At 37.9% G+C, this 288,358-nt stretch overlaps 1 pseudogene; it reads left to right on the forward strand.

Moving 5' to 3' along the window:
• Positions 1-35,847: 35,847 nt before the first annotated feature.
• On the forward strand, positions 35,848-174,967 carry LOC124075845 (ankyrin repeat domain-containing protein 49-like; annotated as a pseudogene).
• Positions 174,968-288,358: the final 113,391 nt, after the last annotated feature.

Consider the following 288,358-nt stretch of genomic DNA (forward strand, 5'->3'; position numbering starts at 1 on the left):
CACCTGTCAGAATGGCTAAACTAGCCACTGTACCCCAATTGTTAAATAATCATAGCAGAAAGTTGCTCTTAATGATGAATAACCCTCTTTAAAATTCTTGTCTCTTGAAAATTTAGCCCAGTAATTTCCCCAGCATGCTGTTAGGTTTTTTCTAATTTCATATTTCTCTTGTTTTTTTTTAAGTGTCAAAATTATTTATTTGTATAAGTTTATCCACTTCCAGAAGCAGAAATCCTGGAACCACTTTTAAACCAGAAGCTAGTTGCTTTTTATAAAAGCAGTGTTTTAATAAAACACTCTGCCCCAGTGAAATTAAATGTCTAAATCAAAAAATATTCCTATCTATACATTTGATGTAATCCAATTGATACTTACATCAGATTCATGATTTTAAATTTGGTGTCTCGCTTTCTCCTTATTTCTACTAAATTTGACATATGGCTACCTGTTTCATAATGATTTAATGGCACTAAGGAGATAATTAGGTAGAAGAACAGGAAAGCACAAAGCCATATATTCAATTTTTTTTATTATGTTATTATAGTATGTTATTAATTTTTTAAATTTTCTTTGTTCTTTTTATTTATACATGACAGAAGAATGTATTTTGGTAGACTATACATACATAGAATATAACTTATTCTATTTAGGATCCCATTCTTGTGCTTGTACATGATGAGTAGTGACAGTGGTTGTGTATTCAAATACAAGGCTAGGAAAGTTACGCCCAATGAATTCTACTATTTTTCCTATTTCTTTGCCCCCTCCCCTCCCTTAATTTCACTCTGTCTAATCCAATGGATATCTATTATTCCCCTCTCCAACCTCCTTTTTTTTAGGTTAGCATCCACAAATCAGAGAGATTATTCAGCCTTTGGGTTTGGGGAATTAGCTTATTTCACTTAACATGTTATTCTCCAGTTCCATCCACTTACAGGAAAATGCAATTATTTCATTCTTCTTTATGGCTGAGTAATATTCCATTGTGTATATGTACCATATGTTCTTTATCCATTCATCTGTTGAAGAATACCTAGTTTGTTTCCATATCTTGGCTATTGTGAGTTGAGCTGCTATAAACATTGATATGGCTACATTACTATAATATGCCGATTTTAAGTCTTTTGGGTATAGACCAAGGAGTGGGATAGCTGGGTCAAATGGTGGTTCCATTCTAAGTTTTCTAAGGAATCTCCATACTGCTTTCCTTAGTGGTTTCACCAATTTGCAGTCCCACCAACAACATATGAAAGTGCCTTTCTCCCCACATCCTTGCCAACATTTATAGTTATTTGTATTCTTTATAATTGCCATTCTGACTGAAGGGAGAAGAAATCTCAGTGTAGTTTTAATTTGCATTTCTCTAATTGTTAGAGATGTTGAACATTTTTCATATATATTCTGACCATTCATAGTTTTTCTTCTGTGAAGTGTTTGTTCAGTTCCTTTGCCTATTTATTGAGTGGGTTATTTACTTTTCTGGTGTTAAATTTTTTGAGTTTTTGTACATCCTGGAAATTAATGCCTTATCTGAAGTACTGGTGGCAAAATTTTTCTCCTGTTCTGTAGGCTCTCTGTTCATGTTCTTGACTTTTTTCTTTGCTGTGAAGAAGCTTTTCAGTTTGATACTAACCCATTTATTGATTCTGGATTTTTACTTCTTGAGCTTTAGGAGTCTTATTAAGGAAATCAGCTCTTAGGCCAACATGTTGAAGAGTTGAGCCTTTCTCTTCTAGTAAGTGCAAGGTCTCTGATCTAATGCCTAGGTCCTTGATCCACTTTAGGTTGACTTTTGTGCAGGACAAGCAATAAGGGTTGAATTTCATTCTATTACATATGTATTTTCAGTTTTCCCAGCACCATTTGTTGAAGAGGCTATCTTTTCTCCAGAGTATGTTTTGGCACCTTTGTCTAGTATGAGACAACTCTATTTATGTGGTATGTCTGTGTCTTCTATTATGTTCCATTGGTCTTCATGTCGATTTTTGTGCCAGTACCTTGATGATTTTGTTGTTGTGGTTCTGTACTATAATTTAAGGTCTGGTATTGTGATGTCTCCTGCATCACTTTTCGCACTAAGGATCAAAGCCATGTACTTATTCTGATAATACATACCTAACAAGCTGGCCACTCAGGAAAGCTATGAATGTTACTCTGGTCTAAGTCTAAAGACGTGAGAAACAGGGGAGCCAATGATGTAAGTCCCTGACCAAACCTGAAGCCTCAGAACCAGGAGTCTGATATCCAGAGACAGGGGAAGACAGATGTCCCAGCTCAAATAGACTAAATTCACCCTTCCCCCATCTTTTTTTTCCTATTTAGACCCTCAACAGATTGAAGAGTTCCCACCTGCTTTATTGAGGGCAATCTCTTCTCTGTTGTCAATGCAAATACTGATGTCTTCCAGAAATGCCCTCATATACCCATTCAGAAAAGAAAATTTAAAAACACATGCTTTGCCAGCTATCTGGGCATCATTTAGCCTAGTCAAGTTGACATTTAAAATTAACATCCAAAACCAGTCTAATGATGATTAAGAGGTAGAAGACTCTCTATGGGATGACTACAAAATTTCATCGTAAAAGGTGTGAATAAAGAAAGAAATAACAAACTTGGGATGTTTTTATATTTTGTATACTCCATACTCAAATCCTATGAGATTTGCTAGATAACAGATGTGAAATGGGTCAAATTACTTCCTCAGCCATCTTGCATGGTGCTTTCCCTTTTCTTCTTAATTATGTAATGACATAATTGTCTCAATTATCCCTGCAATTAAGTAAAATATAAATGGGCAATGTATAGGGAAAAATACTAGGCAAAGGCACATAGAGGGGTAAAAGATCTTAAGCCTACCTTTTGTTCAAATGAACTGTAAGAATGATTTTTTTCCTTCCTTATGTATTAATATTTAATTTACAAATCTTTAGTTAGGAAGATATCATCTAGTGCTACTTTAGGTTTAGCATAGGCTAGCTGCTATACTTCCTGGGTATCATGGCTAAAACTCAATTACATAAAATACTCCAGCATATGAAGATTCTTAGAACTTCTGTTTGCAGTAAGAATAAAGAGATTTTCACTTATTAAAACAAAAGGAGGGAATTGGAAAGGGGTATATATCCCCCAAAGATAAACTTAAAATAACCCTTTTTTACTCTAAACTTTTTAAATTTGGATTCATCAGGGCTTAGTGCTGCGGAAAGACATTTGTATCCAAAAAATGTACATAAGCCTAAGGTACTTTGGAAGGATATTCTAACAGGAAAATGGAAAGATCCTGACCCAGTGATTGTCTGGAGTCGGGGTTCTGTTTGTGTTTTTCCACAGGGAGAACAGCAGCCGATTTGGATTCCAGAGAGACTAACCAAAGCAATTTCTAGAGACCAAAAAGAAGATGATTTGACTCAAATCCATAACAGCTGATATCCAGAGCTCCAGCTTGGCTATTCTTACATCTGCGACAGTGATTAACCAGGATGCTTTTATCAATGTCTATTTTATTATTGCATTTTCCCACATCATAAAGTTCTATTTTATTTTCTGAGCTCATACAGACCTAGATTAATGTTTTTCTGATCAGTTTTATTTTTTGACTGTGGAGTTTTTAAACATTGCAATGGAGATTTCACCTGTGTAAAGCTATAAGGCCTTTACTATTGTCTTATGTGTTGTATGTTTCTGTGCACTCTTGTGTTTTGTGTTGTATATCTGTGTGTGCGTATGTCCATATTTCATATATGAGGAGCGCTCATGAAAAAATGGATCCGAATTTTTTTTATTCATGTGATTTAAATTGTTTAATTTAAATTAGGTAAACAGCTGCTAAGGATTGTTTTTAAAGGAGGTTAACAGATCTGTTTGTTTACTTTCACCTTTCCTTTTCATTATATTTAATAATTCTGTTCAGGATAATGTAAATTGTTTAGAAAATTGTTTTCTTAGTACCTGTTGAAATGTTACATAATTTTTTTTAGCATCATTGTCAGAATTCCTATTTTCATCCCAGTGCCGGTGAAGACAAAGATGAAACCAAACTACAACTTCTTCGATAGTTATCACAACAAACTGTATAAACTGATGCATCAATGAAGAATAACTCAACAAGCAATGCTCAATCAATGAGTCGATTTATTTTGGGAGGAAATGGACATATTGATAGATTCCTCCGCTTTGAACTGCTTGCAGAACTTGCCTGGACTATATATCACTTGTATGCATTGTGAAATATCTGTTAATGCAGCGAATTATGGTAGTGCTGGCGTATCTTTGCTGATGTGTCACCAGTGATGCAATTTTTCCTAAGGAGCCATCAATTGGCTTGGTGTCATGGCATTTCTGTATCCTCCTCCCTTCTACTAGTGATGGTCTAAATTTGGGGGCCAACAGAGGTGAGGCAAAGAACCTCACCCCCCACTGGCACCAAGGGCAAATTTGGGGGCCAACAGAGGTGAGGCTAAGAACCTCACCCCCCCACACTGGTGCATAGGCCTATCCACAAGTATGGCTATATGCTGGACCGGTAGTCAGTGACGGGTATGATCCAATTGCTGTGGTACCAACCTAAGACAGGAGGCTGACGCCTAGAGGTCAGTTCATCCCATGACGGGTAAGAACCATATGTTGAATTGGACAAACCTAACAGGCACGGTCCCTAGCCACATTGCTTGTTGCTTAATTAAACAGAAGGGGGGAGATGCTAAGAGCCATAACCAAGCAGTATGATGCATGGCATTTTTGGTTGAAAGGTGAAGCCAGCAAGCCATTGAGATGATATGATTATGTTAAGATCTGCATTCATATAGATATTAGATTCCTGCTGTCCACCTCAGCCTGCTAAGGGACTCCTGGAGAGTTCCCATTGGTTGGGGAAGTGCGGTAGGAGGGAATTCCGGAGGAGGGACTTCCTGTTGGCATCGGGGAGAACGCCGCGTGGGTCAGTCAGCAATCTTCCCGGAAGCGTACAGAGCATTGGCAGCAGTTTCAAAAATAAAGTTTGTTCCTGCTTGAGTGGCTCGTGATTTTGTGCCCAGCCAGACTGCGGCAGAGATTGGACAGAATCACAGCTCTGCAAGTATCCTAAAAGGACACTGGCCTTTGGTGTCACATATAATCCTCCAAGAACACCCCAAAATCTCTAATTGCTTATATAAAAACTGATTGGGGCTCAATCACTTAGAGGTTTATCTAAACTTTTCTTTAACCCATTTAAACTTTCAGCCAATACAACATTTTGGGAGTATCAAATTTCATATGTTTGGAGAGCTTCCAAACCTGCAGATTAAACCTTATTTATTGTGTACAATACAAAAGTATTTGGTAGTTGTGGTTTTCAAATCTAGCTACACAAAAAAGCTGCAAGACCATATCTCCTGTTATGCAAGACTATGTGTGTGTTTCTACTGACTTTGGTATTTTTGCAAGATGAATTAAGATTAAGATAATTTCCTCCTGAAAATTCTTTATTAACTTTAATCATTTACCCATCCTCTAATAAAGTTAATAAAACTTTCTTTTGCTAGGCTATAAAAAAGTGAAATTGCTCATCATTTGGGTTTTCTCCATGTTCCCTCAGCTCGGGTACATGAAAATAATGCAGCAAGTTACCATTGTATAATTGTACTTTTATTCTTCCTTTAGAGACATTTTTCCATTTTCCTCCTATTGGAAATATGCAAAGAAAAAAACTCATAACTTCTTCACTTCCTGTGGGACTTAATAGCTGCTAAGCATAATAACCAAGCAGAATATTGTAAGGTATAACAATGTTTCCACAGCTTCCAGGAAGAAAATTTAATTTGATAGTCATGAATTTAAACTGTAGATCTGCAATGGTAAAAAGTAAGTGAAAATAAAAGCTTCAACAAGTGACTAAGATTGTTACGGAATATTTCATGAGTGGTCACTAGAGAAATGAATATTAATCAAGAAGTTATGTGTGGATATGCAAAATTTGTATTTTGGAAATTTGTCAATATTTATCTTTAGGGATTAGCTCATCTGGGGGATTTGTCTTTATATTAGTGTTTTGTTTTTGATATTCGGTCTACTTCAAAATGCCAGGGGGTTGGTGGTGTAGCTCGGGGCTAGAATGCTTGCTTAGCATGCACAAGGACCTGAGTTTGATCCCAGCACTTCAACAAGAGCAACAACAAAAAATCAAGCACTGTAGGACTACAGGTCATAGCTGCAGACACACTGGCATAATCTACTCATGACTCTAAGCTTTTGGAGAAAAGAGCAATGATTCACTCTATCTTCTTACTCTTCTCTGCCATCAATTATGCTGGGATAAGTAGAAAAAGGAGAGTTGTTACGTAGATGAGCTGGAATATCTAAGAGGGAAGAACTGTTCCACATTGTTTGATCAGAGTCTGTTAGAAGATGCCTATCCTGGAATGAAATCTGCAAGTGGTAAACCCAGAAGGAATTAAGGGTCCAAGTGTTGGTCAGAACAGAGGTTTCATACCCTCACTCCACATTAGGATGTTCCAGACACAGAAAACATCTGCAAAACTACTCTAAATTTTGCACAAGTTTTATGACAATCCTCATTCATTAGGAGAGGTAAATATGTTTGAAATGTCTTAGTTTATCAGGGAAAAAACTGCAATCAAGAGAAGAGGGTAATCGTAGACTCATATATTGTATTGCTTTTTCACATCACTCAAACTAACCTAATCAACTGCCAGCTGTAGGAATTCTTCTAAAAATCTAGGTATTAAGGTAGAGGGAACTGTGACCACGCACAGAGCAGGCCCAGCGGCCTGCTGAGGGGCAGAGCCGCCCCCCACCCCCGGCGCCTGCCAGGTGACCACCGACAGAAAAGGCCCAGTGGCCCGCGGCGGGACAGAGCTTCCAATCACTCCTGCAAGGTAGGCGGGCCTGCGACCCACCGGCAGAAGAGGAGCAGCGGCCTGCTGAGAGGCGGAGCCGCCCCCTCCCCCTGCGCCGGCAAAGTAGAGGGAACTGTGACCATGCACAGAGCAGGCCCGGCGGCCTGCTGAGGGGCAGAGCCGCCCCCCCCCACCCCCCGCACCTGCCAGGTAGGTGGAATGGTGACCACCGACAGAAAAGGCCCAGTGGCCCGCGGCAGGACAGAGCTTCCAATCACTCCTGCAAGGTAGGCGGGCCTGCGACCCACCGGCAGAAGAGGAGCAGCGGCCTGCTGAGAGGCTGAGCCGCCCTCTCCCCCTGCACCGGCAAAGTAGAGGGAACTGTGACCATGCACAGAGCAGGACCAGCGGCATGCTGAGGGGCAGAGCCGCCCCCCACCCCCCGCGCCTGCCAGGTAGGAGGAACTGTGACCACGGACAGAAAAGGCCCAGTGGCCCGCGGCGGGACAGAGCTTCCACTCACTCCTGCAAGGTAGGCGGGCCTGCGACCCACCAGCAGAAGAGGAGCAGCGGCCTGCTAAGAGGCTGAGCCGCCCCCTCCCCCTGTGCCGGCAAAGTATAGGGAACTGTGACCATGCACAGAGCAGGCCAAGCGGCCTGCTGAGGGGCAGAGCCGCCCCCTCCCCCCCGCGCCTGCAAGGTAGACGGAACTGTGACCACCATCAGAACAGGCCAGACCCGCAACCGAGAGACAGAACAGGCCCAGTGGCCTGAGGAAGGGTAGAGCCGCCCCCCCCCACGCCTGCAAGGTAGGTGGACCTGCGACCCACTGGCAGTACAGCCCCAGAGGCCTGCAGAGGGGCAGTGCCGCTGCCTGCGCCTGCAAAGTAGACAGAACTGTGACCACCGACAGAACAAGCCTAGCGGCCCGCAGAGGGACAGAGCCGCCGCCTGCGCCTGCGAGGGAGACTTTGCAACTATACAAGACCAATATAAATATATAGGGGGAAAATTCAATAGCACAACAGTTTCACCAAGTAGAAAGGAACGCGAACAGTATGAAGAGACAAGGAAAGAAAGGACCACAAGCATTGCAGGTCAACTCAACGTTAGAAGAGGTAATAGCTGCAGCAGATGGAATGTCAGATAAAGAATTCAGGATATACATGCTTCAGATGATCTGGAGTCTCAAGGAAGACATCAGACAGCAAAATCAGACAATGAAAGATCACTTCAACAATGAATTACATAAACAAATCCAAGAAGCAAAAGATCAACTATACAGGGAAATAGAGGTTATAAAAACAAACAAACAGAAATCCTAGAAATGCAGGAAGCAATAAGCCAACTTAAAAACTCAATTGAGAATACTACCAGCAGAGTAGAACACTTAGAAGACAGAACATCAGACAATGAAGATAAAGTATTTCAACTTGAAAAGAACATAGACAGCTCAGCAAGACCGTTAAGAAACCATGAGCAGAACATCCAAGAAATATGGGATAACATCAAGAGACCAAATTTAAGAGTCATTGGGATACAGGAAGGGACAGAGTTTCAAACCAAAGGAATGAGCAATCTATTCAATTAAATAATACGAGAAAACTTCCCAGACTTGAAGAATGAGACAGAACCCCAAATCCTAGAAGCCTACAGGACGCCAAATGTGCAAAATCATAAGAGACCCACACCTATACACATTATAATGAAGATGCCCAACATACAGAATAAGGAGAGAATTTTAAAAGCTACAAGAGAAAGGAAGCAGATCACATTTAGGGGTAAGCCAATCAGGATAACAGCTGATCTTTCAACACAGACTCTGAAAGCTAGAAGATCCTGGAATAACATATTTCAAACACTGAAAGAAAATGGGTTCCAACCAAGAATTGTGTTTCCAGCGAAATTAAGCTTCAGGATGGAAGATGAAATTAAAACCTTCCACGATAAACAAAAGTTAAAAGAATTTGCAGCTAGAAAACCATCTCTTCAAAACATCCTTGGCAAAACATTACAGGAAGAGGAAATGGAAAATAACAATGAAAACCAACAGTGGGAGGTAGGACACTAAAGGGGGGAAAATAATCAAAGAGGAAAACAAACCATGTTTAGTAACATAAATAAACAAATATGGCTGGAAGAACAACCCGTATCTCAATAATAACCCTAAATGTTAATGGCTTAAACTCACCAATCAAGAGACACAGGCTAGTAGAATGGATCACAAAGCAAGACCCAACAATATGCTGCCTACAGGAGACGCATTTGATAGGAAAAGACATACATAGGCTGAAGGTGAAAGGTTGGGAAAAATCATATCACTCATATGGACTTCGGAAACAAGCAGGAGTATCCATACTCATATCAAATAAAATAGATTTCAAACCAAAGTTAATCAAAAGGGATAAAGAGGGACACTACATACTGCTCAAGGGAACCATACACCAACAAGACATAACAATCATAAATATATATGCCCCAAACAATGGTGCAGCTATGTTCATCAAACAAACTCTTCTCAAGTTCAAGAGTCTAATAGACCACCATACAATAATCATGGGAGACTTCAACACACCTCTATCACCACTGGACAGATCTTCCAAACAAAAGTTGAATAAGGAAACTATAGAACTCAATAACACAATTAATAACCTAGACTTAACTGACATATATAGAATATACCACCCAACATCAAGCAGTTACACTTTTTTCTCAGCAGCACATGGATCCTTCTCAAAAATAGATCATATATTATGTCACAGGGAAACTCTTAGACAATATAAAGGAGTAGAGATAATACCATGCATCCTATCTGATCATAATGGAATGGAACTGAAAATCAACGATAAAAGAAGGAAGGGAAAAGAATACATCACTTGGAGAATGAACAATAGGTTACTGAATGATCAATGGGTTATAGAAGACATCAAGGAAGAAATTAAAAAATTCTTAGAGATAAATGAAAACACAGACACAACATATCGGAATCTATGGGACACGTTGAAAGCAGTTGTAAGAGGAAAATTCATTGCTTGGAGTTCATTCCTTAAAAAAAGAAAAAACCAACAAATAAATGATCTCATACTTCATCTCAAAATCCTAGAAAAAGAAGAGCAAAACAACAGCAAAAGAAGTAGAAGGCAAGAAATAATTAAATTCAGAGCTGAAATTAATGAAATCGAAACAAAAGAAACAATTGAAAAAATTGACAAAACTAAAAGTTGGTTCTTTGAAAAAATAAACAAAATCGACAGACCCTTAGCCATGCTAGTGAAGAGAAGAAGAGAGAGAACTCAAATTACTAACATACGGGATGAAAGAGGCAATATCACAACAGACACTTCAGAAATACAGAAGATAATCAAACATTATTTTGAATCCTTATACTCCAATAAATTAGAAGATAGTGAAGGCATAGATAAATTTCTTAAGTCATATGATCTGCCCAGATTGAGTCAGGAGGATATAGACAACCTAAACAGACCAATATCAATTGAGGAAATAGAAGAAACCATCAAAAGACTACCAACTAAGAAAAGCCCAGGACCGGATGGGTATACAGCAGAGTTTTACAAAACCTTTAAAGAGGAACTAATACCAATACTTTTCAAGCTACTTCGGGAAATAGAAAAAGAGGGAGAACTTCCAAATTCATTCTACGAGGCCAACATCACCCTGATACCTAAACCAGACAAAGACACTTCAAAGAAAGAAAACTACAGACCAATATCTCTAATGAACCTAGATGCAAAAATCCTCAATAAAATTCTGGCCACTCGGATACAAAAACTTATCAAAAAAATTGTGCACCATGATCAAGTAGGATTCATCCCTGGGATGCAAGGCTGGTTCAATATATGGAAATCAATAAATGTTATTCACCACATCAATAGACTTAAAAATAAGAACCATATGATCATCTCGATAGATGCGGAAAAAGCATTCGACAAAGTACAGCATCCCTTTATGTTCAAAACTCTAGAAAAACTAGGGATAACAGGAACATAACTCAATATTGTAAAAGCAATCTATGCTAAGCCTCAGGCTAGCATCATTCTGAATGGAGAAAAATTGAAGGCATTCCCTCTAAAATCTGGAACAAGACAGGGATGCCCTCTCTCTCCACTTCTCTTCAACATAGTTCTCAAAACACTGGCCAGAGCAATTAGACAGACGAAAGAAATTAAAGGCATCAAAATAGGAAAAGAAGAACTTAAATTATCACTATTTGCAGATGACATGATTCTATACCTAGCAGACCCAAAAGGCTCTACAAAGAAACTATTAGAGCTAATAAATGAATTCAGCAAAGTGGCAGGATATAAAATCAACACGCATAAATCAAAGGCATTCCTGTATATCAGCGACAAATCCTCTGAAATGGAAATGAGGACAACCACTCCATTCAAAATATCTTCCAAAAAAATAAAATACTTGGGAATCAACCTAACAAAAGAGGTGAAAGACTTATACAATGAAAACTACAGAACCCTAAAGAGAGAAATAGAAGAAGATCTTAGAAGATGGAAAAATATACCCTGTTCATGGATAGGCAGAACTAACATCATCAAAATGGTGATATTACCAAAAGTTCTCTATAGGTTTAATGCAATGCCAATCAAAATCCCAACGGCATTTCTTGTAGAAATAGAGAAAGCAATCATGAAATTCATATGGAAAAACAAAATGTGAATCAGGCGGTATAGCGATACCAGACTTCAAACTATACTACAGAGCAATAGTAACAAAAACAGCATGGTACTGGTACCAAAACAGGCAGGTGGACCAATGGTACAGAATAGAGGACACAGAAACCAATCCACAAAACTACAACTACCTTATATTTGATAAAGGGGCTAAAAGCATGCAATGGAGGAAGGATAGCATCTTCAACAAATGGTGCTGGGAAAACTGGAAATCCATATGCAACAAAATGAAACTGAATCCCTTTCTCTCGCCATGCACAAAAGTGAATTCAAAATGGATCAAGGAGCTTGATATCAAATCAGAGACACGCCGTCTGATAGAAGAAAAAGTTGGCTACGATCTACAGTCGGTGGGGTCGGGCTCCAAATTCCTCAATAGGACACCCATAGCACAAAAGTTAATAACTAGAATCAACAAATGGGACTTACTCAAACTAAAAAGTTTTTTCTCAGCAAAAGATACAATAAGAGAGGTAAATAGGGAGCCTACATCCTGGGAACAAATCTTTACTCCTCACACTTCAGATAGAGCCCTAATATCCAGAGTATACAAAGAACTCCAAAAATTAGACAATAAGAGAACAAACAACCCAATCAACAAATGGGCCAAGGACCTGAACAGACAGTTCTCAGAGGAGGACATACAATCAATCAACAAGTACATGAAAAAATGCTCACCATCTCTAGCTGTCAGAGAAATGCAAATCAAAACCACCCTAAGATACCATCTCACTCCAGTTAGATTGGCAGCCATTAGGAAGTCAAACAACAACAAGTGCTGGCGAGGATGTGGGAAAAAGGGTACACTTGTACATTGCTGGTGGGACTGCAGATTGGTGCAGCCAATTTGGAAAGCAGTATGGAGATTTCTTGGAAAGCTGGGAATGGAGCCACCATTTGACCCAGCTATTCCCCTTCTCGGTCTATTCCCTAAAGACCTAAAAAGAGCATGCTACAGGGACACTACTACATCGATGTTCATAGCAGCACAATTCACAATAGCTAGACTGTGGAACCAACCTAGATGCCCTTCAATGGATGAATGGATAAAACAAATGTGGCATTTATACACAATGGAGTATTACTCTGCATTAAAAAATGACAAAATCATAGAATTTACAGGGAAATGGATGGCATTAGAGCAGATTATGCTAAGTGAAGCTAGCCAATCCCTAAAAAACAAATGCCAAATGTCTTCTTTGATATAAGGAGAGTAACTAAGAACAGAGTAGGGTCGAAGAGCATGAGAAGAAGATTAACATTAAACAGGGATGAGAGGTGGGAGGGAAAGGGAGAGAGAAGGGAAAATGCATGGAAATGGAAGGAGACCCTCAGAGTTATACAAAAGTACATACAAGAGGAAGTGAGGGGAAGGGGAAAAATAATATAAGGGGGACAAACGAATGTCAGTAGAGGGAGCAGAGAGAGAAGAGGGGATGGGAGGGGAGGGGAGGGGGATAGTAGAGGATAGGAAAGGCAGCAGAATACAACAGACACTAGTATGGCAATATGTAAATCAATGGATGTGTAACTGATGTGATTCTGCAATCTGTATATGGGGTAAAAATGGGAGCTCATAACCCACTTGAATCAAATTGTGAAATATGATATATCAAGAACTATGTAATGTTTTGAACAGCCAACAATAAAAAATTAAAAAAAAAAAAGAAAAAAAATAAAAATCTAGGTATTGTCTCTATACAAGGAAGATTTGTTGTTAAAAGTCCAAATGTTCTTACTTATCAGCTTGATGGAGTTCTGCCTAGCGTTCTGTGAAGATTAAAGCTGAGCTGTATACATTTCAAAATGGAAATATGGAAAATACTTTGAGTAGGAAAAAATGAAGAAAATCTAATTAATAAAATGATGAGCCCTTTGTTGATTCCTAATTCCAAATCGAAGGTATAATAATTAGTACATATTCACACCATACATCAGAGAAAAGGTGCATTTAAAGAAAAGAGAAAGGTCTAGTTATTTCAGACTTTTTGCTGCTATTGTTAAGTTCTGAGGATACTAAGATTTCACTTTCATTTTTTTGTGTAGTCGCACCTACAAGATTAACCTTAGTTAAGATTGCAAAGTTATTCTTAAATCATTTGCAATCCTAGGTCAAAATGAGTGATGCTTATTATAGAGACTTCCTAATATAGGTCTATGTGTAGAACTCAGAGCTTGTAACTGTCAACACTGTCAAATAAAAGAGCTCACCCTTTACTACACATGCAAAATTTGAATCCATGACAACTCTAACATTTCTTCTTCACTACAATACATAAGGATATGGAGATATAGCCAACTATGGCTAAATTTATCATTGTCTTTAATATAAATATGAAATATAGCCTGGTGATAGGGAAAAAAGTGCTAAGATAAAACTATTTGAAAGTCTCTACTTATCTGGACTGTGGATCAGGAAAAGATATTTTCTTACCTGGACATGAAATGATTCGAACAACCAAACAAGCAAAACAAGCATTCATCAGAAGCAATTATATAGCTAAACACATTCTATTTACAAACAAAATTTAATAAGAGCATTTATACTTAGAAACACATGGATTATACATATAAAAGGTATAGATATATGTTACACATGCATGTGTTTGTACATGTGTATGCATGTATATGCAGAGAGGAAAAACTACAAAAAGAAAAAAATGCAAACTAGCAATGAGAATATTAACTCAAGCCCATCTTTAGCCACATGAAATGATGCATCCACTTAGATTTTCCAAAGGTGTTCCTTTTTATTCAGTTATATGCCATCTATTTTTTGCATGATATGTGCCAACTCCTGATCCCTTACTGTTCTGCATCTAAACATTTACTTTCATGCATTAGAGAATGTGGTCAGATTGTGAAGCTATCATTTTTGTTTATAACTCTCCAAATTTTACATTTTATTTACAAAGTTCTCCAAGTATTTATCATTTTTTTCCATGAAATGAGACATTCCTGTGTTGAAGAAATATAAATATACCCACTTTCCTCCAAAATGGACTTCAATTCTAAAAGTTTCATATTTTATGTGCATGACTGAGACATGCATTACCCAATCACAACCTGCAGTCACCCAGCTGCATAGCACACCAGAACTTTTCCATGCCACTTGGTGCCCATTGGTAAACCTTTTCTCATCCTTTCCCTGGCCCTAATTTTAAAGTTAGGTTGTCCACTTCTGTGTCCAGATTTGCAGACAGTAAACCATATTAGAGAAGATTGGTGTGATTATGGGAAGACTCATTTGCTCTTTCCCTCATTAAAGGTGTGTAGGTACACATTGCTCCAGAAAAATATGTGACAGCATCTTTTACTGATTTGACAAAGGTTGTTTCCTTTATTACTCCTTGATGCACAGAAGTGACCATGGGTAAGAAGTAAATATATATCTGTGCGCTCACACGTGTGAGCAGGCGCGCGCACACACACAAACACACGCACACAACATATTGTCAGACCTAATGTCCTTCACCACCTTTTAGCCAAAGCTGCTTCTAACATTTTAATTCATTGCCCCAACCCCATATCTATTTAATTAGAGTCATGTTATAACAATCCCGGCCCCACCCCATCTCTTTCTCTGAACCAAAGGAACTTAGAGTATCACTGTGACCAAATTCAAGAAAACACAAGTGCAAAATCTGATCCATCAACATTGGGCACCATTTTAAGTTGGAACTGTTGCCTTTGAAGAGGTATCTTATAAAGCTTTGAAGATATTCTGTCTGAACCGGTGGGATTTGTTTTATTTTTGTTTTTCATGAAAAATATTCACATTGCTTGTGATTATTCATTACATTCAACTGAGGACGTTTTTCACTCGGGCTACCAAGAATACAGCTCCCAAGTAAGAATTCACAATTTACTGCTGAGAGCCACGGCGGAGTCTGTACAGCCCCTGGCATTTTGCCAACAGTATTGGTTGACAGGTGAGGCATTATTATACGCCTCGGCCGCTGCTTTTGAGTTCTTGTGCTACTTTGGAGTTCTTGTGGGGATTCCCCGAGAGTTCCCATTGGTTGGGGAAGTGGAGGAGTAGGGATTTCTGGAGAAGATTTTCCCGGTGGCTGGTTCCTGGACGAGCTGCGTGGCGTTCGGGAGGAGTTGCTGGTGGAGTTCAAAAATAAAGTTTGTTCCTGCTTCAGTGGCTCATGATTTGTGCCCAGCCAGACTGAGGCATTTGGCGGCCCGTGCGGGGAACGCCTGAAGCTTGGGAGTAAGTTAAATTGCTCGCCCCTAAGGAAAGGCGAGAGAATGGGTGACCATTTTAAAAAACAATGTGTTCTTGTTTTGAATTGTTTTGTTTTTGTTTCAAGCTGCCTATCCCTAGGACTTTCTCAGGCAAACTGGGAAAAATGGTTGGCTCAAGGTTTGAAGTTGTTCGCCCCTGAGGAAGAGATAGAAATAGACCACAAATGCACATGTCAAGAAAAAAGGAAAATTGATACAATGATTTTTTGTTCCGTTTTTGTTTCATTCTGTTTCGGTTTTGTTTTGTGTTATCTTATTGGGTTGCGTTATCTTTACAATAGATTAGAAATTAATAAAAAACAAACTGAAAGAGTGTTAAGTAAATTTTTAGAGGTTCAGACCATGGAGAAAGACATTTTAGATCAAGCAAAAGAGAAGGTCTCTCGAGCTAGTCAGACAGAGAAAGAAAATTTAAAGGAAGAAAGCTTAGAGGAGAAACAGCTATTAGGGAAAAAGCTACAACAGGAGGCTGCTACTAACACCGTTCTATCACCAGAGGGCTTAATTCAACCAACAGCTCCACCTATGGAGACAGCTGAGTGGCCCTCAACCCCTGTAGTTGATAGATGGGATCCTGAGACAGGACCTCAAAGATTAGCATGCCCTGTACTTGAGCAGGCAGGAGGGAAGTGAATTCACCGTGCTTTAGATTTCAAAATAGTGAAGCAGTTAAAGGAGGCTGTAACAACCTATGATCCTCAAGCACCCTTCACTGTAAGCATGGTCGAATCCATTACCAACTTGGACATGACGCCAGCAGATTGGGCTAGTATGTGTAAATCTGTGCTAAATAGAGGACAATATTTGTTATGGAAGGTTGCCAATGAGGAATTTTGCATGGAGACAGCTAGGCGAAATGCAGCAGCCGGTTACCCTCAAAGAAATCTAGATATGTTGTTAGGAAAAGGACCTTATGAGGGTCAATGGCAACAAATTGAATACGATCCTGCTATATATGCACAAATTGCTGCAGATGCAGTTAGGGAATGGAAGACTTTACAAGGACATGGAGATTTACAAGGTCGATTATCTAAGGTAATACAGGGAGCTAATGAACCTTATGCTGAATTTGTAGATAGGCTTATTCAAACACCTACCAGAGATTTTGGGGATACAGAACAAGCAATGCCATTAATTAAAAAACTGTCTTATGAGCAAGCAAAACGTTGGTGCAGAGAGGTCATTAGACCATGGAAACATGGAGATTTAAACACATATATTAAATTATATAGAGACATTAATGAACAAGGGCAAGTCTTGACAGCTGCAGTACAACAGGCTTTAGATGCCAGGCCAAAAACATGCTACAATTGTGAACAAACAGGACATTTTAAAAGGAATTGCCCCATAGGAGGAGGGTTTAACAAAGCTAGGTATCAAAGGAGTAGAATACCGGGTATTTGCCCACGATGCCATAGAGGGAGACATTGGGCTAATGAATGCCATTCTCAAACCACCATAGAGGGTACTCCCTTATCAAAAAACGGACAAGGACCAGGTGTTTACCCATGATATTGTGGAGAAAGGCATTGGGCTCCATTGCCAAAAAATGGACAGGGGGGCCCAATGCTCCAGGGCCCACGACCAGAAATATACGGGGCACTGGAGGAACCCAGAAACACCATTGAGGAACCCAGCAACACCATCAGGGTAGTGCCCAGGACACATTATCCATCAGATCTCTCATCAGACGAACCAGAGGGAGTGCAGGGTTGGACATCTGCGCCTCCGCCAGAGCAGTACTAACTCCAGAGATGGGAGTTCAAATCATTCCCACAGGAGTAAAAGGACCTCTTCCCCAAGGAACAGTAGGCTTATTGTTAGGACGCAGTTCTTCTACTCTAAAAGGACTTATGATAAGTCCCAGGGTAATTGATCTTGATTATGAAGGTGAAATAAAAATTATAGCTAGTTCTCCAAAGGGTATATCAGTAATTTCACCAGGAGATAGAATAGCACAGTTATTAATAATACCCAGCGAACATGATAAATTTTCCAGTAGTAGTATAGAAAGAGGTTCCAGGGGATTAGGCTCCACAGGTGTAGATTGGGCTATGCTGTCTTTAAATTTAGATTCTCGCCCAATGCTAAAACTAAATATTCAAGGACATGAATTGAATGGGCTACTGGATACAGGTGCAGACCTTAGCATCATATCTCATCAAGAATGGCCAAAACATTGGCCATTACAACAAGCCACTCAAAAGCTTCGAGGCCTAGGAGTGGCAACTAATCCCCATAGAAGTGCAATGGTATTAGATTGGAAGGATCCTGAAGGATGTGAAGGAACTATACAGCCATATGTATTGGATCATCTTCCTATAAATTTATGGGGACGAGATGTCCTAGATCAATTAGGTTTGACATTAACAAATAACATCAATCCAAATGTGCCCACTATTAGGGCTAGACAAGGTTTCAAGAAAGAAAAAAGATTAGAAGAACAAGGTATAGCAGCACCAATTCAAATAGATCAAGGAATAAATAGACATGGACTGGGTTTTCAGAAGGGGTCACTGAGGCAATAAAAATCACTTGGAAATCAGATAGACCAGTATGGGTTCCTCAGTGGCCCCTGACTAAAGAAAAGATACAAGTAACCCATGACCTGGTCAAACAACAATTAGCGGAGGGACATATACAACCTTCCGTATCTCCCTATAATACTCCCATTTTTGTCATTAAAAAGAAATCTGGTAAATGGAGATTATTGCAAGATTTAAGAGCCATTAATAATGAGATGGTTATTATGGGACCTGCTCAATCGGGGATTCCTCAATTGTCTGCTTTGCCTAAAACCTGGTATGTTTTAGTTATAGATATTAAAGATTGTTTTTTTTTCAATTCCAATTCATCCTGAGGATAGTCCACGTTTTGCATTTACTATCCCTGCACTGAATCATGAAGGTCCTGATCAGAGATATGAATGGAAAGTACTTCCTCAATGGATGGCTAACCACCCAACTATGTGTCAAATTTATGTTAACAAAGCAATCCAGCCACTTAGAAATCAAAATCCTGAAGTACAAATATTTCACTATATGGATGATGTAGTGTTAGTACACAAAGATAAAAACACATTGCTAGAATGTTATGCCACACTTACAAATTTATTAAAAAATTATAATCTAGAGATAGCAATAGATAAAGTACAATTAAATTTTCCAATTAATTATTTAGGAGTTCTATTATCCTCAACCATGGTCCGTCCACCAAAAATTCAAATACGAGTAGATCAACTCAAATCACTTAACGACTTTCAAAAGTTATTAGGAGACATAAATTGGATAAGGCCTTATCTAGGCATACCAACAGGAGAGTTGGGACCTTTATTTGATATCCTAAAAGGTCCATCAGATCCAAATTCACCCCGAATGTTAACGCCTGAAGCAAGAAAGGCATTAAAAACAATTGAAACATATATGGAAAATATGCATTTGGATAGAATTGATATAAGTTTGCCTTTATTATTTATTGTACTACCAACAAAAAATATTCCTACAGGAGTATTTTGGCAAGAAGGTCCATTATTGTGGATACATTTATCTTATTCTCCTAACACTATTCTTACTAGGTATCCTGAGGCTGTAGGACAATTAATACTCAAAGGAATAAAAGCAGCGAAGGGAGTGTTTGGAATTTCTCCCAATAAAATTATTGCTCCATATACTATGGATCAAATTGATGAGTTAGCTAATGAGTTAAATACTTGGGCAATAATCATGTGTAAATCTAATGTTTCATTTGATAATCACTTACCATCTAATCCTTTGTTGTCTTTTTGGTCTTCGCATCCTGTAGTTTTTCCAAAAATGACAAGAAAAACCCCTATCATGAATGTTCCAAATGTATTCACTGATGGGTCAAATAATGGTACAGCAGCAGTAGTTACCCCTGATCAAACTTTTACATTTTTAGTACCCAAACAGCTCAAAAGGTAGAGCTTAATGCAGTTTTACAAGCTTTTGTGATGTTTAAAGATTCTGTATTTAATTTACTTTCTGATAGTCAGTATATAGTTAATGCTATAGTATCCCTTGAAGATGCTGGTAGGATTTCCCTTTCCTCTACTGTTTTCTCTTTGCTTTCCACTATACAAAGTCTAAACTGGGACAGAAAAGATCCATTCTTTATAGGACATATCAGGGCACATACAGGATTGCCTGGAGCCCTTAGTTTGGGCAATGATTTAGCAGATAAAAGTACACATGACATACATATTTTCTCTACACTAGAAGAAGCTACAAATTTTCATAAAAGGTTCCATGTCAATGCTAATACTTTACAAAAGTGTTTTAAAATAACTAAGGAACAAACTAGACAAATAATAAAACAATGTCAAAATTGTGTGACCTTTTTACCACAAGTTAATCTTGGAGTCAATCCTAGAGGATTGATACCTAACCATATTTGGCAGATGGACGTCACACACTTGCCAGAATTTGGAAAATTAAAATATTTGTATGTTACAGTTGATACTTCTTCCAGATTTTTGATGGGCTCCCTTCATGCCGGAGAAAAAACTAAAGATGTTATAGCTCATTGCTTACAAAATTTTGCCACTGTGGGCGTTCCAAAACAGTTAAAAACAGATAATGGTCCTGGTTATACTTCTACCTCTTTTAAACAATTTTGCTCATCATTTGGCATTACTCATATAACAGGAATCCCATACAATCCTCAGGGACAAGGCATAGTTGAAAGAGCTCATCAAACTATTAAAATGTACTTATTAAAGCAAAAAGAGGGAATTGGAAAGGGGTATATATCCCCCAAAGATAAACTTAAAATAACCCTTTTTACTCTAAACTTTTTAAATTTGGATTCATCAGGGCTTAGTGCTGCGGAAAGGCATATGTGTCCAAAAAATGTACATAAGCCTAAGGTACTTTGGAAGGATATTCTAACAGGACAATGGAAAGGTCCTGACCCAGTGATTGTCTGGAGTTGGAGTTCTGTTTGTGTGTTTCCACAGGGAGAACAACAGCCGATTTGGATTCCAGAGAGACTAACCAAAGTGATTTCTACAGACCAAAAAGAAGATGATTTGACTCAAATCCATAACAGCTGATATCCAGAGCTCCAGCTTGGCTATTCTTACATCTGTGACAGTGATTAACCAGGATGTTTTTTTCAATATCTATTTTATTTTTGCCTTTTCCCACATCATAAAGTTCTATTTTTTGAGCTCATACAGACCTAGGTTAATGTTTTTATGATCAGTTTTATTTTTTGACTGTGGAGTTTTAAACATTGCAATGGAGATTTCACCTGTGTAAAGCTATAAGGCCTTTACTATTGTCTTATGTGTTGTACGTTTGTGTGCACACTTGTGTTTGGTGCTGTATGTCTGTGTGTGCGTATGTCCATATATCATATATGAGGAGTGCTCATGAAAAAATGGATCCGAATTTTTTTTATTCATGTGATTTTAATGGTTTAATTTAAATTGGGTAAACAGCTGTTGAGGATTGTTTTAATATGTGTACAAATAAGGAGGTTAACAGATCTGTTTGTTTACTTTCACCTTTCCTTTTCATTATATTTAATAATTCTGTTCAGGATAATGTAAATTGTTCAGAAAATTGTTTTCTTAGTACCTGTTGAAATGTTACATAATTTTTTTTTTTTAGCATCATTGCCAGAATTCCTATCTTAATCCCAGTGCCGATGAAGACAAAGATAAAACCAAACTACAGCTTCTTCGATAGTTATCACAACAAACTGTATAAACTGATGCATCAATGAATAATAACTCAACAAGTGATGCTCAATCAAGAAGTTGATTTACTTTGGGAGGAAATGGACATATTGATGGATTCCTCTGCTTTGAACTGCTTGCAGAACTTACCTGGACTATGCATCATTTGTATGCCTTGTGAACTATCTGTTGGTGCAGCAAATTATGGTAGTGCTGAAGTTCTTTGCTGATGGTGTCAGCGGTGGTACAATTTTTCAAAGGAGCCCTCAATTGGCTTAGTGTCGTGCCATTTTGCATCCTCCTCCCTTCTACTAGTGATGGTTTAAAATTTGGGGGCCAACAGAGGTGAGGCAAAGAACCTCACCCCACCACTGGCATCAAGGCCAAATTTGAGGGCCAACAGAGGTGAGGCAAAGAACCTCACCCCCCACTGGTGCAAAGGCCTATCCACAAATATGGCTGTATGCTGGACCGGTAGTCAGTGACGGGTATGATCCAATTGCAGTGGTACCAACCTAAGACAGGAGACTGACGCCTAGATGTCAGCTCATCCGATGACAGGTAAGGACCATATGTTGTATTGGACCACCTAACAGGCACGGTCCCTAAGCCACATTGCTTGTTGCTTAATTAAACAGAAGGGGGGAGATGCTGAGAGCCACGGCGGAGTCTGTACGGCCCCTGGCATTTTGCCAACAGTATTGGTTGACAGGCGAGGCATTACTATCCGTCTCAGCCGCTACTTTCGAGTTCTCGCGCTACTTTGGATTTCTCATGGGGATTCCCTGAGAGCTCCCATTGGTTGGGGAAGTGCAGGAGGAGGGATTTCCGGAGGAGATTTTCCAGTGGCTGGTTCCTGGACGAGCCACGTGGCGTTCGGGAGGAGTTGCTGGTGGAGTTCAAAAATAAAGTTTGTTCCTGCTTCAGTGGCTCGTGATTTGTGCCCAGCCAGACTGCGCAATTTACATGCACACACGCACATATATAATATACTTACTTATACCATATACATATATGTGTATATATGTATATATATTTATTATTCTCAAATATTGGCCTTCAACTCAAAGCATGTGGATCTGAAAATATATTATGCCTTTGAAAATTACTGAGCATAACTCATTGTTCACTTCATAACATAGTTAGTCATGAATCCATGTAACCAATCAGGATTTCCACTTCTTACAAGATGAACTCCACTTCAGGTCAATTAAGGCCTCAGTTGGAGGTATCTTAACCTATCACCAAAGTTCATTATAATAAAAATGAACCTCAAAAGAAAACTAATTGGGGTGTCAATCACTTTCTTCCAAGGTTGATCCTTTTATTTTATGCAGATTTATTCTTGAGCTGGGGATATAGGTCAGTAAGTAGAGTGCCTGCCTTGCATGCACAAAGCCTTGGGTCCACTCCCCAGTACAACAAAAAAATAAAAACAGATTTATTCTCTTCTTCCCCGTGTTCACTTCTGTATACCAAGAAATAATGAAGGAAACAATCTTTGACAAACCACAGAAAGATGACATTACCTATTTCTCTGGCACCATACCTTCGTACTTTAATGAGGGAAAGATATTGATTCTTCCCATAATAAAACAAATATTCTCTAAGGTGGTTTATTGTCTGCAGATCTGGACATAGAAGTAGATAGCACAACTTTAAAACTAGGGGCGAGGAAGGGATACGGAAAGCTTATCAGTCAGTACCAAGTTGCATCTAGAGAGGACTGAGAAGTTCTGGTGTGCTATTACACAGTTGGGTGACTATAGATAGCGACTGGGTAATGCCTATCTCAAAAAAGCTAGAAGAAAGGATTTTGAACATTTTTACTATAGGAAGTGATAAATGTTTGAAGAAATAATTATTTTTAACCTTTTGCAAAAATTTTAATGGTGTCAGAATATCACATGGTACCTACTACTAGGCACGATTTTATGTTTTTATGTATCAGTTTAAAGCATTTTTAATTTTTAAAAATAAAATGAAAATCGGCTTCAGTAATCAACATTTGATGGAAACCAGTGCCTTCCAACTATTTCCAAGTTTAAAACAATGATTATCCCAGTATAACTCACTGGGATAACTGAAGTAGATTTGGGAGTATCTATGTAAGCCTTGGTGAACGAGTTTTATTTTTTATGTAATATAGCAATGTTAGAAAAATAGAGTAAAAATGATAGAAAGGGTATTAAGTATTACATTTATATAAAAACTCCAAATAGTATTTTCAATTTTTTTCTTTAATGAGAAATTTGAGTTTGCTTTTGTGAAAAATAGACTTTTATATTTGATTTTATGATTAAGCTGGCTCCAGGCAATTCCTAATCATGATTTTTAATGATGATCTTTCTTCAAATCCTTGAGAGTCACATAAAAAAATAGTTCATTCACATATAGATAATAAAAATTTTTAAAACCATTTTCTACTTTTATAGCTGCTTAAAAACTAGCAAATTGAAATTATATTTAAAAAATCTAAAAGCACTTCCTTTTCTATTTTTTCTACTAAGGTAATTTGAAATTTCTTATAGTGATACAGAGGGACTTCAAACCCAAAAATTGTATGTGGGATATTGCAAAATAACAGACAAGACCTAATTTTTGCTGAATTTGCTTCCATTTTGGGAGTGGTCAAAAGGCAGCTATTTGGATACACTAATAGAACATACCTATTACAAAAAGACACACTCAGGAGCCCACTCCTAAAGTCACATCCTCCAGGTATTCGCACATGGCAAATCTCAAATTCACCTAGTCCACTTGGAACCTTCTTTGTTCTAAACATAAACTGCTTCAGCAGCAACCTGGGTTGCTTTTTCTGGATGTTAAAGGAGATCTCCATAAGGTAGAGCATCTCCTTAGTACTCAAAAGGGCATGATAGATCAGAGGCTGTCAGATATGGTTCCTTTAACTCCTGCTTGATGACCCACTGGTTCTCAAGGTATGATCCCAAGCCAACAGCAGCAGCTGCAGCACCTGAAAAGTTATTGGAAATGAAAATTCTCAAACTCCATTTGACTCCCCCACAGAACCAGAAACTCTGGGGGTGTAACCTAGCAGTTTATGCATTCAATAAGTTTTCCAGGTTTTGTGATCCACACTCAAGTTTGAGAACTATAGGACTCAAAGAAACAATATTTCAAAGGGCATTCCCAATCCATACATAGTAAAAATGTTGGAAAGCTCTATGTATGTTTTGTTGATGTGGTAGCTACTGAAATTATTTAGATTTCTCCATACTTGTGTAAGAAAGATCTTCAGAGTCAAGGATCATAAAAAGAAGTCTATTCATTATATAAAAGCCATTGTATTCTTTATTGCAGCTACATGTTCAAAGTTGGCTCAGGGGCCCAGAGTTGTATAGTGACACATTCCATTTAGGTATGGGCCACATAATCTGAGTAAGTCACTGCAAGGTAATATCATCTAAGAAGGACCATGCAAACATTTTCCTAACCAGCCTCCAAAAAAAAAATCTTGCTAATTACCTTTCATGATGTCTAATATTTTAGAATTCTGAGGTCAGATATTCCACCTCCAGGAATACTCCTTTAAGATCCAAATTCTTCTTCAATGGAGAAAACAGAATCATCCATCAACAACTTTGTTTATAAAATTAATTTTAGATACAAAATGACACTCTGAGGAAATGGGATATAGGACAAGAATGGATGAAGTAGGAAAGAAAAGAATGGTCACAGCAAAAGACAGTATCTGAACGTTCGTGAGACTGCTCAGCATAGCACCCAAATGAGCCACGCATTAGCACCCTAATGAGCCATGCAGAGCATGGTCGTTCAACTTAAGCCAAAATAAGGAGTTGAAGGAAGTGGAAGAGGAGAGGAGGATCATGATGAGTTGCTTGGTGTCCTTTCCATCTGCCAGTCTCTGAGAGCTTACTTCATTCCAAGTGTACTCACATTCAGCTCTCCCTCAGTACCACATCCCAAATTGAATCAGGGTCTTGATCATTTTCTTCATAAGAGGCTTCTTGTCTCCTTCCAAAAACTTACCTCTCCACTTTGCTAGCAGACTGAGCTCTGCACAAGGCATAAGTTAATATAACCCTTTGGCATGAGGGGAACATATCCTCTTTTATTTTGCCACCAAATTGTACCTCTTCGCCCTCCACCAAACTTCTGTGATTTACTTGAGATTTTTTTTCCAGTGAAAAGAGTAATGGAGAATTTACTCCAAAATATTGATATCACCAACATAGAAAGATGGTCCAGCAATTTCTCAAAGGAAAATATAGATAAATACTAGTTAATAGGGACAATGTACTAAGCACTTAATAGTTAGATCTCTAATATATACACATATAAACACATGTACACAAACACAATAAAATATAAAATAGGAAACAACTGATTGGGGAAAGATAGATATTTTTGAAGACTGGTTAAGTTAGAATCCTGGCTGGTTAAGTTAGAATCCTCAAGTCTAGATTTAATTTTCAATTGTTAGTTATTTTAAGAGACCAAAGGCATATACATCAGGATACCTATTTTGCTACCCTTATTTTTCCTTGCACAACACATTTTACAATATTCTGGTTGGCAAGCCACTTCTGTGTCAGCAATTTGTCTTCTGTGGTTTCAGCTGTCTGTTTGTGATATGAATATTTTTTCACATGTTTGGATAGGACTTTCCACCACCAATTTGTAAGGCAGATATTGGGGAGATCTTGCCTCCCATCAAACACTCTGTTTCCAAAAGGTGGAGTTTCCAAATTCCACTTTTGATCCGGCTTGAGGCAGCCATGATTGTGACAATGGCTTCTGATCCTCATTCCAGTATCTCATTTGAGGAGGGTTTATGAATACAAACTGGCACAAATTTTGCATGTAGATTTCTCTTTGGAACTTGGCAGTCATTGTATAACTCTATTTGTTTAATACTGTAAAGTTTACCTTTTGCAGAACTTATGTGAACCCTGTCACATTTGAGGATAAGAGTTTATCATCATTATTTTTTATTGCTGTCTTCCCATGAGAGAAAAAACAAGATTACTAAACATGTTAGGAGTATTAGGGAGTTTGAGGCTGAAAAGGACAATTGAAGCGATATCTAAGGAAACATTCCAAGTTGATATTTTTCCTGCTGATTGGAAATAATCAAGAAATATTCATAGAGATTATATTTTCCCCCATTCTGTGTTTTATAACTGGGACATTTGTCTGCTCAGAGTGCTTCTGTCAAGTTTGCCCAGTTCTCTACCCAAATGTCACCTTTGCACCTGTCCCCCACTATTTCCAATGTCTTATCTTGCTATCATTTTTTATAGAATGAATAATAAAAATATTCAACATATTTGCTGTTTATCATGTCTCTCCTTTGTACAATGACTCTTCTATGAGGGCAGAGATCTTTTCACTGCTTTGTTTCTGTGTTTGGCACGTGAGGACGCCTTGATAAGAATCTGTGGCACTAGTGCACGTATGGGTCAGTGAATAAATAAAAACAAAAAGAATGGTGACAAGTGATGATTTATCTGAAACAGTTTAGTTTGATAAGTGATTTGCTAAAACAATAATTTGTGATTTGACAAGGAAAAGAAGTTAGAGTTTTCAAATCAAGCTATCCTTTCTTTTTGTAGCTTATAGATCATCTCTTGAAAGTAAAATGATTATTCAATATGTAGTTGCTTTATTCATGGTGTTGTTGAATTTATAACTACCTTTTAATTTTAACATTTTAATATAAAGTCAAAATTTTTAAACTTTTAAATTAAAACAGACAAGTTATATAAACTATTAATCTGTTAGGTCCCAGAATATGATTCCTTGTCCTCATGACTCTTAACTCGCAAAAATGAATAAATGATTTATTTTTTTAGGTAGTAATTATCACTACTGACTAATATGTTAACATTATATATACTGAGACTTTCAAAGTTCTAACACTGACAAGTTTCAATTAATTTAATTCATATATACGTTTTTTAACCAGATGTTGTAATTTTTGTTTGTTTAGACTTGATAGAGGAATTCCTAATTATTTTGTTGACTATTGTATCTACTTGATTACTTTAAGTATTGAGTACAGGTAATGTATTAGTCAAGATTCTCCAGAAAAAAAAAGAAGCAATAAGATTCCTATTATCTTATAGATATTGATGGAGGAAGCTGATTGATTATGAGGAATTGACTTGTTTGGTTGTAGAGACTGAGAAGTCCCAATATCCATAATTACCAAGCTGAGGACAAGGTCCAGCCAATGGTATACACTTCAGCTTTAATCCAAAAGCAGAAGGTCAATGTCCAACTGCGAGACAGGTGGAGAGAAAATAAATTCTCCCTCTGTCAGCCTTGATAGGGCCTGCTCCCACTGAAAAGACAATCTGCTTTCCTAACTGTACTTATTCAAACATTAATCTCATCAAAAACACTCTCATATACAGACCTACAATAACTTTTAGCCAGCTCAGGGCATCCCCATGACCCAGTAAAGTTCACACATAAAATTAACCATCACAGTCATCAGTATGTTAGCACAGCCTGGCCACTGAATGACCAGGTTCTCCTAGTTTGAAACCTGCATAAACCCAACCCACAGTTCATCATGTGGTCCCACAGCCATTTCATCTCTACTAAGAAAGAGCTGTTTTACCTCAAATAGTTATTTTAATCACCTATATTTTAATAGGTGGAGCGCAATTTGGATACTCAAATATTCAATTTTTATATATGGAGAATACCATTTGTAGTCATTCAAGTTAAAATAATGTTGATATTGTATCTCTTACCAGTTTTACAAATCTAATGATTTTGTCTTCATTTTACACGGTTAAATTCTGGATAGCCATCATAGTTTAAATACATTATCTTATAAAACTAATGTAATACTTTTAATGTAAATTAACAACCAATATTTATTTAAGAGGATCCCGTGTACAGTTGAGATTTTTATATATATCACTGAGTATTAGTCTAGGGATTATATATACTTTAGTGTATGAATTGTGGAACAATATTTAGCACTTTTAGTGAACACTATTAGAAGTTCCTATATGTCTTTTTAAGAACTCTTTATAATATTTTCCCCTTTAGAGTATCACAGGGGACAAATGCTCTACCAAGAGTTTTAACTTTTCTGTCTCTGAAGCCTATTTTTTCTAGTCAGTCAGTGAAGTCTTCTCCAGTCCCATTCCTTTGGCCTTATTGTATTACTTTGAGATATTTTCAAAAGCATTTGAATAGGAAAAATAATTCTTTTGGGACTGAACTATAAAAAGCTATGGTTTTAGGTATTGTAAAATAATATTAGAAATCAAATATGGATGTTACCTGGAGATTAAATGACATACTTTTGACTGACAAATGGATAGCACAAAAAATAAAAAAAAATCTTAGATGTAAATGAGAATAGTGATACCACATATTAAAATCACTGGGTATGAAGGCAGTTTGAAGAGCAAAGTTCACAGCATTAAGTTCATACATGAATAGAATAGAAAGATACCAAATAAATAACCTATCATTACATGTCAAGGCCCTAGAAAAAGAACTAACAACCACATTCAGTAGAAGACAGGAAATAATTAAAATTAGAGCTAATATCAATAAAATTGAAATTTAAAAAACACTTCCAAAGATCAATGAAACAAAAAGTTGATTTTTTTTGAAAGGACAAACAAGATCAAAATTAAACCTGTATTTAAACGAACCAAAGGAAAGAGGGGAAAAATGACCAGTGAACAAAATTCAAGATGAAGAAAGAAATATCATCACAGACACTACTGAAATCCAGAGGATCATCAGAAACTATTTTGAAAATTTATTATTCCAATAAGCTAGAACATCTTGAAGATATTGACAAATTCCTAGAGACATATGACTTATCCAAACTAAACCATGAGGATATACAAAACTTCAAGATATCAACATCAAAGTAATAAAATTAATATAGTCATCAAAGCCTTTCAACAAAGAAAAATCTAGGACTGGGTGAATTCTCAGCCGAGTTCTACCAAAAATTTAAAGAACCAACACCAATCCTCTTCAAGTTGTTCCATGGATATAAAAGGGAAGAACACTCTGAAACTCATTCTATGATGTATCATCCAGATTTAAAAAAAAAAAAAAAAAAAAAACGGGCAAAGATACATCAAGGAAAGAAAATTTCAGACCAATATCCCTGATGAACATAGATGTGAAAATTCTTAATAACATATTGGAAAACTGAATTTAAAAACACATTAAAAAGATAGTGTACCATGATCAAGTGGGCTTCATCCCAGGGATGCAAGATTGGTTCAACATATGGAAATCAGTAAGTGTAACTCACCACATAAACAGACTTAAGTACAAGAATCAAGTAATTATCTCAATAAATGCAAAAAAAGCATTTGACCAAGTACAGCATCCATTCATGTTAAAAACACTAGAAAAACTAAGGAAAACAATTATCTCAAACTTGTAAAGGCTATATATGACAAACCCAAGGCCAACATTATTCTGAATGAAAGAAAAATCGAAAGCATTTCCTCTACAAACAGGAACAAGACAAGAATGCCCACTTTCCCCATCCTTATTCATCATATCCTTGAAACTCTAACCAGAGCAATTAGGCAAGAAAACAAGATTAAAGGGATACAAATAGGGGGGAAAAAAGAGCCCAAATAATCTCTGCCGATGATGTGATTCTATATTTAGAAGACCCAAAAAACTTCACCAGAAGACTGTTAGAGCTAATAAATTAATTCAACAAAGTCAAAGGATACAAGATCAACACTCATAACAATCATGTTTCCACTTTAATGAAGATCTGCTGAAAAAGAAATTAGGAAAACTATCCCATTTATGATAGCTTCAAAAAAAATACTTGGGAATCACACTAACAAAAAAGGTGAAGGACCTATATAGTAAAAACCATAGAACACTAAAGAAAATAATGAATGTAGATGTTAGTAAATGGAAAGACCTTCCATATTCTTGGATAGGCAGAATTAATATCATCAAAATGGCCTTACTACCAAAAGCACTATACAGATTCAATGCAATTTCCATCAAAATTCCAATGACATACTTCATAAAATGAGAAAAAGCAGTTCATGTGGAAAAATAAGAGACCCAGAATAGCCACAAAAACCCTTAGTGAGAAAAGTGAAGCAGGAGGCATCATAATACCAAACTTCAAACTATATTACAGAGCTATAGTAACAAAAACAGCATGATAGTGACACTACAACAGGCATGAATACCAATGGAGTAGAAACACAGAGACAAACCCACATAAAATACAGTTTTCTGATACTAGAGAAATGTGTCAAAACATACCTTAGAGAAAAGTTAGCCTTTTTAACAATTAGTGCTGGGAAAACTAGAAATACATATGTGTAGAATGAAACTTAACCTCCATTTCTCACCCTGCACAAAATTCAATTCAAAGTGGATCAAAGACCTAAGCATTAGAGTGACCCTGCACCTTCTAGAAGAAAATGTTGGCCTAACACTTTGAACATGTCCACACAGGAAACAACTTCCTTAAAATATACTCTTAAAGTGCAAGAAAGATAATTAAAAAAATCAATAAGTGGAATGGCATCATATTAAAAAGCTTCTTCACAGTTATTCCACTCCTCGATATATACCCAAAAGATGTAAAATCAATGTACTAAGTGATGCAGCCACATCTATGTTTATAGCTGCACAATTCACAATAGCTAAGCTATGCAGCCAACCTAGGTGCCCTTCAGCAGATGAATGGATAAAGAAATGGTTGGAACTGGAGATTAACATGCTAAGTGAAATAAGCCAGTTCCCAAAAGTCAAATGTTTTCTCCAATATGTGGAAGCTAATCCAAAATTGGGGAGAGGGGGTGATAAAAAAATAGGAAACAAAAAGAAAAAATAAAAAGAAGAGGGGGGAGGGAATTTCACCAAAATAGAGTAGATGAAGGGGATTGAGGAGGAAGAAGAGGAGATGGCGAAAGGGAAGAAGAATGAAATGAATCTAACCAAACTTTGGTTGGTATGTGCATGCATGCTTCTGTCATGGTGGGTCCCAGCATCAGGTGTATCCACAGGACACTAATTTTTTTAAAAAAAAAGTAAACTATAAATGGATTGAAGAGGAATTGGTGGAAGAGAGGGAAGGGAGCAGGCTGGGGGATTGTTGGGGAACTGAACTAGAGCTGGTTGGGTTCCATGCTTTTGTTATTATGTCAAGGTGTATCCTGGTGTTGTATTATAAAGAATAAAATGTAATTTTTAAGAAAGTAAAGTTAAAAAAATACGGGTGTTAGGGGTTCACTTTTTATTATTTCACAGAATACTGGTAGTAAATCAATTGCTGATAATATTCAATTATCACCTGAATATTGTGCCCTTTGCTAAGAAAAAGAAATCCTCTCTCCCAAGAATATATATATATATATATATATATATATATATATATATATATATATATATATATATATAAAAATACAGACATAGGACATATAGAATTTTAGACAGCATCTCCATACTATTAAGAGAGAATAGAAGTAAAAGGGAAAATAGCTATGTTTGATTATTTGAAATGTCACTCCACTGAATTTTAACTTTGCAAAAAACATAAAACAGGACATAGTTAGTGCGTGTATATTTGATTTAGAATATATATCTGTTGTCCAACCAATTTCTCTCTCTCTCTCTCTCTCTCTCTCTCTCACACACACACACACACACACACACACACACACTCCTACAACCAACTCAGGAAATTTAGAATATAGAAAAAAAAATTAGAGAAGGTTCTACGTTTTTCTGGAAGAAGTTTTGTGTTTAACTGCATTTAAAAATTCCTTATATACAGAATTACCTTTATGAACCTACATGATCTTTTTTTTAGCTAAAAGCAAAATAAGAGGGAAAAAAAAGAAGAGAAAAAAACTACCAAGGGCTTTTCCTGCCTGTAGTTACCAGCATCAGCTCATAGAGCTCTATGACCCCCAGGAGCAGGCGGGAAGTTGTACAGGGTAGAGTTAATATCTGTCAGGTTCCCTGCGTCTCCACTGAGCTCCTGGACTACGCGCTGCCCTGCTCAAAGCCACAAAATCTGCTGGCCTGGTTGCTCCTGCTGTGTTACTACATTTTGGACAGCCGTCTTCTCTTCATTCCCTAGACCAGACCTAATTTTAGAATATATAATATCAGAAATATGGCAAAATTTCCAAGATGCCAAGAAACCTGGAGACCAGTTCAATTGCTTTTCTGCTGGCCGTACAGTTCTGCAAAAACAACATCACATTGTGATAGTCTAATAACACCCCTCCACATATCCACAGAATTTCACAAAATTGTTTTCTCTTTCTTGAACCACTTTTGTGGTTTTTATGATAGCCACTCTCTCTTGGTTCTTATGCAAGCTGTGCTGGTTTTCCTCATTATTATCTCAAACTATCAAGTTTTAAGAGCCTCAGGCTCAGACCTCAGATCTTCCCTCTATAGAGTCTTTCCCTAGGTGATATAAAGTGTCCTGACTGCAAAGTTCTTCTACATATGTCTGATGAAGATTTGGTCTTGCAGCACAAATACATCCCTCAACTTTAGGAATCATTTTATTAAATAATATCAACATTTCCCTGGGAATTTTCAATAGGTCCCTGGGCCTCCATATGCTCGAATCTAAGTCATGATTTCCATCACTACCATACCTTCCCCATAACCTTCTGTGACACTTTCCCAAGGGTTCCTTCTACTCAGAAACGGAACTCCTTCCTTCTAGATACTCTAGCCAAAAGAAATTTCCTTCATCATCCAACTCCCCATAACCCAATCCATCAACAAAACCTGTCAGCCCTTCCTTCAAAGCACAGATTCTACTGGGCTTATGATGAGGTCACTTCCTGGAAAACCCTCTGCAAGTTATAAGTATGCTAAGTCCAAAGTGCACTGAATCCACTAACCCACCCAGCAGGATGGCCGAGCAACACAGCACACTGTCGAGTGTTTCACACTGCAGGGTTGCTCACCTCCGTGCTTATCTACTGAACTGTGTTGCATTAGCACCATTAGAAAGATGAACACTTGTTACATCCATCTATGGGAAGTAGGATATCATTTGTGCCCTGAAGCAGCCATCACTCTTCACCACCTTTGCCATTACAAAGGTCAAAGCCTCCCAGAAAGCTCCCTTAATTCATTCTTGCTCTCCACCCGTCCATTTTCATTCACCTTTCAAAATGCAAGTCAGATCACAATATTGCTCTGGTCAGAAACCTTGGGCGAGCCTTCATTTCACTCAGTATCAGAGTCAAAGTCTCTACAGGATCCTGTGTAATTTTTCAACTCTTCCTCCCTAATTTCATCTTCAACTACTTCTCTGTTCATTCTACTCCAATCTCACTGATAGGGCAAGCACCACCCAAGACCAGACCCATACTTTTCTATAATACATTTTTCTCATATTACTTTTAATTCTAGATATATAAATGCATTGCTTAATTAAAAAAAATTTTTTTAAGTGAAAGAAAATTGCTAAATATCCACTAAGCTCCACCCCTGGACCTTTTGAAAGTTTCCTTGGTATAATTTTAGAAAGTCAACATAAAATATTACTAATTATATTTTCCCTATTGAAGAAAATCAATTCCAAATTACTTTTGATTATTTCTATACATTGAATCTATTCTTGAAGGCTGAAATTTTGGGATTTCTCTTTTTGTTTACTTATTTTTCTGTTACTATTATTCACATCAATTTGGATGCCTTGGCTAGGTCAGGAATTTGCAGAACATATGTCTTCATCCATATATATAGGCATAGTCATCTCCACAAATATTATATTACACACAGAGAAGATTATGCATTCATGCCCCCTTCTCTCTCAGAAAATACTGGGTAATGTGAGAAGAGGTAAAGACAAGGGGTTGCTCAAGAGGGCATTCAGAGGAGTTGGCAGACACCAGCTCTCACAAGACCCCGGGTCATGGTACAGAGATACCTGACAGCTATGACTGAAGGCCAGGGTCCAACTCAATGAGGGTCTGGATGAATAAGTTTCAGCCTTGGATGTTAGAGGGCCCTATAAAAATCTGAAGAGATATTTTTACATTACACACTAGTCGATTAGACAAAGGTTGCAAATCAAGATGAAAGAGCAGGATGACATTTTTTTAAAAAAGGAAAATCTTAAAGGATAATTTAAAAAGCATTTTTGCAGTGAAAAATGTCATTAACACATTTTATGAGTGAGTTACACAGTAAAATAGATTCAGTTTTGTGGGGTCAGTGAACTCTGCTGGGGATTTTCAATCTTTACCATATATACAGATGAACTACGGATCTTATTAAAACGTGGACTGTGATTACTAGGTCTGAGATTAGGACTGAAATTATGCATTTTTAATAAGAACTTAGGAGTGACCAATACTACAAGTGTGTAAATGTAACTTCAGGCAACAACAGTCTGGAAGGTCAATGTCAAGGCATCACCCAAGAAAAGGAGAAAATAAAAATGTACAAGAAAAGTTAAGGAGTGAATAAAAGTATAAAAATTTCTACATAAACAAAAGAAAGTAGGAAAAAAATGGAGAATAGCCAAGAGAGAATGGCTAAGTATTCTTCAACAGTGAGGGAAGAAATCTGGAACTGATGGTGATGACAAGGTTCTGGTCTTTGAGATAGTGCTTTGATGTTTGAAAGGAAAAGGGCATGTATATTGTCAGAGGGAAGGATGTGAACTATTGGGCGGAGGACAGATGGAGGTGAGTGGTGTCCAGTCATAGACACCCTCAGCTCCTTCCCTTCCTGCACACACAGGCATATTTGTCCATCAAGACATGGGACATTTTCCCTCCTCCTTGACTTTCCAAGTGCTTCAACTAATAAAATGTGAATTTGGGTCTCCTCATCTCAAGCCATTAGAAGACGGGCAACTTCTGCTTCTTTCTCTGAGAAACCAGTATCATGAAAGTAAGAAACAAGACTCCTTTGCTGGACAGAGTCACCTGGATGGAGACCTGCAGCCCTCTTATGCCCCAGCGCCTGCTGAGCTTCCTGCTGACCGCAGGTTCACGGTCTGTCCCCGTTCTGATAAGCAAAGGTGTCACCCACCTGAGAGCCCTGGCCAACCTTCAGAATCATGAGAAATTACCAAGATTTTTGGAAGTCATGGGCGATTATATCACAGTAGATAACTAAAACGCTATTGAACAAGACATGATTGTCTTTTTAATTCGTGTAAAATTGCCGTGTTGGCAAAAAAGCAGATAAATCAATGGCACTATCCAAACCAGCATAAACGCTCATCAAACTTTTGAAAACTACTGACAGTTAATTCCAAAGAATGCTAAGGTAGTCACAAACTGGTTGCTGTGTTGCGGAAAATCAGCTAAAATCAGTGCTGCCATCTCTTGCCAGCATGAATCCCCACATGTGTACTCATGGCAGGTTCATGGAGAGAAGTCACAAACTGGCTGCCAAGCAGCAGCAATCTGCTCTCAGGTATTTTCCAAAACAATCTAATTAATTAAGTTGAATTTGATTCCAACAATAAAATACTGGGAAGCTTCATATAAATATCAAATTCCCATTTTTAAAAAAAAAACTTGGCCAAATATGTTTGCTTTCCCATCCATAAGTGGCTGGAGCTGAGAGAAGCTCTGTCCTTGTGGCTAAACAGCCATCTTGTTCTTTGCCACCCTCCCCAGTCCTTATCTCTCCTCTGAACTGCCTGCCTCACCCCAGAGTTAGTTGAATTAGTGACCTTAACATGCACTCTGAATGAGAAGCACAAGGTTACCAGGGGAGCAGTCACTGAGAAACAAAGCTAACAGAGTACCCTACTCACTGCTCTGCCAAAATCTTCTTCACCCAGAGGCGGGTCAGCCTCCTGAGGCAGTGGTTCCCTTTACTTAGGACTGCATTTCAAGCATTTGCCAGGAGTAAACATGCCAGGTGGCTTCTAGGCGTGCAGAAGCAGGGAAGATTGATGATCCTCTCCTGGCTTTCAATTAATTGCTAATTATATGTAGTTCTACGAGGTCAGGCATTTTGTCTTGGTTAGCTGCTGTACCCGGGAAGTTCAATCTATGTTGGCTGAGGTTGTGGGTGATCCCCCAGCACAGGTCCCTTTCCCCGCAGGCTCAGCTTCCAATTCCAAATTCACTCTCAGGTTCTGGCGGAGAGGTTTGTGGATCCTCTCACCTTCTAAAGCTGCAGGTTTTCTAAAGTTGCAGATTTTCCAAATCTGTTGTGTGTACTGTTGGTTAAACTCCTTCATCTACACATCTTCCAGACATTTCTTAATGTTCTGGCTCCAAATTACACACTTTCTAACTTTTCAGTACAGCTATGGGTTTTATCTTATTTTTTTATTTCTTTTCTCATCCCAATGGTATTCAGTTAGTTGTACTAAAACACAAATCCAGCTATGGCAATTTGTCTGTAAGTTTCATACCTAGAAGAAGAGTTCTGATGTTTGAAGGCTAATAGAGTTATTGTGAGATGTACAAGATTTCAAAGAATGCTCGGTCCAGACACTTGAAATTTTAATGAAACTAAGAGATAAATTTCAAATTCTAGAATGGAAAAGACAAGGGTATTAGAGTTGATAAAAATTAAATTGGAAATACTTATATTATCATTGTAAATATGACCACAAAACAGAATGCTTGTTTCTTGTTTATACACATATAGGTGACAATATTTATTCTTAGTTTTGAACTTTGGGGATAGAATGTGGTTGTTAAAAGTATTTAGTGAAAATTAAAAATGGAATTGTGTACCTTCTAAGCCAGTGGAGAAGGAAAACCAAAACAACTGTCAAAGTAAAAAAAAAAAAAGGATAAAGATATTGTTACAGATATATTAAAAGAAAGCATAATTTATAAAAGTATGAAAACTGTATGCTCTTAAAATAATGCTAAATGAAAGTAAGCAGAATACACAACTAATATATCTACAAATATAGAACATATATTTCAAGCATGCTTACACATGCGATATATACATTTATATATGTATGTAGATATACATAGAAGTCCTATTTTAAATTTCCAAAACATGAAAATAACTGGAAGCAAAACACTACCAACAGAGTATTATGTGATTTTACTTTTATTTTGCTTTCACTATATTGTTACATTATATGTAATCAACTTGAATTGCTTTCATAATTTAAAAAAAAAAACTTTTCTTAGAGCTTGTAGGAGGAGACAATTTGCTGAAGAGAAGTAAGTTTCAAAACCAAAAACTGACAAGTTATAGAAAAACTATGATAAAGAAAGTGACTGAGTAATGTCAAGACCAAGATCATAAAGATTGTGGGGTCGTAAACAAACTGTGATGGACTAGATATCTGTGTCCCTTCCAGAAGACTCATGTTGCAATTCTGGCCCCAAAGTGATGGCATTAGGAAGTAGGGCCTTTGAGAGGACATGAGGTCTTTATGGTGCAGCCCCTCTGAATGGAATTAGCATCCTCTTTCTGCCACATGAGAATACACAGAAATTGACGGTGGCCCCATGACCTCAGACTTCCAACCTCCAGAACTGTGAGAAATAAATGTTTGTTGTTTAAACCACCCAGTCTATGGCAATTTGTTATAGCAGCCTGAACTAAGAACAAACAAAAATATTAAAGAGGAGGTACATAAAATTATATCTGACCAAGGTTTTCAAAATCTTGCCTAGAGAAATCTAAACTCATAAAGAAAATGTATCATTCTATATACAGTGACTCATAGCAGTGGATGGGCAGTTGGGTGGTTGCAAACATTATTTTACAACTTACTGATTAAGGACAGATAGAGGTTGCCATCTTGAACTTCGGCAATGGGTAGATTTTGTAGATTCCAGAGTAATTCTAAGTAATAGTCACTTGAAATGATCTAGAATTGGAACAGAAGTCTTTCTTTACATTCAGTCCTGTTATTGATGTGAGGGACATGAGCAATGGATGCAATTTTTCCAGTAAAGCAATACCTCACTATTAATCCAGGCCTTGGTGTCTTTTCTACTGGCCCACACCTGCTAAGCTTCTACCTGTGCTGACACTTTCTGTGACCTCAGTTCAACTGGTGGTCAGTGGTCCTATATTTTAACTACCAAAATCTGCCCTAATCAAAAAGTAAAACAGTTTATAGACTGAAGTTGAAAGAAAAGAATACCATCTGTTCTTAAGAATGCTTAAGAATCTAACTTTTGGTACAGGGTGTTTGTGTTGAGGTTTGTTGCTAGTAGAACTGTCAATATGTTCCAGTTCTTTAATAATTTCAAATAATTATCTGCCAAGATTTTCATGAACCATCAAATTTGTGAATAAATCTATAGCATAGGATAAGCAAAACAATCTGGTAAATTGTAACACACGATTTTTTGGGGCACTATTAGAGCCTTAAAATTCTATCAATAGTTTGCTAAAATAATTAGTTAATTGATCAACTCCTTTCCACACATCACTCTTCGATTTAAAACACTCCTCAGTGGGCCACACTAAAATTATAGGTGACTAGATGTCGTAAAACATTAGGATCACCTGGCATAGCAAAAGTTCAATATAAAAATCTCTAAAGTTTTGCATTGTATAACACTTTTGATAAAAAAGCAAGGATTTACCAATATTATTAATAATAACAGCAAGGAATGTGTATTATTATTTTGTACAATGTACTAATGTAATCATTTAACTAAATAATTTCTGTAAAGACCCTATTTAAAAAAAAAATAGGTGGGTGGGTGCTGGGGACTGAACCCAGAATATCACATATGCTAAGCTCAAACTCTACCACTGAGCTGTGCCCCAGCCCTTAATGAACCTGTTTCTAAATAAGGTTACATTTTAAGTTACTAGGGATTTGAGTTTCAACATTTGGGGTGGGGGCTGGGGTGGTGGGAGATAGATTTCAGCCCATATCAGTTGCTTTCTAATAAGTATTCTTCTTCTTTAAAATATTCAAGACTGTATTTAAATATGAAACATTGTCAGATAATATCCCCAAATACTTTTTTAAGAGTAGTTAAAGCATATATATACATCTCCCTAAGAATAAGAACCCATTAGCTATTAAGAAGGGAGAAGGGAAAGAGTGTGATCATGACATCTGAATTCCTGATTACTAGCTGGTTCTTTACCTTTTAAGATTCTACGAGCTGAGGTCTGCAAAATTATGTCTAGACCTTCAGAATATTCCCTTCTCCTAAACTAAGTCTTCAGCTAGGAAAGTTTCTCATTAACAACCTCACAAACATAATTATCTCAGCGCCTGAAATAGTTTGTACTGAAATTGAAGAAGATTAGGAGGAGGAGGAGACCATTAATGCCTTCCTCATTAAACTGATACAGCACAATTAACTATAAGCTTGCTTAATATTTTCTACTAAAGAGTAGATTGGGAATTATGATACATTCCTTACTACCTGGTGGGCTTTATTTACACCAAATAGAATGCCACTGTAATGTCTTAGCACTGAAAAAACAAAATCATGTCTTTGTAAAACTGTTCATTATATAACTCCTTTGCTGAAAAATTTGAGTACAAATTTAGAATTTACTATTCTAAAGGTGCTTAAATTATACTTAGCATGCTGAAGGGAAATCAAACCAATAAAGAATTATAACTAATTTACAAGAGAAAGAATTGCTGCATTCGGAATCTTCTCCTGTTTATATTACTCAAACTACATCAGTACTTCAGAACATTGTTTCATCTTGATTTTTCTTAAACAACAAGAAGCTACCCACAACTTAAGAAGACCAAATAGACTCTAGAAGTAGTTCACTCTATTTCTAGAATTGTTGTACAATGAAAGGATTTGCATTTCAAAGAGGAACTGCGGAATTTTACACATATCCACACATCAACCAAATGTTAAAATGATTCCCAATACAGTACAGAATTGAAGGGAACCAACAAAACACAGTGTTTTTATAGAGTGTTGAAAATAAGTTTGTGAGAAGTTGATAACTCTATGTAAAGGGTTGCACAGTCAATAAAATTGAAAGAGAGTCCAGTCATCCCCACTGAGAGATTCACACCACTTTGGGAACAAGGAGGCTTTGGAAAACTCTACAGCGAAGAAATCACTTATGTCTTCACCCCTGCCCATCCCCCCCCTTTCTCTCTCCCTGCTCCACTTAATCCTAGTGTTTTTGAAAATCATTTTTTTACAGAACCAATGTGCTTTTAAGACTTACTGAAGTCTCATATTGTAGAAAAAGAACAAGCCAGATGATTTTCATTTTTAAGCATCTTCTACGACTCATTTCAATCCAAATGTAAGCTGAATGTGGTCCCACTCCTGTTTTTTTCTGTCTGTGCATCAGTGGCTTTCTGATGGTTATGTACATTCTGCATTAAGATGGGAATCCTACCTTGACTAAAATTCAGTAGAGCTGGCACAAACTCTCCTAGAGATCTGCACTTTGAAGTCTTGGATCTCTCAATAACTTATCTGCTGTTCTAACAACTTCAGGCAAGGTCAACAGGAATATGTGACTTGATGTGTTTTCAGATCAGGGAGAAGAGCAGAGAGAGCCCAACCTAGCCTTCTCCTCTCCCTCTGTCCACGTCCTGCCTTGAACACTCAGGTCTGGACATGCACTTCCAACCGTAGCAACCACACTTCTCTCCACACCCTCATAAAAGACCTTCACCATCTCACCAAATTGTGACTTGAACTTCAGATTGCAGCAGAATTATCATTTCATCTAGGATGTGTCCTTATATCCCCCATTCTGAGTTAGAGCCCACCCTCACACCTCGTCTTATTCATTTACAAAGCACAAAGTTACTTCCCATTTTGACACTTGTCACATTTAATTATCGTGTATGCATGCTTCTCCCAAACCTATGACTTGATTTGGGTCACTGCTCACCACAGTGCTTGGCAAACAATATGTGCTCATAAAATGCCAATTGGATATAATTTTCTGTGAAATTCTGCCATAACTATAAACCGGCTCTAGAATTAAATTTGAGATACAGATCAGAATTGTCAGTGGGCTGCCTCAGGCTGGCCCTTTTCTCTACCTTCATACTCATTTTTCTCATTGTCTCCCTATGTAATAATATATGGTATAAATGTACTATTTCACAAACCTTTGTTGGGCGAGTCCATGTACAAATGGTGAATAAAGTATCTGAATTAGGAAGGAAGAGGCTTAGCAGGCATAAGAAGTAAGTTTCAGATGCTTTAGAAAAGAAATCTCAAAACTTGTATCAGTATCAGAGTTAGAGTGAAGGGAAGGCCAAATGGTAGATGCTTCCGGAACTGTCCTGCAAGGCCAGGTGTGTCTTCAACTCTCCACATGGAGATGGAGTGATTGTAGTAGCAATGTCAGGCACAGATGTGAGCAGAGCAGCTTATATCTTAATGGAAAAGTTCATGTCACCTTCAAAGCTTAGCCTTTTCTGGCTGTCCCCTAGGCATGTGAGAAATAGAGAATGAGCAAATTAAGCATCAAATAAAGGTCCACCCTAGGTACTTAGGTCAATGGTAACTCCTTTGATAGTCTGGTGGGAAAGTAGAATTGTTAAGAGATAAGTAGGCACCTGTGAGATTTTGAGGACTACTAATTTTGAGATAGAAAGATATAAACCATGTTGAAATAAATAACACTGTTTTGCCCACACAGCATCGCTCGTTATTTTTTAACCCAAACACAGTATTAGCAAGAGGGAAGGAAAGGAAAGAATATGATGTCTGAGATGGTTTACATGAATGAAGAGGTCAGTATGTGGAAAGTATAAATATTGAGAACCATGAATAAAATCAGTGTTTGTGTGAAGGGTGAAAAGTATACACATTATCAGATCGAGAGTTTAGAGGGAAGGGGGCATGTTGATAGATTGTGAAGATATTTAAAAATATGGAGAGGTATATAAATAGATAAAAAGATGTATAAGGGGCTGAGGCTGGGGCTCAGTGGTAGAACGCTTGCCTAGCATGTGTGAGGCACAGGGTTTGATTCTCAGCACCACATATAAATAAGTGAATAAAATAAAGGTCCATACATCTAAAAAATGCTTAAAAAACAATATAGGAAACTCTTTTTTTAAAAAAGATGTATAATGTCAAGCCAGGGTCACAGCAAGCCATTTCCCATTTAACAGACAAAAAAGAAAATTACATTGGGGGAGGGGAGTTAAATTGCTAAGTAGCACAGATTATAGCTTTCCCAGGATGCCTAAAGATATTATGACAAAACAGGGTGTCCTGACTTTCCTACTTGCATATTCAGAGTGAGTGATGATGAGTTCTTTCCCAGTCCAACATCCAACATGTGCTCTGCTGGAGCCTGCTCCACATCATGGCACCAAATCCATCTCTTCAGAGAAATCCAGCTCAATGTTACAGAAGCCTTTCCCTCTGTAAGTTCTAAGGGTCTTGAAATTAGAATATGCTACCAACTATGACTACAGTTACACACAACACCTAGGAAAGGCCCCAGTGAAGGATATGATAATGATGAAGTCATCATCTATTAATACCAATAAGTTTAAATTCTGGGATAGACCATGGTGGCAAATTTTTTGTAAGCAGAAAATTTTGTTAATTTCTAGTAAGAGCTCTTTAGAGTAGGCTACATTTTATTTTTTCTTCAACAAACTGGAACAGGAGACATAACAGTAAATCAGGAAAAAGCAGTTTATTTAGAAATGTATTCTGTATCTTAGCAAGAAATTCATCAGTAAGGGGATACGTTGATTAAAAGTCTGCATTACCTTTCTTGATCTTCAACTAAGCAGGAGTAGATTTGTTTCCTAATCTTCCAATTCCCAGAAATGGGGAAAGCAAAATATTTTAAAAAGAAGATTCTAATTATATTTTTTTTTATTATAGCTAAGTATTTAAGTCATAGAAATAGCCGAGGCAATAGCCTTTTTTTTTTTCCCTGTGGGTTTTTTTACCTTTTTCTTCTCTACAAAACCCAGAAAGATGAAACTAATTCTAGCCCGTTGCCCTCCAAAATAAAAACCAGGTGCTACTCTGGGCACCTTTGGTTGTGACTGATGCCATTAGAATCACCTACGGAGTTTTGAACAAACTACAGGTGCCATGGGCCCTTCCTCAAAGATTCTAATCTGATCCGTCTGGTAGGCGGGAGGGAGTAGTGGCATAGTTTTACAGTAGGTGGATTAATAATCATCCTAAACAAGTGGAGTGTTTTCACTTTCAGATAAGAAGAAGGTGAAGAGCTGTGCAGGGTGGCGCATACCTAGAATCCCAGTGGCTCAGGAGGCTGAGTCAGGAGGATCTCAAATTCAAAGCCCATTTCAGCAATTTAGTGAGTCCCTAAGCAATTTAGCAAGACCCTGTCTCAAAAGTTTCAAAATAAAAAATAAAAATGGCTGTGAATGTGGCTCAGAAGTTAAGCACCCCTGGTATATTAAGAGAGAGAGAGAGAGAGAGAGAGAGAGAGAGAGAGGTGGGAGTGGGGGGACAGACACTGAGAGTTCAAAAGACCTATCTTCAGAAGCCCACTGCCTAGCAGCACTCTTGCCTAATACCAATGTGCCCAGGGAGGCAGCATGGCGGGTTCTCTCTCCTCCTCCTTCTTTCATCCTTCAAGGCCCCTTCACACTCCTGGAGAAATTCTAGCTGGGATGCATTGTCCTGAGGAGCAAAACCTTGGGAACAGCAAACAACCAGAGCATAGAAATACTGGAAAGAGAGAAGCCTCCTAATTCAGCAGCGATTAACCATCCCATGCAGCTCATTAAGAGATGTGTTTACCTATTAAGTTTAGATAATTATTATCAAAACTTGAGATGTATTTATGTATATCAGTGTGACCAATTGTGCTCCAACATAATTAGAGATAACTCAATCAAGAAAAAAAATACACTTAGAGATTTATGTATCAGTAGTATTCATATATTAACATCTACATTTCTAAATATATTCACTTTTGAACTCAGTCTGGCAGAGAGCCTGATTAGTAAAAGACCTCTAAGTATGAATGAACTTTATAAAAGGGTTCTTTGGGGATAGTAAAGATACAATTTCAAGAGAAATGGAGCAGTGGATATATTGTAATGTTAAAGCCTTTTTTGAACATTTTTCCCCACTAAATGTTGATACCCACCCCTAGAGTTCCATTCTCATAGACAGTATTTTGCTGTTCACATATGGTACAATTTCTTTTTCTAGTCAGCATAATGGACATTCGGATTACTTCCTGTTTTTGGTTATTGAAAAAGTGGCTATAAATATTTTTTCATATATCTGCTTGTGCTCCTGTTGAGAACTTCTTTAAAGAATACACCTGAGGGTGGAATGCCTGCATCTGGGGCTGTACACAGATTCAATTTCATCAGATAATCGCGAACTCCTGGGTACTTGATACCATCTGAGTGTGAGCATCTCGCCTACTGGCCAACACTTGATATTGATGCTCTACTTTTTAAAATTTACAAATTCAGTTGAGTTACATGTGCTTCCTTTGTTACTAAAGAAGTTGAGCACCCTTTCATATATTTCATTTGGATTTCTTCTTATGTTAAGTACTTATTTCAATCTTCTATCCATTGTTCTGTTGGGTAGTTTCTCATTTTCCTATTGGAGTTCCTTATATATTCTAAATATTCATTCTCCTCAGTTATATATTTTCTAGAATGTATCCACCCCACTTTAGGTCCTTGTGTGGTTTCATTGCTACAAGTACCTTTAGATAAAACAGAAGCTTTGAAACTTTTAATCTATTTTAATTTAGTAATCCTTTCTCTATGGTTAGTAGTTTGAGTCTGTTAAAAATAAAAATACTTCCACAATCATGAAGATATCTTTGGATATTAACTATGAAAGCTTTGTAACTTTGGCTTTCACATTCAGGTCTTTCACTCACTTGGAATTGACATTCTTATTTATGTTTTATACAGCACATGTTCATACATAGTTGCACCCATATTTGCGACTCTCTCTTCTGTTCCTTCTTGAATCTCCAACTTTCTCTCTTGCAACACTTTCCTTTTACTTAAAGCACATTATTTGGGGTTTCCTTTAGAGAAGTCTAGTGGTTAAAAATTTTCTTCATTTCCTCTTTATTGGTAAATTTCTTTATTATCCTATCATTCTGGAAAGACATTTTTAGCCAGTTTCCACAATTTTAGAGTGATGGTTACTCTCTAGGAACAACACTCCATTGTCTTTCAACTTAACTTTATTAGTGATGAGAAGTTAGTATCTTTCAGTCTCTGTCTTGTTTGAGGGCAACCACTCTTTGCTCAATGCCTGCTTTTTAAAATCACTCCTTTATGTTTGGTGCTTTGTCTAAGTACTGATTTTATTTAATCTACTTTGGATTTTTTTTGGGGGGGAGGTTCTTGATGTTAGGAGTTTTACCAGTTCTTAAAAAGTTTTCTGCTCTTGTCTTTCCCTATGCTGCCTCTGCTGTCCTGTTTTTCCTCCTGCTGATGCTCCATTAAAACACTGAAGACCTTTGAGTTCTGTGTTTCCTCTCTTGACCTCTCTCTGCTAAATCATGTATGCTTTTTTTTAAGTTTTCAATTACTTTTCAGTTTACTATTTTTTGCTTCAGTTGTATTACAATGTTTACCTCTTTCACTGAACTTCAATTTTAAGAAAAACTTTTTTAATTTTATTGCTTTTATTTCTAGAAGTCCTATTTGCTTTTTAAATCAAGCAGATTGGATCATTTCAATAGAATTTCCACTTAGTTTGTTATCAAATAGATTTGACTACTCATATTATCTGAAATTTATCTTGTTTTTCTTTAAACATATTAAACATAGATATTTTATATTAAGCTCCTGAAAAGTCTTCAAGGGTCCTTTTCTGCTGTTTTTTGCTTCCTTATGTACTTGGTTATTATTGTGGGACACATTTGAAACTTGTGAAACAAACATTTGAAACTTAAAGTGGGTTCCTTTAAGATCTACATTTGTTCTGTCAGAAGCCTGGGAAAACTTTGTTAGCAATCATTTTAACTGAAATTTTGGATCTTAAAGGCAACATAAATTTAGGCTGAAAAGTATAGATTCAAGTTGATGTTTCCAAATGCTCATTAATGATATTTCCCAGTCCTCTCAGTCCCATAATCTGAGATAGCCGATTTATCTTGAAGTCACACTTGAGAGTGGCAGAAGTGATTTCTGGGTCACTTCAGCTTTATGAAGAAGGATTTTAAATTAGACCCCCTATCTACACAGGACTCGAATTTTGCCTTTTTTTTTCCCCCAGACCTTTAAAAGGACTTCAAAATACAGCAGATTAAGTTCATAGGCCCAGCAAAAGCCCTCATGTGAAAGCCAATCTCACTGTTCTTTTTATTTCTTTGGTTTCCTTCCTTGATGAATTTTCTAACCTGAGAAGCCCTTGTTCTGTAACTCATAGTTTATTAAGAATCTTGAATATTTAAAAATTTTGAATCTTTATCCAGCATTGCCCTGTCTCAAACAGGGTCTTATCCAGGTACCTACTCCATAATATTACTGGAAAAGATGTCTTAAATGAATTTCTAATATTTTTAAGCTATTATTCTGCCATTCTCTATTTTCATTTGAATTATTCTGTTCTATCATACTTACCCAAGTTAAGCAAGTGAAAATTTGAACTAGTTTCATAGACAAAAGTATTTTGGGGGGCTAAGTATTCAGTAGACATTATGTATCTCAACATTCCCTTATTCCCAGTGAAATTTGGTTTGCCACTTTCTGAATTTGTATCACTCTTCTTGAACATTTTTCTCAATATGCATTTTATAAATGACTTGAAACATCTCCTTTTTCAGACTCCTTTACCAATTAATTAGACTAAATCTCTTGAGACTACACTTGTATTCCTCTTAATGATTAAATGTGGTGAATACTCATGCAATATTCTGACCTGATCTCATTTTTAAGGGCATAAGACTTCCAGAGATCTATTTTTATGTCTTTTACAATCTTGCTTCTAATATGTTCCAAAATCCATTTGGAATAAGCACGTCCTTAAAGTCCTCCTAACATCTTAAACCATAGATGTTGCGGGCCAACCATGGGCTATGTGTGTGAACTATGAGCATTTGAGCATATGGGAGGACTGGCCTGATGTTGCGTGCTCTTTGGGGTGTGCAACACACGTGGGCACTTTCCTCTCACTCTGCCTTTGATCCCACTCAGCACCTGAGATGGGAATGACCTTCCAAGATATCAATCTGCTGACCACAAGACATCAATCCCCTGAAACCTGACCCTTTGCCTTATTTGGAAAGAACATTCCATTGAATGTTCTTCCTCTGTGTCCTCCTCTATAAAAATAAAGAATCCAGGTGCAAACTCTGTCTTTCCAAGGGACTCCTAAGGTCAAAAGCCATCACTGGACCCCCAGAAAAAGGTACTTTCTGTGTCTGTGCAATTATTTCGTGCCAACCAAATCCACCTGGAGTGACCCTGACTGATTTAGTCACCATGTCGCGGCACATAGATTTATAGGAAGATTGATTCACTCAATTAAAAACCCAAGTCTATGTTTGTGGAAATGCTAAATCAGATGAGGCAAGTATTCTTTTAGTCATTAAAATTGATTGATTCTGCTAAGTTCTAGTTGATATTGTATTTAAAAAAAATACAAATTTGAAGTTTGCTGAACACTCCATTTAAATCCTGTAATTACATTCAGTGTCACCAATAGCAGTAGTAGTCAAGTGTTTGATTATGGGAACTTGGACTGAGGAAAACACTCAGATGCCCTCAAATTATAATAATATGAAAACAAGACCTAACTCAGAGTCAAACTAGAAACAAAAGTAGTTTGGATGTAGAACGTTTTGTAAACACTCATTTCATGCCATCCTTGATTTAAAAGCAACAATTACTAATTGAAAAAGAAGGTCGATTTGGGTAGCCCTTTTGTGCTATACTTTCAGGCATCAGGAATAAAATATCTACTCTATCCAGAGGCATAACCTTTCTATGTCCAAATCAGTCGTCTCTGTTCCTCAGAACTCGGTATACTTTCCTGTCTTCCTGAAAGGGTGGATGTTCTAAAGGTTCAGGGTCCCTAATCTTTGTAGGCCCTTGCAGGCCCCTTGTACACATACGCCCCCTGTACACACAAGACAGAAAGAATGTGGCAGCCAGACACTTAGATATAAGTGTTAAAACTTTTGGTGTTTTTTTCATTTTATCCCTTTTCTCGGCTGCACCTTTCTTATTTTGAAACCTAGTAACACAGCAACATAATAGGAGGAAAAGAGAATAGCCTGGCCTTTGGATTCCTTCTGAAGGTAAACAAATCCATCCTGAAGGTAAACACAAATAGTAGTTAGGGTGAAGGGCTGCACCCTTCTGAATTGGTCTGTTGATACCAAATGCATTCCTCCTGAAGGACGAGGTCACATGTCCTACATAAAGCAATGGCATTTAGAGAACATATTTAATTGTTGGGATTAGAGGCTGGACCTGGAGACCTGTTAGTTTTGTTAGATCAAACAAACTGAGCACTCAGAGGCTCCATGAATGGGCCTGAGTGAATCTCTTTGATTTGGCTCATCAGGAGACATGGCAGGATTCTGGTGCATCTTTATCATGCCTGTGAAGTTGATGCCAAGCAAAAAGCCTCATTACTTTATTTCTATTCCCAAAATCAATGTGGATATATATATATATATATATATATATATATATATATATGTGTGTGTGTGTATATGTGTGTGTGTGTATATGTGTGTGTGTGTATGTGTGTGTGTGTGTATATGTGTGTGTGTGTATGTGTGTGTGTGTATATTAGTTTTTGCCTGAAAACCATCTATTTTCTTCTATTTGCTTTTCCCTACTAGTGCCCTGAAACTAAATTCTGCCCTCACAGATTGAACTGCCTTTTGCAGTTGTCCACTGTTTTTTGCTAGCATTTCTGACACAGGGTCTTTAAATGTAGTTGTCAAGACCGACTCCAGCTTCTTCCTAATGAAGCAGAACACCCACACAAAAATAAAATGCTCATGTTTCCCACACCTCCCAAGTTCAACAAAAGTATGCGCAAAAAGTGTCAGAACATTAATTTGATTAATCAGATCATTTTATTTTGTGTCACTTGTATTAAAATGCAATGTGTTGCTAGTTATTTTCTCCTCTGAATGGCAGTCGAGGTAAAAATGCTTCCTAGGATGAATAGGAATTATTTGGCAAGAGTTTCAGTGTTACCATCCCAACACTTAAGAATGGAAAGTCAATTTTTCAGGACATTTTTCCAATACTCTTTTAATCTAAGAAATATTTATGAAAATTATAAATAGCTCTTTTTTGACATTCTTATTGACATTAAACTTGGAGAAGTAAAATATTCTGAGAATAAGGTGTTAATCCTCATATAAAATAGATTTCTGAGAATCGGATTTATGGATCAATTTCATAGCCTCATTTACCAGGTCTTCAAGCTGGTTCCTACAAACACATGCATCTCTCTGGTTATTTAGGAATTACACAAAGGCTTTTGATGAGTGGAAGTTGAATAAGCCACAATTATTTTTACAAATGTTTTGGGAATCTTAATCACTAAGGAGTTATTATAGACATTAAAAACGTAGTCTTTCCTGGGCCCATTTCTTCTTGTTTCTCATTCTATAAGACTCTTTAGACAGGTTTATTAGTTCCCCAAGACTGCAGGGACAAAGTACCACAAAACTGCAGTGATAAAGTAGCATAAATCTAAAGGTTTAAAACAACAGAAATCATCTCAGTTTTAAAGGTTAAAATTCCAGAATCACAACATCCACAGTTTTGTGCATCGTGGGAGCTTCAAGGGAGAATATTCTGTTCCATGCCTCTCTCCACTTGTGGTGGTTGCTGGCAATACCCGATGTTCCCTGGCTTGTAGATGCAGTTCTCATGTCTCTGCCTCTGTCTTTACATGGTATTCTCTCCAGTGTCTGTGTCCAAATTTCCTATTCTTAAAGGGAGACCATCCATTGGAAAACCCACTATGATCTATCAAATCATCATCTTATCTTAGTTTGACAACATCCACAAAGACTCTGTTTCCAAAAAGATTTGCATTCTGAAATTCCTAGTGAATATGAATTTTGTGAAAACTATTCAATTCAGTAAGTGCAATTTCACTTTCAGAAGCAAAGAGAAGAATACAGAGAGCACTGAGCTGGAGGACCCACAACTAAGCACCAATCTCTCTCCACGTGCTCAGAAGCTGCCTTATCCTGATGGACTTGGGCAGCTCCTTTTTTGTTCTGTTTTCAAACTCAAGTATCCTTCTACAAACACTCTCTTCATATCATTTCGGCTCTGTATTCTTTCCTCATTTTTGAACATATCCCTGCTTCATGGATTTCTAAATCCATAGTTCTCATTCACCAAATCTCCCAAAATGACGGCAAAGAAAACCACTGCATAGCTTGCCACTATAGCATGTGATAAAATCTAAGGGAACTTCAAAGCAATGGGGGTGCTTGTTATCTTACTGTATTATTTTTATTTACATTCATTCATCAGAATCCATGCGGGATTGTTTCCAGGACCTCTCACAGATACCCAAATTTTCTGATGCTCATATTCATTAAATAGAATGGCATAATATTTGCATATAATTTATATATATCCTTTCATTCACTTTTTTAGATTTTGCTTAATCTTTTAATTTTGTTATATATGACAATAGAATGCATTACAGTTCATATTACATATACAGAGCACAATTTTCATCTCTCTAGTTGTACAAAAAGTAGAGACACATACTTTGTGTCTTCATATAAGTACTTAGAGTAATGATGTCCACCTCATTCCACTGTCTTTCCTACCCCTATGCCTCCTCCCTTCCCCCCCCCACCCCCTTTCCCCTTTGCCCTATCTAGAGTTCATTTAATCCTCCCACTGACCTCCTCACCATATTATGGATCAGGATTCTTAAATTAGAGAAATCATTCGGCAATTGTTTTTGGGGGATTGGCTAATTTCACTTAGCAAGATATTCTCCAACTCCATCCATTTACCTGCAAATGCCATGAATTTATTCTCTTTTAATGCTGAGTAATATTCCATAGTGTGTATGTATGTGTGTATATATTACATTATCTTCATTCTTTCATCTACTGAAGGGAATCTAGTTTGGCTCTACAGTTTAGCTTTTGTGAATTGTGCTGCTATAAACATTGATGTGGCTGTGTCCTTGTAGTATGCCGTTTTTAAGTCCTTTGGGTATAAACCGAGGAGTGGGATAGCTGGGTCAAATGGTGGTTCCATTTCAAATTTTCCAAGGTTTCTCCATACTGCCTTCCAGATTGGCTGCACCAATTTGTAGTCCCATCAGCAGTGTATGAGTGTGCCTTTTCCCCACATCCTCATCAACAATAATTCTTGTTTGTATTTGTAATAGCTGCCATTCTGACTGGAGTGAGATGAAATCTTAAGTGTAGTTTTGATTTGCATTTCTCTAATTGCTAGAGCTATTGAACATTGTTTTTTCATATATTTGTTGATTGAGAAGTGTCTGAGAAGTGTCTGTTCAGTTCCTTCGCCCATTTATTGATTGGGCTATTTGTTTTTTTGGTGTTAAGATTTTTGAGTTCTTTATATATTCTAGAGATTATTGCTCTATAAGAATTTGTTTCCAAATAGTAGGCTCTCTATTCACCTATTTCTTTTGCTAAGAGAAGCTTTTCAGTTTGAATCCATCCCATTTATTGATTCTTGATATTAATTCTTGTGCTATAGGAGTCTTATTAAGGAAGTTGGGGCCTAATCCCACATGATGGAAATTTAGGCTACTTTTTCTTCTCATAGACACAAGGTCTCTGGTTTAATTCCTAGGTCCTTGATCCACTTTGAGTTTTGTGCATGGTGAGAGATAGGTGTTTAATTTCATTTTGTTGCATATGGATTTCCAGTTTTCCCAGAACCATTTGTTGAAGAGGCTCTTTTTTCTCCAATGCATGCTTTTGGCTCCTCTGTCTAATATAAGATAATTGTAATTTTGTGGGTTATTCTCTGCATCCTCTATTCTGCACCATTGGTCTACCAGTCTGTTTTGGTGCCAATACCATGCTGTTTTTGTTACTATTTTTCTGTAGTATAGTTTAAGGTCTGGTATAGTGATGCCTCCTGCTTCACTCTTCCTGCTAAGGATTGCTTTAGCTATTCTGGGTCTCTTATTTTTCCAGATGAATTTAATGATTGCTTTTTCTATTTCTATGAGGAATGCTATTGGGCTTTTGATGAGAATTGCATTAAATCTGTATAGTGCTTTTGGTAGAAGGGTCATTCTGACAATATTAATTCTGCCTATCCAAGAACAAGGTAGATCTTTTCATCTTCTAAGGTCTTCTTTAATTTATTTCTTTAGTGTTCTGTAGTTTTCATTGTAGAGGTCTTTTACCTCTTTTATTCAGTTGATTCCCAAGTATTTTTTTATGCTATTGTAAATGGGGTAGTTTTTCTCATTTACCTTTCAGAGAATTTGTTTCTGATATATAGAAATACCTTTGATTTATGGGTGTTGATTTTATATCCTGCTACTTTGCTGAATTCATTCACTAGTTCTAGAAGTTTTCTGGTGGAATTTTTCGGCTCTTCTAGGTATAGAATCATGTCATCACCAAATAGTGCTAATTTGAGTTCTTCTTTGCCTATCCACATCCCTTTAATTTCTTTCATCTGTCTAGTTGCTCTGGCCAGTGTTTCAAGAACAGTGTTAAATAGAAGTGGTAAAAAAAAAAAAAAAAAGGGCATCCCTATCTTGTTCCGGTTTTTAGAGGGAATGCTGTCAATTTTTCTCCATTTAGAATGATGTTGCCCTGGGGCTTAGCATAGATAGCTTTTAGGATGTTGAGATATGTTCCTGCTAACCCTAATTTTTCTAGTGCTTTTAACATGAAGGGGTGCTGTATTGTGTCGAATACCTTTTCTGCATCTATTGAGAAGATCATATAGTTCTTATCTTTAAGCCTATTGATGTGATGAATTACATTTATTGATTTCCATATGTTGAACCAAACTTGCATCCCTGGAATGAACCCCACTTGATTGTGGTGTACTATCTTTTTGATATGTTTTTGTATTTTATTTGTGAGAATTGTATTGAGAATTTTTGCATCTGTGTTCATCAGAGATATTGGTCTGAAGCTTTCTTTTTTTGATGTGTCTTTGCCTGGTTTTGGAATCAGGGTGATGTTGGCCTCATAGAATGAGTTTGGAAGTGCTCCCTCTTTTTCTATTCCTGAAATAAATTGAAAAGTATTGGCATTACTACTTCATTAAAGGTCTTGTAGAACTCAACTGTGTATCCATCCAGTCGTGGTCTTTTCTTGGTTGGTAGGCTTCTGATAACATCTTCTATTTCATTGCTTGAAACTGATCTGTTTAAATTGTGTATATCATCCTGATTCAATTTAAGCAAATCATATGACTCTAGAAATTTGTCGATGCCTTCAATATTTTTTATTCTATTGGAATACAAGTTTTCAAAATAATTTCTAATTATCTTATGCATTTCTGTAGTGTCTTCTGTGATATTTCCTCTTTCGTACATATATTAGTGATTTGAGTTTTCTTTTTCTTCATTAGCGTGACTAAGGGGCTGTCAATTTTATTTTTTCAAGGAACCAACTTTTTGTTTTATCAATTTTTTCATTGTTTCTTTTGTTTCAATTTCATTGATTTCAGCTCTGATTTTAATTATTTCCTGTCTTCTGCTTTTGGTATAGATTTGTTCTTTTTCTAGGGCTTTGAGATGTAATGTTAAGTCATTTACTTGTTGACTTTTTCTTCTTTTAAGGAAAGAACTCCATGCAATGAACTTTCCTCTTAGAACTGTCTTCATAGGGTCCCAGAGATTTCAATATGTTGTATCTGTGTTCTCATTTACCTCTAAATTTTTTTTAATCTCCTCTTTGGTGTCTTCTGTAACACATTGTTCATTCAGTAGCATATTATTTAGCCTCCAGGTGTTGGAGTTGCTTTTATTTCTCATTCCATCATTGATTTCTACTTTCATTTCATTATGTGATAGGAAGCAAATATAAAAAAAAAGTACAGATACTACCCTGCAAAGAGTTGCTTTGTGGCATAATATATGGTCTGTTTTAGAGAAGGATCCATGTGTTTCTGAGAAGAAAGTGTATCCGCTCATTGAAGGGTGAACTATTCTATATATGTCAGTTAAGTCTAAGTTATTGAATGTATTATTGAGTTCTATAGTTTCTTTGTTCAGCTTTTGTTTGGAAGACCTATCCAGTGGTGAAATAGATATGCTGAAGTAACCCAGAATTATTGTGTTGTGGTCTATTTGACTCTTGAACTTGAGAAAAGTTTGTTTGATGAATGTAGATGCTCCATTGTTTGGGGCATATATATTTATAATTGTGAAGTCTTGTTGGTGTACGTTACCTTGAGTAGTATGTAGTGCCCTTCTTTATCCCTTTTGATTAACTTTAGCTTGAAGTCTACTTTATTTGATATGAGGATGAAAACCCCTGCTTTCTTCCACAGTCCATGTGAGTGGTATGACTTTTCCCAACTCTTCACATTCAGTCTGTGGATGTCTTTTCCTATGAGATGAGTCTCTTTAAGGCAGCATATTGTTTGGCCTTTTTTTAAAATCTAATCTTCTAGTCTATGTATTTTGGTTGGTGAGTTTAAGTCATTCAGAATTATTATTGAGACATGATTTGTATTCCCAGCCATTTTTTGTTTATTTTTGGTATTTAACTTGACTTGGTTCTCTTCTGATAAGTTTTTCCTTTAGTATAATACCTCCCTCTGCTGATTTTCATTGTACCCAAATTTTCTGATGCTCATATCCCTTAAATAGAATGGCATAATATTTGCATATAACTTATATACATCTTTTCATATACTTTTTAAATATATTATTTAGTTGTTGATGGACCTCTATTATTTAATTCATTTATTTATATGTGGTGCCGAGAATCAAACCCAGTGCCTCACATATGCTAGGCAAGTGCTCTACCACTGAGCCATAGCCATATATATTACTTACAATACTTAATACAACATAAACGCTATGTACATCATTGTTACACTGTATGGTTTAAGGAATAATAACAAGAAGAAAACACTCATTTAGTACAGATGTGATTCTTTTTCATGAATATTTTCTACCTGTGGAAACTGCACATATCGAGGGCTGACTGTATATGTATGTTGTTTTTCTTCTTCAGCAAATATTTAATTCATTTCATTCTCCTAATAGGTTTTGACAATAAAAACATTCCAGGACCATGTCAGCAAAGTCTGACCAAATTTAAAATTGAGGTTGCATCAAGTTATATTTTAGCATTCCTGCTAATTGTCCAATGCAGCTTCCAGAAGCATAAAATACTCTTTGTCAAAAAAACCCAAGATGTTTTCTCATACATTTGGTGCAACTTGCCATAGCCAAAGATTCCTTTAACAGGAACTGAAATCAGTAAGCAATTTTATTTCAGTGTTCTGTTGTTCCCCTGTTCCAAGTCAGTCCTGTTCTTATCTGTGTGCCTGTTCTGCCAAGGACGTACTTTAACCCTGTAACTCATATTCACAGATGTTCTGCAGCATTTCATTCAGATATTAGCAATGTACCACGGTAGTCTCTTCCCTGTAGCAATTATTTTATAAATCATTTATTTAAAGGAGTTTGGGTTAGAGAAACCAGCTCTCCCTGTGGCTATTGTACTGCTCACGTTTTAGAAATTTCTTTTTTTTTTTTTTTTTTTTTTGGCTAAGCTAACAATACGGTTTTAAAGAATTAAAAATTTAAAGTTTTAAATGGATTCATTTTAAACAATTGGTAATGATTTTGCCTTTTATGTTTCATCTCTAGAGTATCCAATTTCTTTCTTTTCTCCTAGCATTGAAAACAACAAGTAGCACTCACATTTATATATTTTTATATACAACATCATTTGGTAATCAAGCATTATGAGAAGCTAGTTTTTTGAAGCATGAAATGGATATATAAATGCAGATCTGTGACCTGTAACATCCAATTTCAAATCTTTTATCCAGAAATAATTTCCTAACAGGTAACCCAAGGTTAAATTTTATGTATTCAAAAACATTAGACATGTAAAGTGAATTTGGAAAGATTCAATCACCTTGCACAATAAGGGAAAACAATAGCTTAAAAGCTTTTAGAAACATTTTATTCCTAAATTTAAATTTTTCTTTTTAATACTGGGGATTGAACCCAGCACTTAACCAGTGAGCCACATCCCCAGCGATTTTTTTGTATTTTATTTTGAGACAGGGTTTCACTGAGTTTCTTCGGGCTTCTCTAAGTTGCTGAGGCTGGCTGTGAACTCTTGATCCTCCTGCCTCTGCCTCCAGAGCTGATTACAAGGCATGTGCCACATGCCCATTGAATCTTTAGGATTTTGAAAAATAATTTCTTACATAAGAAACTAGACAATATTAAAGATGGAATAAGTAGGTATACATTTTGAAATTATTATTATCATTATTATTATTATTATTATTATTATTATTTGTGTGTGTGTGTGTGTGTGTGTATAGCTGGAGATTGAACCCAGGGCCTTGTGAATGCAAGGCAAGCATTTTACCAACTGAGCTATATCCTCAGCCTTGATATTCATAAAATATTTCCTGTGTCAATTTACTTAAACTTGCTTAGGAGGGTCTAAAGAAAGAGGGTTCAAATCAACTGAACATGCAGTGCATCCAAGCATGTGTGGGGTCAGCCTTCAGGGAACTCAGGTTTGTAGTCTGCTGTCCTTTAGCCCCACTGAGAGTACTGCCACTCTCTACCTTCTTCTGCCCTCGAGGCTGAGAACACTAGGCTTGAGCACATTTCCTAAACCAAAACAAAGTTTGCCTGCCCAACTCCCATGAATACCTGCTTACTTTAAAGAAATTGATAGCTCATTTCTCATAATTAAAAAAATAAAATCAAAATGAACATCTTTCATACAACATAGATATTAACGTGTCCCTGAAAGCCACAATGACGCAAAATTAATTTGAAAAATCTCAAGCAACAGGGTATGGCTAACAGAGAGATGCTCAGAGAGAGAGAGAACCCAGGGACCTGCCTCTTCATCAGATGTGCAAAGAGGGTATTGCACACTTATCACAAATATTTATATCTGTATGTGCTTAGAAAGCCCAAAGTTAAATGATTTACCCATTCTTGGAATATTCTTTCCTATATCTGTAACTAGAAGTGTTCAACCACCCACTCTCCCTACTCCCCACATTCCAGAGATTATGGGTGAGAACAGACCTTGCCCAAGAATTGAAGTTAACTTTTTTAAAGGTACATTTTCCCCCATCTTAAGGAGAGCTCATTATATGGTCTGTGGCTCAGGATTTGCATTTTTTTTAAAAAAAAAATAGCCATAGATGGACAAAATACCTTTATTTTGTTTATGTAGTTTTTTTGTTTGTTTTTTATGTGGTGCTGGGAACCCAGGGCCTCACACATGCTAGGCAAGCACTCTACCACTGAGCCATGACCCCAGCCCTAGGCATATTTTTAAATGTCCATAATTTATGAATTGTACAATTTATAAGGTAGAAGGGAAGAACTTCAAATGAAAGCGACCAGTACTGTCCAGCTGGTTGACTCCTCCAACTCTGTGCCCAGACATCAGTATTTTACATATTTTTATGTGTGTAGACCTGGGAAGTTGCATGTGTATTTCTACGCAGCTGTGAATAATGTCCTAATGAACACACTAGTTGTTCCAGGCAACCCAGTTCCATGTACCATTGGAATACTGCCTTTCTTATCTGTGCAGATCTGTGTTATCTCATCTAGACAGCATCTGTGCCCCTTTCCTAGCAACATTTAATTGCTGCCTTACCAACACAAGCTTCCACTTGGAACCAAAGTTCAAAAAAGTTCCTTTGATGCAGCACTCAAATTCAGATAGCATGCACTGGGTGTGTGTGTTTAAATATCAAAACAATTTTATACCATTTCCAAAATATCTGCTGTTTGAATTTTTTTGTCTCCTTTGTTTCTCCCACTCATCCCAACCCTCCTATTATCCCCAGAATTTTCCCATAATCCACCAAAAACAGATTAATATCTAGTCTCAGCTGCAAACCTATGGCCAGTGCTCCCTGCAGTTAATCATATTGTTAATTATTTCAAGTATCACCTCTCTTTGAAAGAAGATATCAGAATCTAGATTAATAGAGAAACACACTCAAATGAACAATGATCATTTCAAAACTAAAAGTTATTTGCAAGGTTTTTTTTTTTTTTTTTTCAAAATTTTACCTTTAAACAAGCATCTAAGATTATATGATTTTTTTTTTTTTTTTGGTTTTCTAAAGAGTACTATTGTGAAAGTAGCATGAACTGAACTGATCTTCAGCAACTTTTAATTTTCATTAAAAATTTGACAGAATTATGCATTGACATACGGTAAATGAGTCTTTAGGTTTCCATAGCAACTTGATCACATCAGTAGGAAAATAATATTTTAAAAATTTAGGAGAATTTATCTTCTGTTCCAGTTCCACTGAGTTTATCATTTGAGATATTACCAACCTAGATGTCCACCTTTGGGAATTCACATATTCTAGCTTACTATTCACATATTCCTAGCTTACTATGTTTGCATAAGAGAAACAACATAATGCTAACTTTGTTGAGTCCTGAGAAAATCAGCCTCCTAGTATGTTCTCCTTGGAGGAACATGTGTAATGTCTCCATAGTGTAATGTTGTGTGTCTCTTGAGGGATTTCGTATACTCTTCCAGCACCTTCCACTGGTTTTATTGGTATAGCTAAAGCACCTGAATATAGATGGAACAAATGTCCAAGTGCTTCATGTGAGCAGCAGACTGACTTCCTTCTTATGGTGAGTTTTTCAATCAATCTCAGTTTGCAAACTCAAGACCAATCTGATTGGTGACATTAAAGTCACCTGGGGCCCTTGTTAAAAATAAATGGTGTCCCCTCTCAAATGACTGAAATAAAACATCCAAGAGAAGATGCAACAATATTTAAGAAGTATTCTTACTGATTCACAGGCAGAGCCTGTTTGGAAAATTAATGACCTCTTAATTACTAAATCAGTCACAAAAGAGGCTTGAGGGCTTTTAATTAACTAGTTGGTTGACTAAATTGACAAATGTTTTAAAATGGAATTTAAAAAAAAAAAGAAAAAAGGTTGGGGTGGAAGGCTAGCACACGACTTACTATATGCCTAACTGCCAGTGTGCAAGATACTGATATTTTCTATTTTTTAAAAGTGTTAGTCATAAGCTACCTAATTGTGTTCTATGCCTTTTAAATAGATCTGACCCACAGATTTAAAAAAAATGATATAAGGAAGTTTTTCAAACTTACATGGCTGATCCAGCCCACTTAAAATTTTCTGCTATAGCAGTATCCAGGTGATGCTCAAGCAGTGTATATTGTTAAGTCTCCTCAGGTGGGTCTGGTGTACCTGAAAGATATACCCAAAGCCAGGGTGTGGTCAGACCACAGAAAGTCAAACTTCTGTTGAAATATCAGTTTTGTGAAATCAGAACAGATGGAAGGATTCCATCATCCAAACTGAAGGTTCTCTTTTATAAGGACCAGATTATATAAATCCATGGGGCAGCAAAGTCTCCTTGCTACACAACTTGGGAATGGACACTGACTGCTTATGTTCTTTTGGGCATCTCAATACTATGCGTTACATAGTTCATCTTCAAACTGGACACAATGTAATCAGTCTGGTTCCTAACTTCTGACTACCTTGTTCATTCATATCCCTACTTCCTAACATTATAATCAGCCCATCTTGGTAAGTACTTGGGGTTCTCTCAAAGTGCTACACTCAATCATCAGTAAATAATCTCTTTAATTACTTGCACAGATGATTAGTCATATTCATCCATGAAAACAAGGACAATGTCTGTTTTGCTTTCATTGACCTGACCAAAATTATGTTGGGCAAATACTGGGTGTCAGTAAATATCTAAGGGGATCATGCCTATAAATTTCATTAAAGTATAAGAAATTCATCTAACATCCCTTATTGGTAAGTTTGGGGGGGGGGGGGGAGCCATAGCATTTTCTCATATATGCACAACATTAAGCATTGAATTGGATTGAGTCTAAATAAATCACAGATAGAAAAAGATACTGAAGCCGATAAGACAGGTATATTACATATGCAAATTCTCTCTCTTAATTTGTTTCTATATTGAGATAAATAAGACATAAGTATATTTAAATGAAAGCTCCCAATAACATGTAGGTACATTTTCTTTGGAGCATATATAATAGCAAATAAACTAAAACAAGCAAACATTGATGGGGAAGGAGAATCAAAATGTTCACAAATAGAGTTCTGGTTTAATGAATTATGGGATGTTCTGCTCAATGCAACATTATGTAGTTATTAAAATTTATCAAGGATATAATACAAACTGAAAACATAAAATGTAAAATTATTTTTTACAACTATGTTAAATCAAGCACTTGCCTAAAGGGAGAAGACATAATACAAAAAATGAGAAAAGAGTATATTTTTCTGAAATTATTTGCAAATTGTTAGGAGATACTTATAAATCACCATGACAGTCTCCAGTGCCCATAGCCTGGATGTCTCTCCTGGTGAGTTTGGTTGAATAGACCTCCTAGCTTCAGGAAGAGGTCTTGCTTAACCTCCCTCTAGGGCATGTTCCACTCCCTTAACCCACGATTTTGGTCGGGAATAAATATATTCACTCTATATTCCAGGGATTGGTTTTTAACCTCAGGCTTGGTACCAGTTGTTTTAGCCTAGTTTTTCTAGAAACCATGAGCTCAAGCAAGAATTATAGTGTTAACATTTTATTTGTAAAGTGGAAGCCCTTGGTAGGGGGTAGGAAAAACTGGAAAGTAAACACAAGTACAAACAAACCACAGTGATGTGACACATTTCCACCCTGGCCAGCACTTCACAATAGCTCAGATACACAGCAGGTCACCCAGCAGGTCTCAGGACTCTGCCAAGAAGGCTGTCTCAGTAATTCCTCAGGAGATGTGTCATGTTGAATGCCTGGTCTCTGCGGCAACCCTCAAAGCAGCAGCCAGCACCTTGGTGCCCCTATCATGTTGCTTTGTATCTCATCTTGTATCTATCTTCCCCCTCCCACCTGCTGCACCCCACTGCCCTGCACCCCCAATTAACAAAACATGGATCCACATGAAACTGGCTGCCTCAGGCTCTCCTCTCAAGAGGATCAGGACTGAGAAAGACAATTTGTAAGTCGTTTTCCCATTTACCTTCCTCCCTCATGACCCCGAGGTGCAGTTGGGGGTGGGAGCTGAGACTCAATCAGTATCAAGTTTCCTGTATTTTTCTTTCTTTCCTTGACTGAAACCTTTTGAAGTGTATCACATGGAGACTAGACCTTGTGAGCCCTTGTTTGCTGATGGTGTTCTGTTTTCTCTTTTCTGTGGTTATTGGGTTTTGTGCACCTTTGGGGTAAAGCAAGCTTGTCATCTGGGTTTACTCAGAAAGTTTACCCACCATGCCACCTTGTAAGTTTTTAAGCAGGGGTTAAAATAACTAGTTTAGCCTTTTTCATCCTAAACATATTCACACAAAACTATATTTTTAGGGATTTTTCTCTGGTCAACATACAGGCGAAGGGACACCAGGCATGGGCAATCAGAGAGCCCACTCTTCTATCAGATTCCTCTTGTCTATTGTACATGCTCTTGATGTGCTCAGGATATCAACTTTTTGTGTTATGCTAAATATGCACCATTTTATTCATTAAACTTGATTTTGTGACACTCGAAAATTTTCCAATCTCTTGTAGTTGGAACTAGTAATTTTTTTGTGGGAATTCTTTTATTGCTTTTGACTTTTTCCTTATCTTGAGGTAAATACACTAGGCAGCACTTGAGTCTCCAAGACCTTTATCTTCTGTTGCTACACCTGTCCTTATGTAATGAATGGAATTTTACAGATGCAATTAAGGTTGCCAGTCAGTTGACCTGAACACAGGAGATTATCCTGGATTCTCCAGTTGGGTCCAATATTGTTACATAAACCCTTAAGAGCAGACATGTCTGGCAGAAGAGGGAGAGAGAGAATTGAGGAGCAAAGAGGTCTCGATTTACTGCGGCTGGCTTGCAGATGTGTAAAGCCGTGTGGAAAGCATAAGAAGGAACCGAACTCTGACAACTTCATGAATGAACTCTGACATCCCTAAGATCCCCCCCCCTCCATTCCTCTGGCTGTGAGCACCCTCTGCCTACACTGTGATTTGGGACTCAACATCCCATAAGCAGAAAACCCAGTCAAGGCATGCTGGGTGATAATGAGTGGGGTTGTTTGGAGCCACTACATTGGTGGTAAACTTGTTATGACAACAACAAGAATTTGTACAATGAATCAAGATTGTATAAGCCCAAGAAAAACGGTGGGGTTTAGAATCAAAATGCGACAGACAGAAAAGAGGCCAATAGCCTTAGTCTTCTTTGTGAAATAAAAACCCTCCTTTTGTTAGGGGACAGACAGTTGTGAATGACGGGAACACAAAGTGAAGAGAATAATTCTATAAAATGCACACACTGTGCTGACCCACACAGGCTTTCTTTTTCCAAGAAGCAATTTACCTGCAGCCATGCTTGGCCTAAGTGGACAGAATATGTCACATTCATCAGCAATTTCTACCATAATCTGCAGGAGAAATGCAGGCTCAAAATAATGTCAATAGGAGAAACCCAAGTTACCCTGAAGGGGGAGACTTTTGTGTACCTTTTCATAGAATAGATCCCCAATTTCAGAGACATGAGGATAAGTCCTCCTAACCATAAAATCTGTAAGAATTTATGGTAAAGAAGACCATTAGAATTAGTTAGCATGGGCCAAGGTAACCCAGAATTGTCATGGCAGTAAGGACTTGAAAGTCTGATGTCACCCTGCTGTCAGTCAAAATTCAAGAGGTGGACCTGAGCAGGACTCTCCGAAAACTTCTCTGGGATCCCCAATAAAACTGGAACACAGGAGGGCACCTATCCCTCTCCACGGTGAGAGAACCCATTCTCTCTCTCTTGAGAGTGTCCCATTTCCCATTTCCTATCCCTTCAATAAACTCATTCCTGTTATTCTGAGCGTCAAATTTGGTCCCAAGAATCGGGGTCTGAAGGAGAGGTGTTCATGTTGCCTCAGTTTCTCAGAAAATCCCAGCTCTGTAACACTTTCAGTTTAAAATCTGACGAAAATTTTATGCTAAATGACATAAACATATTGATGCATTCTAGAAAGAAAACAAAGAGCTTATTGCAACATATCATCATTAACTCAGGATTTTTTGCTTTTAATCATCAAATAAAAATCAAACCAATTTGACAAAGGGAGGAATATGAGTTGATTTTCTTTATTACATTCTTTTTTCTTTCTGCAATTTCATGCAGTTAGGCAATGGGCCTTGGGAAAGAATAATCTTTTCTGATTATCCTTAAGTCATTTGTTTTAGGTTTAGATTACTCGGTGGCTCTCAGCACTTTTCCATTTTCTACCAAGACAATGGTGACTTTCTATTACAATAGAAAGCAACACACAAAATTACAAACTCACTCATGTTTCAGCCATTAAAAAAAAAAATTCAAAAAACTGTTCCTGAAAACAACTAAAAAGATTACACTGGCAATTGCTATAATAGAGGAAATTATCTCTCTTTTCAGTATGTTTTGTGATCAATAACTATCTTTCACTATCTTAACACAATTTTGGAAAAACACATGAGAAATATATAATTAATAGTTTTTCTATCTCCTTAAAGCACAACAATGCAATTAAAAACCATCTCAAGGGGGGAAAAAAAACTCAACACATTCTGAATCTTCTAGGACCTTACAAATTATAACAAAGTTCTCTAATTTATTAAAGACTTTATCTAGTTAATAACCTTAATTATTGGGCTAAGGCCTGCAACGATATTGTCCTTTCAAATTTTTTTAGTTCAGAAAATGATAAGCCACTCTTTTACACTCTGCCATGCTTTTTCTGGAAAAGAGAGCACTTTTTCCTGATTTTTGATTCTCTCTCATTCACTGCTTAATAAACTAAAGGGAAAAGTTAATATTCTAATGATATCAGACTCTTCAAGTGCCATAATTGTAAAGTCCACTTACATATCCAACATATTCTCTAACAGCAGGTTACCTATTTTTAAAGCAGAATCATCTCTGGTGAAAGTGTAACAGGGTTACTATTGCAATGAATAATTTTCCTTTTTAATTCATAGGATCATCAAAAAAGGAGAATTTCCTTTTATTTGTCAAAGATTTGCCTCTGAGGAGCTGAAAGCTCTGTGAAGATATGTCACTGAATTTCAGATCAGCAGCCTCAGAAAATAGGTCTAGTTAACACCATTTTAACCAACAAGAAACTTAAACGAAATGGTTGAGGATACATGGGGAATTAAGGGCACAGTTTCTATCATCAGAACATTTTAAGCAAAAAGCCCAATTTCACCTTCGACTGTCGAGTAATCGAGAGAACATGGGGCCCAATGGTAAACTATCTTTTTCCAGCTGGATCCATCCACTAAATTCCCTTAATAACTGCAATCACATAGGGAGTGCCTCACCCTGAAATCATTTCCTCGTCTAGGAATCCTAGCATGCTTTCCACCTGAGCCATTCATTCCGCAGGTGTTGCTTTCTTTCGCCATTTACATTTTATTAAAAGCTGTCTTTTCAATTCTACTTAATTGTAAATGGGAGCAAAAGGAGAAATGGGGAAGCAAGGGACACTTTTTGAGTGGCTAATATGTTCCAGCACTTTTACTATCTGGGGAAATGGGTTTCCTGAATGCTGTTGAATCAGAAAGTCAGTGGCAGTGAGTGGCACCTGCTCAAAGGCGGGGCTTGTGTGACTTTGAGTTTCATTCAAGAACAAGGAAATGGTTATATGTGTTAACATGCTCACAAAGGAAACTGTTCGGCAGCTAGTGCAATTTCTTCCCTTTGATTAGAGAAATACTAATAGCACGTACTGTGAACAGGCCGTGTTCTAAAGTGCTTCACATGACTGTTTTCATTCTCACATCAACTGCATAAGAAGGTTGATGTTTGCTCTGTTTTCCAGTTGAGGAAACTGAGATGCAGTGAGGTTAAGTCATTCGTCCAAGTTTATCTGGCTGTACATGGTGGAGGCAGAATTTAAACCTGATCAGCCTGGATCTACAGCCCTAGCACCTGACCATCATGCATGCCAACCTAAGTCTTCCCTACTAGAGAAATTAAGTTTCTCAGATCTGACAAGACTGACTCACATGCATAGTGTCCCAGCTGCTGTGATCCCGCCAATCTGCTGGGGGCTTCCACCCTCAGGAACTTGGAACAGAGCCACCTGATAATCTAATATAAACTGTTTGGGGCACAAAAGAGTTTACCACCCTTGCCTAATTAAAGAATAACTACGGCATGTGCTTTCTTCTTGCTAACACTTAGCTCACCAGAAACGCTGCAAATATTTACTATTAGGTCCTTGTCAGCCTCAAAGATGGCCCAATTTATAACCATTTCCTAGGATTCACACTTTTGCGTAATCCCTTTCATCTGCATGTGGACGCTATTTTCTGATTCATTTCATTCTTTATTTTTCTGTTCCTTGGGTGATGTGATTCCCATTATAATTTCAGTCCCTTCCCAGTTCCCAGTTGGACTATCTCTTAGTTCATCTTCCTAGTTGGACTATGTCTTAGTTCATCTTGAATCTCCATCATCTGCTTAATGAGAAAGGCCAATATAAAAACCCTTGAACATTCTTTCAACCTTTTGGGGGTCAACTGTATGAGAGGAAATAATATTTTATTAATATTTATAGTAGTAAAAAATATAAACATTTGGTTTATTAAATACCAAGAACTGTACTCTTTTATGTGCATTTCATTTATTCTTCTTAGATACAAAACAAATTTGTTTTGAACTATTTCAGAAATGAGCAAACTCAAGTTCAAAAAGCTTAGCAAGTTGCTTAGTATCCAAGCTAATGAGTTAAAGAAATTTCTATACCAGACTTCTACCTCTGGCTATAATGGAGTACTTAGTCCTAATTTTATACAAAATATTCTTCCCAAAATAACCACAAAGGCTGCATGAAATTGAGAACTGCTAAATAAAAGCAATGGAGAGTGACTCAGACATCCAGACATTGAGGTGAATCCAAAAGAGGCTGCTATTTTTTCTGCCTCTTGATCTAAGCCAAGATTGCAGCAGGACATAGAAGCCACCATGAGAATAATGGCCTAGAGTTGGGCCATCTCACAGGCCTGTGAAAGCAACAGATGGAATTCAGGGACTATCAAGGCAAAGGAAGGAAAAGGACTTGAGGGACCAATCTCTCAAGAAGAAAGACCTCCTGGGAAGTAAGCTCCACATCCCTTGGTAATGTCACCTGGAGGCTTCTACCACTCATGGCCAAGTCTGTGTCTACCAAGAAGTAGAGGCTGAGAACTAAGGAGATAGCTTCTTAGTCCTCACTCACAGTTCTGGGAATGCAAAATCAAAGAATTCATCAAAAAGGAAGGACACTGAGAAATACATGCAGGTTTTCATTTGAGCTTCTAAAATCCCACCCTCAGGAAATAAGGGTAGCTCTGACATAGACACATCTAGGTCTACTCTAGATGTGTCTAACTACTTTACAGAAAAAAAAAATTAACTCTTTGGAGGAAATATCATCATCCAAATCCTTTATACTTTTTGTTTGTTCTTAGTTTGTTAGTGCTAGGGATGAACCTGGAGTCTTTCACATGATAGGCAATTGCTCTACCACTGAGCTACATCCCTGGCTGTCTACAAATTTTTATACCCACTCAAGTATCTTTTCAAAATATAAACTGGTATACCAGGAAACAACACTGAGTGAGAAAATTATGAGATAATCTCCCTCCCCTCTCAAAAAAAATGGAGAAAAGTTGGAAGAAAAAAAGAAACACAGTAAGTTCAAATTATCATAGATAGGCATTAAAGTAACCATGATCTATACACCTAGGAAAATAGATGAAAGAATAGAAATCTCACCAGAGAATAGAAATACAGTTAAAACATCAAGTGGGAATTATAGATTTTAAAAAAATAAAATAAAATAACTGAAGTTAAGAATGCAATAGATGAATTTAACAGCAGGTTAGAGAAGGAAAGAGTATTAATTGGCTGGAAAAAGTAGATGATCAGATTGACACACAGACAAAAAGAATGAAGCTTAAAGAAGAGAGCAAATATCAGACAGTGAAAAAGTCTAACATTAATGGAATTGGAATTGCAGAAAAAAGTGAGGAGAGAGAATCAGAAGCATTTGAAGAAATACTGGTAATGGTGAGGCTAGAAACACTGAGATCAGTGTTAGACCAGGACGCAAGAAAAGACCACTGGCTCCAATTAAAATCAAATTAAAGCAAGCTTATTATTTCGACCAGCTGGGCTGCCTTTCCCTCCCAAAATGGCGGGAACAAGACAGCACCCCAGCTTTCCTTCAGCCCAGCTTTATAGCCCAGAAAGTTACACAAAGGCGGGTTACAGGTAACAGAACTCTGACAAGCATCACACTAATGGTAGTTTACATTTTTTGCTGGCCCCAACATCAGAATTTATGAGGACCATTAGAGCCTCAGAGAGGGTCGTTGTCTGGCCAGGGAAGGCCAATATTTGTGAGATGTCACTAAGTTTCAGAGAGGGCTGCTATCTGGTCAGAGAGCCAGGCATGGGTGAGTTCAAGGCACGGGCAGGCATTCCAAGCAGATTCAGAATTTGCAGTAATTTATAGTAAAGCCAAAATTATCTTTTTCATGGCTTTGTGGCGAGATTGCCCCCAATTTTAAGAAAAGATCAGGTTGGGTCTATCATCAGAAACAATATAAGGGTTTCATTTGTCACTGAATCCATTCAACACTACATTGGACGACTCATTTATTTTAATAAGAAAACAACAATAACAAACAAGAATAAAAAATGGGAGGAAGAGAAGAATGAAAAGAACAAATAAAAATTGAAGATCTTATATATATCTATACACCAACAATGTCCATAGCAGCGTTTTTGAGATAATCAAAACAGAAAACAACTCAAATGTCAACTAAGAGAAAATAAAAGAATTGCAGTGGAATCCTACAATTGCATTTAAAACAAGAGTGAAAAATGAACTACTGGCATGGGCAAAAAGATGGATGAGTCTTAGGGACAACAAAAAAAATGCTACACACAAGAACCCATGAATTATGATTCCATTTATATACCATTCAACATCAGACTGAACTATTCCATGGCAAAAAATTATGATAGTGGTTACTTTTGAGGGATCTTGAGTGTTAGGCAGCACAAGAATGCTTCTGAGGTGCTAATAATGAGAATATCTCAATATGCGCACGCGCGCGCACACACACACACACACACATCACCTTTACATATACTGTCACAAGGTATTTATTCACAGTATGGGGGAGAGGCACAGAATACAGGATTATAATTGTTCGTTAAAATAGAGTTTCTAAGACAGTAAGTAAGAAAGTATGGCTAGTTTGAAAGCCATTTGAGTAGCATCATCTAATTATTGCAAGTATCTTCCCAGAAGCAATCAACTTGTGTCTCAAGATGGCACACATGTCAATCTTGCTCCAACCTCCAAAAATGTTCTCTGCAAGTCTAGAAACTGTTTTGTCTCCTTTGTTCCTATTACATAATCCTAGGCCACACTCTTAGTCTCAAGGTTGTCTTTATCACAACAAATTCCTTTCATATCAGGGCTAATAATGTATGCCCGCCATAGAGTGGTGAGGTCATGGACCACTCATTTCAAATCTGTTTCAACACTCTCTGAATGTGTGATATTATGTAAGTTATTTAATGATCTGGACCTTAGTTTCTTCATCTAAACAGTGGAAAATACTCAAGGTGATTTTTAAGGATTTTTAAAATTTTTTCATTAAATTTATAGTTAGCTGATACATCAAAACATAAAAATTGTACACAGAGTACTATGTAGTATTTCAATACATGTAAACATTATATAATGTTTAAACCAGGTTAAACATACATATCTCAAAGATTTATCAGTTCTTTAAGACAAAAACATTCAAAATTTTTCCTTACAGCTTTTTGGAATACACAATCCATAACTGTTATCTCTAGTCAACCGACTGTGCAATACCATACCAACACTTCTTACGCCTAACGGTAAATTAGTACCCATTGAGCAACCTTTTCCCATCTCTCCATCTCCTCTATTCACCCACCTCCTGATAACTACCATTCTAATCCCCACATCTAGTAGATCAATTTTTGATTACATTTATAATTGAGTTCATATAGTACTTGTCTTCTGTCACCTGGCTTATTTCACTTAACATAATGATACCTAGTTCCATCTGCATTGCCACGAATGATAGGTTCTCATATGTTTTATGGCTGAATGGCGTTCAATTGTGCACAGGTACCACATTTTCTTTATCTACTCATCAATTGAGGGACACTTAGGCTGTTTCCATCTGGGGGGCTTCTGTGAATAGTGCTCCAACAAACATGGGAGTGCCACTGTCTTTTCAATATACTTTTCAATATAATGTGCTTTGGATATACATCTCATCAGTGTGATCATTGAATTGTATAGCAGTTCTCTAATTCTCTGAGGAGCATCTGTACTGGTTTCCATAATGGCTATACTACTTCATATTCCCCCCAAAGGTGTGCAGTGGTTCCCCTTTCTCCACATCCTTGCCAGACCTTGTTATCTTTTGTCATTTTTATAAGAGCTATTCTTACTGGAGTGGGGTGGCAACTCATTGTGGTTTTATTTTGCATTTCCCTGATGATGAATGATGCTGAACATTTTCCCATACACCTAATACCATTTTATATGTCTTCTTTGGGAAACTGCCTACTTAGATCTATTGCCCATTTTAAAATCAGATTTTTGCTTTTGTTTTTGCTATTGAGTGTTTTAAGTTCTTTATGTATTCTACGTATTAACCCTTTGTCGGAGGAAGAGCTGGTAAATTTTTTTCTCCCAGACTGTCTTTTCTGATTGCTCCATTATTCATATTTTGATCTGGATAGTGAATTCATAGATGTATTCTCTTTGTAAACATTCATCAAGTGGCACCTTAAAAATGTGTATATTTTATTGTATATTACAATCAATAACAACATTTACCAAACAAAAAAGCTTCATCTCCTTCTCTTTCAGTGGGCCATGTCATTTCTGGGGTCCCTGACCTAAAAATACCAAGACATTCTGATTAAACTGCCTGTCTATGCACCTACTGTCTCCTGCCTTATCGAACTTCCTTGGAGAGTATGTTTGCTTTCCTGTAATTAATTGGCTTCCAATCTTTCCATCTGCTCCCTTGCTGACTCCTGGTCCTGCTTCTCTTATATTCTTGTTATAAACACAACTTGGGCTAAGTAGAGGCAACTGTAGAACAACTGCTGATCTTTTAGATGAAATTTTTCTAAAAAGCATGAATTTTCTCCCAATCCTCCTAGCAGAATAACAGCCATAGTCTCCAAGGAGAAAGTTCACTTCAAAGTGCTCCCAGACCAATCCAAATATCAGTCCAGCCAGAAGAACACTTTTACACAGTACCAAGCACATTGTGGGCAATTTATAAATTCATATTGGCTAAGCCAGTGCATTTGTTGACTTAATAAAATTTTTTTGAAAATTCTCTCCTTCTTGTTTCATCTTGTATCTTTAATGCTAGGGAACTTTTCATTCCTCAGTTCCAGTTTATTCAAGCTGCAGTATTAACTAGGGACTTTGCCACAGGGGGAAAAATGTAGTAATTATGCCTGTATTCCCGTTAGGAAAAACAGCAATCACTGCATTTTACATTTAGCTGGTTTAGTTTACTTTAAATTTGCCTGTGTATTAAGAACTACGTCTGTTTCTAATTCAACTGGGAGAAAGGGAGGTGACAGAAGGAGAAGTTAACAGGAACACAAAATTATTCAACTAAATTGTAACTGTGGAAAAGTACGGCTGATTAGAGATGGCAAAGTCATTCCGGGTGAACTCATCGATTTAACCCAGGGAACTGTGTGCCTGGGCACTAATTTACTCTGATAAAATGTTACTAATAAAATGATGGATCTCAAATCTAATTCACTACGCCCAGCACATCATAGTGAGACCCTCAGTCAGGGAAATTGCAGACCCCTTACTGTCTCATTATATCTTTGGAATCCGCAGGCCCCAGTGAAGCAAAGCCTGTAATGGAATTATCACAGCTTGCCGCCTCTGAATTCCCATTTACGCCTCCTCCTTCAGTGTCCTATCCACATACTAATTACCTGCATTCTCCATTTCATTTAATAATAATCCCAAACAAAGAAGCCCATCATTAAAGGAAAGAAGTTGGGGGTGAAAGGAAGAGAAACAGACAGGAGGAGGTGGGTACTTATATAGTAACCAATCAGGATTTAGTCAACTTGGACCACATGCCCAGAGACACAGCAAAGGGGGAGCCAAGTGTTCACAAAGGCAAATAAATACATTTCTAAAATTAATGCTCCTCTGAATTGAGACAAAAATTGGCCTCTATTTCTATTAACTGTAAACTTTCAAAACAGCTGCAAAGACCACCCCAAGAGAACAGTGAACTGTTCTTTTTGTACGCGTACCAGGCACTTTGCCTGCAGGCTCCTTGAGCCTGGTTCAGGCTGGGATGGCAATGGTGCCTGTGGATCTGAAGTCAGTTCTGCCTAATGAACACCGAGTTTAAAGCATTTTCAACACGGGTCAGCATCCCCCTTAGCAAACTCCTACGTCACGTGTCCATTCAGCCTAGTCTGCCAGTTCTGGGTTCTTATTTTATGTCCCCCATGAGCTGAAGACAGGTCCTGGGGTGCAGCCTGCTTAATTGACATTTTCCATATTCATGCCAATTACCATTCTCAGAGATGGAGCATGGTTGTTTTTTTTTTCCTCCTTCTTCTTTTTCTATTATATCTAAGCAGGCTTTGTATCCACCAAAGCTCCCCCATGGCCCTGGGCTCAGTAAAAATTCTCTGCTTCTTAATAAGTTAATTTTTCCTTATTTTTCTTCCAGTATATATTTAATTCTCCATCCTTGAGTGCTTCCCGGGTTTCAGGCCTTTTGTCTCATGAACAGATGTGTTCTCTCAGCCAAGTCTCTTCTAACTAATGTTTAGTTGGATAGTTTTGAGTTTTCATCTTCACCTTCTCAGGATACAGTCCTCCATGTTGTTATCTCCTCTGTCTTACTGAAGCTTACGGACAATTCTTGACCTACTGTGTCCAAATTCTTGAGGTAGTGAAACCCAGGCTAAGATCAGGGCCTCTGCTTCTCATTTGCTTAGTGAACGTAGGTAAGTGTCCTTTATATTTCCTTGAAAGAGACTCCTTGTTACATGATCCAAGCACATTGAAGACAAGTAACATACCATCTCTGCCTATTCTAGACCAAATGTTTGTGTTCCACCAAAATTCATATTTGGGAGCCCTTACCTCTGAATGTGACAAATTTGGAGTTTGGGGGAGGTAATTAGGATTATATTAGGTCATGAGGGGTTTGGTCCTTATGATGAGATCGGTAGCCTTTTTTTTTCCCCCCTGGTGCTGAGGAATGAACCCAGGGCCTTGTGCATGCAAGGCAAGCACTCTACCAATTAAGCTATATCCCCAGCCCAAGACTGATAACTTTATAAGAAGAGGAAGATATACTTCACTCTCTTCACATGTCCACATCAAGGAAAAGCATTTTAGGATACAAGAGAGAAGGCAGCCATCTTCAAGCCAGAAAGAAAGCTCTCACAAAGAATGAAATAAGCAAACACCTTTCTCTTGACTTTCCAGCCTCCAGAGCTGAGAAGAAGTGAATGTCCTGTTCAGCCACTCTGTCTACTACATTCTGAAACAGCAGCTCATATCCTGATGAACACAGTGCCTGTGTTCTATATATATATCATAACAGAGTACTTGACACTAAGTAATTTATAAATGAATTTGAAGGTTTTTTTTCAAGATGGCAGAATATCAAATGTCACTTTCCTGGCTGCTTTGTGTTGTGAAACCAAGAAAGCAGATAAGCAGCTTCTCAGCAAGGTAGGTGAAAAAGGTGGGGGGAAACTTTACTGGGATTTAATACTGGACATTCAAAGCAGATCATGGACTCAGGAGTTTGGATATAATAACATAAGAAAGGAATCCCCAGTGCCACCACTGCTACCAGGGCCAGAATAACGAGCCAGAGTGGTCCCTTTGCAACCAAAGTAGAGAGATAAAGGAAACCCATGTTTTTAGGAGGCCTGAGGCATGTCTGGGTACAAAGAAATCAGAGATCAAAGACACTGCAAGACTAAACTGAAAGGCATGCTGCACAGTATCCTTGTTCAGGAAAGAAACCTCATATCTCTTGGCTGCTACAGAGGACAAAGGAATGAACCATCTTGCAGCTGTGATGCAGGGGCCAGTAGCTAGAGGAATTGATTCTTGGCAAACCAACCCCAAATGAAATAAAGTGCACTTAAGTGACCAAAGAAAATAAAACATGGAGGGGGGTTTACACAGGAGAATACTGATCATAGAAACCCACCCAACTTCCCCCCAGTCCCTCCAATCCAGCTGCTTGCACATCCAGCTGGGAGAGATGCACCTGGCCAGGAATTCAAAAGGGTAGGGATGTGTGGGATTGAGTTTCGAGATGGAACCCAAGAGCCCAGAAAATATGGGGTCTGCAAGGGGACTAAGAATTGGCTCTTCCTCTGCAAGAGTAGAATGCAAGGGAGATCCCTGGGGTCCAGTATACCAGGGTGGACCAGCAACTGCTGGGCCTTGAGGTGCACTAATTTGAAATCTTCAGAACAATCACCATTCAAGAAAGAACCTAGAAACCATCTAAACCTAAACCCTGCCTCCAGGAGTTCCACCAATGGGATTCCCTCTTACACTCCAGCAACCCCACCCTCTTAGGGTATAGCGGACATCACACTCCAGACCACAATAGCTAACACCGCTGAGAGGCAAAGCCAAGAACCATTTGATCTCCAATGGAAACAATTCTTTAACTTTTGATCAAGATCTATTTAACGTTTTTTTTTTCTTTTCTCTGTTTAATTGTGACCTGAATGGTTCATGGACACTTATGCATATTCATATTTTTTTCTTCCTTTCTAGCATTTCTGAAGCAATTAGTTTTCATGAATCACCTTTTTGAGGAGTAGAATATTTGATTAGTAAATTTTGGTTTTCTTTTAAATTCCTTTATTTTATTTTTAATTTTTAAAATTTTTACTTTATATTTTTTCTCTCACTTATCTGTTTCTCTTGATTCTCCTTCTATCTTTCCTTCTGCTAACAGCCAATCTCTATTATACTCTTTTATTCTTCATTTAATATTTTTCTTCTATTTTCTCTCCTGCTCACTCATAATCAAGACATCCTCTATCAGTCTGTTCTTTCCCTGTCTACCAATCAAAATCATAAACTCTTTTCAAAATTACTATTATATGGGGAATAACTGATAACATCATTTCTATTTATTATGACAATTAACATTTTAGATATCATAGATGGAACTATTTGGTTTAATACTATATAAAAATTGTTTACACTGGTTGTTATTATTTGTATTCCCCTAAATTGTAAGGTACCGGTAGTCTACAGAGACACTGTAAGTCCACAGGTCCACTGCCTTGGATCCATACTTCTAGATGGGAAGATACACAAACAACATGGAAAAAAAAGGAGGGGGTAATGAATCACCCCAAACAAACAAAGATGCTCCAATAATAGAATCCATTGACACCACAATGGAAGAAATGTCAGAGGAGTTTAGAATGTACATAGGGAAATTGATCCAAAAGATAAAGGATGACATTAGGAATGAAATAAAAGAGAAAATACTGGAAGTGAAAGATCACTGCAATAAAGAGAGAGATTCAAGCAGAAAGCCTTTAAAGGAACCAATAAACCAAATTAAAAATTCAATGGAAAGAATCATGAACAAACTAAACCACTTGAAAGAAAGTTTCAGGTAATGAAGACAAAATACATAAGCTTGAAAATAAAGTTGACCATGGAGAAAAGATGTTAAGAGACCATGAACAGAACTTCTAAGAAATATGGGATAATCTGAAAAGAGGAAATTTAAGATTAATCAGAATACATGAAGGCTCAGAGATTCAAACCAAGAAATGCACAGTCTTTTCAATTAAATAATATCAGAAAATTTATTAAAACCTTAAGAATGAAAAGGAAAAGAAAATATAGGAGGCTTACAGGACCCCAAATATACAAAATTACAACAGATCCACACCAAGGCACATTGTTAGGAAAATGCCTAACATATAGAATAGAATAAGGATAAAATTGTAAAGGCTGCCAGAGAAAAATTGAAAGGTCCCATTTAAAACCAATCCACATCTCAGCTGATTTCTCAACCCAGACCCTCAAAGGTAGGAGGTCTTGGAATAATACATAGCAAGCTCTTAAAGAAAATAGATGCTGGCCGAGAATATTAAATTCAGAATTGGTAATAAAATAAAAACCTTCCATGATAAACAAAAGGTAAAAGAATTCACAACTAGAAAGCATGTAGTACAAAATGTACTCGATAAGAGATTTCACAAAGAAGAAATGAAAAATTACAGTGAAAACCAGCAAAGGGAGGAAATACACAAGAATTGTCAATCAAAGAGGAAATTAATTCAAACAAAAAAACAGAAATAAATCAAAATCATAGGGAATAAATTTCTCCAAAAGAACATTGAATGTGAATGACCTAAATTCATCAATCAAAAGACAAACTGGCTGATTGGAGTATAAAACAATACCAATTATATGCTACCACCTCTAAGAGACTCAACTCATAGGCAAAGGTATTCACAGACTGAAAGTAAAGGATGGGGGAAGTATACCATTCAAATGAATCTCATAAACAAGGAGGGGTTCCTATCCTCATATCAGATAAAGTGCACTTCAAGCCAAAGCTAATCAGAAGGGACAAAGAAAGTCATTTCATACTGCGTAGGGAGATATACATCAATAAGACATAACCACTGTAAATAGTGAGACCCAGATCAACTAGGCAAAAGAAAGAAATTAAAGGAATACAAATAGGAAAAGAAGAACTCAAACTATCCCTATCTGCCAATGACATGATTCTATATGTAGAAGACCCTAGAGCTACTCTAGAAGAAAAAAATTAGGGATTAAATAAAAAATTACTTAAAGGCAAATGAGAATAGTAACGCAACTTATCAAAATCTCTGTGACCCTATGAGGACAGTTCTAAGAGGAAAAATGATTTCATTGAGCTTATTCATTAAAAGAATAGGAAGTCACCAAATAAATAACCTAATATTACATTTCAAACCCCTAGAAAAAGAAGAACAAATCAACACCAAAAGCAATAGAAGAGACAAACTCAGAGCCAAAAGTCAAGGAAATTTAAGCAAAAAAAAATTTTTTTTTTCAAAAAATTGACCAAACTTCTATTCAACATAATCCTAGAAACTCTAGCCAGAAAAATTAGGCAAAAGAAAGAAATTAAAGGAATACAAATAGGAAAAGAAGAACTCAAACTATCCCTATCTGCAAATAACATGATTCTATATTGAGAAGACCCAAAAACTTCATCAGAAAACTTTTATAATCATAAAACAATTCAGCCAAGTATCAGTGTATAAAATTGACACCCATAAATCAATTTCATTCCCATACACCAATGATGAATCAACTGAAAGGGAAATTAGGAAAACTATCCCATTCACAATAACCTAAAAAAATACTTGGGAATCAATCTAACAAAAGAGCTAAAAGACCTCTGTAACAACAACTACAGAACACTGAAGAAAGAAATTGAAGAAGATCTCAGAAGATATCTTTCTGGAAAGATCTCCCATGTTCTTGGAGTGGGATTGGGAATTAATATTGTGCTATACAGATTTATCTCCCATGTTCTTGGATAGGCAGAATTAATATTGTCAAAATGCCCATACTATCAAAAGTGCTATACAGATTTAATGCAATTACTATGAAAATTTGAATGCTGCTCTTCATAGAAACAGAAAAAGCAGTAATGAAATTCATTTGGAAAAATAAGAGGCCCAGAAAGTAATTATTAACAAAAAACATGAAGCAGAAGACATCACAACAGCAAACCTTAAAAACCTTCTCAGCTAGTACAAAATGGCACAATACTGGCACGAAAACAGACATGAAGATGAATGGAACAGAATAGCAGACAGACAAACCCACATAAATTCAGTTATCCCATACTAGACAAAGGTACCATAAACATACATTGCAAAAGAAAAAAGATAGTCTATTCAAAAAATGGTGTGGGGAAAACTGGAAATCGAAATGTAGCAGAATGAATTTGAACCCCTCTCACCCTCCCTGCACAAAACTCAAAGTGGATCAAAGACCTAGGCATTAGACCAGAGACCCTGTGCCTACTAGAAGGAATTGTGTGCCCAACTATTCATCATGTTGGGTTAGGAACCAACTTCATTAGCAACATCTTAAAGCACAAGAAGTAAAATCAATAATCAATAAATGAGATTGTATCAAACTGAAAAGCTTCTTTAGAGCAAAGGAAACTATCAAAATGTGAAGAAAGAGCCTACAGATTGGTATAAAATCTTTGCCAACTGCCCCTCAGAGCATTAATCTCCAGGATAAAGAATTCAAGAACTTAACACACACACACACACACAAAAAAAAAAAAAACAAATTATCCAATCAATAAATGGTCAAAGGAACTGAACAGTTTACAGAAGAATAAATACAAATGGTCAACAAATATATGAAAAAAAATATTCAACACCTCTAGCAACTAGAGAAATACCAATTAAAACTACACTGAGATTCCATCTCACTCCAGTCAGAATGGCAAGTATTAAGAATACAAGTAGTAATAAATGTTGGTGAGGATGTGGGGGGAAAGATACATTCATACATTGCTGGCAGGGTTGCAAATTGGTGCAACCACTCTGGAAAGCAGGATGGAAATTCCTCAGAAAACTTGGAATGGAACCACCAATTGACTGACACACTCACTTCCCAGCATATACCCAAAGGACTTAAAATCAGCATACTAGAGCAACACAGCCACATCAATACTTCTAGCAGCTCAAATAACAATAGCTAAGAAATGAAACTAAAGAATATGTGGTACATAAACACAATGGAATATTACTCAGCCATTAAAGAAGAATGAAATTATAGCATTTACAGGTAAATGAATGGAACTAGAGACTATCATACTAAGTGAAATAAGCCAATTCCAAAGAACCAAAAGCCAAATGTTCTGATATGTGGATGCTAACACACAATAAGGGGATAGGGGAAGAAAGAAGAGAAGTTCATTGGATTAGACAAAGGGGAATGAAGGGAAGGGAGTGGGATTGGGAATAGGAAAGACAGTACAATGAATTGGACATAACTTTCCTATGTTCATACATGAATACACAACCAGAGAAACTCCACATCATGTTCAACCACAGAGTGGAATCCTAATTTGAATAGTATGTATAATATGTCAAAATACATTCTACTGTTGTGTTTATAAAGAACAAAATTAAAAATAAGGAGCATCCTGACCAAGAAAAAAAAAACCCACAAATTTATTTCTCACAGCTCTGGAAGCTTAGAAGTCCAAGATCAAGGTGCTGGTGAGACCTTCTTACTGTTTCTTTATATGGGAAGAAGCAGAAGATCAACTAACAGCCACAGACTCTTTAAATTGGCATTAACCCATTCATAAGAGAAGATTCTCTCAGACATGCATACTCCCATGAGGCTCCACTTCCCAATGCTATAACAATTTATTAAATGAAATTTAAATCAATTAAATTTCAGTATCAGTCTTGGAATGTACCAGAGCAGTACCCAATGCCTCTTGATATTCTGTGGATTTTTTCAGTTCTGCTTTGATCTGCAATCTTACCCTAATATTGCCTGTGGAAATTGTCTTTACCAGAGTGTGTGCTGTCACTGGGGCTGCATAGATGATGGGCTTCCAGGAGGGCTTGGAGGAGTCTTCAAGCATCATGACTATGCTTTTGTGTAGAATCCAGCAATGATAAGGTGTGACATAATCTGATTTACTCAAGAAAAGCGGCAGGGAGGACAATTAAAGCACATGAAAGCTTCCTATATAAGAACAGGTTGTTTTGCCCTATAACCTTGGTATGTGATGATGAATACGCAAAGAGTTATCTGCTATTCAAGCCACAAAGAGAGAGCCAGCTCTGTTATCTGCTAAGTAAGCAGATTTGATGTGCAAGTAGAGGCTCTCTCTCTGCTTCTATCCCCTTCCCAACTGTACATCTTCCCCACAGCAAGTCAGTGTATGTCAGGAATGGAAATGCCCCCAATGCCAAATGTCTAGTATAAGTCCATAAATCCCTCAAACACCTTATCCTTGTGTTTTTTTTTTTTTTTTTGCAAATATTTTCCTAATTTCAGATCCTTTATCAGTGAGATTTTGTAACACACGTTTTCTGTATCTACCAATACTAAAAAAAAAAAAAAAAAAAATTATTTGCTATAGTCACAGATTCTTTAGAGAGGCTTCTTTAAAAATATCTAATATTTATCCAAAATCAAAATCTGTATCTCCCTGTCCACTCTGAACAATTTTATTTTCATATTAAAATGGCCATAATTTATAAAGATCCACTGTGTCCTTGGCCATGGATTAGGTCTCTCCATATGTAATTTAATTTCATGTTATGATTAGCTTATAAATTGGATGTAATTGATCCTCAGTTTATAGATAAGACTAACAAGCATATAATTTTTTTTAAAAAAAATCTATTAAGCAATACTGACAGTGTATGAACCAAGACCTTGCTGGCTTCCAAAATTATGTCATTTCTTTTATTACAGTTTTCAGACCTATGTATATACCCAGGGATCTTCTTAGAAGCTTATCATTCACACTCCCAGGACTATGCCTCTAGAAATGCCAACTCAGCAAGTGTCTTCATTGGCCCCTGTTGCTACAACAAAATACCTTAGACTGAATAATTATAAACAACAGAGATTTATCACAGTTATGGAAGCTAGTAAGTCTAAAATCAAGGCACCAGTGATTCGGGGTCTGGTAAGAGCTCACTCTATGCTTCTAAGATAGCACCTTCTTAGTGTGTCCCCACGTGGGAAAAGACAGGGGAGGGTGGCACAGCTATCTGAAGTCTCTTTTGTAAAATCCTTAATTCCATTCCCCAAAGGTCCAACCTCTAAACACCACAATAATGGGGACTGAATTTCAACCTGTGTCCTAGAAGGACAAAAACACTCAAAGTTCAGCAATAAAATGGTGGCTTATTTAATATTCAGTAGTTCTAGTGCAGGTTATGTAAGAAGCCCATGCTAATAAATTCACTGAACAGCCTTTAACGTTTCTCTTTATCTCTCTATCTAGTCAACATAGTGAGGCATCTCTCATAAATATATCGTTTTGATTTCCACTAAAACTATCCAAGTTCCTCCCTATGATCTTAGTCTTTGGCTATTGAAATATTCTCCCAATAGACCCCTTTACTACCCAGCTCTCACTAATTCCACTCAAGCTACTCTAAATCACCAGACCAATCTGCTCATGGAGTACCTCTGATCTTTGTCTCTACAACTTTCTATAGCTGTTAAAGAAAAAATAATAATTAACATTAGTTGTCAAAGTAAGGAAGGCTTCATTCAGGATCACAATGCTAGAGTGACCACTGCTAATGGAATTTTGCAGTGGGGGAAAGAGATTGGATTCAACTCAACATCATGGACAAGTGGAAATGTACAGCTGAGGAGCAGTGTGGGAGTCAGTGGATAAAAATTTACTGAAAGGATGCATCTGAGACAACAGGGATTCTTGCTAAAGACTGGCGAAGGTGATCAGACATTGTCATGGGGTTGGTGGAGGATGAGGAACCTGAGCAGATATTGAGGGTCATTGGCTACCAAGAGTTGGGGACTCTTGCTCAACTGACTTAGAGTTCTTTGCTAAAACTGGATTATAAGGAAGTACACAATGGTCCTATGAGAAGGTTCAGAACACTGGCTAAATTTTGATCAAAGAATCTTCATCATAACCTAGAAGTTCAATTCTATTTCAGGTTTTCCAGGTTCTGACTCCAGCCTTCTGATATTGTCCAAGATGAGCTCCTCCCATTCTTCTTTTTCCTAATCTGATGGAGTCAGTTTCTCCCTCATGCTATTTTACCACATTATAGTTGGTCTCTTCCCATCTCCCTGCTTCTAGCCTCTTCCACAGGCACCTCCTTGGCATACCACTGCTGTGTGCCTTCCCCTAGGATCATTCCGAACTCAAAAACCTTCAACATCTCTAATTGCTCTTAGAATAACATTTACCTTTCCTCAACTCATAACTAAGGCCCTCTACAATCTGTTTCCCATTTATGTTCCTACTCATCTCCCACTAAAACTGTAATCTCTACTCACTGCCACCCAAACTCACCTTAAAACAGCCTACTTTCATCCTCATATTCTGTCTCCTCATGTGAAATGCTGGTTCCTGTTTTGGGTCAACGCAAAGTCCTTTCTTTTTAAATGGTAACTTCTAGCATAATTTTATTTTCTTTTATGAAACTTTTCCAGAACTACAGTGGCCTTCCATTCTCTGAACTCAGATTTTCTGCTGCCTTTGAATATCGAACACATTGCCTGGCCACATTTCTTACAGTAATGTCTGTATTGCCATTTAATCTTTCAGATTTAAATATATATATGTATATATAATACATATATATATCCTTTTTATATATTTATTTATATATTTATAAATATACAAATATATATTTTTATATATATGTAATATTTCTATTAAAATATTTATAATATATATTTATATATGTATATATGTGTGTGTGTGTGTGTGTGTATATATATATATATATATATTCTCCTTTGCTTTAGTGATCTGGGTATTTTAGGGAAATAAACTTTTTTGGTCCAGATAATCTGAATAATAACTTCAAGTCACTGCTTACCTTAACTGACCTAGATTTATAACTTAAGTTTTAGGTGATGGCTCAACTTATCATGTGTTTATCATGTGTAACATAACATCAACCTAGTTGCCCCCTATTCATCTCTGTATAATTATCTCATTTGTGATTTTTCTTATTAAAATATTAGCTGTTAATTTCCACCTGTAGGAAGTACAGTAGGAGACAATGTCTCTGCACTTAAAGAGATAATAAGTACCCTTATCTCAGACTGTGTGGCTCTTTTGAACTTCTATCATGTCTCTTTAAACTTATCTTCAATATCACTTTCGACTTATATAATTGCCTTTTATACTGAAGGAACAAAGTCATGTCTAATAGGAATGTAAATTTAAAGCAATATAACACATTTTGAATATAGACTACAATAGAGTGTTCTAAAAGTTGAGGTTATGCTCCCAGTAATAATTAAAATTTCTCTCTAGCAAGGTCAATGATGGGAGTAAGGCTCTTTGGAATTCCCTAGAGAAGGAATAAAAAAGGATAGTTCTAATGTGAATGCCAATGACTTCTGTGATGTTAAGCTTAATTTGATCATTATGACATCAGAGAATTCATAAAACCTAATTAATTATGGGAAAATTGATTTTTTATCACCAACAATATGACTCAATTTCTTGGGACAACTAGTGTCTATAGTCCATGGAGCCCTAGTCACCAAATGCACCATCTCAAACAATGTTCCACATCATAATTGATATCAAGGGTCTAAAGGAGGATTGTTTTCTCTTTGCCATAATCACATGTCTTTGAAGAACATCTCAGCAATTAAATGGACTTTGATATTTACAGTATAAAATCATTCACACAGTTTTTTTCCATAAGAAAATTGATTGTATTTTAAGATGAGATTTCTGATTATACCAGTATATTCATTCTACGCCATTTTTCTGGGACCAAATCTCTATCTAGCATAGGAATTATATTTGAAAGATGTTAGAATCTCTGTGTCAGCATTAGGAGCAAACAGCCATCATCTTCTTCTGATGTGAATGAACTCAACTTTCCATTCATCCATACCCTTGTTCTGTTCCTCCCAGACAGCTGGAGACTAGCCTTGACCTCTACTTGCCCTGGCATCTCTTCAACATCCCTAACATCTCCTCCTGACCACTTGGAAATAGAGTGACTATTATCTAGACATCCACTGTTCACTTTCCCCCATTAATTATGTTATATAGCAATGTCAGCTACTATAACACCACCAGAAAAAAAAAAGAGAAAATGAAAGCAGAACAATCAAATAAGGGCAGAATTTTACTTCTCGTTCTTGCAGATTCCAAGAGAGGCATTCCTAATGAATGCACTAGCATCTCTCCAGAGATTTGGGAACCATGATCCTCCCATCTTGTGGATCCACCATTTCAACACTCGCCTTACAAGGGGTACTGTGCTTTGCTATATCAATTCTATAGAAAAGAGAGGGTGGAGATGATGTGCCTCCTTCTGAATTTCTATATTTGGGAGTGACACTCATCACTTCTGGTCATACCAACTGATAAGAACTAGGCATGAGGCTATAGCTAGAGGCAAGACAGCTGGGAAGTACAGACCCTAGTTGGATAGCTGTGTCTTTCAAATAATTCTACACTGTTGAAAGGAAGGCATTCACAAGTTACTAGAATACTTTTCTCAAACTTGACCTGTTGGCTATCCTAAATGTTTACCCTGGCCTGTCTTCCACAGTCTGATCTATCCTATTGTTTACCAAGCTGCTTATTTGAATCACTTTGGGTGTGATATGCCCTAGCTTAAGGACGGCATTCATTAAGAATTATGAAGAAAAAAATCATTACCTAAAAAGCATTTGAAAAGAGAATGGTGTGGTGTATGTGCATTGGGGAATTTAATCTCATCAAAGCCATAGAAATGTAGTAAGGAAAGGACCGAATGTAAGTTTTCTAGTAACTTGTATGGGAAGCGAGGATTGAGATACAAGTAAACAGTGAAATAAAGACAGGTATACAAGTTATTTAGTTATCTAAACAGTAAAGAGTACTTAAAGATACAATTAAATTAAATGATAATTTGAATATATCAGAGTTTCCTAATGTGTATTATTCCTGATTTTATAGCCCATTGAAATCTGAAGTAAAGTAGAATATTTTTATATATTTGTATTCAACTAAAAATATATGACAGTGTGTGTGGCAGAGAGGGAGACGGAGACAGAGACAGACACTTGGCAAGGGAGGATCTGCTTAGACCTTTAGGTTCATTTAATAGGAGATAATGATGCTCATTCAACACCAAGATCAAAGTGGAGCTATAAACATTATTCACTATATATTGCTGACCCAGGAGCCCCTCACATGATAGAATTTGAGAAGTGATCATTACGAGACCTGTCCCATTCCCAACGTACACCCTATTTTACACCTTCATTTCAAGAAATTACAAAGAAGTTGCTAAGCATCAAAAGCTGGGAACGTAAATCCCACAGCTAATTTGCAGTGAGCACGTGGTAAATAGTGCTGTAAATGATAGAAACAGGAAAGGGAGGCATCAAACCAGAGCCAGCACCCAGGCTTCTGGGAAAATGTGAATGATTCTCTAAAGCGAACACCAAGAATGCTACGGAGATAGATCATACTCAAGAGCCAGCCTCAGAAAAGGCTGAAGAGAAGAGTGGAGAAGCCTTGGGAAGGGGAAAGAATCAAGTAAGTCCCTTCCCCCAGAGTATAAATAGCCTCATTGCCATCTTCCACAATATGGATGGTCTTCTCCCAGGTGACCAGAGCCATTATCCCCTTTCTTCTTCCTCTTGATTTACATAACATCCTTGACTCAACTTTATTAAGACTTTAATAAACAGAAAATTATTATATCAAACATGAAGTCAATAAAATGAAAAGACCCTGAAAATACCTTTGTAATCCCAGTCTAAAATCCTGTACCCTTCATCTGCCATCTTTGATGTTCATCCCCCCCTTTTTTTGGTGCATAAAGAATTTCAGGGGCACAATTTTTACTATGCAGATAATGTAAAAAAGCAATCATTGGAAGATATTAACTTTCGTTCTCAAAAACCTTCATATAGACTACATTACAAGCTACAAAGTGGAGCTGGGGTGAGCAATCACACATAGTCACACATGGACAGAAAGCTCAGAACTAAGTGAATAGCCATTTTCTTCTGAACCATCACTGCCTACAACTCCTAGATCCTGATTCGTTTTTTCAATCTCTGTCTCCACTAAACTATGACCACAAAAACTCAAGCCTAATGCATGTGACATTCTCAGGGCTTCCATGTCTGTAACCTTCTTTAACATCAATGGAAGAACATAGCTCAATTTCCTCTTGCTTCTCTTTTCTTCTATTGCTTTTTTTCCCCTCCCCTGGATGATTGACAGTTCCCATCAACTTCTTCCACTGACTTCTAGGATTATGAAGAGACAATATTACTGGTGCCCAAACCATGACCTAAAAACCAAAAGCTGGTACTGAAAGGTTCTAGTAGCTCATTAAGAATCACTCATAAGGAGTGCCTCTTTGAGCAAATTCCATTTAAACTAGAATGCACATCATACATGCAGCATATTTTCTACATTTACAAATGATGAGGAGGATTAAACAGAGATAATTCTAAGGTTTCCCTTATTATTCAAGTGTTCACAAATAAATGACATTATTATTCATTAAAATTGAAATTTAGATAAGGAGCATCCCCCACTTACAACTGAACCTTAGCCAAGGAGGTCATAAAAGAAGCTGTCAGAATTCTGAAGTTATTCTCAATTTAAAGCTGCAGAGAAAAGTAATTAGGTGGAATAGAAGCTATGGCTTCAAAACAAGGATGGATAGTCATTTTAAATAATAAAATGTCAATATATGCAGAAAATTGAGACTTCACAAATAATAAACAGTGCTATTTCCTCCATGAATTGTGGGGCAACTATTATAAATATTGAAATTCAACAATACATCACCAGAACTCTCCTTTATTTTAGCTACTTTCACCTGGTAATAAATAAAAATTATATTTGTTGGCTAAAGCTCAAAGAAAGAGAAACCCTTTGCCCTTTCTTTTCTTTTGATGAATTTTGTTCAGGATAAGAATATCAAATTACATGTTGACAGAGAAAATAACTTGGCATCCTGAAAGACCAAAAGATGTTAGAAACATAATCACTGCAGCTTCAGCACCACATGCTGTATTGTCAAAAGGAGTTGGGGGATAGATCCCCTAAGACCTAAAATCTGAACAGGTGATCTTGCCAATCGAAAGATGGATCTGTGTACATCTTTGGAATGGCCTGTTTTTTGTAGCCTGTTTCTAGTTTGCTTTTTTCTTTTTAAAGATTCTGTATTTATTCATCTATCATCTTTGATTTGACCATGCAGATGGATGAGATTTTTCTTCAATAATCTTGGCAAAGAATAGTCATTAGTATTTGTTGACCGATTTCAAAAGTTACATCATTACACTGTTTGCCAATGTGGAAATAAAAAAAGAAATACCATGACAAAATGTGCAATTATTTTATGTTTATAGCAAGTAAGAGTTACCACAGTGTATGTAAATATTTTTAAGTCTTATATTTTTTTGCTTCTAACGGAGCAAATTGATGTTACCGGGTGGGCTGATTTGTCAACACAGAACCAAAGTTGTAGAATGATCCATCTGTTGGTGCAAAAGCTGTCAGTCTGCTGGGACGCTCACTGGCCATCATTATCTAAATACTGCCACAGCATACCTAAATTCAGCGTTAAAATATGTTTTAAGTACTAGAATTGTGAAATTTTTGTTTTTGTTTCTACTAGACCTACAGTTTTTTGATGTGTGTTGATCAAAGTTTTCAAAACACACAGAAATCTGTAGAAACTAAGGTATCATCCCTTTCTCCTTGGTGACAGCTAGGAGAAAAGTGCTTAGCCCCTCCATTAAGGCACAAGTCAGCTCCAAAATTAACTGTTCACACCAAGGAAAGGGAATGAGAATCTATATCCCCAAAGTTACACGGCCAGACTGCAGCAGAGAGATCCTGGCACCCAGAGAGGGACAGCTCTATTACTAGCTCCCTGGCTGGAAAGAGAAAGGAAGAATGTTACAGAGGAATAATGTATATCACAGAACAAAGATTTTCACTCCAACATTAATTATGATGCTGAATGGGAGACAGACCAAATACGTATGGCCATATTAAATTTAAAAAGTACTAATATTCTGTTTTTTAAAAAAATTAAATAGTGCTGCATTGCTCAAAACTGATTTATCTTTATTCCATAACTCTTCTCTGTTCAAGGAACACTAGAGCCAGGTCAACAAGCTGACTCTTCGTGCACACTTACTCTTAGCAGCAATGAAAATCCAGCCTGGGAGGGCTTTCCTTTGAAGCCACCCTTCTGCACCTAAAAAAGCAGAACTCTCCTTCCACTTGCTTTTCCTGCTTTCTGCATTTTCCCCATAAGCAACAATAATAAATGCTCTCTCTGAAAGGTCCAAACCCCTTTCCTAGGAAGTAACAGCTGTATTTTGTGTGGGTCACACACACACAAAAAAAAAAAAAATCAGGCAGTGATAAGTAACATTTTATTTCCTAGCTAACAGATCTGATAGCACTAAGGTGAAAATTGTGCCTGCAATTCAACATTATCCAAACAGGACTAATGGGCATAACCATAGCTTCCAAGGGAATTCCATCCTGGCTGTGTCCCAGGGAATGTTCAAACCGGCCACCTAACTGGGTAAGTCAGAAACTTGTGCACCATTCAGTATGTCTCCCTCTCCTGGCCTATTTTTCTAATCAGTCCAAAATCCTATCAATGACACTTCACAAACACTTCTTGTCACTCCCTGTTTCGGAGTTTTTTTTTATTGGTTCAATCCTTATTTACTCTATGGAGCATGTCAGCAGCCTCAACTATCTTGGTTTTGTCTGTTTCATCTCTTTGCAAATTCTGAATCCTTCCTCTGCATTTTTACTGTTTCAGAGATCTTTGCTCTGTATTGTTCCTTTGTTCTGCCATTCAGCATACAATCTGATCCAAAACTTTGGAACAGATTTGTAGCTTAAAATAACCATCCTTATTTGCTCATGATTCTGCAATCTGGGCTGGGCTCTGCTGGGTGATCTTTCTGAATGCATTATCTGGAGGCGCTCCTACAGCCACTGTTATCCAGAGGTTGATAGGAAATGGGAATCTGTGATGGCCTCACTCTCAGGTCTGGCCTGACTCTCAACTGGAAGGCTGGAACACCTGAAGTCTGGCTAGGCACCTCTCCTTTTTCATTCGCACACATGGCAGGGTGGTGGTGTGTGTGAATTGTGCAAGCACGTACATGCTTTAAAAGGTAGCCGAGGGCTAATTATTTTTAAGATAGCTTCTTAAGGCCTAGACCTTTCTTTAGTTAATGGAACTCAGGTGCATAGTTTTATGTGCTCTTTTAAATATCATGGTCTTAATATAAGACATTTGAGGAAACTGTAGTTTGAAAGTCGGAGAACAGAGAAAGCAACAGAAGAAATCAATTTTGAGAATTCATAAATGATACAGAAAAAAACAAAATTATTACTATCCTCAGAGATAAAAAAGTTCTATTTTTTTAAAAGTCTGATAAATATTGTTTTAAGAAATAAGCAACTCAAGATGTGTATTAAAAGGTAAAATCAAGAAAATAGGCCAGAAAAAAAATTCATAAGGAAAAAGGAAAGAAAAAAGAAAATCAGAGGATCAGTCCAAGAGGCTCAATATCCATGTGCAGGGGTCCTAGAAATAGATGTCAAGGATAAATAAGAGATCATCAAAACATATTTAAAAATCCAAAAATAGAGAGCTTGCATAGACATGAAATATCCTCAGTAAAATGAATAAAATTAAAATACACAAAGGATATTGTTGTGAAATTTCATAATATTAGGGACAAGAAAAGATCATATAAGCAGTTGGAAAGATGGAGAATAGCAGAATCATATAGGATCAGTTTTCAAAATATCAGTGTTCCTGAAATTTATGAAAAGCAAAACCTCTTCAAAATTCTGAGAAAATAGTTTTTAGTCCAGAACATTTTTGCCCAAGACACTGTTAATGAAGACTGAGTGTAGAATAAGGGTATTTTAGGCATAAAAGACCTTTCAAAGTGTATTTCTGATGCTTGAATTTTCAGGAAGATATTAAAAAATAGGCAACCAAAATGTGAATATAAACAATAAATAAATAAAAACAGGATCCAGGAAACAGAGAATCTATCACCTGAAACAGGCTAAAGGAATCAGGAGGTTGATAATGAAAGGAATGCACCAGATACAATCTATCCGGTGTCTACAAGCCCATCTATTCAGACAGAAGTCAACAGGAAGACTAGAACGGAGACTTTTGTGTGTTTTTTTTTCCAGTTTAATACAACAGAACATATAGTGTTTTAATACATTGACAGGAAATTAAACTAGTGTTAACATGTCAAGAATTAGGTAAACAATCAATTATTAACTCTGAGCAAGAAAAGGATGTTGCACAGGAAAGAAAAGGTAATGTCAGCATACTCCACGTCTCATCCAGGATTAGAGTTTACCTACGTAAACACTTAATATTATTCTAAATATTTACCAAAGTCATGATATAACTTATACTGAGAGTATAGGAGACAGGGACTAGAAATAACACATATATGGGTTAGGGAATGAAAGGATAAAAGAAAGCTGAATTCACATATCCTATAGTAAAATGGAAATAGGTAATGCCTAAAACCAACAGGTCCAAAAGTAACAATACGTATAGGCATGGTGTTCAGAAATACAGAGACAAATAGCAAAACAATCAACCGAAACGATTTAAAGTGATTGCTTTGGGAAGTGGGAAATAGTGGTGGCAAGTAAGGGATGTTTTTCATATCAAGCCTTGGAGAACTACCTGACTATTTAAATGCATAATTTTTAATAGAAAGCAGACTGAAACAATAGTGACCTCTGGAAATTCATGGGCATGGATTCCACCTTTACTTTCTCTCTCGTTGCAGACATTGCTGTAGGCGTGGCAAACGAAGCTTGAAAATACTTCAGTTAATTCTTTTGTAGCCATTAAATTACTGAACATTTTCACTTAGTTTGGCCCTTTTCTTCTCTATTCCCAAACAATGTTCAAAGGATATATATGGAGCAAACAACAAATGACTTTCAAGTGACAGGTTATATTAAAAATAGGGGAACTGGCTGATAAGGCAACAAGTGCATCAATAAAACTATGTACTTGGCAACTGATCCAGACCTCAAGATCAAGCAAATGTACTGCCCGTCTTTGATTCTACTTCCCACATAAAATTGCATGCAATGAATGGTCAGAGGGTTATAACTATCCTGGGGGAAATTACTTGCAAAAATAAATAAATTCCACATGGTGTGGACCAAATTGTTTTATTAAATTGATTGGTGGTGTGATGGTGCCTTCCATTCATTGAAGGGAGGTCAGATTTCTCAAACCTATGAAAATAATTTAATTTCTCAAACCTAGATGAAAAAGAGAAAATGGAAGGTGGCTATCCAGGGCACAGGAGAAATTTGTCTTTTTCCAACTCATTGTCAATGTTGTCCTGCTTTGAAACAATGTGTTTTTGATTCTCATGTTTGGATGGCATTTCTGCTTAGGGAATCACTCACATTTTGATCTTTCATTCCTTTTGAGACAGTCGGTGACAAGTGCTTTTATAAGTTACAGTTCTGACCTTTTTAGGATTCTGTTATTTGATTAAAAAGCATCAAAGATCTGCTGTCTGGCAGTGTTTATTGCCTGTAACAAAGCAATCAGAAATGCAACCAAGGAGTAATTTGTAAGGGGTTATGGATTCATTCACAACAAATATTTATTGTTACTCATGCAATTCCATACTGAAAATGAAATACACCAGAGATCTGTTTGTCATCTTCTCTTGAGGACCATGACACTCAACTATACTATAGGTTAAAAACAATTTATAAAGATAGCATCTGGCTCCTTGAGAGATTCAGACCCCTTCAATGAGATCCAGTGAACCCTTGTGCAGTAAGCTGTCTGCAGGGGAAGTGTGGTGTGGTACTCTACATAACACCTTACTTCTCTTAAACAGTGCAGTCTACTGATGCCAGGCAGTCCCCCGGATCATTCCATGGGTCCAAACCATGTTATAATATCACTTTATTACTTTTCATCTCTGTGTGTTCCATTTGCACTTATTTGCAAAAGTAATGGTGTTGATAAAGTTTCAGCACCTGACCATGAATTAAAAGACAGTGGCACCGACCTGCTTTAGTTTACCTTTTAAATAATTTCTCTATTGATGTATGATTCATTCAATTCAGACAATTCATATAATTCATTCAACACATACAATTCATTCACTGCAAGTGTACAATGCAGTGGTTTTTAGCACATTCACAAATATGTGCAACCACAGCACAATAAATTTTAGAACATTTAATCACTTCAAAGATAAACCCTATAACTTTCAAGGTCTCGCCCCCGCTCCTAAACCCTCCAGTCTGCCTCAGCTCTAAGCAATCATTGATCTATTTTGTATCTCTGTAGTTTTGCTTTTAAGGCATTTCATGTGACTTTCTTTCATCTAGCACAATGTTTTCATATTTCATGCATGCTGTGGAATGTATCAGCACTTCCTCTCTTTATATTGGTTGATAGTATTCCACTGAAGCCTCCTGCACTGGAGATTTTAATACTATGTTCTCTGCAACTGTCTCCAACACTACTCCTATCACTTTCTGCCCAAATGCTATCTAGTCTCAAAGTTTTAAATCCTGTCATCTCTAGGATGGCAATCTTAGGATTTCTATTTCCCTGAGCCTGATAACCTACCTGAACTCCAAATTCTTAGTCACCACCCCCCCTTGGGTACCTAACAAGCAGCTGAATCTTAGCAAGTCCTAAAGATAATCTTTAGTTTCTGCTCCCAACTTGCTTTGCCCCCAAGTTCCCCATTAAAGTCTGTATACTTTGGAATCATGTTCAACTGCTTTTTGATTCACTTCTTACCTTCCATCCTCCTGAAAGGGGACAACATTTGTATAAATGTTATGACTTCTCATCATATCTACTGCCCCTGCCCTTGCTTAGGTGACCATGATCTTTTACCTGGATGATGGCTCATCTCCGCCTCTATGTCTAACCACATCCAGTGTTATTTCCCACAATGTGGACAGATCAGGACCCTCTTACATTGGCTTCCCCTAGTCTTCCAGGTACCACCCGATGGTACCCCTGCCAACCCCTTGTTCTCATTATCCCTTCTCATTTCCACCAAATCAGTGAGTTCAACACACTATTCTCTTGCTGTTTCTTGAACACTCCCACCTACACCATATGAGGGTCTTTGTACTTGGAGTTTCTCACCTCTTCCAATATACATCCTTTTTATTTCCTCATAGCTCTGTCTCATCACCACTTGTCAGGTTACATATTTAGGTATTTATTATTTTTCTGTGTTCCACCTTAGACTATAACTTGACAAGAGCAAGCATGCTTTCTGACATTTTGTTTTCCTTTTCCCACTATTATCCCAAATCCTATCATACTATTTGGCATATAGTAAGTCCTTAATACATATTTATTATTTTAATAATAAATCAAATTTAATAAATAAGCCACAAATGTACATTGGCTTCCTCTACCTTCAATTTTTCCTTTAGTAAACTGTAGAAATGTTTACCTACCCTTTGTTTTTTTTTTTTTTTTGGCACCAGGGATTAAACCCATGGGTGAACCACATCCCCAGAATTTCTTTTTAAATTTTGGAGACAGGGTTTTGCTAAGTTGCTTAAAGATTCTCTTCATTGCTGAGACTTGTGTTGAACTTGTGAACTTCCTGCCTCAGCCTCCCAAGTTGCTGGGATTACAAGCATGGGCCACCTTTTAAGGAAGCAGGAGATGGGACTCACTACATGTAGACTTAGCTAGAAGTAAAAAAGAAAGGGGGACACTTCAGGAGATTGTGGAGAACTAAGCTGTGACATAAGGATTAAAGGTTTGACTTCCTGCTGTTGTTTGGTTTGGGGTTTGGGGGTCTCAAAGGTCAACTGGGAAAGAAACTAAAGAATATGGTAGTGAGTTTAATTCAAAAGCAGATGTGATGAAGAACTTTCCCTGGGGAGGACCACAACTACTGAAAAGCAACTGTAACAAAATAAAATGCCCTTAAAATAACCTCATGGAGTAGTGGAAAGAGTTCCAGAGAATTCTTCTCAGTTCCACTGCAAATGAGCTGAGCACCTTTGAATCAAATATTTCATTGTAGTAGTGTTTCAGCAAATATTTGCCTATAAAATGAAAGTTTTAGCCTTGATAATCCCTATGGGTTTTTAATGATTTTTTAAATTTTTTAAATTATTTATGCATGACAGTAGAATGCATTTATGCACTTTGATATACATTCATGGGGCATAAATTCTCATATTTCTGATTCTACATGTTGTAGAATCACATTGGTAATGTAGTTTATATATATAAAGTAATAATGTCTATTTTGTTCCACTATCCTTCTTATCCCCACATCTCCTATCCCCACATCTCCTCTCCCACACTTCCTTCACTCCCTTCTACCTAATCTAAGGTAACTCTGTTCTTCTCTAGTGCCCTCCTCTTATTGTGAATTAGCATCAACATATTAGAGAAAACATTTGGGCTTTGGTTTTTTGGGATTGGCTTATTTTGCTTACCAGGATATTCTCCACTCTATCCATTTACTGGCAAATGCCATAATTTCATTCTTTTTGTTAATTTTTTTTTATTTTTTTAAATACATGAAAGCAGAATGCATCACAATTCTTATTACACATATAGAGCAATTTTTCATATCTCTGTATATAAAGTATGTTCATACTGATTCATGTCTTCATATATGTACTTTCGATAACGATGTCCATCACACTTGTAGAACTAGTAAATGAATTCAGCAAAGTAGCAGGTTATAAAATCAACACTCATTCTTCTTTAAAGCTGAGTAAATATTTAATTGAAAAAAAATGTGTGTGTGTGTGTATATATATATATATATATATATATACACACACACACACACACACACACACACACACCACATTTTCTTTATCCATTCATCTATTGAAGAAACCTAGGTTGGTTCCATTGTTTAGCTATTGTGAATTGAGCTGCTATAAACATTGAAGTGGCTGCATCACTGTAGTATGCTGATTTTAGTTCCTTTGGGTATAAACTGAGGAGTGGGATAGCTGGGTCAAATAGTAATTCCATTCCCAGTTTTCTGAGGAATCTCCATATTGCTTTCCAGAGTGGTTACACTAATTTACAGTCCCACCAGCAATGTATAAATTTACCTTTTTCCCCCACATTCTCGCCAACATTTATTATTGCCAGTATTCTTGATGATTGCCATTCTGACTGGAGTGAGTTGAAATATTAGTGTAGTTTTTATTTGCATTCATCTAATTGCTAGAGATGAATATTTTTCATATATTTGTTGATTGAATATATTTTTTTGTGAAGTGTCTGTTAAGTTCCTTAGCCCATTTATTGATTAGGTTATTTGGGTTTTTTCTGTTAAGTTTTTTGAGTTCTTTATATATCCTAGAGATTAATGATTTATCTTAGACACATGTGGTAAGGATTTTCTCCTAATCTATAGGCTTTCTCCTCACATTATTGATTGTTTCCTTATGGTTTCTTAATGTCTTCTTTGGGAAAAAAAAAAAGCCACTGGAAAATAAACTTCACTAATAGCCATGTGGTTAAATTTGATTCTGTACACTTAGGGAAGTGGTGTGATAAGGAATCCATGACTTCTGATTTTAAAACAACACACATAACAAATCAGCTCAATTCAAACATACTTACTAAATAAAGTTATTGCTATTGAGGATAGCTGTAAGACAGGGGGTGATGAGGTATTTCATGGAGGCCTGGTAAGTCAGGGTTTTGTTTTTTCTCTGCTCATTGTCCATGACATACAGAATGCGTGTCTTTTATTGTCCGCCTCTCCATGCAAAACTGGCTCCACTTAATGAAATAGGTTTACAACTCAGCTGATGGGCAGGTAACAGATGCATCAATAGAAGGTCAATTAGATACAGTTAACTCAAGATTAATCCTGTTACCAGTCCAAATTGACACAAATGGATAATCTGAATAAATCCTATAGGTAACAGGGTTTAAATACTTAGAAGCAAACAAGCTCTAATTTGGAATATCAGGACATAATTTACCTCTGCAAATATAAAAGGAAAGAAAGAAAGAAATGGAACCTCTCTTTGCCTGAAGAACATTCCATTTTTTTTTTTTGCAAATTCATGTTTTTGTACGTATGCTGCCATCACCATAGACAAGAAATCCAACTAATTTAAAGGCCAGCTCTCGTTTTCCTCCTCTCAGTAATCACTCAGCCATTGCCTTCCCAGCAAAACTCTGTGCCAAGAATGTCTTTCCTGTAAGCAACATTTTTTTATATATTAATAACCATTTCTCGTGACACACAAATCAATTGGTACCCCATGGTGCCTGAGATGTCATATAGCAAATAAAAGGACAGGCCCCAGATGCATGTCTTTTATTGTCTGCCTGAAGCTTCGGACACCGCAGATCTGAGTGGCTCTGGGCTCTGATGCATGCAGTGGATTTTACTGCTCATCGGCGCGAGGCAGTTTTTCTCTCCCCACCACATCAGCAAAGCTCAGTTTGTTGCTTTCTTCACTAAGAGAATTCTAATTACATCACAACAACAAAACTACTCACACATTTGTGGCACCTTCTAGATTTACATTTCTCACCATCAAAACAAATGAATATTCTCGTCTGTTAAAAATGGTACATTTTCTAGATAATCGCGTTCATAAAAGTTGCCAGGTTGGGTAAGTATATCATTAGCACTGAATGTGTAAGCCTCTATTGCCTCAAACACAAAACCAGAGGCATTCTCTGAGAATTTGCTGATTGAGTAAACTTTCTCCAGGAAATCAACCTAACACTGACTTATCCTCAATATTCTTAAAGGGAGATTCCAATAAAATATTCTTGAATTCATTAATCCCATATTTAGTATACCAATGTATTTAACCTTGAAATTGAAGCCATTAGGATTGTGAAAGAATGAGGTCACAACTTATCAGCATCCCTTGTCCCTTGATGTCTCTGGCAATCAGCTGAGGATCTTAGGCCATACTGCGTATTCTGTCTGCTCGGGCACCTTCTGGGAATTAAATTTATATATTCGATAGCAGGGCAACTACTAGTAGCATGATGAAAGGCCAAACGAGCCTTCCTGTGCCCTATAGAGAGCAATTTTGATTTAAAAGAAAAAAAAAGTCAGAGATAGAGTCCTCACTCACAAAACTACACTTAGTAATGCATGACTTAAAGTCACTACGGTCACCGCCATCATCACTGTTACTTGTTTACTGCCTACTAAGGTAAGTATGAGCTCTGTGCTAAGAGCTTTTAGAAACATAGCTTGTTTGCAAAGATGCTCACAATGATTTCTGCATGTCTCTAGGCAGGGGTCTTTGCTTTTTGATGACAAAGAGTGGCAAGGTCACATCACAGAGTTTTGGTTGTTGTTCTGTTTGGGGGAGATTTTTTTTCCTACTTTTGAATCTATTCTGGTCTTATATTTGTTTTATCAAGTAGAAGGTGGTAAAAGTGGGATTCCTGAGCCTAAATCACATAAGTCCTGGCTGTTCATGCAACTTCCACTCCTGCCCTTTTGCTGCCCTGAAACCAAGATCTAAAAAGTCATGACTTGTTTTTTGGCAAATAAGACACTGTGGTGGGGCCAGGGGGAGGGGTCAGACCAGGTTACAACCACCAAACACAAACACAAGGCCACCTGGGACTGTCCAGCTCAGCACAAGATGATAGCAGCCCCATGAGTGAACATAGGCTAGACCACCAGGCAAAACACCCACCTGATCCCAGCCCAAATTTCCAACCCCCAAATTCATAAGCAAATAGGTTTTGTTTTGTTTGAAGCTTCTAAATTTCAGAATTCATATACAACAGCATATCATGGAAACACATCTGTTTTGTGAAAATTGAATCTTCAATGAAACATTGTACACTTTCCAGTGTCCCCACAAGGTCTCTGGGACCAGTCTGCCACACGATGGTCATGTATTTGAGTGCCACTCATTAGGCAATGTGCTCATTGGGTAAAACAAAAATCTAAGTTGCTAACCTCAAGGAAATGAATGATGAATGATTAGCAAACATGAAACAAAGCTACACTTAACAGTTCTACTTCTCTCCTGGTGTGGCTGGGCAGTGGTGAGTAATTGGATCTACAACTCATTCTCTCTGGGTTTCAATTTGCCCAGATATGTGTGTCAGGAAGTAGAAGGCGAGGAATTCAATGGATCTGAGTTCTCATGTGCCTATTACCACCTTTGGTGTTCAAAGTCATTTCTGTTTTCCTGGAGTTTCAAGGACTCTGGCTCACCTAAAGAGTCATTCTGTATAAAGAGGTTTGTCATACAGCCTGAGTAATCCCAAGGCCAACAAGGGTATATGTCCTGCTGCATGGTCACTGGCTCCTGGATGTTGGCTTCACTGGTCACCAGTGAGAATGACAACATCCCCCTGACAGCCGGTGAAACTAGGTGACTTCCAGCATTAGGCTAAACTCTCTCACAGGATGAATGAGCTGTATCAGGTGTGACTCCTAACATTTTCTGGAATAAACTTATAAAACTCCAGTAAAAAGAATTGGACACTTCTCAGTTTCTGCTGAGATGGAATTTCTCTAAGGCAAGGGGTGACAAATGTCTATCTGAGCCAAGAGAATATATCCAATAAGAAGCAGAGAGAAGAACAGCTTTCAAAATCTAATCCCATCACATGGTAAATGATCGAGTCCACTCTGAAAGGGTGTGAGCACAAGAAGTAGTCAGAGAAATTGAAGATTATCACAGGGGGTCAAAGAAATCAGGAAAAGTTTAATAGAGGAAGGGGGATATTGAGTCAGTCATGAGCTACTACCAAAAACAGAACCAGTATTACATTATCAGGATTTTCCTGATGACAGTGTTTTTAGTATCTGGTTAGAGGTGAACAATTTTTTAGCTCATTTTGAGACTACAGCAGGTTACGTTAATTTCTAAATAATATTGTAACCCTAATATTCTACCAGCATATGCCACTCTTATTTAGCTAAGCAGTTTTACATCTATCAGTGAGTTTGATATAATAACAGTATTAACTATAAGGCCTTCTAATAAAAGGCAGTTTTATCATTGATGCACACTGTCACCAGTCAGAGGTACTATTTGATTCTTTCTTGAAATCGTTGGTGGTTTTGCTTTGTTTGATTTCATTTTCTGCTTCATGCCAACACATGCTTAGTATTATGTCTGAGTTGTACAAAAATAGCAAAGGCTATTCACCTCCTGAGAGTCTCTTAAATCCCTTACTTTTAGTCTCCCAAAATTTGAAAGGTAATATTTTCCCTCATGGGTACCAATGAACCTAAACATATAGAAGTACTATTTTTAAATATTTCTGATCTTTTCACATTTTACTCATCACTGCTGACTCCTTAGGACACCGGGATATCTTACAATATATCTGCATTAGCCAGCATTCCATTGCTGCAAACAAAATACCTGACAAGAATAATTTAGAGAAGCAAAGATTTATTTTTGGCTCAGTGTTTCAGAAAATTCAGTCCATGGTTGGCTAGCTTCAAGGCAGAAACATCATGGCAGAAGGGCATGGTGAAGGAAAGCATTTCAGCTCATGGTGGCCAGGAGGCAGAGACAGATAGGAAGGAGCCAACGACAAACATAGTCCCCAAGGGCACAGCCACAGTGACACGCTTCCTATAGCCATGCCCCACCTGCTTACAATCACCACCCAGTAGTCCATTCAATTATTAATTCATCAAATGGATTAATTCACATATGAGGTGAGAGCTCTCATGAACCAATCATTTCACGTCTAAATGCCGATGCATTACCTCACACATGAGATTTGGGGGAACATTCCAGACTCAAAGCATAAGGCCATCCCTGTCTCTTTCCCCTCAGATCTCCTGATGCTTGTTTCTTATTACTCAGAGCATATAGCATTGTTCCTTACCATTCCTCCCATCCTTTCACAAAAAAATTTACTCTTAATTCACGTTCTAAGTTGTCTCCTAATCTCACAGAATTTATAAAGTGGCATTCTTCCCTCAAGGCTGCATGATCTTATTTTTCTTTTAATTGAGCTTACATTCCACTTGGGATATAGAAAAACTAAAAGGGTATCATCCTCTAACAACAAAAAAAAAAAATTGGAAAATCTACCGCATGATAACTTTCCTTGATCCCAGCAGAAAACTAAGATCACACTTGAAATCTAAGGAAAGACACATACCCCCATGAAAATGTGAGACATCAGCATTGACTCAGAGCAAAGGAAAAATACAGTGCTTCTCTACAAGTGAGACAGAGAATCTTTGACCCAGGGCTAGAGTGAGGGTGAGCTAGTGGATGAGCAGTCCCTGGACACTGAAACCCACTTGCAGGATCTGTGCTGTGATCAAAAGCAAGCTCAAGGTCCTGGTAAATACAGGGAACACTTCCGCTGCAGTGCAGGCCTGGGCTGGGGAGTGGCGCTCTCTAGAAAATGTGCAAGACCTCCCCTGGGGTGGGTTTTGTTTCCATTATGGCACAGGAGCTGCAAGCTGCTGAAGAAAGGTCAACAGAGCTGGTCAGCTCCTGTGCACAGGTGAGGACCTCTCATGGCTATAGAAAGGGAAGATGTCTAATTTTCCCCAGGGTGGAGACTTTTACTGTTTTCTCTTTCTGTGAAAAGGACAGGATCATGAAAATCCCACCCCAGATACAAAGGACACAGGGCTGGTCTGACACTAGGACAATAGGACCCTCCCCCCCCACACACACACACAGCATCCTTACTATACCATCAAGTGCTGAGTAACCAGTACCTATAGTCTGAAAGGGAAGGGAGGGGGGAGCCAGATAAGGAGGTCCCTGAGGTACAAGCAGAAAGGGAAGGTGAAAACAGGGTGACACAGTCCCTGAGAATAGAACCCTCTAGTAAACCTGTCCCAAGCCTGAGTGCAAAGGAACAATACAGGAATTTGAAGCTGATGGATACACAAGGTAAACAGACTACCAACCAGACTCAAGTCAGCTCAATTCCTAGTAAGATTAACTCATTCCTCTGCTTGAGGCCTCACAAAAGAGAAGGCATTCCCATTTCCAGGCCCAAGTACTACTAATCTCAGTCTCCACTGTCACACACAGAAAATGGATAGAAAAGAAACAAAAAAAGATACAAGAAGTAGAAAACAACTGTAAAAATGATATCTTTTATGGTATCATAACAACACTAAATGTAAGTAGTCTGGTTCTTGGCAAGACAGTTATTTATTTTTTGGAGACTGAATCCAGGGATACTTTATCACTGAGCTACATTCCCACATTCCCAGACCAGGTTTTTTTGTTTGTTTGTTTTTTGTTTTTTGTTTTTTTTTTCCTTAAGGAAGTCTTGCTACATTACTTGTGTGAGCCTTGAACTTAGGATCCTCCTTCCTTAGCCTCCCAAGTAGCTGGGATTACAGGTATGGATCATTATCCAGAGAAAGCTACTTTATATGTAAATATATGCAGGTTAAAAGTGTAAGGACGGAAAAAGACATACCAGGTAAAAATCAATTAAAACAAACCTGGGTTGGTTATATTATTGTTAGAGAAAGATAAAATATCAGGGATGAAGAAGGGCATTATAGTAATACAGGGGTCCTTTTCAGAAATACATAATATTGTTTATGTACCCAACAAAGGGCTTTGAAATACATGAGCCCAAAATCCATAGCACTGAATGGAGAGAAAAACAAACTCATAAGTATAGCATATTTCAACACTCCTTTCTCAGTACCTGATAGAATAAATACACAGAAAATTGGCAAGGATATAGAGGACCCAAACAACACTGTCAACCACTATCATTTTATTGACATTTATAGAATATCCTACAATAGCAGGAAATGTATTTCTCTCAATATACTTTTTTTCATGGAATATTCACAATGATGGGACATATCTAGGGCCATGAAATAAAACATAGCAACTTTTAAAGCATAGAAATAATTCAGAGAATGTTCCCAGATCTAATGGAATTAGACTAGAAATTAATATCAGAAAGATATCTGGAAAGTTTTCAGCTACTTACAAATTCATTAAGTTAAAAATTCATTAATTTTTACTTTCTCTTATGTCCCTTAAGGAGAGTGTGAAATATTTGAGAAAGAATGCTTTACTTATTTGAACACAATCATTTTAAGAATTTGTGATAATTCAGAGTAAGCCTGGATCATTCAACAACCAATGATTCAAATGAGAATTTGATAATATGGAGACCTTTGAAATTACTACAATGTTTGCCTTTTTACAAATAAGTAAACAGAAGTTCAGAGAGATTTATTAACTTTTGCCTTGTCACAAATACAGGTTTGTCTGTTTCCAAGCCTGTGATTCTAACTGCTCCCTAAGATACATGGTCAGTTTTCTCATGAACTTTGCATTACAATGTAGTTGAGACAAGGTGTGTGTGTACGCACATACACAATCAGTAAAGGTAAAATAAGTAGAGGCAGCAGAATACAACAGACAGTAGTATAGCAATATGTAAAACAGTGGATGTGTAACCGATGTGATGCTGCAATCTGTATACGGGGTAAAAATGGGAGTTCATAACCCACTTGAATCAAAGTGTGAAATATGATTTGTCAAGAACTATGTAATGTTTTGAACAACCAACAATAAAAATTAAAAAATTAATTAATTAATTAAATATTAAAAAAAAGAAACAAAACACTTAAAAAAATATTTGAAGTACAACCTATTTTATTAAAAATAGTATTGACGATAAAAAAAAAGCAATTTGGAAAGCCTAAAGATATGTGCTTAGTGTTTAAAACTGTTTGAGTTTAGAGAATGTTTCAGCATTTTGAATGACATTAGGCAAGTTATTTAACTTCCTGAATCCTCATTAATCCCAACTGTAACACGGGTAAAATAACAGAGGCAATCTCAAGGTTTAACAAAAGTTCCCATAAAAGCTACTATAAGTATTAACCAAAATCATATCAAACAAAGTCATTGGCACATAGTTAACACTAGAAACGTTAGTTATAATTTGACACCTAATTGACATTTCCTCACCCCACTAGGTTGAGAGGTCCCACGAGGGCAGGGAAAGCCTTGTCTGATTTGTTCCCCATTGTATCGCTAGCACCAAGCCCAGCATATAACACAGAGTAAGGCCCAGCTAAACCAAAGCCTTCAGATTCAGATTGGAAGAAAGGGGTGGAGAAATATGTTGGTGGGAAGTGATTTGCTAATTTCAGGGAACAGGGGAACTTTATGTAGGAGATAGAATGTGAGCCAGTCCTTTTGAGATTTAGAAAAATTTAAATAAATGAAGAGGAACAGGAAATCTGTTTCAAGTTGGTAGAGTAGCTTTTGGAAAGTTCATTCTGTGAGAAAACAAAGTTCACCTTTGAGGGACAATGAGTAGACCAGCCTTGCTGACCAGAGTGCTCCTCCAGGAGAACAGAGAGAAGGAGCTAGAACAGGAAGCTCAGGTCTGGGTACAGGGGCCTGGACACCGGGCAAGACAAGCACCACTCTTACTTTTTTTTCTTCAGCCTTTGCATGCCAGAAATGGCTTGTTTTTGCTCCTTCTTCATTGCTTTGGGGGAAACCAGAAGGCTCCCATCATTATATTTTGTTTGACACATGAACTAGTCAGTGCTGCCAGAGGTAAGCATTGTGAACAGTCATGGGACACAGGTGACGGAGTCAAGGCTAACAGGTTCTGCTGAGGTCTTGTCTGTGAGATCCCCACAGACCCACTACAGAATAGAGCAATAGAGCATTCATTTCTGCCTCCTTCTGAAAGATGCAGGGCTTAGGCAGCTCTGCAGGAGTTCAGATAAATCTCTATCCCTGTCACTGAAAATGAATGAGAGGTTGGTGCCAAGATTCTTAATGATACTATTATATGGTATTACTAATGACAATACTCAACTCTGTCTCAAAATTGCATGAGAAAAGACCTGGCTGTAAGCTTTTAGCATCTGGAAATGAGTTTGGACATGGAAATTCAAATAATTTGAACAAATTCTCCATGAGAAAACTAGGAAAAGACAATGGCCAGACTGTCAATTAAGAATGGGGATTGGAAGAAGTCCCTTGTATTTGGCAAGGCTTCACTTGAAAACTAAGGAATGTGGAACATGGAAGAGTTTTACATTCAGATTCACTTTTCAAAGCTTAAGGTCCTTTACCCCATAGCTAATGGATAGTAATGACTATTGTTTTTCTTTTAAGAAAATTCTCTAGTGAAAATACTTATACCCTCTAAACCTCCCTAAATATAAATTGTTTCTTCTCATTGTATTCATGCATGTCCTTTGTCTGCTACCCCAAGGTTTTCAAGAGTACAGTTGTATGTCACTTAATGACTACATGCTGAGAACTGTGGCACCCGTTGGTTCTGTAGTTCTGTGAACATCACAGAGTGCACTTACACAGAGCTAAAAGATATAAACTATCACACACGAAGGTAATGTGGGAGGTCCTGTTACTCCTGCAACAGACCTGCACAGCATGTCATTGCACCGAACACTAAGAAATTTGTGGCACAGTAGTACTTGTGTACCTAAATATAGAAAAATGTAAGGTGCAATGAAAATTCTAGGCTATAGGAATTTTTCACTTCCTTTACAAATGTATGAGACAACTATCTTGTACAGGGTCCATCACTGAGCAAAATATCATTATGTGGTACAGAACTGTTTTTCAAATTCTACCCCAGAATCCTTTGCCTTGCATTTCTGGGCAATTTCGTGGTTGGAACTGAAGGAGGTACGTTATCCTCCATATTTGCCACTATCACCCTTATCCTTGTGACTGAGTTTGTGCCTCGGATTAAGGAGAGAATTGAAACTATAAGTAGAGTCTGGAACTCTAAGCTCCTGCCTCAGTGTTCTTTCCAGATAAAACTTTTTTTATTCATCAAGTTAATGATTTAATATCCTGATCTCTTTCCTCAAAATTCACATTTTTCAAGAGACCTAGGTGAGAGGTACAACCTGCCAAAGCCAAATCCCTAAAAGTTGTTCAAGGAGACTTTCAGGACACTTAAATAACTCTCTGTAAGATGTTTTCCTCTTATCAGTGCCTCCCTGCCCTGTCTACTCAGAAACAATTCCAAGCATCTGAATCCTATAGATTCATCAAAACTGTAGCTGCTTTATCAAGGTTCAAAATTCACTAAAAAAAAATTCCTTCAACCACCAGCCTGCACACACATAAATTCCAGTCAGTCTGATTGCTAAGAGTACAAGAATAAAGATGCTCTTGGGATTAAGAGAGTCCTCGATCTAGTCTAGAAAGTAGACATCTGAAGAATTGTAGCACTATGCAGTAAATGTTGGGCATGAAGGAGGCCTTGGGTGACAGCATAATGCAAAAGAAATCCATCAAACCCTGGGAGGATTGGGAAGGGTTTAAAGATGATGTGGCACCAAAATTGAGTCTTAAGGGGTAAGCAGAAATTAACTAGATGGAAACAGGGGAGAACTGAGTTACAAGTAGAATCAACACAGCAAAGCCATGGACACATGCGCCATCATCATGAGCCTAGGGATACACAAGTATCTCCACATAGATACAGTGTAGATTGTGAAGGATGAATAGAGATTGAGGAGGCTAATAAAGTCGCAAAAAAAGGCCCTAAGTGCTAAGCCAAGGTGCTTGAATTTTATTCAGCTCTGAGGGATCTTGTATTTGCAGACCCCAATTTAATGAACAGGTTATTTTCTTTCTTTGTTTTTAAATAAAGCATTGAGCAAAAAAAAACCAGAATTCTTGACACAAAAGTCAAATAGGCACTTTCCAACTACCACTTTCATAGGGTTTCTGACAAGAATCTAAAATTTAGCATCAACAAAACAGAATAATGCCTTACTCCAACCCACGTGCTCCTCTCCAGAGAGTCCCTCCCGTCTCAGAAAAGGACAGTGCCGTCCATTTGGTGGCCCTTCAAAACTTGTGAGTCATACTTGGCTTCTCTCTTTCCCTTAATCTCAACTTTCAAACTATCAGGGAGCCCAGCCTGCTGGAGTGTCCACAGTTATTCAAGACCCAGTCATTTTTCATGTGTTCCCAGCCTAAAATTCATTCTGTGTCTCTCCACTTCCCACTTGAACACACACAGCTTTCCACCTGCTCTCTCTGCCTCTCCTGATCCCCCCTAACAGTCTTCCTCCAAACAGCTGCCACAGTTGTCTCTTAAAATATGAACCTGATCATCATATTATCTGATGCTTAAAATCCACTAGAGGTTTCCTTAAGAATCTAACTGTTTGGACTTCTGCTTCCCTGGAGTCTTGAGTAGGCAGTTCATCATCTTGAGGATTTATTCTTCCAGCTACTTGGCTCTTAATGGACTACTGGTCAATAATTTAAATCCTTTGGAAAATGATTCATTAGACAATCTGGAGATGCTCTAGACATGCCAATACTAAACCTTCTGGTGGTTCTTTCAATTACAGCATGTTACCCTCTAAAACAAAAAGAAATGGGAGGTGCTGAGGCAGATCTGGGTTATTTTATCATAAATTAGTATATCTCATTACCAAGGTGCTTGAATTTTATTCAGCTCTAAAATATCTATTTCCGAAACCATATTTTAAGTATATTATTTGAGCAATTGGAAGAACATAGTTTTAATGCAGCAATTTGTGAAGACTGCTAACCAAAGGTGTGTGTGTGATAAAAAAAAAAAAAGTCTTTATTTTTCTCAATAAAGATTGAGAAAAATAATCCTTTTTGACTCTCTTCTTTTGAGAGAGAGAGACAGACAGACAGACACACACACACACACACACACACACACACACACACACAATCGGGATATATTTCCAGATATGCCTGCCTTGAAATAACCTTTCTAAGAGGCCTTTCAAAGGGATATTCATTGTGAAGCTAAAGTTGTTTTTCTTTCATAACCCAAAATGATTTGTCACTCTGTAACTGGCACCTCATTTGATTTCATCACTGGAGAAATTAAATCAATGGCTGCTTACAATTCTGCATAAGATGGTGGTTGTGTCCTATGGCCCGAGAAAGCAATTTGGCAGTCCACCCAGTGGATTGATCTTACTTACACTTGGAGTTGCAAATTCTACTACTGTTTGTTGATTCTGAATAGCAAAGATAAAAAGGATTATTAATACAGCTTCCTAGCGCTTCCCCATTGATCCCTGAAGAGAGACAAGCCTCACAACCGACAAACCCAAAATATGCCAATGGGTTTTAGAAAGTGTGAAAATGAGCCAAACACAAATGGTTTCTAGTACACGGCACAAATATTGTCTTTTGACTCTTCATAGATTGTATTCAAATATCATCACCCACATCCAAGTTCAGCACTGAATATTTTATACCCAAACCTCTGTGTGAATGTGCTGCATTTTAAGATCAAGTGTAAAACTGCTCACCTTAACAGCTGCCCTTACGAGCTCAGAACTCTACTTTTTATAGTAGGGGAAATTTTTAGTTTTTTTATATTAGTGCTTATCCAAATGTTTCTTCAAAGTAACTCTGCCATCTAATTCTCATGAGTTACCACAACTAACAATGACAAGGAGTCTTAACATCTAAAAAACACTTTGTCAGCTGGGCACGGTGGCACAGGCCTGTAATCCCTGGACTTGGGAGGCTGAGAAAGGAGGATTGCGAGTTCAAAGCTGGCCTCAGCAACAGCGAGGTGCTCAGCAACAGCGAGGTGCTCAGCAACTCAAGTGAGACCCTTTTTCTAAATAAAATATAAATAGGGCTGGGGATATAGCCCAATGGATGAGTGCCCCTGAGTTCAATGCCCCGTAACAAAAAAAAAAGAAAACACTTTGTCACACAGACTATTCACTTTGCTCGTTTATAAGCCCCTCTTAATGATAAAGCTGGGATACAAATCATATCTTTTTGTTTTAAGCCTTGTGCTCCTCATGCTGGGCTTTATTTATATAAATGCGTAAAACTGAAGGTCTTTGTTTCTAACCTAGTCAAAAAGATGACGTAAAAGCACAAATGGGACATAGAAATATACTTGAAATATCCTGATTAGGAAATTATGATTTGTGATAAGTTTTAAATCCTGTCATCTGGAGCAGCAAGATTTTCCACACCCTACAATGGGTGTCTTTGAAACATGCCCTTCATTTGCTGTAAGGCAGCCTGTAGAAGGCTGTACTAGATTTCCAGGCTCTTGTTCTTGGAGAATACACTGAGCCACCATTAATCTGAATATGGAGGCTTTAAAGCCTTCTTGAGATACACAACAGTCGACACAAACACTGGGCTTAGAAACAGTCTGTTGTTACTTTGTATTGGTGGGGAATGGAGATAGAGTAAGGGCTGAACAGGAAATCTTTTGTTCCTTTTAAAATGAGAAGTTGATCTCAAAAAAGCTTTTTTCTTCATAAAAATTTTGGTGGCACTGTGAATTGATGCTAGATCTTATGGTGACAGGAGTAGCATTTGTGTGTCTGCGCGTTTGAGAGTTGTTTACAAGAGATGAGATACAAAGCAGAGATACATCTGTTACTGATGCTGCCAAGTATACTACAAACAATAACCGTAATTAACATTTTCATAGCTACATAGAACTTACACAGAAGTTTGTATTTACTAAATATTGTCTCACTGGATAATGTGAATTAGGAATTATGCTCACTTCTCCTTTAACAGCAAGGAAATGCTTCCTGAATTTAGAGAGATGAGCAGTCTTGAGAGATGGTCAGTCCATAACCCAGGGCTTCCAATTCTCCCCCCTTCCTCCTTGCCACTGAACACAGCTGCTCCCTCTCTGCACTTGAAAAACTGAAAGTGACAAATGATTTGGGCTCTTCACTCTTGAATGTCCATGACATGTCCTGGCATTTCCATAACATGCTCTATCATACAATGGCCTTTCCAGTGGGCTGTACAGTATATCCTCAAACAATGTTCACTTGGTTGTGGTCAAATGCATATTGAGGGAAACAGAGGGCCAGCAAGTGGGTCAGTCACATCTCAGGAGCTCCCAGCCTCTCCCAATCTGCTATGGGAGGACCTGAGAATTCAGCAGTGGTAAAGACCTCTTTCCTCTGTCAGTTTTCCAAAGTATCATAGAAAATTATAAAGTTAGAAAAAACAAAAGTCCTGATTTGGTTCATAAGTTTAAAAAAAGTATAGGACTTTCTGTTCTTTATTTGTACTCCTTGTACTTCCTAGATCTCTTTCCTCAGGACATAGATTGGGCTGTCAAGAGGATTCTCCTAGAGAATGGTTTCATTAAATAGAGCTGGTGTAGCTCAGTAGTAGAACACTGGTGTGGCATGCACGAGGCTGTGTCCAGTCCCCACCATGTCACCCCCCTCAAATAAGCAACAGTACCTGTAGGAGCACAGTATATACTTCAAAGTGCTACCAATTGCCATCACTAACCACCTACCTAGAGTCCCAACACCACAAAGATCTGGGATAGCTAATAGTGTTATTGTTCCAGGCAGCTCTAATCAATTGGGAGTGGCTCCCAGGCTCAGAGGGAAAATGCAGTGATATCCCTGTGTGAAGACACAGTGGTGGAAAGTGACTTTGTATCAGTTGCCAGCCATCTCAGCCATGGGTGAGAGGCTGGCACTTCAGATCATGTAACCAGCCCAAATTTCAATAATGATTCAAATCCCTATCACATTTCCCAAGAATTACATTTTCCTCTTGTCACCCTATCACTTGAGATATAACCAGTGATAAAAGGAAAAGATTTTGGTGAACTAGAATAAAAAGCCTGGGAAAATTTTTAAATGGATGTCAGTTTACAATCCAAAGTCTCCTTCCAACAACTTTTCCCTCTATCTCATTAAGGTCTATAGGTCTATAGGAGGTACCCCTCTCCATGCTCAGTCTTCAACTCCTCAAGTTCTATTCAAAGAAAGCTTGTTCAGAGTATTGCTTTAAAAAGAATCATCCCTAGACTAAAGAAATCAAAGCTGAGTTAGAAACCCTTGTACTTCCTAGACACTATTTCTCAGGATATAGATTGGGCTGTCAACAGCAGGACCAGAAAGAAGGAAGGCCCAGTGAAATAATGGGTGTAATGCTGAGGCCACCCCAATTCCTCAAATTCCCACTCTTATTAACAACATGTTTTAAGGGAGTAAGTGAGGCAGCATCAGAGCAATGCCAATGTCACCCCAGAGTTATGGTCTGCCTCGGCCAGAGTAAGTCAAGAGATTCATTCACCCCAGAAGAGAAAACTCTCGGTGATTTTTTTCCTCCTTTCCTCTCCTCTTTACCACCCTTCACTGTCCCAAAGACCTTTTATAAGGTTTAAATTTAGCTGTCAGATTTTACATTGTACACTTACAGTTGGAAATTATATTGCAAACTCACATTCTGGCAAATGTTTAAGACATTTTCTTACAAAATGATCTTTATAAAACCCATTTGATTCCAACGTGACATGTTCCAAAAAGCTTCTCTAGTGAGAAAAGCCACATAATAGCTCCTTGCCCTGTCTTTTGAAAGGTCTTTACTAATGGGGACACTGAAATGACCTTGGGGCCACGTGGCTCCTGCTGGAGACTGGATATTACCACTGACCCAGTAAAAGTGATGCAAAGAGTCTGAATTGGTTCCAGGTAATAATACACATTCCAGAAGCAAAGGCATTGGTGAAAGTTTTGAAAGAGCTCCCCGGTTGAGCGCTATTTCAAATGCATGTGCATCTTATAGTATCATAACTAGTTTCTGATTTTTAGTATTTAACCAAAGATCAATTCCTGTGCAAATTCAATGTAAATATTTAATTAATAAAATTTAATATATGAAGTTAGGTAGGAATAGGAGTCTTCACAAGCAGGGATGTGATTGGGTTGCCTATTTTTAACGCCCCACTGATGATTCTACCCTTCTCACTAGATTTATTGATCCCTCAACCAAACTTCTTATACAAATGAAGAGCTATTCCTTGAATTATGATGAAGTTCTGTTGTAAGTTGAATCTTTCATGAAAATGCATATAATACACCTGACTATAGAACATTGCTTCTCCTTGCCTAGCATTAATGCACAGAACACTTAACGTTAGCTTCCAGCTGGGCAAAATCTAACACAAAGCCTATTTCATAATAAGATGTTGAATATCTCTTGAAATTTATTGAATGCTTGTATCCAAAACACGCAGCAACACAGAGAAGGTACTGTACAGTATCGGTTCTTCCCTCTCATGATTGTGTGGCTGCCTGGGAGCTGCAGCCTGCACACACGATCCTATCACTTACTGCCAGCCCTGAAAATGGATTAAAATTCAAAGTACAGTTTCTGCTGAAGGCACTGCACTTTCACACCATCCTAAAGTCAAAAAAAATCATTAATTAAACCATTGTTAAGTCAGGACATGTCAGTATAGGAAGTGGCAAGTGGGTTGTTCAAGGAATTTACAGTGGAGGTAGGGAGACAGATTCAGCAACAAGACAATGAGGGGGAAAGATGAGCACAGGTAACAGAATTCAGAAGACCACAGGGGGTGAGAAAAGTGGAAGGTGAAGTTTCAAAGTCTTCTGGAGAAGGGAGAGAGGAAAATAAATAGAAAACACTTGTAAAGGCAACGAAGGTTTGAATCTGCAGACATACAAGGAGGAAGGGAGAAGAGAGACCACTTCATGAGGTTGCTAACCTACGTTATGATCCTCCTGTATTGTATTTCTTTTGCTGATGAGACTTAAACATTTTCAAAGTATTTTTCACAGAGACAGGGTGCATCCTCCAATCGATTGCAGGGCATGGTTCGGGTGGCATTCATTTTCTGCTACAATGATGCATAACCATAGTCAGTCTTTGTCCTTCAGTTAATGGTAGCACACATGCACAGATACAGAATGTAACTAATTCATAGTAACAGTGATGACTGAGCTGACCCCCTGCTAAATACCTAACAGTAGAAGATCCTAATGTATAGCTTTTTTTTCCTTCATGGTTCCACTGTATTCACACTTGATAACTCACACAGTGCTCTGTATTGTGCGTGGTGGTATCAGTTTACTGCTTCACCGTTCCAAACCCACCCGTCATTGCCTGCTTGTGATGCTGAAATATTTCTCTCTTGGCAGTTGGTATGATGTTAATCTTTGTCAGTAGAGGACACTGGCAAGGTAGGGGTGGGGGAGAGAGGGGCCTTCACATAGAAAAAGCTTCTCTTGGGGCTGGCATGCTTTAACTCTTTAAAAAGCTTCTCTTGGGCTGCACTGAGCTGGTATTCAGGACACCCAGAGAACTTCCCCGAGTGAGTTCAGTAGCACTCCTGGAGGCAGCTACCTAGTTTCACATGTGCCCCAGATGGCTTTCTGCAGAGAGCTCCATGCTCTGCCCCAGGACCTCCTGGTGATGACTGTCTTCCCAGTAAGTTCAAAAGCATCCTTCCCCCAAGCATCCCTGTGCACATCATTGTCATCCCAGCAGTCAGATCCCCACCTTACAGGCTCAGCCCACTGCCCTTGGCTAAGCCATACCCTGAGTAAACTTCTCTGCCATCTGCTGGGCAACAGTCCTCCCCAAAGGAGTATGAATCCCTGCCTTGGAATAGATTCTGGGTGCTGTCCCTCAGTCATTTAGTGCTCTCATGTATTCCTACCTACTTAATCTCTTCTTCATAGTTAATAATTTGTCATTTTATACCTTCCTTGTGGTTTAGGAATGAGATGTCCCCCAAAGGCTCTTGTGTGAGATAATCAAAAAAACTTGAGGGCTGGGGTTGAAGGTCAAGTGGTAGAGCATTTGCCTGGCATTTGTGAGGCCCTGGGGGTTTGATCCTCAGCACCATATATAAATAAAGACATGTGTCCACCTTAAAAATACACACACACACACGTTGTGAGGTGAAATGACTGGGTTATAAAAATATGTTGTGTACATCTATATGTTGTACATATACATGTTGTGAGGTGCAGTAATCTTCTGCACTGTAGGGTTAGGCTCAAGGAGATGGGTTATTGGGGGACATGACTTTGAGGTATATATTTTGTAAGCTGAGCTTAGTGTCTCTCTTAGCTCAGTCTCTCTCTCTCTCTCCCCCCCCTCCCTCCCTCCCCCTTCCCCCCTCCCTCCCTCCCCCTCCCCCCCTCCCAGTGGTCATATCTGTGCAGTTTTCCTCCACCACATCCTTCCACCATGATGTTGTGCCACACATGGAGCCCAGAGCAATGGAGCAGGCCATCTATGGATGGAGACCTCTGCAATAATCAGCCCCAAAATAAACTTTTCCCCCTCTAAAGTTGTTCTTGTCAGGTCTTTTGATTGCAACAAACTTAAAAAAAAAATCCCTATTCAAACTACTGAGATTTCTGTCTCCTGATTAGTCCCCGATAAAATGGAAGAGAATGCACAAGATATCAAAAGATTCACCTTCTTTAGGGATTTAGCTAGGGAAGAGGGATGGTAGGGAAAGGAAGGGGCAGGGGATTAGCAAGGATGGTGGAATGTGATGGTCATCATTATTCAAAGTACAGGTATGAAGACATGAATTGGGTGTCAACATATTTTATACACAGAGATAGGAAAAATTGTGGTATGTACGTGTAATAAAAATTGTAATGCAAAAAAGTATATGTATAAAGACATGAATTGGTGTGAACATACTTTATATACAAAGATATGAAAAATTGTGCTTTATATTTGTAATAAGAATTGTAATGCATTCCACTGGCGTGTATTTAACAAAGTAAAATCAATTTAAAAAAATAGATCCCATACACTAACAGGGGGAACCTGATAGATAGACTTATCAATTAGCTTTCTCAGTGAAGCCCCATCAGTGACAGCAAAGTGAAAAATGTTTATGTGGGTAGAGGCCAGAGTGGTAAGATGAAGATAGACACCTTGTTTTCCCTACTCAGCCTATGTGCTTACCTGTCAAAGTTTTTACTGATCCTAAATCACCTAGAAAGCCACTTTCTCACAACTTCTGTTCTATAGGTCAATCTTATTTCCAGAGATACCAAAGTCTTTGGATCATGACTCTAGACATAAACCATCCTGATACATTCAGGTATAACATACAAGATCCTTTTACAACCAGGAAGTTGTTTCAGCATAACAAAAAGCACCCAGATGTTTCCAAACAACCAGATATTTGACACTGGAGACACAAAACAAGTTCCTGACAGTTGATTTAGTGTTTGGTTTTCTCGTCCAGATGTTTTAGTATCTTACACACTCTTTTCAACTACTTTGGCGCAATATATCCTTGTACAGCTTGGCATTTTGGAAATTGTATCGTCTTAATATTAAACAAGTACAATAAACGTGAAAATAAGAAGTAAAATCTTTTTCATTTCCAACTCAAAAATACAAGAGCAAAATTCATGACTATGAGAAGGAAAGGATTTTTAGCAAAGTAAATTACAGGCCAAACTTCATTTTGAAAACTTATTTTCTATTATATTTAGAATTTACTTTCTCCTTGCATTTGAAAATCAGAAGGTGCAATATTTAAAGTCCGGCTGAAATACTTTTTAAGACATACCAAGGTAGTATGTTACTCTTATAAGACAGTTCCTCTCTAACTTATGGCTAAAAATAGCATATCAAACTTAATCTGATGTTAATAATTCTAAACTTTTCCCCAAATGTGACATAATAAATCTTACTAATAAATGCCACTTTAATCTCATTACTCCTTCTTGATATTGCAGATACTTTAGTCACACGTCACCTGTGTCTCTTTGACAGCTTTTTTTTTCTTTTTTTCATTTCCTGAATGTGTTTTTTTGTAAATGGAACTTCTGTCAGGATATCATCTTTGGTCCTTCTACATCCTCCTCCTCTTTTCTCTCCTTTTATTTCTTGAAGTCAAAGATAAAGGAAATAAAAAAAAAAAGACAAATCTCAGTTTGAGCAAAAGGGCTTCATTGAACAAGAAAAAGGCTTCATTCAGATGCTCTAAAGATAAACTCACCGGTGGTTATTTTACCCATTCACATGGAGTCATTTTCATCCAAGAACAGGAAGCAGAAGGCTTTTGTTCTGGTTTTGTTGTGTTCATTGCTTTTTTTTTTTTTTTTTTTTTTAATGATCTGAAGCCTGGAATACAGACTAATTTCCCCCAGCTGGACAGTTCTAAACCCAGACATTTAGTTTGTACACGCACATGCATGCACCCAACTTTGTGCATATATATTCACAAAATTATTCACATACATAACTCCCTTTAGACATACTTTGCATTCTCTCTCAACACTGTAATACAGACAGGCTAATGTTCTCAAAAAGTACATGAGTGCACCGCCTCATCCTCCACTGCTTTCTGTAGCAGAAATAACGCTGCTAATTCTCTGAATGGGTGACATGCAAAGAGAACACCCTGCCATCTGCTGTACTAGTTAATGGTTAATAAATGTGCTGCCATCCTAAACACAGAACATAATAGAACATCACATGGGAAGGAAACTTGGACAGCTCCCGATTTCTCCGTTAAGCAAAATTCAATGAATCAGGACAGGTGACTTTCCCAAGGCCTCCCCCAGAGAGCCAGTGGCAGAGCTAGATGTCAGAATCTCCAACTCTCTGCTCTTTGCCACACAGTGCACTGTGGCTGCCTTTGGTTTTAGTGATCTGTCTTCCTTCTTCCAGTAACATTCATATCATACAAAAATTTCAGCCTCCCCTACTAGGTTAATGCTCAAAAAATATTATTTTGTCAAAACTATTGAGATCTATAGTTAACACCAATAGAGAAATAGTGAGGTATGCTAACTCTAGTCAGCTGATAGGGAGAAAGGATGAAATGTGATCAACGGCTTGTGGAAAAGGAATTCGAGCAAGGGCAGGTTTGAGCTTACAGATGAAGACTTTGGAAAGAGCGAGGCTATTACCTCCTGGCCAGCCTATCTACTGAAGTAGAAATCTCACTATGAATGTCTCCTTTGAGATATTTAGTTCATTCCACAATCAGACATATTTTCTCATGGTTAGGAAGATTCAGTGGAATAAGTAGGGTCATTAGGCAGTATGTGTGACTTACAACCATTGCACCCTTGAGCAACTGGGAAATGATAGATACTATGTGTACACAAATATAGGGAAAGTAAGGTACCAGTGTGAGATCACATCCTAAATACATTTAATTCAGAGGTGACTTTGGCGTAGCCTTCCTTTACCCCATACCTCTAGCACATGTGTGCATACACAAAAAAAACACACCCCTTCATAAGCACATTTAATCTACATAATACCAAATATTTTAATGTTATCAAAGCTAGAAAGGCTAAGTTGAAGAACAAATTGTATACAACCAGGAAGCAAATAGTATACTAATACTTCAGAATTTTCTACCTATACCTAATTCACCCCCAGAAACTTAACAATGACAGTTTTGCTGTCATGTCCAAAATTCTGTTACAACCTCTCCTTTAGTTCATCCCTTTGGTTTAAGTCAGTATACATCAAATTTTAGTATATGTAAATATTAATTAACTGGTTGTAAGAACCACACTGTATAGAAAATTTTGAGGTTTTCAAACATAATTTTAGCCATATGCAATGTTTTCCTTATGTCTTAGAGTTATCGTGACACCAGGTAATAAGAATCTGTGTGATCTGCAAAGGTGGAGCCATACCACAGAAACCCCAGTGTGCAGTTGAGTGTGTGCATTTTGTCCATAACGTTAGGGAGATCATGAAGGTTCTTGGGCAAGAAACTGATATGGAAATTTTGTTTGAAAACATTAATCTAGTAGACCCAAAAAACTCCACCAGAAAACTTCTAGAAATCATAAACAAATTTAAAGTCACAGGATATGAAATTAAAGCCCATAAATCAATTGCATTTGGATATACCAATAATGAATCAACTGAAAGAAATTTGGAAAACTATCCCATTCACAGTAGCCTCAAAAAAAAAAAGTACTTGGAAACCAATCTAACAAAAGAAGTGAAAGACCTCTATAATGAAAACTATAAAACACTAAAGAAAGAAATTGAGGAAAACCTTAGAAGATGGAAAGACCTTCAATGTTCTTGGATAAGCAGAATTAATATTGCCAAAACTACCATACTACACAAAACACTGTACATGTTTAATGCAATTCCTATTAAAATTCCAATGATGCTCTTCATAGAAATAGAAAAGGCAGTCATGAAATTCATTTGGAAAAATAAGAGGACCAGAATAGCCAAAGCAATGCTTAGCAAGAAACATGAAGCAGGAGTCATCACAATAGCCAACCTTAAATTACACTATAGAGCTCCAGTAACAAAATTGGCATGGTAGTGGCACCAAAACAGACATGAAGAACAATGAAACAGAAGAGAAGACTTAGACAAACCCATATAAATACAGTTATCTCATTTAAAGACTCCATAAATATACATTGGAGAAAATATAGCCTCTTCAACAAATGGTGCGGGAAAACTGGAAATACATATGTAACAGAATAAAATTAGACCCCTATCTCATCCTTCACAAAACTCAACTCAAACTGGATCAAGGTCCTAGGAATTATACCTAGGAAGAAATAGAAGAAAACATAGGCCCAAATCTCTACCGTGTCATCTTAGGAACCAACTTCCTCAACTTGACTTCCAAGAAGAAAAATCAAGAATTAATAAATGGGATGGATTCAAACTAAAAAGCTTCTTCACAGCAAAGGAAACAATCAAGAATGTAAAGAGAAAACCTATAGAATGTAGAAAATCTTTGCCCCCCTGTACCTCAGATAGAGCATTAATCTCCAAGATATACAAAGAATTTAAAAAAAAATTAACATCCCCCCCCCAAAAAAAAACAATCAAAAAATGGGCAAAGGAACTGAACAGACATTTTACATAAGAAGAAATATGAATGGTCAAAAAAATGTGAAAACATGTTCAACATCTCTAGTAATTAGAGAAAAGCAAATTAAAACCACACTGAGATTCTATTTCACTTTGGTCAGAATGGCAATTATCAAGAATACAAGTTACAATAATTGTTGATGATGATGTGGGAGGAAAGGAATACCCATACATTGCTAGTAAGATTGCAAATTAGTGTAACCACTCTGGAAAGCAGGATGGAAATTCCTCAGGAAACTTAGAATGGAAACAGCATTTGGCCCAGTTATCCTACTCCTTGGTTTATACCCAAAGGACTTAAAATCAGCATACTATAGTGATGCAGTCATATCAATGCTTATAGCAGCTTAATTCACAATAGCTAGGCTATGGAACCAACCTAGGTGCCCTTCAACAGATGAGTGGATAAAGAATATGTTGTACCTATACACAATGAAATATTGCTCAACCATAAAGAATGAAATATGGCACTTGCTGGGAAATAGATAGATCTGGAGACTATCATGCTGAGTGAAATAAACAAATCCTAAATAAACCAAAGGTCGAATGTTCTCTTTGATATGTGGATGCTAACACACAACAAGGAGGAAGATGAGAATAGAAGTTCATCAGATTAGATGAAGGGGAATAAAGGGAAAGGAGGCAGTACAGGAAAGACAGTAGAATGAATCGGATATAACATTCCTACGTTCATACGTGAATATACCACCAGTGAAACTCCATATCATGTAAAACCATAAAAATGGGATCCTTATTAGAATAAGTTGTACTCCATGCATGCATAACATGTCAAAATACACTTTACTGTCATGTATATCTAAAAAGAACAATTAAAAAAAGAACACTAATCTAGTGACTTTGGAAAAGATGTTTTGGAAGAATGAAGATAATGGTAAACTAGAAGAGGGGTTACCTATTGATAGATCCTTTCAATAGTCTGGTAATGAAATAAAGAGACCTAACTTAGGATAGTTGTATAAATATAAACGAAGGAGGCATTACAAGTAAGACTCAGGTGGGAAACACTAATAATGTAACATATATAAAATTTAAACAATGTAACATGTAAAATGCAACAGTGTGACATATATAAAATGTAATGGACATGCCATATATAATGTAACAATGTAACACATATAAAGTGCAACAATGTGTCATATGTGAAATGCAACAGTGTAACATATATAAAATGTAACGATGTGAAGGCAAAGGCTCTTCCATCCTACAGGTCTGGGTTAGATTTGTTCCCATAGCATCTAACTATTTGATCACAAACATTTACTTAACCTGGATGTGATGGTTCATTTTGCAACCCTCTTGGCTGAGTCAGGGAGTGCCTAGACATTGAGTCAAACATTATTCTGGATATGTGGTAGAGTGTTCCTGGATGAGAAACTTTTCCTGGAGCAAGGTAGATGATCCTCAGTCAATCCAAGACCTATAGGGAGTGGGGAGAATAAAAGCTGGGTACAAAGGAACTCTTCCTGACAGTCCTGAACTGGGACATTGGTCTTTCCCTGCCTTTGGACTCCAACTGAAATGTTGGCTGTTGGGTTTGAAGCCTGTCAGCTTTCAGACTGGAACTCTCACCATCAGCTCTCCTGGCTCTCAGGTCTCTGGACTGAGACTGGAACTGCACATTGCCTCTCCTGGGTCTCCAGGTTGCAGATGGCAGATGTTGGAATTTCTCTCTCTCCATAATCATGTGAGCTGATTCTTTATAAATCTCTTCCTCTGCATATACATTATGTAGGTTCTGTTTCTCCAGAGAACCTTGACAAATACATTCCCCAAGCTTCTCTCTCTCTCTCTCACACACACACACACACACACACACACACACACACATATATATATATATATATATATATATATATATATATGAATACACCACGTGTATTCACCATATATACACCATATATATATGTATGTGAGGCACAATAAATTAACTCACTTTTACTATGAGGATTAAAAGAAAAATGTATTTTTTGTGTGACTTTTTAAAAAGCAATCTTACAATGAAAGAAGAGGTTGTGAAAATTTAAGTTCAGTTGGATATTTTAATACATAGTTTTCTTGCCTTTTTATACATAAATAACCCTCAAGAATACATGGGGTATAAGTGAGGAAAGTTGGGGCCAGATGTGTGGTAAGCATTTCCTCCCACCCATGAAAGTCCCCTGAACTGTGTTTTCAGGTTAGTAAGCTCTTCCAATTAATGGAGGGATAAAGGAAACACCTGGTGATCTTTTGGTTGCCCTATAAATGCAATCAAAGCCTCTAGCAGAACAAACACAACCAGAGAATGACTTTGGTTCAGCGGAGTGGCTGAGATGCTTCACACTTCTCTGTGAACCTTCTTGAGAAGGGCACTTGGTGTCTAAATACAATCTCACTCCCAGACACAAAATCTTGTTCACTGAAACTTCCTCCTCTCTACTCAAAGCTCCGTCTTCACAAACCTTCTTTCTGCAAAATTCGCTCATGGAGAGGACAGAAAACTGCTTAGCTCACTTGGTGTTGAGGGAGATGTAATGAAGCGCCTCAGGTCTTTCCCAGGAAGCTCCCATTCTCCATGGCCATCTCCTCCCCGTGTTCATGCCATAGACACTGGAGACTCATACTAACATCTCCTAGGTTCTCAACAAAGAAACCATCGTCCTTATTCCCAAAACATACCTAGCAGGTTCTCTCACCCCTGCCTCAGGACTGCCCTGCGGGGTGGTTTCAGGCTCCCTTCCCAGGGTATTCACCTACTCCACTTGCATTCTAACACCCCTCCTCCCCATCTCACAGGATCCACACCAAGTCAAGGTGGGGGAAAGGACCTCTTCCATCCCACATGTGGTGTGATTGTTACCGAGTGATTCTAATCAGGCTTTAATTTTGATAGTTCAAAATAAGCTCAAGGAAGTTATAAAACATTCATTTTTTAATATAATCCGCTCTGTCTTGAAACTCAAAAGTTAAACATTCTCCTGCCTCTTATATTTTGTACTTTTTATAACACCATTCTGCCAAAAACAATGACCTTCTCTACTATGTGATTAGAGTATGGGCAAGAGAAAATGCAGGAAAAACACATAGGTTAATAGCAAAATATTGCTGTGACACAAATAAGACACACAGCATTTATCTTGGGGGCTCCCCACATGTCCCCTTCTTGGTTGTCTTTTTCAAGTCTCGACTTTGCCGAGTACTTGTGTTCTTGTGCTCTTAACTCCTACCAAATCAAAGATTTGAATCAAAAATAAAACTAAAGTCTGGATGATGGAATTCCCAGCATCAGACAGATTTTAGAGTAATAGGTATTTCCAGATTTCTAAAAATGACAATAGCAATAATTTCTTCATCAGCCATTCTATGTATTAGGAGAAATCTTACCACTCTGGCCAGAGTTGACTATTTCAAACTCTAGTGTCAAGTAACATACAAGAAGAATGCAAATTATACATAGCCTCTCCAAAAACGGTGTCAATTATAATAAATAACATGAAAATGAACTTCCAATTTGTGAGTGGTAACGTTAAACCAAAAAGACTGAATAACTGCATAGGGGGTATACCAGAGTACGAGTTTTATCTAAAGCCTGCTTTAAAATGACCACTAAATTCTGCAGGCATCTCATGACTGGGAAAATATCAAAAAGCAACCAAAGACTGGGTTATAATATCATATTGATAAGTTGGAGGGATGGTCTGAAATCAATAAAATGAAGGTCAAATAAGGTTGAGAGAATGCAAAAAGGAGTAAAGAGACAAAATGAACAATCACATAGGAGTATCTAAGCTAAGTCCCAACCAAAGAAATAATGACTCGGACAGAATCCGCTGCAATGAATGTAGATCAACCCTGAATGTTGCCTTCTTCCACACCTAAGAGGTAAATGCCTTCAATAAGTGGTACAAATAGAAATAATACTGGATCCCTATATGTATTGATACTGTACATACTATTTTTTAAGACAATGTGAAACAGAAAAATTAAAAAGACACTAGGAGTCAGAGGCGACTTAGGATACAACAATATGATTTTTTTTAAATATTTGAATCAAGAACTCTGAAGAAAGGACGTTGAATGAGAGTTATGAGGCTCTGCTTTTGGCAGTAACTGGAGACCAAATAACTGCTTTTAAAAGTGTAAGTGACCATCACCAAAAGTAAGGGGATTGGGATTTGATGAGTCAAAATTTAGAGAGGCTTCTTTCTCAAATAACGGAATTATGTTACAGACTTAAAATTTAGGATAATGAAATCTTAGGTCGCTGAATGACTTTAGCAACACGAGACTTCTTAAATAAGTGGAGAAAGACAATAAAGAAAAATGACATTGATATTCTGGTAAAAAAGTAATTCTTTTGCAGCTGGATAGAGCATAATAAAAATTACATTCATCATGGCAATATGAGGAAATAAAACAGGTGATATTTAAGCATCCATTAATCAATGCCAATCCAGAACCATCTTGCCTCCGCAGAAATCACAATCATGACAAGCAATAGAACGGAGAGATACTGCTTCCAAGAGATGACAAATGGTGCCTTTTGAATATTACTGAGTACCCAGTACTATGATAGTCATCAGACTACTAAAATAATATTAATAATACAGAGTGACCTTACTTCTGTGTGGTGCCTTACCATCACTGAATCAGATTTTGGCTTTCTCCAAAGGTGCTTCAGCTGACTGGTTGCCCACAGACACCTTGTTCTCCTGAACTCTGACTCTAGGCTCCTTATATGTGGCATTTTGAGACCACATTAACTCATTAACTAAGTCAGCCATGGTCGTTGTCAATGTATCAAAGCTGTACTGGTAATTTTGAGAATGTTTTTCAGTCCAAACTTTGCAATGACAGAGAAAATACTAATTACATTTTTTAAGAGATGCTGTCAAGTTCTCAAAATAAAACTAATCTTGGGCCGGGGATGTGGCTCAAGTGGTAATGCGCTCGCCTGGCATGCACGGGGCACTGGGTTCGATCCTCAGCACCACATTAAAAAAATAAAATAAAGATGTTGTGTCCACCGAAAACTAAAAAATATTTTAAAATTCTCTCTTAAAAAAATAATAAAATAAAACTAATCTTGTATTTTGAAACAAATCCAAGGTGGCTGGGATGGAGCTCAGTGGTAGAGGATTTGCCTGGGATACCCAAGGCCCTGGGTTCCATCTCTAGTACCATGCAGAAAACACACAAAGCAACAACACTGCAGGGAACAGAAGAAGTAAAAACAACAAAAAAATGAACCATGAAAGGGTACCAGGGTGACAAGAAATCAAGCATTGCAGCTCTGAGAAAATGTTTATGTAAAGGAAACTTTTAAAATAGAACTTCAAAAGGACAGATTCAAAATACTTGGAGGTTTATTGTTTTATTTTTTTTTTTTTTTTTTTTTTGTTTTTTTTTTTGTTTTTTGTTTTTTGTTTTTTTTTTTTAATTTTTTATTGTGGGTTGTTCAAAACATTACAAATTTCTTGACATATCATATTCCACACTTTGATTCTAGTGGGTTATGAACTCCCACCTTCACCCCATACACAGATTGCAGATTCACATCAGTTACACATCCATTGATTTACATATTGCCATACTAGTGTCTGTTGTGCTCCGCTGCCTTTCCCATCATCCACCCTCCCCCCTCCCCACCTCTCCCCTCCCCTCCCCTCCTCTCTCTCTACCCCCTCCACTGTATAACCCTGAGGGTCTCCTTCCATTACCATGCAATTTACCTTCTCTCTCCCTTTCCCTCCCACCTCTCATCCCTGTTAAATGTTAATCTTCTTCTCCTGTTCTTCGTCCCTACTCTGTTCTTAGTTACTTTCCTTATATCAAAGAAGACATTTGGCATTTGTTTTTTAGGGATTGGCTAGCTTCACTTAGCATAATCTGCTCTAATGCCATCCATTTCCCTGTAAATTCTATGATTTTGTCATTTTTTAATGCAGAGTAATACTCCATTGTGTATAAATGCCACATTTTTTTTATCCATTCGTCTATTGAAGGGCATCTAGGTTGGTTCCACAGTCTTGCTATTGTGAACTGTGCTGCTACGAACATCGATGTAGCAGTGTCCCTGTAGCATGCTCTTTTTAGGTCTTTAGGGAATAGACCAAGAAGGGGAATAGCTGGGTCAAATGGTGGCTCCATTCCCAGCTTTCCAAGAAATCTCCATACTGCTTTCCAAATTGGCTGCACCAATCTGCAGTCCCACCAGCAATGTACAAGTGTACCCTTTTCCCCACATCCTCGCCAGCACTTGTTGTTGTTTGACTTCCTAATGGCTGCCAATCTTACTGGAGTGAGATGGTATCTTAGGGTGGTTTTGATTTGCATTTCTCTGACAGCTAGAGATGTTGAGCATTTTTTCATGTACTTGTTGATTGACTGTATGTCCTCCTCTGTGAAGTGTCTGTTCAGGTCCTTGGCCCATTTGTTGATTGGGTTGTTTGTTCTCTTATTGTCTAATTTTTTGAGTTCTTTGTATACTCTGGATATTAGGGCTCTATCTGAAGTGTGAGGAGTAAAGATTTGTTCCCAGGATGTAGGCTCCCTATTTACCTCTCTTATTGTTTCTTTTGCTGAGAAAAAACTTCTTAGTTTGAGTAAGTCCCATTTGTTGATTCTAGTTATTAACTTTTGTGCTATGGGTGTCCTATTGAGGAATTTGGAGCCCGACCCCACCGACTGTAGATCGTAGCCAACTTTTTCTTCTATCAGACGGCGTGTCTCTGATTTGATATCAAGTTCCTTGATCCATTTTGAATTCACTTTTGTGCATGGCGAGAGAAAGGGATTCAGTTTCATTTTGTTGCATATGGATTTCCAGTTTTCCCAGCACCATTTGTTGAAGATGCTATCCTTCCTCCATTGCATGCTTTTAGCCCCTTTATCAAATATAAGATAGTTGTAGTTTTGTGGATTGGTTTCTGTGTCCTCTATTCTGTACCATTGGTCCACACGCCTGTTTTGGTACCAGTACCATGCTGTTTTTGTTACTATTGCTCTGTAGTATAGTTTGAAGTCTGGTATCGCTATACCGCCTGATTCACACTTCTTGCTTAGCATTGTTTTTGCTATTCTGGGTCTTTTATTCTTCCATATGAATTTCATGATTGCTTTCTCTATTTCTACAAGAAATGCCATTGGGATTTTGATTGGCATTGCATTAAACCTATAGAGAACTTTTGGTAATATCGCCATTTTGATGATGTTAGTTCTGCCTATCCATGAACAGGGTATATTTTTCCATCTTCTAAGATCTTCTTCTATTTCTCTCTTTAGGGTTCTGTAGTTTTCATTGTATAAGTCTTTCACCTCTTTTGTTAGGTTGATTCCCAAGTATTTTATTTTTTTTGAAGATATTTTGAATGGAGTGGTTGTCCTCATTTCCATTTCAGAGGATTTGTCGCTGATATACAGGAATGCCTTTGATTTATGCGTGTTGATTTTAAATCCTGCCACTTTGCTGAATTCATTTATTAGCTCTAATAGTTTCTTTGTAGAGCCTTTTGGGTCTGCTAGATATAGAATCATATCATCTGCAAATAGTGATAATTTAATTTCTTCTTTTCCTATTTTGATGCCTTTAATTTCTTTCGTCTGTCTAATTGCTCTGGCCAGTGTTTCGAGAACTATGTTGAAGAGAAGTGGAGAGAGAGGGCATCCCTGTCTTGTTCCAGATTTTAGAGGGAATGCCTTCAGTTTTTCTCCATTCAGAATAATGCTAGCCTGAGGCTTAGCATAGATTGCTTTTACAATATTGAGTTATGTTCCTGTTATCCCTAGTTTTTCTAGAGTTTTGAACATAAAGGGATGCTGTACTTTGTCAAATGCTTTTTCCGCATCTATCGAGATGATCATATGGTTCTTATTTTTAAGTCTATTGATGTGGTGAATAACATTTATTGATTTCCGTATATTGAACCAGCCTTGCATCCCAGGGATGAATCCTACTTGATCATGGTGTACAATTTTTTTTATATGTTTTTGTATCCGATTCGCCAGAATTTTATTGAGGATTTTTGCATCTAGGTTCATTAGAGATATTGGTCTGTAGTTTTCTTTCTTTGAAGTGTCTTTGTCTGGTTTAGGTATCAGGGTGATGTTGGCCTCATAGAATGAATTTGGAAGTTCTCCCTCCTTTTCTATTTCCTGAAGTAGCTTGAAAAGTATTGGTATTAGTTCTTCTTTAAAGGTTTTGTAAAATTCTGCTGTATACCCATCGGGACCTGGGCTTTTCTTAGTTGGTAGTCTTTTGATGGTTTCTTCTATCTCCTCAATTGATATTGGTCTGTTTAGGTTTTCTATATCCTCCTGACTCAATCTGGGCAGATCATATGACTTAAGAAATTTATCTATGCCTTCACTATCTTCTAATTTATTGGAGTATAAGGATTCAAAATAGTTTTTGATTATCTTCTGTATTTCTGAAGTGTCTGTTGTGATATTGCCTTTTTCATCCCGTATGCTAGTAATTTGAGTTCTCTCTCTTCTTCTCTTCACTAGCATCGCTAAGGGTCTGTCGATTTTGTTTATTTTTTCAAAGAACCAACTTTTAGTTTTGTCAATTTTTTCAATTGTTTCTTTTGTTTCGATTTCATTAATTTCAGCTCTGATTTTAATTATTTCTTGCCTTCTACTTCTTTTGCTGTTGTTTTGCTCTTCTTTTTCAAGGATTTTGAGATGAAGTATGAGATCATTTATTTGTTGGTTTTTTCTTTTTTTAAGGAATGAACTCCAAGCAATGAATTTTCCTCTTAGAACTGCTTTCAATGTGTCCCATAGATTCCGATATGTTGTGTCTGTGTTTTCATTTATCTCTAAGAATTTTTTAATTTCCTCCTTGATGTCTTCTATAACCCATTGATCATTCAGTAACCTATTGTTCATTCTCCAATTGATGTATGCTTTTTCCTTCCTTCTTTTATCGTTGATTTTCAGTTTCATTCCATTATGATCAGATAAGATGCATGGTAATATCTCTACTCCTTTATATTGTCTAAGAGTTGCCCTGTGACATAATATATGATCTATTTTTGAGAAGGATCCATGTGCTGCTGAGAAAAAAGTGTAACTGCTTGATGTTGGGTGGTATACTCTATATATGTCAATTAGGTCTAGGTTATTAATAGTGTTATTGAGTTCTATAGTTTCCTTATTCAACTTTTGTTTGGAAGATCTGTCCAGTGGCGAGAGAGGTGTGTTGAAGTCTCCCATGATTATGGTGTGGTGGTCTATTAGACTCTTGAACTTGAGAAGAGTTTGTTTGACGAACATAGCTGCACCATTGTTTGGGGCATAAATATTTATGATTGTTATGTCTTGTTGGTGTATGGTTCCCTTAAGCAGTATGTAGTGTCCCTCTTTATCTCTTTTGATTAACTTTGGCTTGAAATCTATTTTATTTGATATGAGTATGGACACGCCTGCTTGTTTCCGAAGTCCATATGAGTGATATGATTTTTCCCAACCTTTCACCTTCAGCCTATGTATGTCTTTTCCTATCAAATGCGTCTCCTGTAGGCAGCATATTGTTGGGTCTTGTTTTGTGATCCATTCTACTAGCCTGTGTCTCTTAATTGGTGAGTTTAAGCCATTAACATTTAGGGTTATTATTGAGATATGGGTTGTTCTTCCAGCCATATTTGTTTATTTCTGTTACTAAACATTGTTTGTTTTCCTCTTTGATTGTTTCCCCCCCCCCTTTACTGTCCTACCTCCCACTGTTGGTTTTCATTGTTATTTTCCATTTCCTCTTCCTGTAATACTTTGGCTAGGATGTTTTGAAGAGATGGTTTTCTAGCTGCGAATTCTTTAAACTTTTGTTTATCGTGGAAGGTTTTAATTTCATTCTCCATCCTGAAGCTTAATTTCCTGGATACACAATTCTTGGTTGGAACCCATTATCTTTCAGTGTTTGAAATATGTTATTCCAGGATCTTCTAGCTTTCAGAGTCTGTGTTGAAAGATCAGCTGTTATCCTGATTGGCTTGCCCCTAAATGTAATCTGCTTCCTTTCTCTTGTAGCTTTTAAAATTCTCTCCTTATTCTGTATGTTGGGCATCTTCATTATAATGTGTCTAGGTGTGGATCTCTTATGATTTTGCACATTCGGCGTCCTGTAGGCTTCTAGGATTTGGGATTCTGTCTCATTCTTCAAGTCTGGGAAGTTTTCTTGTATTATTTCATTGAATAGACTGCTCATTCCTTTGGTTTGGAGCTCTGTACCTTCCTGTATCCCAATGACTCTTAAGTTTGGTCTCTTAATGTTATCCCATATTTCTTGGATGTTCTGCTCATGGTTTCTTAACAGTCTTGCTGAGCTGTCTATGTTCTTTTCCAGTTGAAATACTTTGTCTTCATTGTCTGATGTTCTATCTTCTAAGTGTTCTACTCTGTTGGTAGTATTCTCCATTGAGTTTTTAAGTTGGTTTATTGCTTCCTGCATTTCTAGGATTTCTGATTGCTTGTTTTTTATAACCTCTATCTCCCTGTATAGTTGATCCTTTGCTTCCTGGATTTGTTTGCGTAATTCGTTGTCGAAGTGATCTTTCATTGTCTGATTTTGCTGTTTAATGTCTTCCTTGATACTCCAGATCATCTGAAGCATGTATATCCTGAATTCTTTATCTGACATTCCATCTGCTGCAGCTGTTACCTCTTCTAAAGTTGCGTTGACCTGCATTGCTTGTGGTCCTTTCTTTCCTTGTCTTTTCATACTGCTTGCGTATCTTTCCTGCAGGTGTGGGCGGCGGCTCTGCTCTCTCCTTATTCCAATTGGGGTGTCGTGGCTACCACGCCGGCAGGTCACTGGGCCTGTTCTGGGAGCTGGTGGCGGCTCTGTTCTGCCCCTACTCCAATTGGGGTGACGTGTCTGTCGTACCAGCAGGCCACTGGGCCTGTCCTGCTGGTCGGTCGCAGATCTGCCCACCTTTCGGGCACGAGTGGAGGCTCTGCTTTGCCCCTACTCCAATTGGGGTGTCGTGACTACCCCGCCTGCAGGATGCTGGGTCTGTTCCTGGCAAGGGAGGCGACTCTGCTCTGTCACTACTCCAATTAGGGTGGTGTTTGTACCCCGCCGGCAGGCTCCTGGGCCTGATCCGCCGGTCTGTTGTAGGTCTGCCTACCTTGAAGGCGCGGGCGGCGGATCTGCCCTGCCCCTCCTACCACGCCTGCGGACCCCTGGGCCTGATCTGCAGGTTGATCACTGGTCTGCTCACCCTGCGGGCACGGGTGGCGGTTCCGCTCCACCCCCACTCCAATTGGGGTCACGTGACCACCACACCGGCAGGGCCTGATCCGGGCGTGGGATAAGGATCTGCTCTGCCCCTACTCGAGTTGGGGTGACGTGTGTACCACACTGGCAGGCCACTGGGCCTGACCCGCCAGGCTGTCACAGGTCTGTTTACCTTGCAAGCGCGAAGGGCGGCTCTGCCTTGCCCCTCCTACCACGCCCATGTACTACTGGGTCGTGGGTCTGCCCACCTGGCGGGTGTGGGTGGCGGCTCCGCTCCGCCCCCTCTCCAATTGGGGTCACGCGGTCACCACGCTGGCGAGCCGCTGGGCCTGCTCCGGGGGCTGGCGGCGGCCCGGCTCCTTCCCTCCGGCTCGAGGACAAATTGAGGAGACTCGGGTGACTGAGCCTCACCCCCCTTACCAGAAGACCAACTGCTTATGTCACCGCTGGTATTGATGAAGATCTCTCCTCCACCGCTTTCTGCTGACATCAGATCTCTGCCATGTTGGTATCCTATGCGAATGGCAGCATTTCGTTCCCCTTGCCAGGCAACCCAAGCAATGGGTGAGTCCTGACCTGCCCTCAGCAGGACCCGGACCGAGACACAGTTTCCGCGGGCTCCTAGCCCCGGTCCAGGGAAGTTCCGGGAGCCGGAACTCGGCCGCTCCGTGCTCGGTGTAAGCTCCTATAAGTGTAGGCTCCAAGAAGCAGCCCCCGCGGGCTCAGTTCCGGGAGCCAGAATTCGGCCGCTTAGTGTTTGGTGTATGCTCTGATAGTAGCAGGGTCCAAGAAGCAGCCTCCGCGGGCTCCGCAGCCCTGAGCCAGGGCGGTTCCGGGACGGTTCCGGGAGCCGGAACTCGGCCGCTCTGTGCTCGGTGTAAGCTCCTATAAGTGTAAGCTCCAAGAAGCAGTCCCCGCGGGCTCAGTTCCGGGAGCTGGAATTCGGCTTCTTGGTGTTTCGTGTTTGCTCTGATATTAGCAGGGTCCAAGAAGCAGCCTCCGCAGGCTCCGCAGCCCGGAGCCAGGGCGGTTCCGGGACGGTTCCGGGAGCCGGGACTTGGCCGCCCCGCGCTCCGTGTTCACTCCGATAAGATCAGATTTTAAGAAGCCCCCAGGCGCTGAACCCTAGCAATCTGTCTGCAAGCCGCAGGCGAATTGCAGCCTGAAATTACCTGTTCTATGGCTGAATGAGCTGCGGTCAGTCAAAAACAGGTGTGGTGACGTCAGTTTACCAACATGGTGGCTGCTGGCCTCCTCTGTGGTCTGACCGGTGTGGAGAACCGAGATGGACCGCTTCCTTCCCCGTCTCGAACCCAGAATTCAGCCCTGAGTGCGGTGCTTGCGCGTCTGGCAGAAACTGCAGCGCTGTAACCCTGCGTCTCTATCCCAGCGCGCCTTGCAGACTCTAGCCGCGGGGCGATTTGCTGAATAAGCAGTATTACCCTCCGTGCGACAAACCTCTCGCGTTTGAGTCCCCGTAGCCGATCCTCATGCGATGGAAATCCTTCCTCCAGGTTCCGGCGCACCCCACTATTGCTGGAAATTCCTAACAAGATATCCTTTAGCCGTCCTGACTTGTCATACTCCCACACAGTGAAGCAGCACACGGGGGTAATGCACTCCCCTCGCCGCCATCTTCCCTCCTCCCGGTTTATTGTTTTATCTCTAAACTGGGTGCCATGAAGCTACCAAAAAGTCCATGATATCAAGAAATACGATTTTAACTGAAAAGATAACACTAAGGGCTGGGGATGTGGCTTAGTGGTGGAACACTTGCTAGCATTAAGTGAGGTCCTGGGTTCAATTCCCAGTACTGCAAAGAAGAAAAAAGAAAGAAAGGAGAAGGAAAAGACTAACAAATATCAAATAAGAAAACTGTGAAAGGTAGTATACAGTTATGGGATAAAACATGTGAATTCAAAATTCATGTCAAAGAAACTCAGAAAAAGGGGAGATCAATGTACACACAAGTCCCCTGAGAGCAAAGAGACCGTTTTCTATTTGGTAGAGATCAATAAGAAGTCATCACAGGTCAAAAGATCAATGCAAATCAAGCAATGCACACAGCAATGTACAGAACAGGTGGGTGCACCTATGGAGGGAATAGCTGAATGAAAATGTCTTCAGAAAGCCAAGATGGTATCAGATTGTAGAGGGTCAAGAAAACCTCACAGTTCACTTAAGTCTGATACAATGACAGGTGAAGAAATTACCTAGTCAGGAAATAGCATGTCAAAAACATCAACAAAAAGACCAGCCTTGTAGAGGGATATTCCAAAGCTCTAAATACAACTCTTGATCTACTTGCAGTATTACTGTGCAAACTAGATGAAATGGTGATATTCTCAAGGCCTGAATGCAGCCTTAGGTTCAGCATTGGAAGCTTTTTGCATTAAGATGATTTAATGAATAACATTGATAAAAACGAGCCAAAGTGCCTGTTCTAAGTAAAAGGATGTATTTGCAGCATATTGTCTTAATGTAACACTCGGAGCCAGGCATGCTACTTACATAGCTGCACACCTTTGCCTGATATCTTGGGTGCAAATCTAGAGCTTTCTGCCTAGTTCAAATATGTATCTATAGCAATACTAACAAAGGTTCTTTAACTTGGAAATTTATAGAAAAAACATGTCTCTCAACAGATTGGGAACGACTCCCATGCAAGAACTATAAGTTAGGATGCAGTTAATTTAAGCATATTTGTGTAAAACAAACTTCAAGTACACACTAATTTGAGATTCTTCACCAAAAAAAGGTGAAATGGGAGCTTCAGGGAAAGAATTAGGTTTCATCCATATTTCTCCTCTTCTAGGTGCTACTGTTTTTAGGCTCATCCATACTGTTTGTGTTGTGTGTGCAATGCACATTGCTGCACATGTACAAAGTTGTGTTTAGAGTTTTTATTAACTTCATCAGTAAAAAGACAGTTTGCCACCTGTTGCAAAAATGTTTCTAGAGTTTCTTGGAGAAGGGCCTCTCCTTGACTTTTAATGCTTTAGCAGATTCTGGTTTTGATTGTAGCACTCTGCCTGCTAATCAACCTGTCTTTCTGCTCTGTCTGAACGGGAGTAATTAGGGTTTTCATGAGCCTCCATACTGATACCATCTTTGCTTTCTGAAGATGTTTCCACTATAGTCAGGAATTCTCTTCTCCAGCCAGACCTCACCTGCTGTACATATGTCTGCATGCATTATTTTTTTTTACACTGATCCAATTTTCCAACCTCCTCTCATCTTGGTTGTGAGAATAACTTCCAGATTGAAGTCCAAAGTTAAAAAAAAATCAATAGACACAAACATCCCCTATTTTTATTTCTTATGTGATATCATTAAACACTTTTTTTTTCTGATTGTGAAGATTGAGACTTTGTTTTGTATCCAGTGGAGCAAAATTTGCCCTTTCTTTCAAAGGTACAGATTATAAAATACTTGAAACACTTTGGAGGCAAATCTGCAGCCTGTCACAGCTGTCCCCTTAGCAACAGACTGATTTACACACCAATTGCCATATGAACTAACGAATAACCCGTAAAATCTTTTTCAGGTACTACAGACCATATAAATGCTAAAATAGAATGGCCTAAGAATTTTAACTGAAAAAAAAAAAATAGAAAAAACTCCATTTACATACACATGTATTTACCAAAGCAGCACATGAGAACCTCTACCGCTGATTCATTCAGTTATTGGACATTGATTAAACAACCACTCTATTGCAAGCACTGTGGCTAAAAATACCTCTAAGAGGTATTCTATTCTAAATGAAGAAAAGTCCCTGAGTTATTTGTCTGCCATCACATTTCTGTGAACGTATACTCAAAAAAAGGGTAAATTATAGATAAATGTAACAATGGAAAGGATCTCACTTTGGTGAAACAAAGAAGAGATCCCCACCTGAGATCCACCACTGGACTTCTTAACATCCATGTTCTTCTAAGTATCCAAGGACACAGCCTCTAAAACAGTTATATTTGGCTGGGGATGGAGCTCAGTGGTTAAGTATCCCTGGGTTCACTCACTAGTACCAGAGAAAGAGAGGGGGGGGAGGGAGGGAGGGAGAGGGAGAGGGATGGAGAGGGAGAGAGAGAAAGAATGAATGAATGGATGAATGAATGAATGAATGAATATGAAACCTCTAAAACAGAAGCCATGTAACCATAGTGGACTGCACACACAGAGAATGTACTTTTGTGTGAAAAAATGGAAATGACATATGTAAATGACATGGGCACCTCCATTTGACAACTCACCCACTTTATTTTTTTTTTATTTCATTTTAGCCATAATAAGCAAATTGCTCTCAAACCCCTCAATTAATTGGTCCACTTTAAAGCTATGCTCTCTGTTCCATATGGCTGGCTGTTTATTTGAAAAGCATTAGTATTCATTTTTAAATGCTTAATCATGTAAGATTTTACTTCAAACTCAATAATTTAGCATGCAAAGTTTCTAATTGATGAAAATGTCAAACACAAAAAGATAGGAATGTCTAATTAGTTAAGTGCCTTAAGTTTTTGACAAATACTAAGTGGACTTGCTGAGCACTTGCTGCCAGAACTCCAGAGTTTTATTAAATATAGAAATGGAGAAAATCAGCATCTCTAAATACATAATTCTCCATGACCTAGGCCATGCCCACTCCTCCTCATTTTCTGTTCTGAGCCTCTTCTCTGGGAAGGGTCATTCTGTGTTCTGTTTCACTTCTACCATGTGCTTAAAAACAAAAGCAAAGCAACAAAAGAAGAGAACAATGGAAACAGGCTTGGATGCTAGAACTGAGTGACTGTGAATAAGCACACTTTTATTCTTCGGGTATATCTTCCCATCAGAAACAAGAGAATCTCTTAGATGCTGTATTAGGCAGAGTTCTTCAGAGAAACACACACACACACACACACACACACACACGATTCGGATGGAATGTCCTCCAAAAGCTCATGTGTTGAAAGCATGGCCTCCAGTGCAGCAAGTTTCAGAGGGGGGACTTTTCAGCACAGTTTGGTTCATGAGGGACCTGACATCATCCATGGATTAATCCATCAGATGTTTTCATTGATGGACAGTATGATGTACTACTGGAAGCTGGTACCAGGTTAAAAGAAGTAGATCATTGGGGATGTGCCCTAGGATGGTTCGTCTTCTCCTATCCCTTTCCTTAATCTCTTTTTTGCACCCTGTCTGCCATAAGCTGAGAAGATTTCCCCCTGCCATGTCCTTCCACCATGAGGTTGCTGCCTTGGGGCCAACCAACCATGGACTTAATTCTCTGAAACTGTGAGCCAAAGTAAATCTTTCCTCCTCTAAGTTATTCTTGTTAGGTAATTTGGTCATAGGGATAAAAAGTTGAATGATACACTGTGCATATACTAATACACCTGCATACATGTGTGTGGGGGGGATTATAGTGAATTATGCAAGTAGGGAAGCTAAGTATGATTTACTCTATCAGCCCCTCTGATTCTCAGGTCTCTAATTCAGACTGAATTACACCAGCTTTCCTGGGTTCCCAACTCTCACACTACAGATTATAAGGTTTAGCCTCCATACTAGTGTAATTCCTCATAAACCTCTCCCCCCCCCTTTGTTTGCATGTGTGCGTATGTGCATATGTATGAGTATATGTACAATGTGTTGTTCAACTTTTTGAGGGACTGATAGTGTAAGTTCTAGCCTGAGACAAGAAAAGACAGGTAAATCAGAAAGCAAAGGGAAGTGATTTCCTTCCATCTCTGCCTTTTGTTCCACTCAGGATTTCCATGAAGTAGATGATGCTAATCCACAGTGTAGAGGGCAATCTACAAAAGCCCACAGACACAATTGTGAATCTCATCTGGAAACACCCTCATATACACCCCCAGAGTAATGTTTAATCTGGGCACCCACATGCCCAGTCAAGTGACACATAAGATTGACCACCACTGGTGCTTTCAGCTCATTCATTCTATGGACACAATTGGAGAAGTGTTTTTCTTCCTTCTTTCCTTCCTTTTTTCTTCCCTTCCTTCAGGAAATGCTTTGGGGAATGAATATTACACCAAGGTTTTATCTTTTTTCTTTATAACACCTTTATTGATATATAATTCATATATCACCGATTCATGAGTCTTAATTTTAGATCTTTTTTACGATCATACTTAAAAGCATCTGAAATGCTGATTTTCAAGCAGCTTATGATCCAGCAGGGAAACAAAACCAGAAGCCTTCTCACCTTCCATTAAAAAAAAAAAAAAAAAAAAAAAAAATCAATCCGCAAAATATGGTGGATTTTCTTAACCTAAAAGTATTCTGAATCAATTTTTCCAGTTCAAAACTCTTCCTTAGCTGGGCACAGTGGCACATGCCTGTAATCCCAATAGCTGAGGTGGCTGAGGCAGGAGGATCTTGAGTTCAAAGCCAGCCTCCGCAAAAATAAGGGGCTACGCAAATCATTGAGTTGCTCCAAATAAAATATAAAATAGGGATGGGGATGTGGCTCAGTGGTTAAGTGTCCCTGAGTTCAATCCCTAGTATTCTACCCACCAAAAAAAAAAAAGACTTTTCCTAATATCTATATCCATACTTCTTATTTGCTGGAAATTTCTACCCAAGTATTCAGAAATATTAAATTAAGTCTATTAAAAACTTAACTTTCCAACTTCCCCTTAAAACTGTTCTTCAGGGCTTTGATGCATTTTTCTGCCAAGATCTGGGTTCACAGTACCCTATCCATCAAATTCCCCATGTTGGAAGGCTAATAGGCTTCCTTGAGGAGTGCCCTCAACCTGAATCAGCTAGCAAGATTATCTAAACTACTTCATAAATTCCTTTCTAATTGCCTTCTCTTCTTTCTAAACTTAGTTACATTTATCATATGCATCAAAATATTTATAAGTTTATTTTCACCCCTGTTAAGTTAAAATCCCACAAAATGGTATTTTCTTAAGTTTGTTTCCTGAGCATCTTGCATAGCTCTTGGCACACAGCAAGTTATCTTAATAATTAAACAGTTGATGAGAAAATGTTGACTAAGTTCCCTATGAACTAATATTTCCTAAGAATGAGTTTTAAACTCTTCTATTGGAGAATGTAATATTCTAGGACAGTGGAACAGTCACATTTATTCTAACATGTATTATTTTCTATATTTGAATAATCTGGTCTTACAAACTGCTCATTCTTAAATGCTGTCTTCATAACCCTGCTCCCAAAACTGTAATTATACCATTTCCAATCCTTAGAAACACAGCAAGTCTAGAAGCTAATGGACACCATCCCTAGGAAAGAGTTGATTAAAACCAGCCAAAATCCTACAAATGTACATCTCCCCTTGCCAGGAAAGCACGTTGTGTGTAAAGCTCTGCTGAGGCTTCCTTTTCCCACAGAATAGCACCTAGAGGAGGTGATAGAATGCAAGAACATGTGGCATTATGCTTGGAATGTTTCTCTGCCTAATTGGCCTGAATTTATGAGTACATAATAACCTTCTATGCATTTTCAAACCCGGACAACATTATAAAATAAGCCTGAGTAATAGCCAGGCTGCTTTGTTTTATGGGGATCTTTACAACATGAGCAAGCTGTGCACAAATGCATGGGGTCTGCACAGATGTTTGCATTCATTTATACTTCTCAGGGCAGCAGCCACAATATGAGTGCAGTTTGGGCAGCATCATTAAGAATTACACTTAGACTCACTTTATTAGATTACAAGGAAATGTGTTTCTTCCCCCATCCAATTCACTTTAGAAGTCAAGAAGTAAGATGGCCAATAGGTGACTACCTCTCTCTCTCCAAGCTCTTTCCCCAAATTACTATAATATTTGCTTTCATATTCTGGTCTGTGTGTTCCACTGTTGTTTTGTATTTTCAATAGCTAATCAGCTCCAGGAGCAGAACATAACTACTGCTCAGGGCCTGCTGGGTTTTTTTTTCTTCCTTGCTGTCTGGTTATTTGAATTAATGCTATAATATCTGAGATGCCATTACATTACACCAGAACCACCTTTCCTTTGCTATGAGTACCAGTGAGAACAGTTTGTAAGTAATATTATACTTTCTTGATTCAGTAAGTGGATAATTTGTTCCAGTGAGAAAACTTGTATGACTTTCTTCCTATGAAAATAAATGAAATAAGCTATTCACCTAGCTTTTCAGTACGCCACGATAAGGTTTGTTTTGGATTCTAAAAGACATTAAGGAAGGCAAAGAGGTAGAAACTTTGGAAAGTATTACCAGGGCCCCAATAACAGCTTCAGCTAGTAATGAGCTTGGCCATTCTCCTTTGCAATATGCCAAGCACCTCATCATAGACTTGGATTCACCACCACTCTGAATAAGCTAGAAAGAAACAAGCTCATCTGAGACGAAGGGACCTTACCTAGGTCCCTTCCAGGCAGGAGGGGCTCCTGGATGAGGTTCCCTACTCGGGCATATCAATGTATACCAATGTCACTGAATCTGTAACATCTCTTGGGATTGGGATATTAAAAAAATGGGATTAATTTTATATTTTCACTTATAAAATCTCAACCCAACCAAGACTGACCTAGAAACATATTTAGCTAAAACCATCAATTCCAACTGCCTATTTCATCAGGTAATGTGCTTTTAAAAATTGCTTCAAGTCAGCTTTTCTACCTCAGCCCTACTGATACTTGGGGCTGCATAATTCTTGGTAGTGGGGCTGCTCTGTGCATTATCGACTGTCTCATAGCATCTCTGGCCTCTACCTGCTAGGTGCCAGGATCACCCTCCCTGAAGTCATGAAAAGCATAACCATTTAGAGACATTGCAAAAATCACTAATCACTCCTGGTTGAGAACTACTGGTTTAAATATAATTAGATCACTTTTAATAAAAAAAAAAAAGTGGTATTGCTTAACTTTTAAGAATCTAATGCCATAGAGTAGAGGGCATGGGTGAGGTAGACACATGGGTTTCCTCATCTGTAAAATATAGACCATAAAAACTTGCTATTGAAGGTAGCTGAAAGACAATGTATGCAAAGTCCTAGTTAAGTGTCTGGAGCATATTAGCCATTTAAAAAGGAATAACCATTTAATCATCAGGAAATGAAATCTATTTAACAATTAAACCTTATATTCAGTCTCAAGATCAGATCCATTTTAAAAGTCTTCCTCAATTCTCAATGGAAAGGATATGAGAGAGATTTGGCTAAATCTGTACTAACCCCATTATATTGTTTGGACTAAATTTTCTACAAAAATTTATCTTGTGCCTTTAAAAAAGTTGGTAACTTCTCCCTAATGATGGAACAAGTTCTACGGTTGTTAGATTCAACCAGGCCAAGAGAATGTACTATTTAAACAGCAGAGTGATCCTACACCATGGTCTGTCAAGTGCCAGCTACCAGTGGTCCAAGGAGTAGCAATATGTCACAACTGAAGTTGGAAATTAAGAGTCCCTTATCATTCCTCAATGTGGTGAGTCTTAGGAGCTAAGAAAAAAGTGGCTAGTGATAAGGAGATCCTTAGCCTATGAGTAATGAGATAGAATGGGAGATAAGTTGAATGGAATCAACAAGGTCAAATGCTGAAAGACCCAAATAAAAATCTTCCAAGACCAAAGTAACTGCTTAAAAGTGGGGACGGAAGACGAAGTCCAAGTTTGTAAACAGGACATCTTGGAATGTCCAAAATAGCAATACCAGTATTTTCTGTCACTTCATAGGTTTGGGATCAAAAAGCTCTTCTTTTTAGAACGTGTGAAGGTGCCTACTGCTATCTGGTGTTCACACTTAGAAGGAGTTTAGAACAAGGGAGTCATAGCATGAAGAGGGCAGAGCTGGGTGATGGATCTCAGTTGAATCACAAGCACACGGTTTTACTTACATAATCAATACTTTGAACAAGCTAGGCTTATGATACAACAGATAGCCACAAGTAAAAAGAATAAAGAACTATCTCAATCCATAAGCCTTGTATCTTCCTTTCCCTGGATGAAAATCAGGGTAGATTCTGTAACCTATGTGCCTATACTCTGATCATTGAGTGTCCTTCAATTTGACCCCTAAATCAGTAACAATTTAATCATAAAATTTCCTGCCCAGTGCCCTATCAAAACTCAGACTTCCTTTCAGGTGGATCTGAAGACTGTTACCTAAAGGAAGCAATAGGAAAGGGTTTGATGTCTGTTTCAACCAAAGTGTCTAAGAATTCCTCCCGAGTTGAGATGAGAAGAGGGTAAAGGGTGAGAGCATAGATAGTGTCTTCCTAAGTGGAGTCCGTCTGAGTTGTTTTTATCTGCCTTTGCCATTAAAATGTCCTTCTCACAGGGCTCTCATTGCTGTGGACCTCTTGCCTGCCTCACCGATGTCAAATGGCCCGACTCACCTTGTTTAGGCTCCTGGTTCTGCAGTCCTCCTCTTCACAAATTCTTCTTCTAAGGGCTCTGTTTCCCCCCAGGAAGCCATCTTGGAAGAGTCCTCGCACAATGACTCTAGATGCCTGGCAGACTGGCTCCCTCTCCCTGAGCACCCCTAGGCCTGAGGAGACACACCTCTATAACCCATGATGGGTGGAATTATGGCATCTTCCCAAACACATTCTGCACTGTGGCCACAGTATACTTTGCACTTTAGAGCTCTCAGACAAAAGTCAGATAATCCTCTACTCCCCTTCCAATGCAGACACAATACACAAGCTCTCCAAAGGGTCTGCTCAAAGCCCCTCCAATTAGACTTGCATAAGGGAAAAGCACAGAGAAGTAAAATCCTCCAATCGTCAACCACTTCCAACCTCTACAGCATTAATTTATAGTCATAAACAGGTGAATGGACAAAGATCAGTTCCACATTCAGGGTCTCATTTTGGAACGTGTGCAGTAATCAGACTTCAACTTCAGCAGACAGTGACAGGAAATGTCCTTATATTGACATCTTATCTATTAGTGGAGGCTCATTTTAGGTTGTTGAAAGAGATGGACCATGATGTATCCCTAAAGTGTTGGTGGAGGTGCTGAGGTAGTGGGAGAAGACAAGGTTAAGAGTCAATCTCGGTTCCACAGCCAGGCTGCTTGTGGAAAGTTCCTTGTCACCCACAGAAAAGTCAGTGAGACTAATGGACTTATTTTTTAAACCACTGAAGCATGAACAGGGTGGACACTACTATGCCACAGCTTCCCTTCAGGCCCAGATAAGTGACTTTCACCCAGTTGATAAGGGCCACCCAAACATTTTTTCAAGTTCTCCAGTTAAGGTTAAGAAGACTCCCATCTTCCTGGGGGACAAGATGTTGCCTCAGAGATTCTCCAGAATGCATCAAAACTTTAAAAATGATCATTTAAAAATGCCTTCAATAGAGAAATAACACAATGAGTATTGGGCAGGAAGTCTGGTTACTAAGAACAAGACTCCATGCAGCAGATGTTACTACAGAAACCTCCTACAGAGGGAGGTTCTGAGTCCAACTAGGTTAATAGGAGATGGCCATGCTTCCAGAAACTAAAAAAGGTCTAGTCAGAGATAATGAATTTTTTTTTTTGACAGTGCCACCAGACCTCAACGGGGCCAGAAACAAGCCCCCTATCCTGCTTGGAACAATAAAAATGTATTGACAGTATTGCAATCCTACTAGTAAGAAACATGCTCTTTCAATCATACAGGATGAAAATCAGGGTAGATTCTGTAACCTATGTGCCTATACTCTGATAATTGAAACCTTACAAGGAAGGGTAATGTTTCCAATAACCATTATTTGTCAGGTACTCTAGGAAGATAACAGACCCACCCGACTTCCCCATAAACAACTGATAGGAAGATATGAAAAGAATCTGAGAACCTACTTATACCAACGTTCCTGCACTGGAAAAATTCCCATTCTTCACCCAGAGCCTCTGACAGTATTTAGAGCAGAGCTCAAGGCTTATTTGAACAGAATCTTGGGCTGCACTTGACATGAAGACTCAGAGGAGAGCCCATGAACTCCACCTGTGTGAAGATGGATTTTCGCAGAGAGAGGTGGTATTTGAGTGCCTTGAAAAGAATGGTGCTCAGGGAAAACTGATGATTTGGGGAAAAGAGTTAATTAACAGGTAGAATATGCATCTTGAAGAACTCTTACGAAAGTCCCAGTCTTTGAAGAGATTTTACCTCTATATGACAATAAAAAGTCCAGAAAAGCTGAAATTACAACCACCAAATGTATTACACTATAGGTTGTTGCCTGTAACAAGCTGTAGGTTGTAATTTTGTGTAAGTCCTTCCGAGAGTGCCTTCCCCCTTTAGTTTCAATTCGGTGAACTGATTCAGAAGATGGCTGATGCACAAGGGAAAGAACAGTTCACTCCATCCAGTTTTAAGTGTGCATCTATGGTAACCTACAGTGGGAAAATTCCTGATGGATACTAACTGCATCTAAGACAGACCATGACTTTAGGAGTATCAAAGGGCAGGGATGAGTTAAAAAAAAAACAATAAAGCGAAAACAAATCTGATATTTGTAAAGGCAATTCCTAAAGCCCAAGAAAACTAGGTGGCCTTTATTCAAACCCATGCTTTATAATACCAGTATGATATTTCCTTTCCTCTTTCATTTTTCCATAAATTAATCAAGCTCCATTACTATATTTATGTACCTACAGCTTCTTTGGGCCAACTCTCTCCAATATATTGAAGAAATACAACATTCTCTTTTCCTCCTGGAAATGGTAGAAACTTAGGATACACAATGGCAGAATACACGTAGTCTCCCTACTAAAAGGAAAGTGTCTATAAAATAAAGACGACTGGGTAATTCATAGGCAATTCTGATGGCTCAACACATTAAATAGGCTGTTGGTTAAAATTACTCAGGAGTCCCAGAGAGTTCTCTTCTGTTTTTTACCTCTGGAGTCCATAAAACTGATTCCCAAACCCCTTTACCCAATTACAATTTTATCACTCTGCTCTTATTCAAATAACCACATGTCACAGTGCTGGAACAGCCTTTCTCAGATGAAGAACTATTTATCTTTGAGAGTGACACACTCTGAGCTTGTGGGGATGATTGGTGGCACAGCACATATGGACAGGAAATTGTGTGCCTTCCCCAGCACACTGCTCAGATAGTTTACTACTGAATATAAAATACAAAGGATGTGTTTGGGGCAAAGAAATGTGGGTATCCTAGAAATCCAAAATGCTGCATGCCCCTCACAGTATGATCAAGTTAGCTAATAGACCTCCCCTATCTTTCAGTTCTGTTCCTCCAACAGGGAACATGAGAGAGATCCTTTGTTTTATGATACTCCACTCATAATAAATTTGAAATCTATCAAAGAGAAATCACTCCTGCTGTCATTTTTTTTCCCCACAGGAAGATGATGATTCTTAATAAAAGGCCTAAAGATGATCCCAGTTATCAGAAGTAGCTGTTTAGGGCTTTTTTTCCCCCTGACATTTAAATAAGCCTACATTCAGGAGAAAAACTTTGTGAACTCAAACCATTTCTGTGGTAGAGTTCTGGTGTCCATTACACAATAGGGGGTTAAATAAATGAAATTTGTGATGGTTGCTATTTTTCTTTCCTCACATTAAAAAAAAAGACAGCCTAATGCGTGAAAGCATCATATTTTTCTTTCAAATGCTTAATTTTATTAAAAAGTATTTTGTTGATGTACTTCTCATAAGAACCTGATTTGCCTTACATAATGCATAAATACTTGATTGGGGGAAGGGGGGCAGTATTTTGACCTCAAAAGACAAGTGAGATTTCAATGGATACTAAAGTTTGGGCAAAAGAACTTGGACAGCATATTCACTAAGTCAATAAAGTTCAATTGATGATTGCAACAAACTAAGACCCGAAGGAGCACTCAAAAGTTATCGAGCAGCACCAACCCAAAAGTCAGGAAATTCTGCCCATTTCTCATTGGTATTGATGTCATTAACTATCATATGTCGTGCCTACTTTATGGGCCTTTCTTTACCTGCTTAATGACTAGATTAAACTGAAGAAAACCATGTCTCAGCAGCAAATCACAACATCTTAACTATCTCAAGAGATAAGACCATTTGACTTCAGAGAAGGTTCTCTTTCATCTTAAGGCCAAATGAAAAATGAGTTTTATCCTTTAGGGTAAAACATACTAAATGGTAAAAGACTGACACTTCTTCCAAGTTCAGGAAAAAGGCAAGGATGACCTCTTTATCCACTTGTATTTAATATGAAGCTAGAACTCCTAGCTAGAGCACTTAGACAAGTTAAGGAAAGAAAAGACATTTAAATCAGAAATAAAGATGTAAAATTATCTCTGGTTCAGAAAATATGATCTAATAAAAAGAAAGCCTTAAAGATTTTAAATTATTAAAAAATAATAAACAAATCCAACAAAGTTGCAGGATACAAAATGTGCACATAAAAATGAGTTGTGCTATCTAGAGTAGCAATGAAGAATCTGAAAAGAAAATTAAGAAAACAATTCCATTTGTAATAGAATCCCAAACCAAAATACTTGGGAATAAACCTAAAAAAAGGTAAAAGACTTACTTATACACTGAAAATTATTAAATGTTGCTGAAAGAAATTGGAGATGCAAATAAACATAAAGACAATCTGTATTCATGGACTGAAAGACATTGTATTGTTAAGATTTTAAATTTTCATATTTAATGTAATTCCTATGAAAATAAAATGGAATTTTTTTTCAGAAATAGAAAAAAATATATTTTAAAATTCACATGTAATCTCAAGGTACCCCAAAATAGTCAAAGCAATACTTAACAAAAAGCAACAAATTTGAATGTCTCTTACCTCCTGATTCAAAAATTTATTACAAAGTTGCTGCAGTCAAAACATGTGGTACTTCCATGACGATATATAAAGATCCAAGGAGCAGCATGTAAGGGTAAGAAATAAACCTCATGTACATGATTAAATGACTTTCAACAAGGGTACCAAGACCATTCAATGGGAGAAGTACCAATCTCTTCAACAAACAGTATTGAGAGAATCAGTTATCAATATGCAAATTTTACCTTACACCATATAAAACAAAAACTCAAAATAGATCTGAGACCTAAACATAAGACCCAAAACAATAAAAAGAATATAAAAGTGTTTTGCTACTTGTATTTGATAATGATCATTTGGCTAGGACACTAAAAGTATAGGGAACAAAAGTTAAATAAAATTTAAAGATCAATTGAACTGCATCAAAACTGAAAATTTTTGTACATCAGAGGACACAGTCAATAAGGAAAAAAGGCAATCCATGAAATGGAAGAAAATATTTGCAAATTAAATAAGGGGTTAATATCCAGAATACATAAAAATAACTTCTACAACTGAAGAAAATTAAACAAATAACCTTATTTTAAAATGGCAAAAGGATTTGAATAAATATTTTATCAAAGAAAATGTACAAATGGCCAGCAAGCTTATGAAAAGATGTTTAGCAGCATTAATCATTAGGGCAATGCAATGAGGTACCACCACACACACATTATCATGGCTACCCTCAAAAAGGTGGGTGGGGAAGGGAGAGAGGGGGGCAGACAAGCAAGAAGTTCAGAAACTAACAAGTATTGCAAAGAACTGAAATAATTCTTTGTGTCTTATCAGATCATAATGGAATGAAATTAGAAAACACCACCAAAACCCTACAGAAACTATATAACCACATGGAGATTAAACAATACAATTTTGAATTATGACTCTGTGATAGAAGAAATCAGGGAAGAAATTTTTAAATTCTTAGAATCAAATGGGAATAGTTAAACAACATACCAGAACCTCTGGGACACAATGAAGGCAGTTCTAAGAGGAAAGTTTATAGCTATGAGTGTCTACACAAGAAAATTAGAAAGACACGAAATAAAGACCTAATGATGCATCTCAAAACCCTTAAAAAAGAGAACAAACCAATTCCAAAACCAATAGAAGGAAGGAAATAACTAAAGCAGAGCCAAAAATCAATGAATTGAAAGTAAAAACACAATACTAAGGATCTATGAAGCCAAGAGTTGATTCTTTAAAAAGATAAAATTGATATGCCCTTAGCTAAACTAACAAAAAGAAAGAGCACCAAATTAATAAAATTAGAGATTAAAAAAGAAGAAATCACCACAGACTCAAAGAAATCTTGAGGATCATTAGGGACTATTTTGACAACTTTTACTATAATAAAAACTTGACCTGCCAAGTTGAATATAAATGACATAGAAAACCTGAATAGATCAATAACTAGCAATGAGCTAGAAACAGTAATAAAAAGCCTTGCAGCACCAGATGGATTCTCAGCTAAATGCTATTAGACTTTTAAAGAAGAACTAATACCAATGCCCCTCAAATTACTGCATGAAATAGAAAAGTATGGAACACTTCCAAATTCATTCTATGAACCTAGTATCATGCTTAGTCTGAGAACCAGATAAGGACACATCAAGAAAATTATAAACCAATATCCCTAATGAACTTAGAGGCAAAAGGGAAATTGCATGGTAATGGAGGGAGACCCTCATTGTTATACAAAATTACATATAAGAGGTTGTGAGGGGAATGGGAAAATAAACAAGGAGAGATATGAATTACAGTGGATGGGGTAGAGAGAGAAGATGGGAGGGGAGGGAGGGGGGATGGTAGAGGATAGGAAAGGTAGCAGAATACAACAGTTACTAATAGGGCATTATGTAAAAATGTGGATGTGTAACCGATGTGATTCTGCAATCTGTATTTGGGGTAAAATTGGGAGTTCATAACCAACTGGAATCTAATGTATGAAATATGATATATCAAGAGCTTTATAATGTTTTGAACAACCAATAAAAAAAAAAAAAAAAAAATATTAGCAAATCATTATTCAACAACATATTAAGAAGATTGTACATCATGATCAAAGTGGTTTTATCCCATAGTTGCAACGATGGTTTGACATAAGCAAATCAATAAATGTATCACATAAACACAGAAGTAGATTTTGGACAAAAGTCACTTTTTTAGTCATCTCAATAGATGCAGAGAAAGCCTTTCACAAAATTCAGCACCATTCATGATAAAAACACTAAGGAAACTAGGGACAGATTGAACCTACCTCAACATCATAAGGACTGTATAGGAAAAACTCAAAGCCAACCACATAGCAAGTTTGAGAAAACCAAAAACATTTTCTTTAAAATCTGGAACAAGAGTGTCTAGTCTCATCACTCCTATTTATAAAAGACTAGAAATTCTAGACAAAGCAACTAGGCAAGAAAATAAAGTGGATAAAAACAGGAAAGGAATAAGGCACATTGTCAGTGTCTGCAGATGACACGATTCTATACCTAGAAGATACAAAAAAGTCCACCAAAAGACTGTTAGACTTAATAAATAAATTCAGCAAAGTAGCAGCTTATAAAACCAACATACAAAAAACAATAGCTTTGTTATATACCAAAAATGAATCTGCTGAGAAATAAATCAGGGAAACAATTCCATTCACAAGTCTCAGAAAAATAACACACCTGGAAATAAATCTAACCAAGAAGGTGAAACATTTCTGCAATGAAACATTGATGAAAGAAATTGAAGACTTCATAAGAAGATGAAAAGACCTGCCATGTTCATGGATAGGCAGAATTAATGCTGTTAACATGGACTACAGTGAAAAGCAATATACAAATTAAATGCAATCTCCCTCAAAATACCAATTAAATTATTCACCGAACTAGAAAAAAAAGTTCTAAATTACATTTGGAAGAATAAAAGATCCAGAATAGTCAAAGCAATTCTAAGCTAAACAAGAAACGCTAGAGACATCACAATACCTGACTTCAAATTATACTACAAAACTATAGTAACAAAAGCTGCATGATACTGGCATAAAAACAGAGATATAAACCAATGGTGCAGAATAGAAGAGACAGAGATAAACCCACATATCTACAGTCATGTGATCCTTGACAAAGTTGCCAAAAAAAAAAAAAAAAACATATTGGAGAAAAGACGGCTTTTAAATAAACTGGTTATCTATATGTAGAAGAATGAGACTATACTTTTATCTCTCACTCTGTTCAAACATCAACTCAAAATGAATCAAAGACCTAGGAAGTAGAGCAGGAATTACACAACTCCTAAAAGAAAACACAGGGCCAACATTTCAACAAATAGTCACAGGCAGTGACTTTCTCAATAGGATCCCTAAAGCTCAGGAAATATTGCCAAAAGTTCATAAATGGGATGACATCAATTTACAAAGCTTCTGCATAGAAAAGGAAACAATTAAGAATGTGAAGACAAAACCAACAGAATGGGAGAATGTTTTTATCTACTAACAGAAGATTAATATCTAGAATATTTCTAAAATATCAAAAAGATAGAGAAGTAAATGAATTAAATAGACACTTCTCAAAAGAAGATACACAAATGGTAAAAAAAAAAATACATGAAAAATATTCCACATTCTTAGAAATTAGAGAAATTGAAATCAAAATTATACTAAGATTACAACTCACTCCAATCAGAATGGTAGTCATCAAGAACAGCAATAATGATTTACTATTTTATATCTTCTTATTGGATTATTGCTTTTACCAGGAAGTAGTGGCCTTTTTCTTTTAAATTTTAAACTTTTGCTTGAAATCAACTTTATTAGATATGAGAATAGCTGCTCAGGTTTGTTTTTTAATTTCATTTGCATGGAATAATTTCTCCATTCTTTTACCATCAGCCTGTGAGTATTTTTGCATATGAGTCTCTTATAAATAGCATATAGTTGGATCTTATTTTTTGACCAATTCTGCTATTTTATGTCTTTTAATTTGGCAATTGGAACCATTTATTTTCAGTGTTATTATGGACTTGTGTTTGTTGTAGGTTGCCATTTTGAGTTTTTGTAATAGTTAATTTTGTTTTGATTCTCAGCTGATTAGTCTAAAGTTCAAGAAATAAAACCAAGAATCAGTAAGTGTGCTTCTTTCAAATTAAAAAGCTTCTGCACAGAAAAGGAAATTATTGAGAGTAAGGAGAGTCCGTGGAATGGGAGAAAATCTTTGCCAGCTACTCCTCTGCCAGGGAATTAATATCCAAAATACATAAAGAACTCAAACTCAATGCCAAAAATGCAAATAGCCCAACCAATAAATGGACCCAAAGAAACTTCTCAAAGGAAGAAATACAAATGGCTAAGAAATACAAACGGCCAAGAAATATATGAAAAAATAAAGGTATGGCATCCCTAGAAATCAGGGAAATGCAAATCAAAACTATACTAAGATTTTACTTCAGGAGGAAATCCAAGATGGCGGGGTAGAGGGAGGCTGCATTCTGTGTCACAGGATGATCTCCAGAGAGAAAGGTTCCTGATTGGGAAGTAGAAATGGAGGAGGTAAGTAAGAGACAGTTTAGAGACTAAATTATAGACATGGAATTGTGAGGTCTACAGGCAATATAAGGAGATAAGACCAGGTACCCACATCACAGGAACAGGCCCCAAAGGAGATCCTTGGTGTGCAGTCTCCCATAGGGGGAGACTAATAACATCCCCACCATCTAATAACATCCCCATCCTAATAACATCCCCACCCCTCAGGATGGTGAAGATCAGCAAACAACAGAAAACCCCACCTATTGGATAAGAAAGAAAGCAGGAAAAATACCAAAATCCAACAAAAATAATCCTTGTATTTTTTCCTTTGAGAATATTTTTCTCCTCTTCTCCTCCTCCTCCTCCTCCTTCTTCACCTCCCACCCTCACATCCCCAACATTTGTTAAACCAAGTACTTTTCATGGATTAGGCTACAAGGACTGGGATGTCTGAACAGTATATTACAGTTGTGTTGTATGTACTTTTATCTCCTATTTTTACATTTTTTTATTTTTCTTGTTTGTTTTTTGTACTCTGTTATCTTCCCACCTATTTGTGTCCCCCAAATCACTTTCTTTTTTCCCCTGCTACTAGCAGAATTCTTTAGATTCCTCTTTTACACTTCTTAAGATCTCATAACTTTATATCCTCACTTCCTACCTCCTTAACATCTCAGCCTACACCCCATCCCTAGTTCTCTCTTTAGATTATCTACACTCAGAAACTATAGACCCTTTTGCAAACCTACTGTTTATATTGTAGATAATAATTGAACTCATCATTTCCGTATATTGTGACAAAACCATAAATGTCTTAATAAAAGCTATTTGGTTTAAGGCAGTATATTGTTTGTATTGGGATCCATTATATTGATCTCCCCCTTGAAGGATAGAAATTGTAACCCTGCAAGGCCACTATAAGCCTAAAGGGCAAAAGCTGTAACACCTTGGCTCTGCAGTGACAGAAGGCAAGACACGTGAAAAACATGAAAAAACAAGAGAAGAAAGAGCCCCAGACAAACCAAGATATTACATTATTAGAATTCATGGCCAGCACAGCAGAAGAAATGACAGAGGAGGAATTTAGGATGTACATAATTAAAATGTCCTGTGAACTAAAGGAGGAGATAAGAGCAAATACAGGCAGCAAAAGATCATTTTGATAAAGAGCTACATAAGCAAATACAGGAAGCAAAAGATAATTCAATAAGGAGATAGAGATTCTGAAGAAAAAAAAAACAAATTCTTGAAATGAAGGAAAAAATAAACCAAATTTAAAACTCAATAGAAAGCATCACCCACAGATTTGATCATTTGGAAGACAGAACCTCAGACAATGAAGACAAAATATATTTCCTGTAAATAAAGTTGACTACACAGTGAATATGGTAAGAAACCATGAACAGAACATTCAAGAATTAAGGGGCAAAATGATTAAGTGTAAGAGTTATTGGGAGAGAGGAAGGCATAGAGTTATAAACCAAAGGGATGAACAATCTGTTCAATAAAATAATATCAGAAAGTTTTCCAAATGTGAAAAATTAATTGGAAAATCAAATACAAGAGGCTTACAGGAAACCAAATGTACAAAAATCATAACACATTCACACCAAAGCACATTATAATGAAAATGCCTAGCATACAGATTAAGAGAGAATTTTAAAAGCCACACGAGAAAGGAATCCAATTATACATAGGGTGAAACCAGTTGGAATACTTTGCAGATTTCTCAACCCAGACCCTGAAAGCTCGAAGATTCTGGAATAACATATACCAAGCTCTGAAAGAAAATGGATGTCAACCAAGAATCTTATATCCAGCAAAATTAGGCTTTGGATTTAAGGATGAAATTAAAACCTTTTATGATAAACAAAAGTTAAAAGAATTCACAACTAGAAAGCCTACATTACAGAATAACCTCAGCAAAATATTTCATGAAGAGGAAATCGGAAACAATAAAAATCAGCAAAGGGACATACTAAAGGAAAAACCAATCAAAGAAGAAACCAAGTCAAGTTAAATACCAAAAACAATTTTAAATCACCAGGAATACAAATTATGTCTCAATAATAACCCTGAATGTTAACGGCCTAAACTCATCAATCAAAAGCCATAGACTGGAAGATTGGATTTTTAAAAAGACCCAACAATATGCTGCCTTTAAGAGACTCATCTCATAGGAAAAGACATCCACAGACTGAAGGTGAAAGGTTGGGGAAAAACATACCACTCACATGGACTGCATAAACAAGCAGGGATTTCCATTCTCATATCAAAGTAGACTTCAAACCAAAGTTAATCAAAAGGGATAAAGAAGGATGTTACATACTGCTTAAGGGAACCATACATCAAAAAGACATAACAATTCTAAATATACGCCCAAAACAGCAGAGTATCTATGTTCAAACAAACTCTTCTCAAGTTCAAGAGTCAAATAGACCACAACACAATAATACTGGGTGACTTTAACACAACTCTTTCACCACTGGATAAATCTTCCAAACAAGAGCTAAACAAAGAAACTATAGAACTAAATAATACAATTAATAACTTACACTTAACAGACATATATAGACTATTTCATCCATCAATGAGTGAAAACACATTCTTCTCAGCAGCACATGATACTTCTCTAAAATAGACCATTATTATGCCACAAAGCAACTCTTAGAAAATATAAAAAAATTAGAGAAACTACCATGAATTCTATCAGATCATAATGGGATAAAATTTTGATAAAATAAAAGCTACTCCATTTCTTATAGACTAAATAATATGCTACTAAATGAAAAATGGGTTGCAAAAGACATCAAAAAGGAGATTAAAAAAATTATTACAGGTAAATGAGAATGCTGATACAACATATCAAAATCTCAGGGACACTATGAAGGCAGTTCTAAGAGGAAAGTTCATTGCATGGAGTTCATTAAAAGAAGAAAAGGTCAACAATAAACGACCTAACATTACTTCTCATTCTAGAAAAAGAAGAACAAATCAATACCAAAAGCAGCAGAAGACAGAAAATAATTCAAATCGGAGCTGAAATCAGTGAAATTGAAGCAAAAGAAACAATTGAAACAATTGACAAAACAAAAAGTTGGTTCTTTAAAAAAATAAATAAAATTGATAAACCCTTAGCTATGCTAACAAAGAGAAGGTGAAAGGAAATTCAAATTACTAAAATCCATGATGAAAAAGAAAAAAATCATGACAAACACTACAGAAATACAGAAGATAATTAGAAATTATTTTGAAGACTTGAAGACATTGACAAATTTCTAGAATCAAATGATTTACCCAAACTGAAACAGGAGGATATATACAACAGATCAATTTCAAGCGATGATATTGAAGGTGCCATCAGAATCCTACCAACCAAAAAAGGCCCAGGACCAGATGGCTACACAGCTGAGTTCTATGAGACCTTCAAAGAAGGACTAACACCAATACTCCTCAAATTATTTCATGAGATAGAAAAAGAGGGAATACTCCCAAACTCATTCTATGAGGCCAGTATCACCCTAATTCCAAAAACAAAGACACACCAAAGAAAGAAAACTTTAGACCAATATCTCTAATGAACATAGATGCTAAAATTCTGGCAAACTGAATACAAAAATATCAAAAAGACAGTACACCACAATCAAGTGGAGTTCATCCCAGGGATGCAAGTTGGCTCAACATACAGAAATCAATAAACATAATTCATCACATCAATAGATTCAAAGACAAAAATCATATGATCATCTCAATAGATGCAGAGAAAGCATTTGACAAAATAAAGTACCCCTACATGTTCAAAACACTCGAATAACTGGCGATATCAGGAATATATCTCAATATTGTAAAAGCTATCTATGCTAAGCCCCAGGCCAACATCATTCTAAATGGAGAAAAATTGAAAGCATTCCCTCTAAAATCTGGAGCAAGATTGGGATGTCCTCTTTCACCACATCGATTTAACATAATTCTTGAAATTCTAGCCAGAGCAATTAGACAGATGAAAAAAATTAAAGAGAAAAGAAGAACTCAAATTTTTATCAATAATGTTGATGACATGATTCTATACCTAGAGGATCCAAAAAATTCCACCAGAAATCTTCTAGAACTAATAAATCAATTCAGCAAAGTAGCAGGATATAAAATAAAATCAACATCCACAATTCAAATCAAAGGCATTTCTGTACATCAGTGACAAATCCTCAAAAAGAAAAATTAAGAAAACTACCCCAATTACAATAGCATCAAAAAAATATTTGGGAATCAACTTAAGAGGTGAAAGACCTCTACAATGAAAACTACAGAACACTAAAAAAAGAAATTAAAGAAGACCTTAGAAAATGGAAAGATGTCTCTTGTTCTTGGATAGGCAGAATTGATTTTGTCAAAATGGCCATACTACCAAAAGCACCATAAATATTCAATGCAATTCCAATCAAAATCCCAATGACATTTATCATAGAAATAGAAACAGAAGTCAAGAAATTCATCTGGAAAAATAAGAGACCCAGAATAGCCAAAGCAATCCTTATCAAGAAGAATGAAGAAGGTGGCATCACTATACCAGACCTTAACCTACACTACAGAGCAATAGTAACAAAAAAGCATGATATTGGCATCAAAATAGACTTATAGACCAATGGTACAGAATAGAAGACACAGAAGCAAACCCACATAAATACAGTTATCTCATACTAAACAAAGCCAAAACGTATATTGGAGAAATGATAGACTCTTCAACAAATGTTTCTAGGAACACTGGAAATCCATATGCAGCAAAATAAAATTAAACCCTTATCTCTCATCATGCCCAAAACTCAACTCAAAGTGGACCCAAGACCTAGGAATTAGACCAGAGACCCTGCACCTAATAGAAGAAAAATAGGTCCAAACCTTCATCATGTTGAATTTGGACCCAACTTCCTTAAGAAGACCCATGGAGTGCAAGAAATAAAAACAAGAATCAATAAATGGAACAGATACAAACTGAAAAGCTTCGTCTCAGCAGAAGAAACAATCAATGACGTGAAGAGAGAGACTACAGAATAAGAGAAAACTTTTACCACATGCACAAATAGAGCATTAATCTCTAGGATATATAAAGAACTCAAAAAACTTATCAAACAAATAACCCAATCAATAAATGAGCTAAGGAACTGAACAAACACTTCTCAGAAGATGATATACAATCGATCAACAAATATATGAAAAAAAAATGTTCAACATCTCTAGCAATTATAGAAATGCAAAATAAAACTAACATTTTATCTCACTCCAGTCAGAACAGCAGCTATTAAGAACACAAATAATAATAAGCGTTGGTGAGGACATGGAGAGAAAGACACACACATACATTGCTGGTGGAACAGCAAATTGGTGTAACCAATATGGAAAGCAATATGGAGATTCCTTGGAAAACTGGGAATGGAACCACCATTTGATCCAGCAATCACACTCATCAGTCTATACCCAAAGGACTCAAAAACAGCATACTACAGTTATGCAGCCACATCACAGTTTATAGCAGCACAATTCACAATAGCTCAATTGTGGAACCAACCTAGATGCCATTTAGTAGATAAATGAATAAAGAAACTGTGGCAATATATAGAAGTAGAATATTACTCATCATTAAAAGAGAATAAAATTACGGCATTTGCAAATAAATGGATGGAGTTGGAGAATATTTTGCTAAGTGAAGTAAGCCAATCCCAAAAAGCTAAAGGCCAAATGTTTTCTCTGATATGTGGATCCATAATGGGGGTAGGGGGGAGAATGGGAGAAATGGAGGAACTTTGGAGAGGGCAAAGGGGAGGGAGGGGAAGGGAAGGGGCATGGGGGTAGAAAAAATGATAGAATGAGATGGACATCATTACCCTAAGTACATGTATGAATACACGAATGGTGTGACTCTACTTTTTTCAGAGACATGAAAAATTGTGCTCTATATGTGTACTATGAATTGAAATGCATTCTGCTATCATGTATAACAAATTAGAATAAATAAATAAGTTTTTTTAAAAGACTACCTCACTTCAGTCAGAATGGCAATAATCAAGAATATGAATAATTATAAATGCTGGCAAGGATGTGGGGGAAAAGGAACACTCGTATTGTAGGTGGGTCTGCAAATTAGTACTACCACTGTGGAAGACAATATGGAGATTCCTCAAAAAACTAGGTATGGAACCATCATATGACTCAATAACCCAGGCCTCAGTATTTATCCCAAAGATCTAAAATCAGAATACTATAGGAACACTGCCACTTCAATGTTTTTAGCAGCATGATTTACAATAGCCAAATTAACAAATACTTGTATGTAAAAAAAAAAAAAAAAAATACTTGTATGTATGTGTTTACAGTACCATTTTTCTATCCAAATACTGGTCAATAGATAAGTGGATTAAGAAAATGTGGTCCATATACACAAGGATGTTTTACTCAGGTATGATGAGGAATGAAATAATGACATTTGCCAGTAAATAGAAGGAAACTGAGAAAATCATGCTAAGTGAAATAAGACAGACTCAGAGAATCAAGGGTCAAATATTTTCTCTCATATGTGGAAAATAAGGGAGAGAAGGTGGTTGGAGAGGGGACTGGATATCATAAGGATATAGGAGAGATCAGTGAAGTGAAGAAAGAGAGCAAGAGTGAGGAAGGAAGGAAGAGAAAGAGGATGAAAAATTGGATGAATTTAACAAAACCACGTTATATTCATATATAAAGGTACCAGAGGGAATTTTACCTTTATGTCTGTGTAGAAGAAAGAAGTTTAGTAGAGGGGGAAAATAGGAAGTAGGAAGAGAGGGAAATTAGGATTAAAATCAAATTCCTTTCTGTATGATTGTCAAAATAAATCCAAATACTATATGTAATCATAATGCACTAATTAAAAAATTAATGAAAAACAGAATATGAACAATAACAAATGTTGGAGAGAATATGGGGAAAAAGGAACACCACTTTACACTATTGGTGGGATTGTAAATTACTACAACCACTATGGAAATCAGTATGGAGGTTCCTCAAAAGACTAGGCATGGAACCACCATATGACTTAGATATACCACTTCTTGATATTTATCCTATAGAATTAGACTCATCACACTCTAGTGATATGTGCATATCCACATTTAGAGCAACATAATTCACAATAGCCAAACTATGGAATCAGCCTAGGTGTCCATCAACAGATGTTTGGATAAAGAAAATATGGTACATATTCACAATGGAGTTTTATTCAGCCATAAAGAAAAATGAAATTACATCATTTGCAGGAAAATGTGTGGAATTTGAGACCATTTGGTTAGCAAAATAAGACAAACTCAGAATGTCAATGTTGTTATGTTTTCTCTAATAGATGGAAGCTAGAGAGAGAAAGAACGGCTGTTGGTGGGTCTCATGAAAATTGAAGGGCAATCAGTAGAGGAAAGCAACAAGAGAATGGGCAGAGAGGAGGTAAAGGGGAAACACTGGGGAATGATATTGGCCAAATTTTATTTTGATTTGTGCACATGTATGAACATGCAATGACTAATCATGCTATTGTGTACAACTATAATATACACAAAAATATGGAAAAAATAAAAGTCCCATTTGGGGAAAAAATAATAAGTGTTGGCTAGGATGTGGAGATAGGAACCCTTGTACACTATAGGATGCAATGAAAAAAGGTATGGCCACTGTGAAAAACATTAAGGCATCTTTTTAAAATTGAGCAAACAATTACCATATGATCTAGCAATTTCACTACTAGGTATATATTTAAGATAATTACAAATAGGGTTCCAAAGAGTTATTTGCACATTCTAGTGCATGACAGCATTATTCAAAATTTCTAGGAGGTGAAAGCAATCCAAATATCTATCAAGAGACAAATGAAGCCTTCCCTGTAATCCCAATGACACAGGAGACTGAGAAAGGAGGTTCGCAAATTCCCAGCCTCAGCAATTTAATGAGATATGGCTCAGGGGCTAAGCACCCCTTGGTTCAATTCCCAGTCCCAAAAATGTTATTATTAATGACAGATGATAAACAAAATGGGTTACACACTTACGATGAAATATTATTCAGACTTTAAAAAGAGAGGAATTGTGACACATGGTATACCATGGATGAAGGATAAGGACATGGTGAGTGAAATAAGCCAGTCACAATAAGATACCTCCTTTAAGTAGAATGATAGTTATCTTAAATAGCCAAATTCATAGAAACAGTAAATTAGCAGGGGATTGCCATGGCTGGGATAAGGAGTAAATGCAGATTATTTAACAGGTACAGGATAGCATTTTACAAGATGGAAAAGTTCTGGAGATTGTACAACATTATGAACATAACATTAACTGTACACATAAAAGGTTAAACTAAGTTTTTTAGGTGTATTTGCCACAATTGAATCTTTATAATATGAAAAAAATGAAATTTTTTATTTCAAATACCTGTTCACATCAAATACTTTTTAAACATGAGAAAATAGTAGCAGCAGTGAAGAAAACTTTAGGAATCTAGCCCCCAGGTTTCTTTGGGTCACACCGATTCTCAATTCTTTCAAAGTCTTATATAAATTCCTATTTAATCCAAAAGGATATATCTGATAAATCCCAGCCTAAAATAATCTGTCCCATTTCAGTGCTACAGAATAACATCTATACCTCAGAATAACATCTATCCCGAGTCTACCACTATCATAGATTTCCCTTTCATCTTTGGGTAGCTGTATGTCAGAAGGACCTACCTGCACTGATCCATAAAACCTCAAAAATTCCAAGAAGACATAGGAAGAAGTTTTCCCTAAACTTACTAAAAAATTAGAAACAACAGCAATAAAATAACAGCTGTTATCAAAACCGTCCAATTAAGTGGGGGAACCATTTTGTTACTATTCAACTATTAACAAGACTTTAATTCCCATATTTTTCAAGGCATATTTCAAGTACTGCATTCTCTATGAAACTGCCCAAGTACTTCTTTCTAGCTACATGATCATATTAATATTTTGTAAAGGTGGTGTTAAGACCTACAAAATGATATGTTCCTTTAGACGGCAAACATTGCCTTCAAGTCCCTGAATCTTTGTCACACCCATAAGCACTTCACAAAATGTCTCATACAGATATGACTTGATTTATAAAGTCAGCTCTTCACCAGTTTTTTCTCACCCATTTGCCATGAAAACTATTTCAACTCTCTAAGATCCCTCTTCAAATTTCGCTTGCTTAATGAAGCCATTCCAAGAAGGCAGTGAATTGGACTTCGGGGACATAACAATGAAAATTGAAAGCTGCTGCCAACCATGTCACTTGAGTGTAAATCATCCATCCTCCACTGGGTACTTTTTACCTCTGTAATTTCTCAGTCTTACCTTGATTGTCAGCTCATGAAGCTCAAATTATGTCTCTATATGCATCTCTTTGTCTGAAGCTGGATAATTGATATCCATTGTCATATGTATACATTTGCTTGCTGAAAAGATTTCCCCATGCTCCCATTTCTCTTGACTTCTATGCTTATTTATTAGATATTATCTAGCAATACTGTGAACATCAGGGGATGGAAGAGGGGATAACGTAACTAAAAGTTTTAGCTTTAGTTTTGCTAATCTACAATTATGAGCAAGTCATTTATTGATTTCAGGTCTCAATTTCTTCATCTATTAAAAATAACAACAACAAAAGCTTTCAAAGTTCACTTCATTTCTTAGCATATGTTTTAGGCTGCCATTAGAGAACCAAAAATTCAACCAAAACTTTTAGTTTAGAGGTCACTAGGTCAGGGCTAATGGCTCTGCCATCCTCAACAGATGGCTTCCATCCTAAGGCTGAAATCTGTGCAGACTGACACTAATGAGATCTATTCAAGTCAGAGGGAAGGAAGAAATGTCCATGTCATAATATATGATCTATTTTAGAGAAGGATCCATGTGCTGCTAAGAAAGTGTATCCACTCATTGATGGATAATATATTCTATATATGTCAGTTAAGGCTAAGTTACTGATGGTAGTATTGAGTTCAATAGTTTCTTTGTTGAGCTTTTATTTCGAAGATTTATCCAGTAGTGAAAGAGGTGTTAAAGTCACCCAGAATTATTGTGTTGTGGTCTATTTGACTCTTGAATTTGAGAAGAGTTTGTTTGATGAAAGTAGATGTCCCATTATTTGGGGAATATATATTTATAACTGTTATGTCTTGTTGGTGTATGGTTCCCTTAAGCAGAATGAAATGTCCATCTTTATCCCTTTTGATTAACTTTGGCTTGAAGTCTACTTTATTTGATATGAGGATGGAAATCGCTGCTTGTTTACACAGACCATGTGGATGGTAATTTTATCCCAACCTTTCCCCTTCAGTCTGTGGATGTCTTTTCCTATGACTCTCTTGAAAGCAGCATATTATTGAGTCTTTTTTAATCCAATCTGCCAGTCTATGTCTTTTGATTGGTGAGTTTAGGCCATTAATATTCAGGGTTATTATTGAGACATGATTTGTATTTACAGTCATTTCTGTTTATTTTTAGTATTTAACTTGACTTGGTTTCTTCTTTGGTTGGCTTTTCCTTTATTATAGTTCTTCCCTTTGCAGATTTTCATTGTTGCTTTTTATTTCATCCTTGGGAAATATTTTGCTAAGAATGTTCTGCAGTGTGGGCTTTCTTACTGTAAATTCTTTTACTTTTGTTTATCATGGAAGGTTTTTATCTTGTCATCAAATCAAAAGCTTAATTTTGCTGGATATAGGATTCTTGGTTAGCATCCTTTATCTTTCAGAGCTTGGTATATTTTGCTCCAGGACCTCCTGGCTTTGAGGGTCTGGGTTGAAAAATCTGCTCAGATATGAATTAGTCTTCATTTATATGTAATCTAACTTTTCTCTCTTGTGGCCTTTAAAATTCTATTATTCTCTATTCTAGGCATTTTCATTATAATGTGTCTTGGTGAAGATCTGTTGTAATTTTATACATTTGGTGTCCTATAGGCCACTTGTACTTGATTTTCCAATTCATTCTTCATGCTTGGGAAATTTTCTGATATTATTTCATTGAACAGATTGTACATTCCTTTTGTTTAAATCTCTGAGCCTTCCTCTATCTCAATAAACTATTTTTTTTTAATTTTTTATTGTTGGTTGTTCAAAACATTACAAATTTCTTGATATATCATATTTCACACTTTGATTCAAGTGGGTTATGAACTCCCATTTTTACCCCATATACAGATTGCAGAATTACATCAGTTACACATCCATTGATTTACATATTGCCATACTAGTGTCTGTTGTGTTCTGCTGCCTTTCCTATCCTCTACTATCCCCCCTCCCATCCCCTCCCCTCCCCTCTTCTCTCTCTACCCCCTCCTACTGTCATTCATTTCTCCCCCTTGTATTATTTTTCCCTTTCCCCTCACTTCCACTTGTATGTACTTTTGTATAACCCTGAGGGTCTCCTTCCATTTCCATGCAATTTCCCTTCTCTCTCCCTTTCCCTCCCACCTTTCATCCCTGTTTAATGTTAATCTTCTTCTCCTGCTCTTCGTCCCTATTCTGTTCTTAGTTACTCTCCTTGTATCAAAGAAGACATTTGGCATTTGTTTTTTAGGGATTGGCTAGCTTCACTTAGCATAATCTGCTCTAATGCCATCCATTTTCCTGCAAATTCTATAATTTTGTCATTTTTTAATGCAGAGTAATACTCCATTGTGAATAAATGCCACATTTTTTTATCCATTCGTCTATTGAAGGGCATCTAGGTTGGTTCCACAGTCTTGCTATTGTGAATTGTGCCAAGGACCTGAACAGACACTTCTCAGAGGAGGACATACAGTCAATCAACAAGTACATGAAAAAATGCTCACCATCTCTAGCAGTCAGAGAAATGCAAATCAAAACCACCCTAAGATACCATCTCACTCCAGTAAGATTGGCAGCCATTAGGAAGTCAAACAACAACAAGTGCTGGCGAGGATGTGGGGAAAAGGGTACACTTGTACATTGATGGTGGGACTGCAAATTGGTGCAGCCAATTTGGAAAGCAGTATGGAGATTTCTTGGAAAGCTGGGAATGGAGCCACCATTTGACCCAGCTATTCCCCTTCTCGGTCTATTCCCTAAAGACCTAAAAAGAGCATGCTACAGGGACACAGCTACATCAATGTTCATAGCAGCTCAATAAACTTTAAATTTGGTCTTTTGATGGTATTCCATAATTCTTGAATATTCTGTTCATGGTTTCTTACCATCTTCACTGAGGTCAACTTTATTTTCAAGAATGTATATTTTGAGGTCCTGCTTTCTAGGTGATATAGTCTGGTGGTGATACTTTCTATTGAATTTTTTATTTGGCTTATTGTTTCTTTCATTTTGAGGATTTGTTTGATTTTCAGAATCTCTCTTTCTTGAAGTAATCTCTTGCTACCTGTATTTGCTCTTTTATCTCTTTGTTGGTGTGATAGATTTTTGCCTGTATCTGCTCACTTTGATCATTCTTTAATTCCCAGATCATTTTAGTTATGTATATCCTGAGCTCCACCTCTGACATTTCATCTATTTCACTATCTATGGATTCTATTGTTGTAGTATCTTGGTTTATTTGGGGCACATTCCTTCCTTGTTTTTTCATGATGTCTATATGTCTTCTCTTGCCATTAAAAGCAACTCTTAGTAAATACAAAAAAGTAGAGATACAACCTTGCACTCTATCAGACCACTATGGAATGAAATTAGAAATCAATGATAAAATAAAAAATAAAAGCTACTCCAACACCTGGAAACTAAATAATATGCTATTGAATGAACAATGGGTTGCAAAAGACATCAAAAAAGGAGATTAAAAAATTCTTAGAGGTAAATGAGAGCACCGATACAACACATTGAAATTTGGGGACACCATGAAGGCAGTACTAAGAGGAAAACTCATTGCAGGGAGTTCATTCCTTCAAAGAAGGAAAAAGTCAACAAATAAATGACCTAACATTACATAGCAAAGCCCTAGGAAAAGAACAAATCAACCCCAAAAGCAGTAGAAGATACAAAATAATTAAAATCAGAACTGAAATCAATGAAGTTGAAACAAAAGAAACAATTGAAAAATTGATAAAACAAAAAGTTGGTTCTTTGAAAAAATAAATAAAATTGATAAACCATTAGCCATGCTAACAAAGAGATATATAGAGAAAACTCAGTGTACTAACATCTGTGATGAAAAAGGAAATATCATGACGAACACTAGAGAAATACAGAAGATAATCAGAAATAATTAAAAAATGTGTACTCTAATAAAATAGAAGATATTGAAGGCATCCTCAAATTTCTGGAGGCAAATAATATGCGCAAATTAAATCAGGATGATATACACAATTTAAACAGATTAATTTCAAGCAAAGAAATAGAGGACACCATCAGAAGCCTACCACCAAGAAAATCCCAGAACCAGATAGATACACAGCTGAGATCTACAAACCTTCATAGAAAAACTAATAACAATACTCCTCAAATTATTTCATGAAATTGAAAAAGAGGGAACACTTCCAGACACACACTATGAGGTCAATATCACACTGATTCCAAAATCAGACAAACTTCAGATCAATATTTCTAATGAATGAATATATATATATATATATATATATATATATATATATATATATATATATATTTTTTTTTTTTCCCCAATAAAATTCTGGCAAATCAAATGCAAAAACATATCAAAAAGATAGTGCACCACAATTCAAGTAGAGTTCATCCCAGGGATGCAAGGTTGGCTCAACATACAGAAATCAATGACAGTAATTCATCACATCAATAGACTCAAAGACAAAAATCATATGATCATCTCAGTAGATGCAGAGAATGCATTTGACAAAATACAGTACACCCCTACCTCTTCAAAACACTAGAATAACTAGAAATATCAAGAATATATCTCAATATTTTAAATATATCTCAATATTCTAAATATATCTCAATATCTCAATATATCTATGCTAAGCCCCAGGCCAACATCATTCTAAATGGAGAAAAATTGAAAGCATTCCCTCTAAAATCTGGAACAAGATAGGGATGCCCTCCTTCACCACTTCTATTTAACACAGTTCTTGAAATGCCAGCCAGAGAAATTGGACAAAAGAAATTAAAGGGATACACATAGGAAAAGAAGTCAAATTATCACTATTTGCCAACAGTATGATTTTATACCTAGAAGACCCAAAAAATTCCATCAGAAATCTTCTAGAACTAAAAAATGAATTCAGCAAAGTAGCAGGATATAAAATCAACACCCATAAATCAAAAGCATTTCTGTACATCAGTGACAAATCCTCAGAAAGGGAAATTAGGAAAACTATCCCAATTACAATAGCACCAAAAAATAAAATAAAATACTTTGGAATCAACTTTACGAAGGAGATGAAAGATCTCTATAATGAAAACTACAGAATGTTAAAGAAGGAAATTAAAGGAGACCCTAGAAGATGGAAAGATCTACCTTGTTCTTGGATAGGCAGAATTAATATTGTCAAAATGACCACACTACAAAAAGCACTATACATATTCAATGCAATCCCAATCAAAATCCCAACAACATTCCTCACAGAAATAAAAGAAGCAATCATGAAATTCATCTGGATAAGTAAGAGACCCAGAATAGCCAAAGCAATCCTTAGCAAGAAGAGTGAAGCTGGTGGCATTACTATTCCAGAACTTAAACTAGCAATAGTAACAAAAAACAGCATGGTATTGGCATCAAAATAGACTTATAGACCAATGGTACAAAATAGATGACCCAGAGACAAACCTACATAAATACAGTTATCTCATATTAGACGAAGGCACCAAAAACATATTGGAGAAAAGATAGCTGCTTCAACAAATGGTGCTGAGAAAACTGCAAATCCACATGTAATGAATTGAAACTAAAACTATCTCACCATGCACAAAACTCAACTCAAATTGATCAAGGACCTAGGTATTAAACCTCAGACCTTGTGCCTAATAGAAGAAAAAGTAGGCCCAAATCTCCATTATGTCAGATTAGACTCCAACTTCCTTTTAAGACTTCTATAGCAGAAGAATTAAAACCAAGAATCAATAAATGGGATGAATTCAAACTAAAAATCTCTGCAAAAGAAACAATCAGTGAGGTGAACAGAGAGCCTACATAATGGAAGCAAATCTTTACCACAAGCACAGATACAGTACTAATCTCTAGGATATATAAAAAACTCAAAACACTTAACATCAATAAAACAAATAATCCAATCAATAAACGGGCCAAGGAACTGAACAGACACTTCTCAGAAGAGAATATATAATCAATCAACAAATATATGAAAAACTGTTCAACATTTCTAGCAATTAGAGAAATGCAAATCAAAATTTCTGTAAGATTTCATCTCACTTCAGTCAGAATAGCAGCTATCAAGAATACAAACAACAATGTGGGGGAATGTGGGGGGAAAGGCACACACCTACATTGCTGGTGGGACTGCAAATTGGTGCAACCAATATGGAAAGCCGTATGGAGAATCCTTGGAAAATTGAGAATGGAACCACCATTTGACCCAGCTTCCCACTCCTCAGTTTATACCCAAAGGAACTTAAAAACAGCATACCTCAGGGACACAGCCACATCACTGTTTATAGCAACACAATTCACAATAGCTAAATTGTGGAACCAACCCAGATGTCCTTCAGTAGATATATGGATAGGGAAACTTTGGTACCTATACACAATGGAACATTATTTAGCATTAAAAGAGAATAAAACCATGGCATTTGCAGGTAAATGGATGGAGTTAGAGATATAATGCTTAGTGAAGTCAGCCAATCCCAAAAAAGCCTAAGGGCAAATATTTTCTTTGTTATGAGGATACTGACTCATAATGGTGATTGGCTGGGAGAATGTCTTATATAAAGTTCCTCTGTTCCTCCCAAAGGGGAGGAAGGGAAAGGTAGGGGGTATGGGGGTAGGAAAATGGAATGAATTAGACATCATTACCCTAAGTACATGTATGAAAACACAAATGATATGAAAATACTTTGTGTACAACCAGTGACTTGAAAAATTGTGCTCTATATGTATAATATGAAATGAGTTGCATTCTGCTGTCACATATAACAAATTAGAATAATTAACTAATTTAATAAAAAAATTCCATGCCAGTGCATAACCATTCTTCTTAGGTTCATGATGTGGAAGTAGTACCTAGCGCTTTGGCTCACATCATATTGACCAGAATTTTGTCACATGCTCATAAAAAGAAATGGGATCTGTAGTCTCTACCAGGGTGTCCCACCAAAACTCAGTATGGAAAAAAATGTTTAATTTTGTATACCACATAATTTATTGTGCTAACTATAATGCTAAGAAATTTTTACCTCACTTGCAAGATAGCATGCCTGGCACAGTCACATGGGTCCCTGGAAAAAGACATGGGATGCCTGGCTCTGAGACAAAGGTTTATTACTCTTCACACTCTAAGCAGCACGTGTGTTATCATATTTACATCAGTTTACCCTGCCTGCCAGACCCACAGGGGCAGTACACATGGATGCCTAAAGAGTTGGCTGGAGTTGGTTACATTACAAGAGAGGAACTTTGAACCTAAAGAACCCAAATCTTTTATAATGGTAGAAACATGCTTATATTTTGCTCTGGAAACGCTAGCTCCATTTCTAAGGCTGTTTGCTATATGAACATCCTCAGAAAGATAGTTCAGAACAAAGGACAATTATTGCCTCACTCATTTATGTAAATGCAAGAAACCCATGGAGAAATGTCTGCCAGAAATGACACTATAAAGAAAGAAATACGATATCATTCTTCATTGTGCTAGAACAGCAGGCATGCACCAGGATTTTTCCAGGGAAACCAGGACATAGGTTCACTAGTGGTTACCTGCTGTCTCTGCCATATCTTCTAATTCTTTAGTATTCACTATCTAGAATAATAATATATACCAGTTATTTAATATTAATATGTATGTAAAGATAGTAGTGCTCCATGCAGACTTTTTTCAGTTATCACAACTGATTCCTTAAATCTAAAGCTTCAGAGCTGGGGATATAGGACAGTAGTTACAGCACTTGACTAACAGGTACAAGGCCCTGGGTTCAATCAGCAGTATCACAAAGGGGGAAAAAAAATCTAAAACTTGCATGTGAGATCTTGAATTAGTTTGACAAGTTTTGATGTGAATACTGTGTTATTTAGTTAGGACACTAGACTAAAACTCCATGCATTTGGGACCTCAGGTCAGATTTTCTATTAATTTGATTTGTTTTTGTGCTGGTAGGGGTTGAATCCAGGGCCTCACATGCTAGGCAAATGCTCTACCACTGAGTTACATCTCTAGCCCTTAATTTGATTTCTAATCTTTAACCTATCACTTAACATTTATCTTCAATTTATTGTTCAGTATAACAAGTTATAAATGCCCTTTTCCCTGGATTAAGTTTGACTGGACCAACCCATTCATTATGGTCTTATAACCTCAGATGAATCTAGAACACTGGGTAACCCCATTGTCTAAAAGAGCTTGCGATTCTACTAATTCTGAGTTCTTTTTACCTCTTTTAGAAGATTATTTTATCCGCATCACAAAACAATGAAATCTTCTTTCCCTTAAACTTATTAAATTTTGGTCTGAGGTTTGGACAAATCCAACAGGCACTAAGTAATTTATTTACACACTGTTTGTAGTTGGGTTTATCTATATCACAGCTTTCACATCACATTCCAATCCCAGCTGCTACCTTGGAAAACTGTAGGGGACTTCTCAGAGGTTGTCTCCACATGGTCACAGGAGGAGAGACCACGGCACTTGTACCAAGTAGTTCCATCTTTGATCTAAATTCTCCTTCCTTGTTTGCTACTATTTGATCCATTCCTTTTCATCTGATCGCTGACAATTAAAGAGTGGGACTCTCTTTAATCACTTCTTCAATAAAGACCCAAGAAACATATCACCTACAATATTATCTCTTTTTATCCATGAGCTTCATCTAGTGCCACCAATTCTAAGGTGCTTTCCTGCCTTTCATGCTTTAATTACTTTTCAATATAGGTTCTCAAGTTATTGCAAAAGGCTTTATAAACTTTGTCAGCGGAAATGGAGTGGGGAGGACCCTGCATCTGACTAATTGATATATAGTTCTACCATATTTCCATCCTCCTCTTTTTATTTTCTAAAATTACAAAAAAAAAAAAAAAACTTTTTCTTAAAATTGTCTTTTTGCAAATTAGTACTATAGTATCTCAGGTCCAAGAACTTTTCTCAAGTCTATGCTTCCAATTATGGTTTTTTTAAAACAGCCACCCAGCTTCCCTAGGCAGGTATTTCTTATAATTTTTCTTTTCAATATCATTCAAAGTCCTTATTTTATAACAATTTTCCATTTATATTTTTTATTTAATTTTATTTTTACTCAAAGTCACAAATGCATACAGGAAGAAAAAAGAGCAAAAAGGTTTGTTAGAGAAAAATCAACAATTCTCTTTTCCTGGTCCTACTCCCACAGGGTCTTGATCTGCAGAGGCAAACACTTTTAACTACTTGCATTTTGTTTTTCTGGGGCCTGTCTCCAAATGCTTGATTAGCACATTTCTACCCCTATTTCTTATCTATTGGCCTCCTGCTGTGATAGATGTGGATCACTTATGCCACCTCCCTCCTCAGTCCTATTGGTAGTATTTTCACCACAGTTTTTCCTCTAAACATCTCTGCAAAAACAGAACTAGCTGAAACTCCATTTCCTGACCCATACATCATGAACTCTATCCCTTGGTTCCCCACTTTAAGATGACAAGACACCAAAGCTTCCCCCCTTTGCTTTAATTCTTCTCCCTCCTTCCATCACTCATCTCCATCAATTGTATCAATACTTTCAATAACAGCAGTGTTGATGCCATTTATAATTTGTTCTATAATCTTAGCATAGTCATCTAAGGCATGTATTATAGGCTGACTGGAAAGACAAAAATCAATAGATGATTTAATTTGATGTGGTCTATTAATAATGAGTTAGCTAATACACTACGACTATTTCCTTTTCCATGTCATTTTCTCTACTTAAAATAGAATATACTTAAGATCAGTTCAATTGGATTCTATTTCTTAAAAATCAATTCATCAAACATTTCTGGATTCAAGATCATATTATCTTTCTTTTCTTCCTTCTCTTTCCATATTCTGAATAAGTTGCTTTCTAGGCCTGTTGTGCAGACATTCCCTCACTGGATTCTCATTTAAATTCTGCTTCTTGAATCCTATATCTTCCTTTTGGATTTTTTGTAGTGTATCCTCAAGGAACTTTCTAGGAAAGGGTATCAGAATATCAGTCTGAAATGTTTTGATTCCATCATCATATTTAATATATCAACAATTACCTGTGAGTATAGAGTACTGTTGATAAGAAGCCCAATCTCACTAGGCAACATTTTAAAAAATTTCTCCTTAACCTACTTCTGGGATGTCCCCATTAAATTTGATATTTTGAAATTTCACAATGAAGTCTCTAATACCTCGACTCATTCTTTGTACATGGTTAGAATTATCCCAACTGTTTCAGTCTGAAAACTTGTATTCCTTTTTTCAAGTCTAAGAAATTTATTTCAGACTTCCATTTCATAATTTTGCTGGAACCTAGTTTCTGTGTATCCTATAAATTTAATAACTCTGTCTTTACATTCATTTCTCTCTACATTCTCTAATTTTCTTATCTCCCATAACTCAAAATTTGTTCCTATTCTGATGACCATGTGTTTATATCTCTAGCTTGTTCTCCCTCCAGATCTATAGATTCTATAGATCTATAGATGCAATTCCCAATTTGACCTTCATAGCTTCTAATTCAACTCAAATCCAACAAGGCTTAATTAGAGGTTTCAATTTGTCTTTTCTTCCTTAACACTTGTTTCATATTGTTAATGGTTTAGATATGAAGTGTTCCCCCCAAAACTCATGTGTGAGACAATGCAAGAAACTTTAGAGGTGAAATTATTGGGTTATGAAAGCCTTAACCTAACCAGTGCCTTAATCCAGTTGAACATATTAACTGAATGGTAACTGTAGTCATGTAGCATGTGGCTGGAAGAGGGAGGGTATGCCTTTGGGGTATAGAATTTGTCCCTGATAAGTATAGGGGTCTTTATGCTTCCTGTCACATTCTAAGCTGCTTTCCTCCTCCATACCCTTATGCCATGATGTTCTGCTTGACTCAGAGCAATGGAATTGCCCAACTGTAGATAGATCCTCTGAAAATGTAAGAATGAAATAAACTTTTCCTCCTCTAAAATTAATCTTGTCAGGTCTTGCAGGTATTTTGGTCACAGCAGTGAAAAATCTGAGTAAAGCACATACTAATTCTGTTACCAGTCAGAAACCTATATATTTAGTTCTTCAAAAGAAAAATTTATCAATTGTCTGTTCTTTTCTTCCTACTCACCAAACAGACTCAACAGTAAATGTGAAATTCGTTCCGAGTCTCAACACCTCTCTTCAACTCCACTAATTACCACCAAAATTACCTATTCCCAAAACTAGTGTTCCAAGAGTTTATAATCTGATGAGCAAGGGGGTCCAGTTGACTGTCTTGGTTTCAACTTCTAGTTTTACTTCAGAACATTTGTGGGAGCTTGCTATGACCAGAATGTGGTTTGGCCCTTCAAAATTCATGTCAATGCTTAAGTCCTTCATGCAGCAGTGACAGGTTGGAAGGTAAATGGGTCACGGAGGGACCCTCCATAAATGGATCAATGTCTTCCTCAAAAGAATTGGTTACATCCTTGAGGTTGCATTAGGGCTCACAGAAGTGAATAGGGTCTCTAGATACCTCATTGGTTACTGTAAGAGTGGCTTATTACAAAGCCAAGTTACTCCTAGCATTTTGGGTGAGGACAGCATTTCTTGTTTCCACTAAAGATTTACAGTCAAAGAAAATCACTTTTGTTAAATTTTCTGCTTATTCAAAGATAGAGCAAGTGTTTTTATTTCAAAAAAGGATACATGTAGAGCTAGTGATGAGAGAAAGAATCAGAAAAAAAGAAAGACACGGAAGTAAAAGATAAAGAAGAAAAACAGTAGTTCTCAGTTCAACAAACACCAACAGATATGCAAACCCTCTGTTCAGTTTAGGGGACGGGGGTCGAGTTCCTGAGACCTAAGAATTTACAGGAGTATTTAGAGCTCAACGTTCTTGTAATCCATTTCTAGGCTACATCTCCTCAGGAGGCCCAAATTGCTCTGCCATGCAGGTTCTGGAAAATCCTTAGGGAGTACACTGGGTACCCTATAAGCCAGGAAAAGGGGGGCAGGTGATTGGGTGAATCTAGACAGCAACACTTGACTCCTCCATAACCCAGAAATGAAGCAGTGAAAGAGCAGCTGAGCAGAGAGACACATGGACCCACAGAAGGCATTTCCTGAGGAAGGCCCCAAGCCGTCAGCATAGAACCTGGGCACACTGAGCACAGCACACCCCACAAAGGGGCTTGCAGAGGAGTGTCCCACAAACACCAGCCACCACCCAGTGTGTCCAAATACAAGTCCATTGACCTGCACCCTACACACCCAGAGGGGGCAGCAGCCCTACACCTTCCATAGGTTACCCAGGGCCACATCACCAGACCACAGTACCTCTACTTACCTCACATACTCTGAAATATACATGGGGGAGCCACACTGCATCTGACAGCTCTGGATACATGGGATTTTTCTTCAGGAGGGTATATAAGACTGACACCCCTAACAGGGAGTAAACTGGCTGCTAAGACATGACAATTAGTGACTGTATCCTGTGACCCAACAGAAAGCTGGCAGGTACTTGGACACACCAAAGACTAAAGGGGGCCTCTCAGAGTTGTATCAGAGACAGAGCTGATATGCCCACTACCAGGGAAAACAAATCCTGATGACAACCAATGAGGGAGATTCAATAAGAAATCTCCACACCTCAAATACCTTCACATGAACTATTATAAATAGCTCTAATATCAGTTCCTATCTAGCAGATACTACTTTTCATAAAGAATTGATAGGTATTACCTTATTATTTGATATTGCAGCACTCAACCAAATGGATGACATTTCTCCTAATGTTTTAAAGCAATAACTGGAGTCATTCTTTGTCTTTGCTATCCTATCTCCAGTTAACATTTGCTCTTCTTAGTCTTTGTTTTTCCTCTCGAATTATATAGTCCTATGTCAAATCCCCACCACCACCATTTTCTTTTTATTTTAGTTTGTATTATTTTCTCTTTTATCTGTATTTTTCTTTGCCCGTTTTTTTCTCCTTTCACATTTTTAACAGGTAATATAGTTTAATAGCACTCTTGGTACTTTAATAACTTGTTTCTCAACCTATTCAAGAATAATTTTATACTTGGATACTAGAAATTATGAAGAACATATTCAATAAAGATTGTTCCTAAGATTCATTAGTACATGGCTTTGTTCTGAAATGATTGCTCTTAATAAGGTTTTGTCTGCTCTTAAAGTGGTAAAGGAATCTATGTGTAAAAGTGGATTCCCACTGAGTAGAAGTATCAATACTCATATCCGCATACCCTGAGGCACTTAAGAAGCTCACTAAATAGTATAGAAGTATAAGAGATAATCATCCCAACAGATATCTTCACATGCAAACTACATGAAAAAGGAAGGGTACAAGTGACCCCGGACTGCACACAATCAACAGCTGATCCCATTGACACCATGGTGGAGGAAACGTCAGATAAAGAATTTAGAAAGATCATAGTTAAAATGTTCAATGAACTAAAAGAAGATGTAAGAAAAGAACTAAGAGAAAATATAAAAAGTAAAAGAACATTTCAATAAAGAAATAAAGATTCTGGAAAAAAATCCTGGGAATCAAAGATTTTTTAAAAAGTCACATTAAAAATTCAGTTGAAAGCATCACTAATAGATAAACCACTTACAAGACAGATTTGCAGACTCTGAAGACAAAATGTATAATCTTAAAAATAAGGGTAACACAGGAGCACCTGACCAAAGCTCTACAGAGCATAGAGTATCTTCAATTGCAGTGGTGGCATTGGACAGAAACTAAAGATGGATGTGAGATGTTTTTTAGGTAATGTATTTATGACTTAAATTATGTTCCATCCATAATAATCTACTTACAACTTAATAAAGTCTCAAGTAGACACCAATACAATATGGGGTGATTTCAACATGCCTCTCCTACCAATAGATGATTCATCCATACAAAAACTAATGAAAGATTCTTCAGAATGAAAAAGGGACTTAGACATTTCTAAAATATTTCATCCATCAACAACTTAATTCAATCTATTCTTTTTTTTTTTTGATGATTGATTGACTTTAATTGCTTTATGCTTTAGAAAAACTTTTTAGAAGGCATTTTGAGATCTCAGGTGCCTTTAGGACACGATTAAAAACATCAATTTCCATTATACTGTATAAGAATACAAGTCTTGGTTAATAGGTATTTCTGAATAAAATAACTTCTATGGGACCATAGGAAAGAATAGTAATAGTTTCATAGTACCTATGTCATTATGGAACAACATTATTTAGAAATATAAAAGTGATAGAAATTGCCCACAATGAAGTATAGGGCTAACTACTTTTCAACTGTCTTGATATGAGGTTAGTACAAAAAGAAATTTTATGCCACTTGAACCACAAAAGTGTATGGGATTGTGTTTGATACAATTATCATTTTTTTTACTCTGGAAAGATCTTTTTAACAAGCATAACTTTATAATTATTTACTTCTCCCAAAGTTTACCAGCAGGTGTCTGGAAGATGTTCTGAAGGTATTTTGTCCATCTCTTAGCCTAAAGTTCCATCTATTCTTAACAGTACAAGGAACCTTTCCTAAATAAACAATATTTTAGGATACAAAGAAAGTCTCAGCAATTAAAAAAAACAGAAATACCTTGTACCATCATAATGGAATAAAATTAGAAATCAATAGAAATAGAAACCATTTTAATACATGGAGATTAAATAATACACTTTTGACCAAGGAATGAGTCACAGAAAAAAAAATAGGGGCAAATTTAAAAATTCTTAGAAATGAATGGGAACAGAGATATATCAAAATTACTGAGACAGCTTAAAGTCATTTCTAAAAGGAAACTATATAGCTTTAAGTTCCTACATTTAAAAAAAAAAACAGATCTCAAATAAATAATCCATTACATATCAAGGCCCTAGAAAAGCAAGAATATTCTAAAATTCCAAATTCAGTAAAAGACAAGAAATAATTAGGATCAGAGCCAAAATTAATAAAATTGAGAATAAAAAATACACAGAATCAGTGAAACAAGGAATTGGTTATTTGAAAAGTTACACAATATTGATAAACCTGTGGCCAAACCAAAAGAAAAAGAAGACCCAAATAAACAAAATTAGAGATGAAAAAGAAGATATCACCACAGATATTTCTAAAATCCAGAGGATTATTAGGAACTATTTTGAAAATTTATACTCTGATAAATCAGAAAATCTAGAAGATATTAACAAATTTCTAGACCCACAGAGCCCCCAAATTGAACCAAGATGATATAGAAAGCATAAAGATACTGAAGAAGCAATTAAAAGCCTTCCAACAAAGAAAAAAAGCCCAGAATCAGACAGGTTTCTCAGCTACGCTTTATCAGAACTTAAAAGAACAACTAAACCAGTCTTCCTCAATTATTCCATGAAATTGAAAGGAAGGGACACTTTCAAACTCACTTCAAGAAGCCACTATCACCCTGACACCAAAACCAGACAAAGACTAATATCTACAAAGAATTCTACAGACTAATATCCTTGATGAATGGAATATTACAATTAAAAGAGAATAAAATCATGGCATTTGCAGGTAAATGGCTGGAGCTGGAGAATATCAAGCTAAGGAAACCAATCCCAAAAAACAAAGGCCAAATGTTTCCTCTGATATATGGATGCTGATCCATAATGCAGGGAGGGAGTGGTGGAGGAACTTTAGATAGGGCAAACGGGAGGGAGGGGAAGCGAGGGGGCAAGGGAGTAGGAAATATGGTAGAATGAGATGGACTTCATTACCCTAAGTTCATGTATGAAGACACAAATGGTGTTACTCTACTTTGTGTACAACTGGAGACATGAAAAATTGTGCTCTATATATGTACTATGAATTGAAATGCATTCTGCTGTCATATATAACAAATTAGAATAAATAAATTTAATTTAAAAGTATATGAAATGTTCAAATATGCATTATAGAGAAATCATTTTTTATCTTTAAAAATGTCTTAATAGTCTAGCTAACAAGTGTGCCATTTTCATTAGCCTCTTTCACCCATGTAGTACTTCATCAATTTGAGGAATTATAATGCTATTTTCAGTTGAAACTGTTAACATCATTATGAATATTATTATGATTACCAAGGTGAAGAATTTGGTCATTAACTTTACATGTTTAATTGGTGTAAATGATTTGAATATAAAGTTTACATTCGTTGTACTTACATACACAAAAAAAATAATAATGGAAAATTTGTTAATTTGCTTCTTAAGACTTTATGGTAGAATTTCTTTAAGAATAAACTTTCATACTACATGTAAAATTTTATTTGAAAATTCCATTTAATCATCTTCTCCTTGGTTAGGTAAGTGGTCAGGTTCACCTAAATAAGCATATTTTCAAAATTTTGGTATCAGGAAGGGAAAATTAATAATAAAATAATTTAAATAATGAAAAAAGGCAAAAATCCTTAATAAAATATGAGCAGACCACATTTAAAAACACATCGAGAAAATCATACACCATAATTGAGTGGCTTTCATCCCAGGGAAGCAAGATTGTTTCAACACACATAAATTAATAACTGTAATTCTCCATATACATAGAATTAAGCGTAAGAATCACATGATCATCTCCATACAGAAAAAGCCTTTGACAAAATCCAGCTCCCATTCATGTTAAAAATGCTGAAGAAACTAGGGATGGAGGTAACTTACTTCAACATTACCAAGGCAATCAGGCAAGAAATTAAAGGAATACAAATAAGAAAATAAGTTGTCAAATTATCTGTTTGATGATGTCATGATCCAATATGTAGAAGACCCAGAAAATCACCAGAAGAATTCTACAGTGAATTCAAAAGTAGGATACAAAATCAACTTTGTAAATGAATAGCTGTCCTATATTCCAATAGTGAGTCTGCTAAAACAAACAAACAAAAGCCTTCAGGAAACTTTTCTGCTGACAATAACCTAAAACAAAACAAAAACATAAAAATCTTACACACACACACACACTTTGGAGTAAATCTAAGGGATTCCTGAGAAGCCAAGGGGACGAATTTGAAAGCAAGATTCACAGTAGCAACTTTCCTCTCTGTAAAATCTTGATGAATAAAAAAACTAAAGGAAAAAAACAGTTATAACTCATATCTCTAAAGGTCATACCCTAGCATTTTAATTTTTTTTAATTTTTTTAATTTAGAATAATTGGGGGAAAAAAGGTAAATGATGGCGGAAAACCAGACTGAGAGAATTCTTTGGACTTTTCTGAAGACTTGGCTTGAATTTCTGGAAACACGTGGACATCTTATTCCCACTAGCACCCAAAGTCTCCGGGTAAGCAATTCTGATGAAGATGAGGAACAAGGTGGAAAAAAAAAATGAAGAGTGATATCAACCACAATGAAGAAAAAAAGGAAAAAGAACCAGGCAAATTTTCGTTTTAGACTGCCAAAAAAAAAAAAAAAGGATTTCTACAATGTAAAGACTACTGAGAAAGCCACGCATGTGAACACTAGGAAAGAAGGAGAATGTGCTTCTCTACATCAAGAAACCTACAGTGTACACATGGATATTGTCAGTGAACTCTTGTACAAGAGGCAGATGTTCATGCAATAACTGTGGTGGCTGGACACCCCTGCATACCACCAGTAAGTGGGATAATAACAGAGTGGCTTCTTCCTACTTCAGTATGATGCAGATGTCAATTCTCAAACAAAAGGCTTCTTGGCCCCTTGCATCTTTCTGCTGGGAATGGAGACAGCAAAGATGACGAGGAACACTCCATTATCCATACTTGTATGTATACACACACACACGTGTGTGTGTATACACATATATGTGTGTATATATACATATATATACACACACATATATACATAAACAGATAGATAAATCATTATATCAAACCAGGTCTAAAGAACAACTTGGAAGAAATTGCATTTGATATTGCCAGGAGAATGAGTATCTGTCACTACCACTTTGAAATTGAGAAAGGCTATACTAATCTTTCAACTCAGTCTAAAACATTCTAGTAATTTTCTTAAGTTTCTAAATACCAGTGCCTCCTTTGTATACAATGTAAAAATTTTCCATAATAAAGTTGACATCAAAAGTCTTCCTACAAAAATTCAGTGGTACTCATAGTAATGTTATTCCAAGTGAATTACCTGATCTTGATGTCAAAATGAATTTGAGAGTTGTTGATCTATATCTTTAATGATTTCTGTGGAGTTTGTGATCTGTATGAGGAGTAATTTAACCTTTTCTTAAAAAGGACTCGATATGCTACAACAAAAACTAAAGATATTTTTGGTGGTCATCCAAGAGAAATATATTTTTAAATAACTCATATCCCAGATCTTTGTTGAGAATTTAGCATAGTTCCATGTATTTTTATAAACTGAGGTAAGTGAATTTAAGAGTCTTAAATACACTGATACAACTCAGCTAACTATATTCCATGGCCAGTTGTTTTTACTTTAAACCATAAAAATTAATATATAAGTGACATGACTTTTCATAAGTTAAAAAAAATGCTTTTTTTTTTTCCTCATACATGGAAAGGAGAGTCAAATCAGACCAGAAAAAGGTGGGGAATGCAAAGGATCCCATGAAAATAAAGGGGGAAGGAGAAAGAAGAAGAAAAGGGAGGAGCTGTGGAATGAAGTTGACCAAATTATGCTATGTACATATTAGAATATATCACAGTGAGTTCCGCCCTTATATAAAGCAACAATTTAAAAAATAATAAATAGAAGACAGACCAGTAGAGTAGAGATGGGGAACAGGGGGAGGGAAATTATAATATCAGGGATTGAAGTGTCACAAATTATATTCTATGCATTTATAAAAATGTCAGAATGAACTACTATAATGTGTAACCACAATGCAATAATAAAAATATTTTTAAGAAACAAAAAGAAATTATGTGAAATGGATTTACTTGAAAGGGTTTACCAAAAAACTTGGGAGAATGGCAAAGTCAAATAGGGTAAAACAAGAAACCATACAAACTATATTGAGTAAGCCCACAGCTAATAACTTTTATCTCAATTCCACAGGGAAACTTGAGACACTGGGGTTGCTCCTCAGAGTCATTCCAACTAGGGACATCAGAGCTGTGGAATTTACATTCCTACACTGTCAGGCATTGGTTAAGAGTTATTCCAAGGAGCCAAACATTCCCAGGCCCTTTCTGCTCTACAGACAAGCAAAGTAGACTCTGGCAAGTGGAGAGCTCTTGACCCCAAACTCTGGATTGGTTGTTAGAAGTGACAAGGGCATTAAAGAGTCATGGAATCCATGGGAATATGGCAGCACTGACGTCCTCTACTCTGTCTTCTCTTTGCTAAAGAAAAGAATCCTCAAACTCTTATGAGGTCCTCTGCTCCTATGGCTATATATACCTGTTCCTCCCACCTCCCCCGCCCGCAATACTCTTCCTCACTAAACACCAGTCCTGCCAAAAAACGTTCTGTTCCTTCAGAGCAGTAAGTTTTCACCTTGAAACTTTAGACTCACTACTCCCCATGTAAAAGTACATGATTAAAGGAAGAAATATTCAGAAACTATATGATTTAAGGATTAATATCCAAACGAAAAATACTCATGAAAAACTTCTGGCCAAAATAAAATAAACCAGAACAACAATACAGTTCAAGAAAAGCAGAGATATAACAATCAGAAAACAGTGGTAAGAAAACCAGTAAACACCAAAATTCAAAATAACTTGAACAAAACTTTAAGATTGAAAATGAAATTAGGTTGGGTAAAAAAAAAAAAGGAGGGAGAAATGAAGTAGATAAAGTTAACAGTTTCATCAAATTATTCAAGCATGAAAATGTTTTTTGAATAAATGAAGGAGGATTGGAAAATATAACAAACTTCCAAACAACTAGAGGGAAAAAGGAAGAAAAGACACTCAGTCTATTCCACTGACAGTAAGAAAAATGAAAAGAGGAATAAGAAAAAAAAATTTAAAGTTGTCAAATTAATTCCAAATGAATTACAAGTTTAAATGCAAAAGAAAATAAAGGTTACTGTAGTATAAAACACTAGGCTGGGGAAAGGCCATGTCACTAACACCAGAAATTTAAATAGAAATTACTGATAGATTTAATAGCACTAAGAAGCAGATCAAAACTTCAATACTGGAAAACAGACAAAATCAGCAGAAAAATAACAAAAGCGGTAGGAAAAAAATGGTTTTAAATATATAAAACTTGGGCTGGGCTTACACGTGAGTGGTAGAGCACTTGCCTTGATCCTAAGCACCACATAAAAATAAGTAAATAAAATAAAGGTATTGAGTCCATCTACAACTAAATACATGCGTGTGTTGCGGAGGGTGTGCTTAAAACTCATCAACAACAAAAAAAAAATTTAAAGAAAAAAAATGGCTATTGAACAAGAATAGGTCATACCTGAACCATAAAAGTCCTTGTTCAATTCAAATTTGAAAAGATGCTTAACTTCACTTGTAGCCAAATAAGTACAAATTAAAATAAAAGGCTATACATTTGGTTTAAAAATAATAACAGTGCATATGAAATTTTTAGGAATCAAGTATTCACATATTGTTGGCAGGAATACACAGTAGTATAATCTTTTGAAAAGCAAGTTAGGAATATGCATTAAAATCTAAAGTTTATCATAACCTTTGACCCAGAAACTCCACTTTAAGGAAATTAGCCTATAGAACTGCTAATGGTTTACCAATGTATTTACACAAGAATATTTGTGTAGAATTATTTATAATAAAAAAATTGGAACTAATCAAAACACCTTAAAATATTTTGTTAAAAGTCCCTAAAATTATAGTATAGACATTAAATGAAATAATCTATAGTTATTAAAAAGAATGGGGTACATCTCTTATGTACCAACATGGAAAGGTGTCAATGCCATATTAAGTTATAAAAGAAAAATTACTGATATGTAGTATATGTTTGAATTTCAAATACATCTTGCTAAATTTTAAAAGACAACCTAAAAACATACACACAGATTGTATGAGTCAATTTAGATGAAATGTCCAGAAAAAGCAGCTCTAATAAGACAGAAGCAGATCATGGTTGCTTGAGGTTGGAGAGGAACAGAGGTATCCGCAAATGGGCATGAGGGCTCTCTCTCAGGTGATGGGGAGTTGTAAATCTGGATTTCAGTAGAGGTTCAGCAGTTAACTCTGTCAATGTACTAAAAATCATTAAATTCAGCTTGTGCATTTCATGGTATATAAATTATGCCTCAAGAAGTTTATATTTTAAAAAATAAATAAAAGCAAAACACAGACCAGTATGATAATGTCATGTGCATATGTAGGTATATTTACCTTTCCACAAGGCCAGCTGTACCTTAGGACATTTCTATATTGTTGAATATTTTTAATAATGAATACCACTTTTACATTCAAAAAACTCATAAATATACATATGAACTTTCAAACTCTTGTGTCAGGTATGGTTTGCTGTCTTCCTACCAGTGCCCAAAAAACCATAACCAGATTTCTTGTACTGACAGAGATGACAGCGTGATATAGGTTTCAAATGTATGTAAATTAAGATCAAGTCATTTACAGTGGCAATATCACAGAATGGGATATAACAAAGGTAATCAGTTGTTAATGCTTATTGAACACTGCACTAAATTAAAAAAAAAATTCATCTATTTAATCTACATAACTATCCAAAGCTACAGTCCAATCACTGTGCACTTGACAAAGGCCATGGAGCTAATTAATGCAGATCAGGGATTTAACCCCGGGAGGTCACGTCCCAATACCTGGGCTCTAAATGATGGTATGTCAGACTGATCAGGGAATGGTCGTACTTTACAAATCAATTCTTCCCTGATCATACATACTCATTTCAAGAAAACATACCCTACACTTTGATTCTGGTAGTAAGCTTTAAGAAAATGTGTGTGCATTTATGTAGTGTTTGTGTGCACATGCATGCATACAAATACATGTGGTTGTGTATTTTTAACTATTTCCATATTGCCATCCCAAGTCAATGGCATAGATAAAGTCTAGATCAGGGATTTTGTTCATATAATGCTAAAGCAGCTATTTCAAGGATGGCATAGAGTGGGGGTTCAGACAATATTTGCTGAATTATATAGAATGCTTTCATTATTTCTCTTCTCAAACCAAACTGGTTGATAGTTTTGGAAACATTGAAAAGCAATGAAAAGGCATAATGAATGAGCCAAATCCCTTTTCATCTCTTTCAAGTTCTAAGGCATCAGAAAGCCTGATTCAACAGGGATTGTGCACCAGAAGAACATGGCAGCCCATCAGAGTTCAATTATTTCTATATCTTCACTGTCAAGTAATTACTAAGTCAAGCTCTCAGAGATACTGATCATATATCAAATAGATGTGACATGCTCTCTTACGCCTCCCACAGATATAGGTAATGCAGTCTCTGAGCACTGAAAATAGGATTTTAAACCCCACTTAGATTTTCACATCATTAGGTGAGGAAAATAAATCTGGCCACTAATGTTGGCTATGATTTACTTACAATGATGCTGATTCTGCTAAGTCTTATATTTTTCCAGTTAAAGGTTATGAATGTTCACACCACAAAATGAGCCTTAGAAATGAAAAGATTTGATTGATCTTAAAATTTGAAAATAATGTCATCTTTTCTTATTAAATAACTCATAAATCCAACATAAATGCAAATCCCAGGATACACTAATAGAGGACTTTCATTCTTGTCTTCTTTTATTGATATTATCCCTCCACATGTACCCACCTTTGTCAAGCTGAGAAAAAAAAAATGACACTTCCGTGGTAGAGCTTAGCTCACAACTCAATTTAAAAAGTTTCATTTAAATATAGTTCATTCATTAACTTTGAAATTAAATTATATTAGTTCTTTCTACATCAATGTTAAAGTCCTCAAATATACATGAAAAAGTTATTATCTTATTCTTCTGCAGTGTTTAAAAATTAATAATGATGAAAGTCCAATTTTCAATTGGCCACACTGCAGAATTAGTCAGTAAATCGCATAGCTTTTTAAATTCAGTCATCATTAGTAATTTTGGACTCCTTTGAACTTATAATCAACATTTATATTCCATTGATATAATCATTAAAACTGTGTATTATGAAGCTAATGTTACAAACGGATTTCTCATTGCTGGGCATACTCCAGATTAGGTGATATTTCCATGTTAAGCCATTGAGACAAAGACTCTTCTAGATGAATCGTTACTGAAATATTTAATTTTGTTAAACATATCAGTTTTAATCTTTGGAGGACTGATGTAAGCTTCCTTATTGTGTGTTTTCAATTTAGTTTTAGTATTGAACTTCCACCTTTAGTTTTCATGAGAAGCATTGTTTCGGGTCACCTTCTCTTATAGACAGGACAATTGAGGCTTGTGTCTAATATGCAAATTGTCTATATATCTAGAGGCATGCAGGGAGGTGTCATGAAAATCTGCTTTCTTACGCAAATGGAGTGAGTTCTCAGGGACTATGCAGGAATCACCTTACTGGTGAACTAATGGTTATACTATTCTACAATTAGGACCATAATAAAGGCAATAGGCTCCGTAGTTCTGATTTCTCCTCCTGACATGAAGTGTCTTATTTCATTTGTATCTCCTGTACTAGCATAGTTTCTAGCACACATTAAGTATGTGCTAGAAAAGAGAAGAGGAGGGAGGGAAAGAAGGGAGGGGGGAGGAGGGAGGGGAGGGGAGAGGAGGGGGAGAGGAGGGGAAGAGGGAAGGGGGGAGGAGGGAGGGTGGGAAGGAGGAGGGGGGAGGAGGGGAGGAGGGAAAAAGGAGGAGGGGAGGAGGGAGGGGAGAGCATGCACTAGCACTTTGATACCTGAAGGCAATGACATAAGAGCTCTACTTAATCACTACCATCTCTTCAGCATCCAATTTAGAGGTAATCCCAGGGAATACTAGTAAGGGAATCAGGGAAGGGAAGACAGCCAATTTTAAAGGGTGCATCTTCAAGCACAGTTATCACTAAGCACAATGGAAGCTGAATTCCACTGGGGAACTGTGTAACCATGATGCAGTTATACCTCCAAAGAGAAAGGAGAGGAGGAGAGTTGGATACCAACTGCCATCCATCTTCATTTGCCACCAGCTCCCAGAAGACATTAGTTCTTTAGTACTTTGAACCACCCATTCTTGTGGGCCAGGTGGGCATCAGCAGCCAGAGACAATCCAGATGTTAACAGTTCACCAAACTGATGAGCAAGTGTGGGAAGTGCAGAAGCTTCCTTCACAAGACAGAATGGTCAAAACAGAAGCAGGAGAGGGGGCGGTTACAAAGCAAACAAGATATCCTAGAAGCCCAGGACAAGCTAATAGTGCAAAATAGAACCCTGTGTTAAATCTGATACCCTCTAGGACATGTCATCCTTTCAACAACATTCTATTACCAATCAATATGAAAAATAAATTGGCATTGAGTCCCAGAAATCACATTCTCCTTCCACTTTTAAGAGGAGTTCTCTAGAAGAGGAGATAAGTGGCATATAAAGACAAATTGAGCAACTTGTTAATTAAGGGAGTGGTGCCAACAAGAGCATTTATAAACTTTGTGGCAAACAGAAAACCTCACTTGGAGAGAGCAGCATGGTGAGCATATTGTGTGTGCAGAAGGCATTAGCTGAACCATGGTCAACAATGTTTTTGACAGTGTATGTTATAAATTATATAAAACCATGGCAATGTGCTTATTGGTTTCTTTATCCCATTTAGAGTTCACTAGAACTTTAATGACTTCCCAAATAAATTTCTCCAATTTTAAAGCCTCAAAGTCCCATAATTATTTTCCCCTATTCATCTTTGTTCTTTTTAAAACATTTTCTTCATTATTTGAAAAATAATTGCAAGTGTTCTTTTCTAATTCTTGTGCCTGTGTCAAAGAACCAGAAGAAAAGATTTACCTCTAGGAAAACAAGTAAAATACATTTGTTCTTCAGTTCACCTTCATATATAAAAAGGTAACCTTTTGTGACTTTACCATGAAGAAAAATCAAAGGGCAAGGAAATTTGCTTTGTCAAGCACCCCCTTTTCACTGACTTGTAACAAGACATTGAATGTCTGATCTCACTACCAGTTTTTGCTCAAAGGAATTTCTTTAAAATAACTCTATACTTCCCAAGAAAGCATTAACTGAAACTTAGATTTAAACATTAATCTTGAAGATATTTATCAAAGAAAAAATCATGACTGAAGTTCCATGAGATTGAGTGTTTACTCAGTTGTTTGCTTTAAGAACCATTTAAAGTACCAAGGGGAAAAGGAAAACTGGAAAGTAAATTAAATGTCACAAGTGAAGGGCTGTCACCTTAGATTTAATAATGTCATTATTGAAAGTTAAATACCAGGTAATTATGAACATGAAGATCTGTGAAAACTTTCTGCATAATTACACAAACATAACCAGGACACTCAGAGATAACAAGAATATAACTTTTCCCACAAAACTTTCTCAATGACCGACTATACTCCACAGACAGCATAATGTGACCGATTGATCAAATCTAGGTAGTTAGGAGTACCTTGAGTTATGAGAATGGGATTTAGTTCAATTTTACTAAAATCTATGATTTTTTTTCTTATGTTTTGTTTTAGTTCTTTATAATGCATGTGGCGCAGCATGCAGGTGTGCACACCTGGTTACCTTGCAAACGGTTCCCTCTACAGGTAAACATTTCCTGATGTTGTATTGCACGTGGGTAAGAATTCTGCTACAGGGATCATTCAGGAATGCACAGCACACAGACTCATCCCTCAGTTTCATGCTTTCGTCCCCATTCTAATATACATCATCGGGATGATGACATTCAGGGCCATATTTCATCAGCACACGTCTTTCTACTGATGGATTGGGTTTCTTACCATTGCTTTTAAAGAGACACAGAACTCCTGGTGAGTAAAAACTCATAAATAATATTACAATTAAAAATAAAAGATTACTTAGAAGGTAGTGAGTATATTTGGATGTGACTTTAAATGGCAAATGCACGGCATTTTTTTTAAATCTCTGGAAGATCTATTATGTGGGCTATGAGGGACATGGGGAGATTGTGATTTTTTACTACTTTCCACAGTCTCTTGGTTCTTTCACAGATAAACTCAGAGACAAACTTACATTCAGATTATAGGGGTATTAAGATGGACTTAGAAGTCTACTCCACCTTTACTTTTTGAGATCATAAATACAACCCCTCAGGTTTTTAACCTTCTCAGAGAGTCAAAAATAACCTATATATCATCTAAACAAGGATAAATTGAAATACGGTAAAGAGTACAGGGGGAAGGAAGGAACCAGGAAGTCCTCTTTTAGACCAGTGCTAATGATCACCACCCAAACCCTACTGAAGATGCAGAGTTACTATGGGATGGGCATTAAAAGACTATACAGGTAACGCCTGTAAATGATCCAGAGACTAGTAGACCAGGGACCTAATAGATCTAACATATGGAAGCCAACTCAAAACCAAAGCAGCAACTGGTTCTTTTGCTCAATTATTTATTACAAAAAGAACTCACTTTTGTAGTTTAAAAAAAATCACAAAGTATAAAAGAGTAGAAAATGAGATCATCATAAATCTCCAATTCCACTCCTCAAACGTAACTGCTTTTAAAACAATTCCTTGTGTATTTGCTGAATTAGTGTTGCCCAAGTTAAAGTGTCACACTAATCACATGTGCAATTTAAAGTGTTTTGTCAGCAGCTTTAAAAATTGAAACAGGTGAAGTAGGTGGGATGCAGTCTTGCATGCCTATAATCCCAGGGTCTCTGGAGGTTGAGGCCAGGGGATTGCAAGTTTGCAGATTCAACAATCTAGTGAGATCCTGTCTCAAAATAAAAAAAAAAAAAAAATTAAAAAGGCTGGGGATGTAGCTCAGTGTTAAACCACCCCTGGGTTCAAGTTCCAGTACTGGGGAAAAAAAAAAAAAAAAAGCAAATGACAAAAAGTCACATTTCAAGATACCAATTTTGCTAGATCATGGTCAAGTCCATTACTACTAAATACATTTTCTCTCTTAATATCATCTTTTCTCTTTTAATAGCATTGAAGTATCAATTATTCATATTTTCAGCATATAGGCAATATAGTTCATTGTGCCTCAATATGAAAGATAATTCACTTATTCACCCCCCATCTTCCAATGTTAGATCTTATTATACACAATCAAGACTTAATATATTTACATGCTGATTTGCAACTATGATTTCCACAGCTTAGTCTTCGTTCCATATATATCTAAATCACTAAATAATTACTACAACTTCTACTCATCTATTGTTAGGTTTCGTTTTATTTTTCTATGAAAAGTTCACCAGTGCTATATTCTGTAAGTTCTCTTACATTTAAAAATTTCTGTTCGATGCTTTAACACACGAAGGAAACAGAAATCCTAAAATCGTACTCTTTTGGTACTGGCAACTTCACCACTGAATAAATATTTATTTTGAGAAAGGGTCTCACTAAGTTGTTTAGGGCCTTGCTATGTTGCTGAGGCTGGTCTCAAACTTGTGATCCTCCTCCCTTAGCCTCCCAAACCACCAGGATTACAGATATGCACCGTCGCACCTGGCCTAAAATCATATTTTCATGGTTTAAGAATCTTATAAGAATACTATAGAGAAATCCAAGACAAATTTGGTAATTTTACCTGTTTTTCCCAGAATCTGAGTAATCTTTTCATTAGTTTTTAACCAATTTGTTTCTCCAGAATGTAGTTATTCTCTTAAATTTATGGTGATCATGGTGCTTGTTTTTCTCTGTATTGCTTTCTCAGATGATAGTATGTCCATACATTTTGTAGTCAGGTCCTAACTTTATTTTTAAAAAGCTACATTCTAACTTTAAATTTTTCTTTTAATGTTTGTTCTTTTCTTTAAGAACACAAATTATTCATATTATCTTACTTCCATATCCACTTTTTACTCACTTTAATTTTTATAAATTTCACTTTGTTCTATTTTCCACAATGCATTTGATTTACCTTTTTTAAAAAAATCTATTTCGTTCCCATTATTCTTTTGATTATACCTATAATCTTCATTTCTGCAAAGGTTGTAAATTTTTCTACCTTTTTTCCCCTAAGGTCTGCCAGCTCACTTTTTAATTACTTTCATTTCATTATCATTTCTTTGTTCCTTGAAAATACTTACCTGAGGAATTTTCTCATTAAGCTCATATTTTTCTGTTGTACAATCTGATTATTTTGTGTGAATGGGGCGGACTTGTTGTTATTTTGGTCTTTTTTGTACCAGGGATTGAACCACTGATCAATGTCTCCATCCATTTTTATAATATAATAATAATAATAATAATTATTATTATTATTATTATTATTACTATTTTAAGACAGGTTCTAAGTTGCTGAGGCTGGCTTGGAACTTAAATCCACCTCAGTCTCCCGAACCACTGGGATTGCAGATGTGTACCACCATGCCCAGCTTTTCATGGGTTTTTATCTGCTTTTATAGTAAAATTTACATCTTGACATCTGAAGAAATTTGTCTTGCAATCAAAATTAAACATGCATGAAAATATAATTTTGTTTGATACTCAACTTCCTGACACTCAGTTTTCATGTACACTCTGAAACTACCAAATTGTAGCTGATAAATACCCAGAGGTCTTAAGTATATGGAGAAATAGCCAAAATTAATATTTCATAGAAACATATACAATGAAAAAAAAGTTCATAAAACCTGAAAACCATTATCAAATTTGCTCATATTAATGGCACTGACTTTGTCTCTAGTAGTTTATATGAGCAAATCCACACAAAAGTGTCCCTAGAGCCGGCATCCATTTCTTAGAGCTGTTGACTCTTCACAGAGATTGGCTCTGAATGGTCAGCTTTGGGACTGACTGTCCTGAGATGCTTCTGCCACATGTTCCAAAGTTCAGGACCCTGGAAGCAACCCTCCCCCACACACACCCCACATTGCTGTAAATCAAATTTCTTTCCATACACAGAAATTGAAATTTGAACTATGTGGGGAAGGGGCAGGGGCCGGGGCCCAGGTACTCTTAAGGTCTTTGGGATTGGCTCTCCAAGAACAAGCAAAACTGGCTGAGGTTACTGGATACACTGGGCCCACTCACCAGGGCCTCTCATCAACTTTCCATTTCTTAGGTTCCTGCCATCTCATTCATGATCTATGGATGGTATTCAAAGTGCTAGTTCTACACTAATAATCACTTATCCTTGTTCCTTCTAGCAAAGCTACTAGCTGAAAGTGTGTGTGTTGGGGAAGGACGGGGAGATAAGGCTCAGGTAGCTTTCCTCCAGGTGTATCATAGTACAACTCCCCTCTCGACCACATTGAGGACCTGACACAGCTCCCTGGAGTTCTCCTTTCTGATAAGATCTGCTTAGTTCTCAAGGAAGTGCCAGGTGTTATGGATAAATGTGTAAACTGATTGTATTTTTTTTCCTCCCTTAACTATGATCAGCAACTGGGAAGTTGACCACCACCCAACATTGCTCCTCCTCCAAGAGGCACTAACAGATTATGAAATGATACGGCTGGGGGTATCTTACTAATGGCTGTTTCTTCTACCACTCAGCTGTATGAAAGAAGGTCTAGGATTTCTCCTGCAGCTTTTTATGAACCCTTCCTTATTATTTCAAGTTCAAGTCCATTTGAAGAATCTTAACTCTTGGTTTGGGACAGTATTTGATAGATTTTTCTTAGTTAGGATCCAACATTGAGCATGTTCATTTTATGAAGATAGTGTTTTTCCTCCCTCCAAACACTAAGAAAACGCCTTTGCTTTCTTTAACTAGATGACGTTATTTAACAAATATTTACTGAATCCCTGTAGGGAAAGATGCTGTTCAAGGCACTGGAGATGCCGCAGCAAGCAAGGTGAATGTGACCCCTCTGCTTGAAAGAGACACTAAAGACATGAGAGGTTTATGTGACTGTATAATTACCAAGGTTAATAATTGCTCTGATGAAAATTACAGAGTACAAGCAGGGATTAAAAAGAAATCTAACAATCTGGGTGTGAAGAAAGACCTTTTCCAAAACATATTTAAGTGGAGTCCTGGGAATAAGTATAAGCCAGTCAGAGACAGGTGAAAGAAATTCAGAGAAAAGCAACAACATACGCAAAGTCCTAATGCACAAAGGAGCATAGACTATTTAAAAAAAAAAAAAAAACAGAAGGATGGTCTCATCTTCAATAAAAAAAAGTGGGAAGGAGGGGAGAGGAAGATGGCGGCGAGGGGAGTGCATTGCCCCCGTGTGCTGCTTCACTGTGTGGGAGTATGACAAGTCAGGACGGCTAAAGGCTATCTTGTTAGGAATTTCCAGCAATAGTGGGGTGCTCCGGAACCTGGAGGAAGGATTTCCATCGCACGAGGATCGGCTACGGGGACTCAAACGCGAGAGGTTTGTCGCACGGAGGGTAACACTGCTTATTCAGCAAATCGCCCCGCGGCTAGAGTCTGCAGCGCGCGCTGGGATAGAGACGCAGGGTTACAGCGCTGCAGTTTCTGCCAGCCATGCAAGCACCGTACTCAGGGCTGAATTCTGGGTTCGAGACGGGGGAAGGAAGCGGTCCATCTCGGTTCTCCACACCGGTCAGACCACAGAGGAGGCCAGCAGCCACCATGTTGGTAAACTGACGTCACCTTCCCTGTTTTCGACTGACCGCAGCTCATTCAGCCATAGAACAGGTAATTTCAGGCTGCAATTCGCCTGCGGCTTGCAGACAGATTGCTAGGGTTCAGCGCCTGGGTGCTTCTTAGAATCTGATCTTATCGGAGCGAACACCGAGCGCGGGGCGGCCGAGTTCCGGCTCCCGGAACTTCCCTGGACCGGGGCTAGGAGCCCGCGGAAACTGTGTCTCGGTCCGGGTCCTGCTGAGGGCCGGTCAGGACTCACCCGTTGCTTGGGTTGCCCGGCAAGGGGAACGAAATGCTGCCATTCGCATAGGATACCAACATGGCAGAGATCTGATGTCAGCAGAAAGCGGCGGAGGAGAGAACTTCATCAATACCAGCGGTGACATAAGCAGTTGGTCTCCTGGTAGGGGGGGTGAGGCACAGTCACCCGAGTCTCCTCAATTTGTCCTCGAGCCAGAGGGGAGGAGCCGGGCCGCCGCCAGCGCCCGGAGCAGGCCCAGCGGCTCGCCAGCGTGGTGACCGCGTGACCCCAATTGGCGAGGGGGGCGGAGCGGAGCCACCACCCACACCCGCAAGGTGGGCAGACCCACGACCCAGTGGTACATGGGCGTGGTAGGAGGGGCAGGGCAGAGCCGCCCTTCGCGCTTGCAAGGTAAACAGACCTGTGACAGCCTGGCGGGTCAGGCCCAGTGGCCTGCCAGTGTGGTACACACGTCACCCCAACTGGAGTAGGGGCAGAGCAGATCCTTCTCCCACGCCCGGATCAGGCCCTGCCGGTGTGGTGGTCACGTGACCCCAATTGGAGTGGGGGCGGAGCGGAACCGCCACCCGTGCCCGCAGGGTGAGCAGACCAGTGACCAACCTGCAGATCAGGCCCAGGGGTCCGCAGGCGTGGTAGGAGGGGCAGGGCAGATCCGCCGCCCGCGCCTCCAAGGTAGGCAGACCTACAACAGACCGGCGGATCAGGCCCAGGAGCCTGCCGGCGTGGAACAAACACCACCCTAATTGGAGTAGTGACAGAGCAGAGTCGCCGCCCGTGCCAGGAACAGGCCCAGCGTCCTGCAGGCGGGGTAGTCACGACACCCCAATTGGAGTAGGGGCAGAGCAGAGCCTCCACCCGTGCCCGAAAGGTGGGCAGATCTGCGACCGACCAGCGGGACAGGCCCAGTGGCCTGCCGGTACGACAGACACGTCACCCCATTTGGAGTAGGGGCAGAGTAGAGCCGCCGCCCGCGCCTGCAGGGTAGGCAAACCTGCAACCGACCGGCGGATCATGCCCGGTGGCCTGCCGGCGTGGTACACTCGTCACCCCAATTGGAGTAGGGGCAGAACAGAGCCGCCGCCAGCTCCCAGAACAGGCCCAGTAACCTGCCGGCGTGGTAGCCACGACACCCCAATTGGAATAAGGAGAGAGCAGAGCCGCCGCCCGCACCTGCAGGAAAGATACGCAAGCAGTATGAAAAGACAAGGAAAGAAAGGACCACAAGCAATGCAGGTCAACGCAACTTTAGAAGAGGTAACAGCTGCAGCAGATGGAATGTCAGATAAAGAATTCAGGATATACATGCTTCAGATGATCTGGAGTATCAAGGAAGACATTAAACAGCAAAATCAGACAATGAAAGATCACTTCGACAACGAATTACGCAAACAAATCCAGGAAGCAAAGGATCAACTATACAGGGAGATAGAGGTTATAAAAAACAAACAAACAGAAATCCTAGAAATGCAGGAAGCAATAAACCAACTTAAAAACTCAATGGAGAATACTACCAGCAGAGTAGAACACTTAGAAGATAGAACATCAGACAATGAAGACAAAGTATTTCAACTGGAAAAGAACATAGACAGCTCAGCAAGACTGTTAAGAAACCATGAGAAGAACATCCAAGAAATATGGGATAACATTAAGAGACCAAACTTGAGAGTCATTGGGATACAGGAAGGTACAGAGCTCCAAACCAAAGGAATGAGCAGTCTATTCAATGAAATAATACGGGAAAACTTCCCAGACTTGAAGAATGAGACAGAATCCCAAATCCTAGAAGCCTACAGGACGCCGAATGTGCAAAATCATAAGAGATCCACACCTAGACACATTATAATGAAGATGCCCAACATACAGAATAAGGAGAGAATTTTAAAAGCTACAAGAGAAAGGAAGCAGATTACATTTAGGGGTAAGCCAATCAGGATAACAGCTGATCTTTCAACACAGACTCTGAAAGCTAGAAGATCCTGGAATAACATATTTCAAACACTGAAAGAAAATGGGTTCCAACCAAGAATTGTGTATCCAGCGAAATTAAGCTTCAGGATGGAGGATGAAATTAAAACCTTCCACGATAAACAAAAGTTTAAAGAATTCGCAGCTAGAAAACCATCTCTTCAAAACATCCTCGCCAAAGCATTACAGGAAGAGGAAATGGAAAATAACAATGAAAACCAACAGTGGGAGGTAGGACAGTAAAGGGGGGGGGGAATAATCAAAGAGGAAAACAAACCATGTTTAGTAACAGAAATAAACAAATATGGCTGGAAGAACAACCCATATCTCAATAATAACCCTAAATGTTAATGGCTTAAACTCACCAATTAAGAGACACAGGCTAGTAGAATGGATCACAAAACAAGACCCAACAATATGCTGCCTACAGGAGACGCATTTGATAGGAAAAGACATACATAGGCTGAAGGTGAAAGGTTGGGAAAAATCATATCACTCATATGGACTTCGGAAACAAGCAGGCGTGTCCATACTCATATCAAATAAAATAGATTTCAAGCCAAAGTTAATCAAAAGAGATAAAGAGGGACACTACATACTGCTTAAGGGAAGCATACACCAACGAGACATAACAATCATAAATATTTATGCCCCAAACAATGGTGCAGCTATGTTCGTCAAACAAACTCTTCTCAAGTTCAAGAGTCTAATAGACCACCACACCATAATCATGGGAGACTTCAACACACCTCTCTCGCCACTGGACAGATCTTCCAAACAAAAGTTGAATAAGGAAACTATAGAACTCAATAACACTATTAATAACCTAGACCTAATTGACATATATAGAGTATACCACCCAACATCAAGCAGTTACACTTTTTTCTCAGCAGCACATGGATCCTTCTCAAAAATAGATCATATATTATGTCACAGGGCAACTCTTAGACAATATAAAGGAGTAGAGATAATACCATGCATCTTATCTGATCATAATGGAATGAAACTGAAAATCAACGATAAAAGAAGGAAGGAAAAAGCATACATCACTTGGAGAATGAACAATAGGTTACTGAATGATCAATGGGTTATAGAAGACATCAAGAAGGAAATTAAAAAATTCTTAGAGATAAATGAAAACACAGACACAACATATCGGAATCTATGGGACACATTGAAAGTAGTTCTAAGAGGAAAATTCATTGCTTGGAGTTCATTCCTTAAAAAAAGAAAAAACCAACAAATAAATGATCTCATACTTCATCTCAAAATCCTAGAAAAAGATGAGCAAAACAACAGCAAAAGAAGTAGAAGGCAAGAAATAATTAAAATCAGAGCTGAAATTAATGAAATCGAAACAAAAGAAACAATTGAAAAAATTGACAAAACTAAAAGTTGGTTCTTTGAAAAAATAAACAAAATCGACAGACCCTTAGCGATGCTAGTGAAGAGAAGAAGAGAGAGAACTCAAATTACTAGCATACGGGATGAAAAAGGCAATATCACAACAGACACTTCAGAAATACAGAAGATAATCAAAAACTATTTTGAATCCTTATACTCCAATAAATTAGAAGATAGTGAAGGCATAGATAAATTTCTTAAGTCATATGATCTGCCCAGATTGAGTCAGGAGGATATAGAAAACCTAAACAGACCAATATCAATTGAGGAGATAGAAGAAACCATAAAAAGACTACCAACTAAGAAAAGCCCAGGACCTGATGGGTATACAGCAGAATTTTCCAAAATCTTTAAAGAAGAACTAATACCAATACTTTTCAAGCTACTTCAGGAAATAGAAAAGGAGGGAGAACTTCCAAATTCATTCTATGAGGCCAACATCACCCTGATACCTAAACCAGACAAAGACACTTCAAAGAAAGAAAACTACAGACCAATATCTCTAATGAACCTAGATGCAAAAATCCTCAATAAAATTCTGGCGAATCGGATACAAAAACATATCAAAAAAATTGTACACCATGATCAAGTAGGATTCATCCCTGGGATGCAAGGATGGTTCAATATACGGAAATCAATAAATGTTATTCACCACATCAATAGACTTAAAAATAAGAACCATATGATCATCTCGATAGATGCGGAAAAAGCATTCGACAAAGTACAGCATCCCTTTATGTTCAAAACTCTAGAAAAACTAGGGATAACAGGAACATACCTCAATATTGTAAAAGCAATCTATGCTAAGCCTCAGGCTAGCATCATTCTGAATGGAGAAAAACTGAAGGCATTCCCTCTAAAATCTGGAACAAGACAGGGATGCCCTCTCTCTCCACTTCTCTTCAACATAGTTCTCGAAACACTGGCCAGAGCAATTAGACAGACGAAAGAAATTAAAGGCATAAAAATAGGAAAAGAAGAACTTAAATTATCACTATTTGCAGATGATATGATTCTATACCTAGCAGACCCAAAAGGCTCTACAAAGAAACTATTAGAGCTAATAAATGAATTCAGCAAAGTGGCAGGATATAAAATCAACACGCATAAATCAAAGGCATTCCTGTATATCAGCGACAAATCCTCTGAAATGGAAATGAGGACAACCACTCCATTCAAAATATCTTCAAAAAAAATAAAATACTTGGGAATCAACCTAACAAAAGAGGTGAAAGACTTATACAATGAAAACTACAGAACCCTAAAGAGAGAAATAGAAGAAGATCTTAGAAGATGGAAAAATATACCCTGTTCATGGATAGGCAGAACTAACATCATCAAAATGGCGATATTACCAAAAGTTCTCTATAGGTTTAATGCAATGCCAATCAAAATCCCAACGGCATTTCTTGTAGAAATAGAGAAAGCAATCATGAAATTCATATGGAAAAATAAAAGACCCAGAATAGCAAAAACAATGCTAAGCAAGAAGTGTGAATCAGGCGGTATAGCGATACCAGACTTCAAACTATACTACAGAGCAATAGTAACAAAAACAGCATGGTACTGGTACCAAAACAGGCGGGTGGACCAATGGTACAGAATAGAGGACACAGAAACCAATCCACAAAACTACAACTATCTTATATTTGATAAAGGGGCTAAAAGCATGCAATGGAGGAAGGATAGCATCTTCAACAAATGGTGCTGGGAAAACTGGAAATCCATATGCAACAAAATGAAACTGAATCCCTTTCTCTCGCCATGCACAAAAGTGAATTCAAAATGGATCAAGGAGCTTGATATCAAATCAGAGACACGCCGTCTGATAGAAGAAAAAGTTGGCTACGATCTACAGTCGGTGGGGTCGGGCTCCAAATTCCTCAATAGGACACCCATAGCACAAAAGTTAATAACTAGAATCAACAAATGGGACTTACTCAAACTAAAAGTTTTTTCTCAGCAAAAGAAACAATAAGAGAGGTAAATAGGGAGCCTACACCCTGGGAACAAATCTTTACTCCTCACACCTCAGATAGAGCCCTAATATCCAGAGTATACAAAGAACTCAAAAAATTAGACAATAAGAGAACAAACAACCCAATCAACAAATGGGCCAAGGACCTGAACAGACACTTCTCAGAGGAGGACATACAGTCAATCAACAAGTACATGAAAAAATGCTCAACATCTCTAGCTGTCAGAGAAATGCAAATCAAAACCACCCTAAGATACCATCTCATTCCAGTAAGATTGGCAGCCATTAGGAAGTCAAACAACAACAAGTGCTGGCGAGGATGTGGGGAAAAGGGTACACTTGTACATTGCTGGTGGGACTGCAGATTGGTGCAGCCAATTTGGAAAGCAGTATGGAGATTTCTTGGAAAGCTGGGAATGGAGCCACCATTTGACCCAGCTATTCCCCTTCTTGGTCTATTCCCTAAAGACCTAAAAAGAGCATGCTACAGGGACACTGCTACATCGATGTTCATAGCAGCACAGTTCACAATAGCAAGACTGTGGAACCAACCTAGATGCCCTTCAATAGACGAATGGATAAAAAAAATGTGGCATTTATACACAATGGAGTATTACTCTGCATTAAAAATGACAAAATCATAGAATTTACAGGGAAATGGATGGCATTAGAGCAGATTATGCTAAGTGAAGCTAGCCAATCCCTAAAAAACAAATGCCAAATGTCTTCTTTGATATAAGGAGAGTAACTAAGAACAGAGTAGGGACGAAGAGCAGGAGAAGATGATTAACATTTAACAGGGATGAGAGGTGGGAGGGAAAGGGAGAGAGAAGGGAAATTGCATGGTAATGGAAGGAGACCCTCAGGGTTATACAGTGGAGGAGGTAGAGAGAGAGGAGGGGAGGGGGAAGGGTGGAGGATGGGAAAGGCAGCGGAGCACAACAGACACTAGTATGGCAATTTGTAAATCAATGGATGTGTAACTGATGTGAATCTGCAATCTGTGTATGGGGTGAAGGTGGGAGTTCATAACCCACTTGAATCAAAGTGTGGAATATGATATGTCAAGAAATTTGTAATGTTTTGAACAACCCACAATAAAAAATTAAAAAAAAAATAAAACCTTAATTAGAAAAATTTAAAAAAATTAAAAAAAAAATAAAAAAGGTGGTATGAGTAGAGACTTTTAAAGCTTTGATTCATCCTTACGAAAGAAATGAGGGGAGAGGAGGTAGGAAGTGCATTTTAAAAATCCATCCTGACTTCTTCTGAGGAAAGGATGAAGCCCCTGACCAGAGCTATCAGAGTATCTTCAGCTGCGGTGGTAGCACTGGGCAAAAACTAAAGAGGGACATGGCATGCTTTCAAGGTAACATCTCCATGCCTTAAACTATTTGATCCGTCCATAATAACCTACTCAGTATTTCCCAACAGGACATCCTGCTTCACACACACTACCAGGGCCACACTGTTCAGCAGGCTCCTAAAGACTTGCTCATCTCTCAAACCAAGCTCAGCAACACTTTCTGCCACAAGTAAAATAATGGCCTTCATCTTTCAAGTCCCCCACTATGTGACATGAATATTTTTATAGTATCTACTCCAGGTAGCTATGTAGATGTTTGTAGTTTTCTCCATTTGTCACTATAAGTTTCTTTTTTTAAAAAAAAAAAAAAAAGTGTGTTTCTGAACTTTAATATTACTCCCAGCACTATAATGACATGGTTTGCTCAAAATACTCATTATTTTTCTCCTTATAAAATGAAATATTAAAAAAAAAAAACTCCACAAATTCCTTTTCTAATTATCCTAGATCCTGAAGAGTCAGAGAATCTTCTAACACTTCCTGCTGTGTCTTCCCATGCTGGATATTCCTCCACAAAACGGGGAGTTGGAAGTACAATGTTTTAGTGGCCATTCACAGCCACCAGGCTCCAATGCCATGGACAGGGTGTGGACTGAGGTGTGATCTTGGGATCTTGTCTCCAATCTGCATGATACACCAGAACCCTCCACCAGAGACCCAGGAGGATTTGATTCCACTTTACCTAAGAGGAAGACCCACAGAGGAGTGATACCAGCACTCGGCTCTTCAAATCAGCAGTCTTACCCTTGAACCTGACACTGTCCTTCATAGAGATGAACCACAGCACCCTCCAGAGTCTGCAGCAATCACCTAAGCCCACCCTTTGGCCTTCCTTATTTCTCACCCCAGACTCATCCTCCCTTTGCCTTTGACTCAGTATGCACTTGGTCTCCCAAGTTCAAACTCTGACCTTCCTTCACCAACTAAAACTTGATTCTTCCCTCATGGCTTCAACTGTCTGGCACTGATGCTCTCATTTTAACTTGTTAATAGTATCAAAATTTTTAAATTAGACACTCCAGATTTAGCATTATCAAAATTTATCATCCACTAAAGACCCCACCCTTAGGCTAACATGATCCAGGGGTATATCCAAGATAGCCTGGGGTTGAAGAGGGTTCTGAGAAAGCCCAACAGCAGCACCCATTACCTTGTTCTCCTCTGAGGATTCATGAGATGACAGCTCATGAAGCGAAACTCTTCTGTTTCTCTCTAACCCAATGTAGTTTGAATCTGCCTCTTTTTCCCTCCAGAATGTAACTAGAGAGGAGTAATGCCCTGTGTTTGTGTCTAGCAGTAAAGGTGATTCTTTACTATAAATATCTAACCATACATATTTGAAGTTAACTCTAAAATTAACTTATGGAGGAGGTTAACCATAAATACTTGCCTGCTCCGTACTTTATGAATGCCCTCTTGGAGGTGTTCCTCTGCCCCAAGGTATACAACACAAGGCAGGGTCAAGAGGATTGATGAGCCTGAGGAGATGATGAGGGACTGCACTGTAACTGTCTCTGTGGGTGTCATTAAGGAGATGAAGTGCCCATACGTGCAGATTCACTGGGTAGAAATGTTCTCCTACATCATTCGCTGCCGGATCAGACAGTTAGGCCATCACTACCCCAAACAACAATAATGGCAATCAATACAGAAGTGACAGATTTTTGAGGAGCTCATCCCTAAAATCCTTACAGGGAAAATCTGAAAGAGGGAGAAGATCAAGAAAAACAAAACCACCAAAAAACAAGGCCAACCTGACAAGAAACCTTCAAAAACACGGATCACATTCTAATCCGGTTCAGTTGTGGTTTGCAGGTAACTGAGAGCTGTATGAGATACACACTATGACCTTGACCTGAAATAGGAGAGGATGGTCCAGAACCTTGAACGTGAGAGCTGAAAAGTCCTAGATAAGAAATCAGAACACTTGAAACCAGGATTCCAGAAGTGTGAGCTGCAGCTGCTTCAATGAGACTTTGCCAGACAGATAAGCCAAGGAACATAGATCCTGTGTTACTGAGGCTTCCTTGCATATACCAAAAAGAGTTTGAGGGCTGGGGTTGTGGCTTAGGGGTCAGAGCGCTCGCCTAGCACATGAGGCACTGGGCTCGACCCTCAGCACAACATAAAAATAAATAAATAAAATGAAGGTATTTTGTCCAACTAAAAAATAAATATTAAAAAAAGGAATTTGAAATTGCCTTTTCATGGAGATCCTTTCCTTCCAAGACACAAGGTATCATAGACATGTCTCACTATAGGCAGCTCAGAGGCAGTTCTATAGCAACACAGTAGCCACCAGTTACTTGTGGCTACGGAGTGCTTGAAATGTGCATTGTCCAACTTAAATGTGCTGCAAGTGAAAACTATACACTGGGTTCCAAAGAATTGCTATGGGGGGAAAAGAATGTAAAACCTCCCTATGTTATTTTATTTACTACAGGTTGAGATGTCAATTTTTGGACAGATACAATGAAATAAAATGTATTATTAAAGTAAATTGCACTTTTTTTAATGGGACTAATGGAAGTTTTTAAATTATACATGAGGTTCACGTTATATTTCTAAGGGACAATACTGTTTCACGAGATTCTTGGGCTAAGCAAAACAAAGTAGTATAAACAAGGAACAGAATTATGAACAGCAATTTTTTGATATGATCTGCACAACCAGGTTAAGCTAAGAGTAATATTGACTATCTAGCACGACACCCAATGTGTCACAGGTCTCTAAGAAGTATACAGATTTTAAACATTAATGTTTAAAAACATTAATCGAAGAAAGTAATTCTACATCACAAAAAAATAATGTCTTATTTAAATGGGCTTATGTTTTGAATACCTTTATATTTGACTCTTATTATATTTTACAAAATTATTAGTTGTGATATTGACAAAAGACTCTTCTGCCATGCGACCAGCTTCATAAAAGAAGGTTCGGTTCATAAGAAATTACTAGGGAGTTTTAAATTAATGAGACAGACTGTCATTACCTTTAATATCAGCTCCGAGATGGCTTCTCCTGGCTCCCACCTCCAGCCACCTAATGCGGTGGCGAGGTTTACAGAAGAGACTAGCCAGAGAGGGAGAGCACGCCAGGGAGTGAGCTTTTATTGGGGAACAAAAAATTCCAGGGAAAATCCCATCCAGTGAAGGTTAAAGCAGGCAGCATCCCAAGGTCAAGGATGTCCATTGGGTCTTCAGGTCAGTGGCCAGGCACGCCTCTGCACGGACAAGCCCTTGGACCTGGGAAAGGGTGGGGAAGGCTTTTAACACAGCTGTGTTTAAGCGCCTCTCACCCAGCCAGGGAGGTAACTCAAATCACGTGCAAGGTATGGCCTCCCACAGACTCTACCCACAGAAAATTTGAGAAGCACTGGGATATACAATTTTGGTGACTCAACCAAATATTTAGTTTTCCTATCCATAGAAATAGAGATTTGTAAACTTCATATGTACTTAATAAAAGCCAATGTTTAATGGAAGCAAAAGCATTTGATTTTCTTTAACCTGCTCTAAGGTTAACTCAATCTAAATATCTTTACATGCTTAGCCCAGGTTAAACATAAAGCAAACTAGCCTCTTCATTCTACATATGTAGAATATAGAAATTGGATAAGTTTACCTCTAGCCAGCTTCAAATTTACACCGTTTGGGAGAGTACCAGTTTAGGTGAGGAGCTGGACAGCAGTCTCCGTTACACTGGGGGCCCAGCCTGGGCTCATTTCCCTGAATCGTGGTAAATTTGGTGAGTGACATACTGTAACCTGGGAATGTGGAGGGAAAGCAATTAAAGGCTATTTGATAAAAATGAGAAGAAAGAGCATGGAAGTTAAATGCAATCCAGTTTGGCAGCTCATTAGCAACTCACTCCTCACTCTGCCAAAGGATGCAGACAAATTCCGAGTCCTGCTTAGAAGAATTGAAGATTGCTCTGCTTCCCACTGAAACGAGGAAAGTGTTCAACTCCATTTCGTCAACTCTAATTCCTACCTAAATGTACCAGAAAGCCAGACAATTTTCCTTGCACCCAACCTGGCATCATCCCATCCAGAGAAACTTCTAGAATATCACCTGAGCACTTTAATCCATGATTTCTCAGTAGGCTTTCAGATCTAAGAACCTGTGATAAAGGCAAATCCACAAAATAACAGACTTTTAAAGATGTTTTTTCCCCCTCAAATCTAACATTATCAGCAATTCACTCAACTTGCTTTTTACAAGTTCCAGAAAAGCAGCCACAAATAACCCCTTGATAAATTCTCCTTTTTCATGAGTGTAAAGGCCCTTTATAGCCGCTATCATAACCTTTAATCTAAATTTCCTTGATTTCACGGACTTATTTAATTTGCCAAGGATGTAAGACAACTCAGGAGCTCTAGAGGGCTGGGGAAGATGGGCAGAGTATTTAAAAAATCAAAATAGTGTGTTATGGATGGCTTGTTGGGTGGGCACAATGTCTGCCTCACAGCACTGGAAACAAGGCTTGGCAAATAGAAAGCAATAAATAATGTGACCAACTCCAGGCAGAGAAACCTTAATTAAGCATCTACTATATGCCAGCACAGGCTGAGCATTTTATTCTTCAATATACTCCTGTAAGTTAGGTCTTTTGTGATTTAGAGATGAAACTGAGAGGTTAGAGAGCAAATTCAGGTCACCTCCCCCTGCACATGTAACTACTCTGTCACCCACAGAAAACCGCTTAGCTGCACCTGCAGCGCCACCTACTGTTCACTCAGTGCTCTCATAACTTTCTTTCTTGCTCTGACTCAGGGTGAGTGTTAAATCTCTGAAAATTAAGGCAAGTCTCTTAAGTTGTCAGTATGGTTTTTGTGCGACTTTCACTTTGCCCCAATCAAAGTAGTGCCACAAGTTGAAGCAAGAAACACTCACTCCACATGCATTTTAGATGCTTACAGGTTATCAGATTGCAAAGAGATCATTTCCCCAATTCGTTTTACCATTCTGATTTGCTGGCCAGACAAGGCCCCTACTTTTACTTCTGGACAGACCAGCTCAGTGAGTATTCCCTAAAATAATATATTTTTTCCCCTCAAAAAATCTGATGAAGCCAGGTCCTGAGGTGCACGCCTGTAATCCCAGCAGCTCAGGAGGCTGAGGCAGGAGGATGGGGAGTTCAAAGCCAGCCTCAGCAAAAACAAGGTGCTAAGCAATTCAGTGAGACTCTGTCTCTAAATAAAATACAAAATAGGGCTGGGGATGTGGCTCAGTGGTCAAGTGCCTCTGAGTTCAATCCTGGGTACTGAAAAAAAAAATCTGATGAAACATTGCACATAGGACAGATTCTATGCATCTGCAAAAAGAATTTTTCTATAACATAACATGGCTCCTTCTTTGACTGAAATGTAAGTGACTTACAAAGAAAGTCTTCTTCCAAAGGAAAAGTCTGTTTCTGCAAATAGAAGGCAGTGTGCCTGAAGGCTGTGTGCTTGGCAGTCAGGCCGATCCAGGCTGCATTCACAGCTTCACTACTTAATTATCGTGCGACAGAAATATCACCAGAGTTTAATTGGGAAAATGAAACCATCCTAAGCTTTACAAAAGGAAAGAGTGAGGTCACAAAGTCACTGAAAAGACCAGAATCATAGAAAAGACACAGAGAAGGAAGGTAGTGCTGCCCAACACTCAGGAATGGAGGGGAAACTCACACCACCACTCGGTCCCCCAGTGTACTGCCACAAGCTGCTGCAGGAGCCCCTCCACCAACCTTTCATCCAGGGGCCCCTGTGCTTCACCCAAGTCCTATCCCCAGACCACATCTGTGCAGGATGAGAAGATGGTGGTTGATTCCTCACTCCTCTCTCACTACCTCTATTTGGGTGCACCCAGAGCTCTAAGCAACAGGAAGAGGAATCAGAACACCAGAACGTGGGGATCAAAGACTCCCAACTGTGATTCACTTGAGAAGCCTAAACTTTGATTCCTTTCAAGAAAAGAGGTTCCATTGATTCATTTTGAAATCAATGTATTCATCATTAAAACCCTTGATTTGCAATTTGCCCGATTATATCTTTAAAGCATTTTCTTATGATGTGATAGCCAACTTTAAAGCCACCCCAACTTCACCATCCATCGTGTGTATATGTCTAAAATGTGTAAACTCTGACAGCTACCCAATTGGCCGATGATGATAATCTCCATCACAGACATTTCAGAGACCCCTCCCATTTCTCCCCAAGGGCAGAGTCACATGCAAAATGTCAGGCCATCTTTCTAACTATCACTATCTTCTTTAACCGCCTTGCTTCCTCCTCTCTCCTAATCAAGAGTGAGGGATGGCATGGAAACCCAAGCAGACCAAAGTTGTACAAGGTTCTCATCTTTAGAGTGGTAAATAACCTTCCAGAACAGATAGGTTTCACCTTTCTCTTGGTACCCAGTTATTCACTGAAGTAGATGATTAAGTAGGTTCAGGTTGGCCATGACGTACTGACAGGGAAATCAAGTTTCCAGTTTTCATAGTCTCTGTCCCCTCACATACTCTATTCTTCCTACAGAAAGTAGAAAAAAATGAGTTCTTTCCTTTCTCTGTCTTACTCCATGGTGATGTCCAGCTCCCATATCAAAGGAAACAGCTCCCCTACATTATTCCTACTATAGAACAGGAGTCAGGGGACAGCTTTCCAAAATGATTTATTGGGGCTCTCTAGCATTCATTTCTCTACAGGCAAAATCCGCAAAGTTCCTTTATTCTGACCCCTGTGCTATGATTCCAAACCTACTTATTCTGATCATCAAGAAAATTAGATTTCATCTATCTAAAGTTCCATCCAGATAGCCATGTTGGTGGACATTAATGATGTAACTTCTGATTTACATTAAATGTGATTAAAACGATGAGAAAAACCAGGTCTACAGCAACTCAATGACGATCCAAGGCTGGACTTCACCAATTTGTACCCACATAAGTCGCCATTACACTCCTCCTAAATTGTTTCCAAAGGTGGAACAAATTAGACCTTGTTTCTCCACCTCTGATTACATTGCATATAATTAGCATGTAGGGTTTTTTTTTCCCCCTGCTAAATTATCATCATAAGGTTGGGAATTCTGTGCAACCTGGATGGAAAATGCACAATTCAATCTCTATTTAAATCTTGAGCTAAAATTAACCATGGTTTTGGTTTCCATCACTTAGAGGTCAAATGCAAATTTCTCTCTATTCTGTTGTTTTTCCAAAATATGTTTAGTGACTTGCACATATTCCTCTAAATCTACTCACCAACTTTGATACTATTCCTTCCTCTAAAATCCCAAATTTACCTTTTGGATTCTGATTCTGTTCATTATTGTCTCCCAATAAAAAGGAGCATCATGAAGTTAGAGGGTACAGGGAGATGCCGTTTGACCTACTACTACTTTAAAGTCAAACCACACTTAAGGTCCCCTTAAATGTAGTTACCTTCTATGAAGTCCATCTGAAACCTTCCACTTCTCTGAAGGAGGAAGAACACATTCTAACATTCTGTAAATTTCATTGAGCACTTGCCCTTCTTCCTGGCACGGGTGATTTATTATTTTATGTCTATTGACTCATTTCACAACTAGATCATAACTTTCATTCATCCCTTTGATAAATCTTAACTAAGCAATTATGACGTTGACAATGAATAATGTGCTAAAGTTGTAAAACTGAGTAAGGAAGAAAGTTCCTTTTAGAAGTTCATGGTACGGTTAAAGAAAGCAGTTGTTTGAATATACCTTTGAACACAAATGTTAAATTATGAAAATGACACAAATGTTAAATTATGAAAATGACATCAATAGAGTCAAATGGCTAGAGGCTAAAATAATTTTTTTAGAATATCTTTATTTTATTTGTTTATTTTTTGTGGTGCTGAGGATCAAACCCAGGGCCTTGCACGTGCTAGGCGAGCGCTCTACCACTGAGCCACAATCCCAGCCCCTCAAATAATTCTTAATGAAAGTTTTGGTGCTTCCTCATCAACTTCCCTGAAGAATTCTAAGGACGGACTTCTCAATCTCTTAAGATTCTGGAGATCCCTCCCCAGACCACTCCATGTCCCTAGTCATAACTTACTATGTACATCTTGTACACCTTAGAGTCAGAGCTATAGTTTAGTTTCACATCATGATAATTTGGTTATCTGTCTTCTGTACTAGACTGTCAACTTCATGAGAGCAGAGACCTTGTTTCTTTTGCCCTTCCTTGAGTCTTCCTCTCCAAACATAGAAAGAGCTCAATGATGAATGAATGAATATAAATCTTCAAGTACACAGGGACTCGGCCTCTGCTCATCCTTGCTTTAACTATGATTGCGCCACCTTTTTCTACTTTATATGCTGGAATTCTATAAAGACATTCTCCATAAAAGATAATGGTTTAATGTGTTTGAGAGCCATGAGCTAGGAGTTTCTTTACCTTTGCAGACTTTCTAAGTGTAAAGCCAAAACTGAGCTAGGACAGACCTGGGCGGGCTTGCCATTTCTACAGAAAGCAGCTAAATTCAAATACTAGAAAAACTTTTTTTTTTTTTTCATACGGTGATGGTATAAATTTTAAAAATTAGATTTTATGTTTTAAACCTCACATTAAATTTTTAAAGCTATAAATTTCATATTCCTAAATCTTTCATGACAAAGAAAGATTCTGGATATCCCTTTGCCTTACTAAATTGATCCACCTCACTTATCTCTGCAAACAAATTTTGAATAGAGAAACATCTTGGTTCCTTGAGAAGCTACATTCCACCCTTCAATTATCACAAGAATTATTTCCAAACACATAGATGTCAATGGGGCAGTTAAAATGCTGATGCTGGAAGAATTTATCACCTCCACCTGTTTCTTAAAGGGATAGTACAATAAGCAATTAAGTAAATAGCCTTGACCCAAGACAAAGATCCTAAAATATTGCTAAGTTCAGACTAATATAGCTGTTTATACCCTGTAAATAATCTTTGCTTGCAATTAATAAAAGGATTGAAAATTATGAAAATAATTTGGTTATTCCCTTGAGAGTTAAAAAAAAAAATATATGCAAGCAGATTTAATTTCATTATTTCAGGTACACAGATGCAAGAAAGACCCTATCATAAATTGTTATATCCTTTTGGGAACATGAGAACCCAACTCCTGATATCCATATTCAATCAATATTAGATAGAAATTCACAAATCTTTCCTAATCTTCTTTATTAATCACAGAAATAATCTAAATTTAAAAAAAAAAGTCTGCTCTGATTCTGATTAATTAGGGACACGCTGAATGTACTACAGGGAGATATGGAAAGTCACAAAAAGTGACACTGCCACATTCATTTTGCTCAATGCAGTATGAATTCTCTCCTCGTAACCCATTTAAAAAGAAAAAAAGTGGGAAAGAACATTCTCCCAACACAAGCATTCTCAAGGTGAAGAGTACAGCCCACCTGATAACACTGGTTGAGCATAGGTATTGGTATGAGTGGTTATGTAGACATAATTTATCCTAAATATTGTACTATACTCAATAATCAGTGAACCCAAAGAAGCAAAAGCATGCTATCAATTCCACTCATCATGCTGAGATAATTTCTGTCTAGATCTTATGTGTATCCATTCTACCTGAATAGAACCAAATAATCTTAAGAGTACAAGAATATTTTCAACCTCTTGGAACTTTTTTTTTAATGAGAGCACCAGAGATTGAACTCAGGGGTACTCTACCACTGAGCCACATCCCCAGCCCTATTTTGTATTTTATTTAGAGACAGGGTCTTACTGAGTTGCTTAGCAGTGTGGAGGCTTCCTTTGAACTCACAATCCTCCTGCCTCAGCCTCCAGAGCCACTGGGATTACAGGTGTGTGCCACAGTGCCAGGCTCAACCTGGTAGAACTAAAATCCTCCATCATTACTGCCCCATGGAAATATATAGACATTCTAGATTATGTTTTCCAGGACTCGCTCAGAAATATCCTGATAATTCCAACTCTGCCTCATTTGAACCCCTTTGGGGGCCCTGCTCATGTTTCTGCTATCAGTGCCTCCATAGTCTTTTTTCTTTCATACCTCCCAAAATATGCTCTCTAACCCTTTAAAAGTCAAGCATTTGAGAATATTGTTGCATGATGTCTCCTGGAGATACTTGTGCTGGCAGCTGAAATGCATTCCCATCTGGCAGTGGAGATGGAGGATCATGAAGAAGGAAAACTAAATTGAGGCTCTCCTGAGATGGCCATGAACTCACACCATGTTTCCCACCATGAAGCAAATTCACTTGTGCAACCACCAGCCTGGAGTCAGGAATCAGATTCTAGAAAAAAAAAAAAATCAAGGCTCCAGTGGACCCTGTTTCTCCCATATGATTGGCACTCATTAAATGTTACATAGCTTTGACACTCTAAAATCTCACCACAGTGCTGGCTAAAAGAGAAGCAAAGTTTGCCAAATAGTTATGTAAGGAAAGACAGTTGGGTCTGAGCTATGTCTGTTTAAAGGTCAAATTAAGCATATCCACACTGCTTCCGATTTACAGGACAAAGAAATACAAGCCCCCAATCCCCCTTGAAAGGATATTTCACCGTGACAAGGAAAGTGTCATTTATTAAACTGCTTTCAGACAAATACACTCAAATCTGTCTAATTACAGAATGCACTCTGTCCTGAAGCTCCCTCAGCATGGCCCTGTGAAGAAAAGCATCAGTAATTGGTCAAAATGTGTCAGATACACAGTCTCTCAAGTACAGAAGTCTCTGCAAACAGCATTTCATACTACAATGGATTCATTACTAAACATTCTTGATAGAATACCAAGGAAACGTGAAACCAACAGGGTAGCAAAGGAAATAATATATCCTGCTCAATTCATGGATCCCGTCATTCAATCATTGAGCATTTATGGGATTTAGAATGAGGTTTCTGGTGCCTGGATGAGGCTTTAGTACACCCGTCATGAGTACAAATAAATACACAGCTGTAAAGAGAGAGGGAGAAAGGACCAAGTTTGGAGACAGGGAGAGTAAGTTGAATCCCGAGCTCTCTAGCGTTGCCTCTCGTTTTCCTCTCACCCTGGGTGAAACTTCGTACCTAAGGGATGATAATTAACCTAGATAAGGCATGATTTGGAAAGAAACATGACCCAGCCAAAAGAATGGCATAGGCAGCATGAAAAGATAAGACGAGAGAGGGCAGAGATTGAAGGGCACTATTCAGAATTGTAAAACAAGACTAGACCATAAAGAAGATAGGAAATTATATCCTTTTATGCCCTCATGTTCTTTTGTACAATCTTCTGCTAGCCATCTGAAGTCAGGGGAGAGTTATAAGCAGCTGTCTCTCACTTCCAGTGACTCATGTTCGTAAAAAATGTTTCAGCACTTTTTTTTATCCCAGAGACTACAATATCATTAGAGGCCTTGTAATGTTATGATTCTGGAAATGGTAAGCCCTTGAGGAATTTGGGTACATGATCATTAAATACACAGCAAGGTTCTCTATGAGCCAGACAGCCATGTGTAGGTACAAGGGAAACTCCAATGCAGAAGACACATGGTCCTACCTGGTGGGAAGTTCAGTCCTGTAGGAGAGGGAAAGATGGTTTTGGGAGCAGTGAAGAATAGACACATAGCCCCTTGGCTCAGTCCACAATCCTGGCGCTACTGCTGGGAGCAGAGCACTCACCTCCAGCCAGGCATGGGCCACTCCTACCCACTGTCTTGAGGGAAGTGTCCTGGCATCATCAGATAAAAAGGGCCTCACTGTCTGTCTCCGAGTTGGGCCTCCTGGGTGGACACTTCGGTTGCTGGATATTTTATACCAGAAGACGTTTTATTTCCGTTTATTTTGCTATCCAAGTCTTTGCACCAACCCTTCAAATGTCCCCAGATGACTGAGTCACAAACACTCTTGTCAGGGGCACTTGACATTCACTAGATTGATTGCACCAGAATGGAAATCAGCCGCATGATAAGTGAGGCTGGCACCCCTGAACTGGAGGGGGCAGGGATCTTTCTGCCTTCTATCAAGATTTTCAAAGTCAGAAGGAGCAGAAGATAAAAATTAATATCCTTTGATACGAGAAGACTTGTCATCTTCTTTCTCATTGGCACCAACATAATGACCCACTTTGCACCAACATCATCCAGGAGTATTTTCAAACTGTACCAAACCAAAATTTCAATTTAGACTTCGTATTTGGAATTATTCCATCTAAAAATCTCAATACATATCCATATGTATTATCATTATCATTCTTTACATCAATTACTTACATTTCAAGTCTGATAAACCTCATAATATTTAATCAATTATTAATTAAGCACCTTCTTTATGCTCAGACTGAGAAACAAAGACTTCAAGCATAGAATCTGATCGTTAGGATTCTATAATTTATTTGGAGATGGCAAGTACTTATGTATGACCTAAGTCATAAATGATCAAGTATTATGGTATGTGAAACAGTATTAAATCACAAATGATAAAACTGTAGACAAAGAATAGGATTTATAACATTTCATAAGCTCCTAATTGTACAATAGAGAGAAATTAGGAAGGGAATGATCAGGTAACTAACAATTCATCAAAAGGAAAGAATTTGTTGTGTTTGAGAATTTTGTGCTACGTATCAGAAGCCTGATTCAAAGCAGTTCCCAGGTCTATTAAGTCTTGTGTCCTCTCTCCATGAAGACTACTTACAGGTGTGGGAGACCATAGGCAAATTTTTATTATTTATTTTTAATTTTTTGGTGGGAAGAGGTATTTGCATATTTATTTAGTCCCCCAAATGCATGGAAAGGTCCTTTCTAGCCCTCAGGCACCATCTCTTCCCATTCATATCCAGGAAATACCCCTTTATAACTTTTATTGTCAGGTGAACTACACTGATTTCTATCTTCCGTTGCAAGAAAAAGGAGCATTGTTATTTATGAAAGTTTCATAGATCCATAGAAAGAATTGTATGGAAACAATACTGCCTTGCCTTGCCATTTGCAAACAATTTTTATTTAATGCTGGTTACATCATTACTCATGGTCCTGTGTTATCTATAAATCCTGACATATCATTAAACTTATAGGTCAAAATTGTATAATGTAATATAGAAAAAAACACCTTCCAACCAAGTGTTTTCTTAAATTCTTTATGCCATAATGACTGAATTCCTAGAATGTTGCCTTTTATCAATTAATTGGACCCTAGCTTCCAAATATCACCACTGGATACATGAATAGAGGGAGAAGAATACTCAATTCACATAGAAATGTCAATTTCTTATCCAGCACTGCATGAGACCAGGAAAGCTCCATTTCACCATACTGGTAAGAAGCAATTCAGAGGGGACATCTGTCCAAAATGTTTACTGATGTCAGGGAGCAATGATGTAAAAACCCCTAGGAAGAAAAAAATATATCCACAGAGGACTATCTGACATAAATACAGAGCTGATGGAAGGGTGCAGCGAGTACCTGGGTGCAATTGCTGAGGAATCCACAAGACACGGCATGCCTCCCTGACACTCCTACCACCCTCCAACATACAACAAGTGCAAAGATGCATACATGGCTCCAACCTAAGGGTCACCAGTGGACCACTCGTAGCCCAGAACCCATTGTGTCCAGTATTCATGAGTGTCATCCAAAATTGGCAAGTCAGCACCACCCTAGGAGTCCAATCTCATGTAATTCATGACAGATATCCTGCATGGCACAGCAAGAGTAATCATCTTGCTACCAAAATGCCCTCCTGGGACTGGGACTTACCACAGAGCCCTAGGAAGATCCCATCAGATGTGGATGGAGGCTGAGGATGACCCCTCAAGCCCTGGTCACTCTTTGTCAGAAGACGACTCACAAAATACTAAGGAAGGTACTTCTCAGGACCAGGACACACACACAACCAGATCTGGGCTCAGAGTTCTTGTCTGAATGGCTGTAATGGCCTCAACCTATCCCATACACAAGAAGAAAAAGGGGTCCCATGTGAGGGACCCCTGAGGACCAGGGCCTGGGCTAAGGGCCTCATTTATTCAAATCTAAAAACGAAATGAATCTCTGCAGCGTCTCAAATTTTTCAGGGTAAGCACTGCATCATGCTGAATGGAACCAAGTCTCAAATCCTTGTTCAACACAGACTTAAAACAACAATGACGACACAAGAAATGATAAAAAGAGCAGTGGACGCCTTCTTCCTCCTTTCCCTCCCGTGTTCCCTAAGAGAACTAGAGACTCATTTTCCTTTTGCATACTCATTCAGAATTCAGAAACTATGGAGAATTGGCAGCGGGAATCCCTTTCCCTTCACACTATTTGGAAACCAGTCAAGTGCTCCATGAAATTCTTATTCTACCCTGTTGAACAGGAGATAATCCAGGTTTTGTGGAACCTAAGGATCACAATTTTAAAAGCTTTCTCTAAAAATAAAATTTACTTTAAAAAAAAATCAATGTCAAAAAGATTTAATGAAAATATAAAATTTAGAACAAAAGTGAATATTTACAGTGAGAAAACTCACACAAATTACAAAGTTAAAAACCAATGTACAACTTTCACACAGATCACCTTGCTATATATAGTATTGCTCTATAGTTTTATTTTCTACAAACACAGGAATTATGGAAATTTTGTTTGTACAGTCTTCATTTAAAAAAGGAAAAAAAGTATGATGAGTATATAATTATATATACTGCATTTTCAATTACTCCTGGCAAAGAAAAACTTCTGAATTGACAAGGTGTTGATAAGAATCTAAACTCCATTAATAGTCTTACATATATGATGACTAGCTTCAGGCTTCATACATCAAGATTTCTTGCTCTTCCATTATCCATGTTTTATTCACCTGATGATATGACCTCTGGGCCTTAACTCTTTTGTCATGATACTAGTTTAATAAACATAGAAGGTAAGGGTTGGTGATAGTATTCTAGAAATCATTATTTCCCTGTGACAGCAATAATAAAACCAGATATGTGGAAGTCCAGTCTGATTACATAGATAAATTAAGTTTTGACTTTTTGGGATATATCACCAGTGCAAATTTCTCTTAGCCTTGTTTCAAAGTGCCTGTGGTCACACAAAGCCACCTGACAAGAGGGTAAGTATAGTAAAGGGAAAGTGGGACTGGAACCAGCCTTGACCTTAACCATCGACGTGAAAATAGCTTACTACCACTAACTTTACAAAACCATAGCATCATGTATGCACATTGCTAAGGCTCTTCCCTGGGCCTTGGACCACAGTTCATGTGAGACATGACATTTTGATAACAGACTACATTCAAAGTGGTGGTTCCATGAGACAAATCGAATTGAAGAATCCCTATTGAATCATAGCCAGCATAAAATGATGCAATGCATTTCTCATATGTTTGCAGGGATGTTGCTCACGATGATGAAATTACCTAATGTGACCTTCCAGAATGTATCCCCATCATTAAATACATGCCCTCATTCCCATGAGAACAAGAGTCTCTGAATCTTCACCTTCCTTTGTTTCAAGGTAAAGCCACTCTACCACTGAGACAAATAACTTTCTAGATAAGAACAATGATGCAACCTTTTTAATTTCTATATCCATAAACTTACAGCCAATGCAATAGGTTGTATAGTTAAAATGATTTGAAATGCATTCATTTCTACCACTTGGGATTTTTTGGGTGGTATACTATTTACTTTATTGAAAAGGGTAAAAGAGAAGTTCTAAGTATCTAACTTGCCTGGTTGAATTTCTATAAGAAAGTGGGCAAAGATCTAGAACAATTTGAGAGAGTTGCTGCTCCTTTTAGTGGAACCTTGACTTTAACTGGCAATATCTTTTGGACTCCTTCATTTTGACATTGAAAGTAATTTTAATAAAACAAAGATTTCTGCCATTTTTCCTCCCAAAAATAAGCCACACCAGGTGTTTGAGTAATTGACTCCACTGCTTAAGAAGAGCTTGCTGATCTGAGTTCTGCTTCCCACCTTTATCATTTATGTGTAATTTGTGCTTAGAGATTTGATAAACACTTGAAAAGATGTAAGAATCAACAACAACAGAATTCTCTTCCAGATCTCCATTCTTTCTAGAAATACACAAGCTCGTTTTCAGAAGAAAATCCAAAAGGAGTCTTTGCACTGAAGGGAAACCAACTACTATTTATTCTCCCTATCCATTCAAATCACAGTCGTGAGATTTTATATATATATAACTGTCTCATATTTCCAGAATTGCCCCCCTGGTGTTCTAGGTATACACTGGGTTACTTCTACTATAATTATGTTTCAATTCATCTGTGCATATTTCTGCATTATTGAGACCAGTTTTTCAATTGCTAAGGGTGATGAAGTGGTTTTGAAAGAGTTAAATCCCTTAGTGGAAAATTTTATTTTCTGTTTTTTTTTTTTTTGTTGTTGTTGTTGTTTTTGCTTTGATTTCAATAAACCATTCAGAAGAAATGGAAATAACCATTTTCGGTGGAATTGAGTAGGCAGAGAAAATCCCAGACTCCAAGTTAGGGTAATCATTTTCAAAAAGAGCTGTGCCTAACGTACAGAAAGTCTCAGAGGACATGACTAGACACAGGAAAGAGAAGCACAGGCGCCCGCTGCGGTCAGCCCCGAGTACATGATAGCCAAAAGACCAGGATAGCCTACACCATATCAGCACAAATACACCTTAGATTATCATATCTGAGTCTCTTGGGGTAGTGGCCAATGAAAGACCCCTGTGGGATGCGAGAGTGGTGGTGAAAATTCTCCTGAGAAAAGTTAGCTTTGGACAGACCAAGAAGACATGCCTAATGGAGAGGTATTATTATTATTATTGCAAAGAAAATAATATGTAACAGACAAGAAATAAGTTCTGAAAAGGCATATTTGAAGTTCCTAAGAAAAAGAAAACCAACTAAATACCAGAGAACATGTTTTAAAGCCCAAGAAATTTTTTTTGGAATAAAAAAAGACTATATATTGAAAGTACATCCCACTTATCAGCAAAAATTGACTAAGGCCAATCAATACAAAAAGATATTATGAGTAAGGAATCTAACTATAAAGAAAATTATTTGGGCATCCAGGCAAAAGATTCATGTCCCCATATAAGGAAAATAAGATTAGTCTGATGTGAAGCTTTTCTTCCCAGCAACATTCAATACCACAAAACAGGGGAGCAAAACCTCCAAGAGACTTCAGAAAGTACATGAACTAGGAAGTTCACATCCTTGAAAGACGCGGTTTTGATTTTCAGCTTCTAGATCATCAAGAATAAAGGGAGGAGGAGGAAGAGGAGGAAGAGGAAGAGGAGGAAGGAGGAGGAGGAAGAAGAGGAGGAGGAAGAGGAGGAGGAGGAAGGAGGAGGAGGAAGAGGAGGAGGAGGAGGAAGAGGAGGAGGAGGAGGAAGAAGAAGAGGAGGAGGAGGAGGAAGAAGAGGAGGAAGAGGAGGAGGAAGAAGAAGAGGAAAAGAGGAAGAGGAAGAAGAGGAGGAAGAAGAAGAAGAGGAGGAAGAGGAAGAAGAGGAAGAGGAGGAAGAAGAGGAAGAGGAGGAAGATTACAGGCTGCAGACAGTGTTAAACATGTAATAAATCACGGAATTCTGTTTACATGAGCCCTTCTTGAGAAAACTACCACTGGAGGGTTTTAAACTCCACCCAACCAAAGATCATGGGCAAAACTTGAGCAAAAGCCTGAAAGTGAAACTGAACATATTTAAGTACAAAACACAGCACACAAAGGTGGAAGGAAAAGCTCATAAAGTAAGTGACGTGGCAGGGTAAGAATGGTATGACTCAGCAAAAAAAAATACACACAAACATACCAGAAGGAGAGGGAAGATAAAGTAAACTCATCATTTGTGTCTTTCATGGAAAAGCAAAGTCTATCAGTAAGATAAGAAATCAAGAATGGAAGAATAAGCATTCTTTTATTTTTATTTTTTTAGTTGTACACAGACACAATATCTTTATTTCCTTTGTTTATTTTTATGCAGTGCCAGGACTGAACCCAGGGCCTCACACATCGTGGCAAGAGCTCTACCACTGAGTTACAACCCCAGCCCAAAGAATAAGTGTATTTTAAAATCCAGACATAAACACTAAACTTTGACCATTCTGCTGACTAAAATTGGATAACGCAGAAGAGAAAGCATCGCCAAATAAAGACAACTGAACCATGGTTCACAGGAGGGAACTAACTGAACCTGTTTTACAAAAGAGGGAATTGAGACCTTTATGAACAATTATTTATATATAGTACTAAATAATCATCCTAAACAGAATATTTGTGAACTTCAAAAACAACTTAAAGAGACAATGTTGTATAAGATCTCTACATTATTTAAAACATAAGCACATAGAATGCTAAGTATTTCTGCCACATCATTAAGTATAAAGTATGAGTGTAACTCAACTTTTCAACAAATTGAAATTTCAAATCGAGTCAGATTGGAAAAGACACTCCGCCATACACAAGAGATCAGCCCAAAACAGAATGGTTCAGAAATGAGAAGGAAAAGATAAGGTGCTTCAGAAAAATCTTGAAGAGAAACAATCAGGGATTTTATAATATTAGTTTCAGGCACAGTGGGATTTGGTCCAAAACGGCACAAAGATAGTGGGTATAAACCACAATGACGTCAACATGAGATTACACTGTCAGTCATGTTGAAAACATTCAGAAGTTCGACAGCACTATGTCGGTGAGGCTTGGGAGGTGCATTGTAGTGCCATGGAGAGGAACCTGGCTCTGTCCACCGAAATTACAGACTCCACAACCATGCTGCATACTCCAAAACACATCCTTCAGAGTTTACTGCACATGCACAAGATGAGGTGTGCTCTGTCCTGGCAGCATCATGCGTCTGAATTGCACCAAAACAGCTCTCTTGCCTCCTCACTTCCAATGGTGTGGTTAGAGTCACAGATAGATGTGTGGGAGGAGAGTGGGCCAGGGTATTCCTCTTCCTCATCACTTCCACCCTTGCTGCCAACTCTGGCACTGACTCCATCGCACCAGAACTACAGCCGCTGCCTTTGCAGCCTTCTCCAGGACCACAGCTCTCACTTGGCTCTAGAGACATTTTTTTATTCCCTTGCCCCTTCAGGTAGGAGGAGGTAAATTTCTCCACTAGTCTCTGGGGGTCTCCGCCTCCGATTCTGTTCCCTTAATACTGTCCACCTCTATAAAAGTTTATCTGATTAAATCTATTCATCTTAGTGGAATTCTATTTCCTGCCGAGGCTCATCATGTGATATATAATCTTTTCTATGGGAATGAAAGAAAAGTAAGTTGATGAGCGTGTACTTCCCTTTACATAAAAGAAGCACTACCTTAGTTTATTTTCTGCTGCTCCAACAGCATACCCGAGAATGGATAAATTATGAACAAAATAATTTTTATTCACTTCAGGATTCTGAAGGTTGGAAAGTCTAAGGTTGAGGGGCTGCAGCTGGTGAAGGCCTTCCTGCTGCTCCTAACTCCAAAAGGTATCATAGGGCAAGACAGCACACGAGACAATGAAAGAGTGATCTCCCACCAGAGCTGACCCACTCCCAAGATAATGGCTCAGCCTGGTGACCTCATCTCCTTTTAAAGGCTCACCTGATAATGTAACCATGACAATTTAATTTCAACATGAGTTCATTTGTAGTCTACTGGAAGGATACACAAGAAACCCATGTGAGTTGTAGGCTTCAGAAGATAAAGGGGAAGATTACTCACTGAACTTCATTTTGTGGTCTTATAATGGCTAAACCAGGAAATGTGTTTAAAAATAAATAAAACCAAAACAATAAGAATATATGCAAGATTATGTGGGTGATAAATCAAACTCAGTTGATTCAGGAAAATGAATGAGGCTATTGTCTATATATTGATAGAAAACAATCCCAACATTTATTACGTGGAAAAATGTTTTGAATTGTGTATAAAATTTCTTCGTGGAGTATAAAGGAAGGAAAGGCAGGTAGGAGAAAGAGACGTGCCCTATATTTTAGGAAAAACTCATCCTCTGTCAGAAACTATGAAACTGGATGACATGATTACAACGTGACTGAAAACCATCATTCAATTGGAGAATTTTCAGAGAGAAAGTTGTTTTCTTTTTATCATTTTCCTGAGTTACACTGCTCTTCACCTCAATTTCTACAGGAAACTTCAAGTGCGATTGCTAACCATCCTACCCTCCAGCAATGCACGCTGAGGCGTTGGGCAAAGATGAATCTGAAATTGTATCATTAAATAGTTCATCAGAAACAAAAGATCGGCCCAGGGTGGAACTGAATAGGTTGGTAAGCATTTCCCACATGGGTTCATTCCCAGGTTTATGCCCATCACCTTGACCAACAGCTGACAAAAAATGGGGGGAGAAACAGGGAGGTGGTAAAGTTGTGTCCTAAGTAGAAAGACTACCTTTGCTGACTTGACCTGATGTTTTCTTTTATTGAAGTCAGCTTAACCAGCTTGTCAGTAGAATCATAAATTTAGTTTCTGACTGGCTCAGTGGTGCCTTTACCCTGGAAATTAAAATAACAAGATTAATCCATTTTATTACTTTAAGTTCTCTTACAGTCTTTTTAAATTAAAAAAACTATTATCTATGTACTTTGAGCCATAAAATGTATCTTGTAAATAAATAAATGAAAATTTAAGTCTATTTGTTTTTCAAACATTACGGTCTACCATCTTATTACATGTTTTAACTACATAAATATATATATCATAACTATAGAAACAAGTGGATAGATGGTGACAAAAGCAATCTATTGAATACTTTCTGAGGTTCAAATAACAGACTTTAAACAAAATTCACTCTCTGGTACTTTTGCTTGTTTGCCAGAAAACGAAAATTATAAGAACAAATTTTGTTGTTTTCAACTTTAAAAATTCAAGAGTAGTATAAGTTATTTTGGAAACAGAAAAAAAGATAGGTAAATTAATAAATTTTCCAATAATTCTGGCAATTTTATTTTGTTTTTGTTCATCTGAATTTTTTCTTGCATAATCATCATAAACTAGCTAAGAATATTTTACGTGTACAACTTCTGACAAGTCAATTTCATTTGTAGTAATTTATTGTAAGAAAAATAATTAAAGAGGTGTGTGAAGATTTGTTTACAAGATGTTCTTGGCAGTATTTTTTATAATAGTGAAAAAGCTGATAACAACCCACATGCCAAAAATAGAGCTAGTTTTAACGAATTATGATATAGCCTCATGAAGGCTTGGTCTAGTGCTATTAATAATAAAGTTGCAGAAGTTTACTGACTGCCCTGGAAACATGGTCATGCTCTACTGTTTAGGTGATACAATACAACATGGTTCAAGCATATTTGCTTATAAGTTTTAAAGTAACTAATTGTGTGTGTATTATTTGTTGGCCATTCTACCAGGCATTAGGGACAAAACAGTAATTGAGACAGCATTAGTCACTCTTTGCCAGGCTTCATTTTAGTCAAGAATACAGATGGAAAAACATGCAATAATGACATGGTATAAGACATAATGGGGTGATAGACATAAGAAAATCAGCTAACCTAACCCAGATTGCATGGGATAGAGGGGACAGGGAGTCACAGGTTGGAGAGTTGGATGGTAGCTCTCCTGAATACAGTGATGGTGTCAATTACCTCTGCTACCTAAGAAACCATCCCAAATTTCTGTGACTCAAAGGAAACTGGAATTTACTATTCAATGGGTTTGCAATCTCTGCAGTCCTTCTGCTAGTCCATCCTGGAATCCCAACACACGATTGTTTCAATCCAACCTCCCCACTAGGGCTGGAAGAGCCAAGACGGCCTCACAGTTGTGTTCAATCCTTAATGCTGGCCTTCTTCTTCAGCCTCTCCTCAGTAGATTAGATGAACTTCCTTCACAGCATGGTAGTCTCAAAGTTGCAAGAGGTTGAGAGCAGAAGTCGCAAGGTCTCCAAGTCTTAGGCTCTATAGCTCATACCATGTCATAGTTACCATAGTTTACAGGTTAAAGACAAACTACAAAGCCAGCCAAGCTTCAAGGGACCAAAGATTAAAAAAAAAAAAAAAAAAAATGTGTCTTTAGGCCAACAACAGTGTTGCTACAAAAGAATTTGGGTGCATGCTTGATCTTCATTATTACAATAATGTTCCATAGTGACACCAAAGCTAAGATGTGAAGAATAGTAGGAGATGTCCCAGAAAGGCAGGCTAGCTTTTAGTCCCCAGAGAGACTGAAAGCACAACAGGCCCCAGGAATTGAATAAAGCTCAAAGAAGACTGAACCTTGAGCCTACACATGAAAAGAGATGAATACAAAAAAAAAAAAAAAAAAAAAAAACCACAAGACCTTATAAAACAAGCTATTTCACAAAAGAGACAAGTAGGATGAATACAAGTTAATCTGCTTAAAACAAATACTTTGACACTGAAGATAAAAAGTTGGTTTTCAGTGAGAACAGAAAGCTGCAAATTTAGAAGGAATCCGGAATAGGGATTGGCCAAGAATGCAGGTCACCGTATCAGACAGTGCTGAGTGATTGGGATCAGCATAAATACTAAAATCTTGTTGTCTCCATGTTTTCATCCTAGTGAAGGTAAATATTTCTGTGTTTATTAGCCATTTGTATTTCCCTTTTTGGAAAAATTCTTGTTCCTCCCTTTTGCCCAACTTGCTATTAAAATGTTATTGACAAAGAATATTTTAGATATCATCTCCCTGCCTGGGAGCCATGTGGCTGTTGAGAGCAGAAATCTCCTTACTCTTTTAGGAACTAGGAAACTGGAAGCCAGGCTAGAAAGAGAAGGAAGCCTCCAGAGAACCAGCGAGTTGTCAGACTGCTACTGTCGCTCTTTCTGGGACCTCTGACGGCTTCTGCTTCTCTCTGCCCATCTGCTTTCTTCATCTTCCAGTAGACTGGTTGCTTCATATTCGTGAGATTAGAAATCCATGTGCTCTGGAGCTGCTATGGTGCCAACTCATAGCCCTGATCTGTATGGAATCCAAGTGTGAATGTCCTCTCCAATGTGGTCTCCACGAGTCAAGTGTGTGAGGGTGAGATCCTGACCCCTGATTATCTTACTTGGAACAGTTGACATCCTGTGTCAAATCAGATATGGCTTGGAGTTTAGGATATGGCGTACAGCAGCCAAGGTTAGTAGAGCCTCTGCCTCTTCATTTTATTTTCAGGGGAGTTGTGGATAACCACACAAATTACCAATATGCCTACACACCCTACAGACTACAAGTTATGCTGCCAACATTTTTCTTAGTCTATTTTATTCTACTTTACATTCCAGTGTTTTCAGCAATGGCAAGTCCCAAGTTTGATGTGGTCATCCCTATTGACCTTTTCTTTTGTTGAGCGAAAATTACATGTTTACCTAGTTATACAATTTCATTTGTTTAAAAATGCATCCTTTCCCACTGATTTGAAATGACAGTTTTTACATATGCAAATATTTATATTCACATCTCTATTCCATTAATTGACATGGCACTTTAATCAGTCCTATAAGTATTCCTACCTATCATTCTTTATCATTATTTTCTTAACCATCCTCAGTTTTTTGAGATGAGTTTTACAACATGGCCAGTATTTGCAAGATCATTGTTTCATTTGCTCATGTAATCATTCCAACACTTAACAAAAGTCACCATAGTGACCATACTGACAGTTACCCTGTAATTTCAAACTCATTTTTTTCCTCATGTACTATCAAGGGTAATTTTGCATGTACATTCATGCATTGATTAAGGATGGGGATATTTTGAGAACTGTGCATTAGGCAAATTCGTCACTGTGTGGACATCATACACTCTAGTTACACAAATTAGATGGCTATGTCAGCAGAAGGTGATGTAGTTATATGGGATCATTGTAGTAAATATGATTATTAATTGAAACATCATATGACACATGACTGCTACTTTCCTCCCTATGCAAAGTCTATATAAGCTGTGGCTTCACTGTTCAAAATTTTGATGGCTTTAAACTTTAGAATCACAGCTAGCAGGAAAACTACTTTTGAATCTATAGGAATGCAGTAAGCAAAACAGGGGAAAAAAACAATAGGCTCTGTCACTCAATTCAAACTCTTGGCACTGAGAAACAGATAGTAGTATTCCCAATTGTTAGTCTCTCTTTTTAGAGTCCATATAGCTGAATTTATGTCATTTCAGTACTTGTTTGATATGATTTCACTGAATTGGCTCTTCTTTCATCTTGTCTTATTGTACTTGCTAAAGCTTTCAAAATAATATTGAAGAACAGGGCTTCTAACAAACATCCTGCTATCTGTAGGGACAGTCTTGATGTGAATGAAATTATTTGTATATTTTCAAAGTGAGCTGAGAGACAGAGAGAGACAGAGAGAGACACAGAAGTAGTGTTCTTGGAAAGCCAGGTTAGACTCAGGTCTTGATGTGCCACTAACTGTGCATGTTTGGAAAGTCATTTCATCACCCTGGAAACTAACCTTCGCAGTTCTCGCCCCACAATATCCTTCCTGTCTTCTCCTACCATATGCACACTCTTCATTAAAGACTCAACTGAGTTTTTAGTCAATTTTTTCTGCTGCTGTGACCAAAAGGACTGACAAGAACAATTAGAAGAAGTAAAGTTTATTTGGGGGCTTACAGTTTCAGAGGTCTCAGTTCCATAGATGGCTGTCTCTGATGCCTTGGGCCCAAGGTGAGGCAGAACATCTTGGTGGAATTGTGTATCAGAAAGAAAGTAGCTGGCAACATGGCACCAGGGAGAGAGAGAGAGAGGAGAGAGAGAGGAGAAGAGAGAGAGAGAGCGCTTCCCCCACTACAGACAAAATATATAAACCCCAAAGGCACATCCCCAGCGACCAGCCATAGTTATTAACCAGTTGATCCCTATCAGGGGGTTAGTGCACTCATTAAGACTCTCATAACCTAGTCATTTTATCTCCAGACTTTCTTGCATTGTCTCATACGTGGCCTTTGGGGGATACCTCATATCTAAACTCTAGCAGGAATTCTGCCAGGAAGTCACCCTGGTCCCAACTATAGGAGGAGCTCCTCCTGTGTGTTTTGAGGGTCAGTGACCTCAGCTCATTTTTATGAGCAAACATCAGTGCTCTCTACATGCTGTTTGTTAATTCATTCACTAAATGCAATAAAGATTTCTCACAACTTTCAATTCAGAGTCTCTTGCAGTTTTCAATTCTAAGAAACAATGTCAGAGATAACTTAGGTTTTAGAACTACAAAAGGCCATCAAAACTTGATGGTTTATTATTGTAAACACTCAGATAACTTCCTCAGGGTTTCACATAGTCTTCCATTTGGGGGTATTTCTAACCACGTGACACGAGAGCAAGAAACCACAAGGCTGGTCAAAAGGCAAACATTTTGATCTAAACCCCACTATTTCCCAGATGCCTGAAATCACATGAATCATTTAACTCCTCTTGACCCTCAATTTCTGCATCTTTCAACTAAGCACAATGATGTCTATGCTTCCTGTCCTTTAGGCTGATTGCAAAGAATGAGTGAGAAAAAAATAGTAACAGAACTTTTAGTAAGATTATAAAGTGTTCTTCAGCTATAACACAGTACTAAAATACTGTGATGAAATGAAAACCTAAGATTAATTACTGTCATTGTTGTCTATCTCGTAAGTGGGCAAAAACACAGAAATGTAACATCATTTGCTAACATATTATGGCTACTTATTACAAATGGTTAGTATAAAGTAGTGAATAGAAAGTCATCTGCTCATGCATAAACATCAACTTCAACTTCCAAGTGGCCTCCACCAAGAAACAGCCTTTTTATTCTACTCTGAAGGAGAAAGTCACCAGAATGCCATTTCTCATACCTATTCCAAAAAAATACAAGGTGCTATAATGCCCTCAACTGATGAGTAACATCTTTTTTAAGTCCAGAAAATATAATTGTAAGTTATGTACTTGGATAAAAGAATCCCATAAGACCAAATACCTTCTCTTCCCCTGCCCCGCCTCACTGCTTAGCATACCAGCTTCAGATTGTTTGAAAATAAGCAGGTGACCAATTTATTGAGCAGGATGAATGTGATAGGGCACAAAAATAAAAACCATTTAAGAAACAAAATCATTGTTCTCCAACAAGCTATGCCAGATCTCCTCTCAAAGTCTCTCAGGCCAGATCCATGGTTTTTTTCCGTCACTTTCAGGACTTGGGACAGTCTCCTTTTATAAAGTACTATCTTTGGATCTTAATCAAAATGCTCATCTTCCCTTCCATACAGCTCAGGCTTTGGAAAACTGCAGGTGGGAACAGGCGAGTTCTTTTCTCTCCCTGTTCAGCCCATCTGCTATTTCTGGCTTCCTGCTCTGAGTATCTGCCGCAGTATAACAAATCACCCCAACTTAGAGGGTTAGCTCATCAATGGTTTGTTATTTTGCATATGAATCTGCCATCACTTCTTCAGGGCCTCAGCTGGGCAATTCAAAAGCAAGGAACCATTTGTCTTGAAGGTTGCCTGCATTATCCAGAAGCTTCCTCCCTCAGATATCCCAAATTGGTACTGGCTGTAGCCTGGGCACCTACACAAGCCCTCTCCACGTGGCTGTTTGGCTTTTTCACAGCAAAGCGGCTAGATTCCAAGAGCAAATATCCTACAAGAAAGGAAATGGAAGCATTGCTTCTATCATATTAATTCAAACAGTTGCAGAGTCTTTCTGCTGGGTAGCCAGGCTCCCCCCGCAGGTACACTTCTTGGGCAGGTCATTTTTGGATGTGTTTTCACATTCTCCCACGGCCCACATGGGAACTCTTGTCCTCCATCACTGGAATCCCAGATGGCTCCCAGTGTCTTCTTACACAGTTTATGGGGCAGATCCAACCAGCCCTTCACCACAACATGTGTTCAACTTAGAGATTCATTCAGACACTGAGCTTTATTCCCCAGGCCTCTCCCTAAACTCCAGGAGATGCCTCCCAAGAAAGCTACAGCCCACCCTACCCAGAGTAGCCACAGTTCAGAATCATTCAGTCCAGAGGGGGCTAGTCAGAGGTGATCGTCTCCCTCCAGTCCACAGGCACCTTCACACACAGTGAGCCCTTCTCTCAAGCTTCTTAGAGAAACAATGCTCCCAAAGATCTCAAAGAAAACTTTACTGTGTCTTACAGTGACTCCTTGGAATTCTTCGGTGTGTATGTTTGGGTAATTTTTATTTGCATTATTTGTGTTTTCTCAGGGAAAATTCAATTATTTCAAAATAAAGAAAAGTAAAATTAATGCTACAAATAAATCCATATGAAATACTTTGGATTATCATTGGACAACCATACTAAGTTTTATTGTGAAACTTCTATATAATTCTTTATATTTTAATTGCTTAGGTGAAAGAAAGAAATATATGACTGTTCTCTTATATATTCTTTGCTGGATTAAATTTGTTTTTAGTGAATTAAGATTGTACATATTAATGGGTTACAGCTCCTTGGCATTCCACAGGTCCTGTAGCTGGGTGATGGTTTGGGGCCACTTCTTACACGCAGTGCCTCCTTTTCAGAACATGGGAAACTTTGTCATCTATTGTTTTGAGTTTGAGGGCTACAGTCCTCTGAAGCCCTATAATACATAGTTCATTTAACATCCTGCTGCACAAAAAATAATTACAATAATAAGGTAATAATCTCAAGGAGGAAAAATTATTGGAATAATAGTTACAACTTTTTCTTTTATAGTCCCTTCAAAATCTTTCAGTAGGATCCCAATCGTCCTAATGGGAATTTTTTTTTTTTTTCAAAAAATAAAAACTCAAGCAATCCATGACAGAAGTAGGCCTTCTGTAATTAATGTCTTCTATCACAGAAAAATCAAAAACATAGTTGCTTCCCTCTCAAACTCAAAAGTGGTGTGGATAGAGGACTGAGTGAATGGCTGTGTGTGTGTGTGTGTGTGTGTGTGTGTGTGTGTGAGCTTTTACAAAACTTCTCTAATCAGAAATCTTAGTTTTTTGTTCCTCCAGATCAGAAAAGACAGAACTGTAAATTTCTTACTTGAAATATATTGTCCTGAGCTTGCATCATGCTCTCATAGCCCACCTGATGCTAAAATCTGACTTTCTCTCATTGGTAGAGCTGCTAGATACAATATGCAGACACCTAGTTCAAACGTGAACTTCTGAAAAATAATTTATATATTATACCAAAGGATCATTTATTATTTGTTATTTATCCAAAGTTCACATTTAACTGGGTATCCTTGATTTTTGTTTGCTATATCTGTGGCCCCACGGTGGTAGGCCCTCATGGGGATCCTCAGAGGCACTTCGTACCCCCTGGCCGTTGGCATTCTCCTACAGGGTGCTCCTTTGGTGATAGGGGTTGTTTTACTCTACCCAACGACCTTCCAAATCTGTTGTTCTGCGGTCAGCTCACCCCCACAGGAGGCTCTCTTGGACAGAATCTAAGGTGGCTCTCTACACTCAGGGCCACATCTGGCCCAATAAAACCCAGGAGCAGCAGGTGCACTCCTAAAGCAGCAAGCTCTCCTTGCTCTATTCTGCCATCGCAGTCAAACCGTTTGGAATCTCAGGTGCAGATAACAAGAGTCCACTGCTTCATTCAAGGCCCATGGAACACACATGAAGTTCTCCAGTAACTAGTAAAGCCCATTTTCCTGGTCCTGGGGTGAGAGGCAGGCACCTCTCACACCATATTCTGATATAGTCACTTAATACACACAAATAATACATCCAACACACACACCAAACATACCTTCAGCCCTGGCTCAATAGAAATGGGAAGAAATCAGATTAACCAAAATAATCCATTCAAAGCAGATACACACATGCACACTTGTAAATAATCAAAAGTTTAAAAATCTTTTTTCCAAAGCTTTACTTCCAGTGGTTATGCAGAAACACAGAATGGAAGAACTGACAAGCCAAGTTTTTATTCCAATTTATTTAATGAGCTAAAAAAGAGTCTCCAAATGTAAATGAGTAGTGAGATGTCTGATTAAACTGGACCAGTGACAGCGTTTGGCTCGCATGTGGGTCGACCCTGCCTGCTTAGATGCATTTTCTTGGCAGGGGCCTTGGGGAGAGGTTGGGATGTTGACAGGATAGAATTTGTATGCTTCAAAATGCCTGCACATGGATTCTGTATGGTCACACTTTTGCAGCTGTAGAGAAGTGAGGCTATGTGATCTCGCTATCTGCAATTCTAGCCTACATGCCCCATAAAAGGCAATGCAACACAAAGGACTATAAAGCATATTCACCCAACTGAACTCTGACCAGGGAAAGAAAATTCAGTCTTTTTTTCTGCTTCGTGTCTATATCAAGTGCAGTGCGGAAGGTCAATATTTAAAAATTTTTATTTCTTCATTGTAATAACAATGTCCAGAGATACTTCAAAATAACAGAAATGCACACAGGGACCTTTGTGCTTGTTCCAAGAAGCTGGAATTCATCTTAGTAAGCTGTAAAATATCATCTTATGCACACGGGTTGGGCTATCCAGTCCTAAGGCATAGTGCCATGAATCAGAACCTCTATGTTAACTTGCTGGTGCCCACAAGGCCTTTAAAGGCTTCCAATCCTCCATCCCTTCTAAATACCCAGGTCTCAAGAACCCAGGAACTATACTACCTCACTGTACCTTCCCCACTCAACTGAAACCTACAGTAGGTTCAATGTTGCGGGCAGGAAGGCGCTGTAATGAGAAAGCCCTGCTGCTTAATTAGCTAAACTCAGCTGAATAAGAGGCCAACCACATCACCTTGTTTTACTCTCACTACTTTTTGTCCAGGAAGGCATTTTTTACTTTCATAACTCAAGTCTTTTATGTCCTTGAAACTTTGGAGCACGGAGAGTCAATGTGACCCCATTGGTGACTCAACATTCCTGAGCATTAACTTCTGTCTACACTCAATGGCCCTATATTTCTACCATCCCATCTTGGAGATCATAGGCGAGAACTAGGTCTGCATTCACCAATTTGTTAAGTAAAAAGGAAATAGTGTCTGGTTTCAAACTTTTTTTTCTTTTAGGAAATCATAAGTGGCAGTTAAATGAATTAAGCACTTTTTTCTTTTGAAGTAACCATGAACCTCATCTTTGAAAAACAAGCTGAGTTATAGGTGTAAACACAGTGTGGGGTGGAGGGTGGGAGGTGATTCTCACAGCTGCTACAATTCCACCATCAACACTGTCAGGTATTTGTCCCCAAACAGGACATTCTGGTCCCTCTAATTCAGGTTCAGTGCATACTCTGCCCTCAGAAATGATTTTGTTCTCCATCAGAAGCAGCCCTGCCTGCCGAACAGATGGGAGCGACCGTAGCTGTGATATCAAGGCATATGGTTTCGAGAACAGATAGGAGTAGGCATTCCAAATATTAGTACAGTTTCTTTCAGGTTTTCATGGAAGTGACACACATGAATGTCAATAGACAAAAATAACAGATAACATTTTCAATCATCTCAAAACCTACTTGGCTAAAATCAACGGATTATAAATCACTTGGCTTGCATTCCATTCCTCCAGTAAACTGTGCCATCTGCATCTCTAATTTGATGATAGGAAAAAGAAAACTAGGTTGGGTCTAATAGAAACCAGATTCTGCATTCACTCATTTATTCACTCATTCAATCAATAGATATTGAGCTTTGAGCATATGCCAAACACTCTACAGATTTGTGGGATAAATTAGTAAACAAGTCACTGTTCTTGGTCTGAAGGAGCTAATAGTTTAGATAAAGGAGACATACACATAACCAGCAATTACGGTGCAGTCTCAAGAAAGAAGAGTCGGCGATGTCATGGGGACATAAGCTGATCCCACAGAAGTGGCACCCATCCCAACTGCATGTGGGTCAACTGGGATGTAAAACTGAGAAATAAAACCAAAGCTGAAACCTGAATTAGCCTCTAGAATTATCCAGAAAAAGAAGTCGTAAATGGGAGGTAGTGTAGGGAACAGTTCACATGTCAAAGATGTAGACAAGACAGAGATAAATAGAGAAAGGAAGGATCGTGAGTAGTGCTATACATTAGACAGGGTTTTCCAGAGAAACAGAACAGGATGGGGGGGGAGAGAGAAATATCGATTATTATAGGAATTGTCCATGCAGTTATGGAGGCTGAGCAGTCCCAAGATCTTCCTTTGACGAGCTTGAGGCCCAGGAGAGCCAATGGTGTCAGCCCTAGTCTGACACTCACAGACTTGAGACTCAGGAGAGTCACTATTTCAGTTTGAGTCCAAAGGCAGGAGAAGGCCAATGTCCCAACTCAAGACAGTTAAAAAGGCAGAATTCCCTCTTTCTGGGCCTCTTTGTTCTATTCAGGCTTTCATCTGATTGGATGAGGCCCACCCACATTAGTGAGGACAGTCTGCTTTACTCAGTGTACGGATGCAAATGTTAATCTCACAGTGAACACCTTCACTTGGAATGATGCTTGCTTAGAAGTCTAGGCACTCTGTGGCCCAGTAAAAGCAGCCCATTAAATTCATAGTCACATATAAATTCTTTGCATTTTTTAGCCAATAAGGTGGCACAGCTACATAAATTACAAAGACAATTTGACATATCTTCATAGAATTCTTTTTCTTTTTTCCAGAAAATGGAGGGAGAACAAAACACGTTGAAGTAATTAAATTCCCTGCATTACTTAAAATTGATTATGTGTTAGTTGTTTTGAAATCACGATTATGTTATTTGTCAACATTTAAGATATTTCAATATCCTGTTGTGCATTGGGTCTTCATTTTGAACAGTAAAGACTAATGTACCAGAGGAAAGATATCCTATGAGGTCAGAAATAAGGAATCAAGATTTGGGAGCAAAGTTCTGTGTTCCCAACTAGCATCTCTGGATCCTGCAAGTCAGAGGACATAGCCAAGACCTTGTTTTAATGCATGCAGCTTCCCCAGAATGAGAGCTCTGGGTTAGGCAATGGAGAAGCTTAGATCATATGAATGAGCTTAAAAGGGCAGTATTCCCACCAAAAGATCAGCTTATGTCCCCCCCAAAAAAAATGCTATTTAACTCACACATGCTATAATTTACAAGAGAAAGTTTTATAAGCAAATATTTATTTATATAATATAGTGACTTCAAAACAGATTACTAGAGTAGAACCTTGGATAAAAATGATGGGAGTAAATTCTGTTGTACTTGTTATCTAAAAATCTATTAATCAAAGCTCAGCATCACCCCATGACCTGATTTAGACTGAAAGGAATAAGTTCAAGCAGATCAGCTCTGAATTGCACTCTATGCATCTATTTTAGTTGTAAGAACACCAGCTGAGAAACTTGAAACATCATACATACACACATATATATACACGCACAAGCATTCATGTACATAGAAACAAAATTTGCCTCCGTACAGGTAAATCATTTAATGCCCTAATGATATCACTGGAGTTTTTCATACTTTACAGTGATTTTTAAATCCTGCAGAATATTGAAAAGTTTGCTTTCCAAAGAAAACCTTCCTCAGAGCAATTATACAAACACAAGCAGTCAAGCTGTTAATTAGGCTGAGAGATAAAGATAACTTTTTCAATAATATTAAATGAAAGGTGAAGATGATATAAAAGCAGAAACTGCATAGCCCTAGTAATCTGCATACATGTTAGGCAAGTTTGGGGGTTATGTATCTGTGTACTTATACCCTTCATAGATACCTTGCATACTCTTAGCATGTACTCTCCTACTATGTGCTATACACCCAAGAACTGTAGAAAGTTTATCATAACCTGGAATTCTCCTGCTTCTACCCTGTAGAGATTGTGAGGCTCAGGTGGTTTAGGTGAGGCAACCACAATCAAACTTGTTCTATATATCTTGTGCCTGAATTTAAAAAAAAAAAATTAATGAGCATTTAAGGCAAAGCCAATAGCTGAGATGATGGCTGGAAGCAGATTTTATCTAATGTGTCTATTGAGTGATTTATTTCTATAAAGCATTTGAGTTGCTAAATGTGGTACAAATATCTAAAAAGAGAACTTAATGAAACCAAAATTAAACACCTTAAAAGCAAGAGAAAATGTTCTATGCTGTCCATAAAGAAGGCTTTTCAATACTTTCACCTTTTACTGCATCAAAGGAACAGCAGCATTTCCTGCTTTCCTCTCATCTGGGATATTATCAGGCAAGAATGGTGAGGAAATCACAGCATAATGGCAACACTTACTATCCGAGTGAGAGGAAAAAAATTAGAAAAGGGACAATCTATTCATGCATCTAGGTTTGAGAAAACCTTCTGAAAATTCAGAGGTAAATGAACTAGTAAATCATTTTATTATGTTCTAAATTTTTTCATGGAAATGATGAGCTAAGAGAAGAGAACTGGGGACTAATATAGTCAACCCATGTGATCCGTTTTGTACAGTCTACAATTATACAGTTGTTCTTCCTGTTGGAGGAGTGGCTGCCCCTCAGGGTAGGAAGAGCTGCAGGAAAGAACCACCGCTGACTCAAACAGCATGAGCCAGAAACAAACTTGTTTGTAAGCTGCTGAGATTTGAGGGTTGTTTGTTACTGCAGCATAACCAAGAGAAAGCTGACTGATAAAAATTCTGGTTCAAGAGGGCTGGGGATATAGCTCAGTTGGAAAAGTGCTTGCCTTGCATGGACAAGGCCCTCAGTTCAATCCCCAGCAACATTAAAAAAAAAAATTCTGGTGAGAAAATAGGGTCATGAGGTCTGACCCTAGAAGATCTGGAAGGAATACATCTCAGTATGGATTCTTCCTTAATATTTATTTTGACTTAAATAAAAGAATAAAAGAATAAGCCCACTATGAAGGGAGATATTTAGAAATCAAGTCAGAATGTACCACATCCACATGTGTTTTTTTTTTTTTTGAGAAAAAAAGTGAAACCGAAAGGAGATACTAATTTTTTCCCCCAATAAGGCAAATAGCAGAAAGAAATGTGTAACAATAATCTGAAATTCCAGAGCAAGCATCACAGGGCAAACGAGCTTGGATAAGCAAGATATCATCCTGTCTAGACTCAAAGGAGAAGGGATATGAATAGCACATTGATCTCTGATAGACAGTTATTGAAGTATCTAATTATCATAATAAACTCACTTTATTCTCCCTGAAATTCTGTCAGTTTGCCCCATATATTTTGATACTCTGGGCACACATAGGTTAAGAACGGCCAACTTCCAGGAGTATTGAGGACTTCATCATTACATAATGTCCTTCTTCCTCCTGACAGCTTTCCTACCTCTACAGTCCACTGGGTCTGAAGTTAATATAGCTATTTTTTTTTGGTAGTTGCATATGGACAGCATGCACTTTATTTTTTAAGTGGTACTAGGCATCAAACCCAGTGCCTCATGCATGCTAGGCAAGTGCTCTGCCACAGAGCCACAGTTACTCCTTTCTCTAGTGACTATTCTCATGGTATCCCTCTCCATTCCTTTACTCCATCTATGTGCCTTTACATTTAAAGTAGGTTTCTTTCTTGAAGACAGCATTTCATCAGTTCTTGCCTTTGGATGCACTCTGATAGTCTCTAACAATTGGTGTGTTTAAACAACTGACACTGAAAGCGATTACTGATATAATTGGATTAAGGTCTGCCAGTAGCGTTACTGTTTTCTATTTTGTACCCTGGTTCTTTACCTATTTTTGAGTTCCATATCTTTTTCTTTCTTTTGTGGGTTTAATTATACATTTTATGTAATCCCATTTCCCTCCTCTCTTGACTTTGATTCTACTTTTTAAAAATATTTTTTATGATTATCCTAGAGTTTGCAATATGCATTGATAACTAGTCCAAATCCAATTTTGAAGAACACTACCCAGCTTCATAGGCACTACAAATGCCTTATGATAACAAAATACTCCCAATTCCTCCCTCTCCGGTCTCCTATAGTATTTGCTTCATTCATACATAAACATACCATACATAAGCATTTGTGCATGTATAAACATAATGGTCAGGTACATTGTTGTTACTATTATTTGGAACAAACTTGTTAGATCAATTTAAAGTGAGAAAAATGAAAGTTTTATTCTTCACTTATTCTCCAAGACTTGCTCTTTCTTGATATAGATTCAAGTTACTGGAAACATAAATCTATCATTTTCCTTCTCTCTGAAGAATATTGTTATGATTTAGATGTGGTATCCCTGAAAGCTCATGTGTGAAACAACACAAGAAAGTTTGCAGGAGAAATAATTGATTACTGTTTTAGCCTAATCAGTGCCTAATCGGTGAATTGATCCTTGATGAGATTAATTGAAATGATGGGGTGTGGCTGGAGGAGGTGGGAATTGGGGCGTGGCTATGGGGTATATATTTTGTATCTGGAGAATGGAGTCTTTCTCTGCTTTCTGTTCATCATGTGAATTGCTTCCCTCTACCACACTCTTCGCCATGATGTTCTGCCTCACCTTGAGAGGAATGGAGCCCACCTTTTATGCACTAATAACTCTGAAACTGAGCCCTCTAATAAACTTCTCCTCCTCTACAGTTGTGCTGGTCAGTCACAGCAGCAAAAAAGCTGACCAAAATGAATCTCTTTTGCCAAAAAAAAAAAAAAAAAAAAAGACCTACTGGCAATAATTTCTCTCAATTTTTGTCCGTCTCAGAGAGTCCCCTTTTCAACTTCAGATTTGAAGCAATATTTTTCAGGGTATAAAATTCTAAGTTGGTGAGATTTTTTTTTTAAACTCAACATCCTCTCTTCTCGCTTCTAAGGTTTCTGAAAAGGATAAAATTTCTTGGTTTTTCTACTTTATAGGTAAGGTGCTTTTCCCTCTGGTTTAATTCAAGATCTTTTTATCTTTGATTTTCTGCAGTTTGAAAATGAAATGCCCAGGTGTTAGCTTTCCATTGATATCAAAAAAAATACCTGACAAAAACAATTTAGAGAAGGAAAATCTTATTTGGGGCTCATGGTCTTTGGCAGTTCATCTCATGGTTGGCCAAACCCATTTCTCTGGACCCAAGGTGAAGTGAAGCATCATGGTAGAAGGGCATGATGGTGGAAAATTTTTCCCACCCCATCACAGCCAGAAAACAGAGTGGGAAGAGAAAGGGTCAAAATATATAAGCCCCAAGGCATACCTCTAGTGACCCACTTCTTCCAGGCGTTCCCCACCTGCCTACTGTTAATACCCAGTAATTCATTCAAAGTATTAATCCATCAAATGGACTAATCCACTCATTAGTTTATAGCTCTCACAATCTCAGTTCACCTCCTGCAGTAATGCAGGAGCTTTTGAGAGAGCCCTCATTCAAACCATCAGTCTCAGTGATGTTTTTGTTTTATTTTTGCATTTATCCTTCTTGATGTTCTCTAGATTTCCTGGATCTGTGATTTGTTGAACTAACCTTGATGTGGGGAATTTTTCAGTCATCACCGTTCCAAATACCAATTGTGCTCCTTTCCATTATTCATATGGCATATCTTTTACAGTTATGCCATAGTTCTTGAATACTCTGTTCCACTTTTTTCAGTCCCTTTTCTCCCTGTTCAATTTTTGATGTTTCTATAGTCACATTCTCAAGCTCAGAGATTCCTTCTTCAACTGAGTTTGCTCGACTGATCAGCCCATGAAAGAAGTTCTTTTTTTCAATTAGTGTTTTTCATGTCTATCATTTCCTTTCAATATTTTTGGAATATCCACTTCTCTGCTTATAATAGTCATCTTTTCTTGTATGTTGTCTACTTATTCCATCAACATCCTTAGCAACCTTAGTAACCCATTAGTTTTTTATGTTCCTAGAGATGGTGGCACTGAAGAAGCTGTGCTCTTATCAGCTAACTCAAGTAGGCATTGTAACAGATTAAAAAAAAATCTATAAATTATGTCTTAAAATTCTAAACTTATTTCAGTAGCAAAAAGTTTTATAATAAATGCCAAGCTGTAACTCCTTCCCTTTTACCCAGCCATTACTTTCTGTTTCTGCTACTTTGCTGGATTCTTCTCCCTGAAATGCTTTTTCATCATAACTCTGACACTCTGAATACTGAAGTCAGATGTACAGCTCGCAGCAAAGTACCCACATACTCAAGTACTATTGAACTACACAAGTATAGGCCCCTTTATGATGGTAAGACTCCAATTATAGATTCAAGGAGGTCTTTCCTTATCTATTATAGTTCTAGATATAGAATGCTGCTTGGGAACACAAACTCTGGAGCCAGACTCCTTGAGTTCAAATTCTAGTTTCACCATCAATTTACATAAGTCCTTTAACCTTTTTATATCCTCGTTAATGCATTTTACATAATGGAAATGATATCTCTGTCATAAGGTTTTGAGAAAACTGAGATATATAAAACTCCTAGACTAGTGTTTGACACACAGTGTATATAATGTTAACTCTGATAAGACCAGAGTTAACTCACCAGACCCATGAAACTCTGGACTACTGGGAAGAAATTATGGTAGTGCTTGAATTGCTTAGCTCTGAGGGTGACCATCAGGGAACCAGGCCAATTATGTCTGGCCAAAACAACTAGGTGGGTCATTAAAATTATCTTAAATTTCAAAAAGTCAAAATGTGAAAGGAGAAAGGGATTAACTGCATTTTTCTATTTCCCATATGGATAATGTATATTATTATCAACCCATAATATCTTTTCAATTCTATTTTCTTTTACTTTAAAGAAAATATCCTGGGAAATAGCCTCTGACTTTCTCATTCTAACATACCATTACTAGTGAGCCTGTGGTGATTACCCATCCATGACCTACAGAAGTTGAATAATATTACACTGAACTCCTTATGCTCCTTCCTTAGGGTCTGAATTTTTATGTAGGAAAAGCACTGATATTTATCATGGGTCATTTTCCCAGACTCTGGAGCATTTGTATTTATTCCAGCAAATTCTTCCTTACCCTGTCCTTTAAAATGGCATGGATCTGGTAAGTGCGGCGGGCGAGTCAGTTGAGCAATATGTGTACTGACCCCTTCAAGGGTCAGAAGAGACACCCTTTGATGTCTTAGTTGAAGGTTAACTTTGTAAGGACCTGTATAAACACTCAAACTGTGGCCAAGTACCCTGAGCTGGTAGGAACTGCCCACAGATATCCCCTCAAAGTAACTGTGGCCCCATGTTACACTACTGTACAAATGTACTGTGCTATTTCACTGTTGCTTAGTCTCCTTAATAGTAGAGCTTTAAAAATTAGAGAGGAACTAAGTTATTTGAGTAATGAATCCTTTATCTCTCTTAAAAGGAAACATTTTACGTTTTCTCCAACTTTAGGATTTTTTAATCACATATGTAAACATCTATAGTGTATTAGTCAGAGTTCTCCAGAAAGACCAGTGAGGGAGCAGGCAAGCAGGAGAGAGGTAGGGGACAGAGATGAGAGGGGATTTATTTAGGGAATTGGTTCACAAGATTTTGGAAGCTGAGAAGTCCTGCAACTGATTATCTGTAATCTAAAGACCCTGAGATTCTGCAGCATGTTTCAGTCCAAATCCAAGATACTCGGAGCTAGGGCAGCTGTTGATATCATTCTCAGCCAAAGGCCAAAAGTCTGAGGATTCAGAGGAATTCTAGTATAATCTCTGAAGTCCAAAGACCAGGGAGCCTGGATTTCTAACATCCAAGGGCAGGAGAAGAGTGTCCCAGCTCCAGGAGACAAGGAGAAGGAGATTGCATCTTTTCCTTTGGTTACTATCTGGGCCCTCAGATAACTGAATGATACCCTCACTCCAATGAGCTCAGCTCTTCATTTTACCTACTCACGTTCCATTTTCATCTAGCAATACTCTCAGACACACTCAGCAGTGTTGCTTTGCCAGTTCTCTAGGTATTCTTCAATCTGGTCATGATGACCCCTAGAATTAACCATCACATACAATGTCATTGGAACTTCGCAGTTCTACAAATTTCTTTTATGGTTTTTTTGCTTGTGAGCAACTATACCAGATAGTAGTGGAATCTTTTCTACTTGTAAAAATGTCCTGTTCTTTAAAAATTGCTGGTGAAGGAGTGAAAGGAAGAAGGCATTCCATTTATAGAAAAATTAATGGAGTGGAAGAAGAAACTTCCTAGTTTTGTTCCTGAGGTTGTTATCCATAGGAAGAACATACAGAAAAGTTCCAATTACTTGGCAAGCACAAGGTAAATTAATTCCACATGACTGAAAAATCAACAGGTTACAAAAGATAGGTAATTCAAAGCCTGTTCCAATCAACTCCACTGACATGCTGCTATCCTCCGTTGGTACCCATTTTGTGGCCTCTTTAAAAGGATCTTGATTTCTTTTTTCTGTAATATTAGGGTTGAGGATTAAATGTGACTCTGATCCTATCTAGAATAGATAAAGAAACATAATCGGAGATACCTTATTGTCTAAATATATTAGTAAATTGACTAAAATACCCATTAGAATTGGAAACCAAGGAAACATTTTCAGCCTCTTTTTAAGATTTTATCTATATGATCACACAAAAGTATATCAAAACCTTTTATAGGATGGAGTCTTCATTTTGAAGCTTGTGTTGTAAGCAGAAATACTCCATCGCATACTTGGCCTAGTCCATAAACCTCAAAATTTTTTAGTCATATGAGCCAAGTTAAAATGTTGATTATGGGTTATGTTCCCTGTGGCCATCTAAGACCAACCAATGAAAACTGTAAGCCAACCTCATTTGCATCAAATTAATGAAGAGAGTTGGCAACTACATAAAACCTAATTTCCTTTGTAAATCCGTTTTCTCATCTTTTTCTTCAGGAAGGATGTTTTCTCTTCTTTAAAATGGAGAGATTAGAGATAGCGATGCAGGGATACAGCGCTGCAGTTTCTGCCAGCCGTGCAAGCACCGTACTCAGGGCTGAATTCTGGGTTCGAGACGGGGGAAGGAAGCGGTCCATTTCGGTTCTCCACACCGGTCAGACCACAGAGGAGGCCAGCAGCCACCATGTTGGAAAGCTGACGTCACCATCCCTGTTTTCGACTGACCGCAGCTCATTCAGCCATAGAACAGGTAATTTCAGGCTGCCATTCGCCTGCGGCTTGCAGACAGATTGCTAGGGTTCAGTGCCTGGGTGCTTCTTAGAACCTGATCTTATCGGAGCGAACACCGAGCGCGGGGCGGCCGAGTTCCGGCTCCCGGAACTGCCCTGGCCCAGGGCTGCGGAGCCTGTGGAGGCTGCTTCTTGGACCCTGCTCCTATCAGAGCATACACCAAGCACTAAGCGGCCGAATTCTGGCTCCCGGAACTGAGCCCACGGGGACTGCTTCTTGGAGCCTACTCTTATTGGAGCTTACACCGAGCACGGAGCGGCCGAGTTCCGGCTCCAGGAGCCCGCAGAAGCTGCTTCTCGGTCCGGGTCCTGCTGAGGGCCGGTCAGGACTCACCCGTTGCTTGGGTTGCCCGGCAAGGGGAACGAAATGCTGCCATTCCCATAGGATACCAACATGGCAGAGATCTGATGTCATCAGAAAGCGGCGGAGGAGAGAACTTCATCAATACCAGCGGCGACATAAGCAGTTGGTCTCCTGGTAGCGGGGGTGAGGCACAGACACCCGAGTCTCCTCAATTTGTCCTCGAGCCAGAGGGGAGGAGCCGGGCCGCCGCCAGCACCCGGAGCAGGCCCATCAGCTCGCCAGCGTGGTGACCGCGTGACCCCAATTGGAGAGGGGGCGGAGCGGAGCCGCCACCCGCACCCGCAAGGTGGGCAGACCCAAGACCCAGTGGTACATGGGCGTGGTAGGAGGGGCAGGGCAGAGCCGCCGTTCGCGCTTGCAAGGTAAACAGACCAGTGACAGCCTGGCGGGTCAGGCCCAGTGGCCTGCCAGTGTGGTACACACGTCACCCCAACTGGAGTAGGGGCAGAGCAGATCCTTCTGCCACAGCCAGATCAGGCCCTGCCGGTGTGGTGGCCACGTGACCCCAATTGGAGTGGGGGCGGAGCGGAACCGCCACCCGTGCCCGCAGGGTGAGCAGACCTGTGACCAACCTGCAGATCAGGCCCAGGGGTCCGCAGGCGTGGTAGGAGGGGCAGGGCAGATCCGCCGCCCGCGCCTCCAAGGTAGGCAGACCTGCGACAGACCGGTGGACCAGGCCCAAGAGCCTGCCGGCGTGGTACACACACCACCCTAACTGGAGAGGGGCAGAGCAGAGTCGCCGCCCGTGCCAGGAACAGGCCCAGCGTCCTGCAGGCGGGGTAGTCACGACACCCCAATTGGAGTAGGGGCAGAGCAGAGCCTCCACCCGTGCCCGAAAGGTGGGCAGATCTGCGACCGAACAGCGGGACAGGCCCAGTGGCCTGCCGGTACAACAGACACGTCAACCCATTTGGAGTAGGGGCAGAGTAGAGCCGCCGCCCGCGCCTGCAGGGTAGGCAAACCTGCAACCGACTGGCGGATCAGGCCCGGTGGCCTGCCGGCGTGGTACACTCGTCACCCCAATTGGAGTAGGGGCAGAACAAAGCCGCCGCCAGCGCCCAGAACAGGCCCAGTGACCTGCTGGCGTGGTAGCCACGACACCCCAATTGGAATAAGGAGAGAGCAGAGCCGCCGCCCGCGCCTGCAGGAAAGATACGCAAGCAGTATGAAAAGACAAGGAAAGAAAGGACCACAAGCAATGCAGGTCAACGCAACTTTAGAAGAGGTAACAGCTGCAGCAGATGGAATGTCAGATAAAGAATTCAGGATATGCATGCTTCAGATGATCTGGAGTCTCAAGGAAGACACTGAACAGCAAAATCAGACAATGAAAGATAACTTCGACAATGAATTACGCAAACAAATGCAGGAAGCAAAGGATCAACTATACAGGGAGATAGAGGTTATAAAAAACAAACAAACAGAAATCCTAGAAATGCAGGAAGCAATAAATCAACTTAAAAACTCAATAGAGAATACTACCAGCAGAGTAGAACACTTAGAAGATAGAACATCAGACAATGAAGACAAAGTATTTCAACTTGAAAAGAACATAGACAGCTCAGCAAGACTGTTAAGAAACCATGAGCAGAACATCCAAGAAATATGGGATAACATTAAGAGACCAAACTTAAGAGTCATTGGGATACAGAAAGGTACAGAGCTCCAAACCAAAGGAATGAGCAGTCTATTCAATGAAATAATACGAGAAAACTTCCCAGACTTGAAGAATGAGACAGAATCCCAAATCCCAGAAGCCTACAGGACGCCGAATGTGCAAAATCATAAGAGATCCACACCTAGACACATTATAATGAAGATGCCCAACATACAGAATAAGGAGAGAATTTTAAAAGCTACAAGAGAAAGGAAGCAGATTACATTTAGGGGTAAGCCAATCAGGATAACAGCTGATCTTTCAACACAGACTCTGAAAGCTAGAAGATCCTGGAATAACATATTTCAAACAGTGAAAGAAAATGGGTTCCAACCAAGAATTGTGTATCCAGCGAAATTAAGCTTCAGGATGGAGGATGAAATTAAAACCTTCCACGATAAACAAAAGTTTAAAGAATTCGCAGCTAGAAAACCATCTCTTCAAAACATCCTCGCCAAAGCATTACAGGAAGAGGAAATGGAAAATAACAATGAAAACCAACAGTGGGAGGTAGGACACTAAAGGGGGGAAAATAATCAAAGAGGAAAACAAACCATGTTTAGTAACATAAATAAACAAATATGGCTGGAAGAACAACCCATATCTCAATAATAACCCTAAATGTTAATGGCTTAAACTCACCAATTAAGAGACACAGGCTAGTAGAATGGATCACAAAACAAGACCCAACAATATGCTGCCTACAGGAGACGCATTTGATAGGAAAAGACATACATAGGCTGAAGGTGAAAGGTTGGGAAAAATCATATCACTCATATGGACTTCGGAAACAAGCAGGAGTGTCCATACTCATATCAAATAAAATAGATTTCAAGCCAAAGTTAATCAAAAGGGATAAAGAGGGACACTACATACTGCTTAAGGGAACCATACACCAACAAGACATAACAATCATAAATATTTATGCCCCAAACAATGGTGCAGCTATGTTCGTCAAACAAACTCTTCTCAAGTTCAAGAGTCTAATAGACCACCATACCATAATCATGGGAGACTTCAACACACCTCTCTTGCCACTGGACAGATCTTCCAAACAAAAGTTGAATAAGGAAACTATAGAACTCAATAACACAATTAATAACCTAGACCTAATTGACATATATAGAGTATACCACCCAACATCAAGCAGTTACACTTTTTTCTCAGCAGCACATGGATCCTTCTCAAAAATAGATCATATATTATGTCACAGGGCAACTCTTAGACAATATAAAGGAGTAGAGATAATACCATGCATCTTATCTGATCATAATGGAATGAAACTGAAAATCAATGATAAAAGAAGGAAGGAAAAAGCATACATCACTTGGAGAATGAACAATAGGTTACTGAATGATCAATGGGTTATAGAAGACATCAAGGAGGAAATTAAAAAATTCTTAGAGAAAAATGAAAACACAGACACAACATATCGGAATCTATGGGACACATTGAAAGCAGTTCTAAGAGGAAAATTCATTGCTTGGAGTTCATTCCTTAAAAAAAGAAAAAACCAACAAATAAATGATCTCATACTTCATCTCAAAATCCTAGAAAAAGATGAGCAAAACAACAGCAAAAGAAGTAGAAGGCAAGAAATAATTAAAATCAGAGCTGAAATTAATGAAATTGAAACAAAAGAAACAATTGAAAAAATTGACAAAACTAAAAGTTGGTTCATTGAAAAAATAAACAAAATTGACAGACCCTTAGCCATGCTAGCGAAGAGAAGAAGAGAGAGAACTCAAATTACTAGCATACGGGATGAAAAAGGCAATATCACAACAGACAATTCAGAAATACAGAAGATAATCAAAAACTATTTTGAATCCTTATACTCCAATAAATTAGAAGATAGTGAAGGCATCGATAAATTTCTTAAGTCATATGATCTGCCCAGATTGAGTCAGGAGGATATAGAAAACCTAAACAGACCAATATCAATCGAGGAAATAGAAGAAACCATCAAAAGACTACCAACTAAGAAAAGCCCAGGACCTGATGGGTATACAGCAGAATTTTACAAAACCTTTAAAGAGGAACTAATACCAATACTTTTCAAGCTACTCCAGGAAATAGAAAAAGAGGGAGAACTTCCAAATTCATTCTATGAGGCCAACATCACCCTGATACCTAAACCAGACAAAGACACTTCAAAGAAAGAAAACTACAGACCAATATCTCTAATGAACCTAGATGCAAAAATCCTCAACAAAATTCTGGCGAATCGGATACAAAAACATATCAAAAAAATTGTACACCATGATCAAGTAGGATTCATCCCTGGGATGCAAGGATGGTTCAATATACGGAAATCAATAAATGTTATTCACCACATCAATAGACTTAAAAATAAGAACCATATGATCATCTCGATAGTTGCGGAAAAAACATTCGACAAAGTACAGCAACACTTTATGTTCAAAACTCTAGAAAAACTAGGGATAACAGGAACATACCTCAATATTGTAAAAGCAATCTATGCTAAGCCTCAGGCTAGCATCATTCTGAATGGAGAAAATTTGAAGGCATTCCCTCTAAAATCTGGAACAAGACAGGGATGCCCTCTCTCACCACTTCTGTTCAACATAGTTCTCGAAACACTGGCCAGAGCAATTAGACAGACGAAAGAAATTAAAGGCATCAAAATAGGAAAAGAAGAACTTAAATTATCACTATTTGCAGATGACATGATTCTATACCTAGCAGACCCAAAAGGCTCTACAAAGAAACTATTAGAGCTAATAAATGAATTCAGCAAAGTGGCAGGATATAAAATCAACACGCATAAATCAAAGGCATTCCTGTATATCAGCGACAAATCCTCTGAAATGGAAATGAGGACAACCACTCCATTCAAAATATCTTCAAAAAAAATAAAATACTTGGGAATCAACCTAACAAAAGAGGTGAAAGACTTATACAATGAAAACTACAGAACCCTAAAGAGAGAAATAGAAGAAGATCTTAGAAGATGGAAAAATATACCCTGTTCCTGGATAGGCCGAACTAACATCATCAAAATGGCGATATTACCAAAAGTTCTCTATAGGTTTAATGCAATGCCAATCAAAATCCCAACAGCATTTCTTGTAGAAATAGAGAAAGCAATCATGAAATTCATATGGAAAAATAAAAGACCCAGAATAGCAAAAACAATGCTAAGCAGGAAGTGTGAATCAGGCGGTATAGCGATACCAGACTTCAAACTATACTACAGAGCAATAGCAACAAAAACAGCATGGTACTGGTACCAAAACAGGCGGGTGGACCAATGGTACAGAATAGAGGACACAGAAACCAATCCACAAAACTACAACTACCTTATATTTGATAAAGGGGCTAAAAGCATGCAATGGAGGAAGGATAGCATCTTCAACAAATGGTGCTGGGAAAACTGGAAATCCATATGCAACAAAATGAAACTGAATCCCTTTCTCTCGCCATGCACAAAAGTGAATTCAAAATGGATCAAGGAGCTTGATATCAAATCAGAGACACGCCGTCTGATAGAAGAAAACGTTGGCTACGATCTACAGTCGGTGGGGTCGGGCTCCAAATTCCTCAATAGGACACCCATAGCACAAAAGTTAATAACTAGAATCAACAAATGGGACTTACTCAAACTAAAACGTTTTTTCTCAGCAAAAGAAACAATAAGAGAGGTAAATAGGGAGCCTACACCCTGGGAACAAATCTTTACTCCTCACACTTCAGATAGAGCCCTAATATCCAGAGTATACAAAGAACTCAAAAAATTAGACAATAAGAGAACAAACAACCCAATCAACAAATGGGCCAAGGACCTGAACAGACACTTCTCAGAGGAGGACAGTCAATCAACAAGTACATGAAAAAATGCTCAACATCTCTAGCTGTCAGAGAAATGCAAATCAAAACCACCCTAAGATACCATCTCATTCCAGTAAGATTGGCAGCCATTATGAAGTCAAACAACAACAAGTGCTGGCGAGGATGTGGGGAAAAGGGTACACTTGTACATTGCTGGTGGGACTGCAGATTGGTGCAGCCAATTTGGAAAGCAGTATGGAGATTTCTTGGAAAGCTGGGAATGGAGCCACCATTTGACCCAGCTATTCCCCTTCTTGGTCTATTCCCTAAAGACCTAAAAAGAGCATGCTACAGGGACACTGCTACATCGATGTTCATAGCAGCACAGTTCACAATAGCAAGACTGTGGAACCAACCTAGATGCCCTTCAATAGACGAATGGATAAAAAAAATGTGGCATTTATACACAATGGAGTATTACTCTGCATTAAAAATGACAAAATCATAGAATTTACAGGGAAATGGATGGCATTAGAGCAGATTATGCTAAGTGAAGCTAGCCAATCCCTAAAAAACAAACGCCAAATGTCTTCTTTGATATAAGGAGAGTAACTAAGAACAGAGTAGGGACGAAGAGCAGGAGAAGAAGATTAACATTAAACAGGGATGAGAGGTGGGAGGGAAAGGGAGAGAGAAGGGAAATTGCATGGTAATGGAAGGAGACCCTCAGGGTTATACAGTGGAGGAGGTAGAGAGAGAGGAGGGGAGGGGGGAGGGTGGAGGATGGGAAAGGCAGCGGAGCACAACAGACACTAGTATGGCAATATGTAAATCAATGGATGTGTAACTGATGTGATTCTGCAATCTGTGTATGGGGTGAAGGTGGGAGTTCATAACCCACTTGAATCAAAGTGTGGAATATGATATGTCAAGAAATTTGTAATGTTTTGAACAACCCACAATAAAAAATTAAAAATAAATAAATAAATAAAATGGAGAGATTAAACTGGATGGATCCTTTCTTCCTTTATCTGTTGATTGTAAGATATTACGTCTTTAGAAGATGTTTGAAAAAAATTCATGCCCTTGCTCTTTCAGAAGTCAACTGAACCAACAACATGCTCATGTAGTAACTTTTGTGTGTCATTTGGAAAAACATTAGTTTGAAATAGTTTCTAGTAATGGCTGGCTAGACAATTAGGATCAATCATAAAAACTACTGATGAAAACTAAAAGGTAACAAAGTCCCTCATGCACCATTTTTGCAAACTCCATGGAAAGCAATATGGCAATCCCTCAAAACCTAAATTCCCATGCAATCCATCAATTCCACTTCTAGGTACATGCCTGAAAACATTGAAGGGAGTTCTTGAAGAGATATGTGTAAGCCCAAGTTCACAGCAGCACTGTTCATAATAGCCAAAATGTGGAAGCAGCTCAAGTTGCTATTGATGAATGAATGGACAGAGAAACAATGGAACCATTCAGCTAAAAGAGGAAAAGAAATTCTGGCACATGCTAAAAAATAGGTAAAATTTAAGGACATTATACAAGGTGAAATAAAATAGTCACAAAACAAATACTGTATGATTTCATTTATATGAGGTACTGAGATTGTCCTTCATAAGACATAAAGTAGAATGGTGGTTTCTAGGGGCTAAAAAAAAAAGGAGAATTGTCATTCAATATGCACAGAAGTTTAGTTACACAAGATGAAAATAATTCTGGAGTTTGGTTATACAACATGTGAATGTACTTAACACTACTGAACTGTACAATTAAAAATGGTTAAGATGGGAAAGTTTATACTATGTGTATTTTATTACAAATTAAAATTAAAGTCAAACTTTTTTAAAGGCTAGATCATCTGGAAAGATTGCCAAATGGAGAGATAAAGGAGACCATACTGAAGTTCCACTATCCTCATGTGTATCACCTCCCATTCCACTTTGAGGGTATTGTGCTTTGTGCCTCAGGGCTTTGAAAGTCAACTGAAAGGTAAAGCAGGTTTTGCTGACCCTAGGAATAAACAAAGGGGTCAGAATTCAACTCCTGCCAAGGCAGAGAACCTAATACAAAATCCTTTGCATAGAAATGAAATCCCCAAACTTTGTCCTCTGAGTGTAGTTATGCATTTAGCAGATTCAGAGAATTGTTTTAGGTGACCCAGAAACTCAACCTTGTTCATAGACTGCCAGGAATCGGAGGTTCATGGTCTATGAAAAATTCTCTGAAGAAAGTTGACATCACTCTAGGTATCAAATTTATATTAATTTTTCCAATATATACCCAGTAAACAATCAAAGAATTGCTCCCCTGGACAGAAAGAAATATGAAACAGAGGAAATAGAATCAGTAGAAAAATGCATAATGAAAAAGGCAAAATGATGCTTAACATATGCACTTGATAGAAGAACTTTGAAGTACACAAAGCAAAAAATATATAGATCCAAAAGGAAAAATTAAAAAAAATACACAATTATACATAGAGCTTTTAACATCCTTCTCTCAGTAATTGATGAGGTGGTACCCCCTTCCTTCCTCTGCCAGAACCACATCATGAGAAGCAAGGATGAACAAATGGTTTAAACAAGATACCAAGTTTTTAAAATCTTATTCTCAAAATGTCTAAGTTTCCATGGAAATCATTTTTTTACATGAATAGGAAAATCTCACCTTTAATTTGTAAGAAATAATCAATAGATGCTAACACCAAGTTAACAATAATCTCAAAAACTGTTGAAGTAGCCATCGTAAAAATGCATTGATGAGCAATTACAATCACACTTTGAAACAAATGAAACAACAGAAGCTCTCAGCAAAGAAATCTAATACATAAAGAACCAAATGATAACTCTGGAATTGAAGTTTTAAAAAAAAAGAAAAAAAAAATATGGATTGGGGTTCAACAGCACAATGGAGGGCATAAGGAAAGAGAAAGGATTGATAAATTTAAAAATAGAAACAGAAATTTATACAATCTGATAAAGAGAAAACACACTGGAAAAATAGATCAACAGGAATCTGTTTGACTATATAACAAAATAGCTAATATCTGTGTCACCCAAGTTTCAAAAAGAAAAGGCAAGGGAAAGACTAAAAATGTATTCAAAGAAATAGTGACTGAAAATTCCCCAAATTTGGCAAAAGACAAAAATCTACAGATTTAACAAACTATGTGAGCCTCAAACAGAATAAAGCTAAAGACGTATTAAGATAAGTATAGCTATAATAAACATTATGAATGTTTGACAAGAAAAATATTCTTGAAATTAGCTAGAGAAAAATCATGTTTTAACTATAGGGAAAAAGTAATTTGAATGATAGTAGATTTCTAATTGGAAAGCATGAAGCCCAAGTGAAGTGGCACACTATTTTTCAAGAGCTAAAATCATCAACCCAGAATTCTGGGTCTAGTGAAAATATCCTTCAGGATTTAAAGGGAACATTTTTGCACATTAGTTCTATATATAATGTGATGATTACCCAACTATTATATTTGTCAAAACTTTATTTAAATCGCACACCTAAAATGAACAAGTTTTATTGTATGTAAATTGTGTCTTGATAATACTGACCAAAACATAACCAACAAAAATAGAATGAGGACCAGAGAATCAGCACAACGTTATCACTGGTTCTGGTTATGTTGTTGACTTATATGACTGGCAGCTACTCAGGTGTTTACTTCACCATTAATTACCTCGTACATTTCTGCTTCACACATTTTAAAGATTAAAACACAAAAGAAGATCCTTAAAAGAAAAAACTATTTTCCCACCTTCCAAGACATGTCCAAAAATCTTTAACTGTTCTCATAGCAAAATTCACTTTAATGCACCTTTTGTATACATTATACAAAATCACAATACAATTTTTAAGGTGCAAAAGATCCCGGGAAATTTCAAATCCATTTAATTTCTCCCAGAAGTGAACCACCAATATGCTCTCAAAATTGCTATGTAGTATGATCAAGAGAATGGAAAAAAAATACTCATCTAGCCTCACAATTATAGCTACATCCCCAATAAGCTAAGGCTAAATTGTGATCAACCAGTAAATCTTTCAAGTTCTTAGCACATGCTCAATTGAAAATGGAAGGATGAAAGATTTGACATTATGAAAAGCTCTATTGATTCATTTTCAGGACCTAAGTGACTGAGCTCTAGATTTATCCATGAGCTCTGTTTCCTAGGCAACCTGTCTCACCCCAGAGCTCAAAGGGAAAGTCCTTTGGGAAGAAAGGTTGCTTGCTTGTTCTCAATATTTTCCTAAAGAGAATGAAACACATATCTGCAAATAGGGGTCTGTTCATGTGGCATCTTTAGTCATGTCAATCAAGTGAACATTTTTGACAATGTCTTAAAAAGTATCTGGAAGAACTAGATCCAGCCATATGGAAATTAGACAATTATTTAAGATGGTATCTTCTCAATTTTTCACAAGTTTCCTCTTTCAACCAATTTTGACCAAACCTCAAAGTCAAAATTGAATGCTTCATTCCATTGTCTTTAAACATTAATCTGTTTTTTGTTTCTATATATTATATATAATACATATTTAAATATATATATATTATGTTTCTATGTTTTATTATTCTATATATTTTAAATTTCTATATAGTATATGGGAATACTGAAATAGCATGCCCAGTCTTGATTTTTCTATTTTCCCCCACCCCAAATTGGAGCAAACTGTCTCTTCCTCACCCCCATTTCCTTCCACAGTGATACACTCATCCAAGTAAGTTCTGTTTGTTCAGGATGATCCCTTTACTTGGAAATTCAGAATCAAGTTATCTGTGTTGTTGGTCCCAATGTGACCTTTTGTCAAGCAGTTATAGTTGAATGTCGATCCCAAAGTTCATTTTTAGTAGTACATCAAGTATCCAAGATTCTTTGGTAAAATTATACAGACATTATATGAAGGAGCATTCTGAGGCCAGGTTCTAATGTGATTGCTAGGAGGTATATTACTGTGCAGTGTATGCCTTAGACGTGAGCATCCAACCTCCTGCCCTCGACATTGCTTTTTAGACTGTGTGGTCCATGATAGCTACAGTAGCACCTGAGCACTTGTTATAAATGCATACTGAATCACGATGACGATGACGGTTTCTAGTGTTAGCCCAGGAATCTTGTTTTAGCAAGCCCCAAGTAATCGGTATGCCTACTCAAGTTTGGGAAGCACTGCTTTAGGTAGAAATTTCTTTGGTCCTTTATGACCATACCTCTCTTCATAGAGGAACAATTCCACATGGGCAAGGGGAAGCACATACCTGGGGCCTGTGACCCCCTTCTTTCAAGTCAAGCTCTCAGTATTCACTCCCTCTCCTGGGACAGAGGAAATCAGTGCCTGAAGAGGTCCACTTCCAGGTCTGACACAGACCTCATCCTCAGTTCATCTTCGGAGGCCAACAAGGCCACTGGATTGATGACCAAGGTAAAGCTCTTTAGAATGCGAGAGTAGACTAAGGAGCTGCACTGTCCATGTGCGTAGGCAGGAATCTAGGCATAGTGGACACAGAGTCCAGTGGGAGCAGGAGAAATAGGCACTTTCTATTCACACCCTTTCCCTGTGGCTATGAATAAAGCCCCTCCTCATTTCTATGGCTCTCTCTGCTACTCTTTTTTTTTATTGGTTGTTCAAAACATTACAAAGCTTATGATATATCATCTTTCATACATTTGACTCAATTGGGTTATGAACTCCCATTTTTACCCCAAATACAAATTGCAGAATCACATCGGTTACACACTCACATTTTTACATAATGGCATATTAGTGACTGTTGTATTCTGCTACCTTTCCTATCCCCTACTATCCCCTCTCCCCTCCCCTCCCATCTTCCCTCTCTACCTCATCTGCTGTTGTTCAATTCTCTCCCTTGTTTCCCCCCCCCACCCCGGTACTCTTACTCTTCTTGCCCATGTAACATTCAGACCAGAGAAGATGTGACCCGTCTATTCCAGCACCCTCCTTCTGCTGTCTATACCCGGTGGTTAAATGGTAGTGACAAGAGAACCCCTGCACAATTCCAAGCAGTGACACTCACCCTTGCTTTCTGTCATCCACACAGCTGAGTAACATGACAGGAGGCACCTGGAGCTAGGCTCTTACCTACCTCAGCCTGGTGATCATCACCAGAAGTTGTCGTAATGAAAGAACCAAGAGCCAGACTGCCTTGGTTCAAAGCTACCTCTCCCATTAACAAGCCATGTGTTCTCCGATTCTCCTCAACTTTCTCCGCCTAAGTTTTCCTCACTGTAGAATGAGAATGTCTTTAAATCCTATGGCTGTTATGAATTAGTATATGTGAATTAACATATGGGAATATTTTGAAACTCGACCCATATATACCAAAAGCTGTGTAAGTGTCAGCTATCAATATCATCATGAGAGGTGGAATCGAGGCTGGGTCTTCAGGAGGAAAGCAGAGCAGCCTTCTCGCCTATAGGACTCCAAGTTACTAAGGGCTTTCCTAGCAGTGGAGAAACAAGGAAGCCTACAGGTCACTCGCTGGATTCCCTCACATGTGTCGGGCCTCTTGTTCACTCATTAATACAGACATTAAGCATAGTGCACCTATTCTGTTCCAGGTCTGTTGTTTCTGGGGCAGAGAAGTAAACATGCAGAGGTCTGCCCTGCCCTCTAAGGACACAGAATATCAGCCTGCTTTGCCTTATGTCACTGCCTGGGAAGAGATCAAAAGCAGGGTTGAGGTATAGCACAGTTTCTGGGTAAAATAATCCCTCTTAACTGTCTAATAATGCCCCAATAATTTCATTATGATTTTCATTCTCTACCTCTTAAGGCTTCTTCCATCTTATTCTTGGCCTTTTATGATGACTTATTATCTACCTGGAGCCTCTTTTTCAATGGTGACTTTTAGGTATTTGCCTTTAAACTACACTGAAAAAAATTCAGCAGACTTTAAATCCTCTGGCTGTAGTATTAGTTTCCTTTTGCTGATGTGACAACTTACCACAAATTAGTGTCTTACAACAATACACATATACTATCTTTCAGCTCTGAAAGTTAGAAGTTCGAAGAGGGTCTTACTGGACTGAAATCTAGATGTCTACAGGGCTGGCTCCTTTTGGAAATTCTCGGGTAATATATTTTCTTATCTTTTCTAGCTCCTAGGGACCACTTCTTTGGTATAGGGGCCATGACTCCTCTTCTCCATCCTCAAAGGCTATTGACACAGCATCTTTAAATCTCTGACTCTACTCTTCTGGGCTTTTTCTTTTTAAAGAACCCTCTTGACTATATTGGGTCCACCCAGAATATTCATGGTAGTATCTTTTTTTTAAAGTCAATTGAGTGGCTACCTTAATTCTACAGGTAATCTTAATTCCCCTTTGCCATATACTATAACATATTTGTCATTTGTAAGATTAGGATATGGATATCTTTGAGGGGCTGTTTCTAACACAGCACCCTTAAACAAGTTATCTAATCCAGGCTTCTTTATAATATGCAATATTATAATACATAACTATGAAAGATAGTTGAAACAATAGAAGCACATTTTAGGAAACATAACTCTTATGTTTTTTGGCTAGCATACTGAGCTCACTTCCTTCAGCACCTACAGACAGCACTGCCTTCTTCTATCCAACACAATCTCCTCCCCACAGGCATGCTGGCAAGATCTAATGCTAAGTTCCTATAATACGGGTGCACCATTAAGAGCAGGATCAGAGGTAAAAGACAGAAAGGCACCATTAGACTTTAATGGTCATTTATATAAATGACTGCTTAGTATAAATTAAGTTTTATGAAATCATTTCCTGAGAATAATTACCATAGAGATATAGGAAATGGAAAATGAGGGCCCTAAAACCTCCCCCAGTCCACAATTTTGCCAAAGAATGGTCTTGGTGATAACATTTTTCCAGGGGCCCCAAATCCCATAAGCACAAAGATGATCTTCCTTGTCAGGTTTTAAGTTATATAATTGCTTAATCATTTACATTGTCCCCTTAATACAATCTTCGAGGTCATAATTCTGAAGAGCACACCTTATTACACATTGAATTACAAGTTTTATTTAAAAAAAAAAAAGCTGTGTGTTTGAGATTATTTTTTTCTCTAACATTTCTTACACTCTGATACCTTCATCAAAAGGGAATAATGTGATGACAGAAGAAAGTCCCATGCTCCATTGTAAGGGGCTGTTGCCATGGTAAGGAATGGGAGGCACCCTCCAAACAGACTGGCATAATATTTGTCATTCTTTATGAACATTTTCCTGAACAATTAGAACATTCCATCATATTCCAACATCTGAAGTTCTTCCTCTGCTCAGAAAGTTCCCTGCCTAATGAGTCCTGATGGAGGGTAAAGTCTACCTTCTCCCTTCAGAAGCTGAAGCAGTAAGATAACTTCTTGCCAGGTTTCCCTTGCAAGTAGGACTGTAGCATATAACCTAAGCTTCAAACAGAAAACTTCCTCAAGAGTGTTCATTGAAAACAAGGGACCACACACTATTTTCTGACATAGGTACAGGCAATGGTGGCAACCACACCCAGATTCCAGGAACTCCATGGTCACACTAGTGCTCCAGTGCCTCCCGTGGGCAGTACAAGTGGTGGAGAGCAGGGCTCTGTGGGGACATTAGGCTGCCTTCACTAGACCAGCAGTCTGAAGGCATTGTCTCTGGCTATGAAGACCCAAGTCTGCTTCTCCAGCTATCCCAGCTTTATTTAGTTCCCTAGTCACTTTTTAATGATTCCTGTTTCCATCAGCCATAGAAGTTTTGTAACTTGTATCTAGAACCTTGAAAAAGTATTCAAGATATCTGTGCTTTAAAAGTCCTGGAATTGTATAACATGTCATGCAGAGAAGCAAGATTTCCCTCTGTAAGTGGCTTTTCTTTGATTGTTATTTAATGTATCTGCAGTTTTATCAAAGGAAAGAAAAGCTGCCTCTAAAATTGTGCATCTTGCATTTAAATATACCTTATAGCTACTCACTCAGATTCCCTCTCCACATCCTGAAATCTTTATTCATTCCCAGAGATCAGGTCTGAGTCAAGCAAGGTTGTGGAGAACCAACACTGCTAAGGAAATGAATGGTAGCCCAGAACAAGAGGTGTGCCAGCTCATCTACCTAGAAACAGACATAGGATCTCCAGAAATCGGAAGTGCTCTGGGAACTCGCCAGAGAACAGTCCCACTTAGAGAAACTTGATCGCCACAGATACTAAGAAACCAAACTAATAAGATATATGTATGAGTATATATCTGTATATTATGAAATTACAGAGGCCGAGAAATCCCTTGATCTTCCATCTGCACAATGGAGACCCAAGAAAGCTGATAGTTTAATTCCAAGTCTGAAAGCCTGAGAACCAGAGAAGCATATGTAAACCCCACAACAAGGCTAGATGACCAATGTGGCAACAACTCACACAGGTAGTTGGAGGGAGAAAGGCAGGGGAGGAGTGACCACCTCCTTCCTCCTTTTGTTTTACTTGGGCCCTCAACAAATTATACAATGACCATCCACATCAGGGAGAGCATCAAAACTTACTTTATCAAGATTTAGAAAAACCCTCACAGATACACACAGAAATAATGTTTAACCAGATATCTGAACATCCTCTGATCTAGTAAGCACATAACATGATCTGTCTAAATAGATCACAAATAATTGTGAGTTCACCTTACTCCAAGTTTCATAAACTTAAAATGTGATAAAGGAACATTTGTTAAATATTATCTAATTTCCTCATCCTACAACTGAGAACTGAGGCCTAGAAAGGGCAAGTTAAAAGCAATATCAAACAGCAGGTCTGAAAAGCCTAATAGTTCCTCTAAGATGCTTCCAGGTAGAAACCACCTTGATTTAATTTAGTCCTCAATCCTTTTGATAGGTTATTGAATTTCTTAATTAAGTTTGTGTTCATTTGTTTGGCGCCCTACATGTGAAATTCAATCTCCAGATATCATGTTGGGCTACCCAGCAAACAAGCCCTGTCTACCTGGTGGTTAAATTAAATAACTACAGGACTGTATGTTTTCTAACCCAAGAAATCCATAATGGGAAGGAAATTCCATTTCTTTACTTTTTTTTTATTCATAGCAACTTTTGGAAGGGAATTATAGTTTAACAGGGAAAATAAAGCCTCAGATAATCCCGTTTTGTAACTAGATTAAACCATAACAGAAGAATGAATCCTCTTCTCTGAAGAAACTGTGGGGAGACAGTTTGGGGTTGGTCACCCTTATCTCTTCTGAGCTCAGAGAAACAGTCAAATGCTTCTCTCTTCAAGGACAAGACTCTTTCTGCTACCCCAGGTTTGATTACCTAGCAAGACAGAACTGAAGGCACTGAGCACTCAGGTAGACAAAAAAGTCTCTCACTAATTACTTTCCTTATTGTTCTTATTAACATACCAATTAGTTGAGTCTGAGCAGTCTGTACTACAGATAAGAATGGGAGGTTCAGGGACTTAACTTATTGGGAACTGCAATGGTGAATAAATGGAGAGGAAGGATTTAAATCCACTCTCCCTAATCACCACGTCCACACTCTTCTAACCACACTTTGCTACCAGCTCTGCCTTTTTTTTTCCCCTTATTTTTATTTTTTGCGGGGGGGTGGGGGGGGTGGTACTTTGGCTTTATTTCCCACCTGAAGTGTTTCTTTGGACAACAGGTGGTGGCAATGTTAGCCATTTGGAACACTGGGTAGGTCAGTCTGAATGAACAGGGGGGAAAAGTAGGAAAATGTTCTGATTAGGAGGTCAAAGCAGAATGACCTTGACCTCACCCACTTAGGGCCCCTTTGTGCTGCCATTTGCAAAATAATGTGCAGCAGAGCAGAATGCTGTGGACTCTGGTCAGCCTGGCCACAGCTGGAGTTTTCTAGTCCTGCCAACTTGTACATTGAATTCCTCATCATGATCAGCTGTTGAGATGCTGGTGCTGCAGTACCGCTTCTGTGAAGGCCCTCAGTGCACACCTCCTCCATCAAGATCTACCATCCTATGTCCATGGACTTTATTCAAGTACATCCAGACAAGTTTAAGAATTCTAGGATTTTTCAGATCCTTCCTTGGATGTGTTCACCAAGTTCATTAAGCCTCTTTGGCCACATTATGTTCAGACATAGATGTGACAATTTCTGAGCAGATGAGAGGTGACTCAAGCAAGAAGTTCAAAGTCATTCATAGGAGATCATCCAGTCTTATCTTGATGCTTGGCTGCAGCAGATGTTGTCGATGTCCACCCACTTGCCCTCTTCACTTACTGCTCTGTGTGTACCTTACATGAGCTTCTAGGTACAAGTGCCAGCAACCGAAGGCTTTCTTGAGTGGAGCAAGGCAGACCAGATGTTCCAGGGAATTAACATGCCTGCCAGTGGTCCTTATTCAGTGACTGATGGACAGTGGTAGTTAAATACACCGCCTCTCTGACCTCTTAGTACGGGATACACCACAGCAGCATCACAAGTGACTCTCAAAAATCCTTTTTGGGAAACAGGCCCAGCTGCCCATGGCCAGCTGCTGGGCAGTACATCCTTTACTAGGTTTCTTCTTTTCAATTGCTTCCCCAGTACTTTTTCAACATATCTCGGAATCATCTTCAAATAATCTCGTAGAACTCATATTTTTCATCTTAGGATACGCTTCTAGGAAATCCAGACTACAAGGAGGGTGATTCTTCAGTCATTGAAGTTTTTCTACTGATTTGGTTTTATCAAACATTATTATTCTCAGACTTTCATGCTAGCCATTCCATGGGGCCCTTTCTGTTTTCTAAGAAAGAAATTGGTAACCAAATTAAAAATAGGAAGCTGGCAATGTGGGCAATATTCAGATGATTTGGAGCCTTACAAGGTAAGCTAGGAGGTATATTTCAGGTGGAGGAGGACATCCATGAATGTTCTAGACAAGATAAAACATGATCTACCTCGTTTGTGTTAAGAATGTTCATTCTAATTATTAAATGGGCAATAGAAAAAAGAGCAACACAGTGGAGTAGAGACAAATTAGAGTTGCTCTAATGGGGACCTGGATCAAGGTGTTGATAATAGATACTAGATATGGTTGCCTCTCTGTTGGGACAGCCAAATGGAGAGGCAATTATGAGATGGGGACAGGGGATTTAAGAAGGAAGAAGCAGAATGACTTCTGGGTTTCTGACTCAAGAAATAGGGCTCATCTGTCTTACTTTTTAAAGAGTTAAAAATGTAAGAAACTTATTTGGAATAATGAAAGCTCCAAATTCAGGTTTAGATATATTTAGCATAAGATACTCAGGAAACATCTCTATGCAGATGCCAAAGGTCAAGTTAGAGACATAAGCCTGGATCTGAAATGGAATGTTTGGACTTGAGATTAATTTAGGGAACTTAATTATCTAGAATAAAGCAGCTGTCACAGAGCTCTCCCAAAGAAAGGAAGAAACGATGCAAGATAGTATCCTAAAGAATGCCAGCTAAGGGCTGGGGTTGCAGCTTGTGCAAGGCACTGGGTTCCATCCTCAACACCACATAAAAATATTGTATCCATCTACAACTAAAAATTTTAAAAATAAAAGAATGCCAGCAATTAAAAATTGGGTAAAATAGAAGTGGGCAAAGGAGACTAAGTGTGAGTGGGTGGAGATGGAAGAAAACCAAAAAGAGTCTCTTGTCACAGAATTTAAAATAGAAAGTGTCACATCAATAAAGAAAATGTCGATTAATATTTCATATTGATGAATGATGAGGTAAAATGAGAGCTGGACATTTTCTATGGTCTCTAGGACCACATAGGTCATCACAAGGGTGACAATACACAACCTGGTTGTGCTTAGAGTGGTGCAGGTAATGTCTGTCATCCAAGCAAGATTCTTAGTAGTGTCTCTTCCCACCCCCAATAGTTCACTGGGAATAAACTACATGGCCTTGGGTCACTGGTGACTGAATACAGCAGTTTCGACACAGTGGTTGGGGTGGAAGCCAGACTGAAGTGTGAACAGGAGCCAATTTGTGCTGGGTCAACTTGTGAGGCAAGGCTCAAGTCTGAAAGGAAACAGAAAAGTGAGGCTGCTGAAGGATGCCTCTAGGAAGGATTTTTGTAGTAATCTGAAGATTGATGATGATGATGATGATAATGATGATGATGATGATAATGATGATGGTGATGATGATAATCTAGTGAGCACAAGCTTATGATCAAGCAGAGAAAGGGAAAAATAATGAAGAACCAAAATTCTTGGGGGTTAGGGACTAAGCCTCAGGACAAAATTACTGTTGAATAGAATAACCTTTGCCTTACGTAGTAGATGGGGTAAACTTTATTATTTAGTTATAACTAGTGCATAACAGTTTTTACTTTGCTTTTAATTTCCTTTTTGATAGTTTGATATTAGTGGATCATTTAATCTTAAAAGTATTACTTTGGTTAATATACTGCAAGGCTTCCTCAGAATCACAATAGCCCCAGTAATAATAACTGTTTCCAAACTGGTACCCATAAATCATGAGTATCTCGAACTGTTAAAAGTGCTAAACACAGAAGAGTTTCATGATCAAATTTGAGAAACACAACTCAATCCTCTTCTCACATATTCACAATGATCTACAACATAGAATCTAGTTTAGTTTTATTTAATTAAGGATTTCTTAGGAATAAAATGTGAGAATTCACCCCCAAAATATCCCTGTATAAATATCCATCCAATTTTCTGAGCATTCAGGTATCCTCAATTATCCAAACCAACTAGGAATCTGGCAGAGTAAGTTGTTACCTGCAAAACTTACCCACTAACTTTAGAGATCATTACCTCTAATTTATTTTAGAATTGATTCCTAGGAGTTATAATTTTTTTGAGAAATACCCTCTTTATTACTCTACTTTCTATATTTTAAACTGGTTGCCACCCTTGATAAAATAATCTAGGCAATTCTCCAGTGACTTGATTTTTAATAAGTTTTTAATGCAAATATTGTCAAAGGCTTTAGAAAGTCTAAATATATTTTATTCGTATGTTCCCTTTTATCTACATGCATATTTATTCCCTTGTAGAACTCTAGAAGATCAAAAGGCAGTCCCAATTTGAGGGGAAAATATTGCAGAGCTGAAGAAAGAGCCAGAGGCTCTTCCTCCACAGAGCTTGAACTAAAGTGGAATAAAATTAAATAGGAGTAAGCCATGAGAAGAAATCTTCTAACAATTTCGGGTATTCTCTTGCAATGTGGGCCATAAATGTGTTTGAACATGTTAAACACAGAAAAAAAATGTGGGAAAATAAAGAGTAGAGTGATTATGTTGTAGAAATATAGTTTTTTGTGCTTTATCTTTAAAAAAAATTTTAAGAAACTGAAATTTTAAAGCACCAAAATTAATACGTATCATTTCTACCCACAATGCAAATAAGATTCTTTTTAATATTTTAATGAAAGTTGCCCCTAATTTCAGGTGAAAAGAGAAAATAAGCTTCAAAATATTTCAGCACACTAAATTTAAATCTTAAATGTCACAAGAATAAAAATAGTTTCTAGATAGCTGCTATTGTTATAGAATATCTTATGACTTCCAATTCACTGGCCCTTTGGGGAGCCAAAATGTCCCATGGCAAAGATAGTGAACATGACAATAAAACAGCATCAGTACTCTGGAGTAAAATTCACCTTTGGGCAAGAAGCATCAGGGCAAAATTAAATACCTGAGAGCTTCTTTATCTAGTTATTTAAATGTAGTTTAGAGGGTTTCAGTTCTCTTCCATTAATATCTATGAAAAGTCAAAATGTCTTTTAATTAAGAACCAAGACTAATCATCTTTAATGCTTTTGCAATGCCTTTGACTGAGGATAACCAAGGACATGAAATTGAGCAATTCACTTGCCATATTTATTGAATTGCTTGAGAACTGATGTTAACATAACACAGTAAGCCTGTCCATTCCCACAAGATACCGGAGGTCAAAAGACTCCATCCGATTTTTAATAGTCAAAAGGCAGCGGAGCACAACAGACACTAGTATGGCAATTTGTAAATCAATGGATGTGTAACTGATGTGAATCTGCAATCTGTGTATGGGGTGAAGGTGGGAGTTCATAACCCACTAGAATCAAAGTGTGGAATATGATATGTCAAGAAATTTGTAATGTTTTGAACAACCCACAATAAAAAATTAAAAAAAAAAAAAAAAAACTTAAAAAAAAAAAAAAAAATCACCATTTCTGCAAGAAGTCTATGCTCAACAAGACAGTAGAAGTCAATAGTATTGGCTCACACCAATTAATAAACCTGAATTGCTATAAGATACAAAAAATTAAAATGATGTCCTTGAAATATGACTAATGATTTCTAACATCAAGTAGTATAAGACCCAACCCACATTAGATCCTCAAATTGTACTGATGTGTGAGAAAATTGCAGATAATTTAATAACATGAAATTTCATGCTGAACTCTCTGGTATACCGATTGTCTCAGCAGTTCTCAAGATAAGGTCCACAGGCCAGGAACAGTATCACCAAGAACTAGTTAGACATGCAAATTCTCAGACCCCAACTCATACCAAGTTGAATCTGAAATTGTGGAATGGAGCCATGCAATCAAGGTTTTGTTTAGCCCCTCGGTGATTCTGGAGCTCACTAAGGTTTTGTTTAGCCCCTTGGGTGATTCTGGAGCTCACTGGCAGGGCAGGGACTGAAGATGCTAGTTCTTCTGGGGAGGCAAAGAAGGAAATTCTTCATTAAGGAAGTATCAGATGCAGAGTATCTCCAATACAATTAAGAAGACCAAAGTTAACAAAATCACTGCTCATTACAATCAGAATGATCCACCACATAAACACATGCTCTGTATTCATGCTGACCTCATTTAAATCAGAAAAATCAAAGTGTAGTTAACCTAGATTATGAAAACAACATGAGTAAAGACCTTTAGAGAAGGAAAAAAAATATGTTGAAGTAGGGCAGATTTGGGGGTGAAGAGCAAAATGGAACATGGGAGGGACAATTCTCAGCAGAGCCATGCTGAGGCCAGGAAGATGCACATTTGGTACCCAGACCATCCTCAAGAGCACACTTCTAAACCTCCCCTGTGGGTAGATTGGGACCCAATACCTGGGTTACTAGCCAATAAAATGTGGGTTGCAGTGGTATTTACCACACCAAGACCTGAAAACAAAGTCCCTGTGTGATCCTGGGCCTCTCATCTTTGCCTTGGGGCAGTGGAAGCCCCAGGTTTAAGACTGGCATCATTACACCATAGGGGAAGCCTTGGTCCTTGTAGAAAGAAATGTTACCTGGGAAAGCTTCCCAGGCAGGAGGAGCAGCAGCCAGGAAAAACAATCTATAGTAGTACTTTGTGAAATGTCCCCCCAAGACCATGTGTTAAAAGGTTCATTCCTGAGCCCAGGGTACTATTGGGAAATGATGGAACCTTTAGGAAATGGGGCCTAGAAGAAGGAAGTTAGATTAGTAGGGCATGCCCTTGAAAGGGATATCGTTCCCCCCTCCCCTCTCTCTGTCTCTCACTTTGCTTCTCAGCTACTATGAGGCGAACAGTTTCCTCCACCATGTGCTCTTAGCATGATATACTGCCTCAGCTCAGACCCAAAAAACATGACCAGCCAACCATGGAATGAAACCTATAACCTATAAACCTTTCCTCTTTTTATACCAATTGTCTCAGGTATTTAGTAATAAACAGAAAGCTGATTAACATCCAAACCTTGTATTAAGTCCTGAAATTTTGGAGCTGTTTGTTACCGCAACATAGCCTAACCTACTCTGACTAAAATACTCCATAAATTACCAAGATATGGAAATGGTATGTTCATGACATGAAGGGTACACCAAAGCCAGAAGATTCCACTTTTCTAAGTAGTTGAATTTATCAAATTCTTAGAAACAGCCCTGTTTTTTAATTTGCAGTTTGGGACACCGGGTTCTTTTTCTTCCTTCATTTACAACTAGAATTCTATAGACACTCAAAACAGTTTTTCTGGTTCAGGCAAGCAATATTTCAGAATATTACCTGCCTCCAACAGACTTTGTCTTCTGAGCATGTGGTAGAACAGATCATTTGCCCTCAAGCCCTCTCTGAATGGCTTGGATTTGATAAATATTTTCACTTCAACATACAAAGAGATAGCAGCGGCTTCACAATCAGAATTGAAGGATGCATTTTACTATTACTGTACAATCTTCCTCCAAGTATTGATGCCCCATTCCATGACTCTAGATAGTTAAATGGTTTGGTGAGAAAAATCAGAGGCCATTTGAGTATCTTGACTAGGAAAAGATTCAACACAGAAAATTGGAAACTTGCCCAAACATTGGAAGATTGCAGGAATAATGGCTAGAAGGGCTACTAGCTTTCAGGAAATTAGGAATTGGAGGGCAGCTCCCACCCACAATTCCCACCGTCTGCAGCCCAATAGCTGGTCCTCAGAAAGAAGGATGACTAGAAGCAGCTGAATGAGGTCAGACACCTGCAATGAGTGAGAGCCCAAGTCCCCAGCAACCACTCAAAACCTCACCCCTGCCATCTGTGGACACCCAGCTTCCTTCCCCTAGCTGGTGCTCAGGAAGAAGAACTTGCCCCTTCTATCTGCTGCCAGACCTCACCAAAGTGACTCATTTGTCAGCAACAAGAAACTAACTAGAATGCTGCTGCCTAGGAGTTTTGAGTAATTTCCAGGCTTTCAGCCTCTCCTAAACAAGAACAGCACAGATAAGTATGAACAGACAATCTGACACAGATGACGAGTCATTTAAACAAAGATGACCACAGTGGATATGAGGCCATTTAAACTTTGGGGCTTTTGTTATTTGCTTTGATTTTTGCATTTTGCTATAATACTGAAGATCAAACCCAGGGCCTTGCACATGCTGAACAAGTACCCTACCCCTGAGCTGTACCCCCAGCCCTAAACATTTTTCTTTTATATAAACAATTTCTTGATATTATATTTTAGTCTTGGATGCATGCCCAAGTGGAAAACTGGCTACGGTAGTGGAGGTGGTCGTCTCCAAATATATTGATAGTTGCCACCAATATTTTTGGAAATCAAACAAAAAACACTGGTTAACCTGAAGAAACTTCTAGAAGTTCTTTGTATTCTTTATATATGCCATTTGGACTTTATTGTGCTAATCAGATCATAACAAACTCAACTTGGACTACCTAAAACAAAAAGAAAATTTCTTGACTCCTACACAGGGGACATTTAGGTGTGGAAGATGCTTTAGACTCCGCAAAAGATCCAGGAATTCAGGAGGAAATGTCAGGGCTACATGTCTGTTTCCATCTCCTAACCATTTCTAATGCTTGGCTTTACATTCCAGAGCCACCTCCTATGTGACAGGCAAAATGGCCAGGCCAAGCTCGTACCTGCCCCAATCTGTATAAACCTCAGAGGGATTTGTCTCTTTAAAACCTCTCACAGGGAAAGACTTTGATGATTCTGTTCACATTAAATGCTCACAAACCCATCCCTGAGCCAAGTACTGTGGTAGGGGAACAGGTTACTTTCACTGGCCAAGCTGAAACAGGTGGATGCTGAGGACTGACAACCCCACAATACAGAAAGTGCCCTGAGATCTCCAAAACACAAAAAAGAATCAGACAAAGATAATTAGGAAACCAGACTGAGAGAACAACCTATGTCAGTTGTGCTGGCTGGTGATACTGGGCAGAACTGGAGAAATCAGGAGAAGCCAGATGTGTGGGAAATGAGGCAATCATTCACAAAGGAAGAGGAGAGAAAAGAAGACTGCACAGGAGGGGGCAGGGGAAGAAAAAAGGGGAGGAAAAAACAGAACAGAAGCTCAGGTCTCACCCCTTTTCCTTTTCTCCTTCTCTTCCTTTATCATTCATCTCTTGCTCAACTCTCCCCTAAGGAACCTCAGTAGCAGAATTCCTTGGCCTTCCCAGAAACTATGAAGATTACTCATGCATCTATAAACATCTTCTATTAGTTTATGAACTTCAGTTTCTAAGGTTGATATTTCCTTAGCTTTCCCCAGATATCCAGCTCAGAACAATTAGTCAGCCACAGCCCGTTACACAAGGTCAGGGCCAGTGCCCGCCTAGCCCCATGTTTCAAGAGACAGGGTCCTGAATTGCTGATAGACTCCAGTATACCACAGCTTCCAGGGATAAATGTGTCTATGCCATCATTAGCATGTGAAGCTTCCCACGTCAGAGTTTTGAATACAAAGCATAGAATTAACAGCTGGGAAAAAGAGCCTCTGCTATTATTGCTGTTCTCTTATAGCTATAAACATTTTTGACTTTTCCAAGGTGGCCCAGATGAAGGCAGAAAAGGAGTATGATAGTCAACTCTAGATCTGTTGTTGAGGACTATGATTTAAAAGGCAATAACATGGCATGGATATTTCTGCCTAGAAGGGGATTTATTTCCAGTTCAGAACCTCATTCTGACAATAGGAAGAGTTTTTAAAAAAAATATCTCCATGACCAAAGCACAAGTAATACCACACACAGGAGCAGAAAACAAAACAAGAATGTAAGGATGTACAAACAGAGCAAGAAAACAGTTCTTTTACAGTTATCATGAACCAGGCTGCTTGATTTTGACCCAGAATACACAGGCCCCAGATCAGCCTTGAGGCTGTGCATTCCAGGGAACTAACGTGTTCCCAGAAACTTAGATGTCAGTCCTCACCAGAACCTCTATGGGTGGAGAGCCAATTAATTCACTGTCCAATTTTTCCTCACCCAAAATTAGAGAACTATGGGAGTTAGATAAGCTCAAGTTTGGCAAAGAATTTAACATGCAATGGCAGGAATAACTTCAATGAGTTTGCATCTCTTTAATTCAGATGCAGACGACCCTCAAAGTATAGGATTTGCCACAGTGTAACTGTGTACTCGAAATTTTTATGCATGTGTCTGATTACTCCACGAGCCTGAACATGTGATAAATTGGAACTTGATCTTATTTGGCTTTGTAAACTTAATACTATCTAGCACAGAGCTTTGTTTAGATGCTCAAGCAATTTGCTGAATGGAATAGCAGGTGACACATAAAAAAGCAAAATGGATTAGCTGAATAAACATGGGTTAATCTATTGGTTCAGGCGGAAAATTCCACTCCAAATGGCTGAGCAGCAACACATAGTAACAGAGCAGAATGAAAATTGGACTACCATTTGTTCATTTTCTCCAGAGTTAACTGAAGGCACCTGGTTATTTTTTCCTTCCCTCCCCAAAATTCTGCTTTACCACACATACACCAAGACCTTGATTTAGCTGAATCGACTTCCCATCTGAAAGGGACAGAACTCAGACTGGCCCCCTCAGAGGTGTCGAGGAAACCTGAGAATATTCCACATGCATGCAGTACTATGTTCTTTTTCTGCTCTTGCCAGTGGATGGGGGATCACATATTCCCTTTAAATTCATTCATATAGGCCTTCATTTCCCTTGCATACCAATGGCTGCTCTGGAAAGCTGTTCCCTGAAAGAGTTAAGGTGCCTCCTTTAAAATGTAACCATGGAGGAACAGATGGCACATTTGCTAATGGAGAAGATGTTGCTCTCACTTGGGTCTAAATTTCCTCCCTCCACCTGGCATCCCAGACAGCTGTGTCAGCTCCATCTGCCCACCTTGAATTCATCAGGTGAATGCTCCATTTTCTTAATTGAGGTTAAACTAACCCAAGTAATCATAGACAGGTATGGAATGTTCCCTGTCATTACCACGCCTCTGATATTTATGAAAACCAACAAACACTCCTGCACTCAAAGGGCCCACTCTAATACATGAAACGCATAGCACAGCGACGGCAAAGACAGATAAAAATGACAGGTAGGCTTCTTTTCAAGGGCTCACAGGCTGACTGCAGATGCCATTCTTCCTGTATTAAGTAAACTTCTTAGGTAAGCTTCCACTCAAACTCCAGAACTTTAACAGGTAATGAATACCAATAAATAAACAAATACCGAATGTTTTCTCTGATATAAGGAGGCTAACTCATAGTGGGGTAGGGAGGGGGAGCATGGGAGGAATAGGAAAACTCTAGATGGGGCAGAGGGGTTGGAGGGATAGGGAGGGGGCAGGGGGTTAGCAAGGATGGTGGAATGTGAGAGACATCATCATCCAAAGTACATGTATGAAGACACGAATTGGGTGTCAACATACTTTATAAACAGAGATATGAAAAATTGTGGTATATATATGTAATAAGAATTGTAATGCAAAAAAAAAAACAAAGTACATGTATAAAGGCATGAATTGGTGTGAACAAAATCTATATACAAAGATATGAAAAATTGCACTCTAAGAATTATAATGCATTCCACTGTTGTGTATTTTAAAAAACAAAACAAATAAATATCACCTAAATCCTGCCTAGGAGAGTCTCAAGGCCACCTTCACCCATGCATATCTTGGAGGAGCCAATGGCTTCCATGCTAGTTGGAGATCTTAGGGCCCTGCTGCCAGCTGAGAGCCCTCCTAGGGGATAGTACCAACCTCCTGATCCTGACTAGCCCTTATTCATTCCTCAAGTGCTCCACCTTCCAAATCCCTGTCTAGGTACCAGGAAAATAATGGAAGTACAAGACAAGCAAAACCCCCAGTCTAATTAATGGTGCTTACCTTTCAGTGGCAAGAAAGATAATTCATAAGCACACACCAAGGCATTTAACACTTTAATTACTAATAAGAATTATGAACAATACAGATTAGTTTAGTTCTGACTGAGGACATGATGGGGTGATGAGTTGTAGAAAAAAGTAAGAACCAATAAACAGCTGGAAAACACCTTGGTAGGAAAGAAAAGAACAACTGTCTTCTGAAGGTTGTGGCTCCCTGATGAAGTTTGGTTGTGGTTTGAGTGTCTTCAAGGGTCCATTGCTATTGAAGTCTGGGTCTGTGGAGTGGGGCCCTTGCAAAGTGCTAAAACCTTTAGAAAGAAGTAACTGTGGGAGGCCTTAGATCATGGGTGGTGTGCTCCCAAGAAGTAGTCCTTGGGTGACCCCTGGAGTCCTCACAAGAGGATTGTTAGGAAAGGAGCAAGCCAGAACCTCCCAGTCTCTTTGCTTTGTGGCTGGAAACCAGTTGCCCCAACAGATGCTCCCGCCATGATGTGACACCATCACCCCTGAGGTCCTCACTGACACAGAGCCTCCTTACTCTATCACTATGGACACATGCATTTTAACGTTTCATAGTTTACTTCACTACCATTTTTTTTGATGCTCAAATTATAGAAAAGTATGTTAAAATGATGAAGCCATTAAAATGGCTATGAAATAGCTGTTTTCATTTTTACTTTTATTTATAATAAAAAATTCACATATGTGTTGTCCAGGTTGATAAATATTCAGAGTGTGCTAATATAAAAAGCACCCAGTTCAGGAAGTAGGTATTATCAATGCCCACAGCAACCCCCCTCATTTCTCCTTCCACACACTGCTCCCAACAAGTATTCTGACATCTAAAACATAATTTTTCTTACTTTTATACTTTCTATAAATGGAATCATATAATGTCCTTCTTTGTATTTTCCTGGAATTATGTGAGATTCATCTGAATTATTTTTGTATAGTTTTTGCACAGTAATCCACAGTGTGAATATACCATGACTTACTCATTTTAGAGTTGATATCAATTCAATAGTTTCAAGACTTTGGCTTTGATGAACATATGTATCCCTTCTGTTGAGTGGATTATTAGGAATGGAATTGTGAAATCATAGCACATGCATATATTCAACGTCAGGGGATACCACTAAATGCAGAACAACTAGGATTGTTTTAATGTTATCTCCAACAACAGCAAGTGACAAAATATTCCTATGAAACCCAAAATAAGAGCAGGTGAAAACAAAGCAGCAAAAGCTGTGAGGGTCACATAGTGTTGATTCAACCTTAAAACCAAATAAACGAGCCTAACTGTGAATCTAGTTAGTGGCAAAAATCACATAGAGAACAATTATAACAAAACTTGAAAAGAAGTAATTTGACTGCACCCTCTTAGTGGCGTATACCCCAGGGACCCAAAGAACTGCAAGACAATTGTTTTCATTAGTCACTGGTGATGGGACTGGCATTGTTTTTCTGAAAGTATTATGAGCGTGCAGTATGAGACAAAGCAGGTGAATAATCATTAATCTCTTATAATCATTGAGAAATGGGATTTTAGGCAGGAATAGGAGACACCACAGTTTGATGAGATTAAAAGTTAAAATGCCCTGCAGTTCTAAAGGAGAATTCCAAGTTTCAGTTTCTTGTTAAAAATGTCATTCTCCCCTGTTCAAAGTATAGAAAAAAAAAATGAACAACCCAGTGGCCATGAACAACAACCCTAGTGCCTAGACAATGCTACCTAAATGTTATTTTTCAACAAAAGAAATCGAAGCTCCAAGAAATAGCAGATTCCTAGTTGGAGAAGGAAATGTGCAAGATGAGTTTAGAATAGAGCACAAAGAAAACGAGGGAACCTTCAAACGCCAAAAGGACTCAGGAACCAACTGTGTGCACATCTACTGGCCAAGATGGGCCCATCTGAATATCACAATAGAGGTAATAGTTTCCATGGACTGAAATACATCAGGTAGTCTAAATCCATAAATCCAAAATGATACTAACTAGCCCATTAATTTCACGTAGAGAATGTTCAGGAACCAACTCAAAATACTGATAACTGGTGAGAAAAAAAAAATAGGGAAAAGCAAGCACTTAACACCCTTTGGTTATATAAAATGTTCCTCAAAGTACCCATAATTGATGGGGGAAATTTTCTCATTATAGAATCATTCCAACAAATAAAGAAGGGATTATCAGTTAAAATATCGTTGTACCTCACTCATTAACTAATGATCATCCATGGTTGCAAACAGAACACAAGGAGAAATGATCAGACACTACATTGCTCCCGAGAGAAGTTCAGGAGACCACCCATAGAATAGCACTGATGGAAGAAATCAAGCCTGAATCTGATTAATCTCTAGACTAAAGGACAATATCAGGAAACAGGACAAAAACCTATTCTACCACCAAACATGGATATAATAAAACACATTACTGGAAACTCTACATGACAAAGGATTTAGCTTCTTCAACAAAATTTAATTAAAATGCCAAGAAAAAAAAAGAAATGGAGGAGAAACATATAAGAGACCTTGTTTGGGTCCCTATTCAAACAATCTTCAAATAATAAATACTGGCTGGTTATTAAATACTATTAAAAAATATTGCTTGCAGTTGCACAATGATATGAAAGTTGTATTTAAGAAGAGCCCCTCTTTCAGCAATATGTCCTGAAATATTTACATGTGAAAAAAAAAAACCTAGAATGTTTTAGAAAACCCAAAGGAGGTACATGGAGTAGTAGGAAAGATAATTGTAAAAAATCTGGGAGACAAGTACTTATGGGGGTTAATTATGCTGTTCTACTTTTGTAGACATTTGAAATTCTTTATAATATGAATTTAAAAATGATAAGGCTGCATAAAAGATTTTGAGCTGTCCCTAAAGACTAGGATGAATATGCCCCAATTTCCATTCCCTATTATTCTTCTGGAAAAAAAGAATAATGTTTTTAACTTGTCTCATTGTTCTTTTTCTAGGTCTCTGAAGTTTGAGAAGTTTTATTTTCTTCATTTCAGTGACTCAATCTTTCTCATGAAGGAAAGTCAAGAGCAACTTGACAGGATCTCTCCAGTCCTTCCCCCAGTTCACACACAGCTTCAGCACCAGGATGTTCATCAAGTACCCATTTGAGGGTTTTTCTCCTGAACTGGTTCTCTTAGTTCAAGACACACACTCATCATTGGTTCATATATGGCCCACTTTCTTCAATTATTTTTATTGTTTTTGATAACATAATAAGCACTGAAAACCCATCACCCAAAAGCTGGACCTTGTAGATAAGGAGACACCTGTGGCTAGTAGGTTATCTCCAATTCCAGCCTCTCCCCACCCCTCTACCTGCCCAAAGTACTCATCCCCCTCAAGTCTACACATATCATTCCCTTTTCCTTTTTATAGAGTTTCACCCAGTTTCAATTTAGTTTTTTTGAACTTGATTAAAATATCTTTAATGTGTTGGGATCTACACTTTTCACTTCAGAGTACATCACCTCGATCCATTCAGACTTCTGGTCACCCTGTAGTTTATTTGTACCGACTTACACTATAATACACCGCTGTATGTATGAATATCCTCCACTGAGTTTTACTGTGAACAGAGCTGTTACAAACCATCTTGCACACATCTCCAGCTGGGCAAGTATAAGAGTTTCTCTTGGGTTTATTCTGAAGAAAGAACCACCTGATAAATGAAGGTTGGTAAGGGATGGGCAGCTTCCTACTCGCTTTCCATCTGAAAGACCTTTCCTACAGTGAGGCCAAGCCTCATGCTTGTACCAGGAAGGTGACACCATCATGCTTTATTTCTACCAGCTCTTAGTTTTCTACCAGCTCTTATTTTTCCAACCCTGAGGTAACCTGAGCCATTTGTTTTAGTGTTTAGTGCCTTACAACAATTGAAGAAAAAGTTCTAGGGCAATCATTCTCAGCTTCGACAGCCTCAGGCATTTTTATCTGGCACAAATTTTTTAAAACCAGAAAAAAAATGATGGGAATCAAACCAGTAACTGCATTTCTTTTGGATGTCAAAGTCAAAAAAAAAAAAAAAAAAAAAAAAAGATGATCTTCTCCATCTACACAGATATCAAATCTATTCCAAATTTCATTTTTAAACGTAATATTGAAACAGATTCATTTTGGGGGTTTTTTTTGTTTGTTTGTTTTATGTGTATTTTGATTACTGTTCTCCCCTGGTTTTCTTTGGGGGTGGGCAAATTTTAAAATGAGAAACTCTTGGAAAACTACTGACATTTTTGAATCTGTTTCAGGTTAAAATTCTCACATATGTTGACATGAGCAAAGCTACTTAAGTAATAATTTGCTCCCTGATATGAATGAGAAATTGAGTGAAGAATATAAGATTTTTCTTCTATCCATGGAATATCCATAATATTTCCTCACCTTAAGTTAACTATCACCTCTATGATCAGGTGCCGACAGGATGACGTGGAGGATTTTTTTTTTTTTTCTATTTTAATCAGGGGGAAAAGAACATGAGCACACTTAAGAATTCATAATATTAACAGTCTAATTAGAGTTTCTTAAATGCTGTTTTAAATTAGGATAATTTTAAATTATTGGATGTGACAACTATATAAACATAAAATGCTTTAATTAGAGACTTGTTTGTGTGAGAAAAAAAAAAATCCACTCAAAGCATCAATCTGTCACTCTGCATTAACTTCCAGCAGCCACAAATTCCCAATGGACCACTGAACCTCAGCAATAAGTCTGTATCCAACATCCTCTCTCAGAAATTTAATCTTCATCTGTTTGTGGCCAGGTCTCTGCTCTTAAAAGAAAAAAAGAAAAAAAAAAAAAAAACAGCAACATGCTTAGGTTGAATTCTCATTCAAATTCACAGCAACTCCTGGTGGTGTTTCTGAATTTGCTTAATGTATCACTAAGCACCATCCTTCTTCTGGGCCTTCATAAATATCATTCCATGTTGCTGTTGAAATAAAGGTTTTGTGAGTAGCTCAACCTTAAAGGGTGATAAGACAAAGAAAAATAAAATCTCAAAGTCTCCCTGAAGTTCTTGGTAACCTTTAAAAATTACGTTCTTTTAAAGTCTGATAAAAGCTATGGACTCTCCCTCAATATCTGATCACACAAAAAAAAGTTTGAATAAAAATATAGAAAATGTGTGCACTTCCTCATAGCCATACTTACCTGCTCTCCCTACATCACACATTCAACATTAAGAAATTCCTATGGTTCAGATTCTAACGCTTGCAGTATAAAATTAATTGATTGGTATGAATGGTTCAGATGGGAGGTGCTCTCTAAAAGCTCCTGTGTTGTTAGTGCAGGAATACTCAGAGGTGAAATGATGAGATTATGAGAGCTGTTACCTAATCCGTTCACCCTACTTTGAATGGACTGACTGGGTGGTAACTCTAGGCAGGTTGCAGGGACATGCCTAGGAGGGTGCATCTTCCCTGTGCCCATCCCTGCTTCCTGACCTCTCTATGAGCTGAACAGCTTCCCTCTGTTGAGCCTTTTCCTTATGATGCCCTGCCTCACTTCAGATGCAGAGCAATGGGGTCAGCCGTCTATGGACTGAGGCCTCTGAAAACATGAGCTCCAAGTAAACTTTTCCTCACCCGAGTTATTCTCATCACGCATTTTGGTCACAAGGACACAAAAGCCGACTAGAACAGTATGTATAGTGACTCAGCCTGGTCTAGACCCTAGAAACACAGTACAGGAGATAGTCCCGGTCCCTGCCCTCACGGGTTTCATTTCCTCATGGTGGAAACATTAATTAAAATGCCATAGCAGAGCTGGGGCTGTAGCTCAGTGGTAGAGCACTTGCCCGGCATGTGTGAGGCACAGGTTTGATCCTCAGCACTGCATAAAAGTGAAGTAAAAGGCCCTGTGTCCAACTAAATATATATGTATATATTTAAAACAAATGATCATACCAACAAACAGAGTAGGAAATTTGAGAAGTACAAAAAGAAGAAGGGCAGAAAGTTAGGAGAGCCAACAAGTGAAGATGTGACCTGAGGAGGAAGGTTTAGAAGAATCTCTTGAGGTCATGACAATGGAGCTGAGGTTTGAACAGGTGGAAAGATGGAAAGAACATTTGGGGAACAGCAGTAGCCACTTCAAAGACCCTGCAGCAAAAGAGAACAGGTGTGAAAGGAAGAGAATAAAGTTCATACTCAAGTGGGGACAAGGCCACAAAGCTGAGGCTTCAGGGATCGTCATACACTAAGTGGCAGGCCACATTTTAAAATATTTCGTTTTATTTTAGAGTAATGGGAAGTCAGTCACCAATTTTCAGCCAGGAAACAGCAATCTAAATAGATCTGAGCTCTGATACGTTCATCACACATGCAGTGTGGAAAACAGATTCGGAGGACCATAATGGATACTGCAATGACTCTAAACTGGTCTTTCAGTATCATAAGGACTAGATGACAGCGTTGACCAAACAGAAAAATATGGTTGGATCCGAGAGATATCTTATTAAAGGAATACTATGAAATATTGGATTTTTACCACCTTCCAAAACAGAACAAGGTCTGTTGCATAGTAGGTGTTCAAAAAATATGGGTTGAAAGAATGCATAATCATAACAAGTATACATAAAAATACAAATTGGCCAGATATAAAGAGTGTGGGATACAGAAGATACTAGGGTGGAGACGAGTTCAAGAAAAACATAATGAATTTGAGTTAACTTGATCCTGAATTGGAGCGGAGGGTACTGAAGTGTCTGGTTTGACATACACAGATTCTATGAAGTGGAAACAAAGTACTATGGTAAATTGATGGGAGCAGAAGCCCTGCTAGAAAAATAAGGGTATATACTATTGCTTGATGTTAACATTCAGTACAGGTGTGTGTTTCGGTCAGCTTTTTAGCCACTGTGGCCCAAGGACCTGACAAGAGTAATTTTGGAGGAGAAAAAATTTATGTTGGGGCTCATGGTTTCAGAGGTCTCAGTCCAAGGATGGACAACTTCATTCCTCAGGGCCTGAGATGAGGCAGAACCATCACGGTGGAAGTGCGTAATGGAGAAAAGCAGCTGGGAACAAGAAACCAGCTGAAGAAAGAGACCTCCACTCAAGGACAAAATATAGACCCCCAAGTTATGCCCCTGGAGACCTTCCTCCTCCCACCACATTCTACCTGCCTACAGTTACATCCAGTTAATCCCCATCAGGGAGTTAATGCTCTGATTAAATTAAGGTTCTCCTAACCCAATCATTTCATCTCTAAACTTTCATGCATTGTCTCGCACAATGAGCTTTCATGGGACACACTGTATCTAAACATAGCAGTGCGATTTCCTTAGGACGTAGCAAAAACAATATCTGAGGAGGAAGGTTGCTGAAATATAAACACACCTTTAATAACTAGCCTTGTCCACCTCCTCATACCACCCAAATCACTCGACTTTGCAAGTTTTTTCATTTCAAAGAGCAGAAAAACAGGTGGCACGTGAAAGTTTTAGAAATTGCAGAAAGCCAATCTTTGAGTCTGGAGTTTTCTGTGTCTAAGTCACAATACAAATTAGTACTTTATAAACCCAGGTCATTCACCTTGATTCCACTGCATAGACAACAGAATGCCTATAATAAAACAGGGAGAAGCTCTATGTTTTCCTACCTGATCACATATAAAAATTCCCATAAGAGTCTGTTCAGTTAATAAGAATGCAAATGAATAAGAACCTCCCTTCCAGGGCCTGATGCATTGAAAACTTTGGCTCTCTGTTAACTTTGACTTCTGCTTTTGAATGAAAAGTGGAATTAATAGCCATTCTTATTGTATATTTTAAAACCCACCTTTTTAATTAAAGGGGATAGATTCTACAGAGGCTTTATTCCCCCAACTGAGCTTTCCATTCAAAGTTCCTGTTTAATGAGGATTTTAGGTGTAAAGAGGATTCTATCAAAGCTAAAGGTTGCAGAAAGTCTGAATTTTTTCAGAAAGTCCAAAAACAAAAACCAATATCCAATAAAAATTTCAACTGAGAAATGATCCTTACATCAAGACAAGAAATACAGAGCAGTTTTGTCACCATCTAGGCTAGAACTCCCTAACATTTCACTGAATAAGAGCCGCTTTTAATATCCTCCAAGGTTTTAAGATTTTTAGGGTAGAAGGCTTGGTGACTACAGGTCTGAAGAAGGAAGACAGAAATTGAAATCTGAATGAAGATGAATGTAAGCCTTTAGTCTTCAAAGATATCAGAGAAAGAAAAGAAAGACACTTATTTTTTCTGCCATCTTTTTGGGTCAATAAGGCATTAGCTTGAAATAAAGCAACTGGATTAAATTTTTACCGAATAAAATTTTGATGCCCTCTCATCTGCCACTTGGAGTTTCCCTAAGCTAAGTTTCTGTATTGTCTCTTTAGTTGGTGATTGACCAAAGACAGAGTGGTAATACCTAGCCAAACAAACTTTTATAATAAGGATTGATAGCCATGGAAATATACTGTAAACATGTAGCATCCAGATAGTACTCTTTGCAAACCATTTTCCCAGTCTTCATAATTTTGTTGTCACAGGCAACCTAATGCCACCTACTACAAGTATTCAGTACATTTCTTACTGCACCTAGCCCAGAGATGACTTGCTTCAAATACACCATTATCCCATGAACGCTATCTAGAAGATGGGTGCTAACAAATGACTGTATTTGGACAAGGTGAAGAGTAAGATTACTTTAGCACTAATATACTCCACTCTTAATTATCCACATTAATAAAGGGATCAAGGGGATAAAGAGTTCAAAATAAAGGATAATACAAAAGTAATTTATATTTTCTTTGGTGTTTATTATATGATTTTAAGGGTGAGCAAATTAACTTTCTAATTACAATTTGGCTTTTCAGAATGAGTTTGTATTCTCAAATGGCTTATGTTGAAAGCTAGATAGTGGCATGTTAGAAACCAAATGGAATTTGACCTGTAATTCATAATTCTCAATAAATGGTTCATCCGTAAATTATCAAAATTGATTTATTCTCCCACTCAGAGAAAGACTACACCACATCAACTGTGTAGGATGATTTAGTAATATAAATCGCATAAATAGAGAATCAGACACAGTATCAAATATACTTCAAAGCAAAAATATTACTATAGTCATTTCAACAGGAAGGCATAAAAATTCTAAGCTTACATCTAATATTCTTTCCCCAAGATATGTAAAGCAAAAAGGATCTCAGAACTGAAAGAATAGATAAATTCTCCAACTATGGCTGAAGATTTATCATCTCTTGCTTAGAAACTGAAAGAACAAGCAGGCATAAAAAATCAGAAAGCACACTGAAGTCTTGAATAACCTATAACCCAACTTAACCTAATTGACAATTGTGGAAGACTACAGTCAACAACTACAGAATACACATTATTCTGTGTTCCTATGGTTATACCAACTCAAATTTGAATTCTAGATCCCATCCTAACATATAATGTTAGGCAAAACATTTTGCTTCCAAAAGCTTCAATTTTCTCTATTGTGAAATGGAAAGATAACACTTGTTATACAGAATTCCTGGGGAGACTAACTGGGGAATATAAACAAACTAATTTTATATACATATATTTACAAATGTTTGTTGCCTGTGTAAAAGGCTCAAGAATATCCAAGTGAGAGTCATCTAAAGACCACAACTGGTTGAAAAAGTGCTCTAGGGAACTTGTTTCAACACCAAAGTTTGCATAGCACCACACCATTTGCCCCAGCATTTCTTGGTAGTGGCTGGGAAATGGGACTATAGATGGAAGCAACTTGACATGAGACAGAGTGTTAAAACATAACCATTTTACAAATGTTGGTCTTCCCACCTCCATTTACATTCATGAAATATTCAGCACTTGGGATTCTCATTTTCACCAGTTCACATTCAACTACCATTGTTTGCTGAACTGAGCACAAATAGTCAAATCATATTTTCACCACACATTCTTCATCTTAGAATCTATAAAATATGATGCTTCCGAGATCCAGTTCAGTTACCTTGTAACACAAATACAGAAAAAAAATGAGATTTTCTTTTTAATTTTAATCATTGGCAAGCAAATAATTGCCACCTAACATATCTGTATTCCTAACCAGTTTTGTAGATGAAACTATTGTGAGGATAGTCACATTCAGCTCAAAATACAAAGGATGTGGTTATCTATTCATTTCAGTTATTGAGAATCTATTTTATCTCTCCTTCTATTCAACACACACACACACACATAATTTTGTGGAGAAGGAATACACAGAGGAGAAAATGCCTAGTAGGCCTGGGTAGAAAAGGATTTACAGGGAAGACAATGAGAAACCCTAGAACTGGACCTGTAGAAAACTTTCTAAGATTATTCAATTTGACCTAAACATACAAAAACACAAAAAATTTTTTTTGGAGCAACTAAAAAATGCAGGCAAAGATAAAGTCTGAGAGGCATCTTAGAAGGATTATGGGTGGAGTTGAAGGAGCAAAAGAGGCTAAAATGATGGGTAACCTAGAGCATCTGGGACCCTGACAGGCCTAGAAATGTGGTGGAGTCAGTGGGTCCTCAAGAAATATTTGCATATTTGTATTGCAATCAAAATTTTGTCTGCCTAGAGAGAGAGAGAACGATCAATGTTCTAGCAAAGTTAGGGAAGTTTTATCACTCTCAGTAGCATAAACTTATATTGATGCCTAAGATCTAATATTAAAATAAATTGTATTTGATCATTTATAAAATGTATGGTAGTCTGGAGGGAAGCAATTAAAGGTATTCAATAAATATTTAGTGGAACCAGAATAACACAGTGTATGATTTTCCTAAGTTTCTATAAGCCTTAATCAAATATACCTAATCTCAGTCCTCACTCAGTAAACTTCAATTGTAGTAGTTTTAAATAAAAAGAAATGACTGTATGTGATTGTCTTACTCCACTTTCTGTTGCTATGACAGAATACCATAGAAGAGGTAATTTATAAAGAGAAGAAGTTTGTTTGGCTTATGATTCTGTAACCTGGGAAGCCCAAGGACATGGCTCTGGCATCTAGTGTGCTGTGGTCTAACATGGTGGAGAGAGAAAGTTAAGAGTGAGCCAGTACGAGGGTGGGGATGAGAGCAGGCTATTTTTATAACAATCCACTTTGCAATAACTAATAGTGTCCCAGGACAATGACATTGATCCATTCATGAGGTCTCCGTCCTTGCAACCCCAATCACCTCCCATTGGGCCCCACTCCCGGCACTGCCATATTGGAGAATTAAGTTTCCAATTCATAAATTTTCGAGGATACATTCAAATCATAGCACTGACTTACAGGCTCAGTCACAATTGTCACTTAACATCTATAGCTACATCACAATTATAAGCTCTTTTACCAAACTATTCCAATTTCCCGTTTTCCATTATGCTTTTATATCCTAATTTTGTAATGATGATAACACAATACACCAACACAGGCCCAATTATCCCCAAAATATGAAACTCTGAGGCTGAGTAATTAAATAAGGCAACTCTTCCAAAATTTTATGACCAAAGCATTCCTGATGTCAGAGGAAGATGAACCCTCAAGAGGGAGAACAAAGCAGTGTAGGAAAATAAAATCACCTTTTAGGCCTTCATTTTTATCTTTACTTTTTTTCCTAATATCTTGTCCTGGGGAGGATATAGTAGTTAGAAATACATAACTACCAACAAAAATAAATAAATAAAATAAAACCAGGTCATCGCTCCCACTGCAGAACATCACATTGTTTAACATTTAGATTTAAAAGAGGACTAAATTAATTTAATGCAACTGAGGATATAGTCTTTCTTATGTGGCTGATGTTAATGGCTGTTTTCTAACTTGAAAACATTCGCTAACATATTTATTGGAAATTAATCCCACTGTAGGAAAGAACTTTTAGGAAAAGAGAATCAAATGGGATTTTTGATGACACCACACTGACATGTTAAAGTGTAATTTAGAGAATCACAAAGGTCCTAAGAAAACATCCTAGTTTTCTTAGTGAGAAATATGCTAAATCTTGAAGTAGCATGAGAAGTAAGAGGGCTAAAATTAAAAGGCAGAATAAAGTCACCCACAATCTGTAGTACTTAATAAACAGTCCAGCTAGAATGGAATCACCATTTGACCCAGCTATCCCTCTCCTCAGTCTATACCCAAAAGACTTAAAAACAGCATACTACGGGGACACAGCCACATCAATGTTTGTAGCAGCACAATTCACAATAGCAAAACTGTGGAACCAGCCTAGATGTTCTTCAGTGGATGAACGGATAAAAAATGTGGCATATATATACAATGAAATTTTACTCATCAATAAAAGAATAAAATCATGGCAGTGCAGGTAAATGGATGGTGCTGAGAAAATAATGCTAAGTGAAGTTACCAATCCCAAGAAAACAAATGCCAAATGTTTCCTCTGATATAAGGAGGCTGACTCATAGTCGGGTATGGAGGGGAAGCATGGGAGGAATTGATCAACTCTAGATAGGGCAAAGGGGTGGGAGGGAAAGGGAGAGGGCAGGGGATTAGCAAGGATGGTGGAATGTGATAGACATCATTATCCAAAGTATATGTATGAAGACAGGAATTGGTGTCAACATACTTTATATGCAACCAGACATATGAAAAATTGTGCTGTTATACGTGTAATAAGAATTATAATGCATTTTGCTCTTGTTTAAAAAATAAAATAATAATAATAATAAACAGTCCAGCTAGAGAAAGGAAAGTGCAACAAACATTCCACTGATCTTGTCATTGAGATGTTTGCAATCAAAGCAACAAGAGTATAAGTAAAGCTGCAAAATGGCCTTATGGCATGCCTGATTAAACTTACCCAGTACTCTGGAAAAATAAGTCTACACACTGTTCTGTACATAATCAAAAAGTATAAGACATGAAAAATAAATGTGACCATCAAGAGAAGAAATAAGCATTAAAAGCAGATTCAGATATGATAGAGATCAGTTACAAGAGCACAGACTTTAAATATTATAAATACATTAAAGGAAAACAGAAAAGATGGATGAAATGAATAAAAAGATAATTTCAGTATATAACAAATCTATTTTAAAAAGAGAAGGAAATATATATCCTACATCTGAGAAATACATAAAGAAATTTAAAAATAGGGATGTTAACAGATTTAACAACGTGGAGAACAGGATCAGTGAATTCAAATTTAGATCAATTTTTAAAATCCTCAAATTTACCTACTGATAATCAGAAAAAGAAAAAAAAAAAACAGGAAAGCGTAAGAGACAGGCTACAGTCAAATGATTATCGTACCAGGAGAGAATTAAGGAAATGTGACTCAAGTACTCTTTGTAGAGATAATGTCTGTAAGTGTTCTAAGACTGATGAAAAACACCAGACCAACCGATTCCAGAAGTGTCAGGAGCAATAAAGGAAATGACACCTAGACACTGCAAATCTTGAAGGAAAAAGATGTGATACACTTAAGCAATAAAATAATTTTATAAGTGATTCTTCAACAGAAATAAGAAAAAAGGAGGCCAATGAAATAACTTTAATGTTCAAGGGAGAGAAAAATACCCCTTCCAACTTGGAATTCTATCTCTAGTGAAAATACCTTTCAAAAGTGAAGACAAATAAAGACATTTCCATACAGAAACAGAAACAAAGAGTTGCCATATTCAGCTGACTTCACTATAATGAATACACAAAGAATTTCTTCAAACTAATTTAAGATGAATCCAGATAGAAGTAAAATAATGCAGAAATTCATAAAGAACAGAAAAGATGAATGTTTAGATAAATATAGAAAGACATTGCTCCTTAAATCCACAATATTAATTTCTTGTGCAGTTTTAACATAGGTAGAAGTGAAATACACAATAATAATAGTTCAAAGGGAGAAGGGTAAACGTCTTAAACTCCTGTGTGGATAGAAGGAAATAGCGAATTTTAGACTATTGTTAGTTGAAAATATTTTAATCGCTAATGCAGGCATCTACAAATCATAGCCCACTGGCCAAATCTGACAAGCAATTTGTTTTTAATAAAGTTTTTGTTGGTACACAACCATGGCTGTCATGATCAAAAATATTTGTGATTCTTTGCAGAAAGAAAAAAGTTTGCAGACCTATACCCTAAAGTAAGAATTTTTTTTTAAAAGTACACAATTCAAAAATTAATATGAAGGGGAAAATGGAACAATATTTGATTAAGATGACAAGAAAAATAGAAAAAAGGAGCAAAAGCTGGATTAAATAGAGAATAGTAAAATGTCAGACTTATACCAACTAAATGTGAGCTAAATATTTCCATTAAAAGAGAAGGAAATATACATCCTACATCTTCAGGCCGAGTTAAAAAAAATTGGGCAGAAGACATACACCAAATATTAGAAAATAAATAAAAGATCAGAGAAAGATTCACTGTGCAGGCATGAATGGAACAAAAGCTACTGTGGAGCTATCAGTATCAGACAATAAGCTTCAAGGCTAAAGTGTTAACACAAAGACAGTCTCCTCAATAGGAAGACTCAGCAATCCTGAATTTGCATCTAGAAACATAATCAAAGTAGATACAGTAAAAATGTCTTTAAAGTCCTTATAAACTTAGGGGGGAAAACTTCAAAGGACTAGATAAATCTTTAGTCAAGTTTGAAAAAATTTTAGCACACCTTGACAAGAAACCGCAAGAACAAGCAGACAAAAATTCAGAAAAACCTGTAAACCAACCTGGCCTGACAGTCATGAAAGACTGCAACAGCCCTGCAATGCACACTTCTTTAGGTTCCTACAGAGCATTTCCAAAATAACCCAAGTCTGCCTCAACAAGTTTCCAAGACCTGAAATCATAAAAAGACTGTTCTCTGACTTCAGCAGACATAAACTAAGAATGAATTAAATAAAACTAATTAGAAATAAAACAACATACGTTTAAATCATCCAGACCTCAAATAGGATATCACAGTGGAAAAGTCAAAAGTAGATCAAGGTGAACTTCAATGAGTATGTGTTCTGTCAAAACTTGTGGGTTCTAACTGAAGTCCTGATTCTTGATTTGTAAATTTAAATACACAGAATAAAAACTGAAAATCAAAAACTGAGCCTCCATTTCAAGAAGCTAGAGAAAAACATCCAATTAAAGAAAAAAATAGGAACAGAAATTAAGGGTACAGAAAATGAATGTTAGCCTTATTTATGAAAATAAACTTGTGTAGCTTGCATAATTAGCAACTGGCAAGGCCACGTCTTAAATGCAGGTAATGTGCTGCCAGAACCTGCACTGTTAATGGCTGTTCAACAAACTCTCAGAAGATCCCACCAAGCTTTGGGCAGGGCAGGTAAACATCCTACTACTGAAACCATTAAAGTTCCTGTGACTCAGCGTGGGATTTGGCCTCCTCTGTCTCTCTGGCCCTCACCATCAGAACTCACTGGTACAAACTTGTTCTACAGTTGCTCCTGATCTGAACCCAATCTATAAGTGCCACTCAGTTCCAAATTCCAGGAAACCCACTCTGGCCTCCAGCTATAATCAAAGTCGGAGTTAAAGCCCGAGTTGATTAAATTCTGCAGTTTTTCAACAGGGTTCTGACCACACCCACACCTCAAAGGGAAATTGCATGGAAATGGAAGGAGACCCTCATCGCTATACAAAATCACATATAAGAGGAAGTGAGGGGAAAGGGAAAAAAAACAAGGGAGAGAAATGAATTACAGTAGATGGGGTAGAGAGAGAAGATGGGAGGGGAGGGGGAGGGAGGTGGGATAGTAGAGGATAGGAAGGGCAGCAGAATACAACAGTCACTAGTATGGCAGTATGTAAAAACGTGGATGTGTAACCAATGTGATTCTGCAATCTGTATACGGGGAAAAAATGGGAGTTCATAACCCACTTGAATCAAATGTATGAAATATGATGTCAAGAGCTTTGTAATGTTTTGAATTAAAAAAAAAGCCCTGCAAGTGAGATCCTCCATCTCCTTCTAGCATATAGAGGACACCCTTCAGTCACAGAAATGTTAACAAGGAAGACCAATCTATCTATAATGGTAGCCAAAGAATTAACACAGTAAAACAATATATGGAAAGCCACAAAGGGCTTTTTATCGAATTGTTAAAGAAGTTGCAAATATACTTGAATGGGAAAGTTCCTTAAAAGCTGTTCCGTGCCAAAATCCATGGCATTTTTTTTTCTGTGAAACATACATTAGAAAAGCCATTTGTTGCCAATTACCCAGTAAGTTAACTCCAAGAGTTCATTTTCCCCAAGACTTTTTTTTTTTTTTTTTTTTTGGTGCATAGTAAAGAATTTTACCTTGACCATAGAGGAGGTCTGGTGTTTGCCCTTGGCTTTTAAGAAGTGGTCTTTGAGCCTGAGAAATTTGTGCCACATGGGAGTCTTGTTTGCCTGGAAACAAAGGCAAACAAAGTGTTAAGCCTTTGAATGTCCCTTTCAACCTGGTGAGGTGAGTGCCATCACTGATGAACACTTCATGGATAAGCAGTGACTTGATTTCTGTCATTGAAACAGGGTGGATAATCCAACAGTTATGAATTAGGGAAGGGACTGGCTATACCAGAAAGACCAGCAATGTCCCTTGGGGGGTTTGTGTATCCAGTATCAGGGGCTCTGGAGGCTGAGATCAACCAGATGGACAGTCAGCCAATCATGCCATGTAATGCAGTCCCAGTAAAACATTAGACCACCACAGCTCAGGTGAGCTGCCCTGGTTGGCAATGCACCATATGTATCATCACCCCGAGATGTTGGGAGTGATGCCCCATGGGTAGGAGACAACAGACACTCCATATTTGGAATTCCTCTGGGCTCTGCCCCCTGCATCTCTTCCTTTGACCAATGTTAATCTGTCCCTTTTTTCTATAACAAACCATGACCATGGATGTAGCATTAAGTGACTTCTCTTTCTAGTGAATTATCCAACCCAGGAATTTGGTGACAGAAGAGAGCAGTATTGGACACAGCATCCCTTGAACTTTGTAGTTGGCTCGACCTCCTCAAACATTCGGACCAAGTTTGTTCTTCTATCCCATCCTCCATTCTTGATAAAAATCAGGCAAAACTGGAGATAATTCATGCAACTGTTTCATTATAATTCATCATTTCTCCTGTCAGACAATTTACAATATTATCATTAAAAGTATATGTTCTACCTTAAGTTGGGCCCCACCATTTACATACACAAACACAAAAGCAAAGAAAAAGAATTAAATAGTGTCCTCTACAGTTCGAGATCCCCCATTATCTGGTCACATCCAACTTCCCAACTCCTGTCTCTCCCTGACCTTGAGCTCTATTTAAACCTGCCTCCTTCCTGTCATGCTCTTTGCTTGTTCAGGCCCCTGTAACTTTGTACACACTACTGTCTTCCCTGAAGAGTTTCTTCCTTCCCCTCTCCTGTTTAGTAGCACCCTAGTTCAGTGATGAACACCATTCTCTGCTTCTCTATGAAGTGTCCATCAGCAATGGCACTGACCTCACCAGGCTGATAGGGACATTCAAAGATGTAATACTTACAAGGGACTCAGGATATTACCTGACACAAAGGAAGCACAATGTTAGCCTTAGCTATTACTATTACTGCTTTTTCTACTATTGCTATTGATATGCTATTCACCTTTTTTGACCTCTATTTGATTCCTAATGTCTATAGCAATTAAGTTTTCAATTGTATCTGGAACAATTATTCTCTAGCAATTTCAAGCCCATTAGTTTCTGGATTATTAAGCCTTAAAGGCAGGATCCATGTCTGTTATTTCCCTTATGGAGAGAGTGTTCTCAGGCACAAAGTGAGTGCTGAACCTTTTTGACCTACTGATAAATTATAAGAACACTGTAAATGATAGCACATAACCGAGGTATGCAAATGAGGATTGTAACATTTGGACCTCTAGAATTTGTCAATATGGGCATTTGTTCCCCCAAACTCTTTGGTTTCCAAAGTTTTTTTTAATGATTTGGGATTTTCAAGCATAACATGCTGTACCCTTTACTGGGAAGAAAAATAAAGAAGTAATGAACCCTGATCTCTCTGCTTCATCCTCCATCTCCTTATAAAGACTTAACTGCTCACCAATTCCAGCTTCTCCTCCACTGCTCAAGCATGTGAAACATTACTTCCCAGTGTTGAAACACGGCTCCGACTCTCCATGTTTCCTTTCCTTGCTTGTGTTCTGTGGGGGCAGGAGGACTAACAGAAGCTCCATCATTTGTAATGCTATCAGTCTATGTCTTATAGCAAAGCCCCAAGTCAACTCGTCATGGATATTAGAGAGAAATAACTGTTGCATTGAGTGACTACGATTCAGGGATTAATTTGTTACAGCAGCATGCCTAACCTTTTCTAGTTGTTACACTAAGAAAAGGAGAAGGAAGTCGATGGCAACAAGTTCAAAACATTGTTATTCTGTTGATACCATTTGGTCTTACAGCTTCTGTAAATTTTGTTTTTTTTTAAAACAACCTTATTGAGTCATGGTTGGCACATGGAAAGCTGTACCTGTTTAATGCATAGAACATGAGGAGTTTGCAGATAAGTATACACACCCACCAAACCATCACCATAATCAATGCCATAAACATATCCATCACCTCCAAAAGTTTCCTCCCACTCATTGATTTATTGAGTGATTGATTTTGGTGGGGAGAGCATTTAATACAAGATCTACCCACTTAATGGGTTTCTAAGTATACAATACACTATCATGAGCCATAGTCAATATGCCGTAAGAGATGGCAAGGACTTATTCATTTTGCGTAATTTTGTACCCTTTGACTAATGCTTCCTCATTCTCCACTATCCCCAGATCCTGGCAACCACCATTCTTCTGTTTCTATGAGTTTGATCATTTAAGATTCTTCATATAAGTAAGATCAGGTAGTACTTGTTCCTTCTGTGTGGCATATTTGTGCTACAATTATTTTCAGGGTGGAAATCAAATGCAAGAACTCACGCATGCTCTCCACCACGGAGCTACAGCCCAGCACTACAATTCTTAAAGCAGCAGAGAAACCAGCTAGTTTTTCTTCCTATAGTTTATTTTTGGTTTCTTTTTACATTTTTTTTTTTTTGGTGGGAGGGGGAAACCAGGGATTGAACTCAGGGGCACGCAACTGCTGAGCCATATTCCCAGCCCTTTTTTTGTACTTCTATAAATATTTTATTATAGAAATAATTCAAATAACAAATGCTTGCAAAATTGTACAGTTACTACAATTAACATTTCACAGATTTGCTCGATCGCATATCTTTCATCTGCACATCTCTCTCTCCATCAATTTGCCTTTTATTTTTTAATGCATTTCAAAGGAAGTTGCCAGTAGTTCTGAATTAGAGCCGCTTTACACCAATTCTCACCTTTCCCACATGATAAACCAGGGCCTCATATCAAATTTCTAAGTAGTAGTTAAGTGATATTTATCCACAGACATCTATTATCGAGTGCCTACTAAGTGCTGTACACCTCAGATACTAACAAATGACCTTCAAGCCCAGTACCACCAGATCTCCTGCACTTCCCAACACTAATGTTCTTTCAGTGACCTGAACTTCACAGCCGTGAAGATGCTGAGCTGTCCATTTGTAGCATCGTTTGTTCTTTCGCGAATGGTTGCAGAAAGTGCAATCCTCAGCTTCAGACGCTGAAACCCAATGAATCAAACATAATGAGTCTGACATGTCATTGACTAAAATCTAGAAAAAAACGCCGTGGGTTCCACGCTGTTGCCTCCATTAAAGTTACATCTCGGGTTTTTATTATTTTGTTGCTGTAGACATTTTAACAGATTATTGTACATTGTATTTCCAATAATAATTTTCTCCATGCTTTTCCTACTTTCTCAGAATCCACTGATAATCTTTCATGATATCCTCTCCCAAAAGTAAAATAGCAAGTTGTGAAGAAAATAAGAATAACTTAAATATTTTAATATATAACATTGAGTAAAAACTTATGCAATATTATGAGCACTGTTACATTCCACTTTTTCCTCCCCATGCCCTGCCATGTGTTAGCATATAAGGCGAGTGTGCATATGTATAATCGCCACCGTTTTACAGATGGGAAGATGGACTCTAAGAATAGCTTCATTGACAATAAATTGTAGATCTGAACTTCAAACCCCAGACTTCTGGCTTTAAATTCAATAATTTTCCTTTTGCTTTTTATAAAAGAAATTAAAATTGTGTTTGGAGCAAGAAATGATTCAGTAATATATATAAAACAAAACAGCTTTGGCACTTGAATTCAAAATGTTAAATATGCACTACATTCAATATGTACTTTTGTCATTTGCATATGTAAATATATTAGGTGTACATATGTGTACACATACATGTTGGCTTTATTTTTGCATGTAATATATTTACACAAACCATACAGAAATTTGCAGGATTTTCCCATGTGTCAAGTTTTGTCCTAAGGACTTTTCATTTAATATTCAGAGACCACTTTTAGCTTAATGTTAGTACCCCAAACATACAAAGAAAACCGAGTTTCAGTGCAGTTAGGTAATGAATCCAATGTCATACTGATAAAAGCCAGTCATACCCAACTATAAAGCTAATGCTCTTAAGCATTGGAATAAACACTGGCTGAAAGAAAAATAGATAAGTATTAAATTAATGTATTAGACTTGTATATCCATCACCAAAAAATGTTAAAATTCAACATTTAATAGAGCCGTGGCACTTGCTTTTGTTTAATCACTCATTCTTTTATTCATATACCGTGAGCCTGTTCCTAGCCGAGGATGCTGTGGTGCATATGACTGGAATGGTCCCTGTCCTCACAAAGCTTGAAGTCTCACAAGAGTGGAAAAAAATTCCCCTACCCATTTCTTCCAAGTACAGTCTTCTTAACCTAAGCATGGGCAACTATTTGTCCAGATGCTCTGGCCACAGATGTTGAGTCTGAGTCATCAATGACTAATTTCTTTTTCTTGGTGCTATATCCAATTTGTCAACAAATCTTGCTAGCTTTCCCTGCAAACTACATCCAGAATGAAAATACTTATTTCCGATTCTGCTGCTCCTATCCCAGTCTAGACCTCAAGAACCTCTCAACCAGGTCAGTTCAATATTCTTTTAACTAGTTCCATGCTTACCTCCTTGCTGTCCATTCTCAACACAGCAACCAGAGAGGTCCTTTTAGAATCCTAAACCAGATTTTTCCATTTGTCTGCTCAAAACTTTGGTGGATAATAATTATTCTATTAAAATGAATGCCAACATCTTAAATCTGATTCAAATATGGGTAAAGGGTCTGAATATGCATTTCTCCAAAGATGATGTACAAATGACTAATAAGTACATGAATATTATCAATATTTTCAATATTATCACCCATCGAGGAAGTGCAAATCAAAGCCACATTAAGATACCACTCACATCTGCTACAATTACTAGAATTTTTAAAAATATAACAAGATTGGTGAGAACATGGGAAAATTGAAGACTCCACACACTGCCAGGATTAATGTAAAATAATGCAGTTACTTTGGCAAAAAGTTGAGGAAATTTCTCAAAATGCTAAAAATAGAATTGCTATATGGTCCAGCAATTCTGGTTCTAGATATAATACCTCCCAAAAATTAAAATATACTTCCACATAAAGACTTTAACATTAATATTCACAAAACAATTATTTTCAATTGCCCAAATGTAGAAATAACCCAACTGTCCATTAACTAATGAGTAATAAAATGTGATATATCCATACAATGGAATATTGTTGTAAAACAAAAACATAGTAAAGCATGAATCAACCTTAAGGACATTATATTAAGTGAAATAAACCAAGCACAAAATTCCACAAATTATATAACTTCACTTTTATGAAATGTCCACCATGGACAAATATCTAGAGTCAGAGCTGGGGAGACTGATGGAGAATGGGGAGTGATTTCTAATTGGTATGGGTTTCTTTAGGGGGATGACGATTGTGTTCTAAAATTGTGATCATGGTTGCACAACTTTGAATACATTAAAAAATCATTCAATTATACAACTGAATGGACTAAGGTTGTGGCAAGTGAAATCTACCTAAAATAGTGAGGTGGAGGATACAAAATCCTTAAAATGACTTCTGAGGCCCTAAATCCTCTGGGTGATGCCCCCACAGCAATCCTCTGAGTTGTCCATATTTTCCTCCTTGTCCACTCACAGTAGCCACACAGGTCTTCTTGCCCAACCTCAGACAAACCACTCATCTTTCAGCTCAGGACTTTGGCACTAGCCTATTTTAATCTCTGGAATGCCCTTCTTGGACATATTGACATCCTCACTCCTTCACTTCCTACATGCACTGAGATGTCATTTTGGGACTAGGCTTCGATTGCAATGTCCCCAAGCACAAAAGAGCTGCTTACCCTGACCTAGGATATCCCATATAGCATTACCTACTTACATGCAGATTTTAGATTTCACCTATGTCTGTTTCTCCTCTCAAGCATACAGCAGAGCTGATAATCCCTGCCCCACTCAGATGGAGTCATATGATTTAGTTCAGGGCAATGCAGTGTCAGCAGAATTGACATATGAGGGTTCTGTGCCCAGGCATTTAACTGCCAGTTCATGACCTTCCATAGATTCCCCTGCAACGATCACAATCACGAAGCCGACTTCATTTTGAGATGACAGTGCTGAAGGGCAAAACATTCCAGACTGTAGAAGTACTATACAGATGAATGTTTCCCTGGAGAGTTATCCAGATCTTGGCATATTTTTCAAAAGTAAAAAACTTTTTGCTACAGCACTGAAATTATGGACTTATATGTTGTCACAGCACAGTTAATCCTACCCTGACTAATAGAGCTTCTAATATTAACTATTAGTTTATTTTTATTGCCCAGCTCCTGGGGTTTTTTTTTTGTTGTTGTTGTTAGTCTCCCCCAAGAATATAAGTGCATATTAAAAAAGCAATTGTGCCCCACATGTGTTTTTTGTTTTTGTTTTTTCCCAATCCTGGGGATGGAACAGAGGGCCTTGCAAATAGCAGACAAGTGCTCTACCACTTAGTTATACCTCCAGCCATATCACTTATCTATCTCTAACCCCTGAAACATTACCTGATATGTAAAAAGTGATCAATAGTTATTAAGTGAAAAGAATGAATTAATTTATGAAAGATATACTAAAGCAACATAACCTCACCTAGTCAGCAAGAAAGAAAAAGTCTTCTCTGATGAAAGGACTCATTTTCCAAGTCCTGAGAAAGCACTAGCATCAAATCAGGTGGTGTGAATGAAAAGAACCAAAGAGGTATTGTCCTGAAAGCCTGGAGCAATCATAACTATGATCAGTGCCAGGAAAATTTGCTGTGTCACAAAATCCTACAAAGGAAGGATTTGCCCTCATCAGAGCAAGCAATAGTGTAACAGAAGTCATTAGCAGAGAGTCAAAAATAAAATTAGGAAAAAAATGTGAGATCATGCACAGGTAAATTTAAGATACAAGATATGTGTTACTAGTCGTACAGAAAATGTAATAGCATGTTTTGAAGCATTTACAGAAGGTATCCTGGAAGCGAGAAATGAGCTGAAATGCTAACTGTAGATTAGAATGTGAGCAAACGAGGACAGTAAAGCACTGGGTCTGGTGCTGATAAACCAGCTTCTACCTCAGAGCAAAGCCTGTCCAAGGAAGGGACATAGCCTTTGTCCTTGGAAAGACCCACAGAGCACCCCTAGGCACATTCCCACCCTGCTAAGTGGTTTACCTACAAATAACAGGAGAGATCTGCTGCGCCAGGTGTCTCTGACTCAGTCAGGCTAGGTGGGGACCCATAGCAACCCCCTGGCAGCCACCAATCAGCATGAGACAAGGAAATGCCTGGGATGCCAGATGACCCTCCCAGTAGTTTATGGTGTTGAGAAACCATGTAGTTCAGCACGTACACCCCTCTTGGCTTAAACCAATCAGTTCAAATGAATACCCCTTTTGTACTGACCAATCACCCTTACCCAACTGTTCCCGCCAGTGAATGTGCTAATCATGTTTTAGAGTTATTTGATTTTCCCGCGGTGTGTGATGATTTGCTAAGAGATGCTATGATGTATGTGGGGGTCCCTGCCTTCTCCAAAGAATGTATAAAACTGCTGCAAACCCTGGGCTCGGGGCCTCTCAGCGTCACCAGTTGCTGTGTGCACGCGGAGGACCGAGCTAGCTCGCAATAAACACTTCTTTGCTGCTTACATCGATCTTGGGTCTCTGGTGGTCTTTGGGGGTCCCGAATTCGAGCATAACAGTGCTGGGCAGAATTAAGAACTCACACACAGAAGCAGGAGTGCCCACAACATGGGTGCAAAACTGGAGAAACCAGCAAAACTAGAACTGAAGTGGGCCATCGGGAGGTTCTGTAGGCAATCTCCATGGCAAAAGCAGGTGGGACAGATAAGATTAAGTCTGTTCTTGGTGAGCTGAACTCACAAATGCCCGACTACAATTATGAATTGCAGTGAATGAAAAAGGCACTTAGAAAATGCCCCGGGCATCAGAGGTGAAACACTTCACACAGATCATGCCCAAGAAGTTTTTAATGAGAAGGAAGTTGAATGGCCCAAATCACTCTGCCATTCAGCATATATTTATTTATCAAGCAGCTACTAGAGACAAGATTATATAATGAGTTTTTAATGTGTAAAATACATTCCTTAACATTTTAGGTCTGATATTTATAATAAACGTGAATGATCCAGTGTATAAGTAATTACTCATGCCCTAAGCATGTCAGAGACTAACTATAAATTGAGTTCAGATCAACTGTCTAAAATATATCAAAACCACTGGACAATTTAATTTCTTTTACTGTCCCTTTACGGGAATCAACACTTATATTCCTTTGCTTTGAATGAAGGACATTGTTTAGTGTCCTTTAGGGATTTTGTACCATTAGAGATTATTAGGAAAAATATATATATTGGGAGCAGTCAGCTGGTCTATGGTTTTAGTTGCAAAGTTTATAGGTGAAGCTAAATTCCTTAGCGTAATACTGTTGGACTTCTCCTCGATTTCTGTGTATAATGTAAAAATACACTGGAAATTACTCTAATTCCACAACAAGAGAATCGTTGCCAATGACATGGTAGGGAAAAAATATCTACAAGCAGAAGAAAAGCAGTGAACAGGAACATAATGAAAACTAGCTATAAAATGATGCATAACCAGGAGTATATAGTCTGAATATCAACAACATTTTTAGATGGGTTATTTCAGAAGATCATAATATATCTTAGCCCCTCTTCCATTTAGCAGTATCACAAAATTGCTCAACAATCATAAGTAATTCTCTCTCAAGTCATCCAGAATGCCAAAATGATGTATAGTTTCCATCAGCCACACTGAGGACGATGTTTTGAAAAAGTAAATATGTAAAGTAGTACTTGTAAATTATGAGACAATTTCACAAAGAACTACATACTTATCTTTTTTCCCCCCATAGGCTGACCTATCAATTCATCCTGAAATACCTGCCCTGATGTACGTCTTATTTTTTAAGAACTTCACACAGATGCTTGTCTTAAATATTGGATATGCTGAATAGAAAGTATGCCGTCTAAAACAGCATGAAAACTAATATCATGTGTCAAAGTTATTTCATAAAGTACTCTGAAAAAAAATTGTATAGAATTCTCTTGAAAAAGAAAATTCAAATTCCTCCCAGGTTTTCCTTGCATCCAAAAAACACCGAATATAACACAACAAATGTAGGAAGACTAAGAAAAATGGCAGCGGACAACATGTAGGCCTTAGGACTTGTGGAGCCACTCCGCAGCAAATCCCTGGATTTCCTTGTGGCTTCCTCCATGGGACAGGAAGCTGCAGGACCAGGAGGGAAGTTCGTCTTGTATGCCACTCCTGATCCTCATCTTTCCCGGAGGAAGCAGGCAGAGATAGTCCATTCCCCTTTTGTATGGTTTCAGCATGGCCAAGCAGAGAGCTAATCTTGTATTCCCCCAAAACAGCAGAGCCAGGTGGTGTTCAGATTCCTCTCCAGAGTTCCTGTCATGGGGGCTGAGCAGGGAGCTGATCATCCCTTCTCTACCCAGTGCCCCGATTCCCCCCACAGGGCAGTGCTGAAGCATCAACAGCAAGCTGAGCCTCTACCTCTATTTGACAGCACAAACTCTGAGCATTCAGGACCTGAAGCTAAGGGGAAAACAGTAGCTCCTGGAGGTTGTCAACTGTGAGATTCATATATACACCATTCCCAAAATGACAAAATTGTAAAAACGGAGGTCAGCCAGATGGCACTTGGGAGATGGCAAAAGGGAGGAGGTTGCTATGGGTATCAAAGGGCAGCAGGAGAGATCTTCATGGTGATGGAAATGTTCTACACATCCCTAGGAGAATGTCAGCATCTTGGTTGTGGCATTCTACTATATTGTTTCAATAACTTCTCACTGAAGGAAACGTTGAGATGAAGGGTTCATAGGCTGTCTCTGTATTATTTCTTGGTATTTCATGCAAATCTACAATTATCTAAAGTAAAATGTTTAATTAAAAAGACTTAAAAGCGATGCGATTATCCGTTT

This window comes from Marmota monax, unplaced genomic scaffold, assembly GCF_021218885.2.
Source record: "Marmota monax isolate L192 unplaced genomic scaffold, Marmota_monax_Labrador192_F-V1.1 WCK01_AAM20220418_F8-fsc00088, whole genome shotgun sequence".
Taxonomy (NCBI): domain Eukaryota; kingdom Metazoa; phylum Chordata; class Mammalia; order Rodentia; family Sciuridae; genus Marmota; species Marmota monax.